Source organism: Tyto alba, unplaced genomic scaffold, assembly GCF_018691265.1.
Source record: "Tyto alba isolate M040663 unplaced genomic scaffold, T.alba_DEE_v4.0 Super-Scaffold_5, whole genome shotgun sequence".
Taxonomy (NCBI): domain Eukaryota; kingdom Metazoa; phylum Chordata; class Aves; order Strigiformes; family Tytonidae; genus Tyto; species Tyto alba.
In genome coordinates, this window is record NW_024881326.1 from 15,530,790 (window position 1) to 15,798,570 (window position 267,781).

At 35.8% G+C, this 267,781-nt stretch overlaps 2 protein-coding genes across 2 annotated transcripts; both read left to right on the top strand.

The window, feature by feature from the left end:
• The first annotated feature begins 19,677 nt into the window (after positions 1-19,677).
• Positions 19,678-235,008, top strand: LOC104364206 (connector enhancer of kinase suppressor of ras 2). The gene is made up of 24 exons (XM_032982760.2): positions 19,678-19,744; positions 92,362-92,525; positions 117,468-117,670; positions 118,971-119,058; positions 126,917-126,958; positions 131,525-131,644; positions 143,377-143,436; positions 148,219-148,287; positions 162,233-162,379; positions 170,563-170,696; positions 171,277-171,482; positions 177,037-177,122; positions 178,564-178,818; positions 192,593-192,627; positions 202,086-202,134; positions 205,863-205,911; positions 207,313-207,488; positions 208,982-209,055; positions 215,973-216,044; positions 227,281-227,351; positions 228,105-228,208; positions 229,666-230,164; positions 230,492-230,691; positions 231,084-235,008. The coding sequence occupies exons 1-24, from the start codon at positions 19,678-19,680 to the stop codon at positions 231,297-231,299; spliced, it is 3,186 nt and encodes a 1,061-aa protein (XP_032838651.2). The 3' UTR covers positions 231,300-235,008.
• Positions 235,009-239,275: 4,267 nt separating this feature from the next.
• APOOL (apolipoprotein O like) lies at positions 239,276-255,636 on the top strand. Its single transcript, XM_042807202.1, has 9 exons — positions 239,276-239,349; positions 245,581-245,685; positions 246,293-246,412; positions 247,963-248,017; positions 248,550-248,648; positions 249,758-249,849; positions 251,556-251,642; positions 253,295-253,451; positions 255,233-255,636. Exons 1-9 carry the CDS (start codon positions 239,338-239,340, stop codon positions 255,328-255,330), a joined length of 825 nt encoding a protein of 274 aa, XP_042663136.1. The 5' UTR covers positions 239,276-239,337; the 3' UTR covers positions 255,331-255,636.
• Positions 255,637-267,781: the final 12,145 nt, after the last annotated feature.

The following is a 267,781-nucleotide window of genomic DNA, read 5'->3' on the forward strand; positions in this document are numbered from 1 at the left end:
AACTTTTCTTAGGACAGCTTCACCCAATTCTTTATATCATTTTCTGGTGATGCCTTAAAGGACATAATCTCTAAGCCAGACCTGAGGGTGACCTGATAGAGTCAGCAGCCTCTCAGGGAGGGGTGAAAACAGGGTGCAAAGGAGCACAAGAATGTTTCACCAGCAACTTGTGTTGCAATTTGGTGTGATGCTTCCCAATCTCAAACAAGTAATTTGCTAATTACATTGCTATTAGGCATTAAATCATGTAGTTATATAGCATCAGTCAAAAATGGACCTCATCTTGTCATTGAATCTGTCCCCTTGGCCCCAAAAAGAACAGTGTCAAGCTTATGCTTGGAAAAATGTATGGGAGAATCCAATATTGAAAAACCTGAAGTTAATCCAGTGCTTGACCGTTCTCCTATTAGAAAATTTTTGCTAACATTCATCCTGAATCTTCATTAAGTTAAACCCTCAGAAGACATTTATTAAAATTCAGGCTCAAGACTGACCACGACAAAACCCCACTTGCTCCTGTCATTTTGTCAGAAAACTATAACAGTTTTCTGAGCAGTTCCTCATCCAGTTCTGCAGCTTTGTTTCCCCAGCTTCACTACAAGAACGCTGTGTCTGACCATGCCAAAAGTCGACATGTATCACATTTACTACTTCATGTCTCTACAAGGCTCATTATTCTGTCATGAAGGAAAGTTAGATTGGTTTGATGTGGTTTATTCTTTCAAAATCCAAGTTACCTGTTACTGATTTACATGTTTCCATCAACATGTATATGCCATTCTTTTCGTATCAATGCCGTTGACTTTGCACAGGTATAAGTTGCTCTGAAAAGCAAACCCTTTGGTTTAGTTGCCTGCTCTTTCACAGGTTTCCTGCTTGATGAACACTTGAAATGACAACAGTGATATTTGTCCATTTTACCGAAAGACTATAAAGACACACTAAGGATTGGGAGGCACAAAGGTGTAACTAAAGATCTGCTAAATCAGGAGGTTCCTTGTGAAATAGCGATGGAGAAAGAATTACAGTGTGTAAACCTTAGTAAAAATGTTAATAGGGAAAATTCCATGCAACACCTTTTCTCCACCTAAGAACACAGCCAAAATTAGTGGTCTTACAAGATTTACAAATTTTCCACCTTCTTTGAACTTGGTTTTGCCACATTAATTAAAATTAGTTGTTAATCCTCACCCAGTGCATAAATAAAGCTCCCATAAACTGAATCTGCAAATATGTCCCTTATGCTAGTATGCAAAAAACAGCTGGTGCTTGTGGGAAAAAAAATGGGAAAGAGCCTGGCTGGGTATATATTTTAGGGATTTGTTCCACTTTTTTATTGCTTGGGGTATTTTTATGAAAATCAGGAATGTTCTTTCCTCTTATTTTTATTACCTTTGATAATTTTTCATAGAGCAAGCCATGAAAATGATGAACTGGAGGAACATACAAAAATGTTATACACCAAAAATTAAAAAAAAATAAAAAGAGGGAGATAATTACTGAATATTTATCTTCCGCCCATTAGTATTCCTAGTATAAAGAGATTTTTAGTACAAAGAAAAATGTAAAACATTAAAAAAACAAAAAAAAACAAACAAAAACCAAAACAAAACAAAAAAAAAAACCAAACAAGCAAACAAAAAAACCCCCCAAAACAGTAAAGGCAGCAGGAAACAAAGAAATGGGGAGGGAACCCATATTTTTTTTCCCTGCCTATGCAACTGACCTGTTCTTTGAAGCCTTTACAAATTAATCCCATAGTCTTCTGGATTGTGAATGCACCACTCTACTGTTTCAGATTTCAGCATTACAGACTTCCTGAAAGGAGGGGTATTTATTTTCTAAAGTAATAAAAACTTATACCCCACAACCAGTAAATCTTCTTGAAGCTATTTGGCTTCCTTTGGTTCCCTCCATTTCTTGGCCAGAACACAGCTGTATGTTTTCAGTTTGAGTGAACTCTTCAGAGTTTAGTTGCTTTACAGGACATAGAAACTTGATCGATTCCAGTTTTCCTGTTATCATTCTCACAATCTTCCTTCTACTAATAGTACTATCTGGTCCAATCTAGAGATGCATGGAACAAAAAAAGATAGGTACGACTCTCATCTCGCTCAGGCAGATGTTTATTTGTGATAGCAACTATCAGTATAAATGGCCTGGCAAATCCATATGGCCCCTCTTTCAGTAATTTAACATCTTGCTACAAGCCCCAATTCAACTGCTACGGTTGTTCACATAAAGGTGACACACAAGCAATTCTTATTTCCCATGATTTTTTTTTGGAAAAGCAACTGAGCAAATGTTGAGCTGGAATCGTCAAAGCATTTATTAGGTTATGCAAAACTTTGCTTTTGTTTGACTTCTATTTTTCCAGAGGTTAAGAAGGTTTTCCCATTTCCTCAGGTCTCCCACAAGCACACATTCCTCTGACCCTTCTTTTCTAACTGTGGGTCCACACTTTTATTGTAAAGCTCTTGCCTATCCCCCTTGTAATCAGCTGCTCGCCTTTTTTCTGTACCCCTGACTGGCCTGAAAGGGCCTGAAAATTGTGGGGTTTTCCCTCTAAAAATAGGATAAGCACAATGCTTGTCCTGAGTCCTTGTGAATAAAGGAAAAATAGCCATCATCCACCAGTTTCTTTAAGTGTTTCTCCCTGGTTCTGTCTTATTTAGTCAAGCTAACTTTTCTCCCCAGTCACAGCAAGCCAAAGTGAGGGAAAGAAATGAAACGATAGAATACAAATGAGTAATGTACAATGAGATTGCTCTCCACCTGCCGACCCTTCCTGGCTAGTGATCCCAGAGAAGAGAAGATCCCAAAACCACAATCCCAGAAGCGAGAGGACCAGTTTCCCAGCCAACCCTCATCTATATACTGAGCATGACATTAGATGATATGGAATATTCCACTGGACAATTTGGGTCCATTGCTCTGGCTGTGCTCCTTCCCAGACTCTTGTGCACCTGCACACTAGCAGGACATGGGAAGTTGAAAAGTCCTTGATTTCTTAGCAACAGCTAAAAACATCAGTATATTATGAACATTCTTCTCATACCAAATTCCATACTGAATACAAAACACAGCACTATTCTAGCTAGTAAGAAAAAATTAGCTCTATCCCAGCTGAAACCAGGACAATCCATCTATCAGTTAGCAAGTGAGAGTTCAAGAGAAGACAGAGACTTGCAGCCTTTACTGCATAATCCTGCAACTCGTAATGCAGTCACACCAAAACTGTCCTACAAAGCACACGTTCCACACTACAGAAGAGTACTACTGTCTTAAAATTTTTAGGCTGCAAAATCAAAGTGCTTTAATTCTTCCTCACCTTTCATTCCATATCACAATTAACTCCACCATCTGCCATCTTCAAAAGGCTGGCGGTAGGTCACACTGATATGCCTCCTGACATTTTTGGCAGTGGAAAATCAACTGCATTCCTGAACTGTCAGTTCCTCAGTTTACTATTTTTTTTTTTTTTAATGTAAGACCAGCAAAGGGTTGGGGTTTGTTTTTTTTTTACTGGTCTATAGTAAAACACATTTTCATCCTTAACTATTTCACAAAAATTATTTTCTTGTGAATACTCCTAAAAGCACAGCATGATTCCTGATGTTTGGTGAGACCAAGTATATGAGGTGAAGTGTCCACCTTGAGAGAGAGCCATTGTCTTTTGTAAATAAAATACCCTACTTTGTTCTATCCCATAGCATCACATATATTTTGCAGAAAGACTGTGTAAGATTAAATATTATCATAAACTGCTATCACTCATTAGAAAATTATCCTATTAAGAAATATGTTTTCAAAGTAATCTTCTATCTCTGTCTTTGAGGTAACAATAAAATTGAAGTATTCATGGTTTGATGCCATATAATTTTCCCTCTATACTAACCCTGTCATTTTATTTTATCTACATACAGGGGAATTTGTTTAAATGCAAAGTACTTGTTTCATGAAAGAAGACAGTCATTTCAAAGCTTTGTAGGAGCTTTTGTATTTATCACTATTTGTTTAAACAATTTCTTTTTTAAATGAAGTCCTACTTGTGGTAGGACTACATTATTGTTTCCAACCTGTTTTACTTCCTCCATACATACCTTTGTTTAATCTCAGCCCAGATAAAATGGAATGATGTAACGTTAAATGGAAGATTTTTTAAGAGGAGAGCAAGGTTATATACTTTTCCCAATCGCTGCATCTATCTACTGGCAATATAGTTTGTACTGCTGGATTCCTAATAGATGCTTCTTCTTGAACAACCATATCTAGAAAATTCCCTTTTATCTCCTTTGAGTTAAGACAGGATGCCAAATCTTTTTTAGATACAGGCCTAGCCACTGTCACCCATGCTTGTTATCATACGGCAGTGCTGCTGTGGTGATGCGCTTGAAAGCAGCATTTGGTGAAGAAATAGAATTGTCTCATTTTTAAAGGAAGATAAGAACGCAGGAATAGAGGACAAATGTGTTGGATCGTGTCAAAAGTCTTTTTAGCCTAATATCCAGTCCCTGACAATGGCTGACAATAGAAGTTTTGCGTTAAACAGGAATAGCTCACATATAGGGCGATCCGCTCATTTGTAATTCAAGCAATCAGTATTTTAGATGAGAGAAATACTGTGTTTATGATGTTTTAATGCACCAAAGATGACCTGTGGGAATTTGAGTTTCCCGACAGTATCGATATGTTGCTGACCAGGGAATTTCCAGCTATGAAATCTTAATGTTAATCATCAGTGCTCATCAGTATCAGTAACTAATTTTGATCTCTGTATTTTCCAGTGAAAAATATGTATTTCATGATGTAAATAATAATAATAATAATAATAATAATAATAATAATAATAATAATAATAATAATAATAATAATAATAATAATAATAATAATAATAATAATAATAATAATAAAAATAATAAAAGTTACACTCACGTGGACATTTTGATTCATTTTGTCCCCAAAGTCTTAGGAATCCTGTTGCTTCATTCAATGCAATTCTTCATCACTCATTCTCATTCCAACTTGTTTTTTTCCATATAGTAGATAGAATTAAAGATCAGAAAAGCACTGGTAAATTTTAAAACAAGTCCCTATTTAAGCTTTATGTTTCAATTATCTCATTAATATGTCCATTTTATTATCAGATATATTTTAGGAGAATATATTATTTTAAATGACTGTAAGTAAAAGCAGGCAGCATTATATTAGTGGATATGTCAGTGTCAGCAATGGTGTGAGTTGTCTTTTATGCTGAAGGGAATAAAACCAGGGCAACTCTGCGTTGCATTAAAGGGTGTCTTATTTACCATGTACTTTGTTCTGAACACTGACTTTTCCCAAATAAATCCCAAACTGCAAAAAATGCACTAGCACGTACAGATGGTAATAAGTGGAGAATGGTGTCTAAACTGCTTCCTCTCTAGTGGCATAGGCAGGGATGCATATGGTCAGGTCACCCTTTGAAATGCAACTGAGACCTGTAGTTTGGAGCATGCTGCCCTTCCAGCATATGTTCAAATGCAACAGTTTTGCATCAGAGTAAGGTCTGCACCACCAACACTTACGATCTCCTGCTGCTTAATCAGCTTGTCACTTGGTTTCCTCTAAAAATACCAGTAGAAAATTCAAACAAATGTGTATTTGTAATTAAGCACCCAACAACTTTGAGTACATATATGGATAGATGGATAGAGCTGATTTGTAAGAGTGTCTTAGCTCACTTGGAATTACTCAAAAATAATTTAATTTAACAATTTGAACCAGAAAAGTTGCAGTGGTATCTGCAAAGAGCAGACAACTTACATGCTGTCATTTTGTTCTTTCTGACGTCTTCCTTCTCCCAAGGCCGTAGCCCTGGACCCCCTGCCAGCCCCTCCCCAGCCCTGGCAGTGGGACCCTGCCCCATGGGGAGCACCCATTACTCCTGGCCCCCTGGGAGTTGCCGCCTCCCCTGTGCCCTAACACAGCATATTAAAACAAGCTTTTGGACATAATATGGGAAAAAAAAATAGTAGCTGTTAGCAGTCTATTTCAATAAAAAAAGCAGCAGCAGCCTGTCCTGCTATGTAGCTGATGGATTTGCTTAGTGGACCTAAATCACTGTGTTTATCTTGGATTCACAGCTAATGAAAGTGTGCAGCGTCTGCAAGCCATGGAGCTTAAGCTCCATTAACTAATCAATTTCTAACTCTGGGAACTGAAAAAATGGAGAGTGAAGTAGTGGTCAACACCATATCATACTTCCACAATTTCAGAGGAAACAGTACTTCAAAGCACAGTTTTTTAACAGCAACATGAAACTGGACTACAAAGGAGATGCCAAATATCACTTTTTTTGCTAAGGGAAATCAGGGCAATGAACCAGGGTGATGAATGTCTTGAAGAACTAACATGCTGTGGAAGTATAAAGCATGAAAATAAATAAATTAATAATTGCTGTCATCAGTCAGATGTTGTAAGTACGGCCCAGCAAATGGCATGTCTCTGATGCTTTGCAGTAGGAGAAATATCCTTTGTATGTCTTAAAAAAGGGGAGAGAAAGGTGGCTTTGTGCCACAGCGCAAACATATTTTTCCCTGAGCTACTTGATGTGTCTACAGACATGGTTTGATACTGTGCAGGTAATGTCACTGTGGTTTGCAAAAGCAGTATCATAGCACCATTCCCAGGTTAATTAGCTATGCCCTTCAGCAAGGTTTAGAAAAGATTTGAAAGCTTCTGAAGCCAGGAGGATTCAAGAAAAGCAAATAGCCCAACTTCTGTGGCAGTCTCTATTGCCAGGGATTCAATTTAGTCTGGATCTGTGTCAACTGCATTGATAGGCCTTCATGTAAGTCATTTTATTTTAGATAAACATTTGCAAATGAACTTTTTGTATTTGTAGCATCATTTGGGAAAGGCAAAAAAAGGAATCTCTTATGAGCAATATTGTTATCTGAACTCTACAGAAACATTTAGACCTTTCAAACTAAATGTCAAGTTGTTCCTTTTGAGTCAAATTCCTGCAAATTTACGCTAATTAGCATAACCACTTCCCAAGTCAAACCAGGCCCTTATGCTTTGCTTAAGTGGTATTAATATGTGAATACATTCTGACTGACACAGCCCATCATTTTCGTGCCTGTAGGAAAAAAAGGGGAAGTTATGAGCCCAAAGGATTATTTACTCCAGGCAACAAAATTCATCATGGACAGAAATGTAACTTTACTACAATAATATTTAATACAGAATTATATTATTTTCCTAAGTTGACTAGGAAACATGATCCAGCTGAAATGACTGTCAGAGAAGGAATGCAACTGATTACGAAGGAATGCTCAAATAGTAGTTAACTGGTTTTTAACCACAAGGCTGGCATAACAGACTCATAAAAGGTGAAGACCTGAGTTCTTGAAAAGGGAAATATAATTCTTTATTGTTTTCTAATGTCAGTCCTCTCCCTGTCACATCTGTATGCTGCAGAGACAGCCCTCTTAAATGTCGAGTTGTGTGCTCTGGTTAAAACACTTTTCTCTCGGTTACTGAAGTGGTAAACTCTCAGACTTACTAAACTCAGGCACTGGGTAAGCCAGTGTGAGGGCATGAAAGCTTACCCTGATTTTGTACCACTTTCTAGGTGCTACACTGGCAAAGCAGTACATGGAAATTGAGATTAAAATCAAGTCATATTTTAGAGCTATTAACCTGATGCTGCTAAAATTGTACCAAGGGTAGTGCTTATTTTCAACATAAAAAATTTATTTGCCTGGGGAACATTTTACTGTCAAAGACACATATTTGTGCTAAATATAAGAATTTGAAAATGTGATCTCAACAAACAGGGTCACAGCCTATGCAAGCAGTGACCCAGCCAAATCTAATCAACAATACAAATATGGATTTGGTATAAAGAGGCAATTTTTTTCTCTGAGTTAGCAATATGATGGGATCATTGCTGGGTGTCAAAGGACCCCTTGAGTTTAAGGAAGATATCACCAGGCTGTTCTTATATGCCACACTACTTGTGCATACCAGTAATTACAATCTTATTTTGTACTTAGAAAATATATTCATGTTGAAATATTTGTTGAAAAATTTCAAATTATTATTAAATGAAAGAGCTGAACCAAGTGACTTAGTTAAATAACAGGAGAATGTAGCTTGCTTGTGCTGGCATAGTAAAAGTGGCAATGAGAAAGTCTTTGGAAAATAAGGTTGGTTTGATATTTTTAGAAAATGTCATTTAACCAGGATACAGTACTCTGTTTCTGAAATCTTTTCTATGACAAATCCTGGCAAAACACTAGATTAAAGTCAGATCGTGTGCCTGGAAAGCCAGGCACCAGCTGGGTAGCCAGCCAGTGGCCTTTTCAGATTCTTCAAGGCAGACACTGCATCCTACAGCACCGCGCCAGCTGGATAAATGTCCAAAGCCAAAATATTCAAATGTCCTCATTAGCCACTCACACTTGTATCCATGGCTTACAACAAAGATTTAAAAAATTTAGATAGAAAACCATGCTTCCAGCTCCCAGATTATCTATTTAAAATACTTGGACAGGATTTAGATAAAATACATAGATAATATACAGTGCAGTTACAAAAATAATTGTGCTGACAAAATTAATTGCCATATAAAGTTTTCATTTTCATTAGGCAACTCCAACTACTAGCTCTCAAAGACTTTTCTTTTGGTGATGGGGTGACTTCAGTTGAGACCACAGACTGAAGTATTGCCAAGGAGCCTTTGCAGAAAAACACCTAACTTTTGCATGTATACTGATCTGAAATTCGATTTTTAGTATGAACAGTTCCTTTTGGACATTTTAATTGTGGGGGGTTTGGAGATTTGGAGTTGGAACAAAGGATTCATATTATATTTCTAAAAACTATCCCTCATAACTCTTTCCATAAAATTTATTTAAGCATTTGAATGAATGTGAAAGAATTCCAGTTAACTTGAATAAAGCACTTGGATAAAGCAAGACTTGCAGAGAAACTCTGAGCCTATGGAGACAAAAGTATAGCAAATGGGAAACTAGGAAGTTGTAAAATCATCAAAGGATCCTTTTTTCTTGAGGTCAAATCTAGAAGGAGGAAAAACATGAGTAACAATTCCTGAAAAGTTTTGATGCCAGTGGTATTTTAACAGCAAAAGAATTAACTTTTACATTTTAGTATGGATATTAGAATTCTAACCAGGACAATGTCCTACCAGAAAAGTTTATCAAAGATGTATTAACAACCAGTTTACATGGCTATTTGCAATAAATTAATATATTTCATAATTAATTTTTTTTCTGTCACTTTTTCATGGCTCAAAAAGATACAGATGTTTGTTGAAGTGTGAAATCATGTAATTTCAAATTTTAGGAGAATAATCTTTCAACAAAGTTTTTAGATGGAACTATTTTTATTTCTGTTATTTTCTGTGAATAATTAGATATATGAAAATGAATTGTGCTATGAAAAAACCTTAAAACAGACTTTCCCCTAGGAGATTATAAATATCTATATATGGGCACAACATTCGATTAACATGAAAAATGTTCTGCTAAGTTTCACAATGATATAGTGTGAGAAAGCAGTGATACAACAAAATCAGTGAGCTATACAACAGGTGTAAGAATTTTCTTAGAAAGATACATGATTGTAGAAATGTAGACATTTAGTAAGAAGATATGATGCAGCAATGTGTTGAGTGTGGCACTTCAGTAAAATGTGCAGGCAGCATTAAACATAAGTAACAGTGTGTGTTTTAGTTCAGAATGCAAAATGAATTTATAAATAATAGATGGAACTAATACTAATAGTTTTACAGATAGATGAATGAAATAAATCTTTTTTCTAGCTCTTTCAAATTAATTTAAGACAGCTGCATGGTTACTCACCTTCACCAAAGGGTTAGGAAAATGTTAACCAGGTAGCTTATATGATGGAAAGTTATTATTCTAAGATTGGCCATGGAGGATTTATGATGAAGAGGGACATAATATTGGAGTATACGGCTTAGATTTTTATTTAAACTTGAGCTTGGTGCTGCAGGTGCAAGTGACGGTGCCTTCAGCCAGCATCTCTTACTCCTCTCTGCTGCTGCGGCTGCTTGCACGCTGCAGCACCATCTCCAGACTCACATCACCCGTCCCAAATAAGAGAGGAAATTGGCACCCAGTTCAAAGTGAGCAAGGACGTGGAATATGAGCTGAGTCAAGCAGTGCGAGTCCTGGTCTCAGCTAAACCTAAGAAGACATTTTTGAGCTACATTTATGATGTTTTATTTTAATCTCCCTAGTAATAAAAAACAGACCCAAGAAGGCATGAAGACTGGAAGCTGAATCCAGTCTGAAAATAGAGTGTAATAGTCACTAAAATCATCGAGCTCTTCCAGACAGAAGGCATGGGGCTTTGTCTCCAGGGACTGTGAAAAAAGGGTCAAGTTCTTAACAGGTTTCTTATTTGTCTCACCTTTTCACAGCACTGGCTCATGGTGCTAACCACCTGCTGAGAGGTTTTGTAGCCAAAACCTGCTGCTGCTGCTGCTACTGCACTGAACTTAAAAATAAAAACAAAACAACTTGAACTACAGGAGTCGTTTTCCTTCAGAGAAAACCTTTGTTCTGCAGCTGCTGGACTGAATTCGACTGGGAAACTAAAAGAAGGAACAGAAATATTAAAACTCAGTGACATGGGGAATTGCTGATGGATGTGTAGCAGGACTCCATGGGCAAGGCTCAGTCATATCTGTATTAAAAGAATCTTGGTTCCTTTTTTTAGGATAGGGTATTTTGATCCTTGCAGCCATTAGGGAGCATTTCTAATCTTTCTCATAGGCAAAACAAATCCTGTTAAGAGATGAGCTAAAAATCCAGGCTTCTCTTACTCTGAAGTGTCTGCGAAAGAGAAGATGGCATGGAGACCTGAAAAGAAAATAGCTGTTACAAGGACTTGGAGGACACAGGCCCCAAGGAAACACTCAGTAGTTTGGCTATCATCAGAAATTAGAGATTATTTAAAGAATTGCTCTAACTGTTGAAGACCCCTGGAACAAGGAAAGATTAAAAGACTATTCCTAGATTTTAACATCAGGGTTGTAGATGGTCTTTGTTGGCTGAAGAACATACTGTTGAGGCTGTCCTCCTCTCACAGGGAACAAAAGGACTCCGTCTGGCTGCAGAACTGTCGAGACACCCGGCAGAAGGGAGGAAATGCTGCGGGTTGGGAGGAGGAAGGCGAGGAGGAGCTGCAGATGGCAGGGAGGTTCTGACAGCTGTTGCTATAAACAAGGCTTCTGGACAGCAGGTCTTTATTTTGGAGCTGAGCTCATGCAATTTGTGACTACGGGAGAGTGAGAGAGAAAAGAAAGCTGACACTGAAACACAGCTACAGAGCTTCCCAGTTCTTGGTAATTAGTCTATACCTGCCTCTTCTTGATCAGAGCACGTACTGTCACCATCTAAAATGGTTTCAGGTTGTCCAAGTGCATTTTTAAGGGAAAATGAAAACATGATGTTGTTTGCTTCCCAATCTCTTTTAAAATAAAGCTCCTATTGCATGTAAGAGAGCAGAGCTCTGTGGAATGGAAAGAGCAAAGGAAGAGTCCTGACGAATGAATTATGGGAGGAAAGCTGGTGGCTAATGCAAAGGCTCAGAGCAAAGAGCATGCTGCTGGGATGTAGTGGGAAACACGGCAGGACATATCACCATCATCTTGATCTCTTTTAATGTCAAAGCAAGTAAATTTGGGGAGACAGGCTGGAGGGAAGAGACCTTTTTATTCTGCATCCTTCTTTTGTATTGGTGCCTTACTTGTGTCAGTGTATTACTACAGAGAGGATGAAAACCTTCCAGCTTTGCATTTAAACCCAATGTTTCATCCACTAGTCATTCACAGACTTATTAAGAGCAGTATAGGAGGCTTCATGTATTAAATTCTCTGGAGTAAACATGGTGAAGGCTGCAGCGAATGTTTTGATGTTGGGTTAGTCTGGCAGGTATTGGCAGCCCACATGAATTTTCTTTTTCTAGCATTCAGATTAGTATATCTTTTTCTGTTCACACTATTTAGGCAACAAAAAATTTGGCTCTAGTCATGCTCTGGGAATATCTCTGTAGTCACTGCACAGCCACTCCTCCAAGCAAATATTTAGTCTAACTAAACATCGTGAATGAAGAGGCTAAGTATAAAGTAGGAGCATAATCTCTGAGGTTTTAACTAAGGTATTGGAAAGACTTAATAATAGCAGGGCTTTGCATAGATGCTAAGATAAATAAAAAGCCATCTTGAGAATGCCTTCAAGAAAAGCTTTGCCTGTCATCAGTCACTTGACAACATGAAACACAAGCTTGGACCAAAAATCACACAGAGAAATTAAGATGGCATAATAATAATTGTTATAATTTGATGAATCTGACATTGGCCTTGCCAGCACATCCTGAGTGACCCCATCTTTGCAAGGCAAAATGACTCCTTTAATATTTAAGCCCATGTTCAAATATTTCTGTAAGGCAAATTTTACTGTGGGATGATGGAGAAGAAGATGATGATGAAGCGCAAAAGAATAAATTGTCTTTTCTCAGTGGAATACTTCTCCACATCATTGCCTAGATTGTACTCCAGTGCTCTCCTGCATGATGGAACTTGAGCTTGTGTCTCCTCCACCACCAGAGTGAGTGTCTCTCAATGGCAAAACAAGTCCCACTTGCAATGTTGCTGCACTGTTTTCTTCAAACAATAAATGCTACACAGAATATACAGACCGAGTTCCCTGAATGCATTAGGAAAATCAACAGGTAATTTTGTTTCAAAGCCTACTTTCCAGCCAGCAAATAATGAGTAACAAGGGAATCTGGTATCAATAGTTTGGAAGTTTTATTACTGTTGTCAAGTTTCCCATTATTATGTTTTTTTTTTTCTGAAGTGATATGGTTTACCTATTGTAGTGAGAAGCAGATGTTTTATTGCTTATAAGTGGTTATGTGATTCTTGCAGAGGAAGTATATATTATTTATATTGAACACTTTTTTGTTTTTATCAAATAAGTATTTTCCATTTATTTACTAGAAGAAGGGAAATGCAACTATAAATTATATTGCATATAAATGAATATGGATATATTGAAAGGAAATGAAACATATAGCAATAAATATTCTAATATTTTGTTTTCTTAAAAGAAAAGAAGCTAGAGTTAACAGCTGCTCAAATTTTAAAATTCATAAATACAAAGATTTTAGGATCAAAAAGAAGAATTTTGAAAATGTAGTCTGATCTACATATTACAGGCCATTGATCCATGTATAATAAATTTGGCATCACACTGATGATTTCTGTTAAACTGGAAGATATTTTAGGAAGAGATTGGCCAGTTTTGCCTTCAGAAATTCTCATGTTGATCCTGTGACAGTTGATACTATAAGCCCTGTTTTGGAAAACTGAATCAAGAGAGTGAATTCAATCTGAGCATAGAATTGTCTGCCTGAAGCAACAGGATACCCTCTGAAGGTAACAAGTTGCATGTGAGATTCAAATAGACTTGCTGCAAGATATCTTCCTGTTCCTCAAGTTAGTTGCACTATGCAGTCGGTTCTGAATTTAGCAGAACTTCATAGTTATTCCCAGAGGAATTCTGTTTAGAAAAATGATAACAAAGGATCTTTCTGCAGTTTTTTCCGTTTACCAAACTGAAGACAGCAAACTGAAGAGATAAATTATGCAGATGAGGCACATATATTACCAGTCCTCTCTGCTTTCCTGCAGCTAAAAGTTAAGCCTTACCCAATATCTGTATCTCTGTGAAGTTTTTTCTTCTGCAGGGAGGAAGCTGTGACTAGTTCTGGTGGTGCAAGTCACTGTACGAAAGCATCCTTTTCCTTGTCTGGTAGAAGCCTATTTGATGGGCATTTCTTCAAGGTGCTTTCTTCTTCTGTCTACACTTTGAAGACTGTCACAGTGATTCACAGGTTTGAGCACACCCTCTTATTTGGAGCTGTTTGGAAGACTGTAAACATGTTGGTGATATTAGCAAGCAGACTAAAAACAGACGATCCTGTTTTCATTCGTATGAAAATATTTCAGTATTCTCTGCTCAGAAAAAACACTTGCAGTCCTAGTTAAAGCAACACACAGTTCATCTTCTATGGGTAACTTTTATTCCTGGTGTTACTTCAGAGTGTCTTCATTGAAGTCAATGGATTTATATTAGAGAACTATATTCTTTATGGGGCTTTTTTGGTATGGTTTTAGACACCTTTGACATTTACACACTTAGGGTACATTTTAAACTCTGAATATGGCTGCAGAAAGTGATCATTTTTTCCTAGAGATATGTAATCTAGAGAATCCATCTTATTTAAACCTCTATTGATGTTGTGGAATTGTAACATACCTAAAGGGCAATTTCTGAAAAAAAAAACCCCAGATGATATTATGATAAAAGTGATGGCAGAACGGGTTGAAATTTGCACTGCCTCTGTCCATCCTATACCTGTTTTGTGGCTAAATAGAGGACTTCAATTGGAAGACATGTCAGAACAGGAGCTTTTGCAAACACTAAAATACGTGAAGAAAAAAGAACTGCACAAAAACATCTTACCAATGTCTAGACATATTTTTTAGCAAGTGATTATGAAATAATTTCTCTGTAGTCCTGAAAAACTGATTTTTGCAATGTTGGCCCTCATTTCCAAGCCATTTGTTAAGGGCATTTTAATACCAAATTAATGTAAGGTATCATATAGTGTCAGTAACGCACATTAATAGAAGTTGTATCACCTAATAGAGCATGAAGAATAACAGTTACTAGTGAAGCTCCACGTAAAAGCTGGAATGTTAATACCTGTGACTGAACAGCAGGGACTACGGTGGGTTCCTATGGGAAAAAAAAAAAAAAACAAATATTCAAAACCTATCCCCCCAAAACTAGAACACGTTGTGCCCATCAGCACCAGCAGTAGCACCGACCCGCGCGCTTCCCCCTCCCAAGGCAAAGCCCCCCCCGCTGCCGCAGCCCCGCCCCCCCGCGCGCGCCCGCCGCGGCCCGCCCCGGCTCCGCCAGCAGGTGGCGCTGCAGCGGCGCCTCAGCCTCCGCGCGCGCCGGCCGCCCTGTTAGGGGCAGCGCGGGAAGGGCGGGAAGGGCGAAGGGGAAGGGAAGGGAAGAAAAAGGATGGGAAAGGAAGAGAAGGGCGAGCGCCTCCCGCCGCGCCGGGAGGGATGCAGGGTGTGCTCGCTGAGGCCACCCCGCTCGTTCCTAACTGCAGCCCCTGCGCCGGCTGCTCGGGGCCGCCGCGGCCCTGCGGGGCTTGCGGGAGGGTAGAGGCCGCCCCCTCAGGCTGTGCGCTCAGGGCTGAGGTGCGGGAAGGCCTGGAAATGTCTGTGGATCCCTGTCGCAAATGTCAGCGGGGGGCGGGGGGGAGTTGTTCCTCATAGCACAAACTTCATTGCTCATACAAATCTGCCAAAGGCAGTTTTCTTGCTCTCCATCTTTGAAACGCAAGAGTCTTGGAGGTTACGATGCAGAGATTGTGTGGAAGCAGCATCAGGCAGAACCTATCTTAGAACAAAACTGATCAGGACTAGTAATTCAGCCATGTTCTGTTTTTTCAAAAAAAAGTTATTTTCCACAAAAAGCTGTATAATACTTCAATATTACGTGTTAAGCATTAAGGATAACCAAGAGTTCAACAGAGATTTTGCTTAGATTTTGCCTTAGAGATTTTGCCTATATTTCCATTAATAAGATAAATTATAAATGTCTTAAGTTAAAACACTACATACCACTTTTTCAGAGGATTCATTACTTATTTAACCTGAAACTGCACGCTTATGTTTTCCATAACGATTATCAAATGCCATGTCAAGACTTTCTTAAACTAACCTGCCTGTAAAAGACTTAGTTCACAACATATGGTTATTTCTTCATCAAAAAATATGAGAATAATTGTTACCAAATGAAAACTGCAAGAAATTGATGATTGCCCTGAGTGTTTTACTAACTGTATTACCAGGTGTGAGCATAATCATTAATTGGAAATTTATCACTGGCCATGAAATACATAAGAACATTTGACTGTCTTCCCACGGTGACCATGAACATACTGAGAATGATGGTTTAATTAGTAATCCCAGAGATACCGGGCAATGCTCAAAAGCTGAAGAACTACCAGCATGGTTGCTGTGGAGAAGGAGGGACTTGAAACCTTTCAACCAGTCTATTCAGCCTTAGGTCATTGCTGTCAAAGATGATAGCTTGAAATTACCAGATTATTTTATATAGGCCTTTGACAACAACACTGCATCATATAGTGAAAGCTCTATTTTCTTTCTCTGTTTCAAATGCCTTACTTTGCTCTGATGCCTATGCAGACTTCAGTCAGAAAGTATTTCTCATTTACATGACCTAGATAGAATAATAGTGAGAAAGATGTTCCTTGATCTCTTTTTTCTGTTGATTTGCTACATGCAGCCTGGAAGAAAAACATAATCATGAGAATGCATTGTTTCTTTTATGTCAGTATTAGGAAGCAATGCAAGGTAGATTGGGGGATAGATCTAGGCAGAAGCCTTGCAATAAATGGACAGAAAAACACATGGAATAGCTCTAGGGATTACATAGTCTTGCTTATTTTTAAAAAAGGTTTCTTGTTTAGTGACTTTTCAAACTTGATTTTGCTACAGTGACCTATACCTGACAACTGTAAGACAGGAGATTTAACTCTAGCACAGCTACGTTTAGAACCATGTCAGTAATAAGGACAATACCTCAGTGCAACGGGTGGCTTCTTCCATGATTACTCATTTCAGAGTCATTACCTCAGCTGGCATACTGGACAACCTATATGAAAAAGTGCTATGAACTGACTTGAACTGTGATTACTGAAATAATCTGAACGCATCTTGGCTCCATTTGGCCTTAGCCATGGCTCAGTTGTATCCACTGCTGAGATCTGTGGTAGGTCACGGGCTCCTTTTCTGATCTAGACAAGGCTTCCCATGTTTCTGCCACATTCTCACATGACAGGGTATAAGAAATATATCTTTCTTGAAATAACAAAGCCAGAAGCAGAGGAAGTACCCAGGTACAATCTTCCATTGACTGTTGTGTTGAACGTATCTATGAGATCAGTTAAAGGAGCATTTGTCTGGGGATAGAATGAATCATGACAAACTATGGCTACGCACAGTGAACTGTGCAATGGGTAATGAAGCGGAATAAATCATCTGCTCAAGAAAGAGAGAAACAGAGTTACTGTTCATAACAACTTTAAATATTTCATTCCAAGAAGTAGTACAAAAAGTAGACAGTTGTCCAAAAGGTTATAGGATCCCCAAATACAGACAAACTGTGACTAGTAATAATAAAAATACAGGAGATTATCTAATAGTCAGGATCTTTCAGATAAATTATAGTTGTTGCCTGAACTAGCATCATGGTGGTGAGTAACATTAATAAATGAACATGCAAACGAACTTTGTGGTGAGGAACCTCAGTAACAGGACAAGAGAAAGTTTTTAAAACTCTCATTCTGAAAATGGAAGTACTGATTCCAAGATAAGAGTTTTGCACTTATTTTGTCATCCAAAGACAATTCAAATAAATGGAAGTATGCCCACTGACATTGATGGTCTTTGAATCCAGGCTCCATCCTCTTTCCAAAATATGTCAAAATATACCAAAAAATGTCTGCCCAGTCAAGCACAGGTAGGAAATGTGAGGCAAAAAGACATTGTCAGAATGTCTGTCAAATTACAGGAATTAGGGATATAGTCCAAACAATCACAAATTAATATTATTTCATTTAATTGTGTCAAAATACTAAATTAATATACAACATGTCTCAAATTTGTCCATGCTTGTATGGAACTGAAAAGAATTTAAGAGAGGTGATCATTTTGTGAAAATAATTTTAAGAAAGCATAGCCTCAAAACAAACAGCTTGTACAGTTTCCAGTAGCTTACAGAAATATTTATTCTGTGAATAAATTCTAGTCCACTGTTGCCTACAAAGAGAAGTATTGTGTATTTGAAATCTTTGTCATTACTGTGTCCATTGTAAACTGCTATTTAGACAGAACTAAAGCTACTGAAAGTGGTCTCCTAAAACTCATAGAGGAAGCTGACATGCTGTTCAGCTGGAAACAGCCTTCCTGAAGGAGAATTGATGTGAATCCTTTTGTAAAGGAGATCTGTGCTCTGAGCACTCAAAATACATCATAGAATACTAATCACACTACTTCCCAGAGCAAAAGAAAAATAAAAAAGGTTAGAGTGCATCACTGAATGGAGAGTGGTACATCTCTTTGGAGACATTTTGGGGGACGGGGGTGGAAAGGATGCCTGTCTGCATCCTTATCTATATGGACTTAAAGAGGAACCCTGAAACTGTATAGTATAAATTTTTAATTTGTATTTTATGTTCCCCCATATGAGAAAGAGAGGACAGATCTCAGCCTGGGTAAATTCACACAGCTCTAGTGGAGTGAGGCAGGCATGGCAGCAATACAATTTTCTTACCCTAATGTACTGGTGGAACTTGGAGCAGTGCAGGAAGAAAAGACACAGACGAAACATTACTGAAAAGAAAGGTGGAACTGCTTTGTTCTGTTGTTTTTGTTCTTTTTTTTTCCTGGAATCTGAGTTTCTTCCCTCAAGATAAAATAATGGGACTGCACATCTCTGACAGCAGATCAAACAGAAATCAGGCACCTCTTCAACCACATGGTGCAGAACTTGTGCTGCATGAGGTGCAGAGTCACAAATGGGTCCAAAAAGCGCTGTTTGGCACATCTCATTAAAATGTTTTACCTTTGTCTTATGAAAGGGTAGTAAACTTTAGTATTGGGAGAATTTAAAACAATTTTTTTCTCCCTAACAAAAGGGAGAGGTTGCCTAATGGTCCCAGTGCTTTGAATCACAATACTTGCTACACTTGTCTGTATTAAAGTGCTGTAGTAGTAAAAATTGACTCTTTGATGCTGTCATTCTTTCACTGTAAAATGAGCAGCTCATAGGAGGAAATATATTGGCTCTGAATGTGGCCAGAAAAAAGAGTTTTCTTCCAACAGTTTTTTCTTGGGTAGGACTTTTTGTACTGTGCTTGACGTTCTGAATTACATGATTACATAGTATAAGACTCCAGCAACATTTTGTATTGTAAAGATGGAGAGGCTCAGCATTTTGCCAGATGCCAAGTGATATTCTGATATTTCTATCTTCACTTTAAACTGAGTGACAGTCAGCATATTCACAATGAAGACAAGACAATCTGCTATCAAGTTACAGTAGTGATATTTTCCCTGATGAAGATCCCAGAGCTTGTCGGAATAAAGCTCCTTAAAACTCAGTGTCTGGAATAGCTCCAGCTTGAATTGCTCTCTGTGTAATATAATTTTATATTTGTGCCAGTCTAATAAGTAGATCACTGGGTAGAGGCTTTTGTAAGTAAGTCTATACGTACTGCACCATTTCCTGGCTCTGTGCTCCAGTGTGTTGCAGGCTGTGTGCAGTGGGGGAGGTGCCAGAGCTGATCAAGCAGTGTAATTTTATACATTACTGAATCAGTGCAGGAGAAACCTGGAGGGACAAAGCATCATCTTCTCTTTGGACTGCACTGTAAAATCCTACAGCTCTCTTAGCCCAGCCATGCTCTGATACATTTTTTCTCTCCTTTTTCTGATTTTGGTGTGAATGATAAAGTGATCGGATGATGGCTCTCGTTATGGAACCTATTAGCAAGTGGACGCCCAAGCAAGTAGTGGATTGGATGAAAGGTATGATCATTTATTACCATGTATTGTCTGTACTTTGGATCCTTGCAATTTACATACTGCTCTTGCATTCTTTGTTTTGGGAAGAGTTTATTCAGTTTTAATAATCCATATGCTGCTTTGCACAGTAGTTTTTAAAGACACGACTGAGGAGAGAGGCTGTTCAAGCTGTGCAGCATGTTGTTGGAATTTCTGCTGAGAACTGAGTAGGGATCATATGCATTTGTTGGTAAATGCAGACGTAAAGTGTTTGTGTCTCATGGCTCCATTATGCATTGCACAGTGTAACGTTATGATGTTTGGTTGCTTTAAATTCACCCTGATTAGGACTGTTTTGCTCATATCAGGTGATCTGATGCAGTGGCTGTGCAGCACTTGTGTGTAGTTTAGGGTACCACAAGGAGCATAAGGTGCCGGTGGCTGGACTGAGGAATTCTGCTCCTTCAGTGTCGCGTCCTGATTTGTTCAGGCTCCCCAGCTGCTCTGGCTCGTGCCGCTGCTGTGTCCGACGCGCCCGCGGCCCCAGCCGTCGCTGGTACCGTGGACAGTGCAGCCCGTGCCGCGCGTGGGGTGCGAGGGGGAGTGCGCAGGGCTGAGCATGGCTTCGCTGGGGAAACTCTTCCCGAGAACTTGACAGGAATGATGATTTCCCTGCACATTCGCAGTTTCACAACACAGCCATAAGCTGTGACATGTTTTGCCTTATAATGCTTGGCTGTGCTGCAAACAGACTGGGTTGGATGGGAGGGTGAAGAATTGTTCATGATGACAAGTGCTTTAAATTTCTCCTGAGTGGGGAAAAATGAATTTCCACAGTAGGATGCATTACTGTTGTGAGACATTGCTTCTGATGAGCTCTCTCTGTCTTAGGGACAAATAATTTCTGCTACAAGGGATCTCCATTATATAAGGAGAAGAGGTGCAAATTTTGCTTGCACTTTACTCATGGAAATAATTTCTGAAATGTGATTACCAAACTTATTGGAGGGCTGAATTGGATTCCCACTATAATATCCTTAAAGGTTTCAAAGTATTATCATTAATAAGGGAATGGTTTTGATTTCATTTTGCTGAGATATGTCTTCATACTTAACTGAAATTGGGTGTTTAGGGGCTCATCAGACACATTACAGTTATGAGCCAACTATTCTTTTACAAGCACACAGTATTATGAAGCTAATGGTATCTAAGGGAACATACGTAGTTTGTTTCTCAGGTGTTTGTGAACTCAGGTGAATTGGGAGCTCTTAAGCAGGTCATTGGGATGAATCCTGAAACCATTAGATAGAGGACTGATTCCCATACTCCAGTCTCATTACTTGGAATCAATTCTTAATGTACGTGCAGAGGAGGGTTTTCTGATCCACACCTTTATTTTCAGTATGTAAAAGATTTAAAAAATGGACTGATCGTGATGCTATTTTAACTCATCACTTGAATTATAATGTAGACTAAATGTCAGTGTATATAGTACTTGTTGATAAATTTAAAAATCTTACTAAATTTTTATCCTTTTTGATGAAAGCTAATTACATCTTGGATGACACTAATCTATAACGTGTGTAGTGCATACCATGGGAAGCAAGAAAGTCATAAAAACAGCAGGTTTTTTAAATGTATGGAGTTGCCTTACAGTTAAATTTCTACAGAGACTGCATGCTGCATCTGTAGGGACCTCTGGAGTAGACAGAACTGTCAGTTGTGTGCCTCTGGGCTTAAGCTTAAATAAGTATAATGCAATGAACACTGAGGTCTTCACAAGATAGGTATTTTCCTTGGTAACATGAGTGCTACAGATCCACAAACAGTCAAATTGTACGTTTGTCCATTTTTACCATGCTAATATTACAAGCCCCTTTTTCATCCCAGTATTTACCTGGATAAATGCATACTTCAATTGTAGCCAAAGAAGAGACCTAACATACACAAATGGAAACATACTAGAATTAGTTTAAAACTACTTGTAAATCCCTTACTTTTCAAAAACTGCCCAATTGTGGCCACTGTTTGCCTGTATTTTACATATACTCTGTATGTCATCTCCATTAGCTATAGTCATTCTGCTAAGTAGCTCTTAATACATTAGAGAGATAGAAGATCTGCATGGGTAGTAATATTCAAGTGATAAGGTAGCTTTTACGTATGTCTTTTATACTGACAGCTACACTTTGACAGCATTAAAAGATATATTAAAGACATTTTAGAAAAATTACCATGGTATGGATGTGGAATATTTTCTTTGCTATAGAAAGCAACATGTTAATAAACAATGTAACAAATATTGCAAGTGTATCATACCTTTTTTTTTTTTGCCTAAAAATATGGAGTCAGTTACCTTTATTTGTAAAGATTGTAAATTATAACATATTTCATAGGGAAACTATAGTAATATCTTTTAAATTTGAATTTATCATAATTATTTAAGATACCATGACTTATTTTTAAAAACTTAGCAAAGTACATGTTTTGAAATTAACTAGCAGTGAGTACCATCAAGATCAAATAATTGAAGATGGAAAAAAGTGACAAAAATTATGTTAATAGTTCAAGACCTGGCTACCCAGAATGCATCCTGATTACAGTGTGCCATTATCAGAAGCAACTGTAGCATAAGCCCCAACCAAGAGGAGACACCCTTCTGTTCTTTTCCTTAAGGAAATGTTACTTGCCACAGAAGTAGAAATTGGTAGGCTTTAAGGAACATCATTATGACAAGTTGGCATCTTGTATTTATCCACAGTTCCTTTCTTGGGAACGCATTCAACTGGAATTCAAACTAAGAACTGCATCTGATGGTGTGGACAACCTGAAAAGGCCATGCAAGTCTTTAGAAATTGATTCTTTCGGCTTATAGAGGATCTAGAAGTTAAGGCTCTAGATACCTTTGTGTCAAAGAAATTGGTTTTATGCAAAAATATTTTGTAAAGTTTAGCAAATACACAGCAGAAGGCATTGTGGTTAAAAAGAAAGTTTTTGAAGGAGCAGAAAACATTAATTGTGAAGATATTTTTAACAACAGTTTTCAGTCACTATTCTTTCCAAATTCTCGAAAATTTTAAATTTCTCAAAATGGTTTTCAATTCAGAAAATGAGCCATTGTTTTTTCTGGCATGTATCCATTTCTTACATAATTTAAATGTTTCCCTGTGGGTATGTACTATGGACCCAAATGGTACTTTAAGTGAAAGAACTTTGCCATGCTCAAATTCCATTTTGGCACTGTTGGGAAAACAAATATTACCCATAAAGCTTGCAAATACATTAAGAATCAGAGTAGATTTTTAACTTGGTCAGTTTTTCCTTTGATTAAGTTTAACATATTAATGTGAGTAAATGACAAACTACACTTCAATATTTGTAATGTTTCTACCTGGAGACTGTGATTGCTTTTTTGCCTATGAACTTACTGTGAAACTAGGTGGCACTTTGCAGTTGCAAACAGGTTATCAGAGTGAGCACTCCTAGACCAAATGCCTTCTATTTTAATATGTATGCATGCACTATGGAATGTAATCCTGTACAGAATTTGGGATTTTGAGATGCAGAGGGGAGGTATGCTGTCTTACTGCTGACTCTTATTAGCACTTAGAATTAATAAAAGCTTGATAGTTTGTAAGTTTGTCATTGTAAGTAGAATCTAAAAGATATTCTCTGTACTTTTACAAATAACATCATTTAAGATTTTGTACTTTCTAAGTGAAGCAGTTTACAAGTAGGTCATTTAAAATGTGATCTCATATACAGTGAAGTGACACCTCTGTCCAAATAAATACTAACTTTTCAAAACAATCCAATGAAATGAAATGAAATACAATTCTGTGAAATACTGCTGTGACTTTCAGAGAATGGAATGTTATTAAACAGCTGAAAATTAAAATAGGAAACTGGTTATTTCTTAAGTACCTGTAAGTAATAACTCCACATGGAGTTAGTTATTCAGAGTCTTGGGGACTGACAGTAAGGTTTGTCTTCCAAAACAGTCTGCAGTGGAGGTTTCTCTCATAATGAATGCTCAGCTTTAGATACTCATTTAACAACTGTAAGCCATTTTTCCCCCTTTAAATCTAGAATTTCTTCACTCTCAACAGGAGATGCAGACGTGAAAAAAAAAAAAAAATAATTCAGTTGGTAAACTGATTAACTGTTCTGCACTGATCCTGTGCGGAATAATTATATGTTTAGCTGAAGGGTTTTCCTTAGCATGTAATTCCCTGATTTCAAGCTGGCTCATAAAAGAGAAAGAAAGGGAGGGGGGAGCTGAGAGCAGGGAAGCTGATGACGTGAGTGGACTTGTTAGCATTCACATCACGCAGGGCTCCGGCAAACCCCTTCTCAGACATCTTTTGCTTTTCATTAGATCACTACCTGTTCAGTAGTAATATGTCATAACCAGGGAGCCTCCTCTATTTACAGAATGTAATATATAAAGTCTTAGAGCATACTGGAGACGCAGCTAAATATTATGATCTACTGCAAAAGCAGCCTTATAGGTACTGAGCTGGATGATATTTAGCTTTCTTGATCCCCATTTATGACCTTAGAATCCCATAATGCAAGAACTTGACTTCACAGGATACAATTTGAAACTTGAGTAGATAATCCACGTCATATCTTATTTAGACAAATGTAGGGTTTATAACATCTTTTTAGTTCTTTCTGAAGACAAATAGGTTTGGAAGAGAGCTGAGAGTCACAGAGACACCCTCAGAATTAGCACTGAGTTTTCAAGCAGTTCTAAAGCAAGGGTTTCATCATTTTCCTTCTACTCTCACCAGTTTAAAAACTGAAACAATTGACTGTTGTGGCTCCCCCATGGATTACTGTGTTCCACTAGTACCACCTTTCCAGTTGTCACTATAAAGTCACTGAATCAGAATTGTCCTCTCCAATTCCTCTTAAAAGTTTCAGACTGTAATACTTTTTAGTAATAAATTTTGGCAACAACTATTCTGTTGAATGTTGTAAACTATTTGATTTAAAAGGGTCAGCAGAGCGCGCCTCAAAGTTGACTATGCAATATAAGTGACTAAAGTCAGATTTCAAGAAACAGGTTCCCAGTATTAGGCACAGTTAAGTGTTGGAATAAGCTGTCTGGGCAGGTTTGGCCATTACCTTTGTAGGAACTTTTGAACACAAATAAGAAGAGCTCAGACAAACCTCCCCCTGGAACAGTTAATGTACCCAGCTGGCCTGCAGCAGAATGGCCTGATATTGTCTCAAGGCTTCTGCCAGTTCAGACAAGATCTTGGGATGGTTTCTTGCATGTGTATGACCCTCATCTCTGAAACATGTGAAATGGTCCCAAAGAGATTATAGCCCTAGCTTCCTTCTGGATACTCCATAGTTTATATTTTCCAGAATACCTGTGTGAGAAGGCTGTCCTAGCTGCAGACACAGGTAGATACCTGGGATGAATCTGCATTTCAAATATTTTGAGAGTGGGAAGATTGGATTAGGGGGCAACTACAATTTATTTAGGAGACAATATGAAAAAAAGCATACACAAACTGTAATCTAAAAGTTCAGGATCTCAGCTCACTGTCTCTTGGAAAGGAAGTCTAGCACAGGTGAGTTGCTCTCATGATGAGTAAATATAACATGAGGATACATTGGATTTTTCTTTATTTTCTTTCCTTTAATTTTTTACTTTCTATTTTTTTAATTTATCTTCTATTGTCTTGATTTTTTAAAAATTATTTTTAATTTTCTTGAAAAACATTTGCATATCACTAGGAATTAGTGTTTGTAAAAGTTACTGGCCAAAAGACCTGGCAAGCATACCATGTTTTTGTTATCACCTACTGTACACATGGAAAATGAAAGGAGATGCAGTCAATATTGACTATAAATTGTAAGTAATAAAAGTATATGTATAATGTTTAGACATAGCAAGAAAAATACTTAACTCTAGTGAAAGCCTAGCAAAACCAAGTCAAAATATTCAAGATCAAATCAATGCTCTCTTCCAAATGTCTAAACTTCAAAAATCTTAATGTTGTAATTTATAGGAAGCTAATGGCATAGCCTCCTGAGAGTAGAAGACATTGTATTTGAAACCAGAAGCAAATATATACGCATTCCACTACTTCTAACACTTTACAGAAGCCCCATTCCTTTCAACAGAAGAGTTTAAGATACCATATAGAGTTTAGAAGACTGGCAGGCTAACTAAGACCCAGTACCCTCAAGGTTTTGACCATCATCACTTTTAATTCAACCTGTGTACCACTGCAGCCTGGATGGACAACAAAACACTTTGCTGAGTCTGTGACTCAATTTTCTGCCTTCCTATTAACCATGCACCCATATTTAGTGTCATGGCAAGCTGACCTACAAGTTGAGTAGAGTATTGTACAAAGACCTCCATATAGCAAGTTGAGCTGTAATATTCTGTTGAGGTATTCCTGCATCCCTATCACTGTTACCTCATCTTTACTAGCACCTTTCTGAGGACCAATTAGAAACCGGTCTATATATCTTCCAAGAACCAACTGGATTGGCACTATCTCCATAAAAGATTTCAGCAACATTTAGCAATTTAATGGTCTATATTTATTATCTGGAGATTTATAAATGTATTCCAAAATTTCCCTATCTATAAAGCAGATACATTCAGACCTTTTAAAGAAATGTAATTCTGCATGCAGAGAAAAGTCTGAGCTGAATTAATGTCTCTCAAGTCACATTTATCAAGTGTAACTAATATTCCAGGTCATTATGTAAAAAAATTTACTTTATTGTCTTGAACCTTAATATAGACAGTCAGACACAATTGTCATGCATTGCTGTGTCTTGTAACTTTACCATATGTTCCTGAGACACATTATGCAAAATCCTCACCTTCAAATTCTGACCACTATGGGGAGAACAGAGTGGCAATGCAAATTCAGAAGAGCTCAACCTTCTCCAGGTCTCCATTATTTCACATGGTATGATATTAGGAAGCAAAATTCAGAATAAATTGGATCCCGTGGATGACACTTTCAGATCTCATTCAATGAGGCGCTGCATGTTAAAAAATTGCAAGACTACCAGATCCTGCTGAGCAATAATATACTTTCATGGTTTCTTTCCAGACATAATCCCAACAACACTTTCTTGCCCTCCTAATTCCTGACTCTAAATTTTTCCTTGCTTTGGCAGGAATGGCACCAATACATGTAGCATAACATTGGGAACTTTGTGTGTAACACCTCAGTTACTTTTACAGTTTATAAGACGCATATTCTTAGAAAAATAGCAGAACATCTCACTGTTGCAGTATTTCTGACTACCTCAGTGGGAAAGCAGAAACATTTATCTTTTTGCAGAAAAATTTTACTGTATGCCAGAAAAACAGTGTCTAAATGGTGGAGTATCAGGCAAAGTTCCATTCCAATTCCTATTTCTCAAAACCAGTGGGAAGGCAGGTGCATGCTTTCTGGGTCTATCCTCAGGGTAGTCTCCTAAACATACACTATGGGTCAGATGGACGCTTCATGTGCTTGAGTAAAGAAATATTCCTACCTAGTGAAATTTCCATACATCTGTTTCTGTCAGGTTTAATGTCTTCCATTTCTATTTGTAATGAAGGAAAAAATGCATGACGCACAATAAATATTACAATGTCTGCGTATACCGGGATAAGTAAAAAGTATGTTACAATTTGTCCTGAGGTGTTTTGCACAATTGTTTTAACACCTACAAAGATTTAAAAACTAAAAAGGAAATAACTTAATCCTTTCAATGCCATTCCTTCTGAGAACAGCTGTCTTGCCATGCTGACAGAAATGGAAGTTGTAGTTCTGCTGGTGAAATTGAAATTAGTGACACTGTTGATATTAAATGAAGCATTGTACTTAATAAACTACAGTAGTATAGAGTATTGCTGAGCAATTATGTACATTCATCCTTGCCTGCCAGAATAATTTTGTAGATCCCTTCTAAATGCTACTTTTGTAGTTTAAGTTTTTTACTAAACATGAAACTTTCCCCTGTTCCCTGATGACATTGTAAGGGTGACAGGAGTTGGAAAGATGGAACTTCATGAATTATCATTATAGGATTCAGAGTTGAAAAAATGATAAGCTTATATTTGTGAAGAGCTCTAGTGATGAATCAAAATGAATTTATTTCTGATTAACTAATACTCAAATAGCTCCCGACAAGTATCCTTGTTGACCTGCTATAGCAATGCGCTCAGAAATATTCAAGGCCAATGCAATGTTTGTTTTTTCCTACTCAAATTCTCCACCAACTCTTTTCTAGTAAAAATAAATTATAACAAAACTGGGATGCATTTTAGTTACAACATAGGTGATACAATTAAAATAAAAAAGTAATAGACAGTAATTTTACAAAATACATTCAGCTTTATTCCCTACAAACATGTCCACCTTTTTCATTCTAAATACCACACGAAGCCTATAAATACTCTGTGGAGTTCAGGGGTTCTCAAGGCAGAATTTGTGTCTTCTATAACTGTACTGAAACTACTACAACTATAGAAAGGATTAATTTGACACATCTGCTTTTTAGTTTACATGGAAAACTACCCGTTTGAGTTAAGACAGACAGTAGTGTCATCAGTCTGACAACTCAGACATAGCAATTATCACTTGAATGAAGAGCATGTTATATCTCCCCTCCACCAGCTTCCCCCGGTTCTCTTTTTGTCTCTCTCATTTATTCATATTACTCTCTAGCAGTATGTTTCTCGCCTTTTTTTATAATCAGATGGAGAGTAAGCATCAGATTGTGAAATAATTCATTCAACACTAAAAATTCTAGCTCTGGCCCTGTATATCTCAGAGAGGGTTGCAGTGATTTGGAAGTGAACTGCTTTCAAAGTCCAGGAGAATATAACAAAGGGAGAGCAGTGGGAGAAACAACATGGGGATGATAAAATCCTTTTCTCCCCTCTCTCCAGTGTTCTCCCATCGGTGTCTGGTCCTGCATGAGAGTTTGTACCATCCTGTAGTACAGAGTTCAGGTGGTATGTTAAATAACAGAAAGCTCAGCTGCTGTACCATGCTGTCTGTCCTGAAATGCAAATATGTCTACTTTAACAAAATAACAAAGGCATGTCCATACTAAGCACTATAGATAACAGAAACCAAGTGACATACATCGGGCAAGTTTTGACCTCAAGCTTGGCAAACTAGGAGTGCTTCTGTATGTTGCAAATGTATCCTATTCCATCAAAATATTATTTTATAAATAAAGGGTTGCCACTTGACAGCCTCAGGTTAGTCTGAGCAAGGTGAAAACCACCTACCTAAAGAACCCTAGCACAACTTCTGGTAGCTTTAATGTGCAGTTGGAAGAGGGTATATATTGATGTTTCATTGATTACATTAAAATATACTGTGAATATCAAGGATGCTTCTACCTTCTCTTTCAGACTATGAAATGTTGATTCCCTGGAAGACATGAGGGAGGTACTTCAACAGTGGTATCTATCTATGAAATTCTTTGCAATGGATAGGAACGTATCTTATACTAGATAGGAATGTGCTGCCCTGGGCACATTCCTAAAACCAGGAAAGACATATGTAGGCATCTGTTATTGATCACTCAGCATGAACAATGAGCTCATAGTGAAAATGTCCTAAATCACAGAACAGTAAGGAGAGATTTGAATTGCCCATTGTCGAGAGATTTTAATTGGTTGTTGCCAAGCCACACTAGGAATTTCCCTTAGTTATACAGAAACGACTTTATGGTTTACATAGGAAAAAGACATTCAACACTTTGAAACTTGCATTTGAATCATGTAGTTGGAGGGAACCGGTAATGTAAGAGTAGTTCAAAACTAATTGAGAAGTTTAGAATATTCACTACTTGAATGTCATATAAAAAGAAATGGATTCACGTGGTGCAGTAGCTCAGAGATGCTGTTTTTCCAGAAATAAATTTTGGAGAATGAAGAGAACTATTGAATAATCAATCAAAAACACAGCAAATAATTATCTAAATATAAAACAGGGACATTATAACAATAAATAGAGAGACAGGAAACTTTTACATATGAAATAAAAAGACAGTTAAAGGATAAGTTTAAATAATTATAACTTTCTTAGAAAAATGAAGGACAACACTTCTCAAGACTTTCAAAAGTAGACTTAAAAACACTAGGAACTGTGCTAAGGAAACCATCACACACTGAAAGAAGGATACACTGGGGCATCTTAGCTATTTCTTGTTTCTCTGATAATTCTCAGGACAAATTATCAATAGCTTTTATGGTAGCAGCAGAAATGATTATTTGCAGATCAGCAATGAAGAAATACTTAACTAGAAACCAAATTGCTCAAATGATCATTCAATGAAAGTGTGTTAATTCAATCTCTGAATCATTCCAAAAGCCATCAATATCACTTAGATTGTGAAAAAAAGCTTTACTATTCCCTATTTGTTGTGGACTCTCTTTGCATGTTGTTGCCACTTTTAAGGTCCATAAATTTTATGTATCTAAAGGTAGTTCTGCAGTTATTTATTTAACAAGGTCTCCTTTTTGTTGTCCTCTAGTGTCAAAATCACGTTTTATTCTTAAAATATTTGTATATTTCCACTTTCTTTTATGATCAACTTTTTCAATAAAAGGATATTGATATATGAGGAACCTGGCATTTGGAATTAATTAATTCCACGTAAACCTCAGATTTTTTTCAAAGGCATTGGTTTTCAAAAGTATTTAAGTATCCCATTATAGTCTTTGATAGATCTCTAGCTTCCATGTCATAGGTCCAGGCAGAAATTCCACATGAACCAAAGTTGTCTAGTTTTTTTGCATAATTGCAGACTGGCCTGCTGAGTGCAGGGCATACAAAATGATTCACCCCAGCACTTTTTTTTTAATTTTACCATCTAATGTCACACTTGATTTGAATTGCTGAAATTCTTATAAAATTTATTCTTTCAAAACTCATTAATGTCTTTTGAGGAGTAGCGATAGACTGTATTTCAATTTTTTCTTGCAAACTGGTAAGCTGTCACAGAAAAGGACAATGTCACCAGCAAAATTAAAGCTTATAGCATAGTGTTAAGCCACGATAATGCCATCCTGGAAGAGTCTGTATTTGTTCTCATAATGAAGCAAAGAACAATTGTGAAAAAGCAAAAGCAAATAAACTGCATCTATGGTTAACCCTAGTAGGCATTCATGTAAGCTTGTGTTAATGTTATCTGTGCAAGCCACTCCTTGGACTACTGTCTTCATGCTGTTAAGAATGTTTCATGAAGATGATTAAGAGAAGACCACAATTATATATATAAAAAAATTACATATAATACTGACATAATTATTATAATTTTGTAGCAGTTGAAGATATACCAGAATGAATTATATGTGTCTATCAGACCATCACTAATTCATATGGAGCCAATGGCTTTCTCTACTCCACAGGTACCATCCCCAAAACACGTTAATGAAGCTCCACGACTAAGCATTCCCTAAATGATAACAGAATTTGCATTTTTTTGGTTTTGGTGCAGAGAAAGAACACAGATTTATCAGAAAAAAAGAACCATTTAGTGGATATGTTAAAATATTGGCCAACCTCTTACTCTAAAAAAGCACATTTTGAAACAGGAACTGTGATTCTTTGGAGAGTTAAAAATAAACAAGGTTTCTAAATTACATCCAAGAAGTACAGAGGAGTTTGAAGGTAAGCTTATTTCACACTATTTTGATCTGAAGGTCATCTTACCACTTTCTGTAGGCAAGATTATTCAGCAGACTTGATTTACATGTCTAGATGACCAATTGTGCTCTGAGATAAAATCAAGTGATGCCTCAAAATTATTGGAAAATCTGTACTTGAAGAAAGCATGTGGTCTTCCTTAAGGTCCATCCCACTGTCTCTTTATCTGTAATAAGCTTAGGAAAGGGGCATTATGTGAGATTTTGGCTGAAAAATTAGAAATTCTGTAGTATTTATAGACTATGGATGCACTATCATCTGTGTTGCTTTCTATCCAAATGACTGTCAATACCACTTGTACAGTAAAACAGAACAAGAACAGCATATTTTGTTATAAAGTTTTCTGCAATACATATCCTAAAGCTAACTGAAGTTGATGTCATATTAGTGAATCTCATAAACAGGTAAAGCTGGCCCATAAATCAGTCTAGTAAATGAGAGACAACTATGTAAAAATAAATCCATTATTACAGTGTAGTATTGTTTATACAGAAGTATCAGTATATCTTGCAGACTGGCTGTTCTGGGTGAGGTAATAAAAACTGATCAAGTAGTATAATTAGGAAATATTCTTGAGGGACACTTTAGATCACAGTACTAGGTCACTGGTATATTCTCTTTTTCTGATTTAAAATTTATAGTCATCAACTAAGAGTTCTCTTGATACAACCAACTATCAACTAGCAAAGAAGAAATATTTATTAAAGCCATGCATATTTCCGGTGTTCATTATCTTCCATTTTGCCTCTGTGCAATTTCTGTTTCCCACTCCTGTGTTTTAACTCATTGTTTTGACTCTAAAAATCAATAAATGCTTACAGGCAAGAAGGATACCTACAGGAGCTGAAGAAAACTTACCTATAAATCCACTGAAAGAAGACAGTAGTCTAGTGCAGTTATGGGCAAATGCAGGTATGACAACTGATAAAAAATACATAGGTAATTGTACAACTGCAATTGTTAAGGAAAGTGAAAAGTACTGCTTATATGCAGATGCACTGTTTTGCAGATAGATCAGATTGAAAATGTATACAATAATTCAAAGGTAAATATGATATTTATGACTCGGGAAATGATAATTTTTCTAGATCAGTATTAAACCAAGTCATTATGGTGGCATTTCCATTTTTATCCTGATGAAAGTACATGCTAATGTGATCTAAACTGAGATTCCATCAGACTGAGGTGATAGAAAGCAGTCAAAATGCTTTGAAACGTTGTTAAAACTTGTACCCTCATCCACTCCCATTGAAGGCTAGGAGGTAGATTGCACTGTCCATTCTCACTGTTTGTATTGCATGGTTGACTTCTGTTTTAAATAGCAATCACATTCTAGTCCACAGCTTGCATTTCAGTTAAGGATAACATTGTCCTTGTGCAGCTTTTACAGCTGTTTAAAACTTCTGAGATGAGAGGCACTATGTAAGTGTAGGATCATTATCAGCATCCTACTGCTTGTTAGGTTCTTTTTCAAAGTGGGTAACCTGGGACAAAACAATATTTACTATCAAAGAGTAATGGCAATTATATAACTATATACATTGTGGACTACTAATCTTTTTTAGGCTCTAGCACCTCCTATATAGCAGTATTTCAACACAAAACTGCTCTTGCATGGTTCGGGTCCTTTTGGGATTACTAAAGAGAATTCCCAGAGTGACTGGCAGAGTTGGTAGCGACTGAAAGGGATATGAGAATTTCAAACCAAGTATGATGTAGTAAAGGTTCTGAGCTTTACAGGTAATAAGTATTTCAAGAGTAACAACTCTTAACAGTGACAGGGAGACACAGTGAAATGCAGAGAAATGTCAGTTGTTACCATTAGCATCTGCAGCACATGGAAGTTTCCTTTTGGGTGCTGGCACTTTAGAATCACAGTGTTCCACAGTGCCGAGAAACTGCTCCAGGAGAGAAGATCTGGCTAGCAATGGCTTCACTGGGGAAATCACATCTTCAAGACTGAAGCATTTTTCTGCACACATATAGCCCGTTAATCAACGGAAAAATTTGAAGCAGATTATTCATCATATTTGCTGTGTTTGGATTTGAAGTGATGAGAAATAAAATAATGATCTTGACTATTATTAATAAGTAATATGAAATGGTTCATCTGAAGGAATAAATACAATTTGGCCTGTGAAGTTTCAGACATCTGGTACAAGCATATGGGTTGGGAATCATTAGCTAATTGTTACAAAAATACAGCAAAAACATCTTTTTAATGATAGAATTGAGGCCTTCAGGAGGACTGCTCCATGTGCTTTCCTCTTGAATGAAAGCTCCTTACTGTCCCTGTTATGCCTCACAGCTCTCCAAAAGCATATGCAATGCTTGTCGAGTTACTGAGTTTACTTATTTTGAAATGTGTTACTTACATATCTGTTGTCAAAACAAATTTTCAGAAACTGTTTTATGTTGCACTGATTGTTGTGTGATAAATTGTATTCTCTTCTAAATGTGTGTATGTGGTAGATTCATACTGCGCTGCAATGGCAAGACTTAGTATGGATTTACTTAGTACAAATGTACCGATGCAAGATTTGGTGCAAGTGCTTAGGTGTATTCTTGGAAGATGTAAGTGGGTACATGACTTAATGTAAAATAGGGAAAGAACAGCAGCTGTATTTTGTATGGTCCAGCAAGAAGTCTAGTGGACTGGGGAAAAGACAAATGATGTGATAATTCTGGCATGGTTCCTGAGCTTCCCTGCTAACTTGAGAGAGTCACTCCTGTGGCTGTGCTTTCCAGTCCTTGGACACCCAGAGAGGACCCTGTTTTGCTAAAGGGACTATCTCTTATTACGAGCACATGCAGCATGAACATAATGAATCTTGATTCAGTAATACATATATCTCATGATTTTTCATCTAACAATACTGTGTTGAGTTATCCCCAAGCCATGATGGAGAACATGTCTAAGGCCAAACAACCCTTAAAGATATCTTTGATAGGTCACAGGCCAATTCACGCCCAAGTATTAACCAGGAATCATTTACAGAAACAAAATCATGTAGTCTGGTCATCATCAGCCACGCACTTTGTGAACCAGAGCATATGGGAAAATCTAATATTCATTCCTTGATCCTTTTTTTTTTTTTGTGTATTTTGATTTCATCTTTGATGTTAAGCTAAAACATCTTCACAATTTATTAAACAAATATGACTTGCTTCAATATTCTTTATACTAGTAATTTAGGAAAAAAAGCCTTGGGCTGCCTAGCATTATTAACATTGAGAATGCCTGCTGTTTCTCAGGTAGCTGTCAGTTCAGCATAAGGAAAAAGCTAATTATTTTAAGCAGGTCAGTCAGGAAGAACACTGAAACTCTACACAGCAGTTAGAAATCAGTGTCCGTTGACTTCAGCTGAAATTTGCCACTGCAGAAATATATGGCTGAAAAACAATCTACTGGTAAAAATACATACTGCCAATATTTAACAATGTTGGCAACCTTGTTAAATCAGGCTTGAAATTAAAGTATTGCATGCAACTTAGCTCCTTGATTTGCATTAGGATGAGGCTAAGAAGGACACTGAGGAAAACAAGATACGAATAAGAGAAAATAAAACATAAGTATGTGGGTAGATATCCTCTCCCTAATATAACAAAGTTTTTCTATGAGAAAAGTGGGTAAGAATTATAGAAAACTTCTTAGACACTGGGCAAGACATCCTAAGTAATTAAACTATCATATATTCTGTATTTTTATAAAATATTTATTCATTTTAAAAGGCTTAAATTACACTTGGGAGTGTCAAATCCCTTGGAATTTGAAGGCATTTAAATACTAGAGTGTATTTACTTATGTTAAAGAAACACTGCTAGATTAAAATTCAGAAAATTCTATAAAAACATTAATTTCCTGTATCATGTGGTGCCAAATCAAATTTTAATAACGTGAAATATTTTACTATCCACCCTACTTTTTCCAGGGTTAAATGCTTAGCTTTGATATTTCATTTATTTTGAAGGATGCAACAGGTTAGACAATTTTACTTTGCAACAGTTACAATGGACTTTTTAGTAATGACAGTACATACATAGGAAAAAAACACTTACAGGGATATGATGCCTCATTCTTCTATCACTCAAACTAATGTAAATCACTGGCACATTTTCAGTATGAATCACTGCATCCAACCGTTAATGGATTTATACTGCATTGCTTATGAAAACTGGTTTAGAAACCAAAGAAATTATAAAATGTAAAGGAAAGTCCACTTCAGTTTTTAATATCAGATAATTAAAACTATTTTATTCACCCACAGGTGATATCAACAGCACATGCACTGAATGGTTCACTTAAATCAATGGGACTACTTCTAGAATAGGGTACTATTTAGTATATTATTGTGTCTATGAACAAACAAACTCAATAAATCAATAGTGTTTGGTGGAACTGCAGTGCCCCTATGGCAAAGGCACTTTTTTATCTTTTTGGAAAAGAATTCAGGTAAAATTTGTAGACTTGCTGAGCCAAAACCCATGTTGGCTCTGTAAACCTAAAAAGCTCTTGTGATCATTTGTCTGTTCCTGTGTATCTCCAGATACCTATAGACTTAGCTTGGTTCTAATCCTGTAACTGATTAGAGCAGGAATTCCTTGACTCTGGTAAATTCTCATTTAATAGGGGTTTTACAGTTTTAATAAATCTTTTTTTTTTCAGCTGCATTAGTTCACATTTTCACTGCTTCAAGAGAAGAGTCAGATCTTCACAGCTAAACTTGCATGTTAAACTATGCATTAGACATAGGCTTTTGTTATTTAAATATATACTACCTGAACGTTCCTCTTAGAAAGAATAACCTTGGTTTGAATTTTGAGTGTATAAATGGAGTTTTCTGAAAGTAACTACATTCTAAATATGGCTTATGTTCTCCAGTCTCAAGAAATGCAGATACAGCAAAAAAAAAGAAAAGCTAATTTATTTAATAAAAATTATTAACTGTGCCGCATTAATTGTGGCTAGACTGATTACACAGTTAGTTTAAGGTTTTCCTTATCAAGCAGTTCCCTGTATTCAAGTTGGCTTGAAAAAGGAGGGAGAATAGAAAGTACAGCAGGGAAGCTGATGACGTGAATAGGCTTCTTAACATTCACATCACACAGGGCTCCGGCAAACCCCTTTCAATCTTTCTGCTTTTCATTAAATCACTACCTGCTTTGTAGCAGCTTTCCTCAAACAATGATTCTCTTACATTTACATAACATAAATGTTAGCAACATGCTAAGTATCACTGTGGGATTGACACACATATAGGTTTCTTTGATGTTATCCTTAAAAAAAATTTTACATCAGCATGAAATTCATAAAGGAGGAGGAGCAGGCTGAGGAAGACATCAAATAAGACAGATGGACAATTCTTGAACATTGTGTTTGAACAGACAACTCTTGGAAAAATAAAGCTGGGCCTCCACAATATACTTTGTTACCCTGTAGAAAGCGTTGGCGTAGAATGTTGATATTTTCAAAACCAGAACATGCAAAGATCAAACAAGCATTAAAACAGAATGAAAAAATCTTTCCTCAACCAGCATGTACAGTGAGCGAATAAATGTAGGCACTACGAAGAATTACAGCAAAATGAAGAAACTTATGCCTTAGAACTCCCTGGACCATACAAAAGCTCTTTCATCATCTTTGTCAAAACTCTTTAGTCTTCCTTTTTAATATCCCTTTTTTTTTTTTTTCAAGGAAATACTGAATTTTTGGACAGAAAATTATTCTAATAGGACAGCACATCTCCTCAGCCAGACTTCCAGTATTCCTTTCTACACTGAGAGTCTAACACTATATCACAAATTCCAACCCTGAATTCTGGAACCTAAACAGGTATTTAATTACAGACTCTCATACATTTTGCCTGGGTTGCTACCCTTGAGATCACAGCAGTAGCTGAAACCCCCAGGCTATGTGGACGTGGGACAGTAGACACATGTGAGATCTGTAAGCCTTTTTTGAAGTGACCTAATTATGCTGGTGGTAAAACAGAACCAGTAAACTTTGTTCTCAGGGTAAGGATATCAAGTTATTTTAATATTTCCAGTGAATGATATTTTTTATCACAATTGAGAATGTGAAAATAATGGTTTCTTTGTGCATTAGTTGTAAGTGTGGAACTTCCAGAACTAAAGCCATGGATAATGTCCAAAACATAATGATCTCAGGGGTATGTTGCTTAATATTGGTAAGAAACTTGCCACTTTTCTCATTCTCTTATTTCCCATCTTAAAACATGGAAGCAGAGGACTGTCTTCATAACCAGTCCTACACTCAGAAATACTTGTTTCAGCAATTTAATAGAGTAAAAATCCTATGCTTAATTTCTTTTCAGTTCTGCATTGCACAGACCTTTAAGAAAAAAAAGAAAATACACTGAGTGTTAAGCATTAGCTCAATGTGTAAAGTTCGCACATTTCTCTTGGCACTCTCTGAATTATATATTTTAATTAGCCCATGAATCTAGTTAAGGCACTGTTTTTTTGTGCTTCAGTTCAAAACAGGCTACCCAGCCTATTTCTTTTTTAATTGAAGAAGATAATATAATATTTTTTTTCCTTTTAGTGTAATAAATACATTGGAAAAGATTGCCATTTCACAAAGACTACAGCTGTCTGCCCTACCATGTGAGCCTATGAGTCATAAGAAACCTCCAGACAATCCCCTGTGTTTCTTCATATGCTTTACGATACCTCTAATCACAGAATAGATTTTATAGGAATTTCCATCACATCACTCGCTCTTGATTCTATTTTTTCCTGGCTGATGTAATCTCACATACTTCTTTTGCTCTTTGTAGCTAGCAGGGGAAAAGATAAAGAAGAGCGAGAAATTATTTTGTCACTTTTTTTCAGGTTTCTACCATTTATCAGCCTTTCCACTAATGGTTATTACAAAATTAAAAGGCATGGTTAGCATGTGGAACACAAACACATTACATCTGAGTTACACAATTTTCACTTCAGTGTTCCATCAGGAGAAAATGAAAGTAAGCGATTAAGATGGGGGGGAGGGGGGAAGAGAGAATAAAATTATAACAAATCTGATTCCATAAGACATTCTTTTTGTTTATTTTACACAGATGGAGTTGCAAGGGCTCATTTCTCAGTACATTTTTTCTCAGAAGACTGAGTGCTTCAAACACAGGAAACAGCATCCCAGAACACTGCCTAAATGTGGACTGATGTTTATGTTCTCTTGCTAAAATGTCTGATCTTGCTTATCCTGAATTCAGTAGCTGAATTCAGTCTTCTCTGGAGTTCAGCTGAAGCTGAATCAACTCTTGTAATCACCAGTTCAGAAAAGTCTTCAGAAATGTACAAAAGTCCAGTCAAAGTCACACAATTTTTCCATTTTCTTGTACCGAGGCAAAATGTCAGAAAAGGCACAGTTTGAATGAGAACAGAACTTACTAAAAACATGTGGATGCTCTGTTAGGTAAATACATAAATTATGAATGGCATCTCCACTTTGCAAAAGTGAATTGCTATTATAAGCACCATAAAAGTGATAACAGAAAGCTCTAGGGAACAACTAGAGCAGAAATCAATACATCCAGCAAGTGGGCTTTTATGAGTGAAGTTGCTAAAAGAAATGACAGAGGATCACGAGGGGAGACACAGATAAACAACTACTGTACAAAACAACTTACCTGTACTGAGAATCAGAAAAAAGTGAGAACACCACCCCTCAGAAAAATAGTACGGTATCTGGCATATTGGAGTTGGACTTCCCTGGCAGTTCTTTCGGGCACTTGCGGTTGTCCCTTTTGATAGTGAACAACTACATGGAAGATCAGTTCAGAAAAAAAAGATAGAATGTACTTTTCTGTGTAGGTTTTACAGATAGGTCTTTTCCTAAATCCTAAAGGCTCCCAACTGACCATATAATTTATCAATTCCAGAAGAAAAACAATAGATTTAAAGGTAACCTTCAGTACAATTATAACCCGGTTGTATGATTTTCTGTGAAACACTGGCTGGAAAAACAATATTGTTTACTTCAGATATATCTGGTGCACTGTTGTGGTCAGTAGCTCTTGCTTTGTATCTACATCATCTTCATTGTGGTGTTAATTCTTGAATTAGTTTGGCTCAATTAGGAACATCTACAATTCCAAAAAGAACTCAAGTGGCACAGAGGAAGTGCACTGCCAGAGCCCGCTCGCTACGTCCCCCTCTTTACTAGTGTGACCATCAGCAACATTTGCGTGTCAGACCTACACAGGCTGACTTGCTAGCTTGAGTTTGGAGCATCTGGTTATCACAGTATTTTCAGCATTTGTCAAATGAGCATGGTTATTATTTAGCAATACATTTACTACAGACTATGAATGGTGATATCCTCAAAAGAGGCTAGGACCATCTAAGAGAAATACATTCCAGAAGCTTCTATGATTGAAGTCTTAATGTAAACTGGATCTTTAATTGCCTCATGTTCTGATACAGTCAATGTTATGCAATGTATGTGGTCAAACATGATATCAGAATTTGCATAAGAATCTCTATCAAATCATCCCATTACTAACAATAGTCACCAAAACTTCTTCTCCTTAACAGCCAACAAGCATTTTACAGCCTCCCAGTATTTCTTGTTCACATTTCATTTCACAAGTATGATTTAGCCAATTTTCATAATACAGACTGTATTTTTTTGCATGAGAAATTACCTTTCTCACCAAAAGAACTTTGCTCCAAAGAAATATCTGTGATTTAATACTCTCTTGTGGCATTTGGCTCATCTGCCTGGAAAATTAAGACTGGTTTTGCTTACAACTTAAATTCACAGTCATCACGTTACCAGTTTGGCAGTTACGGTAACTTTTACTGAATTAATTTCCATCTGAAAAAAAGTATTTCATGAGTTTTTAAGCTCATTCTGGCCACTGGCAATAATTCAGTAATGCTTTGGATATTAGTGTTTATTTTTTAAATAAGTTTGTCCTTTAGGAAAAAAATTTGAAGGTACATCTCATTCCTTAAACACTGTAGGTCTAAATGTTAAGTATGGCAGCTGAGACCTCTCTTTTTAGTTTTATGCAGTTTAAATTCAATTTGTTTAGATGGTTCTTGACCAGTTAATTTGTCTTGACAGCTCTCAGGGTCACATTTAGTTTATCCCCATAGGTGCCTTGTTCTGTAGGAGAATAAACTGCATTTGTCTTATCCACTTGCCTTTGATTTCCATGTTTGTGTGAATAACTTCAAAATCATAAAAATAATAAGAAATAGATTAAATAAAATGTAAAACAAATTAAATAAAATGTCTGTACTTCCCTAAAGTGGTGCCTGAAAGATCCCTTGATAGACAAAATGACCACTGAGAATGCCTAATGCAGAAAACTTCTGATGTTATTGCACCCTTGAAGAAACACATCTTCCTTTACTTTATAATCAGTCTCAAATATTTTCATAGAAATAGCTACATTATCGTTACTGGAGCATCTGTATGGGGGGGGGGGGGAAGGGAAGGGGGTAGGTGGGTGTGGTGGTGTCAATTTGCCTAAATGATGATATACCCCAACACTATAAAGGAAAAAAATCAGAAACCACATGGACTAATAGCAATTCAATTTAAATTTGTGTAGGCAGATGTGTTATGCTTGCTCTCTAAAAAAATACTGAAACCTAAACTAAGCTATGAAGTCATAGAAGATCTTTGAAAAAGAGGTGCATGAAGATGTCTAATATCACAGCTGTTTGTAAAAAACCCCAGCTGTTTGTAAAAAAAAAAAAATACAAGTAATAAGTAGAGTTACTTGAGCCCAGACAATTCATGAAGCTTGTGACAACAGAGAAAGGGTGACTGGAATGGACTGGGTCCACACAGTAACTTTGTAAAAATATATCCATGTGCTGATTAAAGCCAAACCAAACCAAACCAAACCCAACTGAAGTTGAATTACCATTCAAAATGGCAGGGGATTTTTTCCTACCATGTATATACAAGTCATTCAGTCACTGCACGCTGCAGTCTTTGCTGTTCCTTTCAGCTGTGTATTTCTACATACAAAGTAGTATCATTCCCTGTGATCACAAACTGCACATCAGCACATGGTATGTAGATCGCTTCCACTTGAAAACCTCTCTCAATGTATAGGAATATTCAGCAAATCATCTCTCTTAATAACAGGCATCTACAGCTGCAAAAAAGGTCTATTATTGTGCAACACTTAAAAGACTTCATAGTGTCTGCAAAGAAGAACCCCATGGGTTTGTACATGAGTGTCAGTGACATTGGGAAATACAGTCAGGATAGAACATAAATTTGAATTACATGACAAAAAAGGCTTTAGCTCATAGCCTTTCCAACAGTTTTCTTTAAAACACTTCTACTTCCAAGAACCCAGACAGCTAGATAGTGTTTCCATCTGTAGATAAGAAAAGCTGTAAATAGGTTTAAGATGTATGAGTCCCCTGAAACTTAGTGGAGTTAAGGATCTTGCTTACACAGAAAACATGAACTTCAACTGAGGTTCCCACCAGCCTGAATTACACACAAAGTCAACACCTTTCACTTTTAAGCTGGAAGCAAGAGTGAATGTACTTAATGAAGGATAATCAGTTCGTATCAAGATCACCACAGCAAGCAAACTTGCAGGCCAGACGGTATGCCTGCATGTTTTAAGAGAGAAAAAAATACACTACGGAGGGCAGATGTGTCTGACATTTTTTCCAGAATAAAGAAGTTAGAAAAAACAGTAATATTTGCCAAAAAAAGAGAGAGAACATTAGATAAGTATTAAGAATATTTAAAGGAAGACAAGCAGATGCATAATGCATGACTGCGAAAGGTGGTAGGCTTAAACAGTGGAACAGCAATCAATAAGATACTGAGAGCCGGCAGTAAAGGACAAAAAAAAGCAAGATTACATCATGAGGGCAAGTTCTCAGCAGTGCACCTAGGGGATTCTAACAGGATCATATTTGCAACTGGAAAAGAACACATGTAAGGTTATGCAGTTAATGACTAAAATTATACTGCTGCATTAAGTTATCAGCCTCTGAATTGAGAAAATAATGATATGCATAATACCAATGGCAATCAAAGAGACAACTGTATTTAATAAAGCTATAATAACAGCTGACAATATCTGCCTGCATAGATTGGTAACTTCTATCAAGAAAATTTACAGAAATAGCTTGCCAGCATTTTAGTCCATTGTTTCTTAGAATGAATATAGAGCCATCAGGAGAAGCTATGCCAACTCGGAAACAGTTAACACTCAGGAATGAACCGAAGAACTAAAGTTACCTCGCTAAGAAAAAATTATATATTTTATTTCCAGCAGGCACAGTCATTAGCATAAAAACTTTAAAATGAGAGGCAGCATGTTAAAAAACACATTAATACCTAAGGGATTTACATGCCACCAGCTGTAAATACATGCTGGTTTACACCAGCTAAAGAGGAGTACAGTTTTTACAAGCAGCTAAATATCTTCAGGATCAGTTCCTGTGTAAAGTCAATTCTGAAAATTATCTGGATTAATTTAAACACTCTTAATTGTAGGGGTTTTACCATGGAGTATTTTGACAGTCTACTTGAGGAAAAACCACAAGTGTGCTTCCACCTAGAGATCTGATGGGGGAAGGATGAATAACCTGTGAAAGAGGGCAGAGAAACATGATGAAAACGTGATGACCCACCTGTATGCTGGGGGGAGTGGCTGCCTCTTAATATGCCATGGAAGCACCCAGAATTGCACATCTGATTCTGGACTCAGATCCTAACTCATTTAGACGGGTTTGGAATTTTACTTTGTTTTTCTAATGAATCTTTACAAGCTTTCTGCTATTCATACTAACACTGAGGGTACCTGATCTTGGTAGTGGAAGCTTGAAATCTGACAAGGATAGTCCCTATGAAATAGCATGGTCTCTTGGTTCATTTGTCTAGTATGTTAGTGGAGACAGTGAATTGTTGAAACCACTGACACAAAAGTGAGAGCTATTACAGGCAACTGTAATGTTTGCATCAAAAATCAAAGGGAGGAGTGGAAACCTACAAAAGGAGGAAGAGAAGAGGTGGAGCTGATGGAGTTTATGCTGATTTTTTTGTCAGCTTTCCAGGTAGAGTCAGTGAATGAATTCTGAACAGTCTCAATCTCAGCAGAGAAATGACTCATTGTGCTGTGTTCTCTTAAGATTACAGAAAGAAATGCATGCAGGCTGACTTTTCAAACCGATTTCCATGAGAGATGCTATGCATTAATTATATGAATACATACCTACTAAACATCATTTGGATCCTCCAGTCTGATTTGATAAAGTGCATCTGTTTGGATAGCTTTCACGGCTTATTTAAATTCAGTCCAATGGGTTACACAGGAAAATTGCTCGCAACAGCCCTGTCGCATCACAGTAGCTCAGCAGGCAGTCTCAAAGTGAGGTAGGGGCTAGTAATCTGTAACTTGATCAGGGCTATGTGCCTGAAATGTGTTTCAAAAGTTGTACTACCATTGTTATGCATTTATACCAACAGATCTTCATGATTTATCAAATTATCAGGTAATTCAAATTACCTTTTAAAAAATTAAGTCTACTGGAAATAAATGGGTCGATTATTTTCTTCCATACTTTGTTGGCTTCATCCATGTTTCTTTTGATTTTTAAGGCAATGGAGTAGTGTAGGTGCTATGAAATGCAAATGCACATGCATGTGTGGACAATTTCATACAGACTACTTTTGCAAAGCTGAGGTGAAAGTTAACAAAAGAACAATTTGGTTTCATAGAGATATCACAAAAGTAAGAGACAACTAGTTAATTGTTTAATAATTTAAAAAGCCATTGTCTTCCATACCTATGAAACCCAGACATATTCTACAATATAAACAAGTATCTTGTAAAATAAATACTGTTTGACAAAATACAGTTTTCAAAAGAAACATTTTTTTCTTTCCTTTTATAGCAATAAAATGACCCACGGGCTCTAAACTTTTACATGTTTACATTAGTTTGGGGCCTAAATCCCCAATACTGACTTTGAATAGATCTTTTTAGTTGACAGAGCTTAAGGTGGCCTAACTTGCAGGATCTCAGTTATTACAGGTAATAAGGACAGTATTAGTTGCCATATCCTAATGAGGAACAATATAAAAAGTTAGGATGATCAACATGTGCAACAATGAGAGAGGGCATGATGAAAGAAGAGAAACAGAGCTAAGAAGAGTAAAGAAAAATAAAACATTGAATTTATAGCAATTTTAAATAATTGTTTTGTAAGCAATTTAATACTTAATCTAATTAAAAACCCAAAATGCTGTAACATGATAATAAGGCCAATGTCCTTCAGTCAATAATTGGTTAAATTTACAGCTACCTATCAGCAACTCCCTTGAATAATACCAAAGTTAGAAAGACCTTCTCTGTGTTAAATCATCTTTATGGAATAGGGTAGAGAAAATGATGAAAATTATTACTATAATTCATTATTCTTAGTCAAATACTGTTTGCTTCTGCTAAATGCAGAAAAAAGGTTTGGTGAAACAAGTAGGACTTTAGCTTTGATATACATGCAAATAGTTAAATAGATTACATAAATAAAGAAGTTAAAGGTTTGTGGTTTTAACATCAGACTAACACTACACAGCAGCAATGAAAGCATAAACTATTAGAGGTCAGTTTTCAGATACTTACTTTCTTCAGTTGCAAATAACTGAAGAATAAAATTATACATATAATTATCTTTGACCACAAAAAATGAGACTAAGTTAGGGGCAGCATGAAACCCAGGCCCAGTGATAATTCTATAATTTGCAGTTCTGATATATGAAACTTGGTAAAGGAAATTAGTCCTAAAGTGTCAAATTTAAGCATAAATAAATAGTTGATAGTTCTCTAACAAGCCATTCTGGTTTTGAATTCTTGTTTCTTCATAACTAGCCATTTATTCCTACAGTGCACTGGTTCAGGTGGCCATGGTAGAAAAGGAAAGCAAAACAAGAACATAATTCAAATAATGTGTCTGTATTTAAAACTGTGTATATACAATTCAGTCCTAGGTACAATATTCTGATAAACTCAACTTACATAAAATATTTCATTTAGTTGTGTATGCATGTATGTCTCCACCTCCTAAGCAGTTTATACTTGTGTAAGAGTTCATAAAACTAATTTCTTCAAGAAATATTACATTTTCTACAGGAAAATGGTTTTCAGATTTAAGTAGGAAAACATAAATTCCGTGATAGACATGCTGTTAATGAAATAATTTAATATTTAGTACCTAAACCTAAAGATCAAACCATTTATTTATATTTTACACATATACTGTATAGAACAATATTTCATTTATTGTTCCCTGAGAGATGAGTGTCACTTCTGTGGTCATTTAAATAGCATGTCACATGGCATTCAATCAACACAAGTATAGTATTGATAATGTAGTTTAAAATCAGACAGGCTTTTTAAATTCAATTTTCTTCTTCAAACTTAAATTTGATGTTATATTATAGTGTAATTTAGAAGAACATGTTTTGGTAATCAGGCAGAGTCTTTTCCAGTGCCAAATCAGCACAAAAAGACTTCTAAGAACAATGACATTACTGTCTAGTAGAAAGATTGTTTCTTTTTTACCAGGCTCCAAAAATGTGAACTTCAAATTTTAGTTCTTCAGTTATGACCTCAGGAATGTGGCAGTGAGAACATATATAGATGATATGGCAGTGACTATGTGAAGTGTTTCATAGAAAAATAAAATCAGCAATTGTGAAAATGTCTCCCTCTTTGGAAAATACTCTTATCCTGAACTTCAGTGCTTTCTGCAGAGTCCTTGGCAATGGAAAAACTGTCAAAATTATTTAGCAAATGATGTGTTGTTTTTTTTTTTTTTTTTATAAAAGCGATGGGGAAGTAAGATTAAATATGTCTTTACTATTTTTGATAATGTCGGTTACTATTCCATCTTGTTACTCCTGACAGCATATAAATGTTTAATAGCACTGAAAAGGTAAGTTGTCTGGAAAGAAGGACCAACATAAATACATAAGCGAGAGTTCAGTACTAAGCTACCCAGTCTTTGGAAAAAGTCTTACAATAAATCTAATTCAGTCCAATAATGCAGTCATACCTTATTGATAGCCTGCATAATCATATCCATATCATAAACTGAATTAATAACATTAGAGTTGCACAAACAAAGGACTTATTTCTTGGATTCCTGCAAAGATACATCTATATGTGTATGTGCATTCTTATATCTCAGTAGTGCCATACATATTTGTGTTGACAGAGATTAATACATATACTTCTCTGATGTGATAATGTAAAATATTCTATCTTCTTGCTTTTAAATTAGGCAGATTCAATTATAGACATGCTAGCACAGTCTGAACTGAACCAAAGGTAAATGTGTTTGTATTTGTCTAAGTTTCCCATCATCATCTTTAGTGTGCAGGAGCAATGATGATTTGTAGTTTTTACCTCTTTCCAGTACAATTCTTCCACACAAGAGAGATGGCATGCTTCTGTCTTTTCCTTTTCTATTTAATAAATTCATTTCTCCTGAGCTTCATTCTTCCAAAATAATCTGAAAACAAATGAAATCAAAGCAACTGAAACATGAAAACAATATGTAGGTCTCTATCTTATTTGCCCAGCACTATTTTCTATCTTGTACATTTTTAAGTTTTTCAGCAGTATTTAAAGAATCCAAGGAAAAGAAAGTCCATGTCAAGAGTCTGACAGAATTTCTGCACCAGGGTGAAGTAGGCTGCTGAATGGTACTCACCTATCAGTCATTAAACTTCCATAAATCTATCCATAATATTTATCCAACATGTTGTAAATGTTAACACTGGAAAAATTCTAATTAAAAGGGCTTGCTTATATATTTGGTGTTTAATTTCTTCTCAAAACCAGATTTTGATTCTCCTAGGCTTTTGAAAAGGATATGTCTATGTGCAAATAGTACTATTTTAAATATACAACCAAAATTGCTTTGATCCAAGAAACCATATTTTATTGATTATGTTACACAATAGGTCCCAGACTAACACTGAGCTGCACTCAGGAAATACGAGCAATCTGCTGTTGTGTTATTGCCTTAAAGAATCCAATATCCTGAGTATATAGAAAGATTTCAGAGCAGAAGAGAGCCTGAAGATTATGAATCAGTTCTCCCTGCAGCCTCCAGGAGGCTGGTCTGAAAAAGGCTTAAAAGTCTCTTTGATCTCCAATACATGGAGCAACCTGTGAGGGAACAGTTCTGTAAAACTGTTTTTTTACTACCACCTCCAGCTCTTTTTGCAAAAGCAGCAGCACTCATCACTGATTAAATAACACACTTAGACGTTCTGTTAATTTTCTAGGTCTCCAAGATAAACAAAATCTCTTGAGTAAAACTTGCTTGTGATTTTTATATGGATGTCAAGCATATGGTAGTGGACTTTTTGTGTGGATATAAAACATTTTTAATTGAGTGATGTACATTTAAAAAAAATGTATAGTATTGCACACTCAATAATATACATTATGCTTACATCAACGAGATGATGTCAAGAAACACTTTAAATATATAAAACTAATATGAATTCCTATGGCCTCAGCATGCTTTTTCTTAAGATTTCCATTCCTAAATAACCCATTAATGCGAACAACATCTACACATTTTGCTTTGCTAAAATATACTGTATAGGATATAGAATATACAATAGAAATTATACTTAAGAAAATATAATGCTGTTTAGAAACTAGATCTGTCCATAAACAATTCCTGCCTTCTACAGTTAATTTCATGTTCCTGTTTGGAGAGAATGGATCAATGAAGCAATTCCACGAGGCCAAATGCATACCTGTCTTTGAAATGCAGCCGTATTTCTGTGCCAAGTCCCATCTGGGACATGGGGAAACGGAGGCCTGCAGTTTTCCCAGCTGGACAGCTTGCAGGCAGAGGCAAAGGTGAAATTTGGGGCTCCCTTACCTCTAAGCCTGCCTGAAGGATGCGATGCAGATGGCCCCAGTCACAGAGGCGTTACGGGGACTCTGAGAGGAGCATCACAGCTGTGCTTCCCTGCCTCGAAGGACGTGTTTTGGACAGCAGCTCTGCCCTCCATGATGAAGAAGGAGGACGAGGAGGGGATTCCCCTCAGGGCAGCCTGTGGGACCCCTACACCAGGGCTCACCACCCGCTCCTCCGAAATGGCTGGTGCATGGAAGGGTCAAACCTGCTGCCAAAGGTAGGCCTGAGGGGCAGGGGCTGTCCCTGAGGCTGAGGTGAAGGGCACTGAATGGGGGAGTGGAAAGGGAAGACCGATGGTCTGGGAGGGGGCATGTTTCTGGCAACAGCCTGGGCTCACTGGAGAGTACAGCTCCGAGAGAGTGGCCAGAGGGTGGAGGAGAACAGGAATGTGAGCAAAAGTGGGATGGTGGGGCCCAGGGGCAAATGAGTCCCTGCTGCTCCTCCAGAGCTTCCCTGAGGCTTCCTCCCTCTGCCTTGGGATTGAGGTTTGAGTGTGGAAATTCAGGTTTGTGTCTAAGGAGGAAGATGTATATAGATACATTAGCCAACAAAGTGTAGGGGCCTGAACTGTGCACAAAATGAGCAGGGAGAGCACTGTAATGAATGGCTGTGTGGAGGAGGCTTGGACGTGGGCCTGGAGCGGGATCATCAGCCACTGCTGCAAGTAATGTATACGTACATGCCTATCTATTTGTATACTGTGCTAAATAGATTTATGATGTAGCCTGCTAAGGATGAAATAACTCCAGCAAGTGTTTATGTGGGATGAACGCTTGCTGACGTGAGTGGGTGTGAGTAGGACAAACAGATGCAAGGTGGTGAGACCAAACACATATTTGTGCAAATATGTGTGAACGAGATACTGCTGTTGTTTTCCAAATATTGATGAGGAGGTGCTAAAATCATAGTAGTCACTCACATTACTTCGTCTATTTAGTTTCTTAAATTGAGCACAGATTGAGTAAGTACTGGCTGTTAAACAAAAACAAAACTCACACTCACTTCTAACCTCATCTGCACCTTGATTTCCTACTATAATCTTCCTCCTAACAATTTTATATGCCTTCTGCCAAAAGGAGCAGCTCACGGAAGTACTTGTAGTTTCTCCCTTGGATATTACTGACTAAAAAAATACCTATATTCAGCCCTAGTATATTTCGTATGTGTTTGTTCCTATATCCAGTACAAATAACTATAATTATCTAATGTCCTAAGAGAATGCAATGCAATAAAATTCCAAATCACATTGTAAATTCCATATTCATTGTAAATTTTCGTGTATATAATTTTCTAAAAGATGATGAGGTATATTCAAGTTAAAATCATATTATTTTTAGCTGTTGAGGAAAGCACTAGTCCATTATTTTCCATTCCTTTTCTAGTTCCTTACAATCTATATGCACTGCAGTTAGGCTTTTGTGATAAATAGCTCTGCAGAGAGTAAAAGCTTGCTCATTTTCTTTGATTTTGTCTGCAATCACCTCACAGTCATTCAGGCTGCAGGTGCAGAAACATGGATCTGGTTCCCCTTGAGCTGTGTGGGCGTGAAAGCGGAGTAGCTGTACTTGATGCAATGCTGCGATACGTGGCGTTCGTGACTTAGGTCAGTGCTCGCTGTGGGATCTCTGCCTTCGCAGTTCCCAGTGTTCTTGGTTCTTCAGTGCTCTCTGCAGTTTAATATGTGTGTGTTAACTACTGATTTTTTGCTTCATTTGTGTTACCAGAACTCTCAATTACTTTGAGTAATGGAGAGGGGATTGTGTTTGGTGTTCTGGCAACTTGGTGTGATTTTGGAACGGATTTTAGTAATTTTCCCCTGGAAAACTAATGACAGTTCTTGCAAATATAGGAGCATTTAGAGGGTTTGAGAGAATTGAGCTAAAACCCCTGTCAGAAACAGGTTGGCAGCTTAGAGTCAACCTATATTTCAGTTTCACTGTTTAGCTCAGATAAAGTTGAATTAAGTTCAGTCAATGCACATTGCCATTTTTGCTTCACAAATAGGTTCTTGCTTCCAAAACAGTATTTTTTCTTTAAAAATAAATTAAATATATTTTAAACACCAGAATTTACGAAACAGTCATGTAGAAAAACAAATATTTTAAAAAGTGAATTGGGTATTAATAGTCAGACCTAAATCTCTTATTAACTGTAACAAGTAGTATAAATGTTCCAGGACTGACTCATACTTTGTATGCTTGCCAAGAATGACGTGAGTAAATATATCCCAAAGCCAGCTCTTTTTCAGTAGACTATTGTTAACTGGCATTTGATATATTATAGCAGCATTCATCACAACTCTTCAGATAAGGTTCAGTCAGGAGTCTGGTTATATTATTTTTCTTTTTTTTTTTTTTTTTCCAAACTGTCTCATTCAGCTTTGTTTACAAACTGGAGCCAACGTGAAATGAAATAGTAGCTTGAAATTTCAGGAAAATATTGTTATTATAGATATCCACTTAAAATGTACATGTTTTGACATTTTTTTCAGACTGTGGACCTCAGTAGTAGTGAGGTTTTGAAGCTGTGAATGCCACAGAGATTGGAAATAAGTTTACTTCATAATTAAGATCCAGAAGATAATTCAGGAGCACTTGTACTCCTATTCTTAGACGTACTTGGTTTCCAAGAGCTAATCCTGGGGTGGGATTTAAAACAGGGTCTGAGGAAGAAGCAAGGCTACTACTTCACAGAGGCTTTGAGGGCAAAATTAATGAAGTTGTATGTTTTAAGTTCTATTCATTATGTGGAAGTAAAACCAAAGCCACATACCTGAAAGTTTTTATTGTCAGAGAATTTATAAAATATTTTCTAATTTCAGAATTTCTAAAAGACCTCAGTTACAGCATCAACATTCCTAGCATATTGTAAGCAACACAGTGCTCTAGTAATGTTTAAGGTAAATTACTGGTACAATATCACTAAAAAGTATTTGTTAACAAAGTGAAAGCAAGACCTTTGTAATTTTGGTTCAGGATTATAATATATATATAGTGTAATTTGAAAACAAGCAGTATTTTTATTTTAAGTTATTAATAAATACAACAAAATTGGCAACAGAATGCCAGCATGTGAAAATAAAGTGTTTGACTCTTATGTGTAATTCTTCTAAAATCCTGTTATTATTTTGCAAGATAATGAGATGGTAAATCCTATGGAACGCTGCAAACCATGATGTCAGTTTCTGACTCCCACAGTTACTACAGCAGGTTTTCAGATCTCTGGGCACCAGACAAGCTCTTCTTTGAATCTCAAAAGAGATAGTTTTACAGCAGAGATGTGCCTTGAAGCTGGAACATTTATTCATGGATCAATGGGTGGCATTGCTTGAGAGAAGCTTGCAGCCTTGCAGTCTTATTCCTGTCAGTATGTTTTGATGTTAGACTGGAGGAGATTTGTCTAACACTTGAAAGGAGTCTTGGGATGGGAAAAAAAGGGAAACGAGATCAAACGAAGGCCTGATTATATATTGTTTAAATAGGAGCTTCCTGGACATACATATAGCGTTTTTTAAATATTAAACTTATACCCATTATTTTTCCATGTAAGTAAAAAGATTATACTTCTGTAAGTAAACAAGTAATGGACAAAATGTGCAAGGTGGAAGCCTGACAGGCAAGCTATTAATGTGATATTCACATGGGGGAAATAAAGGCTATTTTACCATATGCCTTGGCGTTTCAAAGGAACACATTACACTGGCCCAGTTTACATCCTGGTTAGAGTTATAAGTTATTCATTTTTATAGGGACAACATTATCTGGATGTAATTTTTGTTGTTATTCTGCTACAGAAAGAGCAATATGGAATTCAAGTGTGATCCCCTTTATAAGAAAATAACCTACTCAGGGGCTTATATCGGCAGAAGTGTTTCCAGCATAAAATCATGCTCTTTGCTGAAATTGGTACATTAGTGGAAAAGCTGTGCCTGTATCAGATCATGTGCCAGCAGTCCTGCCAAGAATTTATACTGGGATATTTTTTTTTATCGGAGAAAGTGTATAACAAATAGCTGACCAGATTTTGACTGCAAATATGCACTGATAATAGGTCTGAATGAGGGTTATATAGGATTTAAATGCTGCTCAGAAAATATTTCCAGATTTTGCTGTGGTGAAAATCTTCCAAAGGCAATATAAGGCACTATACTTCTACTGAATCTGTAACCATGCTGCTCAGAGAAATAGCTCCTACAAATCAATCTTAAATGGTGTACAAACTGTAAAGCTAAAATAGACAAATGTAATGCTTTAAAATGCTATAAAGACTGCTGCTGACAATATCTACTTCTGATCATTTCAGATTGAACAACTGTTTTTCAAAGACTGGTCTTGGCATTAGTGATTGCTTTTGGATTTTTTTGTAGTTAGTTTAAAAAATGTTCTTGTTTTAGTTTTTAGCATTCAGGAAGTAACCAGTGCAATGTAAGTAAATGAAATGTCTGTACTGAAAACTGCAGCATAGTGTACACAAATCCAAAATAACTTCAGATAAATTGGCAGCCAGCAAAGACCCACAACAGCTAGGTTGGTTCTGATGTTCTAGACAGTTTTTAAGCTCACTCATTTTATTTCTAGGCTACATTTCAGGCATCAGTACAACAATTTCCAGAAATACATTAATTATGAACATACAGATGTAACAAATTAAGACTACAGCACTGATTTCTTCTGTTCTGAAGTACAGGACCACTTGAAGCACAGCAAAGTTTTATTAGCTTACAGTGATAGTAATTTCACATCTTCCCTATGTATCAAGCTCTTGGGAGTAATTTATTTTTTTATAATCAGAAAGTCATTGCATTCCTTCATGGCCACTTTTTGACTTAGCCCTGAAGAATGACTATCAGATCACAGAGTCCTAGTAGTAATGCTATTCCAGTCTTGCCAATATGAATAAAGAAACTATATGGTTTCTTATATGGAATGAAAAATTAGTTTTTGAACAGCATGATGGTAACAAGTTTCTCCTTTTTTGCTTGGAATCTTATGTTTTTGCAGTCATATCTGACAATACAAAAAACATATTAATTATTCAAGAGGTTCAGTGAATGCTAAGAGACTCAATCAAATCCGGGTTTGGAAGCTTAAACCTTTTTTTTTTTTTTTATTATATATTAAGAACTGCGAGTGTCCAGTGATTAGCCTTTAGTGATTAGCTCTTTGTAAAACTTCCTAGTTTTATAGCATAAGCAGTTATGTCCAATTTATTCCTTCATAGTAAATAAGGATCACCTCATTGGCTCAGAAATTAAATACATAAACCTGAGCAAAACTCATTCCCAAAGAGCAAACAAACTGTATTCCTCTGCAATGTACTCACTGAAGGATCATTTAGCTGAATGTAAATATATACTTTGTGCTGCTGGATACACACAGCAACAGTCCCAGATAACAAACCTGTTTTAAAACATTAACTGATAGAAGCTTTGTCAAGTAGGACTCTAAATGACAGATGCTGACCTATATATTTTCTGAAAGATCTCTAAAACTTGCTCCCAGTTAGTAGATAGTGGTGATGCCTTAATGGCTTTGTGATTCTAGGAGTTATTCATGCTCCATTTTTTCCCTCTGTGTTCTTGCCAGCAGTGTAGCACTAGTATTCTCTGAAGGGGGGTTTGAACAACAAAATTTGTATAAATGTAGGTGTGTTTGAAGCAGAGCTCTGTCACAAGACCTTAAACAGGAGGAAATATGTAATATTAACCTAGGGTTTTAGTTTTTTAATAGATATAAACAGAGTGAATCCAAACTTTAACTTATATTTTCATAGATTCTGGTATTTTCTCTATAAATATATTAAAGTAACAAGGGAAGGATTGAGTTTTGAATAGTTATGCAATTGTCCCTGTTGGTATTTTTATAGAGATAATTACAGAGAAATTCTAAACGAAATGTAATTTTTCCCTAATCTCTTTGTTACTTTTAGGTTCTTATTTGACCAAATGTCCAGGCTATGTTAAAATAGCTTGAAATCAAGCCAAAAAAAATGTAAATTTTAAAGTGCACTGCAAACCACTTCAGGTATGTGTTGGCTTGAATCTGAAAGGCTAGAAAGGGGAATGAGCAGATATTTGCTCATTTTAATACATTTTCTGTAAGTGGACTTATCTAGAACATAAAATATGAATTTAAAAGATTTACTAAGATACGCAGAATATCAAGTAGAATAGTTCTACTTCTCCATGTTTTTTTAATTCAAACCATTTCTGTCAAAGCTATGGAAAGCTGCTGAGTTTTGTTAAGGAAAGCAAATTACTTGGACAGTTGTTGAAGGAAAAACAAATAACAATACTGTTAAAGGCACTTTTTATAGTGTTAAAACTCAAAAATCAGTTTTGCTGAAAGTATTATTGGCTGAATAAGACTTTTTCAGTGAAGAGAGATTAATATATTTACATTATTATCTGAGTTCTTGAATAACACGTGGAATCAGAATCAAGGAAAATAAACCTAGCACCCATTATAAGTTTTTGCCCCTGCAGGCAAAAATATTCCTGAACCACATTGATTTGCTACTTTTTTTCTACGTATCTATAAGGTATTTTAACCAATATGAACTAGCATTGTTTCTCCTGCCTGCTGATATAGTGCTTAATTTTTTCAGACTAAATTTTTCATCCTTAAAATGTGTAGTGTGGACCATACTTGTCAGGACTGAATGTAGGATTATGTATTTCTTGCTACTGGCAACAACCACATGTTTCTTTTGTTGGTAACATTGTTCATTGTAGCCAACAGGCAGTCTGTTCTCAATTTGGAAGTGTTGCTAGTTAAAAATGAATGTTTAAAGACGACTTGAGTTCTTCCACTTTAGAAGCCAGGCCAGAAACCTTCTCACTCTATAACAGTTTTTGAGGTGCATGTAGACCCATTTACTGTACCTCTTCATTTTAAAATAAAATTTTAGGATATAAAGATTATCTTTGCACATTTTTATCTTTGGCCTGATTAATGGAAATTATTGAGTATCCTGTGAAAATAGAAACTAGAAAAATTATTTATTTTAATTTTGTTGTGAATTATCTACCTTGACTCAAAAGCAGAACAAAATGGTTGTAAAAAATGGATTTTCTTAAGGACAATTTCTTTTAGCTTTTTGTAGTGTGTGATACGATGCTATATTTTCACCTAACAAAATAAATGAATTATTTAATTATGAATTAACATGTACCGGTACGTGGCACTTACAATTCATACATTCCCTTGTTTCTGGTCAACATGTGAGAACTGGAAATGTAAATAATCTTGAGAAAAATACAATTTCTAATATATAAGAGGTGGTGCATGCATTTATATTTAATGCTACATGAATGCAGCAAACTGTAATTGTTAATAGCGTAATTGCCAATTTAATGTTCATAGTTGGACCCCTTCTGAAGGGGTCTGTGAAAAGGAAGGCACTCGGGCTGACTTCAGATACTCCTTTTTAAAGGAAAGCAAGCCTGTTGTCGGTATACTTAAATTTACCATGCAGCTTTGGAAAATTTTTAGAATGTAGAAAAGAAATCGAAATTACCGCAATAGTGTGAAGAATCTGGGCAATTTGCTAATTTCAGAGGATTTGCAGGATCTACACAGAGAATCAGATGAAGGTAGAAGTGGGGAACTGAAGTCAGATATAATGAAAGAATTTAAGAAGAAATAGCTTTTTACAAGGCTAATGGGAAGTTATTAGGGAAAATAACATGACAGTATAGGGAACTTTGGCATTTTTTCGAAAACAAAGACAAGGGTCCTGTATAATTGATTTTTCATGGCTGCATTAAATACCATTTTGATTCTGACTTACTGCCTGATTGCATGGCCAGCAGACATCTGCAGACAATTTTGGCAAATTCTACTGACATTTGTGTCCTATATCTGAGGAATTCTGCTGGACATTAGTTTTAATGCACAAGCTGTAAAGCATTATACTTTGGAGATTTCTGTGTTTATGTTTATGCAACATTTCCCTCCAAAATAAGGAGCAGTATGTATAATTTACCAAGTGCCTCATTAGATATACTACTCTTTTCTGTGTTTATTCAGATATGGAACTGAGGCTTGATTTGTTCTGAACACAAAAACCACTTTCATTTTCCTGCTGAGATACTGACTACCTATTTTTTGTGGTTTTTTGTTTTGTTTTGTTTTTTAAAAAAGCTGGCATGAAGTCAGATTTAGGGATGTGGCTACAAGTATTTCAGATGAATGCAATAAGCCAGTTTTAGAGCTCTCTGTTAACAAGAAAATATATTCAGGAAGTGTAAATAATGAGCTTGCTAATAATATAACGGGAAACTGAATCTCAGGTTGATGTACCCACTTCTATTAAAAGTTCAAATATAATTTTTGAAATCCTGTTTAATTATGAAATATGATGTGCTAATGATAAAATCCTCCTATCAGATCAGCTGGAGAAATCTCACATGTAATAGAAATGAAGCACTGACCTTTCTCAGGTGCAGACTTTTGTCTCCATTATGTGGTTCTGCCTGACCTCCTTTTTTGAGAGGATAAACTCAGGCAGCTCTTCTCCAAAGGCATAGAAAGTGTGGTCAGTCCTTGGTAGTCAGTGGAAGTGCCCAGGTGTTACCTCTTTAACTACTAAGTGGCTGCTTAGCTAGACTTAGACCAGAATATTTATAGGGACTTGAGTACTGAGCCCTAAATGTTTGTATCAGAGATTTGAATTTTTAATCTGGTTTAAGCACAGAGGTGCTTTTGGTGCTAAAAAGGATACTTTCTCAAGCAATTCCAGAGATATATTTTATGCAATACTTTTTTAAAAAATACTTGTTTTATTTCCAATAGAGCACTACATGTATATGACCTTAAAGATTGTGCAGGTTAGTTTGAGACCACTGGAGAACATGTTCTGTTTTCAGTAGATGCTCGGATGAGTTAACAACCAGGAGACCTATGCTACATATTCTCTTAGCGGAAGCATATATAGTTCTTGTAATGTTTGAAGAAGAAAATGGGTATGTCATGTTAAGTCTCATATGTGATGTTCACTAGAATTTTCCATTTCAAATGCTTTCAGTTATGTTTGATATTCACTAGAATTTTCCATTTCAAATGCTTTCAATTATGGTTGATAGTCCCAGCTGATTAATAGGGTAAAGTAATTTGAAGTCATACTTTTGAAAATCTATGAAAATTTCAATCTATTTTTGGTTAATAACAACATTGGAGTTGAATACTTCTGCAGAGTCTGGTTGGATTTTGGTGATTTCAATGCATACAAATAATATATAAATTATTTTTCTTTACATTGGATCTCTTCAGTTTTAAAAGTGCTTTTTCTCCCATGTACATAATTTCACATATTTATGCCACAGGATATGCTAGTATAGAAAAATCTGTTCCATAACTTTTGAGGTGTGAAATGGATAGATGTTCCTGATCACAGTGCTTTATGTTAGTTGTATATGCATTAGGTAGTAGTATCATTAAGTAAGAAACTAGCCTTAATAATACATAAAATCATCTGGTATTACAATTCAAAGAACTCTTAAACTTTCAGTTCTGTCTAAGTAAAGTTCTTGGCTGCTTTGTACTGCAGTGACAGCATGCCATATTAATTAACTTTTCCTCATCACTGCTAAGTATGGGTTTGTGAGATGTGTTCTTTTGATCATATATGATAATTCTTTGATGTTACTATAACTTCAGTGTTTGTAGAGAAGATATTTTAAATAACAACTTAGGAAAGTAAGTTTCACTGGAAATGCCAGTATTCAAACCAGAGTGACTGCTGGTTTAATTAAAAATAGAGAATTTATTTACCTAGGGCTGTACATCACTTGCATCAGAATGCCCTTACTAGCTCAATAACCTGTTCAGCATCCAGTTCTGTGTAGGGGAATTTTGCTTGTTTGTTCTGGGGTTTTATTTTTCCTTTAAGAACAGGAGTGTTCATTACAGTTCAAGTCACTTACTGTGGAGTTTTTCTGGTTCATATCACAGTTACTACCTAGAAAGGTGCTAGTAAATTTTGATTGAAATATGAAACGCTCAGTCACTGCCCTTCTCAGATATTTGCCATTATTTTAGATTTCATGATGGAAGTTTTATTGTAATTTTGTTTTAAAATTTTGGATTAAGCTTGGGTTTTGGGTGTGTGGATGAAAGGGGATTAAAGCTCTGATTCATTACTGTGCTTGTTGGTGATTATGAAATGTTATATCTAAATATCTTCATAACCTCTTGCAGTCTTCTAGCTACTATATAGTCTCTAGAACACCACAGATCCGTAATGCATTTAATTATTTGGGGGAATCCCTTTTGAAGATCTGGAACTCAATACCAATGTCATTGTAGCATATGCTGAATACCCTTGTCCATGTACACCTTTTGCTGAAGCCTTAGGCATCCGTCTGTGATACTGTGTGCAACTGGTCTAATTGGTTCTGTTGTTATTTCATAATACCTTAGTCTTTACGCTACTGTTAACCTCCTGAGAAAAATATCTGAAAGTTTCAGCTACTCTAGAGCAGGAAAACTGCCATTCATTATTCACTGGTTGGTTTTGGGTGGGAGTTTTTTTTGGTAACTAATTCATTACCTCATAATGTAATTGTTAATTATATCAAAGGCAAAACAATGTGGTAAGGAGAATATAAACCTGAAGAGGAAGAATCAGTGTGTAGTAATAAAAAGTATGGACACAAAAAATCCTTTTTTATGTACAGTAGACCTACACTTAGAATTTCATAGTTATGTACGACGTCTGAAAAGTCAGATGGTTTCATATTTTCTACTGCTGTTTTTAGTGCTTATGCTTGTTTTAGTTGGTGGCAAATTTTCTTTTCCTATACAGCATTTAGAGATATTAGGTACTGTATTTGATCCCAAACAAAACTGCCTGCAAATGTGTACATTGAGGTTTTTGTACTGGGTTTTCCTATTCATTATTGCTTTTTTATCTTGTTGGCAAATATGCACAATTTCTGATTTTAGCACCAAGCCTATGTATTTGAAAATAAATGGGTGAACAAAGAAGGCATAGAAATGCAGCTTTGGGGAGACTGGGGTTACAACAGGGGACAGTCAAAGAATTCTGCTAAAGAGACTAAGCAAAGACCCTTTCCAGTTTTTTGTCTTTTATTTAGGTAATTTGGATTTATTTTAAGTACTATCTTCCAATGAAGTTTGGTTTTGTATTTTTTTGTATTACAGCCTAGATAATGTTAGCGTATGTTTTTCTATGTTTTTCCACATCTTAGTCATGGCATAATGGTGGCTTTTACAGATTATGATATTTTAGGTACAGATTATGGTTATTGATACTTTAAGGACCTTGGATAGTAAACAGTTTTCTCACATACAAAAATTTAGTCACTCATGTTTTCACACAATATTAAATTTAATAGGTATTATTTAATAAATGGAATAATTAGTTCCATAATTCAAAAATAAAAATTTACCTGTTTAACAAAAATCATCATCTCTCAGCAATAGAAGTACAGCTATATTCCATTTTTGTCATAGTTAGTACTTATTGTAATGTATAGATTTTTATCATGTACATGAAGGGACACTGATGAAGAGCAAAGATCATCATTTTACTGCTCAGAGAACACATAAAATAGTCTCATGTATGTTTAGATAAATCTAATTTATGTGAGATTAATTAAATTCAGATTAAACCAATTGAATAGGCCCCAATCTCCCTGTTTGTGCTAGTATCAACTTTATGTAGGGTTTGCTGTGAAAGGAATCGCTGTGCTAAAAATGCCTCTCCCCTCATTTTCTTCCTACAGGGTCAATTCTAAGCTAGATCACATCATTACTCCTGTTTACAACATGGTTCTATGCATACTCTTACCAGCTCAACAGATCCTGGAGAGGGCAGGGACCTTTTTGAGTGGTTTTGCTGATGGAGGGGAAAAAGTTGCATAGAATCTCTTGGAGGAAATATCTCTCAGAGCCTTTAAATTCATGGTATGATAATACGGCTTAGAAAAAAAAAAAAATAAAAAGGTCTCTTTTATTCTGTATTTGAATTGTGGGACTACAGGTAGCTATGTGCAACTTGGGCTAGTACAGATCCCCAGCTGTTGGAGCAAATGGTTAGTATAGCATAAACCTGTAAGAAAGGCAAGTGAAATGACTCAAATAATAAAATATCTAACATCATATTTTAATACTAAACTTCTTTTGTGAACAGGTTGGTATAGTCTGTACATCTGTCTGAAATTTTTAAAGTGCAGCAGAATTTGTTTTGATCTCATACTACTGTAATGTTTGCTGCTTTTTGCCAATAATGTGAATTGCCTTGCATATTTTTGCTTGTCAGCTTGATTTCTGCAGAATACCTGCAGCCTTAATTAGAGCAAAGTCAACATATTTTTAAGAACTCTGAATTCAGTAAAATTTTGTGCTTCATCAGCAAATGAAAATTCAAGCTACAGTCTGTTTTTAAAAATCAAGCTCCAGTCCGAACCTGATAGAAGACTCTTTCAAAGTTCCCTAAAAGTGGATCACTCTAAGCAAATACTGGATTTATAGTGATCTCTACTTGATTTAAAGAACAGAAGACAGACAAAGAACCTAAACCAAAACCAACTCCCTGCCCCCAGAAAAACTGTTTCCTTGTTCTGGAGACTTGCAACAACTGTTCATCATTTCAGTCTCAAGGGAGTCTTGTTTAAATGGGAGAAAAAAATGTTCCAAGGATCATGGAATAAATCCAGATGATATCGGAAACCAATGAATAAAGTTATATTATTATTGTAATACTAAGAGAATCTTAACTTCACACACATACTTTAACACAATGAGGATTTATAAAACCTCATTCTCTTATTGTTACTTTTCCTTTCCACCCTCTTTCATTTGCTTCTTCAAAATTAAATCGGAGTATATTGAATAGAAGCCAGATCATTCAGATTCTTTACCCATATAACCTTATAACATATGCTAAATGGGAGCCTGCCTACACGGGCACTGAAACTCCATAGTCTGGTTGTATGTAAACAGCATAAGCATGTTGCTCAGAGTCCAAATACGTATTCTGTCATTTGAAAATTATCTGGACTTGTAGTAATAAATATGGTGCAATAATACAGTCCCTCTAATGTTCCCCTTTTCAAGCCAGAAAGCTGCTTTTTCACATTTAAGACTCCTGCCGGGTTTACCTAACTACCTTAGTGTGCTGTGTGTTTTGCACGGTTCAGAGCCTACTGCCCAAGGCAAGATTTTATTCACATGGAATAGTGTTTCTGGAAGTGTAGATTGGGATCAACAAAAAGATTGAATCTTATGGCAGCAAAGAAAAGGTGAAGATTCTTGATTGAGCAAGGTAATATTCATAAAAATAAAATCAGAACCCCACAGTACCTATAGAGCACTAGTGATAGCACAACAGCTGCTGTTTGGCTTTTTTCCTGATATGTTCCCCATCTTCTTTTGGGTTTTCCCACTCTTGGTTTTCTAATTTTTTTCCTAAGCCTTGCAGCGGTTGATGTTAACTTTTTACAGGTCTGCGGTGAGAAAAAAATGAAACTGGTAACTGCACATAGTATTTAAAAATAGTAGTAGTGGTAATGAAATAATAATTATGTTTTCAATAAATTATGAAATGTACAGCTGATGGAATAACAACTCTAGTAACAGTATTCTGAGATAATGGGTAAGGTTTTTATGCTACATAAAAAGTGGTACCCATTTACAAAGTATTGTGCCTAGTAACTTATTTTACTGAAGCAGAATTTTCCAGAAAGGTACACCTGAAAACATTAAAGAACAGGATATCCACCAACTCTCCAGTGTGCTGCTTCTGTTTAATAATATTCATTGATGTGGTTTTGGTGTTCTGTTGTTTGTTTGTTTTATAAAGCACCTGATTTCCATATTGTTGTTAATAACTCTCAACCAGTCTTTCTAGAGCTAAATTAAAGTTTTTCAGTTCCTGATATTTTATTTCTTTGAATAAATTGTAGCTGTATCACTTAAATCTTATTTTTGTTATGTTAATGAACTGAGGAGATTATCTTATGATGTTCCTCTAAATCCTGTACCACTTTTATGCATCCCCCTCTGCTTTTTTTTTAACATCCTAAAATTATAGGCATCAAAATTGGGTGCAGTATTTAAGTACAACTTCACCCTTGGTGCATCCAGAGATAAAATCACTCCCCTGTTTCTGTCAGTACATTCTTACATATTTATCTAAGGATCATGTTATGTCTTTCACCATGGCACTATATCCTGGGGCTCATATTAAGTTACTGGACCATCTCAAGTCTTTTTCAGAATATTTGATTTCCCTGATGTGTGCCCCTATTCTGAAAGTATGCCCTACAGTCTTCATTCCTGAATGTGTAAAATGTATTTGGCCATTTCAGAAATGCTCTTCTTTGAATCAGTCAAACTTATTAAACAATCCAGATTGTGCTGTACAATTGCCCCGATGTCATCATTATTTACATTTTTACTGAGCTTTCTCTAATCTGTACATTTTACTTGCAGTGATCTTATATTTAATACCAGTTGAGATTTTTAATGAAGGACAGAATGAAATTGTGGTAATTGAGTGTCAAATGTGAATCACCTGCCAATGGATAGGAATAATGAAGATATATAAGTTGGTTCAAAGGAAGCAATGAAAAAAAAGAAGATTGATAAAATTATAATGATACAAGACAGGAGTTAAATGGGGCTCTAGAATGGCTTGCAATGTGAAAATGAGGATTTTTACTCTCTCAGAAGCCGACAAGGTATAAATACACAATGCTGGAACTAGATAGGAAAGGAACAAGGGACTACAGTGTCTCTTACATAGTCAAGAGAAAAAAATATAAGAAAAATAATAATTGAAATTAGGCATCCTGGCGTGCTTCTCTCTTTTAAAGAGTAATTTCAGTGCCACCTTAGTATTCTTCTTCATATGTTTAAAATACACCAACACACCCACCCCACCCCCACCCCATTCTTCAGGGATCATAGTTTGGGGCTTTTAAGGTTGCATTTTCAGTCGTTGCATTATTTCAGTGATGTTCTGTAAGTTACAGAAGATTTCCTTTTTTTTTTTCCCCCCCCTCTGTTAATGGAGGAAGCCTATTGATGATGGCAGCCTCAGCAATGCTGGGTCTCAGAAGCTTGGAGTAGGAAGTCACTAGTTTCCCACTGTGATAACTGAATATTATATAATATATTGTATAGGTTCAGTGTCTAATATAGGATCCAGTTGTATCTACAGTATTTTCTCAATAATAATTTTTCCAGATATACTTTAATTTTAAGCAAAAAAAATCTTCCCTGACTTTTGCTAACTGATTATATTCTCTTCAAGCTCAGGTTAGAAAGCTTTCTGCATTGTTGTTGAGATGCAATCGTGGTTAGACAAGGTTGTTTCCTAGAGGTGAAGTTTTGCATAATGTCTCAATAGCATTATTACTCGAACGGGAATCCCCTGGCTTTCCTTTGGAAGTTAATTAGAGTCTGTGCAAGGAATGAGTCAGACTGAATGGTGTGGCTGAGAGTGTGTTGATTACAGAACTGAAATCATACTAATGGTGTCTATTGGTAAAAGCAATTACTGTCTGGTATTTTTACAATAAATTTAAAGCTGTGAAATGTCATTTTAAGAAATACTTTGCTTAAAATAACATTATGGAAATAATATACACAAAGAAATAGTGGCCTTCATGCTCTTCTGTGTTTTCAGCTGTGCGTATTTTGGAAGCAATGACTTCAGGACCTGTATTTGGGAGAGACTTTTTGTGAAGGTTTAAAAATTACTTTACCGAATTGAAAATGCTATGAAGCTGTATATGCTTTCTAATATAGTAGATCACAGAAACTGGTTCAAAATATTTGTAAAACAGAAGAACATTTTATAGATATGCACAAGAAGTTTTTTGTGCCCTCCACTGTGTCAAACATTGCATTCTGACTCTCAAAAAAAGAGCAAATTCAGGATTAAATTGAACCAGGAATGAAAAATAAGATTTTTGCTTTTCTTTCCATCTGAGACAGACCAAGCAAAAGCTTTTTTAGATTTCTGGGTGGCTCTGACTTGTGGAAGTTAGCAATAGGAGATTCTGATGGAAAGCTGAGCACAAAAGACTTTGGAGCTTTTCTCACAGAATGCTATATTTTACAGGCAGATGAGGATGATCTTTCTATGAAGATTTCATTCACATTAATAATACTTTGAATAATGGTGTGATGGCTTCAGGGCTCTCCCAGATGGTGTCAGAGGATTTATTATCCCGTTGATACCTGTATATTTTACTTTCCACTGTGTGGCAATTCTCTTTTGATCTGTCAGTTCCTTCCTTTTATATATCAGATATCAGTTGTGGTTCAAGAAAGCAATGTTTATATCTATTAATATATTAACAGAAATTCTTTTTATATACGTATGCATTTTCAAAGGAGGAGAGCATTTGTCACTATGATAGCATGAATTTGCACATTACTAATTTGTTTTATACTAGCAGTTGCCTGGCAAATTAAAAGTTTCTAGCAAAGGTGTCTTTAGATGATGCTTGGACCACTATAGCTGTATTAAAATTTTATCCCCAGCTCAGATACTGTGTTGCTTTGAATAATAAGTGTGCACTATATTGGAGACAGATGGCGTTCCTTCTTTCCCAGACAATGTGTGCCTTTTGCTTAATAATTGGTAAAATTAGTGTTAGATGAGAACTCAGATTTAGCCTTCCTGCTTTAGAGAAGGCATAGCCAATATGCAGCCAGAAATGACAGCCTTGACCATTGCCTTCCAATGTCAGGGCCCAGAGGCCTTTAATAAATAAGCTTTAATTCCCTGACCAGCCTCACCTGGGGCTTCCTCCACCCCTCCCCGGGCCACTGCCCAGGAGCCTGGTGTGAGCCCAGCTTATGCTGGTCTCCAGCCCTGCTCCCTCTGACCTGTGCTGGAGATAGCTTGTCTACTGGGTGGACCTCTTGGGTGATGTACCTCATAAGCTTGTCTGTCATCCTGTCTCCTTTTGTTCCCCACTGGCCTCTCAGGACGTGTTTCATGACTTGCCTTTTCTGTGACTCTTGATGCACCCTGTTACCAACACCCAGTTCTGCCCATTTCATTCAGATGGTGGGGCCTGCACCCTTTTTGTGAGGTCCCTTACTAGTGCTGGGGTCACCTCTGGCTCCCAGTTCACCTTCCCTTAGGGAGCAATCAGCTCTATCTGCTTCCTGATGCCTGGGAAAAGTAAAAATCACACTGAAGTTCAGATCTGAGTCAGGAAGAAGCTATAGTTTTGTAGCACTTGTGTAGTTACAGTTTAAAGGCTTGAATATTAGAGAATGACTGATATTTCCGATGAGCCATTTAAAGTTATCACAAAATAGCAGAAAATTAATAAATATAACTAACAAATCCAGGTTTTCTTCACAATGCTGTGATCCATATAAATGCCAGTCAAGAAGTAAAAGGGCTTTTTAGGTGCTTCCTCCTTTTAGAAAAGCATATTTTTTTAAATGAACATTTTAAGGATTATCCCAGGTTCATATCAGCAGCACACTGCTCCCTCTGAAGTTTCACTTTGCTGTATTACTCCCAGCACTGTCTGATGTTGCTTCTGTCTAATCTTCCTATTTACTTTAAGGAAGAAAGGATCTTGGGGTGGGGATTTCTTTTGCCCTCTTTCCAAGCGCTTGCCCTACAGTGTCCTAGAATCTGCTGTAGTTCTTCCATCATGCAACCTAATGCTAGGGTATGTAGTCATCATACAGCCCACTGCTGGTGTCAGCCTTTGCCTGCCACGTCATGCAGATATAGAATCTATCTCAGAAAAGTTGAGTAGCCTGTGTAGGAAATCATAGTATATAAATAAATTCTCTATACGTTTTAAAGATTTAAATTATATTCATGATTCTGTGATGATCGCATCTTCATACATATGAAGAATTTTGAGGTGTTTCTGCACCTGCACAGACCTTTACTTCTTGTGTCAACTGGGCTAACAGCGAAATGAAGTCACAGACCTCTGAAGCCTCTATGTTGTGATTCTGTCCCATGCTTCACCCTTTGACTCACAGTTCCCACATTCCGTTACATTTTGTATTACTTCAGAATATTACCTGTAGAACCTCTGAGAGCTAGCGAGCAAGAAAGCTCAATACTTTGGTTTGCAAAATTTCTGTTTAAAAGTAGTATTCTTTTCTTGCTTGCTGGAAATCTCAAATTTCAAGAGACGGCTGAAAAGCAGGACCCTTTTAGTAATGTCATTAATGTATGTGTTCACTGGAGATTGACTTGCTATCTATCAAGCATTGGTATGAGGTGTACGTATCTCTTGATATTTAAGGCAAAATTTAGAAGCCTTTCAATAGTTGAGATTGGTAATATGGAGAATTTGTGTACTATTGCTTTGATCCCTCTGTCTACCTTCCTCTTTCTTAGTTCTGTCATTAGAACATAGAATTACAAAGTAAGCTCAGCATAGAGGTGGGAACATCTTGACTGAATTTTAGGCTCTCCTTTTTTCACCCTGTATTTTCATGTTCAAACCTTGAAAGTACCTATCTCATGGTTTTCCAGGAAGGTTCCCATCTTTACTCTTCTCCCTTTCTTTTTCTTCAGCCTCTTACTATGATGCTACATTACTTGGAAACTACTTATTCAGAAATTAAGTTGCATAGCTGAACCTTGAAATTACTTCAGAGATAAAAAAATATGTGCAGGTACAAAATAATTGGTGAGTATATGTTACTATGAATTAAGTGCTGTGGCAAGAGATGACGGGTCACAGATGAGCTTCCTGCTGCAGTCTTTTGATCCACTCATTTTTCATCTGTTAACAATAGAGTTGCATTTTGATAACAAGTTTTAATTTGTCTGCTAATGACTCATTTCAGTACTTAGATATCTACATCCATTTAGGAATCTGTGGCCTGTACACAGCACAGGAATAATACTGAAAAAGGAGCGTGATTGAGTTCAAGTGCAGTATTCATCATAACAGTTTTAGAAGTAATTGCCTGATTTGAACATTATATGCTCCTCTGTTAAACTGTATTATACATAACATAATTTATCTTTTGTCTGTTGAGTTGAAAATGCAATGTAAAATAAATAACTCCTTACTAGAGGAGAGCAGGAAGATGTTCTTTACAGGAAATGTGTCTGGAGCATTGTCTGAAAGGAAAGTGTTAGCAGACAGTTCATGTAATAAATTGGTGGACAACAAGAAATTGTTACAAGCTGTTTTACTAAAATAATTCTAAAAGTTCCAAAACCAAAACAAACAAAACACAACAAAACATCAAATGTGAGATAACTGTTAGATAATCTTTTATTCAAATAAGTCCCAGTACCAGAGGGGTAGATGATTGCAAATGAGAGAGATATCTTTAAAGGCAATTGTCATGTGGCTGTGGTATACTGGAGAAATAAATCTGATTTCCCTGCTAGGCAAGTTTGGTAGAAACTTCTGTTAAATATTAAGAGTTAAATTAATAAATATGATACATTGGGAAAAATCAATATAACTTTCATAAATGGACTCATGCCTCTTAAATCTATCAGAATTCTTTGTGGGAGTTGGTGAGCATGCAGATAAAGACAATCTTTGATCTAGCTGATGGTATTGCACATACATTTTCAGTACATTTCTATCAAGACTTAAGATGATATCAAAATATTGGGGAGGGGGGTGGGGCAGGTGGGGAGAAAAGGAGAAATCCTTTTGTGCATGAGTACTCATTTAAAATAGTAAATGAAGACTAAAGAGGTTTCAGATTTATGGACTAGAACCATCATGATTACCTGAGTTTTCTGCTATATTGTTTAACGTCTGACGTTGGCTACTAGGAGAGAGAGGGAAACTACTGTCCTAAGACAGACTTCTAATTCTGGTTTAATAGGTAATTCTTCCCTTCTTAGCACAGTAAGATTCTCTTAGTTTTTATGGATTAAGTTTAATTGCAGCTGAATGAAGCTAGAATTCACTAAATAAGGGCATAGATTTGTTTCCCTGCCTCATTCATGAGAAATGCAAAAGGAGACTCCTTCCTTTGAAAACAGAGTCTGAAATTTTAATTCTGTATTTCCTTTCTTTTACTGTTTTCAGGTGGAGGAGATGTAAACCTTACATAAAACCTTATATCCAAACTTTACTCCTCAAGGTATATGTATGTTTGAAATTTTTAATGTGTAACTTTTAATGCTTTTGATGGGTGAAAAATGTGTGCGTTGATGGAAATTGTTCAGACAGTATGGGCAGATTTATACAATAATGCCAATGCAGATTTGACAACATCGATGACTTCTGCAGTTGCAGTGGTTGTGGTATGAAGCAGGTTCTTGGGAGTGGATTGGGCTTTAAAAATACTTAAAGTGAAAATCTTCTTGCTGCTTATGCAGCTTCCAACGAAGATCTCCAATTTGATTTGCTGTTATTGGATTGTTGCATGCTGCCCACGAATGACTTTGGTAGGTTTAAGAAGAAAATGTAATAATTCAGGATGTGTGTAGCAAAAGAACATTTCATCCTCTGACATATCTGATAGATTTGTATGAAGACAGTATTACAGATCAAATTAATCTGACGTGACTTCCATAATAACATATGAGCATTAATGAACATTCCCTCTCTGTAACAGCAGAACGCCTTTGATGCATAATGGTTGGGTCTCTACAAGCAGTGCTTTGTAATCTTCTCAACAGTATAGTCTCTTGGTTCGCTCATTCTGAAATTCCTTTGGGCATTCTGTCTTAACATTACAGTTATAAATATCAGCTATGACTTTAATTCATCATTTGTAGGGGGCAAAAAACCCCACAAGCAACCAAAGGTAAATAATCCAGTAGCCAAATCTACAAGTGTTTGTGTACTGATTATTTTATACTGTGTGAGACCTGAGGATCAACAAGTTTTTGAAAAAAATATGATTTATACTAGATTTTGAAATCACTTTGACATAGCTACTAACTTTTTTTAAACAATGATAAAACCCAACAAAACCGCCCTTCTGATTTTTGATTACTTTCTCCAATTCTTGTTCTTTACACTCTGAAACCTTGCTATGTTTCTCCTTCTGTGGCAAAACTGCAAACTTGAGCAAACAGTTTTGCACTTTCAGGTCTACGTTAGTTAATGCATTTGTGGTATGTATAGTCTTAATAGTTGTGCACAATGTTTCACAGGCCTGAAAAAAAAAAGTATATTAAAGCTAAATAAAGTCTGAGGCAATAGCAGATCATTTTGTGTTATATAACAAGCACTGCAAACTTGCTAGAAAAATGTGATAACTTTGATAATCTGATAAAATCGATAAATGTGGCAATGCTCAATTTTACACTGTATTAATATAACATGTCCTGAAACGTGCCTGGTTAATCCAGAAATTGTGCTAGAAACGTACACTGGTAGTTGCATATATGCTAAATTCAGTGGCAGTGAATTAAATATCTCCTAAGGCACTTGAAACTTGACAAGGCAAAGGATAATTCTTATGAAAGCTTATATGAGCAGATGTAGCCAGAAAAGAGAACTGTCCCTGTGGGACACCTCACTTGCTCTGTACAGCTCAACTTTATTATTATCTTGTGTATAGGTCTGTCATAAAGAAAAACCTGTTGATCAGTAACACTTGAGATTGTCGTCACGTCCTCCGTGCTACTATTTCTCCTTTCTGTTTTTCCAAAGTATTTTTAGATGGAAAACCAGAAATTTCTGATAAGTCTTGAATTGAAACCAGAGCTGCAGTGAGTTGAGCAGAAAATCAGAGCCCCCTCAATATGTTCACCTAATTTTTGTATTTTTCTGGGAAATGAGAGTGAAAAATGCTCATGGAGCAGGATGCACCACATGAAACACCTAGAAGCAGTAACTATAATTTTTGAGTGGTGCTGTGATAAAGTTGTTCTACTGATTTGATTTTGAACTTTAAGATCTTATTTGTCAAATAAAAAATTAAGTTTCTCATCCTCTTAGAAAAATTAAGCAATGCAATTCTGCATCTAACTGTTGTGTCAAATGGTGGGAGGGTAAGATGCATCTCTTTTTTTTGGCTAGTCTACATGCTAGTATGGTTTAGGGAAAGAAGTACTAGAATATGCAACTAAAATGGGGATGGGTAGCACATCTTGTAGGCTCTGGGCTTAAGGAGAATCCTGTATGGTATTTCTGACTTTAAAAATAAATTTTAAAGAGCAAATATAAAGTAATAAATACACTCAGCTTTTAGAGTGCATTTCAAGCCATTTATACTTGTGGCAAAATTGAAGAAACATGGCTTTGCTTAGCAGTAATAAATCTGATTATTAAGAAAACTTTGACAGATTTACAATAGAAAAGGAGGAAATCACCACAGATCTTTGACTAATTTTAGTATAAGTAAATTAAAATATTGAAAACTTACCTCCTAATTCACTTGAGATTTGTATTTTCCTTCCTCACAGCCTCATCTTATTGCTGTCAGGAAGTCACATCTCAGTCACTAGAGCACTCAGGTTCTTTGCTTTTCCACTTCTCTTTTTTTTCTTTTTTTTTTTTTTTCTTTTGTTCCTCTGATGACTCTCCACACAGTAGCAGTAATCTGTTAATAGTTTCCAGATGGCACGACCTGTTGTATTACTGTATTTCATTCAATTTCTAGTGGTCTAGTTCTCAAAGTCATACAGTTCTGTTCAGACAATATTTCAGTCTTTTTATTGACAAAACTTTTTAAGTTTATTGTTAATGTGTTTCATGACCACACTCTGCCTGCTACAACTATGAAAATGAAAGGGAGCAGTTTTGATGGAATGTGAAAGAAGCCAATTTTAAAAAGCCAGCAGAAAGTAAATGTGTGCAGGAGGAAGAGAAAATATGCCATGAGACTCGGAAGGTAAAGTGGTGGAGGAGCTATAAAGAGTTTGGAGTTGGATTCCCAGAGAGACTTGATCTTTATCAAGAGAAAGGGAAGCAGTGTTTAAGAGCAAAAAGGACAGAGTAGCTAAAGGGTAATGACAGTAAGAGTGAAAGAGAAAAGGTATTTGTGCATGTGTGAGATAACTAGACTTTACAAAATGGAACTGGAACATAAGGATAAATTTGAGGGAACTTTTAATCAGTTTCTACCTTTAAGTTCAAGGTACAGCAGCAAATCCAGCAGCATACAGCTAATATTAGCTAAAGTTCTAAGCAGCCCTTTCTCACACTTTTGCCATTAAGCGTCTGTGAGGTGAGAAAAGTGAAATCTTGCTAATTTTCCTGGAAGATGAACAGATGTGGTATGATGCTCTTAAACACATTGCAGTGATACTTCACATCAACAGTTATGTTCTTGCTTGCACTTCTGAAAAGACAACTTGCACTAGAGGTGGGTGTTGTGATTTGAAAATAAGCTGTCCCTTATCAAGGTGCATAGTTAATAAGGCACTATAACTGAAGAAGCAGCTGATACCCATTCTGCTTACTGAAATAAGACAGCAACTAGAGTTTGCTCATATATTGTAGTCCAGGATGGTTTTCAGTTACAGAAACAACAATGAAATGCTTTGTATATTTTTGAGAAGTTGTACTTCCTCCTGAAATTTCTCAAAGATTTTTTTTCCTGCGGTTGGAAGATGACTCTTTTATTGGCCCATCTAATGATCAGAGGTTGAAACCATGCAGAGTCCTGCAGATTTACTGCAGTAAGAGAACTGTTTGTAGGAGAATTATGAGAACACTTTGTGTTAAAATAATTGAAAACCAAGAACTGAGACAGTTTTTATGTTAAGGCACAATTAAACTTAGAAATATAAAATATAACTTACTATTTTTGTTTTATTAATTTGTTACTATAGCTTTTGATTAATTTTGTTTTTTTGACATAGCATTAATGGCTGTTTTGGGGGGAGAAAAATGTGAATGCCACATACTTGCAGAGTGGGATTAAAATTGTTTAGAATGGAATAGAGTGGACTGCAAAATGGGATGGTCTGCAAATTGTAATATGTCTGCATCATTACTGTGCTTTCAGCAGCCACTCAGCTGCACATTAGTAGAAATGGTAATGGAAATTGCAGGTTAGGAAATAGAAGTTATGAATCAAATGGAATAAACAGAAGGGTAGTCTAAAACCAGAGGTACTGAGATTAAGAAATGGGAGTACAGAGGACTAAAGCAAAGAAGTCAAGGATGTTAAGATAACATTTGCAAAATGAACAAGAGATGTGTAGGAAAACAAGTGGAGTTAAAGAGCAAACGACAGAATGTGTGAATACATAATACATAGTCATTTGAATTTTTTGGCATGAAGACTGTGATAAAAATGTGGTAGACTGAGTAGATATAATTTTCCATGTCTCATTTACAATATTTGGTTGAACTTGGTTTGATTATGAACACTTCTGAACTAAAATGCATCAGAGGAAAATGCAGCTTGACAGTGCTTATTGCAAATATTATTAAATTATTTTCAAAAAACAAAGGACAAAGTGTGTCATAAATTTTCCTTTATTCTCTCAGACACATGAAGATTTTCGTGAAGGATTAGGTAGTGTGTGTTCTCCTTCACTTCTGGATTTCAACTTTTCCCTGTTAATTAAGCCCAAGCATGAAAACTGTGAAAAGGCATGGGGCCTATTTCTAGTTCTCCCAGTGCTCTTTGGTGTGATTTCATTAAAATTGCTTTATATCTCTTTGGTTCAGTTTTCCTACCTATGAAATAGGGAATTATAATGAGCTATGAGCTTTGCTAACAAAAAAAAAAAAAAGCACTGCATAAGGATAAGACATTATTATTGCTAATAATACATATGTATAATAATAATAATGCATATTTTAGGTTTATATATTTGTGCTCCTTGAGAGTTTGTATGTTAAGAAGCCAGAGTTAACCTTGGAGTATTTCTGGAAAGTAGGTTGCAAATTTAGAAGCTTGGTGTCAGGCACCCAGTGGTGCAGGTTCTCCATCAGTTTAAGCTGATCTAACACTGTGCCCTCGCAGACAGCAGTGGTTCTGCCATTATCCCAACAATATGCTGCCCTACAGCAGGGTTAAAAAACTTACTCTCACTCGTGCCGGTGAGCTTTTGCAACTTGCTACACAGCTTAGCAATTGTGAGTGTGGATGCAAGAGAGCGGATCACAATGTGCAGGCAAGAGCTGGAGACCAGCACCACCACCCTTTTCAGCAGGAAGGTGATTGTAATTGTGAAATGTGTTCCAGTTTAGAAATTTTTTTTTCTTTAGATGAATTTGAGTTCTCCAGTTGTGTTTTGTCTGGGGGACAGGCTTCAGAGAAGAGTTGTCATTTCTGCTAGGTTTAAAAAGATTAACAAAAGAGCTATCCTCTCACACTGCTTCTGCCTGTCACTGACTTATCAGAAGAGTTTTGTCAGAACTCTCTTGAAGAAATTAATAAGTATTAGGGATATTTTGATCAATATTAAACTTTCTTAGGAAACTGTTTCTGTTTAAGCTTGTGGATCCTTAACAAAGTGTGAGGTCTCAATTCTGGCCATGCCTCTACCAAGGTTGGTTCATCTTCATGCATTTTTAACTAAAATTTTAAGATTCTCTCTAAAATAAATGTCTGTATTCTCAAAGGGAATTTACTTCAATCTGAAAACAGTCCTCAAATGAGCATGCTTAGATGTTTCCATACTGCAGCAATTCATGGTTTGCAGTAGCTTTGAAACATGTGCATGACTACAGAAACCCATCCCCCCCACTATACCAAACATAGAGAAAAATAGACACAGTGGGAGCCATCAACTTCCTGCTGTCACCTTTGTTTCTAGTCCTAGGAAATGGAATTACTTTTCTCCAGTTGATAGAACTGTACAGTGCAGTTTCATACAGATCTTTATCTGACACTGAGACAAATGCAGCTTTTTTAAGTACAAGAGGAGTTCCATTGACTGTCTTTTTCTCTTCATAAGCAATGGCTAGATTCAGCTCTTTGGGCTAAAAATGAATAGTGCGAGAACATGGCATATGCCGTTTGCCTAAGAAAATGTGGCTTATGTTTACTGAAAGAAATTGTAATGTGTTGGTGTTCACTGTAATTCAGCTTAACTGGGAGCTTGCCAGAATCAAATCAAAAGTGTTCACAGTATATCTGAAATACAGCAGAACTGCCAACTTTGTAGTAGCAAGATGTAACAACCTGTTTCAGAAGGAAACACGAAAATTCCCCAACATGCAAAATAAACTCATTACATGTTTTCAGCCTAGTTATCACACCCTTTTTAAAATAACATTAATAGAGATTAGTGGCATAGAAATAGCCCTTACAAGACTGTATCAACAAAATTTAGGGTTTGGTTAGGCATTTGTAGCTGGGGAGAGGGGAAAAAAATGCCTGAACTTGTTCCCTGATAAGCTACACCACTGGATTGCTTGTTCAAACATGTGTTTGACCACTTCAGTGGGTCTACCAGATCTAAAGGAGCTACTGAAAGTGAATCGGTATTGTAGGACAACTTTTCTGCCAGCACAGTGAACAGATACTCTGATTTTGTGTCTTTAAGTAGCATGAATGAGAGTTCACATCTGTTACGATGTGGATACCTGTGTGTAACAGCCAACCAGAAATGGATCATCATCTTGCTGTAGTGATATCCATATGGCATGTTCAGTCATCATCTAAAACATCAGTATGTAGCTCAGTGTACTCTGTATCTCAGCTTACACATAAAAAACTGGTGACCTTGAGATGATGACATTTACTGGTACTCTAAGACTGAAGTTAGAGGATTGGTTTTGTGCACTCTGTGTGTTTTTGTCAGACAGTGTTGTGCTAGAACTTCACGTTTCAAATTCCTATAGTACAGCTGTTTGGTGGCACTAACCACTGGTACTTATAAAATGGTGTCCCTCTGTCTCTAAAAGTAGAGGTGGTTGTAGCTGAGCATCTGTTTTTTGGAGGTCTGAATGTGCTTAATAATAAAACTGATGAAGAGAACATTCATTTAAGTACCATCAGTTATCACTCTGGTCTCCAAGGATTTTTCCTTCAGTCCTTGAAAGAGAAGCTTTATTTTGACCTTTTGTCTTTCTATATGTAGAGCCAAATCTCTTTGGTTTCAATTCAGATTCAGTGTACATACCAACCTGACCTTGCAAGGAGAGACTTGTCTAGGGAAAACAGAAATAGCAATTTCTTTCAGCTCTGTCTCTCATGCTCATGTCCCTTGGTAAAGCACTGAAAAGTGCAAAACGGGCCACTTTGAGTTCTCTTGGCTCCTCACTGGCTATATGTCTTCAGAACTCATCCAACCCATCAGTCATGGTCTGGGGGAATTTTTTTTCTCATCACCAGTAGCCTCACTTCATTTAATGTGACTAATGTTCCCATGTTTTCCATCTCCTGATATGCTTTTCAGTCCACTGAATAGCCATGACTTAGAGTCCCTAAAAGGATATATAGTGTTTTCTTGATTAAACTAGTATTTATGTAGAATTTTAAATGGGCTTATAATAAATTTTCTCAAACCATTATTAAAAGATTATGATAGAGGAAGACAACATATAAATGATGAGACAGAATGAGAAATTTTGTTCAGTGGTTATCTCTTTTTCTGGAACCAACAACTTACTAGTATTGAAAGGAATATAATCTCTTTACAATTAGGTCTTAAATCATGTCACTGACTATCCTAGAGTGGAAAAGACATCAAGAATGGTGCAGTTGTAAGTACTGGAAAATGTAAATATGCTACCAAAATACATCTTCACTGAGGAAATCAGCACACATGAATGCCAGTAGTTATCATGGGAGATGTTAATTCTTGTAGAGGATTTTTCAAAATGGAGGAAGCTTTGAGCGAGGTATAGTTTTTCTCTATGATGCCCTTCCACAGAGACATGAATTTTGATCTGTGAAATTGAATGGGACCACCTCCAAACCTTGGGCCATCGTGGGCTCAGTCATGCAATGTTCAGTGTGCTCTGGCTCTGCTCCAGCAATGCACTTAAGTTTGATTTGAATCATGTGAATATCCTTGAGCAAATCAATTGGAGGATTAACAATATACAGGTAAGTGAGGTAGGCACTTAAGTTTTGTTGGATCAAGGCCACGCTCACACAAATCATCACTGTAATGCTTCTTATATTAAATAATGACTGGTACCAAGAATAGGACCCTTTGTGTTCAGACCAGAATTCTTAAAAAAAATATTTTTCAAATAGCCACATGCCTGTTTTTTTGTTTTTTAGAAGGGGGGATCTTCTAGTAGGAACTTTAGTGCTAGGATTTCCACAGACTGCAGTTATCTGACAAACATCAAACTGGAGATGAGTCTAATTAGATTTCTATTTTTAAGGAAAATGTGCTTGATTTCGTGGCTTGTATAGTCTGACTCTTGTTTTAATTATGAAATTAAACATAAGATACATCTTAGGAAGAATTCCTGGAGCTGTCAAAGATTTAACTGATGATTTCTTAATTCCTAGTGCAACAAATCAAAATTAACTTTCTACCATTTTACAGTTTCATTGACATAGTCCTCAGTTTCCTTCTCCTGTCCTTCATCCTATTTATATGCCAAAAACCATCAGTCCCACCAGAGACACTTGGGACTAAAACAATTTGTGCCTGTTGGAAAAGGACTCATTTGTTGTGCTCTGTGTAATACATCTTTAAAATTTTGCTGTAGTAAGTTGCAGCAGTCTTGTACATCAGAATCATCTTTCCAAGCGTTTTTTACACAGATGTAGTCAGTCAAACCACTTCCTTTGTGGCAGTCCTGATTTAAATTGTTGTTGCATCCATTTCCTCCTACTTCTGTGCTGCTTGTGTCCATGCAACTCCTCCTTGCCCTGACTCCTGGGAATGCTGGCTCTGGCTTCTCTGCCTGTACTGTAAACTGGATTGGAGAATATTCACCTGCCAAACAATAACCTTTTTTATTTTTTTATTTTTTTTATTTTTTTTCTGGGTATTGTTCAGATGGATCAGTTCCCCAGTTTAGCTCAACATGCAGCTACAAAGACATCTGGAGGTAGCAGCAAGCAGCGAGAGGCAGAGAAGAGCAGAAAATTACTGCTTTAGCTGCTGAATTTTCAAACCAAAGTTGTTTTACAGGCTGCTGACAAAAAAGGTTGAGCTTCCCTTCACCTCTGCGTGCTTCACCTTCAGTTTGCTGTAACAGGCTGATCTGATTCACTGCTGCCATAAAATTGCTAACGCCAATACAAGAGGGGGGGGGAGGAAAAGTTGTTGCCTCTTGGCTGCAGCAGCATGGTCTGAAATTGGCTTAAGACCATTATGGAACTGCACCTTTAGTGACTTTCTTATATCTGAAAAGGTAAGAAATATATCATCTTTAGAAGTACAGTTGACACATCAGATGATTCAAAAGAAAGAGCTGCTGAGAGGTAGTGAATAGCATAATGGCTCAGTAGTAAGGTAGACATATAAAGCACAAGTTTTGCAAAAGAATAGAGAGAGAAACAAAGAAAATAGTGCAGACTGTTTTGGCAGATCAGACCTAGGATTTCTGATGGCAGACGTGGAAGCATTGAGACACTAAGGTGATTACATTTGAAGTACCAAACTTTAGTTAAATTTTCTATTCGTGTATAAATTCTTTGAATCAGGAACTTGGCTAGCAAGATTATCACAATACTGACTTAAAGAAAAAATAAAATAATACTTTATTTAGTATATGAGTTTTGTATATGCATTGTCTTGTTAAATTCTAAATTAATAGTAGTGTAGGATTAAAAGAAATCTTAAAAGAAAGGACTGGTTCCCCATGAGGAACAATGCTCCAAGGGAAGTGAAAATTTATTAACTTCAGCATTTCTAGTAAAAATAATCATATAAGCAGTTTCCATCTCAGTTTTTGGTTTCTTACGCTTTTATTGGAAAATGAGGATGCTAGCCATGATACAATTGTCAGTGTTAACTCTGCACTTAACTAATTGTGACTTCTTATTTCCCAAAGCAGAAGCAATTAGAATAGCAATGAGCCTTTCTGACCCTTAGTAGTGCAGTCACTTAGTGCAATATAACTTAAATGACTTGTGAAATAATATAGACCCTGAAGCCCTCTAGAGGAAATGCTAATTTTTCATCCTGTCCCTGAAAATAACTAAAGTAAGTCAAGGACGTTCAGTTTCTGTAAACCATTTTTAGCATGTTTGCAGGTACCCAATTTGTTTTTTAAGTTAGGATTTACAAATTGGTCATAGTGAGCAAATAGCATCGTTAGATGTGCATTACAGGTCATCATAATTTGAACTTTTCCAGTCCCATTTATACATTTTTTAGGGAATATAAACACTGTGACAAATACTGTCAATTAATCTACATTATCAAGGTACTTAAACTACATTTGAGAATATAACTTTTTATCTGGCAAAAGGATAGTGAAGGAAAAATTCAGATTAAATCTTAAACAGATACTGTGTTTGAGATCAAAATGACATCTTTTTGTTTCTGAAACTCTTTAAATTCTTAATTACAGACACCATGAACTAGGGAGGAATATGATCATAGATCATATGATCATGTCTTATCTAAATTAGATATGTTTAAAGCATTAAAAATAAGAATCATAATATGTAAAATACATAAAATAATTACATGCATTTTCAAAGGTTTGTTCTTGCTTCAGGGAAATAATGCATTTAGCATCTGATTTTTAAAAGATAAAAGTTAAGATCGTGGGCTTTTTCTTAAAGTAGTGCAATGTTAATAATGCAACCTGAAATGTTTTCACACAGCTGAATCCATTTCCATAATTCTTTTCATGTACTTGTTTTGCTTTTTGGACTGAGGTTCAAGAAGCCTGGACTTAAGGTTCAGTTGGTAAGAAAGGTTTCTGCTGCGGTTGGGGTTTGGGGGGTGAAGGGGGTGGTGTTTGTTTTTCTTAGATCCATACTGAGCCAAAGTTATGCATTATCTGGAAAAGCATACAATTACAGCACAACAGTAACTACAACACTAATCAAATCCTCTTATGCCATAAAAATGCATCTATGCTTCTGGCTACAGTGAAGATGCAAGTTGCCACCCTTTGCCTGTGCAATCCTCTTAACACAGGTGTACTGGCTTCCATTTCCAGACAGTGAAGCAGCAAACTAGCTCACTGTTTGCTAAATCCTCGTAGTGATGAAGCAGCCTGAAATTTTGCTGTGGTCTGTAGAATTAGCAACCAAGTTACATTTGCTCTTTGCCTGCTCTTTTGATTGAATATGCCACGGGCCAGCTGTGTAACAAATTCCTCCAAGTAGCCCTGCTCATCTCAGCACTTTTCTGAGCCTACAACATCTCTGCTATAGCCTATTTGTAAGCACTTAATCATTAGTTGTGGGCTGAAACCCTTTTTTATAAATGGCAACATTTCCTTTATAAATTAGGTATTATAACACTCACCTAAAAGCTCTTCAAGTTTTCTTTTGCATTTACTAATATATAAAAGTTGGAAGGAGAAAATTTCTTGGATTCAGGATGCACTGAGCTTTTTCTGTATTTGCTGAGAGATTGAAGTGGCCAGGTTTACCTACTGATTTACCAAGTGATATCACAGGAAAAAACTGTTGCAGCGATAGGTGACAATGCATTTTCCCTGGGAATTAGTAAGATCCAAAGAAGTGGAGTTGTCTTTGTTTCACGTCATATTTCCAGAAGTTCAGAAAAATGACAATTTAGAAAAGTTAATCACACAACGATTTAAAGACAAAATGTTTCGTAACTATGAAAGTCACATCTAGTTCACTCTTCTGACCTTTTTGTATTATCTCAATCTTAACTTACCTGATTTTTTTCTTATAACAGCTATTTTGTTGTATACAGAAACCTTCTTCAATTTATTTGTATACTCACTTCTCCCAGTAACTTCTTGTTTGTGTGTTAATCTTTGCATAACTTGGTCCTGCTGGAGGTTCCCAGCCATGTTATCTCAGGGTTATGCTCAAAGACCAGAAGACACCTAAAGCCTGTCTGTCACAGCCTCCCACCTGTGACTGTGGTATCAGGTGTAGTAGAGACGTGCGGTGACAGGAGCAAACCCCTTCCTAAGTGTGGCTTAAGGAGCTGACTAATACCTTGTCATGTTTAGTTCTCTGGTATTATGAAAAATAAGACAGAGTAAGCCAGAAGAGACTTTTCTTTTTTGAGACTTTACTGGGAATGGCTGCTAGAGTAATGCAGCAGCCTACTCCCTGAGAAGCCATGAGAATTTTCCCCAGAAACATCATTTCATATTGTGCTACTTTTGCTGACATATAATTAATTTATCCTGCTCAGTTAATACAGTGCATTGCTCCAGGTTGTTGGGTCTGTATTGTTAGTGAGTTAATACATTTACCTTTTCACCAGCAGCTCTATTTAGAGGTTTTATGGACAGCTTTTATTACTGGCACATTACTACTGTGTATCTCTTACTACTTGTCTGATGTCTTGAGGAAAAAAGCTTCAACTGTTTACTTATGAAGAACAGAAAAATAACTAGGAATGGTCTGAGAATTATGTTTTAGTTCTGCCATGTTATCCTTTGGCAGTAGTGGGCTATACAGCTGCAACAGTGTTCAGGTCTAGGTGGGAACACTGTAATGCTTCCAGTCTGATGCTTCCTTGTCGGATTTAAATTCCAGGTGCCAGCCCTGATCTGTGTCTCTCTTCCAAGCTGCCATGTAAAAGATTTAGTCACCTTAAGCATATTAAAAAATGTTTCAAACATACAAGTGAGTGATTTCCTATGGTTTTGAAATGTTTTGTAATCTCTTGATTTTACTTTATTTTTTTTTTTTCGTACTGAATTAACAATAACTTCATTGCTTTGCTGAGTGGATTAAATTTTTCTTATACACTGAGCTGTAATCATATTTTATTCATGGACTTTTGGCTATATATTTCTTTAGATATGATAAAATTCTTGCCCATTTCATGTTACTTTATAGAAGTTTTTAATCTTGGATAAGATATGACCAGATCAAATAACAAAACATTTAGAATTCAGAATTAAAAACCAAAATAATAGTGATTTAATAAGTAGTAATATTTTTCATCATATAGTTGAAGACAGAGACTTAATCTATCTTAATCTGGTACTGCATGAAAAGTGGTAGTGAAACAAAATTTCTAGCTCTCATTCTGTTCAATAACAACCATAATAAATTTGTCTGGCATAGTCACGTAATATAAATATGTAGAATAAAAATGGGTAAATGTAGGGAAAAATAAAAGCTTATTTCTTCAGCAGGATTTAGCTTGATTTTTCTTTCTCTTGTGATTTCTCTTGTCACTTTTTCTAGTTTCATATACTTTGTATTGATAAAAATTTTAATTCTTAGTTTGGGTATTTCCTGACAATTAATTGTCAATTCCTTACAAGTCCCTGACTTTTAATTGAGCTGGTCACTAATTGCTAGAGCTAATTCCTCCAAACTGCTTAAGTAAAGAACCTAATTTAAGATCATCCAGATTTACAGAGTCAATAGGATAACATAAACAAGAGCTGTGGTGCAGCGCATGATGTCCTTAGTGCTTCCTTGAAATAAAAGGAATGAGAGAGGTGTGTGTGAAATCCCACATCAACTGATCCACAGTTTTTGCCAAGTAGTTGACCAAGAGAGGCTATCAAGAAAGCTTCTGAGTATTCCTGGAAAAAATAAAATCCTAGCCTTTTCTGTACTTCTCGTAGCAATCTAAAAGCAGATTCACTGTGATTTTTGGCAACTGTGGGAAGAACTGTGTGAGGAATTGCTGAGGCCACCTTCTACTTCTAGGATTTGTATCTTGCAGGTGTTTAAACTATCATTTGTGAATTAGGTTGTAGATTCATAGTTGCTGAAGAAATTGTGTTGAGCAGAAATCTTACTTGTTTGATCTTTTAACTTTAAATATCTGCACTGGATTTGGCTGTTCTTCTCATAGCTAGGATTTTTAGTAAAATATGTCAGTGAAGCTGAAACAAATTAATGTATTTTGGCACTGAAACATCTGTAGCACTTTCTGTTTGATTCTTCTGTGTCAGCTCCCTTACCACCACTCAGCTTTGCATGTGTTAGCACTTCCTGACAGAGAGAGTGATCTGGGAATTCTGGCTATCCTGTTGCAAGTTTACTTTGTTGATAATATTTTACAGCAGTATATATGCTTCAGATATCCAGGTTTTATTTCAAAATATACATATTAAAATATATATCTTTCAAAATTTCAGGATTTTTATGTGTGTTTTGGCCGGGGAAGTTACTGTTCTGAAGAATCTGTGACACTACTTGGATGTTTTTGAATATGATTATTAACTGAATTTAGTGTAGAACCCTATTGCAAGTTCATCAGAGATACTTTTAGGGTAGGATTAATTTCATCTAACTTTAAATGTCTGCCTTACAATTATGAGTTTTGTCCAACAATTTTTTCTCTATATTGATTAGCTCAGATAGACTTGCTATATAACTCTTCGGTATTTTTTTTTTCTTAGCATTTGAGACAGGGACAAGTAGAGCATATCTCTGTATTGCTTGTACAAAAACTTGTTTGGTGTGATAGTTTTGTATGATATCAAGTTTAGGTTTTTGAAGGTCAGTCTGTGATTAAGACTCCTCTGTGAGGAGTGCAAGGTGGGTAAATCCTTGGAAGCTGGAGAACGGAGCTTTGAGTTATACTAATTTGTTGTGGTACTCTTGCTTTTAAGACCAGTCCTTATGTACAAGAACACAGTTAATGCTGTTCTTTCCTCATTAGAAATTGTGACCTTTCTAAAATGGAGACAACAGGGGTCTGAAATAAATTCACCTCAATGTGCTTAGGCTCCAGTGAAGGAAATTATAATTTGATTTTACTATTTTTCTTTCCACCTAATAATGGTTCCTTTTTACTGATGTTTGGTTGTCTTTTTTTTTTTTTTTTTTTAATGTTGTGGGGGTTTTTGACATAATTTTTGCCAGCAGTTTAACAGTTACTGCAAAAAAACACCTTCGAAATAGGGACCTGGAAGAGAACCACCTATGCCACTACCCTCCAATCTGGGGAGATGAGAAGACAGCCTTTGGCACTTAAACAAAAAAAGGAGAAATACAAAGCTTGATCACATCAATTCTCTGTTTTTAAGCAACACTATCCCTCATGCACAGGGTAGATGTTATTTCTTATAACTGTTCATACTGATCCTAGAGATGTTCAGTCATCACCAGAATTGTTATGATTGCTCTTTCATAACTGAGTAAATTTGAGGATTCAATTATGCTAGTTCTGCATTTTAGTTTGAGTATAAATCAAAATAGTAGCTAAAGATTCTTCTAAACATGAATCTATTTTTGGCCTTGGGAATTTATTTTATATTGTCTTTTTAGCTAATCCTACAATTTTTTTAGAATTTTGATATATATTTCAGGGTGTCTGGAACAATGGCTGGGATGGTGATCATAAGTTTGCTGTCTCAGCAAATAAAAGAGAAAAGGAAGTAAAGAATTATTAAATGTGGCTTTCTTATAGTGTAGCTTGAAAAGGAAGTCTGTTGGCAGTGGTGCCACCTTAAGCATCTGCTCTTTCGTCCACTGGTGTATTCCACCTCATTTGTGCCAGTTAAAAATAGCTGGTAACAAAAAGGAGTGAAGTTAACACAGAGCAGTTTCTGACCCAGTTCACTACATAGCTGCACACACAGTCATACGAAGCATGAGGAGCAGGATGTACAAGGGTTCCACTCTAAATTGGAACCAGCACTCCTGCCAGAAGAGATTCTCATCAAACTCTGCCTCAAAAAAAGTAATGTGTTACATGACTCCAGTGCAGGAAATAGATAGAAGTACTTGCCTTGCATTTGGCCAAGGCATTTCTCTTTTAAAATAAATGTAACAAGGCAGATTCAGCATCCAAGTATTCTCAGCTTAGTCACACTGAAATGTGGAAGAATATAATCAAATAAATGGGAGGTTTGAATGTGCTGGCTTTTAGAGGCTTGCTAGTACTTCCAGGTCATTCTTCAGCCATGCTACTTCAAAATTGAGTGGAGACTGCTATTATATCTTTATCAATGAGAAAATTAATGAGGCTAGGGAAAGACTTAATTTTTCATTAGCATAGAAAGCTAATAAAGACCCTTCTGGGGGTTTTTATCACTTTTGTGGGAAATTCATCAGTAACAACATCAGTGACATATCTCGAGGTTAAGATTGGTGTGAGATGTAACACCAAAGAGCGTGCTCTTGTATCTGAAAATGTGATACATTCCCTGAGTGTGACACTTTTCTTCCAGAAACATCTTTAAGGTCAGGTCTAGTTCCAGCAAGCTTCTTGAAAGTGCTGTTTATTACTTCTTTGATAATACCACAATTTGACAACATCTGTCAATTTTTGAGGAAAAAGCTAGAATGTCTTCACTTCCTATTACTCAGTCATAGATAATTAAGGCAGACTATATTAAGTCATTTACTTCATATATACAAATGTCAATTTAAGGACGATGGCATATCATTAAATCAAACTTTATAAATGCAGCAGTTTGTTCATTTGTTATTAATGTTGCTTGACACATGCCTTTACAAGACCTTCTCAGATTCTTTGAACTCTTAAAGTATTAATAATTTCAGCACAGCTTTTTGTCTTTTTAATATGGTTATCTTGGAAAATTGCTGCCAAAAAGATCTGTAGACACTGAGATTACAGGAAAAGCCATTGCTCTAGCCATGTTTTTAAAAAAAAAAAAAATGTAAATAAAATGACAGTGATGGTATAGTATTCCCACTGGTTTTGCATATGGGATAGAATTTGGAAGGTTGGTTTGCGTTTCAGATGCACTCTTGGTGAAGTGGCCATGATGGTTGCCCTTATTCAGAGGAGGACACTTTGGAGGGGGAAAAAAAGAGGCATTCATGTACTTAGGAACTTGCTATATATTTTTTACGTTTTTTGAGGATTATGTCACTTTTACAAAAGGTGCTTGTGACTGAGGAAATCTGTTGTTGCAAATGAAGCTCTGACCTGTTCTGGGGAGAGAAGAGGAACCACAGCTGGAAGCTTCCATCTCCCAGCTTGTGCTCTTATGACACTACTTTCCTGCCAGTACAGAGGAGTTGGAGCTGTCTAAATCACACATAGAAAACACAAGAATAGGGACAGTGGAAGGATAAAAAATGCGACATCTGGAAATGGAATCTGGCAGTAAATGAAGGCAGATGGAGATACACACGATTTTGCTAGGGGAAAAGAATGAGAATTTTGTGATAAGAATTAGGAGGGTGAGAAGATGCTTGTTTCTGGGACTATTGAGCCAGTGACATTAGCTGGCGTGTGGGATGTAGGTGCAGGACGAGGATGGGAGAAGCTGGGGAGAGGGAGCCCTCTGAAAGAAAAGCCAAGAGTGGGAGAACTGGTGTGGCTGGAGGAGAACCCAGCAGTGCCGGCTGAGTGCTGGTGCTTGATCGGGTCTGCAGAGGACAGTGGTGGGAGCCTGACTCTGCCCCGGGGGGAAAACAGGAGCAGAGGTGGCTTGTGGACCTGCACATTCTTAGCCAGGGGTCTGAGACAAGTCAAGAGTTTGCGTCCAGTAAAGTTCCATCCACTTTGAAGCCTGGAATGGAAGTCAACATTTTTGATGTCAGTTGGTGTCTGGGAAACATTCATTTAAAGCACCCATCCTTCTCTTGTTCCTGTTCATGCAGACGATGGATCAGTAAATTCAAGTAGCAGAAGTTTGCCTGTATTTTCATCTACAACATCCATCTGTATCTGTGTGAATATTACAGTGACGCAAAAGAAACTGATCCAGGAAGCAACATTTAAACACATTCATACTTACACAGTCGAGCATTTAAATGTCAGATAATACCAGAACTGAAGGATTATTTTTTTCAGAATAATCTTAATTCTCTCCTTTTTGTGTGTTTGTGCATTTGTGCTATGACTTGTGAATTTTAATGTAGTTTTAATATTAAATTTTCTAATCTAGCCGCTATATTGGTATAGATCAGGTTTGTGACAAGTAGGCTTAAAGATGCAAAATACTGCATGATATTCTCTAGTTTTTAGACTCATTCTAAACTTTAGGAAAGTTTAGGTCTGAAGCACTCCAGGATTGGTGTTTTAGGCTGTTTTGAAACACGTTCCCTTTGTCTCTTTCTGAATTGTGGGGGTATGAAGATCCTTTTCTCCAGACACTCTAAACACGTGGGTTTTTTTTCCTCCTGATAGGGTTTAAGAGCAAATAGGTAATATTTGAGAGTCGGCTTAGAGTGAACATGGTCCTGTGAATTATGCCTTTTCTTTATTTGGACTGAATATTTCCTAAAAAGCTGTTAACATCATTGACAAAAAATACCCACCTGATGATTTTAATTGTTACAAGCTATGTAAGAATTGGAAAAGATCCACTGCACCTAAGACCAATGTAATAAATCAAAGGGGGTTTTAATCAAGAGCACCCATGAATTGATGTGTGTATTCAACAGAATTACATTTAGGAAGAGGCATGCACTGCTGTTAGCCAACCAGTCAATTTCTTCCAGACCTTTCTAGCTAGCTGCTAAATATTGCTTTATATAGAAAATACCACTAGTTTTTTTTTAAAAAAAAACAAACCCCAACTTTTTTGCTTTCTGTAAAACCACTGTTTGGACTGAGCTTGTAAATGCTGTTAAACACTGGATATGTTTAAGCAGGTTTGCATATGTAAACTGAAGGTTGTGAGAGGAGCAGAAGTTTGTGCTTTTTTCCCAAATTAATTAGATTATTTCCAGCACAGAAATTAGTTTCCTTTTCTCCTGATAGTGAATAGCTAATTTTCTGGACTTGCAAGTTGTTTTGCCTAGGAAGAGAATCCATTGGTGGAATCAGGTGAGGTGTCTCAGGTACAGTCCTGTTCATTTGGAAGGTCATGTGTGAGGTCACTTGCAAAAAATAGCAGGAATCAAATATGCTTCTTTTCTTATGGTTCCAAACCTACTTCATCAGTCTTCTTCTCCACACCTTTTCTCAAAGTGCACACAAGTGCACACAGTTTCTGGTTGTCTTTTACCTTTTCTGTTCCCTTCTTTGCAGTGTTTGTGTCTTTTCTTTTTTTTTTTTTTTTTTTTTTTTTTTTGATTACCTTGTCACCCAGAGGTAGTTTCAGTACAATCAGTTTTCTTTTGAAACATTAGATGACCCTGGTGGCTCACAACTCTGCTCACACACTTGTGTGCATTCCTGCTGTGCACTGTGGTCATATTATACAAGATACCTGCCCTCACAAACAAGCACAGTCACCACTTGCATTTATCTTCACTGAAGGACACAGAAGCTTTAGTGGATTTCCTCCACCATCTAGTGCAACAACATCTGAATATTGAGTTTGTCCCCGTTTCACTTTGATTTATTGATTTTTCACAAGTCACCATTCTGTAGCAACAGAGATATGATTGTTATGTAGCTTTTATTAGTCAAATGAGATACATTAATAGGAATACCACTTTACTCTTGGCAGACCAAAGTGTAATCATTCTGAACAAGCTGAGATCATTCCATTGACTTTCACGTTTTGTCCTTTAGACCTAGATTCCACAGACACTTGTACCTCTACCTCAAATTTACTGTTATGTATAAGTCTTTGTGCTATTGTGATTTTAGTATTCTGCTATGTGCTTTTTGGTTTAAAAATTACTTTAATGAGGGAAAATGTTAAATACTCTCAGACCCTTAATCAAAGTAGTTTTGACTTCTTTGCCAAACTAGTTATAAGTGGACTCTAACATTTCCTCACATCAGTGCTGAATTGCAGAAGTCAGGAGTGGTAGATGCACTGAACTATTTTCCTTCTCTTTCATCCTAGATCCTAAGAGCAGAATGAGCAACACTGCATTTTTATAGCAGAGCGTATCATTTTGTATACCCTCTTCTGTCAGAAGAATCACCTCGGGAGAGCAGTCATGTTTGTGACAAGCTGAACTGGCGAGGACCTTTCCTGTCTGCCCTCTCCATAACTCTTCCATTTCACAGTCAGGGTTCTGTTCTAGCCAGCTGCTGTATATTTTCCTCTGGGAATAAGGATGTAGTATCAACAAAACCGTCATTTGGCCAAGAATTTTTAGGATAGATGACAAAACCAGCATAGTTTAAATTAAGTAACAAGAACCTATTAAAATATGTGAATAAGGATAAGAGAATGCATGTAATTTATGGAGAGATTTATGAAAAATGGGAAATGACAGACTTTTAAATTTAGAAATTACTTTTCTTTTGTAATGAATCACACTTGACAAAGTTATTGTCACCACATTTCTCCGCTGTGGAAGCTGCCCTCTCTGCATAATTAGACTTCCTGCATAGAGAGCAACAACCTGTGCTTTTCCTTCATTTAGTTCTAGTATTTTTTTTTCAATATCCCTGTCTAATGCCAGAGAGAAAGGAACAGATCTTTACATAATATGGCAACTATGTTTGTGCTTTTAATGTAAAACAAACCTGATGTTTGTTGACATCGATGGAAAGAATCATTTTAATCTCAGTGGGTCTTATTGCCCACAATATGTAGCATCTGGTTTGTAATGTTGGCTCTGAGCTAATATTTAAATCTTATTTTAGCTAGCTCTACAGAGAATTTTTTTATAACATGTTGGTTTGCTTTTTTGTTTTAATGTGTTCCCTTTATCCTTAATTACGGAGTTCAGAAAATAACATTTTAAGGCTAACTGGTTTTTCTTTTCAAGCCCTTTCTCCATACCTTTTTTCTGTCTCCTTCAAGTTTCCTTCATTTAGGCAATTTACTACATCTTATTTACAAAATCATAGTTTACAGTCAACGTATCAGAGATGCTTGCTTTTTCTCTACTGTTTGAATACAGAGAGACAGTTTTCCTAGTCGATGTGGGTGGAATAACCTTTCTTTTACATAAAAATGGGAAGAGACAATATAGCAGGTTTCTCATCATGGACGGTAAGTCTCAGCTTGAAAATAAAGCATACATGTTTTTCCTTGAATTAATTAATTTTACTATGAGGGATATATTGGTTAGTTGCAAACTGTACTCAAAAAAAAAGTAAGAATGGGCAGAAACAGAACTGCAAGCCTGTTTCTTGCCTAACTGATACTGTGTAATTTGGGAATAGTAGTTTAATTTTATTTACCTACATATAAAACAGAGTTAATGCCCCTTACTTCTTTGTAGTTATGAATCTTAACTAATTTAAGTCTTATCTGTAAACAGAAACTATATCAAGGAAATTACATAAAGAGCACTAATGAAGCCCAAGTGGCTTGAGGAAATAAATACTCCATTTGGCTTTGGTGAGTCAAAATTATCTCATTCTGTACTCTTTTTAATTACATCTTTGATATTCTCATGCTAAAAACATTTGTAGCCATGATAATAAAGAATGAAACTACTGATTGCTAAATTCTCACTTTGTAATGCCTCACACTTACCAAACACAAAATTTTACATCACAAGAAACAACAGTGGCATGCAATACTTAACTCCTAGGTACAAAAGCAGAGAGCAATGGACAAATATTTCTGTGTGTGTGTGTATGTAATTTGCTTCACTTTTGTTCAAAACAATTTAATTTTTGGTATCAATTTCGGTGACATTTTCTCATAAGTTTTAGGAAAATACTTACTAAAGGCAAATCTGGAATGCATGGGTTTTGGAATTTGCTCTGAAATTGTTTGAGAATTGTTTTTGAGCAAGCAGGAAACAGAAATGGATAATGGCTCTGAATTTCAAATGATAAATAATAAATGCAGAACTTGCAGTGACCAGTTTTCAACCAATCCAAACTGAAATATCCTTACATAAAATCATTCATTAGATTATTTAAAACTGTAAGCAGATGCAGACAAATAGTCTCCTGTTTGCAAACCATTCCAGAACTGAGAAAAGACTTAGGTGTTAGTTACAGACTGCTGATTTGGGTTTAAAAAACAAAATAACCCCCAAAACCAAACTGCCTCATAATTATGAATATGACATACTTATGAATATGTCATAAAATATGACATTTTATATCACTAATTTAATCTTATATGGGATATATGTATAAGTGACTATAAAGCTGTGCATGTTAATTGGTAAATAGTAAATGAACACTATGACATAACTTGGGACTATCAGTATACAGAGTGAATAATTGAATAATTTTGAAAGATAAGTTAATGGAAGAAAACTGCAGTATATCCCCTTGTATTTATGGAACAGAAGACAAATACATTGTTCTGTTTTATTCAATTCTTTTGTCATCACTGTCCTTGTACCTCAACTGAATTATGTTGGCTTAATTGAGACTGTGGTAATAATTAGCATGCTAAATATAAGGTGTCAGATCTCTCTCAGATACTCTGTTTAAAAAATTGAGAATAAAAAAACATGGACCATATAAACTATTTTTGTCTACAGGTTAGTTTTACATTTCATATTTTCTGACTTCAGTTTCCACAAGCCTTCCTCTTCCTGAGCAGGTGGTTTGCTTATGCTGACTAAATCATCCTATAACTTTTAGAAATTTATCTCTGAACACTAACTAATCCCAGCATTCTGTCAGGCTGGGGTGTTTAGCTAATATTTTCTATTAAAATAGAATAGACTAATTTTATTAGATTGAATTAAATCATTTAATATTATCTAAGATGGTATGCTTATAAATGGAGTAGTAGATAGTAATGTAGTTTTCTAGTATGTTTTTGGTGAACTTTCTTCATCCTCTTCACTCATTTAGCTTTCTTGTACTAATTTAGAGGAATATGTTTGTGTTCATCATTGCTAAACTCTATCATCTGGTTACTTAAAAGGACCTTTGTGGTTCAAAAAACATAAAATAACTACAAATTTATCTTTAAAAAGATGCTAAGGTACACAATAGAATTATCTGTTTCCTTGCATTAATAATTCGGGAAATGAAGACAACATTAACTTTTTCTTTTTCTGTTTATATTTCATGATGAGAACTTATAAACAGAAATGAGAACAATATTGTTCATATGCCTATTGCTTTTCTTTTATTTATACACACTGTGTTTTCTTAGTGCTTGCATGCACGTTTTCTCCTGAATTTAACCATACTGGTAACTTCATGTGTATTTAATAGAAGACTGCATCCAGAAATTATATTTCAAAGCTCTATCTTCCTTAAATACTCAATTTGGTTATTTCTGTGGTTTCTGGATGTCTGTACTTTTTATGGATTTTGGGTTTACTTGCTTCACTGTAGAACAAATAATTGAGAATCAAAGTGTTCTACTTACTCTACTTGGTAGTTGAAATTGTTGAAGCTGAATTTTTGTAGGTCTCCAGAAATTCATATGCATATTGGGTTTCCACTGAATCTAGAATAATTCTGGACAGAGTCCTTCAGGGAACTGTGTGTAACCTCCTGTAGCTTTCAATAGTAAAGAGTTTTGTGTTCAACTAATTGATCTAGCTGGAAACTTAAAGCATATGTGGTTCTGAAACCAATTTGGAGGAATTAAAAATATTTTGACTTATGTTGTTATTCAGTCCCTTCTCTGGTCTGAGAAATAGAATAATGTGGCATCTACCAAATCTGTTATTCTTACCATACCAAGTTTCAGGAGAAAATGGAATAATTCTTTGTGCATGGGCAAACTTCTATTATTAATCAAAGGTTTTGTAACAAAACCATTTGTATGTTATTGAGTTTCAGAAAGTTGTGTATTTTGACTTGGAAAAAAAAAAGAATTCACACTGGTTGTAGCATTAGTGTAGGTGATTACTGAGCCTGAAAAGCACTCTTCCTACTCAATGATAGGCACACTACATGACTTCGAAGATTCCTTCGAAGAGGAATACAATGAAGAATATGCACCTACTCATAAGATAAGCTTATATTTAGGTCTTCATGACATCATAAGAAAAAGGTTTTCTATAATGTCACTCTGTGCTTCTTTGTCCTTCCCTCTGTCTTCCTAATAAGTACCATAAAGGTTTAAGATTAGTATTAAAATGTTTAATAATGTTGAAAATAATGTCAGTAATATAAACCTTTCTCATTAGTAGAATGTGCTATACTATGTAAATTAAATTATTATTTTTTTTTCACATTCCAACAAGGAATTATACTTGTATTCACAAGAAATATCTATATTTGTGAATTACCAAGTTATGATTGTCTCCATTTCCTGAATATGCATTGTTGGCTTTTTTTAAATAGGCCTTGATGATTGCCTCCAACAATACATAAAAAATTTTGAAAGAGAGAAGATCAATGGTGAACAGCTGCTACACATCACTCATCAGGAGCTTGAGGAACTGGGAGTCACTCGCATTGGCCACCAAGAATTGATACTGGAAGCTGTTGATCTGCTATGTGCATTGGTAAGTGATTTCTTGGGTCACTCATCTTAACAATCTGGGTTTATAAATTTCCAAACCAAAACTAAAATAATGTAGACTGCATTCTCTACAGCTATATCCTTTTACATACACAGTGGCTTCATTAAAGGGCAGACATGCACAGGCTGCTTTCAGCTGTAAAGAAACTATATATATCCATTTTTTGATTATGTATGATGCTATTCCTCTAACTTTCTTGGTCTTGCATTCAAATACTGTTGACTATCACTACTGGCATCCATATGGTTCTGTAATTATATGCCATATGCCCTCATATTTCACTGACACTTGCCACACTATACTAAACCAAGTGGACCTGAGTGTTTTCACCATGCCAGCATTCAAAAGGATGGCACAAGGAGCCAGAAGGTAATAATTAGACTGGAAGATTGTTTAAAGTGAGCTTTAAGACAAGACTGGAATGATAAAATAGACTTTAGATAAAGTACAGACACATGCAGACACATGTGTCAATTTAAGGTTTTTTTTTTAGCATCTTGCAAGCATCCAAATTTGGAAGAACACTGTTTTTTCATAAATAAGAGGTTGTTAATTTAGTTAACCTCTTAACAATGTATTTGATGTCAGAAAATTCTTTTTTTTTTTCTGTTATTTAATTCCTACCAGCTAATAAAATGCAATATATTAACTTAATTCTAAAGAAAAAATAACTTTGTGTAGGTGAACAGGTGAAAGGATATTGAAAATACAAAAAAGTAAATTAGTAAAATGATGTAGGTAAATTACATATGACAATCCCAGTATTTCATTGCTTTATCAGGAGTTCTGCTTTTGCACAAGCTAGGTTATCCTGTGAGATTTTTGTAAGAAAAACTGTCTCCAACAGGGAAACTGGCACTTAGCAGTAAAATGGAAAAGAAACATGAAAAATATACTTGATCTAAGAAAAAAGCAGTATGAAGTACCTTTTATTACGTATATGCTTCTTGCAAGTACGTCTAATTACAAAATATCCTTAATGTAGCTCAAAATCTAATCTTACAAACTAAAGAACTTATATGTCAAATCAGAGAAATGCTTTTGGCCTTGATGCAGCCATACCTGTAAACTGGTGCATACTGCATCACCCAATACGCTTTTGTGTTTTGGAAACATTTAAAACTCTACTTAAGAGTTTTTCCTCTGAAACCTTGCTTTCTACCTAAAAGGAACCTAAATACCCCACCATGTTATATTATGTTATCTAAAGAAAAATGCTGTGCTCTGCCCTGATACCAGTCAGAAATAGCAGGCCCAAGAAGTTTCTTCTGGAAGAACTCCTTTAAATCAAGTGTGCCCATTAGGAGGACCCTTGCTGGTTTTTTTTATTATTATTATTTTTTCTTTTTTAAACAAAGAAACTATACCTCTTAAATGCTGGCCCTGCAGCTGGTCAGTAGTGCAGCTCTTCTCTTACTGTGCTGTCTCATCACCTTATTTTTTCTTTTAAAGTAGGATAGGGATTTTCCAGCTCCTGGTATCATTTATTTAGTCTCCTGCCTTTAAACCCTTACCCTTGTTTCTCACTCTATTTCTAAAATGCCTGCTTTTTCTGATTTCAACCCCCTCCCCCCCCAATTTACAAATTTTTATTATCTTGCCTATTCCATGTGCTTTCTGCTGAGTGAGTCTGCTGCCTGCAGCTCTGCTCTTGGTGGTATTCACTTGCTTCTGACATTTCTGCCTTGCTGCTGTGCACAACACATTCTTCAATTCTTGTAGCTTCTTACAGAGCCAGGATCACAAGTAAAAGTTTTACAAGACTAAGTATAATATCTGGTTTTGATCTGTAATAATTTATAAGAATTTTAATCTATGTAAACAAAAAACATCATTAAGAATTTCTCTTCTTTTCAGTAATGACAATTGAATGGTAGCAGATCTGATGGTGCCTTTATTAAGAACTGAAATACACTTCTAAAATTTCACAATTGTTTTCTTATTCTGTGCTAAGTCTTGAAACATTAATAGACTATTACACTAAAATCTAACTGATTAAATGATCAGTGAAAATTGTGTCTTGGAGTTCATAACTGTAATGGATTTTTAGACTAGCTAGTCTGAAGAAAGAGGAAAGACCTTACTTAAAAAGTAATTTTTAAAAAAGGGGGTATAGGAGTTATCTGTGTTTTCCTTATGCCATAATCAGGAACTAACATATAAGAAATTGTTTGAATCAGAATGTTTTAAGGAGCATGTCATTTTACCTCTGATTTCCTGAGTTACATTATAAGCAAACTTCATACAGTTTATGGGCAGCTAAAATACAGCCCCAATCAGTAATATGTCAGTATGTTAATGCATTGTGTGTGTGTTTATGGACAGGGTGCATAGAGTAGAATGTTAAGTATATTTGTAGATTCAGATATACATATACTTTGAAAAACATTTTTTAAAACTTGTTATGAAAAGAACTGTGGGGAAACATCAATCCAAACAATCTGGTCTAAAATTCCGCCTGCGGAGGTAGGTGGTAACAGCAGGAGCAATGGTTTGTTCTCTTCCTCTGTCCCTCCATTTGCCCCACTCAGCAGGGTGTGTGTTCCCAGGCTCATGCTGGCAGAGGATCCACAATGATATGCACACTGTGTTTTGTTCCTATCTGGATCACTGATAGCTGAATTCCTGTTTATATCAATACATGTCAGTACTACTTTGTACTCTGTATATCATCCACTCACTGGGCCATCTCAATGAGCATTGATTTATTTTTATTTTTTTTTTTTGGCACATGGATTTCCTAATTGATTTGTGCTGGCAATTGGCAATGTCCAAGTTACATGACCTATTTCTTCCAGGCAGGATATTCTACTCCATCGTAGCTAGGTGGGTTGTGTAAAACTTTTAAGAGAAGCATATCCAATGTACTGTAGAAATCTCTCAGGTAAGCTTAGGCTCACTGATGCATCAGGAATTCAGCTGCATGTTGATCATGAGTTTAGCTGGAGAACCACTATGTTGCTTCAGGAAACCAAGAGAAATTTGACTGTCTTAGCTCACGCTTTTGGAACACACTGAAAGTGTGTGTTCTGATGCCATATTTCCATATGCCCTCCCTAAGGGCCTGGCCATCAGCCCACTGGCTTTTGGGGGTGTGGGTAGTAGTTGTTTGGGGTTACACATCAAAGAGCAGTGTCTCTGCTTCTATCATAGCAATATAAACCATTACACAGCTGTCGTGGTTTAGGCCTGATTGGCAGCCAACCACAATGCAGCAGCTCTCTCTCCCTTCCCCTCTGGCAATGAGAAGGGACAGAGAGCCAGGCTTGGGGTTCAAGATAGGACTGGGATGGGGGAAAATCCCCTTTTATGATCACGAGCAAAAGGCAGACTCGTTAGGGGAAGAAAAAAAAAGAACATACATTTATTACATAACTAAATGCTGATCCATAATTAGGGTTTGAAGTGCAAGAGAAAGCAAAAAATAAAGGAGGCATCTCTTGTGATTTTTCTTTCCTGTCCTAAACCATTAACTGAATTCTCAAATGCTAATTATTAAAGGCAGCGAAGGCTTACTATTATGCATTTGTCCTCGATATGATTTTATATCCACTTTTAACAAATAAATATGAAAAACCCACAAACTAGTATGTATTGGTTAATTGATTCAAACCATTGTGTTATTTCTGAATAAAATCAGAAGAGATATTAGTAATACGTACAATCACAGATCGTAATTTTTCTTTTGAAAGAAAGCTGAATTCAGTGCATTATTTAATTAGGCATTACATGAGAATCCAATCTAGAAAAGACTTTACACTGGAAGATGATGACCTGCAGTAGGAAAGAAGATGTAAGAAATGTAAAAAGGGAAAAATAAAAGTATTAGTTGCACCTGTGCATAACAGAAGTGGCAACATGGTGATATAGAAATATATGTATTTTACCTTAAAAATTAAATAATTTAAAACGATAGAATAATCTGGTTTTTGAAAGGGTAAAACTGAAGTGCAGAAGGTGAGCGTATCTTCACTGTAAGAGAGAGAAAGTATTCACACATTCTTGGGATTGCTCAGAGTTGAATTTATGTATTATGAAAGGAAAAGTCATAGGTGAGCCATACTTTCAGCTTCAATCATTTGACCATTCTAGAGAGACACTTTTGAGTAGTGTTTTAATTATGAAGAAAATTGGGAATGATGGCTGTAGGGAAAAAACCCTATCTTAAACATCAAAGTCCTTTCTTCCTAGTTGGTCAGAAGCTGCTCTGCAATTATTTGTTTGAAGTGACCTAAATAACATCTGTGGCCTAAAAAGTACAGGCTATTTAGGATTTGGACTGTAATTTTATTAAAACTGAAATACTAATCTGGATACATATTGGAGGACTAGTTGCACAAAGGCTGACTCAAAAGAATTAGTAGGGCCTGAGGAAAATAATTTTTTGATAGACAGTAAAATATATTGGAAAGAAGAAAAAGGACTACTTCTGAGGTCAACACGGGTTGCTGTTCAAATCTATGCAAGCAAATTTAATTTAATTAGGACAGTATTGGAGTCAATATATTGTTAAAGCCTGCACAAATTAAAATATAAACAGTCTAGTGTAAAGAAAGACTTTGATAATGAATGGAAAAAAAGTGAATGTAGAATGAAAAGCATGCTCCAATATAGATTGTATCTGAAGTAATTAAAAGTACTGATAATTCATAAGCATTCAGCTAGTGAAATTAGGCACTGTGCTATGATAGCATTCAAGGAGAAATAAAGATCAGAAAATTTCTCCCTGCAGTTACGGCAAAAGCTAGCAATCCAAGCATGATAGTTTTTCAGTTAGAAGGCAAAATAAAGTCACCTGTGGGTCAACATGTTTATAACAACTGATGTGAGTTTAATTTGCTTGCATATTTACTACTTTTTTTTAAACAACGTTGGGACACAGTTGCCAAATTAATATGTTTTATTTTTTTTCCTAAAGTTTTTCTAATGTATTTCTTTATTAGGCTTCTCTTTAACAAAATTACAACAGTAACAGTATTTTTTTTGGTCAGATGGAAAGCAGTTTGCAATAATTTATTTTGAAGTATACTGTGCTGAAGATGAAGCAGCCAGTCTTTCATAGCTGTCTCTTTATTTATAAGGTTGTTTTTTCTGAATTAAAATTATTCACGTTTTGCTTAAATTAATACTACTTTTTAATGATCGTACCTACAAGTATCTCTCTTGAGATCCTTTTCGTTTTTCATTCTGCTGATATACTTTTTGATTTGTCAATACTGTGAGTATATTAGGAAGTATTTTTTCTGTACCTAATATGTAATCAAATTTCAATTTTAACAAGTCATTTTATATGTCAGATACTTATTTCCCCCCACCCCCCATTTCAAAGGCTATTCAGAGGTTATTATTCTAGACTGAAATCTTCATTTTATATATATAGATGCTTAAATAGATGGAAATAAATCTTTTTTCTTTGAAATTGAATGCCATCTCTCTTAATGAGAGATGAAGAGGTATTCAGTCTCCTCAGTATACTGAGAAACCTGGCACATATATTATTTTTGTCTATACGAATATATATGCATCCAGAGAACTTTATTAATCCCAATTGGAAAAGAAGTTCAATTTCTGGCAGTCCAGTGCTATTTATTATGCTGTGCCAAACCAGTGTATTAATACTATTGAATGGGTTAGTTATTTATTCCACATATTAGAAAGAGTGTATTATCTTTTGCTTAGACTAATTAGCTGCTTCATTCTTTTTAGCCTTCTATATCATGAAATTTGGAAAAATAAACTTGTCTGTTTTTTTTCCTCATTTTAAAGTCTGTTGCAAATTTTTGCATTTTTAAAAATCTTTTATGATTGGGACATTGAAGGAAGATAATTAAGTTTGTGCAAACAATTAACAGTAGTCTAAAAGTATTTTTGTACACAGATACCTCACATATGTGTATACATAATGGTTTTGTCTTACTGGTAAAAAGTAAGGAATTCAAGGTTTTGCTAACCTGTTACACTGAAAAAGGAGATCTCTGAATGTAATTACATATTATTTGTGTTGACTACCTAGCACAAATGAGTCTCTTTAATTATGAAAACACCCAGTGTTCCCTTACTAAATGGAAAGGCAGCTATATGAGTTGATACAAGTGGATACAAGGTAGAGAGTAATTTTTCTTGATGACTTTTCAGTTTCCTCTTCAAGGACTACTAACTCTACACCAGCTGACCCATAGGAAAATGTGGTTTCCAAGACTATTGTTTGCAGAGTAAGAATATTTTGGAATACTGAAGCAGTACCACCAGTGGTGGCATAAAAGCTTAGTATGTGAAATTTTCAGAGGTACCCAAGGACAGGATTGTTTTAAAGGCAATTTAGAACTGAAGTGAGTTATAAATTTGTGTTTTGTGTGTTAAATTGCACTAAAAACTTAGGCTTGAGCTCTTTTGAAAACTTTATCCTATATGAATTTATCTTTCTTGTACAGCTACCCCGCCTGAGCAGTCAGGGTCACATAAACTCTAATGAAGGCATGGAACCCTCTGGTTGTATGATATCTGAATATTGTGTAGCCAAACAGAGATTGGTAATGGTCCTATTCAGGTATTCCAATACATATATGGTCCGTTGCCATAAGATGAGGTGTATATAGTAGAAATAGAATGGAGGTTGGCTGAATTTTACTCAAATTTCAGCTACGGTACAAATACAATCTGAAAGGGGAAGACAGAAGAGAGTGGACTGCAGGTCAGGTGCATTCCAGTAGACCACAGGTAATGCATGGTATTTGTGGTATGAGGCTATCAAATTTCAGATAAATTACTTCAGACTGTAAGTATTTCTGTGATCTTCCTACTTAAGGCTGGGTTTATGTTAAAATAAATTTCAGGAAAAATACAAAGTTGCTGTATTGACTCCTGTCTTAATTCCTTGAATTTATGTGCATCAGTTCCCTGTAGAGCAAGATGATGTTAACAGACTAGTGAGAGGAAGTAGACTTCTGTTCTTCCTGTCTTTTGACATAATTGAAAGATTTCCTCTTGTCACACGAGAATTCCTTTTCAGAAAATAGGGAGAAACATGTTCTGTTCAAAGTCTTAAATCTGTTACAAAGCTTGTAATTTTCTTCTGAAAATGCATCTGTTTAAGTATGAGTGAGAATAAGGATCCTAACCCATTACAGGCTAGGCTGGTGAATAGGCTACTACAAGAACTACTGCATGCTTCTGAAAAATAAATGTACTTATTTCCATTTATAAATATATAAAATAATCCATTTAAAATAATCCATGACTGTATTTTATGTCTGGTGATGTGTCTGGGTAAACTCCATGGTATTCTATCAACAAATGGTTTATTTCTTCTCATATGATGAGTCACTGACTGGTAGACAACAGCACACTGTAATATGTACAATTAAGTTGTATTGTTACTTATTAGGCCAATGCAGTAGCAGAAATTTATGCAAATGGATAAGTAGGCTAATGATATGGTGCTGAAAAACCACACATGTCCAATACTGTAGACCAGGGCAGGAGGAAAAATACTGGCTGAAATTCAATCCAAATAGTGTTGACATACACTATAATTTGTGTATATTCTTCTACCCCCCGTTTAGGGATGTTAACGATACATTCATTTCTGACATCGTTTAGATTTCTTTTGAGGTTTAGATCTGGAAGACAACATTTTTGTTTGGAATTTCAGCCCTTCTGGATGCTCAGTTTCTTCAAGACCGATGGTAGTGAACACAATTACTCCTAGGGATAAAGGAACGGACATTTTCCCTGCACAGTGATAAAAGAAAACCCTATATAGTAACACTCTCTTTCACTTCATGGTTTCTGTTGAAACCAGGTGCTGTAACATTGCATGTTATAGTGTTAAGTGAATGTTTATTGCTTCTTTTGCTTTCATTTGTTCGTGTTTCAGTGGGTGTCCTTTAATGCATAGTAGTCTAGCTTGCCAAAAACAGTGGACAGCAAAAAGCAGGAAGGCCAGCTTTTGTTTTTCAACTTTGTTCCCCTGCTGCCTTGCTGCAACATTCTGAACTGCTCTGTAAACGCTTGTGTCCCAAGCCACGGACTATCCAAGGTTTGGATACTTGATTTGTCTGCAGCAACACAGAGATACCCTGTGGTCCCCTAAGGATACTTACCTAGCCTTTGTGGACTAATTAGAATTGACATATCCAATTACTTTATATGAATTATTGCTTTCCCTAGAATTTCAATGTCAAGCGTATGGAATAGCCTGGTAGTGACACATGAATACATTTTGCAGCAGAGGACTCACATTCTCTTTTCTATATTTTTCTTTCTACACTAGAGGAATTAAAAAGAAAAATTCTTGTAATATTTATGTCCAGTGCCATCTCTTACCTCATGATAAAATGTGTTGCTAGATTTCTACATTGCTTCTGATAATATTTGGGTGTATTTAATTAAAGCTTTCCACAAAAAGAAATCTTGTGAGAGATTGTCATCAATGCTACCACAAACATTAATGTCTGAGACAAAATAACACTTTACACCTTTCTTTTTCCATTTTTGGATGATATTTGTGGGTGACTTTGAGCTGACAATGCACTTATGTTTTCAGATGACCTTGAGGAAAGTGGGCATTTAATATTTTGCAAGACTCAAAGTAGAGGAATAGGAGCGAAGTGTTGAATACCTTGAAGGGAAGAAACTCTAAGGTGTAGTGTTGGGAACTGGTATATGTCAGATTAAACTTTCTAGATCATTCTGGTTTTGTAATGGCATTTGTTATGTTGTAATAGTAGTAGCAATGCTGTCATACAAAAACCTGTGTACAAAATGGTCAGCTGTCATAGGCTCTTATTTTAAGAGTCCCCGCTTTTATATAGAATGCCATAGGCTGCAGAATGTGTAAATGTGCTTTTCAAGTAAGAGTATTATGTTACGTGGTGCTTAACACTAAGCGACTATATCTTCCCTCTGTGTTAGTGGGGGCATTGATTTGGCATTTTTTAGAGCTGTATATCCAAAATGTCTGGATTCATTTAAATGTATACAGCAAGATTAACTACAGTGAAACTTTTATGGAAAGTGGCTTAGATAACTGAATCTTGGCCAAGAGCATTTGGGTGAGTACACTAGCTTTTGAGAGCTATGGAAGTAACGCTGATTTCAGACAGAGCAGAAACACTGGCCAAATTTATAAATCTAGTCAGACATGTTCTTCTGAGATTTGGATGTGGACTACATTTAAGGTGTTTTGCATTTTTGGTAGATGCATTAAATTTTTGAACCGGTAAAACTTTTCTGTGGTTGAATATAGTACAGCTCTAACAGTGGGAATTCATAGTTCTTCTGCTCTTTATTGACTGACATAAAACATAATTACTGGTGGTTGATGTAAATCCACGTTAATTTACTGTGCTCAGACTTGTAGAAACAAGTCTCATGTCAGTGGCTTAGTCTTTATCCTTTTTGTTTGAACTCTTCATGCACAAGAAGGGGAAAACTAGCAGTGGCAAAAAGTGCTGTTTCAATACTGGTAACTTTTCTGTTCTATATTCTGTTGTCTTGTATGTTATATGTACTTATAAGGCCATTACGGATATATGTTTCCTATTAAATAATTCTTACTGCTGACTTCAAATCACTGTCACAATAAACATGACTGGAAATTGTTGGCCTGTTCTCATCAAGAGATTTTGGAAATTTTTTGCTCCATTCAATAAAGCATAAAAATACAGATTGTGCCAAGCATGCTGTGATTTCATAAAAATGCCACTAAAGCACCATCATTTTGTACTGGAGTTAAACTTAATAATTTTAAGTTCTAAATTCTGGAGCACTCAGTGGTATCTCTTCCACTCTGACCTTTTATTGCAAACACAGAAATAATACTTCAAGCAGGGCATATGGAAGGAAAACATACTGTTTTTCTAAAATCATGAGTTGCAGCACAGGGGGCTTTTATGCTTTCTGTCAGAAACTAGCATATCTTTTTGGTGTATCGCAACATAACAACAAGTAATTTTGTACTATTGCATTAACCATTTTAATGTATAATTTAAATCCATTAGCGAGCTGAAATTGATAACTTGGATTTAGCCTGCTTTATTAGAAGTCTTTACCAAAAGCTGTTTGAATTCCCATACATGTCTAGGTGTAAGAATAATTCTCAAAGCAGATGGGGTTCTTGTGATTGCATTGCCTGTGTCTGCACCAGTTCATCCCTCTACCAACCTTAACAAGTTCTGAAAGTTCTAGCTAATCTCAACCAAACTCAACAGCACCGTAAATCCACGAGGACCCCTGCAAGGGCCGTGGTAGCCAGTAGGTGGCTAGAGGGTGTATCCTAAACCAGTGACTTTCTGGGAGAAAATGCACTTGGCCCTTGGAGAGGCATCAGCCATGAGGCCAGTGAGAGGCCTGTGCCCGCGGCCCCTGCAGCCAGCCCAGAGGTGGCTCTCCGTGGCGCCCGGAGCCTGAGCCGCCAGCCTGGGCGCGCAGGCAGAGCGCCGTGGGAGGCCCGCCAAGGAGGGGCTGCGGGAGCGAGCAGGACACAGAGCACTGACAGCGAGGCCTCTTCAGTTCTGCTGCTCACTCAACAATTTGCTATTCCTGACATTGTGATTTTAAAGCAGCCTGTATAAATATCTGTGCGTGGCTCCTGGTTTGCTAGTATTGCGATAAATTCTGCTTGTGTGGTGCCAGCAGTGAAAACCTTAGAACTAGAATAATGCAGGCAATGAACGACAGTTCATCGACTGAATCCAGCTAATGGAATATTGATTCAGCCTTAGATAACTACATGAAATAGTGGGGGGGAAGGGATGTCAGATTACAGATGGTACAGGATTCTATTTTTGGAACAAGAAGGAAGAATAAAATGTACTATTGCAGGAAGAGATTAACTTTTCACCATTAAATGGAAAAAGTATTATTCCACTGACATGGAATTTAAATTTCTTTAAAATAACACAAAAGTTCAGTAATATACAGAATTTTTTTTGTTTGTTCATGTGTTCACAATCTTAAACATCAAAGAAATTGTTGTCTGTAACGGCCCATGTGTAATTCTTAGTATTTTCATGAAAAATAATTGCACTACTACTTATAAGGTGTTCTAAATAATTAGGTATAAGATAGATTATGAACATTTAAAAATAACTTTTCATTCTGTTTCTAAGTCTATAGATTTTTTTTTTTTTTTTTTCTGGAAAGGTTTACACTTTATTTATTGTTCCTGTGTTTCACTTGCAAAATCTTCCTTCCCTTGCAGGAAGCAGTAGTTCATGTTTTCTTTAGGATCCTGATTTGAGATCTGTACTGAATGATGCAATGCATGTTGTTTTGCGCTAGTAGCAAGCACTGTACCATACAAATTCTCCGTGCGAAGGGAGTACGTCTGTGTAACTTTAGAATTATGATATTTTCCCTGTGGAAAATTGCTTTTCTCATATGCAAGGAACAATTTCTTTCATAAATTTTCAAGGAGTTCCTTCTCACATCACTCTGTGTTACAATATCAATTGCTTTAAACTGCCTGAATTCCTGAGTAATTCTTGTGATCAGTTATTGTTATAGATAAATTCGTATGCATACAAATATATATGTATGCACATGCATATTCATGTAATTGTTGTTGACTGTGAGTTGCTTGAGCAGCCTTCACCAAATTAATGATAAAAGTAGATAAACGAACTTTTTTCATATTCTCATTAATGTCCATTCAAAAGAATCTTGTTCCTATTTTAATTTTTGTATGCTTCTCTGAATTGTTATGAATATGTGACATAGTTTTCCTGACTTGATATTATGTTTACATGGAAATACCAATTCTGCAAGAATCTAATCTAAATGTCTGTCCTAAGTGAAATGGTCAGTGTTGACATTACATTTCCAAAACACAGGCCTATCATTTATTCTCTGAACTTTGAATAATTCACCACTGTTTAAAATTCTAATTTTGTGTTACATGCTGAAACTCTTATCCTCTGTAATCTTGCATTTCTGCCTTATAATGACTTAAAAATGTACTTTAAAAAATTGAGAAAGTGAGACTTCCTATGACTGGATGTCTGGTTCTTACACAAAACTATGACTATTATGAAATCAGTAACAGTTTCATTGGTCGCAAGGTTTTAGTAGCAAGTAATAAAGGCTTGTGGTTATTGCAGAAGAGTGTAATGCACATGTATGGCTTCATTAGATCTTGTTGAGAAGGGTGCAGCACATGAATAAAGATCAAAGAGTGTACTAGATGGGTATAGTAAAGGTTTGAGACATTTTGTCCTTGATATAAAGCCAGTGGAGTTCCCTGGATTGGCAACAGGAAATTTAAAGAAGAGTTTGGGTGTAATTTAGGTATTTCTAAGAGAGACATAATGTATCAGCAGTAGCATGCAGCATGGTGCACACTGGGAAGCACCAGTGGCAGACATGGTGACCACTAATGCAGGCAATATTTGGCAATCATTTTTAAAAGCCAGCGGATCATGGTCTAATGTGTTTTTGGAGGTAATATCTTACTAGGTCATCCTTTGGTCTTGTTTGTTTATTGTGGTATCCCCAGTCAGCATATTCAGCATAGCCTGTTTTCATACACATATGGAAGAGATCAAGCCATCACAGATGTCTGGCTTACACATGGTTTTTAATTGAAGCCATATGCAAATCAGTCCATACTTAATATGAAAGTAAAGCAATTGGAAACAATTTATCTCGTGATGTGAAAAGAAGCCACAAAATAGACTAACTTCCTTCATCCTCTCAGGTTTTGCTTTTCTGTGCATTAGAAAATAAATGCTGCCACGGCTTTATTTTCCTACTGGTATTTTCTTCTGAGAGTTGACATTGAAACCATTAAATTTGCACAGATGTCAGCCTGAAAGAGGACAAATGATGTATGGATGGTGCAATACATTCACCATTTTGTTAGTATGTTTATGAGAAGGTTTCATTATTGCATGCTTTTGTTTAAGGTTTTGCTCAAACATTATGAGAAAACATTAAATGCATTTTGAAATGGAGAAGTTTTTTTTTAAATGCAAATTCACTTCCAGAGACATTAAATCTAAATTCTTTGTGAAGATAGAGTTGAGCAGAAAATGTGAATTAGAAGTACAGTGGGAGAGCAGTTATGAACAGCTCAGAGGGATGCTGCTGGTATTCAAAGGAAAAGTAGTAAAAGCATTCTCTTTCAGATAAAGTAAAGCACAATTTTAAGCATTGGTTAGAATCAATTTCTCTTGTTTCTGAAACTGATGGTTCATTGCCTCCATAGGGGTAAACTCTACTGATGGTTCAGACATGTAAATGACCATGCTCCACTTTACAACTGAAATGAGACACTTGCTTTCCCTTCAGATGGAATTTCTTCTCTTAAAAGTTTCCTCTCTTAATGTTTTTGTGAGAACGGGCATTCAATTGACAAATAGTTGTTTTGATGTTTTAGATGATTCCAAGCAAAAAAGTACCATATACCCAGCATCTTATACCCAATATAACTTTAGTCCTATTCTGTTTGTAGTGTCTGATGTTTTCAATATGACAAGTATCTGTTACATCTAGATCATATATTTTGATCTAGAAAATACATGTTTGTTTTGACTGCATATTGTTTAATAGAATCTTAAAACAACATTCTTTCCTACTATCGTTCTATAGTCCCTGCTACATGTCTCCAGTCTAGGTTACAGTTTTAAATAGTTACTTATTAAACAGAAATATGTATATGTGTGATACATAGCAAGGGATAGGTACTTTGACTATTTAAAAACAGAAAAAAAACCAAACCAAATACTTGCTGAATTAGTAATCTAAAGCTGTGAAGAATAGAAGAAGGGTTTAGATGTTAATAAAAAAATAAATATCTTGAAGGGATAGAGAAAATAAAAGAAAGAAAACAGGGGGAAAAAAAAAAAAAAAAAGAGGGGATGGAGGGGAGGAGGGAAAGGCATTCCCTGAACATGGCAGCAAAGCAGACTCAGAGAGGCATGATCTTTAAAAATACATTAGGGTGTATTATAAAGTGAACCTTCTGCATGTTGAAAGTCTCTCATACCAGTGCCCAAGTCATCTGGGACCAGATGTTGTGATTCAGGTATTTTTATTTGTATAGAAGCACACTTTCTTCATACCTGACATTATTAAGGCAATAAGCAGTCTACATAATCAAATAGCAGATATCATGTTTTTACAGATCTTAACCAACAACTACACTGATGATGTGTCACGATGTGCTGGATCATACTGTGTGACCACATAGTATGGTGAAATATAATTTTAAAATGCATTTGAAGAAAATGCATGCTTATCGCACCGATTAGCCTGACAGAGGTACTTGCAGATTTCATTTGTTTAATGTTGAGGGACATTTTTAAATCCCTGTGCTGTATGTAATGACTTCAATTTTCTCATACATTTTTGTGTTTTAGATACTTGTACCATGGTAATATAGTCTTTCTCTCTCTCCATAGATAGATATGTATGCATATATAAACAGAAAAATTAAGATGTTCTAGTTTATTCAAGCAAGAGTATTTAGATATTATACTATTTAAATCACATTGACTTCATTAGGATTAAGCAGACCAAGAAGGCTTACTGGAGTTTGTTCAGAGATCTGTAGCAAGAGCTACAATGTAAAAGCTTCTTAAAATTGTTTAGGCAGGAAGGAAGAACACCGGTTAATTCTTGATCACCTTAACCATTTCATAACAGAAATTAGTATACTGTGCAGCTTTAGCCTGGCCTATGGTGAGTCAAGTCTTGTCATAATCAGTGACCCTTCTGAGATCCATAAACAACAAATCTGCATACTATGTCTGTTGTATTCTCTTGATCACCTTTTATCCATAGTCATTTCAAGGTCCAGTCCAGCCATGTATTTTTCACATTTTCAGAGCAGGTATCTGCAGGAATATAACCTCATCTTCTGTGTTTCTCTAACTCAGTTCTTCTTACCAGTCATTTGACTCTCTTAACACTTAAAAATAAATTTAACAATTTCTTTAAATACCATATTCTGGAAAAAAAGTGTTTTAGAGGCTGGTTTTATGGTCCAAGTTCTAAAGGTAAGACTATCGTTTTCTAATTCTTATCTGAAATCAGAAACACGTGGCTTTTTCAACAAAATACTTTTCAAGACACCTTAATTATGCTTGGTAACACTTATATATATCGGTTACAATGGAAATGCTAAAGCTTTTCCTGGAAGTAAAAAATACAATGCAAATGTTATTAAATAAGGTTAAAATATTTAATCTTAGCGTAGTGTCTACTTAATGTATCTATTTACAAGATAATAGGAAGGTATATGAAGTGCTTAGAAGCACTGTGACAAGTTTCAAATTACAGATTCAGGAGACAAGAAGGAATTGTGCCACAACTTGCTTCTGAAAGGTAGGATAATTATAACGGAAGGGAGTGCTAGGTGGAGGAAAGCTACACAGAAAAGAATCAAAGTGTTTCAGATTGTATACTCTAATTTGTATTATGATGTTACATATTTGCATAGTATTATCATAGTTGTTAATAAATTCCATACTTCTATGAAATATCATTGTGTTCTGTGCACATAAACTAGGTTATAATACTGCAGTTTAACTGTCATAATAAACTGATAGGCAAATGTTATTAAAGATAGCGAGAAGGATTGTTTTTATTTTGTGTTGCTAATTTACTGATTTATAATGAGAAGAGCTTTTAAAGAAAAAGCTGAAATAGCTTTGAACAATGTTTTACTTGAACTGCAGTCCCCAGCCATTAAGATGGAATGCGTTTTCTTAATACATTTATAGCTTGCAAAACAACAGGGGCTAGGATTTTATATATGTTTAAAATATATAAATTACTGGATATTTTAGCTTAGGTAGCACATATCCAGATATGCTCTCTATTTCTTTCTTTCCTTAATGCAAAGCAAAGCAACTTTTAAGCTAAGCTTATTTTGTAATTTGGGAAATTGATCCTGATTAATATCAAAATAGGTATAATTTTCTGTGTTAATGTATTTTGGCGTGCAGTACAGCATCTCCTTGCTATAAAGTAACTGGAATGACCATTATAATAGTAATTTCACTAGACATTTACTACAGACAGATAAGTTAAATTGTGCAGAAGTGGGGGTTTGTGATAAGACGTTTTGAGAATTAGGTCATGTTGGGTTCAGTTGCTTCTTATTCAGATGCCTCATCCCTTTGCTCACAGAGCATGTGATTATGATCATTACCCAATTAAAACACCACTGTGCAGTGACAAGTCTGCCACGGTATGAACTACATCTGACAGTTTCCTTAATAAAACTGACACCGTTTCTTTTATTTATTTTGTTTAACTTTTCATTGTGTTGTCAAAACTTGCATTTTATTATGATCATTATTATAATCATTGTTCCCTTTTTACCATTCAGGAAATGTGTTAAGTTTTAGGTTTCAGTCTCTAGACCTGAACGTGTGTACTGATTCATATGATCACTAATGGATTTTGTTATTTGGTTTTAGATGGAGGACATTTTTAGGCACCATATAAGGCTGCTCTTAGGTTAAGGTTGGCAAGAGATGGATTTGGTGGATGGACTGTGATATAGTTGAGGCGTTGGTTGGGTAGCCACATCCAAAGAGATACAGTCAACGGTTCAATGTCCAAATGAAATCCAGTAATAAGTGGTGTCCTTTAAGGGTCTGTACTGGAACCAATACTGTTTAATAATGACATAGGCAGTGGGATTGAGTGCATCTTCAGCAAGTTTGCAGATGACACCAAGCTGAGTGGTGAAGCTGATATGCCAGAGGGAAGAGGTGCCATCCAGAGGGATTTTGACAGGTTTAAAAAGTGAGCCCATGTGAACTTCATGAAGTTCAGCTAGGGAGAAATCTCCAATATCTGTGCAGACTGGGAGCAGCCCTGCAGAGAAAGACTTGGGGATAGTGGTGGATGAAAAATTGGACATGAGCCAGCAATGTGCACTTGCAGCCCAGAAAGCCAACAGTGTCCTGGGCCCCATCAAAAGAAGCATGGCAAGTAGGTTGAGCGAGGGAATGCTCCCCCTCTACTCTGCTCTTGTGAGACCCCACTTGGAGTTACTCTTTTCATCTCTACGGCTCCCAGCACAAGGAAGACATGGACCTGTTAGAATGGGCCCAGAAGAGGCCACAAAAATGATCAGAGGACAGGAACACCTCTCCTGTGAAGAGAGGCTGAGAGAGTTGGGGTTGTTCAGCATGGAAAAGAGAAGGCTCTGGGGAAACCTTGTTTCAACCTTTCAGTAAAGGGTCTTATAAGAAAGATGGAGAAAGACTTTACCAGTGCTTGTAGCGACAGGACAAGGGGTAACAGTTTTAAAGTGAAAGAGGGTAGAGTCAGTCTGGACATAAGGAAGTTCACCCTTGTGCGGGCGGTGAGGCGCTGGCCCAGGGTGCCCAGAGCAGCTGTGGCTGCCCCCTCCCTGGAAGGGTTCAAGGCCAGGTTGGATGGGGCTGGGAGCACCCTGGGCTGGGGGAAGGGGGCCCTGCCTGGGGCAGGGGGTGGGACTAGGTGATCTTTAAAGTCCCTTCCAACCCAAACCAGTCTGTCATTCTACGAGCAGCAGCACGTAATGATTCTAAATAAGACCCCAGCTCTGAGCACTCAGACACTGGTAATCAGCATGTGGTCACAGGCAATGAAGCACTCACTACGTTTGCCCTAGGACTAGGTATGCAGTGTGTTTAGTACAGCGCATCAAAAATTAAGCAGTAGGCCAATTAAAAGTAAAAAGAGCCCAATATGCTGTGAGCACTAGTTATGCCAAAGGTGTAATTGTTAGCAGACTGCAAGTCACGTTATAATTTTTTTTCTATCTGCATACCACTCCAGCAGAACTTTAACACTACCACATATACTACGCTAATTACAAGGTGTGATTTATTCTTTCAGCTGAATTTACATCACCTCTGCTCACATAGAATACCAATCTAGATATTTTAGCACTTTATTTTAAATCTGTAATAAATATTTAAAGTGAGTCATATTCTGTGGAACCAAAGTTTAATACATACTCTTAATTTAGTATTTTAAATGTTATAGTAAAACTTGTTTACGTGTTCAGATAATTTCAAGGGAAGGACCTTTGTGGTTTACATGGAAAATTTATTTTACTTATTTCAAATTGCTATTCATATAAAGGATATTCAGCTTGTAAATTCTTTTTAAAGAGGACAAAAATTACATGCCTGATGGAAACACACTGCCTCACATACTCTGACTTCATGCTATTTTGTTAACTTCATTTTTAAGTTGTATCGTAAAAATATCACAACAAAATTTTAACAGATCTACATGATGAAATCAAAGAAATGTTTAGAGACAAGTATTTTAGCATCAGGTTTCCACTGTGTTTTCTATTAGGCTCTTAACCTTTAAAAAGATGCCTCCAGGCAGGAAATTAAACAAACAAAAACAAAGTGTGTTTTGATGGGTTTCATTCTATTAGGTGTCAGAATTATTTATGCTAAAATCATAGTATATGATTATTTTATATTTTTGCTTTTAGTAAACAGACTGTGTTTGCCTGTTTATACTCATTAAGTGCTAAATGACTCTATGCTATCATAAACACTGTAATTTTCCTTGTGAAGATAGGGCCTTTGCAGGAGCGGTGTGCACAGCGATGCAGGCAGCAGGGAGCTGTGAGATCCCATCTGGTCCCTTGTCTTTTCCCAGAGGAGATTCCAGAAGCCCAGAGCTGCTCTGGGGAATCTTCTTTCCTGGTCATCTGGCGGCCGGGGGAGAGGCCTCAGGGTGGGTGAGGGCAGGTCGGAGGGAGCGGCAGGCTGGCGGGGGGGCGAGCAGGCAGCCCCAAGGGGCCAGACCTGCTTTCCCAGCAGATGAGGGGCCGGGCACCCCTCAGAGCTGCATCAGATGCTGCAAGTGCAGGATAAGTCAATTTATGTGTAACCTGAGAACGGGTTGAAAACCAGTCTGTAGTGGGGAAGATGTGCCTGCAGACTGAACTTTTAAATTAATTTCCTGATCCTGCTCGCTATACGACGATGCTGGGACTCGGGAAGAGGGCATGGCAGCATCTCTCTGTGGCAGTTCACAAATATGTCGGCTTAAATCAGCGGGAGACTGAGCCGTGAGGAGTGGGGAGTCCCCTGAGCCCAGAGGGGGTGCCTTTGGGGGGCTGGGGGGCAGCGGCCTGCTGTGCTCAGGGCGTGTGGGGGTGAGGGCAGGGTGGCACTCGCAGCGCAAAGGCGCAGCTGCTGCCTGGGTGTGCGAAGGGTCCGAGCCGCTGCTGGAAACCGAGACCTGCAGCTACGGCCGCCGCCACTGGACTGGACTGATACATTGTGGGGATTCTTTAAGTTTATGCATGAAACAAAAATGTGAGTGTAGCACAATATTTCAGTTGTGGTATTTTAAATGCCTTAACGTAGTGAATTTCATGTAAGATGCTTGAATTTCAGTCAAGATTGTTTCCTTTAATCTCCTCAGTCAGATCTACTTCTCTGTACTTTAATTTCTCTGAACCTTACAGTTCAGTGAAAATTGTAACACTCTCCAATATCACCTACAGAAAAAGCTGTGTATGCATCTGTATGCTTATACATATTTATACATATATTACACTGACTACTTACATGAATTAAAACATCAAGAAAAACTACTATAATTAAAAATAATTCTGCTTTTAAGGTAAGTTAAAGTCATTACTTATGCAATATAAACTATTTAACTAAAATTATATCCTATGGAGAATAAATTTCAGTGTGCGTACTTTTTTTTACCTCTGTATGTCATGTATAGCAAAACAATTTGATTAGATTAGTACCTTTAAGTAAATAATGATGGGTTATTTTCCACAGAAGAAATAATCTCTGCTTATGTTGCAGGTATTTTTTGCTCTGCTTCTGATCTTTAGGTGTTAGTGTTTACAAAAAATTGATTAGCACTTATCTTTTGGGGTTTTTTTCCCGTTGTTCTTTTCTATCTTAACATTTGCTACAAAAATTTGGCCTATTTTATCTTAGTAGCTAAATCTTTCACAGATAGTTTTATTAGCATAAAATACTATTTTGTGATGTTATTACATACCTGAAAATAAGATATGAAAACACCGAAAGCTGTAGCTGAAGACCGTTTTTTTATTCACTGCTTTGAACATGTAAAAACCACAGGTGTTATATTGTCAGATGGATAAAGAGTTTACTCAAATTTTCCCACTGTCTTTTTAAAAATGGAACTTCAAACCACAATGTATGTACAAAACAAGCAGAGTTTTTAGCTGGAATTGTGAGACAGACACAGAGCCGGAGGGTTCATTGTCACTGTGTATTTAGCCTTTTTTGCATTTTGGATTTATGCCATTAAAAGAAAGAAATATGTTTGGAGACAGATATCCTATTTTTCAATTTCTAGTGTGCATTTTCAACTATACAGCATATTCAGCATCTTATCTCTTGCATCATATCTTCTACTCGGCACTGGTAAAAACAACAGCCTGTTTCAGGTTGTTGAAAGAAAACTGGTATTCTCTCCTGCCTTCTCAATTCTAGCACTTCTGACAACAGCCACCTGTTTTTTCTGTACTTCAAAAAAACCCTGATCAACTGCAAAAGCCCTGGAGGTGATCTGTCCTGTCTCTTACCTCTCACCACCCTTCAATAACCCTAATCACTTGGAATACCGAATAAGGCGTCTCATACTGACCAGGAGAGGGGAATTGGAGTGCTGGCAGGAATTCCTCACTGATAGTTTGAAAATCAAATTAGAGAATGAAATTTCTAAAATTCAAAACTTTGTTTTACAGGCAGAAAGCAGACTTACCCTTAAACCTAAGTCAGTTGTACATCTCACTAACAAGTGTCACTTCAAGCACATCTTCATCTTGACATTATTGCTAATGATATTCTTCTATAATAAGTTTGTCTGGCTCTGTTCTCACATTTGCATTTCTAACTCTTGAAATCCTTCTTTCCAACTCCTGTCATTGAGTAGGGCATCAAAAATTTCTGAGATCCAACCTAAACTATACTACTGAATCAATCTGTCCCTGAATGAATCAGATAATCTCTGTCACTCTTTTTTGTGTGCATGAAATTAATATTATTATATATTACACTCAGTGGATATACAGGATTACTTACTGTTTCAACAGTACTTTTATGTGAGGAAACTTAAGTAAACATTTAATAGATTTACCACTCACATCTTCTGATGTTCAAGATGTGCTGTTACTTTGGCCCTTTTCTTCCAGCAGTTACCCTTTCCACAACACACCTGTCAGGCCTGTTTTAGTGAAATGGAGTGTAGTCAGCTTTAGTCTACTTCCTATTCTCACCAAGCACTTTCATGATCCAGATTTTGTAATAATTTGGTAAACTCTGGCTGTGTAGTTCTAGACAGACAGTGTTTGGGGTCACTTTAATAGTCAGTATTCATTCTCTGTACTGTATGTCCATTTCCGCTAATGGAGTAATTTGGTAAAAGTGGCTATGCAGCAACCCGAAGCATCATAAAACAAAACCAGGGAGTGGAGCAAACATTGCTTGTTTGTTTTGTTTTGTTTTTCCCTACACTTGGTATGAAAAATAATCCTGCCTTTCGTAATGACACCCTCTTGACCCTTTTAGAGGTTTTTTCTTTTTGTGTTTTTCCCTTTATTTTTAAACCAGAAATTATATCTGGAATTTACAGTACAAGTAAGAAATCACCTGCCAGGAGATGGAGTTTTATGGGCTCAGGAGCATCATTTCTACAGTGTGTCTCACAATAACAGCACATATTTAACACTGGGAGGGCAGAATAGATGGCTGTGATATGGTAGTTCTGATATGGTAGCTGTGATAATGATTTAGTCTGGCAGGTTTGAGACTATCTCAGTTAGCATCATACAGATGAGGTGCCTATAGGAGTTAGAAGAGATCTGGATCCTTGCTGTGTCATGTATACAGAACAAGGCTACACACCTACATCTAAGCTGCACCTTGTCCACCCATGTTTTCAAACATGTTCCTTGAATCATGATTGATACAGTTAAAATTTGTGTGTGTACCTTCCTGTTTACTCCCCTCTTTTCTGGAACAATTTCTTTTCTATCCCATCACCTTGACCACTGACTAGGGGAGCCCGAAAGGGGCCATTCCTTCAGGAGTTTTCTCATGCGCTGCCCCAGCGGGGCTTGTGAGGCTTCGTGGCATCTGAGCCTCAGCCTGGCAAACAGATTGTGTGGGAGGTGGCAGCGGGGCGAGAAACGTGTGCGGCTGCACGAGGTGAGCTGCGCTGCTGTAAATTAGGATGAGGTGCTCAAACGTAATACTTTCATGGATTATTTCTAACGACTGGCTTTCTCTGTTTTTAGTTGGTTATGGTGGTTTCATTTTAAAATTAGAATCTTGGATATGAGGCAAGCTTAAATTTAGAGCAATACAGTGTTTCTGTCTTCTACGGAGATACTGATTCACTGCCATTTTTATAATATTTTAATCTTTTCCCCGTTATTGCATCTTGCTAAGTCTCAAGTAAACCACTAACTTGCATCAGCACTTTTACTGTGCTGAAAAATTTCCTTTCATCTTCTGATTATCTTCATGGGCATATTCTATCTGTGCTTTGCTATATTTTAAATTTTATATTGGTATTAATTGAAGTTGCCAGTGGCATGCAATTTATAAACTTTAAGATAAAATAAATAACTTGTTCACTAGGTGGATTTCCTCAAACATATTTTCTGTTCAATTCTCTGTGTTTTCCAGTGACTTGAAAAGATCACTCCAGCAGTCTATATTTGCTAGTATCTAATATACTTTCTGATTTTTATAGATTCACTAGTTAAACTGTTTCTTTTCCTGCTTAGCTTTTCTTGAAAGTAAACTGACAGGTTTCCAGAGCTTTTATGCAATAATGAATTTTTGAGTGAAACATTTTCTGCTTGTTTCCACTGGGATATGCAAAGTTGGACTTGGAAATAAAAACAGGAGGATCTGATTTATCACCCTTGTAATGTGTTGTTGAGTCTGAAAAATCAAACTCTTTCTGAGGGGAAACCGAGCACTGCCTAGCTGGTTGCTAGCTGGTAAAGGCATTCCAATACAACCACCTACTTATCATCTTGGCACGAGTAGAAGTTGAGAGAAAAGCAGAGCAGGATATGGTGTTCCTTCAGTGCTTTAATAAAAGAAATATTAGCCACAAATATTAAACAAGTAGCATACTAATATCAATCACAATTTGCTTTTTAACTTTAAAGTTTTTCAAATTAGAATGGCTGACTTTACTGATGCTGTTGTTAAAAGTACAGTAATGGTTCTGGAAAAATGCTGAAGAGAATTGTTCTCATCTGTAGCTAAACCAGTGTAATTTACATTTGTTTCACTAGTCAGTCTTAAACTGGATGCACCCAAACCTCATTCTCTGTGACACTTTAGGCATGATATGTATATAACAATGAAACTAATTCTGTCCGTACTATCTAAAATTATTTTTAAATTTAAGTTATTTTCAGTGAGCTAAGATAGCAAAGTGTTTCCATTTCTTGTAGGTTGCCCTCCAAGCTGGAGGCAGGAGGCTTGATTTATTTTTCAGAGTGAACTTTGAGAGGGAGAATGGCTGGCAGAGAAGGCATGGTCCTAAGTACCAGCTGTAAGTGGTCCAAACAACTTTACCAAATGTTTGTTTGTATTTTGTTTGACTTACATACAATCTCATTTCATAAGCTTGTTATTGGTCAATACGTTTTCCTTTTATGGTGTAAGAAATTACTATTTCTAGTACAAATATCCATATCAGTGTCCATCAATACTGTGTATGGTTTATGGTTCTTATTCTCTGTTTTGAGGAAGAAGTTCAGGCTGAAAAATTAATGTGATATTGATGATCAGTCATCCTCTGTAACATATGCATAGTTGAAATTAATAGCGGGCAATCAGTTCATACTCTGAAAGTTGATTTTGTTTAAGTGCTCATTAAATTCTTTCATACGATACATCCTGTTGTGGCAGCAAGAAATCTGAGTTCAATTCAGTGCATTTGAGACTTTCTATGTGAATTTGAGTGAATTATTTCATGTATATGAGCTGAGATATCCTTGTACTTGTTATCTGGGTCTAAGTGGGGAATTGGCTTGGTGATAAAAGGACAGAGACATGAATGAAGGAATGCAGATAAAGGGAAAAGACTTGTGTGTGGAAAACTGAAATTCGAACCATTCCCCCCCCCCATCAGAATTAGAACAATGGAGGAAAATCCATTAAGAACTGTTAAATATGAAGACACCATCACTGGCTGAAGTCTGAACTCCTAACAGCTGTTACTACATGCCTGCTTTATTCTCAGATTCTGCCCTACGCAGTCATTGGAAACAAGAGTACCACATCTTTGCTCTGACCTGATTTGACTGTTCCTATATTACATTACATATGGGACAGCTGCTCACCAACAATAGCAGGGTTCAGGAAGGAGTTTTCCTGTAAAAGTCTGTCACCAAGGCCATGTAAGATTTTATACCTTATTCACAGTGTAAGTAAAAGGGAAGTTCTGCTAAGGCTACATTAATGCAAGTTTGTAGAGGGACTAACACAAATCTGAGTGAGTGAGATCTAGTGCAGTGGGACTGCTAAAGACTCAGAGGTAACATATACACTGAATGGTTGGTTAACACTGACCCATAGCAGGTAGGGGGTAGTGGACTGACTCATCTTCACTTTTTGAAAACAGGAAAGATCTTGACACCCAGAATACAGGGATTCTTTTTGCTTTCCTCTCAGTGAGCTACTTGGACCAATGGGTCTGGGGACTCTACCATTGTGAGTGTTGGTGACATCAGAAGTGTTTGTGCTAACAGGATGGATGCAGTCTTGCATGTCCTACACAAAGCAGTCTGCTGCTTAGTCTAATACCAACATCCATAACTATCTTAAACTTTCAGCCAATACCATTCAGAGTGTTTAACCTCACAGTTTTGTTCACAGAGCTGGCAACACACTATTTCACTTAATTACATATCTTCTTTACCCTCAGAATTATGGTTTGGAGACCGAAAACCTGAGAACTCTGTCTCACAAGCTGAATGCCTCAGCCAAAAATCTTCAGAACTTCATAACGGGTAGAAGGAGGAGTGGCCATTATGATGGCAGGGCCTCCAGACGACTGCCAAATGATTTTCTTACCTCTGTAGTTGACTTGATTGGTGCTGCCAAGAACTTACTTGCCTGGCTGGACAGGTAATTTACTATTCCTTGATCCTTTATGCATAAGAATAATTCTTTGGGTTGTTTTGTATTTGTTCTTTCTTTTTCTCTTGTACCCTTTTATTCTAATATTAAAATGGCAGTTCCGAAATTCTAGATTAAATTTTATTTGAAAATTTCTCAAATATTGGAGGCAAAATGTAGTACCCTTTTACGTCAGGAGGGTGTTAAAGTTTTCTCTAGTTACTTTTTCAGATTCTTTCAGTCTGATAGTATTCTTTTCTGCTATTCCAAGTTGACATCTCACTGCCATAAATGGTAATATCATCAGTAATTTCAAAAAGAAGGATAAGGAAGAAAAGATTGTGGAGTTTGAACTGTCCTTCAGCCATCAAAAAGACATAAAAAATCTGGGGTTAAGCAAATCACTTAAGAATATTCAATATAAATTGTAGTACTTAGTCTGAGAATTAATTTTTCTTATTAGTGTCTTAATCAAGAGTAGGATTTATGTGTTAGGTACAGTTGTGGTGTTGGTTAATGCTCAACAATCAACCACTGCTTCTTTTTCCATCTATGAAGTGAGAATTTGATTAAAAGCATCTCTCTGAATACATGTAGTTAAAATTTTGACTGTGGAAAGAAAGAAACCAAAACATAAAATAGAATCAGAGCATTTATGTTTTGTTTCTTTCTTTGCAGTTATAGCAATGGATAGCTTTATCTTGAATCTGAGTGATTCTGAATGTATAAATGACACCTTAGAAATCACAGTGAGAGTGAATCACCCTCCTTTACAGGATTTGTATAATCCTGGTGACATCTTCCTAACCTAATGCCAGCAGTCATATTCCCTCGGGCTATGACCTTGTCAGTTCTTATGAATTCAAATAGGGTCAGATTCAGCTAGAATTTGGAAAGCCTGAAGAAAATCCAAGTGTGCAGGAAGCTGTTAGCAACTAAGTAAACATTACTTTCCTCTCTGAATTAGGGTGCTAACTGCTGCTCAAGAGTGATGTCATACTAGAAATGCTGCCTTTTTAATGAGCTGTACAAAGGAAATCTAGACTACTTACAATTATTTGGAAGCTCCTATTTCCACTTCCCACAAGAACGATAATGTCTGATGTTCAGCCAAATTCCAGTTTACATCCCTCCTGACTACATTTTTTCTTATTTCAAATGCATACTTTACAAAAATTGTGTAATTTGCTGCTGAAGTTTTTAATGATTTGGTGTTTCACACTCCTGTGATCTTACATGTATCTACTTATACAATAAAAAGGAGTTATAATCCTTAATGCTGTATAAACCTATCCTTCCTTTGTCACAGGTCTCCATTTGTCAGTGTGACAGAATACTCACTGCTGAAAAACAACATTGTTCAACTGTGCCTGGAACTAACAACCATTGTGCAACAGGTAGGAGTGTTTATCTTCTGTTCTGAGTCCTCTTCATACAGTTGCTTAAAAATTGCTATAATAGAAACATTGCTAAGCTTTTACTTCGCCAGAAAAATTGTTTTAGCATTACCTCTCTGTTCTTTGCATATTCTCTTTCTCTGGGAGTGACGGGAAGACTTTTGGACTTCGATTATCCTCATATGCCTGGATAGATTGAAGGACATTGTGAAGTTAAAAATAATTCACTTTGCTTTTGAGTAGACAATTTCATGTCAGTTTATCTACCACCATGCAAGTATTAAACAAAAGAACAAAGCCACAGTGGGAAACAGCTTAACTACCTCTAGCAGTTTATTGCAGATTGAAATATGAATGATCAAAAATCTTTCAGTCTTTCAGGAACGGGTTCTTACAGTACATGCAAATATATTCAGAATTTCTACTGTGACTTCTTCACTCAAAGGCAAGCCAGTTACATAAAAGCTATTTAGTGATCAACAAGAAATATTCACAACATTAAACAAACCCAGTATGGAACAAATAAGGGTAGTAGTATTATCATCACTGACATTCATTAATTAATTGTGATATAGTACACTCCACAGGTACATAAAATTAATCAGGTATGTAGTGCTACATAATATACAAAAATTATTGCTTGGAAGTAAGGCAAGAGGTGACACACGGGTACAGAAAGACTGTGGGGAAATTAGTTTTACAAACATTTACAGTGAGCTCTTGTGAGTGGATAAAAATATTGATGAGAAAAAATAGTATTACTGGAATACATGGAGATGTTAGAGAACAGTCAAGGCTGTCTTGGAATGGAGCAAAAGAGAAAGATGAAAGTGTTGTAGGAGGGAAAGCAAGAAGAAATTAAACACCTTCCTAATGAGGACAGCCTGAGAGAGTTGGGGTTGTTCAGCCTGGAGAAGAGAAGGCTCTGGGAAGACCTTAGAGCGACCTCCCAGTGCTTAAAGGGGGTACGGGAAAGGTGGGGAGGGACTCTTGATCAGGGGGTGTGGGGATGGAGCTAACAGTTATTTAGATTAGATATTAGGAAGAAATCCTTCCCTGTGCGGGGGGTGAGGTGCTGGCCCAGGGTGCCCAGAGAAGCTGTGGGTGCCCCCTCCCTGGAAGGGTTCAAGGCCAGGTTGGACGGGGCTGGGAGCCCCCTGGGCTGGGGGAAGGGGGCCCTGCCCGGGGCAGGGGGGTGGAACTAGGTGATCTTTAAGGTCCTTTCCAACCATTCTGTGATTCTAAGAAAGCTTTTCTAATGTCGTAGTTTTGTAAGCACATTAAACTGGCCCTGCCTCCAATATACAGGGCTTCACTGCCTGTCTCTGTCCTGTGCTGACACCATTTTCCATGTCAACTCACAGCAGCGCAATCATAGAACTCATTTAATTTAAAAAACTTCCTGGAGTAGTAGCATTCTGAAAACTTCTTTTTTTTTTTTTTTTTAATTCAATTTCATTTCAGTTCTTGGAAGAAATTATTAAGGCTGATAAATATCATTCTTTGTATTTTACACTGTTATACTTAATTTATAATATTCAGCTTTATTCCTGTTAGAAATTTTGTCCTTTATGCATTTTTGTAGTGCGAAACAAAGATCCTTTTTCTCTTTTCTTGGTTTAAAAATTCCTATGTAGGCATTTAATTATTTATGTATCTTTATTAAGTTTTCTCTTACAAGGTGTTTATAGCACTAGGCTATTTTTGATTTACAGGCTAAGCAAAATTAACTTCTCTACAGTATAAGAAGTTCTGATTCTGCCCTTCAGCTGATATTGCACTTTGTGTGAGTTTGAATTTTTTCCCTGTGGTCTAAGTGAAAATAGTATAATTTTGAATTTCTATCTCCATTTCTGTCGTTCATTTCACTGCTTTTGGCAGATGAAATTCAGTTCTGCTCTGCCAGCAATAGTTTGGTTCTTTTTTTTTTCTTCAGCTCCACTCCCAAAGCTGTCCTCATTTTGGCAACTTAAAAACAATCTATCTTTTACACAAACTCCGAGACATTCCAAGATGTAAAATGTTTAGTTAGTTCTTCAGGTCACTTACAAATCAAGTTTTGACTTTTTCTTTTCTTATTGTCGGATCTCAGTTATTTGATAGTCATCTATTAAGATCTTTTAACAGTATATTAAACTTAGCACCAGAAAGAGTAGATAAAACAAAATCATTCATAGGGAGACAGTTTTGCTGGTACTAAATCTGAGGAAAATTGATCTTAATGTATGAAAGCAGAAATGTCTCACCTAAACTAGAATTACATGCTTAACTGTAGGCTAAAATATTAAGTGAAAGGCATAACTAATAGAAAACAAGATCTCGAATACTTTCAGATACTCCTTGTTTTAGGAATTATATAAATTTTAGGTATTTAACTTAGAGCGAAAATCACAGTAAAGGCTATGCATTTGGCACATTATAAGGAATGTCTTCAACCTGAAGATTTATTTTGTGCAAAATTAACATGCTTTGTGTACATAAAGTACAGCTGCCACTCAAGCTGAAGCTCCTTCTATATAGGGGACATTACTATGTAATCTCAGTTTAATATAGACACTGCTTATGAATCTTCTTGCTAGGATGTCTTGTATGTATTTGAGTGACATACTCTTAGATCTAATAATGAAGTAGATCTCTTTCTCTGTGTGAATGCAAACATGAGATCTTCATTCAAAATTTCAACCAAACAGGTGAACTGCAGTGTTGGGTATTATTATTTACATACCATGTAAATGCTACAATGAATAAGTAGTCACTTGTTTATCTGTAAATAGTATCTTCTCATGATGGTTATAAGAACCTTGATCTTTATTCTCTAGTTTTAGAGAGGTTTTATACCTGCTCATTTATGTTTGGGAACGTACTTTATTCTACTCAGTTTTCTTATCCTTCACGATCTCACCTTCACTAAAATAAGTTGGGAAAGTATAAAAGAATAGCACTACACAGAAAACTGTGGAAACATCTTGATTTTAAAGTGCAGTGTCCCATCAAAATGTGTTGATGATATGATGATAATGTGCAAAAAAAAGCATGTTACTTCAGAGTATTGCAAATGTCTGGGTTCTCTGACTTCATTTTGAACTATAGCTCTAGCTTGAAAGTAGACTAGCTCTCATTTTTGCTCTGAAAATTAATCCCCACCAGACTAACTAAACTGAATTTTAATTCTAGTGCCAAGGCTACCCTGGGGAAAGATAACTGGAATAGCTGGGAAAGAATAGGTTTGGAATTTTGTTCATAAAATGTAGCCATTGGTTAATTTTTCATTGAGTAGAAAGAGTTCACTAGTACTACTAGAAGTTGTTTTTCTGATGATTATTTTACTGATTATGTCAAAGATGTTTACACCTGTGATAGGTGCTTTTGATAGATGCAGTAAACTGCATGAACAAATATTCTTTAAACTAATAGTTTGTCTGTGTCTTACCAAAGAATGTCAGCAGAACTCAGGCTATTTTTTTTTCCAACAAAAGCCAAACAATATGTTGCTTGTTTTCCCCTCTATTAATGTTTAATTAACCTCACTGAGATAAAGTCAGAGACCACATCATGTCATTTTACCCTAAGTTTAGTCAAATAGTTTGTCTTTAGGATGAAACATATGGTTTTTTAAAGCTATTTAGTTTGTACTGCAATTGATAGAAATTGTTTCTTAGTAGTTTCCTATACCTGGTCTAACTTTTAAATTAGTCCTCCTCTGAGCAGGTGGTTGGACTAGATAACCTCCAGAGGTCCCTTCCACCTGAATTGTTCTGTGATTCAGCAACTGCCATTAAAAACATGGGTGTTATTTTCAGTTTGAACTTTGCAGACTTCAGCTTTCAGCCCTTCAATCTTATTTTGCTTGCACTTGCTAAAGAACATTTTGTTATCAAACATCTGTTCACTGCTTTCTAAATATAGCTTATGATCAAGTCTTTACCTTAATTAACCCAAGAAAAGTTACTTTAGTGTATTTACCATTGTATATTTGCCTAATTTCAAAGCATTCTCATTCTTTTTAGAGTGTGAATTCCAGAAGAATGTTTGATTTTATGTATACAAGGAATATATTTTTAAACATCATGTTGTCATATCCAACATTCAAAGATTGCAGTACATATTTATTGCAGTGTTATATCAGGAAATGGCATTCAATTGGCAAACATCACAAAGTTTTAAGTTTTCTTCCAAGCTGCTCCTTTAAAGGGTCTCTTTCTTTTCAGCAGTTGACCTAACTCATGCTGTTTTATTGTACTAAGTTAATGAACTATTTTTATGTGTTAGTTAACTGTCCTCAAGATTTGTCATAAAACATTCTTTATGGTACCTGCAAATTTCAGTACTTGCATTTTTTTTATTTTGGAATTAAAAACAAAAATTATGGATATAGAGTGGGTGAGCACAGGTCCTACTGACCTTTTCTCTTTATGAATATTTAAAAGAAGGCTGTTTTACTTAATCAGAGTTATGAAGGTGTACTGTACCTTTGAAAGGTAGGATATTCTGGATAGCTCAGAAGCCGGCTTGTACATAATACTGCTGCTGTGACTGTTTTTGTAATTCCTGTATTTTACTCTTTTACAGAGCGGATATAGAATGCAGCTGCTCATTTTTTTTTTTTTAAGAGGTTTTAATCTCTAAGCAAAAACATTCTTAACATGCCATCTTGCTTATGGAGGATGTAGAAATTATTTCACTATAACGATTATATCTTTTCTAAGAAAAATAGATCAAAATTCTATAAATGCTAGACCTGGAAGACTTTTTTTTTTTTTTTTTAATGAGATCCCTAGTGCATTACTATTTATCAGAGAAAAATAAATCAGAAGAATATTGTGACCTACATATCTTAATATTTTATTATAATGTTGCAGGTGCTTTTAACCTCTCAGTTAAACTACTCTGATGTATTAAAAAAAAAAAAAAAAAAAGTCAATATACATCTATTTTGGAAGGAATCCCAAAGCCTTTAACATTTCTAATGCTAATGTAATCTTGAATGCGCAATGTAAGTATAGCTAACATTAATTCTGCTCTACAAAACAGTAGTATTTCAGTTTTACTATACATATTTTTTGACCTAAAGTAATTAAGTTTATGCAGAGTGAAGCTCGTATTATATTTCTAGCACAGAAGTTAAAGGAATAATTTGAAAAGGAACATTAGCTCTGAAATCAAGCTGCAAGCCCTACTGTGACTGTTTTGTTCTCTTGGTACTTGGAGGGTTAAAAGAAGATCATGAATGTGCTGTTTGAAGTGCATAAAACTCTAGGAAAAACTGCCTTGGGCATTGCCAACCAAACTGATTAATTGAATTCTCTTTTTTTTGCTGTAGAAAATAGCAGTATGAATACAGAAGAAACATCAAAGTGATACTTGACCATGAAATACTAATATACATTCTCTCTGTGTTTCTTGGCACTCAATCTTCTGATTTTAACATTCTTATTCTGTAAAAATATTCTTTAAACTGTATTCACTTAGAAGTTAATTTCTCTACAAAAGTGCCGATCCTCCAAGATAAACATGACCCTTAGAGTTGAGGGTGCGACAGCTACCTGTACCAGGGCTGAGTGGCTCGGACAGGCTGAGGAACAAGGTCCTCCAAGTGGCACCCAAGGAAGAAGGTTCAAGAGCTGGGCATGGCGTCAGTGGATGGGGCATAAACAAGGATTTGAGCTGCTGGACTCAAAAAGAAGAGCAGAGATCTGCCAGTGAGCTGCTGCTATTTCTCTTGCAAAGAGTACCACAGCTGAAGCTGATCATCTAGCTTATCTACTTCTAGAGTAAATGGAGTGAGGATGTAGGAATTATTGCATGGGAAGTTTAAAGCAACTAACTGTTATCGCTAACATATTATGATCTAGGAAAGAGGAAATCTTGAGAACTGTGGGAGATCTTAAGTTACTTGAGGGGATCTTTTACGTATATCAGTAAGTTAAATTTTACTTTAAAACTTATTAAAGGAAAAAAGACAAATAAACAAGACAGTGTTTCTCCTCATCCTTAAAAATATGTCCTGAAATCCTTATCTTGCTTTGTAGAAAGCTTTTTTCCAATGTGACATAGCATTTGGAGAAGTATTTAGCAATTTCTCAACATAATTCTTCTGTTATTAAGCATTAATTCACTTAAATGTAAATAATCAGTGCCAGTATGGCATTATAAACAAAATTCCTATGACAAACAAGGCCCCTGGTGAGACAACGATCCCAGCCTGGCTGGTCCTCAGCACGCCTTGTGGCAGCCTCTTCATCCCCTCCCACACAGGGCTCTGGGACTCCTGCCAGCCACTGGCTCGGGCTGTCAGTCTCCCTGAACACAGGGAGATGTGGGGATACCTCAGAAATATTTTCTCCTCAGATTTTGTTACAGAAAGGCACCCCTTTGATGACAGGTAGGTGTTGTGGGCCAGGGCTCACCGGGTAGCAGTGTGGTGGGCTGCCTGCCTCAGGCGAGTGGCTGGAGGTTCTGGAGCTCTGGGGCTGGGGGCAGAGGGACCCTGGCTGTGACTGCCCTCTGAGGTGACCAGGTGTTTTGGGAAGTCTATTCTAATCTCACCCTGTCTGGCAAACTTGAGTTTTCTGTATTTTCCTTTTAATTTTATGTTTTAGTAAAATATAGCTTGAGAGACTGTGTGGTGATTTCAGGTGCTGACTGGCAGGAGAGTGGTGGGGTAGAGCTGCCTCAGTGCACTTGGGCCCTCTCCTATAGGAAAGGGTTAAATACTGTCATGTCATATCTGTCTTGCTTTATAGAGGACTGTATAGAGGAAATACTGAAAACATTAACAAGAAGTAGAGGCATTACCTATCTTTTAGGAATTTGTATGCTTAGTTTAATGAAGAAAAAGTAATATTCTAGCCACTGTAATATCTCTAAATCAAAACACAAGTTAAGGGAGTGATGGAGTTAAGTTATGGAGTGATAAGATTTATTATTCTTAAAATAATAGCTAAAATAGGAAAATGACTGCTCTAGAAGTTACAAGTCTATAAGCAAATTAAGAGGTTGATCAGTAATATTGTTTTTCAGGCCTACTTTAAATTAATTTGTTAATAGCAATGTTGTGTAATGAAAAGCTGGGATGGAGTTGTTCTTTGAGGGGCCTTAACGGCAGTGAAATCCCCTGAATAGCCCTGGATCAATGCTCAGCATGAGCAAGCCCATGTCCTTTCCCATCCATTTTTGGTGTGGCCTGTACCTTCCGGAGTCCAAAGCTAGAGCAGTTACGTGACTTCTCCCAAGAGATGGGAGCACTGCTGTTTCTTGTCCCTTGTGGATGGTGTAGATAGTGAGGGCCTTGAAGCAAAAGATGGAGCAAACCAAACTGACAGTGTGGACACACCATGTTTAACATCTTTAGCATTGTACTTAGCAAAATATTCTGTTTACTCTTCCTTCCCATGCTTTATATTAACACCGTCTACTAGTGGTAGGTCTGACAAAACTGTCTGCACCCCAGACAAGTTGTAGAACAGGTAACAAACATTCTGCCTGATTTAAGGCTAGGCAATGTATCTGTTGCTCTGCACATCATTGAATTCTAACATGCCAGATTAATTACATTCAATTAATTTTTTCTCACTGTCATGACTCTGATCCCCTGCTTTACAGTTTTATTGCTGCTAATATTGAGCACAAGTTTCAGGACTGTCAAGGGAAGACTAGATCCCTGAGGTTAACCAGCCACAAGAGAAGTCAAGTTTCCTAAGATTATGAAGTAACCTTCTGGTCATGATGAAACTAAAGAGCTATTTGTCTTTACAAATACCTCTATAAGAGATAGATATCAGCATAAAGGCTTCTTTTCTTTCTTAATAGGACATTTAAAATAATGTACATTAATTGATTTTGGTTTATTTTACTACAGGATTGTACAGTGTATGAAACAGAAAATAAAATTCTTCATGTGGTAAGTAATCTAAGTATTCTGCTTTGGTATTTTGTAATCCTACCTCTTCCACTTAAATTTTTTTTTTTTTTAATAATTAAGGCTACTATAGGAAAATATAGTTCCTTACTATTTGACACAACTTCTGATAAATTATATCATCTGCTAAAAGTTAAAATTTTCATAAATAAGATCAAATAGTTAAAAAGTTAAAAATTATTTTCAAGACCAGCAGGATAGATATCAGTTTACATGTTTTGTGATCCCCTGAAACCAACTTAGTAAAAGCTAGTTGTGCCTCCTGTCAGCCAGTTTAATGATTGCCCCAGTACTCTAGATTTAACACTCAAAAATGTCTGTTTTTACATCAAAATGAAGAAATGGAGAAGTGTTACCCAAACAATATTAATGAAATATTTTTTCACCCGTGACCTGGTTTCCAGTTTCTCTGAAGACTGAAGGCTTACAGAAGGTGGTGTCATTTGTTTAAGAACCATTCCTATCAAGTCCTTTTACTCTTTCCTAAATTAAAAGCCTTTCAATTTTAAGGCTTAAAAATCAGCTTCCTTCTGGTATTCCGCAACTTATGCCCGTTTATTTTAAAGAGCCAGATACTGCCTCTCACCCTCCTCACACAGTTCCCTGCAGTAATGTTCTGTTATACCTACAGTTAATTACAAACACATAATTTGTAATTCTTAGATTATTATAGAAGCTTCACAGTACTCTTACTAGTGTCATACTCTTACTAGGATTGCTGGCGTGGAATTCCAGCAGTGGATCCATCAGACCTGGTGCATTACTAGCTTCACTGCTTGTCAGACTGAACACTTTATGCTTTCAGCACTCAAAAAATCTAATGACAAAGGGAAATGGAAGAGTCTCATACAAAGTTATTGATTAGATATTGGATGTTAAGTTCAAATACTTTATATTTTCCTAGTACTGTCACTGAAAACTTGTTCTGACACTGAGATAGAGTTAAAGCCTATGGTGAAAGAGAAATCTCAAAGGATTTACAAGTTCAGATAAGCTTTTAACAAGCTCAAACCAAGTGCCTGACTTTTTTTTTTTTTTTTTTAAAAAAAAAAAGCCCTTTACACATACTCTGCTTCCAGCAGGGATTAAAATTTGTCATAAAACATTGATGTGTTGTTAAATTCGGAAAGCAGACAGTGACTGTTGGAAAAAAGCTTACTCTTGCAAACCTGATTGTGAAAAGAACTTTTAAAAGCACCTGAAATCTTCTGGGATTTAGAGTGTGTATATATATTTATGCACACATATATATATATACACACACATCTTTTAACCCACAATTCTAACTGCATATGACTTCTAGAAATACATCTTTAACAGCAATGTTACTTTTGACTTTCTACCCATTCTAAACGATAGCCTAAAAAGATAAGAGATAGAAAAGTTTCCATTTTTAAGTATTCCATAAGCTCAGCAGTGAAAGTGTGATGAACCTTAAGGAGCCTGGATCTCAAGGCAGTAGAACTCAGCCTGAGCAAAATCATTTGAAACTACCTGATCCAGAGCACACAGGCTTGAAGAATCAACCTGTTTATCATTGTAACTCTGGGCAAAGTGAGAAGAATCACCATCTTCCTCACAGCATCTTAAAAAAAAAGAATTTCTTCAAGGGTGCTGAATTCAAGAATAAGCTTTGTATACTGATAATTTCTTTTATGGTCACTTTATTTATAAAAAATTAAATTTAAAAAGTACTCAAGAAAAATAATTGTGATGTTCTGAAGTAAAATTTTCCATTTGTAAGAGGATCTATAACTCTTAAGCACCACATGGCATTTTGTTTTATTTCTGAAAGGTATTGAGAAAGATATACTTAGAAATAAAGACAGATTTATAAAATGATAATTCATGATTGACTTTCTCCACTGGTTGCTGGAGAGATTCACTGAGGTGCGGATTAGTTTGGCAGAGCCCCACACTAAGGCAGCATGTGCTCAGATGTGATTATAGGTGCACAGTTGCCATTTCTTCAGTAGTCGTATGACTAGACTGTGTCTACTCTGGGACTCAGGTATTATGGGAGAAAATAAAACATGAAGGTGTGATCTTCAGGACCACTTAAATTGCATGTCTGAGAGTCAGGTTTCTTTCCTTCAGATATCTGTTCAGCAAAGTGTGGTTATCAGGACTGTGTTGGTTCTTTAGGACAATATAGTATACCTGTGATAATTAAAAATTACAACCTGCTAGTTGTTTTTTTCTCTCAGCAGGAAATACAGTTTATTAACTTACATTCATTGTACCAACCCAACAGTGGCTGCCATACTAAAAATACTTTTTGTGGTGGATGGGTTTGTATGGCTTGTTCAAGACTTAGTGGTTTCCTAGAGCTTCTGCTCTTGTCATGGCCCATTGAGAAAAATGTAATAAATGTTTTTAGGAGTTGGATGGCCTGTAAAGCTGCATGTAAGGTTCCTCTGCAACAGGTACTAAACTTCTTGAAGAACCCATTTTTGAGATTTTCTTAAGTGCGGTAGTATTGCGCCATCTGGAGAGTATGTACTTTGCTTCTTTGTGCTTTTGGAACTAGTACACAAGACTTTGGTCCTTTCTATTTTTTAATGCCAAAAATACTTTAGCATATGTTAATATATCATCTCATGTTGATAATGTCATACCAAACACTACTTCCTGACCCTGTACTATTATTCATAAATTCCATTCAGTTAGTCCCATTTATACTATCTCAACCTCTCCATTATTTACAACTGGTGTGAAGCCTCTCTTGTATCTGCTGAACTACCTTTACAGCAAACTGATATTTTTAATTACTCTAATATACTTTTTTTGAATATTTTCCTCATGATAAAATCCTACATAAATTTTTAGTTAACTTTGTGAATCATGGGGAGATCTTAAAGATTTGTAAGACTAAACTTGATTGAAAACTTCTTTCTTGTTTATTTATTGAAAAAGTTTTTGCATGTGACACCTGTAAAGTTAAAACATTACATCATAAAGTAGAAAGTGTTGTCTCTGGGCTTGAGTCTGCATCTAATCTGTACATACGATGTTAAATATTAAGGCATAGAGAGGGCCTCAATTCAAAATCATAGTAATATTTTGATGTGACAGTAATTCAAAAGCTGGATGAAAGAATATACTCACAGACAGGGTCAGCCATCAGTTCATATGTAGAATAGCAGTACAGTACAGTACATTTTTTGGGCAAACCAGTTTCTGTATCTCTGATGGGAGAAGGCAGGACCTAAAGTTTTTGTTTAGGAGTTCTGGCACAAAGCTGAAACCTCTAGAAATATTTCTGGTAATGGTGACCTTTAGATGCAGTCACACATTCCTGAATGGGATGCTTTGCATCTTGCAGCTGATACAAAAATTAATAGCCATGTCCAGTACTCCAGAACTGTACTTGGATTTCCAGATGAGTAACTATATAGTGAATGGAAATGTAAACTATAAATTCAGCCAATTAATTTATTAATTGTGACAGCTTTATTTGTTTAACCTATATATATAGTGTCAAATGAGATATTAGAAATCCTCATGCTTTTGCAGATGCCTGAAATAAAACTTCCCTTAAGGGATTTCGCTAGAATTTGCTAGAATTGGGGAAAATGTGAGTATAGTCCCCAAAGAAAAATAGATGCATACAGTACAACCTTGACTGGAAGACCTTTCTGAAATTTATATAAATGAATGCTTTCAGATTAGGTTTAAATATTTTTAGACAGTCTTTTTGATGGAACGCTTCAAGCAACACATGCAAATTTGGGAATAAATCTTTACACAAGAAGATTCACTGAGAGTACAGATCAACTCCTTTCAGATCCATAAAATTAATGTTTGCCTTTGATGGATAGGTTTAACCTGTCAGCGTCACTGTTACCATCTATGCTACAGGGCTCCTACTTGGAAGGTGTTTGTGTGGATTGGCATGAAGGTTTGGGGATCTTTAGCTGGAAAGCAGGATAACATAATATTATTGTGTAGTTGTAGTGATCTAGAATATCAGTTAAAGGATGTGTTCAAAGATGCATAAGAATTTTACTTCAGGAAATGGATTAACTAAGGTACTTTTCCGCCACTCTAATTTTTAACAAAGAAAAACATTTCTAAATTATATAATGCAGAATTCACCTAATTATCACTGTCGGTAGGGTTGTTCTCATTATTTGGTAGCCAAAATAGGTTATTAAATTGACGTATAAAGCATTTATTTTTACATATTTCACTCAACTTCCATTGTATGTATAATGATACACTACAATGACAGATAAGATGAAGTTCATCATGTATGTTTTTTTAAATGCAGTTGGAGTGGAGAAGATTCGATATACAGATGTTCCCGTCTGTATGGACAGTAAAATCTTTCCATCAAAGAACTGTATTTGCATGTACATTTCCTTGTCATTTATGGATATTTTATTCCCTTAACCTCTTGTTCTTGACTTTCATATACCTGTACTTTTTACAATGCTAAGAAGTAAAATTATCTGTTTATTCTCAGTCAGTTCTCAGAATAAGAACTTCTTCACTAGTAGTTTCAGTTCAAAATGAGGAATTATATTCACTTGTTTTTCTTCGTAGTGTAAAACCTTGTCTGGGATTTGTGACCACATCATTTCGCTCTCATCTGATTCTCTGGTGTCACAGTCAGCACATCTTGAGGTAGTTCATCTCACCAGCATTATGCCCAGTGAGGGTTTGGTAAGTAGCAAAGCAGTTTAAAGTTTAACTGTTAGAATACAGAATACAAGTCTCAGTTCTTTAGAGTGATTCCTTTTTTTAATTTATCAAGAAATCAAAATGTATTTTCATGCAGTGTCCTACTTTTTGGGTAAGCCGAATCAGATTTCTGAAAGTGGTTTTAATTAACATTCATCTAAATAAAGGGATTGTATTTTTTTTTTTTTTTTCAATTAAAACCTGTTTTACTTAGGGCTTCATATGCAACTGGTAACTATACGAGCAACTAAAGAAAAGTTACAGCCCTTTGATAGCAATATCGCAGTTTTAGGAATGTACCAAAATAATCACCAAGTACATACATATACACATAGAATTAACTAAATATAATTAATGTGCTTTGAAAATGGTTAGTGGAAAATATGTTTCTTGGACTTGCATAAAAATGTTACATGCCTCCCTAATTATTCAGTTCAAATCAAGCTTTCAGAAGTATTATCCCAGAAACAAAATAAATCCCTTATATTCATAAATTGTTGTTACTGAGCAGACTAGTTAGGTGTCTTCTGAACATCCCAGCTGCTCTGCATTAGTAATGGGTCACACCATTAAAATTTTTGGCAGAGATGATAGTTAAATAATTATTTGGCTACTGTTTTGGAAGAAGAATTTTTGTGAAATTTTAGGGGTCAGTGGGCAAAGATTTCTGTCTCCCCTTGGTAGTTCCTTACTTTACAACCATTCTAATGTTGGTAGGCTGTAGGAGGATAAGGACTGTGCTTGGGAACCCAAGATCCTAGTTAAAGCTAGCGTGTAAAGTAGCACTGCAGGCCCTGGGATGTTCTTGAACATTCTTCTCAAGAGACAGGCTACTTTTCCCAGTACAATCTCTTATACTGTCTTCAGCTGTTTTCTCAGGATTATTATTTTTTTGTGGCATGTTTCTCCTTTGTAATGCATCATGATTTACAGATTTATTTTAAATTTCTTTTAGTTGAGATGTTTTGTATTATTTCAGTATCTTACTCTTTGTTCTGACATTGAATAGCAATGAACATCATATGCAAATCCTGTCAAAGTTACAAGCACATAATTGAGTATGCATATTAATTTGAGAACGATGTATTTTAATAACATAAGGGGGGTTGTGTATGACTACATAAGTTTACTTTCTTCTTAGATTGATTTAGTCAACAAAGAACATTATAACAGCATAAAACACACTTAATTTTAATTCTGTGTCATCACAGATGCTCAGCCCAGTATGTAATCCTGAACACAGATGCAATTTGCTTGCTGTGCTGCTGCATCTCAATGGCCAAATGTGTTCCCTTTGTGGCCCAGTTTCCCCTCTTGGTCTGATTTCTGGGTTAGCACGAGGTTATCATTTACAGCTTGTGTAGTATATATACTGTAAATCTGTCAGTGCTTTCAACCTACACTAAGTCTGCTACATCCTGAATGCTACTGGTCTGGATGTCTCTATAGCTTTCCTTTCTATCCAGAAATATAATGTAATTCTGCTTGTCTACTTAGAGGAAAGTTCACTATTAGTGCTGAAGAGAACGTGAACGCAGACGGGATGTATTTTCCTCAGAGATGATGGGGCAAGGGCTTGGCATTGCTGATGTTTCCCATTCAGTGATAGCTCTAGATCTAGGGCAGGGCTGTAGACTGGTGGAGGACAGAAAGAGTATAACCTCCTTCAAAAATGACACATCCTACAGTGAGCTGAAAATTTAATGGTGTGAAATATTAGGAGGGGTTTATTTCAGTTCTTAGGTTTGAACTATATACAGCTTACCATAAAGTGTCGGAGTACAATTTAAACCTTTAAGGCATGAGTGACCAAGATGGGAGTTGTTGGCTGTATTGTTGTGGCCTTTTACATGGGCCACACTTTCCTCCAGACCACCCTCTTTTCTAACAGAACATGAGGCAGACAGGGTTTGTGCTGTAATAATGCTGTAGACTGCACTCTGTCACTGAGTGGAAGAACCATGGTGTAGTTCTCCATCCTCAGTGTACCCATAATATAGCCAACAAAACTGCAGTAAGTGGGCACTGCTGACAGAGGACACGAGACAAATACTGCAATCAAAATTGTCCTTCAATTTTTTCTTTTTTTTTTTTTTTTTTTGATGAAGCAAAATCACAGTGAATGACTTGATTTTTCTGTGCCTAATTGTGAAGGCGCTATAACATGTTAGGTTGGAAAGTTCCTTTATAATCAATTTTGCTGACACTGTGTTCTGTTTAGAAGAAAATATGAAAAAGGACTAAAAATGGGAATAAAAGAAGATTCATGTGAAAAGAAAAAGAAAACATTAATCAGAATCAAATATAGAACAGAGTAATGAATTACAAATGGCTTTCTCATGATTGTATAGCAGCTTTTTTCCACAGGATCTCTGCTCCATTCAAGAGAAAAATGAGCACTATTCACTGAATAGAAAGTATTCAGAGTTCCATTTTTATCCTTATCATTCAGTGTAAGGGCTGAGGTCTTATTTACCACACTTCAGCGAAGCTCTGCATTCCCTTGAGTTACTAATTTCATCGTTAGTTGTTTTGGGTTTTTTTTTATGGCTTTACTGAGTACTTCACAGACACTAATTAATTCATCCTCACAACACACTTGTGAAAATGATATTGTAATTTTAGTTTTATAAATAGGAATCTAACGCACAGAGCAATTTGTGTCAAAATCACCAAAAATCTATTTTTCAGGAGAAGCTTACCATACAATTTTTCAAAACACTCGTTATTTTATAGCATAAGTTTAAAACACGGTCTCTCTTGGGTTTAAGTGTAGCTAAGGCTTTCAGAGCTACTGAAAACTCTAGCTTCAGCTTCATATAGGGTTGGCACCTAGAAAATGAACACAATTATTTGCCATTGGTCAAAAATGTGTTGTAAATTACTCAGATTTATATAAGAATTCAGTTATCTGGGATGATATTCAGCTGACTTAATTATGAGACTCTCTATTTCAAAACTTCATTTGCAAAACTGCTTTTGTTATATGCCTTCTAATTTCTTCAACAAATGAGCCAGAAATCCTATAGACATTGCATAAGTTTACACATAAACTAAATTAATTTCCAGGTCCAAATCCATACAGTTACAACACGGACTTAGAACTCCTGCAGGGCAGTGTCTGTGTGTTTAATTGTTTAAATAAATTCTGGCTCATAAAGCATTTTCACAAAGGGACTCTATGTCATTTGAATGTGTATCTTCAGGTCTAACATTTTCTAACTTTCTGTCCATGTTTTTATGAGCTTAATAGCCTTGTTTTGCTGGGGTTTTTCCTCTCTAAAGTATCTTCTTTCTCAGTCTGCTTTATTAAAAAATATTCTTATCTCATGCATTCCCCAGAACACTCTCTCAGTGGTAGTTTCATGGCAGTTTGCTGGACAAAAGAATTTGCATTTGGAAGCACACATTTTAGGTTCCATTCCAAGTTCTGATGATTGTGTTTGCATCCTGATCTCTGCAGGCATTTGCTGGCCTCCAGAAACATGCTGGGTTTTTCCATTCCTTCCCAGGCTGTACCAGTTTCACATATGGATGAAGTTGCTTCCTCCTTTTCCCTATTTAGTTACTGGATTTTCAGTGACAAATACTAACACACCCTCCGTATATTTTCTATTTAATTTTTAAATAACTTTAAAGATTGTAAAACACTTTTTCTGCTGAATTGTAGTACAGGGTATGGCAGTACCATTTATGTCTGAAGTATACTTCATGATTAGCCTCAATAAGATGTCTGGAAGACAAAACTTTGTTTCAAATTACCAATTTGACAAACTTGAAATAAACTCCTGTACTAAAAAAGCGTTAGACTGTGAGAACCAGTCAGCTCAGACAGAAAGAGAACATGCATACATAATGTTTTAATGAAATAGAATAGAATAAAATAACTTTAAGAAAATTCCCTTCCTTGGATTTTAGTTTTTCAACTCTGAGTTATTTATAGTGTCAACTGTAGCAGATCAAAGGAAATTGGATCATTTTTATACTTACAAATGCTTTTTGCAAGTTACTTTTCTTTTTCTTTAGAGAAAGATAGGATTCCATTCCATTGCATTGCATGGCAAACTTCTTCGTGAAGTTACAATAACTTGTGGTAAATGAAACTACAGCATGATTTTAATTTTTAGACACTGTACTCAGTACAAGGCAAGATTTTCCTCAAAAATGTGGTATTTGAAAAATCTACTCCTCAAGAATTTATTATGTTTCAGAAATCCATACACCAAGTTCTACATTCAGGAGTCCCACAATTTCTGTTTCATGATTATAAAAAGCTAGTGCAGCAGCACCCACTTTGAATTTCTTGGTATGATGGACCCAGCATAAGCAATAGGCCCCTGAGACAGGAGTTTGTGTTACAGTTTGCAGGAAAAGAGGTGCAGCTCCTAAACTTGCCACGAAATCCTTGACGGTGAGGATAGGTGAAAGGTTATATAAACCTCACTGTTAATTACCTCAGACTAAGTCCAGAGCCAGCTTTGGAGCAGTTTTGCTGTCAGATAAACACAGTCAGGCTAAGGGAATCAGTGTTTTATTTGAGATGGTCGATATAGAGACTGTCCGTAAGATGGGAGCATGGAGGGTTTTTTGAGGTTTGGGGTTTTTTCCTCCTACTACTCTTAGATGATATGGGATTGTCAGTAGTGGAAGATTTTTTATTTTTTTTTGCATTAGAGCCAGTAGTATTTTGGAATAAACTTTTTTTTTTTTTTTCGATCTTCTGAACTTGATGTGCTGTATATATATTTAAAGATACTTCTGTATAACATGGAGTTTTAATCTGATGAGATTAATGATTACCCTTAAGCAGGAGATTTTAAACAGGCAGGCTGTTGGCTTTTTATTGTTTGGTTTTGTATCTTCTGATGTCTGAGAAATGGTTTGCTTCTGGAATGCAGTAACACTTACTCCTCTTCTTTTCACTTCTTTTTTTTTGTTGCCCTCTCTTGTGTCTGACCTTCTTACTGCTGATAGAAACAATGTAATCTGTCACACTTTAATTAAAATATTTACTACTTATAGTCACAGCTTTGTTAATTTTTCTTCAGAGGGAACTTCTTCTGTTTAATTTAAGAATATAAGGGAAGCAATGATTGTGGGAATAAACATTTTTATAAGACCAGCTGTGAATCACTGGAGGAAAAATATCAGACATACAAGATTTCAGATGCAAAGACCTTTCTTTATTAAGGATTATTCAGCTATCTAATGTACATCTCCCCTTTCAAATAGTACTACTCTTTATGTGGAATTTGTAATTCAAGGTAATGGAAACCAATCTTTTCAATTTTTACAAGAAAGGTATTGCAAGAGAATGAAAAAAGAAAAAGTAGAATATGAAGGCAGCTTTTTTAGTGGAAATACACATGCCTGTCCTAAAATTGTTAGAGTGTTAATCTAATTATTTCAGATTATTTTTAAAGGCTTACAGAAACTTGACATAGTTTCATCATGCTAGACATAAAGATTCTCATAGCCTAGCTTTTTTGTTGTCCGTGGGTTTCTATTTAGGTAATATTTAGTAAAAGGAAGATAAGAAAGAAGAATAAACTCTCTTTTGAGTAAGATGGTTCAGATAAATATATAGAGCTTTGGCTATGCTATGTAGTAGCAAAGAAAATGAATGCCAGTAGACAATCTGTTTAGAATTCCCATTAAAAAAAAAAAAAAAAAAAAAAAAAAAAAAGAAAAGGAAATGAAAAAGAGTAATAAGTAAGGTGAAAGTACTAGGAGGAACCTTAAAAACTTTAAAAAACCCAAACATGTTAAAGTTTCAGAATAAATTGGAAGGGGGGGGGGGAGCTTAAAAAGACCAAAAAGCCAAAACAAAAAAGACTCTGCTTATACAGAAGAATAATAGAAGATCCTAGAAATAAATCTTTTGAAAAGTGAAAATTGTATTCCAGGAAAGAAATTAGAGGTGTTTAGTATAAATCTGGGCAAAGGACTATAACATACAAGGTGGAGCGAAAAAGATTTTCTGGAAGGATTTCTTAATAGCATGGAAGTTAAACAAAGAACTTTCAGCCACCTTCTTAAAGCACTATCTTGTCAATTGTTTATATGCCTCCATCCAAATTTGATAGTTAAAACAAGGTTAAAGACCCATTTTACATTTGGGGCAAAAGATCGAGGGATGTAACTGTTCCCTGGTAGTTTGTAGCATTATAAACCTGCATCTTTGCTATTGATGCTTCACTGTGTTCTAAAAGTAGAGCCTGCGGTCTTCTCCCTGTAGAATTGTTGTTGACACACATAGACCATTTTACTCTAGTTTTAAATACCTGAATTTTTCATGCAGAAGTATTTTGTCGTATCCAGCAAAGAAGTGGTATAAAAACATGAATCATCTGATAATAGATCATTGTTACCCAAAAAAGGAGGAACAGCCTACAGCTGGAAGTGTTGGAAGTATGAGCCAGAAATGCTCATACTTAGGGAATTTAGCCTCATTGCAAAATTCAGAGCTCTTCAAATATTGTTTGAAATATCCACAGATTAACCTGGGAATAGATGTTGACACTTATAAATATACTGCTGTCATTATATCCTGGTTAATTAACCATATGATTCTACAAGAAATTTTTCAAGGAATTCCACCTACAACTGAAAAACAGTGTTTTCTGGGGAATAGTCTCTTCAACATGGGATTTTAAATGGCTGATTCCTTCCCATATGTTTTCAAAGGTCAGATTTTAATTAAAAACCTTTAAGTAATTCCGTCATTAGGGGACAGTGACAGAGTTACTCAGGAACAATCAGGTTCTTAATATAACAGCATGTGAAACATTTCCGTGCTCTGTAACACCCCTCACATATCAGTATAATTCTTCAGAGTTTCATATCTGACATACCACAGTTATTAAAGAGCAACTGTTTATTTCTAACCCACTAACTGCTGATTAGTCCGAGACATCTTCACAGAGTGCATGAGGATAGTCCTCTTGCCTAGAGATAAGGGGGATAGTTTGTCATTCTTCTATGCTCTGAGATCACTGGTGGGATTCAAGAACAAACTAGAGAGGATAAAAACCCATTCTTGAAAAAATTAGATAAATCATTTTGAAAAAGGACTCCAGTGAGATTTTGTTTGAAAGGGCAGAAAATAGATCAGTAATAGGACAGAAAATTGGGAAACAATTACTTGGGTAGAAAGAAGAGAATAGGTTGTGATAGTGAAGGGATATGGTAAGAAAGCCCTGGAACTGGTTAGACAAGGAGGTTGGACTTCTGCGAGCCTGAAGAGTAGGAAGAAAGGAAGGAAGACAGCTGGATGGAGAGGGCAGCAACTGAAACTGGAAGGAAAGAGATAGGAGAAACCTCTACAGCAGGACTCGGTTGCATAGATACAGATGTCTGGTACCATTTTAGATGCCCATCTTTCAGTCGCCACCTCAGAAGGTTCTCTGTGATAGCTGCCAAAGCCATGCATATTTCCTGGTTACTGTGAAATGACTGATCATTCTCTGGATATCACTGTTTAAGCAGATGAGTTCCATCCGTTCTGTCTGAATACTGATTCTGGGACTGGATGTGTGGAAGAAAAAGCTTCTGGGAAGATTGGCTTTTGGGCACGAAACACAGAAAGAGAGACTAGAGCTGATGGGCAGGGAGAAGGAAGAGGCTTCTGTTATGGAGACTGAATAGGCAAGAAAACTTATTTGAGAGGGATATCCATTTATGTTGAATATGAGGACCAGAAAGACAGAGGGAGGTGGGATACAACAGGAAAAAAAGCCACTTCCCACTGAAAGTCTTCCATCCGGAGCCTAGGATGGGTTCCAGGATGCGGAAGTTCCCTCATTTATGTGCTTTTTGTCTGTGAAACCCACTGACTAAACATTCTTCTTTAGTCTTAGCATGATGTTTTCGCTATTTTACTTTGACAGCTCATATGGCTGAAATCTATGAAATAGTTTGCAAGCAGTTTATGTAAAGATTTATATGAGAATAATTAGTTTACAAGAGTAGATCTTATTTTCCATCTGGTTTTATAACAGAAGTTAATATGATCAAAATAGCAGATATGTGGATCCTCTTTTAATAAATCAGTTTACAAGTCAATTAAAGAATCTGCCTACTTAAAAAATACATTATTACAGAAGAATATGACTCTCTTAAATATGCTGAATCGTTATGACTGCTTTAAGCCACAGATAAAATAGAAGATAATTGGAAATAAAATAACTATTTCTAACAGTTCCAGAAGTGTTAGCAGTTGTCACAATAGGATCTACTTAGCTATTAATGTCTGGGCTTGTGAAAAAGAGGCTTGCTGCTTCAATTCTTCAACTGCAGTGTTAAACCAGTATTTGCCTGCAATTTATGTTATCTGACAGAAAATTTTTCAGAATTTATTTCAATTTTTTTAAGGCTTATTAACCATGAAAAAAAATGCTTATATTAGTGGAAACAGAATGAAATGATGAATAAAAAGATAGCCCATTAAATTGAAAGCAAGGTCCAGGTCTCTGCCTAATTCAGACTGTTAACACTTTCATGCTTTTTCTGGGTTCACAGAATTAACATCTCTCTAAATGACTCAGTTTTGCAATTTTGATCATTTCTTATAAACCAGTGTAGATGGTTTACATTTTTCACTGGAATTTTGATGGAGGTGATCCCCTTGAACTCTTTTTTTTGTATAAATAAACTATTTTCTGTGTATGTGAATATATTTATATGAGCAATTTAAACTTTTTGAGGGGTTCTGCTAACCTGTGCCAGTATTGCCTAAAATATGCTTGTAGACTGTAGTCTTTCTGTTTACAAATGCTGATTTTAAAAATGAAAATGAGGATGAGGGTGGGGATAAAACACACAAGTCACTAAAGTAGGGTTGACACAGATTGTCCTTTAGAAACAATATTTTTCTAAGTGTCAATGTCTTTTCATCTTGAAGGATAAATTGTCCTTTAAAAATCTTCGTACCACAGAAAGCAAGTGTGAGCTGGATTGGACTGTACACACTGTGTTACTCACTGTATTATCTGTTGCAAAAGGATAGGCAAGTGATTACAGGCAGCATATCAAAGACAGAGTTTTTTTAGGGAAAAATGTTTACAGGGTTGGAAAGAGTGATTTGAATCAGGGAACATATCTGGCCTCTAGATGACATAGACTAAATAAAGCTGTTTTCAGAATTGGTATATGTTTTTCAAGGGTTTCTTTTTAAGCATACTTTCAATATTGGTTTCAGTATTATACCCCAAAATTTCTCCAAAGTAGAAAAATATTTTTGGAGCTACTATTATATATATCATAGATATGTGAAAAATATATATTATATAAAATACCTTGCATTCTGAGCCACATAAAATAAAAACTAAATATAACATTTTTTATATTTTTTAGATAGAATGTAATCTTTCAAGGTTTTCAGGTAACACAGATATGTCAAGGAGATACAGTGCTACTGTAATGATCAACAAGAAACAAGCTCTTTCATTATTTTTCTTTTGGGAAAACAAGGAGGAAAGCTCTATTTAAGAAATTTGAAGGCTATGAGTCATTCACTAAAATTATTTATTTTTTTATAATTTGTTCTTAAAGTTTAATGGCTAAGATGAAACAACAGATAGCAAAAGGTAGGGTAATTCTCAGTTCTTAGTCAGTTTTTATTTTTCTCAGGTGATACATGTTAAGAGATAAAATTATAATTTTATTTTTTTACAAAAATACACATGGCTTAACAAGAGGCTAAGAACTTTATGAAGAAATACATGATAAAGTTTAGTGAAAAGTTTAGAACTATTTTCTCTTTTGGCCTTAAAAATCTTAGTCTGTTGGTTTGTTAAGTGGGGAATGAATCTTGTCAAAACAAGTAGGGTGCCAGAACTGTGATATTAAATTTGATATTAAAAGTGTGGCTGGAAATGTGTTACTGAAGTCTACTATGTGTTAAAATAACAGACTTCAGTGATGGATGCAGCAAAGTTGTGTAATATTCTGGGTAAAAGTTCACTGTGGAAATCCAGCGTAGCACATACTAGATGATCTATTTAAGATTTTTAATGAAGACTCAAAGTTCCATTCTCGGTGAGAATCTTTACGGTTTTTCATGATCTAGTTTTCTTGTTTATGGCTTTCAGTTGGCAAAGAGAAAGAGAATCAGATGCTTTTCAGTAACAGTTGAAGGTACTACAGAAACAATAGAATAGCTAACACTGATAAAATTAAGCCAACCATACAGAAGGAAATAGTGGAAGACTCCACAGAAACTTCTTTCTTCCAACTAATCACTTTTTATGAAAGTGATTTAAAGACTTCCAAGATTTCATTTAGATGTCTTTGTTATTTACAAATGAAATAGCTTACAAAGCAGTCTCATTTGAGAGAATAAGTAGTCATGGTGAGTAAAATCTGAAATGGAGTTTCAGAGTTAATCATGCTTATCAGTTTTAGCCTGTCTGTACCTTTAAGATTTAAATAAAGTTAAACCTTGCTGAAACTGAATTAGTTTCCATTAAGGTAGAAGTCATATTTCCTCAGGATAAAAAATCAAAGCAGATCCAGCCAGGGCAGTTTACTCAGGGCTTTGTCCAGTCAAGTTCTGATCTTCTTCAAGCCAGAGATTCTACAGCCTTGCCAATCTGCTCCAGTGTTTTATCATCTTAATGGTAAAATTGGAAAAAAAAAATTCAAAAATTTAATTTTTGCTTTTTTTAATTGATTTCCAACTTGTGTTCCTTGCTTCTCATCCTCTCACTGTACACTTTAGAAAAGAGTTTGGCTCCATCTTCTCTGTACCCTTCCAATTTAGGTAGTTGTAGGGAGCGTTACGATCTTTAATAGTATTTTTACCTTTTCTGTGTGTGTGTGTGTGTTAGTGTAAACAGTTAGCCTGAAGATCTTCATCACTGTTCTGAAACTGGTCTCTGTGAACAAAATGTCCTTTCTTATTGCTGGGAGCTCTAAACTTCCGTTCCAACAGCACAAGGTGATGCAGAATTATTGAAAGGATAATGAATCAGTAGTACAACGTACCAATTAGATTAATTAGATTTCAAAATTTGATGGATAACCATACTGTATGGAGAGATGTAAAGCTATGACCTTACTCCTGAGAGGCAAGAATACAAGCAATTGAGTCTCACTGACATTTATGGCTCTGTGTGTGTGTGTGTCCTTACAGCTATATAGATACATATTTAGGTTGTCTCTCTCTACCATGTCCATTGTCTCCTTGAAGTAGAGTCATTGTTAGACTAATTACAAAGCTCCTGTTAGTTCACCAAGCTCATTTTTCTCCATAAATTGGCAATATGACCACTGGCTCATGTGTTTTCTGTGGTAAACTATGCATTTTTATTAAATCTGAATATGGGGCATTTAAGTTTAAAGATTATTTCTGTTTGTGGTTTCAGTTTTGATACTTCTTTTATGCTACTAGTAATAAAAAGAGGTCATATTAAATATTTCAAATACTGAACAGGAAAGAGCTTTTATGTCACTGTCCAGTGTTGAATTTGGTCCAAAAACTTTTTTTGAAATTAAAAAAAAAAAATTAAGTGGGAAAACTGTGTGGTTTATAATGGGTCTTGGTACATCTTTGTTTAACTTCAATTTGCAAATGTTAATTGACCATGGTTCCTTCCAGTCTGTTCAAATGTTATGGTCGTTAAACTGGAATAAACATTCTAATTTAATTATCATGCAAACATCATTTTTTTGTTTCCTGCAAATATTAATTACCTTTCTTGCTCTTTTTTCAGGGAATGTATATCAAATCAACATATGATGGACTACATGTAATCACAGGAACAACTGAAAATGTAAGCTTCTTTATTCTAAACTACTTTTATCACGCATACAAGTATGTTCAGTACATCTGCAGTGCATTTTGTAATATGAAAACTTGCTTTAAATGAAGCTACTTTTTATTAATACTTTTTTCTGTACATATATTAACTTTGTAAAAACTTGGAACCCTTGAAAATAGACACAGAAAAATATCTACGATGAACTGACTAATAACTAACAATATAACAAGATGAAAACCTTGAATTTGTGTCCTCAATAGTTCTTCCAATACACCTTTCTAATAGTGTTCATGTATATGTTCTCTGACATAAAAGTGTTTTCCTTTATATCAAGTAGATTTTTCTCACATAAGAGCATCGTTATTAGCCTAAAATAATATCTGTTGTATTTAATTTTTGTTCTCTACTTCAGATAAATTTCTCAGAATGTATGATAGTTCAGGTTCATATGAAAAAGAAGTATTTTTCTGTCAAGAAAACAGTAGAAATAATATATTAGGAGGGAAAAAAATCTGCCTCAGGTGTTTATATTGACTAGAGTAGTCAGAAAATTGCAGTTACTATTAAGTATAGTTGTTATCTGAGCAACCCTTACTCTCTGTAGTCAGCTTACTTTAGACAGTGAGTGAATATTGTCATAAAATTATTAATACTTTTTTTCCTAAGAGTTCTTCGTTTTCTTCTTAGAACAGACAGTATTTTTTGTGTGTTTTTTTTTTTTTTTGGTTCTAATTACCAAACTAATTTTAAAATAATGTTAGAAAAATTAGACTTTTGAAGATGATGCCTGTCCGAGGATTGACTCTCAGAAAATTAGTAGCGTCTCTATGCCTAAGCAATTCAGTAAAATAGATTGTAAACTAATACATTTTAAAATAGTTACATTATGAGAAGTATGGGTGGATGTAAAAAATATGGGTAATGGGGAGAGATAACATTATATCTGATATCAAACAGGTTATAGAATAATCTTTGATAAAGCAGAAAGTTTTCAAAGCTAGCAGTAATTACTGGCAGGTCTATCACTAAGAAGGGAGAAATTGTGGAAAGAAACAAATAGATTTTGGTACATAAATGGAAGGGGACAACTGATTTGACAATATCAAAAAAAAACCCGTTAGCTAACAATCTGACTGTTGTGTGAGGATGTATAAAAAGTTCTATTATGAAAATAACCATTCCTGAAAGAATTGCAATAGGAGGAATTAAGCACCATTATATTTTCCATCACCTATAGTAAAAATACAGAAGAGACCAAGAAAAATGTATTAATTATCATTTTCATTGTAGTCCCAGAATGTTAGGCAAATCTGAACCAAAAGCACACAGAAATGCTGCAGCACATAAATCAGTATGGCTGAGCATAGAAAGACTAAACAGTGTGACAAGAATAATGAAGTAGCTTCTAAATACCCTTCTTGTTACTTGACTTGTAAATCGTAAGAATAAATTTGAAAATAATAGATTTACTTGAACTGCTGCAATATTTACTATGAGAGACTTCATAGTAGGACTCATCCCTTCTGTTTTTCATATAGTGTTTTAGTCATACAATTTTCAATCAGTCTTGGATCTCTTTAGCAGCATATAGCTCAATAAATTCCAAGTTTAGATTTTATAAAGCTAATATTGAAATTATGTAATGCTGACACCCAAGGAACATAAAATTAGCACTGTGCAGCTAGCCAAAGATGTAAATACTTGCTGGCATACATCAGTAGGATGCTGGCCAATATGGATGAGCTTCATATGTGATATTTTGTTCTACTTGATGTAGATATATTGAGTACTATTTCATCATACAGTTTTTGTTGCTTAGTTTTTAGACAGTGCAAACCCATGGAAAGCTGAATGATTTGTGTGTCACAATTTGTGAAGAGAATTCTAATGCAAATTAAACTTAAAATTTGTTTGCTTATTTATATTTAAGCCATTGGCAGCATTTAGAAGTATTAAAATAACTATATGTCTATCTTGGGTCCTGAAACAGGAATTATCCATCTTGATTGTGTTGCAACAGATTTTGTTCATAGACTGAATTATTCATGCTATGATTAATCAACTTTTTTACTGTAATTCTAATTCATTGTAGAAATATAATGCAGTTTGTAAGGAAAATATTTATGTATTTATAATTGAAATTCACAGGAGGGGTTACTAAATTGTCAGCTACTGAAATTTTTATTTTGACTAAACCTTAGGTGCCAAAACTTTTTGGTAAGACACCACCATAAAGTTGCTTCTTTGTTTTTCCTAAAACTGTAACCACATGTGCAGATAAACTAGCTTCAAAGACCTTTAATTTCTGGCATTTCATCAAATTGATTTTTCATTCCTTTTAAAAGGATAAATGACCTCAGAGCCAGTGTTTAATTTTAAGAGATAATAATAATTAGTTCAGCCTCATCAAAGTCAGGAAAGGAGCTAAAAAGAGAAAGAATCAGGCCTTTGCTTTTCCAACTAACATCAGCAGAAGTTAAACATTATGAACGGTGGTGTTTACTTCAGTTTCCAGCTTATCTTTTATTCACTCTTTAAAGTGATCAAGTCCGTATTCAAGCTCAATTCCAGCCCTATCTTTCTGTTACATGTTTAGTCCTGTGCAAAAGAGCAGGCTGCCAAAATTCTGCAAGTTTCCACTAAAAGGTAAAGTGACACTGGAGTCAGGTAGTTCTTCACACTATCCTATAAAGTATATTGGTAAAATCCTCTTTATTTTAGTGCAGAAAGACTCAAATGACAGGAGTTGCAATCTGGCTGTAACAATCAGGTAGTTTAGCTGGAGGGCAGGTCTCCCCACTACAGGAGACCCAGAAGCCCTTATGAAAGAACAAGCAGGGATCAAGCAGGTGAGGAGTTGGAGCGTAGCTTGTGACGGGGAGGTTGGGCAGAGAACGGTTAGGAATGATAAGCAAGCAGCAAGCTAAAGGTGAGAGCTGTGTTTGGAATAGCACCTATAACAAGCTTGGAATCACTGTGTCAAATACTGACTATTCACCCTATTTGCTTGGTTCTTCTTACTGATAGATTAATTAATGAAGTCTCCTACTACTCTCCAGCAGCTGTGTAGGCTGCAGAATCTATCGATTAGTCAGCAGGTGCTGACTATTGGAGAGTGGTTTGACCTCCTCATAGATTTGTCTCTGGCATTTTATTCAGAAGTAAATGCAGTCTTTTTCTTCTCAGTGGTGATTTGTGTTTTGGTTGTATTGTCTCCTCTTGTCTTTGTTCCTTGTATTTGTTTATTCTATGTTTTTATTCTTTATCCACAAAAGGGATGGACATGATATGTGGGATTTTTGGTTGGTGAAGACTGTCCAGCTGAAGAGCTTTTGCCTGTTTCTTGGAAGTCTTCATTAGTATGCAGTGAGGTCATTAGTATAAACTTCTAAAAGTCACCTTTGGTTCAGATAAATCTTTTCTTCCCCCGCATTTGACACCTGGCTCTTGTGCTATAGGCAGTATATGTTATAGGCTGTTTCCAAAAGGCATTCAAGAGCTGAACTGAATTTTGATAACATAACTCCTTTTCTGTGAGGAACTTCTTCAACAGTATTAGAGCTAGACCACTCTCTGTAGCTGCAAGTGGCTCTTTTTCTGCCTTTCTTAGGAGTCTGCTTACTTGGACAGGGAACTTGAGCTGTTAGTCTGAGTATTTTGCTTTAAATGTTTCTGTGTTTTTTGAGATGGGACTATCTGTCCTCTCCTCTCGCTGACTCCATATTGAACAAGTGGAGTAAACATTCAACCTTGTCCAAGTGTCCTGGATGGTCTACTTCCTTAATAGCTGACTTGCACTGTGATTTACTTCTCAAGGTGATGTCTCAGTTCTTTAATTCTTTTCTGGTTATTTTCTCTTGAATTTCAAGTTGGTGTACTCTCTGTGAGTAGAACACTCTTGTAAGCTAGTACACAATGCAAGTAAATTGCCTTGAATTCTCAATTCTCTACTCCTGAGTATGACTGCTGATCTGCATGCATTACAGATTTAAGATCTGGTTTCAATGAAGCATGTAAAAATGCTTTTCTAAATAGCAGTCAACTGTCTTCAAGTGGCTTTTCAATGGGTTTTAATCCATTTTAATGTGATCAGAAGAAGCTCTATTTAGGATGAAGGAGTGTTGCAGCTCAGCGATCCCAAAATTATGTGAATGGTTTATACAGAATAGTGTGTGTGTGTGTATATATATATATATATATATATAAAATTTCCCAAAGAGCTAGTCTGTCACTGGCATTATCCATTTGTAAATTACCACTTTTTGTGTTCAAAATGGTTAACCTAGTGCTGTCTTGGAAGTGCAGGAGCTATAGTGTATTTGTAGAGTATTTCCAGTGCACTTAAGCAGTAAAACTGCTGTATAAAGGACTGAGAGACCTGCTTTTCTGTTACACGCATGGTTGGTCCAGCCCTGTCCTTGCAGTAAACAGCATTCATTGACTTAACAGATTTACTTCTGTGTGATGTAAATTCACTCAGTGTATTCCCAGCAAGATTGTGACTGCTCATATTCCCCACAGAGAGGTAAAGAAACTAGAATAGTTCAACCAGGCAAAAAGGCTGGAAGTGGGATTCTAGATTACTTCATCAAATTACCATCTGCAACCAGAAAAAACACAGTTCCTTATAAGTACAGTTTTTATAAATATGACCAATTATTGTTATTTGACAATAATAATACTTCTTTGGGCACTGCTTTTTTGCCTCCTTCAACATTTGTCGTTTTAATTCCTGCTCTTCCCTTCCCCCTTCACACCTCTCATTTAAAGTTAATTATTATCTCTTGTCCTTAGTCTCCTGCTGACCAGTGTAAAAAAATCCATGCTGGTGATGAGGTAATCCAGGTCAACCATCAAACTGTGGTAAGTATTTTGGAAATTCTGTTCTGCAGGCTTTGCCTATTCTGACTGCTAAGAAGGTAATAATTCTTCTTAGAAGGTAACTTTGCCAGACTAGATTGTTATTTATGGCTTTTAAAGAATCATAACCACTGCTTATGCTTAATAAGAAAAAAATACAAGTTGAGTCAGTAACCAGCCCAGAATTAAGCCATATGTGCATTTTGCACAGCTGCTGTGCAGCATCATACTCTTTATATAGGGAGATCCCAGAATACTTACTTGAAGTTCTTAAGCTTCTTGTTACAAGATATGGCAGCTAGTTTAACTTTTTCTCATAAACAGAATTTTGCGCTCTGTTTAATATGGGATTCAGGTTAAAAATGGGTAAGTGCTGCGGCAGACCTATATTCTGAACCTGTTTGGGGGAAAAAAAGTAGGCAATTGACATGCTGATAGAAATCTGTCAGATTTTGCTTTTGTCAATTCCTGCATGCAGATTTATTTTTAAGCAGATGAGCAGTTTTATAAAGTTAGTGAATCTAATAATCTGTTTAAAATCACATAAGCATGTGTATGCAGAAGTGTGTGCCAATCCTAAGGTATTGCAGTACATGATTTGTGTACATTTAAATATGCCTGCCACTGCATTTCTTTCACTACTGTATATATACCAAACTACATTTTGTTTTATGTAGAAATGCAGCAACATGTTTCTGCAACATTGACAGAATTGTATCCTGAAAAAACACACGTGACTTCACCAGAGAATTAATAATCTATTATTTTTTAGTTTAAATTATTTGTAATTGAGCTACAAAAGCCTATCAGAGTACCTTATCTAAAAGCCTATCAGAGCCTCATCCAAGGTTGAATATTTACATTATTTTTCCTGTTTTGTGTTGACACAAGCTGCTGCCTTATAACTGATGTTATTTCCGATGTTGATGATTACTGAAAAAAAATGCAGTCGAGTTTTGTCCCAGTACTATCTTAAGTCACAGGGACTGTCCCTTTTTAAAAAACCAAAATTGTACGTTGCAGAAGAATGGAAGCAGTGTTGTTGGAACTTCAGGTGAAAAGAACACTTGTATTTATTACTTTTAAATGCATGAGTAGCATCGGCAATGACAGCTTCCTAAAATGTTTATAAATTAGCCATTTAACTCTGTCTTGCTGAACCCCATCTCCAAACATGGCAGTGACAAAACTAAGGTATCTCTTTCTGTCTGTCATTTGTATGAGGTAGAAATACGAAAGTCTGACTATTAAAATCTTATGATTAGAGAGCAAAGATTTTCTCTTGAAAATAGTTATAACCTATTAACTTACACTTTACATGTTAATGCAACATGCAGCTCTTACCTATATTAGAGAGGTTCTATGAGTTGTCATAGTTACAAGTTGAAATATGCATTAGACTGTCTTTCTCCATCAAACATACTTTTCAAGTGTCAGAGCTGATTTAATCTTTACACCCATAGGTGAAATCCCCTCATGCAACTCATAATTGGCTTTCTGGATAGCAACTCCTTCCCTGTGTGTTACTACAACAGGCCCAAGGTGTTTGATACTTGTAATCCCTTTACAGCTAAGGGCACAGTACAAACAGCTGGGTCAAGCGGCATTAAATAACTTTTTCTAAAAAACTTCACTATTAATTATTAATTCTGAAGTTTATAACAAGCTAAGAAAAGAGACAAATATCAAGCTGTTTCTTTCAGAAATTTATTCTTCATTTGAAATGGCTGGGAAAGTCTCATTCTGTCTTCTCTGTGACTTTGGAAAGTCAGAGAGTAATACTGAGTGTTTGCGTGTTTCAGAGGTATATGTCCAACCTTTTTCCCCTCATGGATTGGAAGTTTTAATGTTTTAAGTATCCCTTTGATCTTTAAGTGTGCCCTTTAAGTCACTTTTGGTGTGTTGTGCTGCAAACTACACTTAGCTCTGTTCCTTCTTCACCCAAGTTATCACCAGTTGTGGTGATCAATGTCATGCGTATAATTACCATTATTTCCATTAGTGGATGAGAATAATTCAAAAGCAATACCTTGTTAAATTTCCATGTAATAAAAATTTTAATACTAGGAAGACCAGGTCATAAAATGAGGTGTAAAGCATTTGAAATTTATTGGGGGGTGGAGGTGGGGCTGAGCAAGCTTAGAAAAGAAAGGCTTGCATATCTGTGCTGGTCTTACAGGTGTACCAGAGCTGTAAACTCTCTTGGTCACCAAGTAGAGGGAGCGTGGATTTGTGCCTGCACCGAGTCCTTGCTAGAACTCAACACTTCCTCGTACCAGCCTTTGACTCCACAGCTTAGCAAAAGGAAGTGTTAGTAGAAGTAAAATTGTAAAAGAGAAAAAATACAAAGCAGTTTGAATTTATACGTAGGTGAAGTGTGCTTGTTCAGCTGCATTGTACTTCCCTCACAATGCTCTCAAGCCATTTTTCTTGCCTGGTAGTTTGTAGTGCCATTTCTACTATTAGTTTGATTTCTGGATGGGAGGTTAAATGCTTGCTTGCTTTCTTCCATTCAATATTTTATCCACTTTAAGTTAAATGTCACATTTCAATTCCCTCTAAAATGAAATTGCAGCAGAAGTTTACATTGATTTATAACCAGTGATGATGGCTTACATTTTCCTTTTACCTTGTTCTGGAGCTGAAAGAAGAATATTGTTTCTTTATTTCTCTAATGTATCATTCTGTTCAGTTTATTTCATACACAGCATTTAGCATTGCTCTGTGAAGAGGCAAATAATTACATTTAGTATCCTAAATACTTCCTGGGTTGTTACAGAATTTTCAAGATAGATAGTTAAAATATTATTTACAATATATGTATCTGGTGAAATTCATGGTCTTCTGTCTCACATTATTTTTCCATAGAGATTCTACTTAAACCATTAAAAGCTTAGGAGATAAAATGATAGGTGTTAGTGTTATTTCTTATTCCTGCTTTTACCTGTTCATTGGTAAGGGAGGCTCCATGCTTTCATAAAATGCAGGATAAATTATGCAACATAAAGATGCAGAAATATACCTCCTTCAGGTATTTGTATGCTTCAGAGATTCTGCATCTAACAGATATTATCTTTGTTGTCCTAACAAAGACATTTTCTTAAGTTTGACATTTCTGTAGCGTTTTGGTAGTCTATCATACATACAACCTGTTCAACACAATGTGTTTTGAAAGAGCCTGTTTTGAAGATGATTAGATATAGTCATTTTGTATTACTACTAGTGAAAATACTTTCCTGATTAGAGAAAGTATGGATCTCTTTTAATAGATTCCAGTCCTGTAACAGACTACTGGCATCATTTATTCTGATTTTGACTGAACTAGGCCAATGTATTTTCTAGATAAATTCATGTTCGCTCATTTAATAAGATTATTTGAGTTTTAAACCTTTCATTGATGTTCCCACAACCTGTAATAAATTCTTCTGGTAGTTAATTATTCTCATTGCTGGGGTAAAAAAAAAAAAAAAAAAAAAGGTCATTTTATTTGTAGTCTACATTTGTCTGGCACAAGCTTCCAGTCCTTTGATCTTGATGTATTTTCATCTATTAGATTGGAGTGCAGGTTTCTCATTTGGGCATTTTCAGGATCCAATCAAATTTCCGCTTCACTTTATTTTTGTAAGCTAGATAATTTGAGCACTTCCAGTTTGTCACTCCAATGCTTGATCCTCCTCAACAACCTCTTTAAATTCTCAACTGTAATACTTTGTATATTTAACATTGAGTTACAGAGCTGTCCAGTGAAAGCATTCATTCATGGGTAGGGCAGTACTCCTACGCTAAAATAGTACAAATAAGACTGCATTAATGTAGCCATTACCAACGAGCTGTTTACTCTTTTTAAAAGGTGACCTGGGTTTGAGTGAGTGGTGGGGGTTTTGGTAGCAGGGGAGGGGGCTATAGGAGTGGTCCCTTGTGAGAAGCTTCTCGAAGCTCCCCCAGCTCCAAGTCAGCTCCACCTCTGCTTGAAAACTGAGCCAATCAGCTGTGCCTCTGCGATAACGTATTTAAGAAGGGACGTGGTGACAAGCAGTTGGACTTGTGAGGAGGAGTTGTGGCAGCTGCATGAACACCAAGGTCAGTGGAGGAACGGAGGAAGAAAGGAGGGGGGAGGCATTCTGGAGCAGAGACCCCCCTGTATCCTGTGATGAGGCAGCAGGGCGGCCCCCCCCTGCCACCCATGGAGATCTACGGTGGAGCAGACGTTGATTTATGGCCTGTGTTTTTTGGCCTGGGTGATCAAGGTGCTGTGACCGAAGAAGGCCGGGGTCTTGTGGGAAAAGGTAGCCCCGCTGCTGTAATTCAGCGCTGGGAGGATTGCAGCATGCGGGGGAGTCCCACGCCAGAGCAGCTCAGGAAGGGCTGCAGCCATGGGAGGGAATACAGTCAGAGAAAGTTAGTGACCCATGATAGAGCAGTGTGGGGAACGCTGCGGCCCGTGGGAGGAACTCACATTGGAGAAAGTTTGTGGAGGACTGTCTCCTGTGAGAGGGGGACCACGATGGAGCAGGGGGATAAAGTTCCAGAAGCTCCCCCCACCGAAGATGGAAGAAGTGGCAGCGCTGACTGCACCCCCCATTCCCTGCCCCTGCACTGCTGGGGGAGGAGGTGGAGATATCGGGAGCAGAGCTGAGCCTGGGAAGAAGGGAGGGGTGGGGGAAGGTGTTCTCAAGATGTGTCACTGCTTCTCACTGTCCTACTCTGTTACATGTTGTTAGTGTCTGTAATAAATGTATGTTGTTTTTTTTCCTTCCCCTATCGAGTCTGCCTTTTGCTTGTGACCATAAAGGGGGATTTTTTTTTCCCCATCCCAGTCCTATCTCGAACCCCAAGCCTGGCTCTCTGTCCCTTCTTATTGCCAGAAGAGAAGGGAGAGAGAGTGGCTGCGTGGTGGTTGGCTGCCAACAAGGCCCAGACCATGACAAAAGGTTTGTGTTCATTTTGCATTAATACATAAGCAAAAATGAAACTAAGAAGACACTTTTATTTAATTTTTTAATTTAAAAACAAAAACTGTAATTTCAATTTGTTTGACTCTGTCAGGAAGTCATTTTAAGAGAATACTCATCTCTTTTAAAACTGTGAGATGAGTAAGATTTTTAAACAGGTTTAAGAAGATATAGACTTGGAAATAGTAGTACTATCCCTGCATTCAAGTGGAGTCAGCACAGATAACAGCATTTCCAATCCTGGAGGCATTTCTTTGGGTATGTATAGCTATAGCAGAGCATCAAGCATTCTGTCAATGTCAGTCCCATTGAACTGCTGGATATGTAGAATTAAACATTTTGGGATAGATATGACTATAATATTTTGGCTGTATGTTCTCAAAATTATTCATATTACCTACAATTAATATACTCACTTTATATAAAGCGTTATCTGTATTAAGTAAGAAATATCAGATAGCTAGGAGGTAGATATATTAATATTTTTTTTCTGAAACCCATTATATTAAAAAATATATTAAAAATATTAACAAAACAAGACCACTTGTTTTTCTTTTCAAATAACATTTCAATGTAGTTGAGAGTTAAAAAAAAATGAGAGAGTTTAGAAAATATCAAAGGAAATAAGCTTACAAATTATATAATGCAGCAGTTAAAATAGTTAGAAATAGAAGACTTACTATGTGGAATCTCGTCTAACCAAGGAACATTCTGTAATACAATTATAAAGATCAAAGAAAAAATAATAGTACTTTAAGCAAGAAATTAATTAAATCGGGCAATTCACCACTGGCTGTTAAGATCATTTAATCATTATCCAATTTCCTTATTTGCTTTTCTGATTGTCCTTCTTGCTTATTAGATTTTCATAAAACAGCATAAGAAACTTTGTTATACATTCTAAATTACTGCCACACTCTTTATTTTTCCTACAGTAATAACAGGCACTAGTTCTGCCAGTGCCTTGCAGATTTTTACTTATTTTCTTATGAATTTATACAGAAGTGCTGAATATGGCACTGTATATTTACTTGTTTGCAAAATTAATAATTACAGCTTGGGTTCCATAGATAGTATATTTTCTGCTTCTTAGTTGAAATAGTAAATTTGATACTGTCATTTTTTAAAAGTTGTTTTATATATAAGCTATGATTCTTTAGTCAGAGAATTGGGACTGTCATGCAGTGAAAATCAACTAAAATTAAAGGTACGATAGTCACTAGTCAAGAAACATGTGTTTCTTTGAGTTTTCCATAACAAGGTTAGTATCTAACATAGAATAAAGAGGGGAAAACCAGTCACAACAAATATATAAGTATATACATATTCAGGATGGAAGCAAAGTTGGGTAATTTAATGCCAAGTCATCTACATCTCAGTTTACTGAAGAGATTGAAACTTTCAATTACAAGTCTCTAAGTAAGGAATTTTAATAATTGTCTGCTTTAGGATAACACTGTATGCTAGGGAAATTTAAGAAGTAAAACTTTTACTAATTAATACTTTGCAAGATTTTGTAGGTGATTTAGAGAGGAAGGGATAACTAAAGACATGAAGGAAAGTGGCATATTAGGTGAAATGCAGCATAAAATAATGAATATTAAATTGTGTTAATGTTCTACCTTTGATAATTTTTCAGATGAGAGAAAGTGCAGATCCAAACAAGTATTGATCTAGCTGCCTGACTATCTGTAAAATATTTGCTCTACTTCTGAATAAAAGTGTGTTTGATAAACTAGGGAAAATGGACTTCTCAGAAAGCAGATTCGGGGTTTTTTTAAGGTTAGAATTTGAAGGTCATTTAATGGAACAGAGGGCAATAATAATGTTTTTAGTAATTCCTTTAGTAATTTAGTAATTCCCGTTGAAAGAAGCAACTGGCAAGACTCCAGAAGTGAGAATATAGTAATTAATCCCAAATCAACTGAGTACCATAGAAGTGATGTGACTGAAAATGGCAAAGATGAACTTGGAATTAATCAGGAACAGGTTTCCAGGAGAAATAGAGTTTAATGCCATTGTCTTGACATTGGCAAGACAATATCTTGCCTGAAACACTGTGTGATGTTCGGGTCGTTTACAGTCATCAAAGGTGTGAAGTTACATATAAACATTTAAAAAATGTAATGGGTAAAAAAGAAAATGTATCGTCTGTCTCATGTGAAGGGAATTTTTTTAAGGTTTTCAATTTGGTTAACCCAGCCAGCTAGGTCTGAGACAGAATTCGTCTTTCTTAACAGACAGGGGCTATAAAGACCAGAAAGAGAAAGAACTCTTTAAGGTAAAAAACAGTGTTGTGCAAGAGCAAGCATGCACACAAACTTCTGCAAGTAAATCTATGATAGAATTTAACTGCTCTGTCTAGGATGGTGTTTGTAGAACTGATGAAATTGATTACAGTATAGTTTCCTGCAGCTATGTAGAAGAGTAAACAAATGGATGTAGTGGCCTAGAAGGGCTCCTTCAGTTCTAACACCTTTGCTTTGTTGTGTAACCTGTTTATCATGTTATCTCTAAATAACTGTTGTTTCCAACCAACATAGTTGCATTTTCATACTTGATAAGGTTATTCTTTGGAATGATGGATGCTATGCTTTCAGTAGTTAAAGGGGGCTTATAAGAAAGATGGGGACAGACATTTTAGTACAGCCTGTTGCAATAGGACAAGGAGTAACTGCTTTAAACAAAAAAAGAGAGTAGTTTTAGACTAGATACAAGGAATAATTTTTTTACAATGAGGGTGTTGAAACACAAGAACAGCTTGCCCAGAGAGGTGGTACATGCCCCAGTCCTGGAAACATTCCAGGTCAGGTTGGATGGGACTCTGAGCAACCTGATCTAGTTGAAGCTGTCCCTGCTCATTGCAGGGGGGTTGAACTAGGTGACCTTTAAAGGTTCCTTCCAACCCAAACTGTTCTATGAAACTGTGATTATAAATACATGATCAGCAGACTAATACCCTTTCCTACTGTTCATTTTCAAATTATATACTTTAAGTGTGTCAGGAGCCCTGGCACAATGAAATCATTTCAGCACTAATTTATTGGTGTTAAGACAGTTATTGAATTAATATCTTTGGTGTCTGTTTGTTGAATTGTAAATCTCAGTCTTAATGAGAGCTCATTTTAGGTGGAGGTAAATCTGTAAATATAGTGCCAGGTCACACCATCTGTGTTTCAGCATGCTATGTGTTGTGAAATATAAGTAGGAAAAGGAAAGACAAAAGATGTCATGAGAATTACAACTTCTTCCCCCAAAAGATGTCATTCTGTTTTCAAACAAATTGCCACATGTTACTTATTCTCAAGATTCTGCCTTCAAAAGGCTTAATAATGCATGTCTTCCAGTAGCAGATCTTGCATCTTCTTGGAATCTTGCTGTATTTCTCCATCAGTTAATGAAAATAACTATGTAAGATAATGGGAGAACATTCATTTTTCCATCAACAATTATTGTTAGTAACAGTTAGGATATTAGTAGGAAGAGTGAATCAGCTACAGGTGCAGGTGTTCATGATAAACTTCAGTGACAGAAAGTAGTCTTATGATCTTCCAGCACATTTTTATCTAATAATAATTTCTGATTTCCATGTTAATCAAACTAATTCCCTTGATTAATCCCATAATGAGGCAAAGTGACTTATAAACTTCAAACATGAAAAGATGATATGTTTCCTTACACAAGCCTCCTTTTTTTTTTTTTTTTGAATACAAATATGAAGAGAGGTCATACTCTTGAGGTTCAAGTAATTATCCAGATGGCTTTGCTTCTGTATTTGAAGAGCCTTGAGGGGAAACATCTGTCCTGGTTCATGTAAGGTTTACTGCAATGTAAGCAAAATTACTTGTTTTCAGGTGGTGTGCAAGATCTTATGCTCTAAATATGTAGAAAATATTCTGTACAATTTGTTTCCAGATAAAATGCATAACAAGGTAGTTCTTAAATTCCTATTTAGTTCATGCTCTGTCTCTCTCCATCTTAGGTAACATTAAAACTGACATATGATACAGTGAGTAAAATATACACAAGTCTTACAAATCAATCCTATTATCCTTCTGTGAGGTGCACTCTGGCTTTTTGTATTTTTTAGATCTTTTTAATTCTTCAGAGTCCTGATAGTTGTTTAGGGTTTGATAAGGCAGAGAAGGAACTGAGGAACCACACTTCTGCTTTATGCCCAGAACTTTCAGGAAAAGCAGAGAAAGGAATATAGGTATTCTATCCACTATGCACCCTACTTCCGCTGTCTAAGCTGTGTCTTCTAAATTCATACCATAACAAATATGTATAATATGTTTTGAAGAAATTGAGATGGAGATGAATAACTGTTGTGGTGGTTTTGACCACAGGAATCCTCTGGTATGCACCATCGTGTTCAACACTCTAGCTTTTTTTTCAGCTCCTTTTAACAGATGAATATATCACACACTTAATGCCTGTGCAGTCATCCACAAATGCACTGGTTTGTGTTTTCTTCAGGCTTTTTTGTGTGTCTGTAACATTAAGAATTTTTTGTATTAGTTTGTTTTTCATAAAGATCATCAATAAGTCATCTTTGGCCAGGTAGCTTTAATTTTAAAAATGAGAAAACGTGCTTGTCCAGCATGAACATAGTTTGGATTTATAGAAATGCCGAAATCCCTATTGCTGGTAGTGTGCATTCCAAATCCCATTCATACCAATCTAGATCTTCTAAATGATCAGGAACAAAGTCAATATATGGTGGGACTCTAAAGAAGGTATTAGAGAACTAGAAAACAAATTAGTTTGCTGTCAGTTAGTGAAAGTGAGTTATGTTTCTCTGAACAAATTAGTTGCGCAGTCCCAGCTTCAAAATTATCAGGTGTAGGTATACAAAATCACCACAGCATTGTGGATATTTATATAATTTTCTTTTTATGGAAAAGAAACTTCGTATTGCAGGGATTAATATTTTTGGAACTATGATCTTTAAAGTTACTATATTTTGCATTTTCCAGTAATTATCTGACTTGTACTTTCTATGAGAAAACTAACAAATCCTTTAACATAGACATTAGTACAGAATTTTTTCCCTGGAGACCTTCTTTTCACACTGAGGATGTACAAATCAATAAAAAGTATTGATTAAAACAATCCTAGGTGTAAACCGCCAAAATCTTAAATTTATGCCTTCCTCTTACCATTTTCAGTGAGTTGCCTTATATTCTTTTAGGTTTCTTCCATACTTAGCATCTAAATTAAAAAATTACAATATTTTGGGGGGATAAAATTGATAAATCAATCATTTTAAGCCAGTAAATATCAAAGTTTATGTGATTCTAGTTTTGTTACAAACTCTGTGTACCACTGTGGTAGTAATTTTCATTACTGGCACCTGACTGTATTTGCCATCTTCTTTGAGTTATGAAGACTACAGCAGGCATGTGGCCTTCCACATTCTACATTTTGTAGGTCCAGTTTATAACGAGAGAAAAAATAGCACACTGTATTTCAATATGCAAATATGTTTATCAGAGAACAGTGCACCATGACTACAGCATGTGCAAAGATGACATAATAATGTCCTTCTGAATTTGTTGATTTGAGTGTAATGGCTATCCTAATTGCTCCAATTTCAGTTATTCAGGAAGATAAAAGAAGTATCACATTAGCCCTTTTTTTACTTCATTAGCCTAATTTTAATGTTAACTTTCATTAATGGGTGAAATATTTTAACCCATATTGTATAATCTGATTAACTGAATGTATATGCTAAAATCTTAAAGGAGCAAAATACCCTTTTGCTTGCTGAGTATGTCTTTCCATAGCTAGAAGCTAGTAACTGCTATTAAAGACTGATTCTTTAAATGACAAAATATGTCTCAAGGACTGGTTTTCAACTAAGATTTTTTAATCCACTATAATGACTTCTATCTTTTCAAAGATATTTTTAGTAATACAATTTATAATAACATGTCCAAATTCCTAAGAGTATTTTATCATTGTGTAGTAGTAATGACTGCAGACTGTTCTCTAATAGATCTTGGTATTTAATGGTTTTGTCATTAAGGTTCTCATTGGAATAATTTATCATTAACTTAATTATTTATCATACTTTTCTAAAAGGAGCCCATGGAACTCTAAAGATTTTAGCATTCTGAAAATTACATCAATCTATAAAAATCAAAAATAGTTCATTTTTCATTTAATAATTGAGTAAAAAAAAAATATATAGCCTTTGTCATTTTATAAACAAAGCACAAACTAGAAGAGTTTTTTTGAAATGGAAGTTGATGCATTTGCATTTGTTTGGCTGTGACCTGTTTATAATTACTACCATTTTCTGGTTTCCTGTGGCCAGTGCATTTTTAGAAAGTTTTCAATAGAACAGCAACAATGAAAATAGAATAGAACTTTAAAAAGCTATTAAAATCCTTTTTAGAATTACGACACATATTGCAGTGCTTTCCAAGCCAAATGTTCACACAAGCATGATCCTGGCTTTGGCCCGCTGTTTATATCTTTATTTCTCTTCAGCCTTTATGAGAGGATTTTAATTTAAATCTCTTCAATGTTGCCTTTATTTTTTTCCCTCTACCTTCATGTGTAATCAGATATTATCATCCTCTAAAATGAAGTAACCTATATATGGTAAGCTAAAATATACCTGATATACTATGGTGGTATATGTAGACTGCTCTGATTCTGAGCACCTAAATTTTTTTTTTTTCTTATTCTTGTATTTTAATAGCAGCGGGAATACACACTTTGGTCAGAAGGGCAATTATAATTAAAATGTTACAGTGAACTCTGACAGGTCAAACATAGTCAAAAAGCATAGCAACTATAATGGCACTTAATGCTTGCATATACAGTTATTGCTCTTGTATTCCCTAAGCTTTTCATTCTTAAATGTTCACTTAAAGGCTGCTGCAATTTAGCCTCAGTAAGATTGTGTCTGGAGAACTGCTGTACAGACAGAGCATTCTAATTCCTGTTCAGTACAGTTCTGCTTGACACTAGGGCTTAAGACTTGTGGTAGTTACAACATTTATGACAGGTCTTTACTGTGGTCATTTATTACTACTGTAAAATTCTGCCATGTTTGGAACAGAAAATTGAGGGAACAGTTTAATACAGGCACTTTCAGAAGTTCTGGGTGCTCATCGTTTCTGTGAAAGATACTGACTTTGGCAAAACTGTTCTGTGTGGGATTGGATCCATACTGCTTTGTCCAGCAGAACTGTGCGTAGGAATTAGCCATTGGTGTTCAAATTAAAACCTGACTCACTTAACGTTTTAAAAAGGATGCAGTATTTAAAAGCATATGTGGAGAGTCTATCCTGCACCTATTCAGTTTCCTTGAGTGGCAAATCTAGAAATCACGTGTGAATAGGAGAAGACACAAATCAGTAAGGCTAGGAAAATCCTCCAGAGTCCTCCCTGTAAATACCTATGCATGCCTTGCTCTTTCCCAGAGCTGAATGTGAACCAGTAACCTAATTGTCACTTGCAAGTGGTTACTCTTTCCAGTAATTCCTTTCTAGGTAGGCTTCTTCTTGAAATTTGAGTTACTTCAGCAAGATCCTTGGTATACTTCCTGCAAATATCAAGATGAGACTAAATGCAGGCAATAGCTTTTAGCTGTTAGGTGTGAGTAACTGAATCTTCTTTAGTCATGCCATTTTTCTGGCACTACTGGAAGAGAGACAAATTTCAAAATTTGTGGTATAAGTCTGGTTATCTAGATCAAGTCACAAGTATATATTGACAAAAAATACAGGCTTTAGAAGTGAATGTTAGCAAATTCTAGAAGCATTGCAATATATTTCTGTCTATCAGTACTAATTTGGGTGTTATATAGGGTACATTTTTTGAGAATGTAATACTGAAGAAAATTCTATAATAATAATAATAATGTTACTCAAGAAATAGGGCAAACCAACTTTAATGATAATTCACTGTGAAATGCTAAGTGGTAGGAATTTCTTGCTTTATTCACAGTGAACAAGCTAATACATCAGTTGCATATAGGAAGGGCAAAAATACTACTGAACGGAGTCAAATTTATTCTCTTATTTAAACTAGTACAATTCCTCTGATTTCAGTGGTGTAACTTGGAAGAAAGATTAGTTGAGTTTTAGAAAAATGTGTATTTTTATGAATTTCACTTTCATTTCTGAATTTACATATCTGACTGTTTTGATAGCCTTTTTTTTTGTTGTTTTTTTTCCTCATGGGCCTATGAGTGGAAGTATGGATAGAAATTCAGCAGCACTTAAATGTGCAAGAAAATACTTTTAACATAAACATCTTTATATACTGTCATTTATATTATTATTTGGGTTTTAAACCTTTTCAGTCATTCAGGATAATAGGATAGTGTAAACATTCATTAAAAAAAAAAATCCCATAAAAATACATTTTCTGTTTTCATGAATAAACAGTTCATGGTAAATTTATATTTCAATAATCAAGAAGATTAAGAAATGTCTCTAAGTAGTTTTTTTGTGAGCAGCATGTATGAAATCCTTTCAGTACTGGTAATGTTCTTTTTTATGGTTATGTTTACAATGTATAATATCTTAAATTACTCAGCTCTATCCAGGGGCTGTATAGATAAATCAAGTAAAAGCTCATTTATCTTCAGTTAGGATCTTAAAGCTGTTACATATGTTGCTATAACATAGTCTGACTTCTTCCTCAGCAGTGACCATTTCAACTTGGGATCCAGATTGAAATTATTTTTTGACTTCTGGTCCTCATCATTTGATTTAAAATGTACAGTGATCTTAAAATTATTAAAAGGGAGTCAGCGTTCACTTATCCCTTATTTTGTTGAGAAACATAGCAAAAAAAAAGAAATCCAGCTTCAGCAGCATCATTTCAGTCCAATAGAAGTAATCAGACACAGTTTATAAAAACTGCTTATGTTTGCAAAGAGTAGGCTGTAACAGACCTTTTTGGTTAATAGAAGACTTCCTTCACATTTAGACGGAAAACTTTCATAATTCAATTATGGGATTTTTCCATAGGTTGGCTGGCAGTTAAAGAACCTAGTAAATGCATTGCGGGAAGACCCAAATGGAGTGATTTTAACCTTGAAAAAACGTCCTCAGAATACCCTGGTTTCTGCTCCTGCCCTTCTGAAGAATGTGAGGTGGAAGCCTCTTGCACTTCAGGTAAGAAGGCTGTTGCAACACTGCTATCATGGTAAATCCTTTATTCAAGAGAAAACACTAGAATTTCTCTTTCCAGTGAAAGGAACAGGAGCCTCTAAAAAGTCCGAAATTCCTTTGAAATAGGATGCTAACATAAATATGTGTGGCAATACTATATGTGTCAATAAGATTGTTTTCCTCCATTTTTTTTTGTGAAGTTGGGAGCCACAGGAATTCATAAAAGGAAAGAACATTTACAGATGGTGTTACTGAAGAACAAGGCAGCCTAAGGTTCAGTAGCTTGCTTTGACTGGCAGAGTCAACATTGCCTCCCTGTTTCCATTATTTCACAGTCTGTCAAAGCTAGTTGTTTGTAATCAAGCGTGTCAGACCTTTTGAATTTCGGGAAAAGTCTGCTTCTGTTCCACATTTCTCATCAAGTTTGAAGTTTTTTTGTATCAGTGCTGATGGAACCTCTGATATTTTCTGCATATTTATTCCTTGAAAACCTATTGATATGAAAAAAAAGAAATTGTGAACACCACAGCTGGTTCTTCCTACAGCATCAACATATGTAGGAGAAACTGACTCACCATAAAAAGACTGAACGCAAAATGTCATTATTAAATGAAAGGGTTTTGAGTAAATTAGTAATTGTGCATGTTTATCTTTAGTACTATATAACATCCTGTAATAATTTTATGCACCTTCATAATGTGGAAGCTTCACAGAGATTTTTGTCTGGATGACATGATACATAAATGTGTTTCTGAATTACTTTTAATTTAACGAAGCAAAGCAAATCCCTCAGGCTTATTAAGGCGAATTTCCTTCTTGCCTGGGTCTTCCTGAATCTTTCATTCCTCAAAATCCCTAAATTCTACACGGCTGCTTCACTTGAGGAGTTTGTGTAATCCTTGCAGCTCAGGAGTGCTGGCACTTGGGTTTATGGCCGTATTTCATTTTGCTGTGACTGCCTCTGGGGGAGAGGAAAGGGGCGTTATGACACCCAGAGCAGATTTGGATCTCTTCAGATTTTTTTCTGTCACAAGGAGGCAGGAATAACATTCTTTACTCTAGCGAGATGGTTATGTATCTACTTGTGAACTTCATCTGAAGCCTCTAGGGGCAGCAACAGGGCTTCTTTAGAGATTCTCTCTTTATATAAGTAAATTAAAGAATCATAATTCACAAGCAGCACTAGTTCTGAAAGTTTTGTCAGTGTGAGAACAGTATGTACTGTATACACGGCACAGTATTTTCCACAAAACATGCTAACCTTTGTCACGGTAGCCAGATAAGTGAAAGTGCACTAAGCTATTTTTGTGGAATTATCAACAGTTTTTATTTTTGTGATATGTTCTCTCCTGATGACCCAGAATGCAAGAGCCCCTGAGGACCAAACAGTGCTTTAAGTGTCATCCTCACTAGGATAAGTTTCATCTATATGAGAGAATAGTGCTGTGAGGGACTTAAATAAAAATATGAGTCATTTTGGAAGATATAAAGAGCATTGCCAGTATTACTTCTTAGCAGTAGATTTTGTGATAAGATGTTGAAAACCAACTTTAGGTCTTCTTTAATCTTCATGCCACAGAGGCAAACTCAAGTATTAGGACCCGGATACATTTCCAGATGCAGTTTTTGGTTTTGCCTGTTTCCTACAGTTCTCACCTGGATCTAGTATTATTTATTATTGTCATTAATTACTTGGAACTAGAATGATTAAATTTCAAGATGATACTAAAGCTTGTGTTTCCTGGACAGCTGACATAACAGCTTGATGCTGCTGGACTAGAAAGCAGTGATCTCACTTCCCTCTCCCCGTTCTTGGCTGCAGAATGTCCACGCCTTTGTTTGACTTTGGCATTTTTTAGATGCTCTAGAGCAGTTTAATTTGTTGAATTGGTAGGAGGGCTTCTGGTTTTATTTATTTGTTTTTCTGGAGTTTTCTACCACTAATGGATTAAATTGGCTCTTATAGAATAGATGCTGTCAGAGGCTATTGACAGACTTTCAGAAATAAGCAGAATTTATTCAGCAGAGACAGAAGGTTTTATACTCAGACAAAAGTAACCAGCTGCATGAATGTAGGATGCAGAATGACCAGTTCAGCAACAATCCGTAGAAAAAGATCTCAGTTAAAGTAGAACAAAACTGAAGACAATTCAGCAAATGTCGGTCTGTCACAAAAGAGGGTAACATATAAGGATGTGTTATATTTCGTTGTGCGTTACATACATGGTTCCATATATATTGCTCTGCATGTGTTATTTGTCATGGTGTGTTACATATATGGATATATAACACATGCAGAGCAATTCTTCCATTCTGATTTAGTGTTGGTAAAACCAAAACAAAAGTAATACATAATTAAGGAAGGAAAAAAGGAAGTAGAATTTAAGAACTTGAAATTCAGGGGCCAGAAATAATATTTGTTAATTCGGGTTGGTGTACAGCAGGAATTTATAAAATAAAAGTTGTCATGTTTTCTGTTATTTTTCAAGGCACTTATAGGTGTTGTTAATAATTTTTTCCACAATAATTACATTTAAAATTATGCCACATAGCTAATTTATGAATTATTAATGATACAGAATTTATGAATTTTATAAAATTTATTTTTTGGTCTCATTGTATTATTCCTTTGCTGTATATATTTTCCCTTGATGCTTAATTAACAACAGCAGAATGTCAACATATGACGAAACTCTATGCTACAATTATCTTTCAGTCAGACAACATGTCAGTCATACCATTTTCTCATTTTGTCTCTAGTTGGCATTATGTGATATTAGAAGACTATTTTAATTTTTAAGCTTTGTGATTATCTTCCCACTCAATATAAAATGGTTCTTTCATCTGAAATTGCAAATAGTGCTCTATTTTTGATAAAAGTAAGCACACCAGAAACTTAATTCAAATGAAATACAACATTTACTATATTTTTTTTCTTTTTATTGCAGATTTTTTTTAAGTGGGATAATCCTTCCTGTTACAATTACTTGATCCAGAACAATAAACTTTTTACTATTTAACTTGAGTTATAGAATCTGTCAGGTGATATGAGTAGTAAAGCTTACGTCAACACTGAGAATTTTATAATAATTCTTATGTATTAGAAAATACATGTTAGGCTCTGCAGCTTTGTAAGTATCTTCAGAATAATTCCAGCTAAGTAGCTTATTTCAGATTTTGAAAACCATATGAATTTAGAGAGATGCTGCTTTGTACAAAAGAGAAATTCTTCAGCATTATGAGAACAGATGCTTGTAGAGCAAAAAAAGGGAAATAACAAGTTGGTGTATACCCTTTCTTGTCTACCACTCAAGTTAGTTCATGGTTCGTAGTTCAGTTACTATACCCTGATAGAATTCCTTAGATGAACCCTGAATTTATGTGCTGCTTATTTACTTTACTATTTCAGTGAGAAATACCTTGGGCAAGGAAAGACTTGTAAGATCTTAGACAAAGAAAATGCGGCAAGAAAGTTGTGTTCTGTTCTCTTAAATGTCTTGTATCAGAGGAGCTGGTGAACAGTCATTTCCTTTGCATCTTAATACCACTCATGCTTTTATTGACTTCTGTCATATTCGTATGTATTTCATTGTATTCTCTTGCTCTGAGGACAAAAAATATTATTTACACAAGAAAAAATGTAAATATTTCAAGTTTCAAAAAAGTAAAAATCCACAAGACCTGAAAAAACTGTGAACATGCCTGCTGTTTTACAGCACAGCTATACCAAGTTACCAGTATGTGAGAATACTCGACAGTATGGAGAGTTCTGTTTCTTATTGTGAGTAGTATTTGTATTGTTGAACATTTAATTTTTCTGAATAGCAGCTTGTCCAATTAGTCAACTGAATCACTGGCATGAATTAATTTATTCTGACAAAAATGACACACTGTAGGAATTTATAGGGTGATACGCAGTTACAAAGCCCCATTTTCCCTTACCACAGGCAATCCATGTAGAAGAGTGACGCCTGTGTGTTTTCTGTGAATTCACCCATCAGGGGAATTCTGGGGATTGAGTTTATTCCTTCAAGGGAGAAAGCAGAGACTCAGTACCCCATCCTTAATCTTCATACCCCCTCAAAAGGTAAGGGATGTCCATGTTCAAGCCTCTTGTTGCTGTACCACCGGGCTTTACCAGCTTCCTGCATCTTCTACTGTTGTTTTTTGCAGGTTGCTCTGGGGTAATGTTTGTTGTTTTGAACAGCACTTTTAAAATAGATACAATATTATCCCCAATATTTGCAAAACTCATCCAGAATCACAGTAAGGTATTTTGTTTCTGAAACAGTTTGATTTTTTTTGTTTGTCAAATAATTGTTCATTTCTGATGAGTGTTGAATTTACCATTTGTTTTTAATTTTTATTCTGGTATTCCAGCATTGCTTAATCATTTTACTGATAATTAGCTATTCTCATTCAAAACTTTGAATAACAGCAGCAGATACCCAATGTTTCACTTTTCGGAAGTCCTCTATAAATAAACATCTTTTCCTTGGAAATATTTTAATCTGCACGTGTATTTGCACCCACTTTGTCAAACATCCATTTGTACACACACAGAATCAGCATAATCACTTTAGGTAATTTTATTGGAATTGAGATATAAGACTTAAAGACCTGACTATGTCTATTTAATTTATAGTCCAGGTTTGGATGATATTTACTGTTTATTAAAATTACCTTTTATGATTTGGTATAGTATTGAAATATGATATTAAATACTCCTATTAAACTAGTGTTTTAATATTATTAGAAGACCCCTGTGGTATTTTGCAGATAGCTAAAACCACTGAAATGTCTGATATCACAGCCGTATCTGGAGCTCAGAGTGAAGGTAGCAAAGATGTATACCTTCAGATCATAGAAGAATTTTATGTGCTGGAATGATCTGAATAATGACAGAGGAGGAGGAGAAAGCAGGTACTCTCTTCTCTGCATTGAAGACTCCCAGGACAGATGAGTGAAAGTTTCTTGTGAGCAACTAGCAGAATTACCCAATACATTTTATTTGGATTGGGGGCATCCTTTGAAGAAGGGTTAGAAACAGGCATTGTTCCAAAGACATAATGGCCGGAAAATTCTTGGAAAGCACTGTGAAGACAGGTATTTTTTGTAGAGAAGGTGGAGAATATAAATAAATCTGAGAGGGAGAAGGCAGGAGACACCTTATCTGAGAGCAATCATGAAACAGTATATATTCTTAAAGACTTACAACCTTTATATAGGGAAAATTAATTTCAAAAGCACACATTTCTGTAAACTCTGTGGATGAGGTCTTATAGTATGCCAATCCAAAAGGCAAGAAGAGCTGGTATTATTTTTCTGATTTTTTGGGGGGAGGGGGGCACACTTTGACCATTATTTTTCAAATGTATTTATTGAGGGGTGGATAAATTACAGTTAGTTAGAAAAACAAGAAGTATAATGCTTGTCTTCAGAAAGGGGAAATGCAAGAGCCAGGGAATTATGTCAGTCACTTAATATGCACAACCAGTTTGCAGTTTGAAAGCACTTGGAAGATAACAGATGTCTAAAAACAACATTAATTTATTATGAAGAAATCATTAAACAGATTTAATGCTCTTATGTGAGCAGTTAACTGGCCTGGTAGATAGGAGAGAAGCTGTATATCTTACTCTGATATTAATACCTTTTCTTATGCCATTCTCATTAGTATGGCATAGAGAATTAAGGGCTAGGTGAAGTTGAGATTGAATGGGTGGAAAACTACTGGATAACCTTGCCTAACAAATAGCTGTTAATGGTTCACTAACAAAGGTTGTATTATTTAGTATTCAACAGGTGGGTGGTATGTGTGGTTTTGTTCCATGTTTTCCTGACAGCCTGAAGGATCTGCTTACTAAATTTGCATAGAGTGCTAAACCAGGAGGGCCTGCAAATGCAATGAAGTCTGTGTTGGTAGTAAAAAATTTGGAAATTCTAATTGGGAGAACTAGACTAGAGCTCTAATAATGTAATGAAATGAAAGAGGAGCAAGTGTAAAGTATTCTACTTGGAAATAATCCACTGCAGTTTTAAAGAATATAGCAATTGAATAATATGGCAATAATTCCAAATAATGTGGAAGTTTCAGTAAAGAAAAAGCTGAATGTCATGTTGGAAGGAACTCAGATACCTGACTGAGAGACATAAATAGGAATATAAAACACAAGATAAGTGAAATAATTATTGTGTTTTATTCAGTATTAGCACAATCTCAGCTGGGTACTGACTAAACATAGTATACACTGGGTACACATAGTCTAATCAGTTGGAGAAAGAACAGAGCATACTACAGTTCATTCATGTTTTAGAAACCAAGCCCTATAATGGAAGAATTAGTATTTTTTTCCCGTTCCCGAGCCAAAATAAGGGAAAACAGCATTTTGTGTGCAAAAGTAAATAAAAAGTTAAATAAAGGTGAAAAGGAAAGTTCTCACTTTCTGGGATGGGTAGGACAAGAAATTAATTAAATTGAAGCAAAAAAGATTACACTGCTATAAGATTAGATTTATAAAAATCTATCAGGAATAGCATGGGTATCACCCTCTTTGGGGGCAAACTGAACTGTCATATTATCTGTCCCTACCATTTTTTTCTATTGTAAACTTCATTGACTAACCTGTAACCTTGATGACTGCTGAGTATACAACCATTGTAAAGCAATTATTCTTTAAATACTTGGTAAATTCTTTTCTGATTCTGAAATGGAGCTTCTACTTGTCTTTCTGTGATGGTGGTAATTTATGTTTTCACCCATGGGCAACTGTATCTAGCTGCAGGTAAGTTGGAGGATTACTAGAATATCCAATACTTCATCTCTTTACTAGTACTGCCACACCAGAACTGCAGAAATAATGGTAGTATTCTAAATGTATTGGTTGATACTGTGTAGAAGGTGGTAGGCCCTAATTTCCAAAGATATGAGAAAGTAAATAGTGAATAATTCCTGGTTTTGGCAGTCACTTCTTACCTATATTGATAATACCAAAGAAACCTAAAACATTTGATCGGAGTATAACAGATTTAACAATAAGCATAACAGAGTAGTATACTTTGGACTCCTATGCAGACTGATACTCTCATGAAAACACATCCTGTTTTGGTATTTAGGATTGCTTTTACTTTTCAAATCACGTAATTTCAGTGTTTATCTCTAGAAGATAGAAAGCCTTGTATCTAGAAAAATTCTATAAATTGTCTTCATAGCTTTCATCCAATTTTTTGGTCACTGTGTTTTCCTTCCACCTGCAGAAAAGTAATTGTATCTGTTTAAGCACAATTTTCTATTTGAATGGGAATTTTTCATATAAAAAATCTAAACAGCAATACTAAATAAAAATATTTTCTATTTCTTGAATATAAACACAGACTGTACCTCGGTTGAAAAATATTCTTTGTGTATGTAACTTTGTATCCTGCACAGAATATTTGGTTGTTGTCCTTATAGCTATTGACTTGAGCTTCCCTATGGCATTTGAGGAAATAAATTGTGTTTAACTTAATTTAAAAACTAAAAAAAAGGCAAAAATCCCCAAAGACATCCATATTTTATTAGTAACTTTAATATTTATGATGCTCACATTTATTGCTTAGGTTAATTTATATTTCATTGCTAGTCACTATAGAACATATATTTGTATCACCATGGTAGAATCATCATAGCTATGGATTCAGTAAAAAAATAAGAAATTTTATATGTCTATGAATTCTGTTTTCTTAAAAAAAGCCTAGGTATTCTGTCTTTCTTAACAATAGATCTACTGAAACCAACATTACAGTTCTAAACACTTTCATTAAGTGTAAGTATTCCAGAGTTCTGTAATTAATATATGTATTAATGGCATTTATTTGTGTATGTCCTTCCTCCCCATATAATTGATTATCTGCATTGATTAAAAATCATATTTTGATTCTGAGTCTCAGATTTTCCCCTGAGATAGCTTTTAAATTAGTTTCACTGGTCTTTTATCAGTTTCTTTCATAACTAGTCTTGAACTCTTTGGTAAAAGAGTGTTTCAGTAGACATTTTTTTTTTTTTTTGAAACTTCAGTAATTCAAAAAAAGGCTAATCCAAAAAAAAAGGGGTCAAGATTCTTAAAATTATGCACATTGACTTCACTGTTACCTGTACACAGAAAACATTAATTTATTCTTCATGTGCTTTTTCTTTTTTTCTACAGCCTGTAATTCCAACCAGTCCAACAAGCAGTTCAACAACACCAACAAGTACAATGGGCATACCCTCAAAAATGGAGAACTCTGCACTCCAGGATGTTTTCATTCTGTCTCCTATGTCAGGACTTTATGGCCCCAGGTATTTACGTCCTAATGAATTTGAGGGTTTGAAAAATAAAATTTTACACTTTAATTTCACTAGATTAATAAAAACCAACCAAACCAAAAGCAATAATGTTAAATATTTAGTAAAATTAAGAGATAGAAATACATTAAGCAGCATATCCTTATTTTGAGAGACTTAACTTTCATTTAACTAGATACAAGTTTGGCCAAACCTGCTTTTAGTACTAAACCAAGAAAGCATTTAAAGAAGTCTTTAATCATTTAGATTTATTTACATTTATGTGACCACTTGTATCTTATTATAAAGCATGCATTTCTGCAAGGGAAACACTTGCCTTCTCATGTTATATCAAATCCTTATGCTCCCCTTCAGATACTAGAAAACTCTTGAATAACTAACAGTTAAAATGGAACCTAATGATGAAGTCATTAATTTACATGTGTTGAATTGAATCACTTTCATAAAAGTTCACATATATAGCATTTCAATTACAGGACTTTTGATTTGTAATGTTTGGGAGAGACAGCTGTATGCTTTAGCTTTATCATAAAATTGTTAATTTCTCCATAATCTTCTGGTTTATTGTTTTTAGGGATGAAATTGGAATAATGTCTTGTGATGACATCAGCAAATTTGGAAAGTCTGGAATGAAAGGCTCTGAGTCTCCAAGCTATTTTCTGGAGCATGAAAGTGGGAAATACTACACCTTAATTGAAGGTGAAGGCCACCCTGTGGGCTCTGAGTATGAGCGAAGCAGAGCTCCAGGAGTGCGGAGAAGAGAAAAAACACCGACTCATGGTAAGCTTGGTTTCTTTAACATTTTTAAATTGACTGAATTTACCAGTTGTGCTATTAACCCCAAAACACTCCCAAATATCTGTCATTCTTTGTTAGACCGTGACCTGTTGGCTCTGAATACTAGACAAAAGTTTATGTGAAGGAATAATCAGTATAATTAGGAAGTAACATTCATGATCAGGAGTAAGTTAGATTTGTTCTGCAGTGCATACTCTAAAATTTTGAATGATACTTAAGTTCACATTGTCAGGATAGCTAACATCCTGATTTACTCAATTTCATTCACAAACTCTCAGAGAATATTCCAGTTGCAATGTTCTGGGCTGTTAAACTTCAGTAGGGGGCCCGAAAAGACTTACCTGTGGTATGAAAGTATCTATAAGATGTAAAGCCCTCCAAAATTCAGTGATGTATTTAATGGATATCATTACGTGAGTAGTATCCTACAATGCGCTTGTTAATACTAGAAATATATTTAAAAATCTTGGAATGGGTACTGCTTAAATATATAAGATGCTATTAAAACAGCAATTATCTCTGGGTTTATATAGAAATTTTGTGTGTATGTAAATACATATGAGCATACAGATATACCAACATATATGTGCTTGTATATGAGCATATGTATCTATATAAAAGGTATTGCTGAAAATTAATTGATGAAAAATTTTTACTTATCTGTTAAAACTGATTTGCTTGGTGCTTGGTGAATTTTAGAAGAGTACTACTGAAATACAGTGCTATATTTCCCATATATTTTCAGTGGTTTTACTTTCAAGGCAGTAAGGTACTTTTGTAAAGTTTACAGACTTAAGATGAAGGATTTATTTTAGAAACTGTAATTATATCTGATTTTGAAAATGGCATTTTTTCTGAGCATCAGATGAAGCAATGACTCCTCCTTCTCATCATAGCATATATATATATATATATATATGTGATGCCATCAATAAATACTTCATTCACCTACTCTAAGACTAAGGTTTTTCCCTTTCTCTCATTTTGTTAAAAAAGTTCCTAAATTTTTTTTTTCTTTGATATCTAGGAAAGGGAAGACCTCTCACAGGCTCAGAATAGTAAAGAAAAATGTGTCTGTGAAGATGTCGTGGTTTAGGCCTGATTGGTAGCCAACCACAATGCAGCAGCTAATCATCCTCCCTTCCCCCTCCCCACCCGGGAATGGGGGAGGGGATTAGAGGGGTGAAGGGAGACTCGCAGGCTGAGATAGGAACAGTTTAATAATGGCAATACAACGAGAACAATAATGATGATGGGGGGAAAACAAAAAGAAATATATAAACAGGCAATGCACAGCGTAATTGCTCACCGCCCACTGACCAATCCCCAGCCTGTTCCCGGCTAGCGACCCCGAGATACCAAGATCCCACAATCGCAATCCCGGAAGCGAGAGAGAGAAAGAGAGAGAGAGCGAGAGAGAAAGAGAGAAAGAGAAAGAGAAAGAGAAAGAAAAAGAGAAAGAGAAAGAGAAAGAGAGAGAGAGAGAGAGAGAGAGAGAGAGAGAGAGAGAGAGAGAGAGAGAAAGAGAAAGAGAGAGAGAAAGAGAGAGAAAGAGAGAGAAAGAGAGAAAGAGAGAGAAAAAGAGAAAGAGAGAAAGAGAAAGAGAGAAAGAGAAAGAGAGAGAAAGAGAGAAAGAGAGAAAGAGAGAGAGAAAGAGAGAAAGAGAGAGAAAGAGAGAGAAAGAGAGAGAGAGAGAGAGAGAGAGAGAGAGAGAGAATGAGAGAGAGAGAGCTCCCCACCACCCCTCCTCTCTATAGTGAGCATGACGTGCCATGATATGGAATATTTCACTGGCCAGTTCGGGTCAGGTGCTGTGGCCGTGCTCCCTCCCTGCTCCCTGTGCCCTGGCGCACGGGCAGGACACGGGGAGTCGGAGAGTCCTGGAAGTCTCGGCAGCAGCTGAAAACATCAGTGTGCTATCAGCATTCTTCTCTACCAAACCCAAAGCTAAATCCAAAACACAGCACTCATCTAGTCCCTGAAAAGGAATATTAACTCTATTTCAGCCCAAACTAAGACAGAAGAACACGAGTAATAAAAGCAGCTATAGTGGAAGATCCAGTAACAGCTGAAATGGAAAACAGTTGGGGGGGAGGGGGGGAAAGAAAAATATTTAAGCACTCCAGGCACTGACTCTGTTGGTCTGCCATAGAACTGGTTAGTCTGGTGCAGGATTTGATTATTAAATGTCATTTCCCATGCTTCTTTCTGTTGTTAGTGCTTAGAGACAATGTGGCTTTCTCTTCCCTCTTCTCAGACTGGTGTGTTCTTACCACCATAAATGTTAGAAGGCAACTGATGGCCCCAGGTGCCAAAACAGATTTGATACCTAAAATGCACAAGAGTTTTCCTCTGACAGTGAATGTTTGTTGAGGCTTTCTTATTATATATGAGATATCTATGGCGTAATTTACATAATTTACCTGGGTTAAGGTTTTAACTGCATTACTTTTAGCTAAGATCAGCTAATGAGTGACAGTTAAGTAATTTCACCTGCTGTTTTGAGAGCTGAGAGAGTAGAATTCAAGTCTGAAAATGTCAGCTGCAAGGATACTTTAGATTATGTCAAACTGCAGTGATAGTTCACTGCAGCTAGAGAGTGATAATTCACTGTAGCTAGACTTTCTCAAAAAAGGACATGCAACTTTCCCAATGTTGTACTGGTTTTGTCATTCTAGTAGTTTGAAAGCAATCTTATCTTATGCTTATCAATTAAACAGAACTTTTTGGGGTTTGGTTTTTGCTAACTACAGCTGGATTTATGGTAAAAAATGACAAAATATCAATTTTAAAATGGACAAGACCACTTATATATACACACTGCCTTTTTCAGAATAGAGAAATCTTTGTTATACATAGGATATCTTTAGTAACTTTTATGGCCATATAATTGATGCTTGAAAGAATTGTAACACTGAAGATTACGATTCCATTTCAAGACTAGTAATATTCATTTTTATCTCCATGATAAGTGACATCATTTTTATAATAAAATTAGAATTAAAAATAAATCTTAACTGTGATTAAAATTGGAGCCAGATGGATGTATTTGGCTTGCTTTCATAAATTCATGTTGCATGATGACTTAAAATGTTGGGCTCAGTGCCTAATCCCAGTAATATGCAAGATTTTTCTTGTGTTTGTGATGGACAGTTCTGATTTTCTGCAACTTTGAAAATCTAGAAGGAATTTGATTTTGAAGTCTCAGGAATACGCCTTTGTTTCAAAAACAATTGTTAAATCAGAATTTTTTTAACTACAGATTAAATTAATCTGTCAATTAACAGACTCCCATATCCAAATTTTGTTTTACTGTAGTAGAACATTTTATACTTTTTGACTTAAAGATGTGTGTTTGAACCATCAAAGTGACAATATGTCTTTCAGTGGAAAGACAAGATTTATGGTAGATCAAATAAACTTGTATCTGATGCTGGAACCAGATAGCCTTGGGCAAAGTAAGGAAAAAATTAAAGACTTCTGCAGTCTTTCATGGTTGAGCAGACGCTTTCATTATTGCTAGGACTCACACAAACCTCATCTGAGAAATTCCTGCCATGGATTTACCAGAATTAAAGAGATTACTAGAAATCAGTCTCTGTTGCAGCTGATAGGTGGAAGGATACTCAGGCCTTGAGACCCTCATTATTGATAATATATGCAAAATCCAAGAAGGCAAATAAGCCCATTTTCTTAAACCATTTGTGAAAAATGTCATTGCTGTAGTGCCTTTTTTTTTTTTTAATGGAGAATTACACTTATATTAGTCTGACTCTAACATGCTATCATATTTAGAGTTCTTGTGGAAATGCTTATCATATATCTTTTGTTTATGTGTTAGAGTCAAAAACATAATTTTTTTTTCTTTCAATTTATACTGGTATACTTTTACACAATATTTTTTTTTACTCCTCAGAAAAGTATCCAAGTTGCAATGTTAAAAGAATTTATAGGTTACATTTGTTTGGGAAAGAACTTGGAAGTAAAATAAGCAGTATGCAAAATCACTAATTCCTTTGGCTTGTGTTTCCTGTCCTAAATTTCCTAACTGTTCATCGTGCTGCAGCATCTGGAATTTGTGTTACAAATCTCTTCAGAGCTCCAGACCTTTCTTCTTTTTACAGAAATGCTGCTACATTTTATTATGCTGATCTTCATTTGTTATGTGTATTCTTATTTTCTTTTTTTTTTTTTTTTAATTTATAATCTTTACTTGTTTCTCATTCTTTTCCATATTACTGATTATTCCTTTTGATTGATTTATTGGTTTTCTTTGAGATTAGAAGTTGAATAATACATTTGCAGTTAAAGGTAGTTTCAACTGTATGGCAGACCGGGAAAATACTTATCTCCTCCATACAATTGGTTGTACACTATCTTTTATGGTATGAGCAAAAGTATAATGTGGAAAAATGTCAGTACTCTAGGTGTCTGTTTCCCCTTTGATTTTCAGAAAATCATGTTATCCAGAAGCATACTTGTCTTGTATACCTGTTTGTTCTTAAATAGTCCTTACATTTTAGTAGCTAAAAACCTGTATTTCGAAAGAACGATAAATAAAATCTATATTAGCATGCAAATAATCCACAGAAAATACTTTGTCTCTCTAATCAACCTGAGGAAATTGATAATGAAAAAGAAACTCTTATGCCAATTTAAATTCCATAATTATTCTTGAGACAGAACAGCAGCAAACTACTTTATAAAAAATTGCTTCAGTGCTAAGGAAACACACTAAATTTAGTCAACTGGCATACAGAAAAATGAATCTTTGGCTTTATGGGTCAGACAAAACTTAACCCATAATCTTGAGGGTGTGTTTCTGTGTTTTGTGATAATAATGCACCTTGACAAGGCCAAAGTGCTAATGATTTATAGTCAGTTTTGTAGTATTCCTCGTTTAATGGCCTGCTGTCAATGGTCTACTGATACCACGGTAGGGAATGACTAATGCATTAGTATCTGACAGCCATAGTGCCATAAAATCATATTAATTAAAACCCTAATGTCTGAATCTTCTTTTTTTGTTACCAAACTGCACTCCATGTTTTCTAAGGCATTTGAAATTAACGTTCCTTGAAATGAGATCTCCTATTAGTCACCATGTGATTTTCCAGGTCAGATAAGTTTTACCATTTAACTGATAGATATGTAATGTTGTATCTGTATTAACAGTCTTTTTAGTTTTACTAAAACATATTAGTCCATTTAAAAACTGCTTCTCTCCTTATTCCAAAACACCTATTTAATGAGTGAGCAAGCTTTTATAAAACAGAGTTTAAAATTAAATTTGTAATATATTTTACATTTACAAGTAATTTCACCAAAGTCAGTGTTACTTTCCTTCTGATTGGTATAATAAAGTGGAGAATCCTGTATATATGGTGTTTAATTGATCCTGAATGCTGCAGCTTTAATAGTGTATAGGTGCTGATAAAAAGGATTGCCCTGAAGGGCCATGTCATGCCTGTGTATTATAGTCATTGTTATTTTTAGTCTTCAAAAATTATATTGATTTATCTTGAATTGTTTCCAGGAGATTTAAGGCCTGTTTCGATGCCTACTGAGTACAGTTGGATAGGAGAGTCAAAAGAACAAAACATGTACAAGAGAGGAAGCAGAGGTGAGTATTTATTTTTTTTGTCTGCTGTTCTGTAACAATTTTTTTCTTTATTACTTAAGAAGCATGAATATATCATCACAGGAACTAAATCTATTTTTCTTGAGTGTCACAGAGAATATAAAAAAGCCTGTTTAGTGTCCGGGTTTTTGTGTTTCTATTTCTGAAAATTAAAAAGTTTATGTTAGTAGGAGGCATTTACTCCATTTCATTCTAGTATAAAGAAAGCTAAACATCAAGAGAAAAAATACTTAAAAGATTCAGATATATGTTAATAACAATCAGTTATTAATCTTTACAGTTCTAGAAAACAATAAATGATGTTATAGATGTAAGGTAGTATCCTTTGAGACACATTTTGATTAGTATGAATCAATATCTGAAACCAGAATCAGCAATTGTACTGTCAGTGTTCAGACCAGCAGCCCTAATCATATAAATTTCTATTGATTCCAGTGGGTATTATGAACTTTAGAACAAGCATGGTGATAGCAACAATTCCATTTTTCCTCTGCTAAAAAGCAATTATATCATTCAAAAGAATATTATTAAAATATGAAGATATGTTTATTGTTATGCCAATTGTTAAAGATTCTTTAAAAAATACTATTTTTCCATAATCTTTTAGGCACAGTGTGGGTAGCTGAGAGGCATTCAACTTGACTACTCATAATGTGACAAAATTGAATGATACTCTTGAAAATTAACACAGGATTTTAAACTACCTTTTTCAGTAATCTTCCATTCCTAGAGAAAATAAATTTCATTTAAGACACAAGTCTTTTCTGTTTTATTCCAGATCTGTTGACTTATATTTAGTTTGTATTTCAGTGTTACAGACAGATGCCTTTCCTCAGACTTGTTACCTGGCCAGTTCCCATTTTGAGGTTGTGCCCAAGTATACTGCACATCTCCTTAAAACCATTATTCCAGTTTGTCAGGCTTCTTGAAATTACAATCCTTGTGTCTGAAATTGTCCCAGAGATGGTCCATGCTTGATACAATTTACAAATATTTTATGTGTATACTCACTTTCACCTCAAGTGGCAGGGGATGTCAGTACATATGGTACTGAGTCCAGTCCAAGCCCTCACAATTCACCTGAAATTCACAGGACTCCAGTTTAATAGTAGCAATCTCTGACATTTCACTGAAACCTTTTGGCTGTATTTATATTTTCTTTGTAACACAAGGCTTAAGATGTGGGCTAGCTTCATACTATCTGTCATGCAAGGACCTGGTTATGCAACACCATCTTTTTTGTGCCTAGGTTTTGTGCCAACTACTTAGATTGCTCTTGACTGAAACCTTAGTACAAATAAGTTTGTTTGCAGAGGAAAGAGCCTCAGACAAAGTGGGGAATTAACCAAGCTGACAACATAGATGCAGCCAGAATGGTTTCCTCTTACTAATGTTTTTTTCCTTTTTTTCCCTCCAACAACTGACTCTGAGAATTCACTCCTGCGGTATCTGAGTGATGACAAGATACTGGTTATCCAAGAAGAGCCTTTGACACAAAAAGACAATAAAAGAGACACAGGCCATAGGTCAAGAAAAAAGGGCAAAAACACAAGCAGTCCAAACTACCCTATTAGTCCATCTGTATTGACATCTACTGTTAATGTCAGGCTTGAACCTGGACAGCAAGATATCTTGAATTTCTCGCTAGCAGAAAACAATACAGTTCCACTTTATCATGTAAGTACATAAAAAAAAAAACCTTATTACATAAAGTACTTGGGAAACATGAAAATGTTTTCCTTTTAGGACTGATATGGGTATAAAGTCATATTCTTCTATGTTATGTTCTTATGTTGTTTTTCATAGTCCAAGAAAGTTTCTTAATGTCAGTATCACAATAGCATTCACATAAGAACAGTCTAGACAGAATGAAAAAATGCAAGACAGGGACCATTTGATATCAGATGTTTTAAGTAAAATAGTGCTCTTAATTACTCAGTTTCATTGAGTTCAGTTTAATTTGACTGTATTATTTTTTCAAAGGTTCGTAAGGCTCCCATGCTCACACTGATAATCATTAGTTATATATCAGTTTACATGCTTTTATATGCTTGAAAAAACAGGCAAGCTTAATGGCATTACTGTTTACTTAAATTGCAGTACCATGGCCACAGCCTAGTAATGTGAATTTGTTCATACTAATAATAGAGGGAATATTTTGGACTAAAAACTGTGGAGACAGTATAAATCATTGGATGAATGACTGGCCAGTTCTTGTAGCCACCATGAAAAAGCACTAGGTTCTCATGACTGTCAGCTAGTGGAGAATTTCACTCTACTGATTTGGATGTCCTGAAATAATCAATAGCCTTTCAGAGATCAGACCACACTGTTCATGCTTTGTATGTGTATATTGCCATTTATAGAAGCATTCTTAAATTTTACTCATGGTCCTACCATTTGGGAGTGGACTGCTTCATTCTCATGACACAGAGTAGTAGCTTCAAAGTATGTCATGCTCAAGCCTTAGCATCTTCAGGGCACTTCTTACTGAGAAGAAGCCTGTTTCCTTCCCACATTTGGTATGGAAGTTTTCGAAGGTGTATTTATTTTCTAATCATGGTAAATTTCCTCATAGAAAGAGATAAGTGAAAAAGCAGGACTTGTAGTAAGCTTCTTTGTACTTTTGTGCATTTGGGGCTCCTACTTGGTGTTTCTCTCTCTGAGCAAAATCTTGGGAGATTACTGTTTTTGCATCAAGTCTGAGAAGGTTCACCTCAGGGGTGAAGCATAGGCAGTGATTCATCTCTGTTGCTGCAAGCTGTCAGCATTTGATAGTCTGAAGATCAGATACTTTTCTTCTGTCTTCTGGAAATTTAAGTTTCCCTTTCCTATGGCACCTGATGTTAGTATTTTTGGGAAAGGTGGTAGGTCTTTTTTCCCAGCTTCAGAGAAAGTCAAGTCATGTGATTGTTTATCAGAAGATGTTTAATCTGTGCACAAAGTCTTAGAGAAATTATCAGGATCACGAAGTCAAAGAAAAGGATTTAAAATCCAGAGAGAAAAACAGTAGCTAGTTTACTAGGATGAGAAAATTATTATGTTTGTCTGCAAAAACCCTGAACATTATTTCATAATTTGGTAGATGAATCAACTGGTTTTAGTTAATTTTTGGAAGAGTGATGAAAATATGTTGAATCACCTGACTTCTGAAGAAAGCATAATGGGTCATATGGGATAAGATGCTAGTTGCACATGTTAAATAATGGTAGTTGTTAGTTATATTACCAGAGTCAGACCTGTTGTCACATCATTTATTTTTAATCATCAACGCAACCTCTGTTTAAAGTTCCAAAGCAAAATAAATTTCCTGAAAAGTTGAGATAAAAGTTGTTTTTTAATTCAGTTAAAACAGAATTTAACACTTGGAGTTTGTTAAGAAATCACCAAATTCAATTGGATCTATTGCCCTTCTAGCCTAGTAATGACAGAAGTCATATCTCCAGGGAAAAGTACAAAGAGGAAGATGTTGAGTAACATACAAATCTCACCAAAGTAGTCAGAAGTTGATAGTGTTGAAGTGGATACTCTTTAAAAATAAAAAATTATGTTTCACTTATAGATTTATGTGCCACATATTCAACATAATTTCAGAACTGAAAGTATATTTTCTTGCATGATTTCCATACTGTCATATGAACTTTGTGTTCTGTAGAGCAGTTTGCAAATCACTTTATACAGAAAAACAACCAGTTGCACATTATTTTATCTTAAATGTCTGCAATATTATAATATGTAGTTTTAAATTATTATTGTCAACTGTTTTCTGTTTGTAAGTCACAGTTACTAGGAGCAGTTCATTCTGTGGCTTTCATTGCGTATTTGAGGGAATGTAACTATTTGAAACAGACATGATAAATTAGTAATATGATATTACATGATAACACAAATATGAAAAAAGAACCTAACAACATGTCAACTGGAAAGGGTCTGAAGGAAATGCAAGAAACTGGAAAAAAGGTGGTATCATGGGGAGAGATAACATTACATGTAGTGGCTGGTCTATCCCAAAAGTCAGGGCAGTTCCTGTTTCACAAACTCTGTTATAATGTGCAGTAATTACAAAGGAGAACACATGTAAAATGATTATTCATGGACTGACAGAGTGGTACAAATTCTCTTATCACCATAAATTTTCTAAACAACATTAGACACAGACCTTTGCAGTCCGTTAGGAGATAGTCATAGGAATCAGAGTATCTCAGGCACTTAGTCAACTGCCTTATAAATATACAAGAGGAACTGAATCTACAAATATACAGGAGTTGCTGACACAGGTTTTGTGGGTTCTTGCCAAAACAGAATCCTTCGTATTAACATCTTTCCACTTTGAATACTGAAAGAATTCTGAAAAGCAAAGCAAAAAATTGTTTGGCATATCTATCCTGAAAGATAGCTACTCAGAATGAAAATGTAAAATATCAGAGAACATTTAATGGCTTTTTGACATCAAAAAAGAAGGGGAAAAATAACAGATAGTTGCATTCCTAGATAGAAATTTAGGGCTTTTAAGTAGATCATCTAATTTCCTTAATATCTAAAGGTGTTACCAGGATTTTCATAAGCATTTTAATATATTTACTTATTCGGATTATTATTTTATTCTATCGAGGATTCATGCTACAACAAGACTAAGGTTAATCAAAAGGAAGATACTTCTAAACTTTACCTGACCAAATCACCATAAAACTGCTTTTGCTACTTTCATATTAAAAAAAATTGTCTGAGGTCAGTTTACCTCTTCCTTGCTCTTTTAGACTGTGTTTTGTTTTTTCTCAACTGTGTGAAGGTAGTACTATCAGATGACAAAACTGGTTTAGTTTTTTTTTGTTTAGTTGGTATATGTTTTTAAGGAAGTCAAAACTACAGAACTGTTATAATCAAATGTCCATCAATTGCTCTATTCTTAACATGTGTTGAGAACAACTTTTGGATATATAGCAGAATTTCAACCCAGATAAATGCTTTGGAAAATGAAAATGATAATGTTAAATAATATCTTAACCATCCTTAGTAAAGGGAAGGTGATAGTGTCTTATAAGCAAATAAGTATGGCATGAGGGAAGGAGAAATTGAGATACACAGTGTCATTTTGCCATTGCTTCATTTTCTAAGCACTTATATAAATATTTGCTTAAAAAAAAAAAAAAAAAAAAAGAACAAATCAAAAAACACCACACTTATTTAACAGTAGTTTAAATTACCAGATACAGGCGTAAGATGTTTTACAAAATTGGTAATTGCATAGATTCACCACTAGATTAATGCTTTGGAAGGAATGTTGATTTGGAACCTAAAATTAAACAATTAGACTGATTTCATAAGTTGCTGTGAGGATGCAGAGTTACTATATAAAATGGATATTTAGGTAATGCAATATTGGCAGTATGCCCAGGATATAAAATGATGCATAAAGCTATGTTGCAGTAAAATATTACTGTCAAGAGACACTGCCCCTTTCAGGATATATTTATAACTCTAATTTAATTGATATGCAATTCTGTGACATGCATCACAGAATCTGAGGAAGTCAATTACAATTAACAAGGCTGTTATAATTAATTATTAATCAATAGAGTATTTCTTAGAACATGATTTCCTATGTTTACTAATGCTTCACTTCTGAAGTGTCATTGTTTACCAGATTAAGCCTAAATAATGAGGAATATAGAAATATCACAAAAGTATATCCATTATAGCATTGCTGAAATACACTATTAGAATAGACTCTGAGCTTACAAGAATAGAGTTAAAATCTGAAAATATTTCTATTTTGTATTATCAGAGCTCATTCTGAAGAAAATTAACTTGTGAGGTAAGAATCCTTCACAGTAGACCAGATGTACAATAGAAATTTTCCATTTTGCATTTTTCTCCATAAAACAAAACAAAAAGTGTCTTGAATGGAAAACACTCTCTGTCTTTAAACCGATGTTCAGGATTTTAAAAAACTGTAGCAAACTGTACCATTTCTCCTGCTCAGTTACATTTTGCACTATGGGAACCAGTTTCTGTCTAAAAGGAATATTGGAGTCCTTATTCCAGACCCAGTCTGAAACTCTACACATGGTGTTCAACTTTGTGGTTTTACTGCCTCAGATTTGCACTGATTTCTGAAGCTCTGAAATTTAATTTAGTGGTTACTACATTAAATTCTCAAATAAAATAATGATCTCTCATCTGGTTTTACTTGATGATAAATGTTCTGGGCATATTAGCTACAAAGTAATTGGATATTTTGTTTTGTAGTATCATATATTAAGAAATTGGATTATAAACTATCAAATCTTCTAATTTTTTTTTTTTGTGAATTAGAATTCAGTGTGTAGAAGAGACTTAATTCTTAATGAATTTTAAGATAGATGTTCTCATTTCAATATTCCCTACATAGTAAAACAGAAATAATGGCTGCTTTAGGGTAGTTGTCAGGAATGTTATGGCAGTAGTCACTTTTTATTTTAAAGATAACTTGAAGCATTATAGTAGTTTAGAGTTAGTCATTGTTTCACAGAACTTGCTTAACTTGCTTCTTATTTTCTTCCTGCTGATCACAGGAAGTTGGTAATGCATGCCTTTTAGCACAGAATTACATAAATGCTATTTAACTGTTCTTGGAGCTGCAGAAGGCAGCTTGACAAATGTCATAAAGTGTAATGGTACAGGCTGAGAACTAAAATGTGGGCAAAAACAATGCAGATCTGTTTTTTTTTTCTGTAATGCATGCATGCTGGGATGTGCCAGATGTTCCAGACACTTTTTTTGGATGATAGGCAGTCTGAGTGCTACTTTGGTAAGTATAATAATTAAGATAGTCAGGGAGAATCATATGTATTCAGCTCCATATGACTGAAGGGGAAATCTTTTGCTACTAATTTTGTAGGAGAAGTGCTCATATTTTATTTCTTCCTTCCTGGTTTTGCAGGAAGAAACAAAACTGTGCTAACTGGCAGAGATAAGAATTACTTTCTCCGGAGTTTTATTTGCCCTCTGAGTTGATAATGAATTCTATCTTTGCTTTTCATTTAAGTTATCTGTAATATGGAAAACCTTCTTTCCCTACCTTGCAGGTATGCTGAGAAATCACTGTGAGGATGATTATGTGGAATCTAGCTGCTCAGAGAAGCTAATATAAGTCTTTCTAGCTTTTATAGCTTCAAACTGATTCTGTCCAGATGTATTGATTGTAAGATAAGATTATTTTGCATTTGTACTGTACCATAACTGTGCACATGAAGGCTTGAGCTGGCAAATATCTAGCTAGTACTGTACGATGGATCCTTCAGTAGCAACATCCAATAATATATTTCTTTACAGTTCTGTTCAGATGTGATTCTATAAACTACACTCTTCATTAATCTATACACTGTTCAAAAGTGAAAAGGCATTTTGCAGTACAAGGGAAATTAAAGAGAAATAACTTGTTAAGAAATGTTCTTTTTTGTTAATAAAGTCAACAGTCTTTACATTTCTACATTCATTCAGTAATCAAGAACTTCATAATCAACTTGAATCCAGAAAAAAAGGCCTAAAACAATGTTAGCCTAGAACTATGGTTGTCCCTGAGTTCTATAAAAAACACCTACCTGCAGTAAGGAGAAGCAAGAAGGCAGTTGGATTTGTGTTGGGTTTTAGTCCTGAGCAGTTTATTCCATAAAGTAAGTTCTGTCATATGCTGAAAAGTTTTGCCTATGAGTTCCACTGCACTAAGGAAGTGAAATTACCATTGAATCTGAACTTTTGGTACCCTTTATACTCTGTATATAATGCAAAGTGAAAACCATCTATAGATTCTCTAAATTAGGCCAAATTTAGCTCATGTATCTGCACAGTGCAAAACAATATTTGTTTCAGATATATCCTTTCAGATCTGGAAGCAACTTAGAAAAATGGTTGAGCTTAATCCTGAAATAATATACTGCATCTCAACCCAAGCATAATACGTCCATCCATCTCTATAGAGAGTTGTACATCTCAGCTGAGGTATGAGCATCTCCATTATTTGTTGTAGACCTGTCTTGGACTCCAGTCATGCAATATTTCAGGAGAGGGCCTGGAATTAGAATAGAACACATTGCAGTGATTAGAACTGACGTATTTGCACTGGCTTGTGATACCTGTTTCAGCAGTTCAACCATGAGACAAGCTATGTGTTGCTTCCTTCCAAATGTTTAGGCTACCTTGTTTGTTTTGAATTTTTAAAATTGATAGTTATATTAAGATGCTTTACTGCAGAGCAAAGATGGGGCTGTCTTTATCCAAACATAGACAATGTCTTCATATATAATTTTGCTGTATTACAGCATATTTAAATTACATTATTCTTCAGTCTTCCAATGTACCACTATAAACTACCAATGAAAGTTAGCAAATGAAACATTCATTAACTTACTGTATTGTCATGTGTAAATCGCAATTTGTAAAGCATTCTGGCTCCAGAAAGGTCACAAAAAAAGCTAAGACTTATTATATTAGCAAATTAATTTATGGCTTGTTTTTATTATTTCTCCAGGCTTCCAAAAAAAACTATTTTATTTCTGATTTTGTAGATGTAGTCTAACGATAAATTTAACAGCTATTCAGATTGATAAGATTCAACATTTGTTAATAAATATTAGCTACAACTGATATTATTCTTACCATAATTGCAATATTTATTATCAAGAAGAATGCATCAAATACAAATATGCAAACTCATCTTCGTTATAATACAGATATCATCTCCTACTGTTGCTGACAAAAGGATCAGTGTGCAGGAAGCCAGCTGTAGTAGTCTGAAGACTCTCCTCTGAGTCTTCCTCTTTACTCACTGGCTCCAGCCTCGGTCCCTCTTCATCTTCTCAGCAGGCCTCCTACCTTCCCCAGCAAGAGAATAAGGACAGGGTTTTGGAGGACAACAGCAAGCGTTTCATGACATAAAAGGTCAGTCCTGTATAGAATAGGATCACAAGTAACATGGACTTAGAGAAATGGGGAAAGTAAGAAAAAGAAAGGGGAGGGTCTTTTCCCCCTGACCTGTGTAACTTCTTAAGCTCCCCTTCTTCCACTTTCCTTACCTTTCCCATGGAATCCTGTGCAGCAAAGTCACTGCTGAAGATTGGGCTGCATGTTCTTAACTTCTCAGCAAGGAAACGTTTATACTTTGTGACAATGGAGAGTTACAGTTAGAAATATATTTCATCTCTAGCAGCATAATTTCATGTGATTGGATTTCCAACTGTATTAGGGCTCTGAACACTTTTTTCCTCTGGAAGAACTGCATTATATTTTTCATGTGAAGTCTGTAAAACTTCACTTTTATTAATGCCTTTTATTGAATGGCATTAAATTCTACCTTGTATTTTTTCTGTGATGAAATAAAATTCTATTCTCTAAACTTTAGTGGATACTTCAAGTGAGTGTCCACTTTATAGAATCACAGACTGGTTTGGGTTGGAAGGGACCGTAAAGATCACGTAGATCCAACCCCCCTGCCCCGGGCAGGGCCCCCTTCCCCCAGCCCAGGGTGCTCCCAGCCCCGTCCAACCTGGCCCTGAACCCTTCCAGGGAGGGGGCATCCACAGCTGCTCTGGGCACCCTGGGCCAGAGCCTCACCGCCCGCACAGGGAAGATTTTCTGCCTTAGATCTCATCTAAATCTCCCCTCTGTCCATTTAAAACCATTACCCCCTTGTCCTATCCCCACACCCCCCTGATCCAGAGTCCCTCCCCACCTCTCCTGTCCCCCCTTTAAGCCCTGGGAGGCCACTCGAAGGTCTCCCCGGAGCTTTCTCTTCTCCAGGCTGAACCCCCCAACTCTCTCAGCCCGGCCTCCCAGGGGAGCTGCTCCAGCCCCCCCAGCATCTTCGTGGCCTCCTCTGGCCCCGCTCGAGCAGCTCCGTGTCCTTCTGCTGTTGGGAGCCCCCGAGCTGGCCCCAGCACTGCAGGGGGGTCTCCCCAGAGCAGAGCAGAGGGGGACAATCCCCTCCCTGGCCCTGCTGCCCCCCCTGCTCTGGCTGCAGCCCAGGGCACGGGTGGCTTTCTGGGCTGCGAGCGCACATTGCTGGCTCACAGTCAGTTTTCCATCCACTAATCCCCCCAAGTCCTTCTCCACAGGGCTGCTCTCAATGCACTCCTTGCCCTGCCTGGATTTGTGCTTGGGATTTCCCTGACCCATGTGCAGGACCTTGCACTTGGCCTTGCTGAGCTCCATGGGGTTTGCACAGGCCCACCTCTCCAGCCTGTCCAGGTGCCTCTGGATGGCATCCATTCTCTCCAGCGTGTCAACCACACCATGCAGCTTGGTGTCATCGTTGAACTCGCTGAGGGTGCCTTCGATCCCATTGTCCACATCACCAACAAAGATGTTAAACAGCTCTAGTCCAACACCAACCCCCGAGGAACGCCACTCATCACTGCTCTTCACTGAACATTGAGCCATTGACCTCAACTTTTTGAGTGTGGCCATTCAGCCAATTCCTTATCCACCAAGTGGTCCATCCATCAAATCCATATCTCTCCAATTTAGAGACAAGGATCGTATGGGACGGTGTCAAAAGCTTTGCACAAGTCCAGGTAGATGATGTCAGCTGCTCTTCCCTTATCTACCAATGTTTTAGTTGCTATACATCTTGTATAAAATTAAGATTACTAGTATACAACCTGGAGTGATTGCTCATCCATAAAACTTGATAGTTCTGCTTAGTTTATTGCAGCAAAATCATATCTTGTGTCTATTCCAGAAAAATATAATATACCGGTTTTCTTTGACAAAAAAAAAAAAAAAAAAAACACACAACAAAAAAAAAAAAAAAGGAAAAAAAATTATTCTTAGCTTTTGAAGAAAATACCTTTCTTGTTGGTTTGGTTTTTTTTGGGGGGGGTGGGGGTATGTGGATATTTTTGTTTGTTTATATTTTACATCTTTGATGTTGAGATTAAACCTGCTTTAAATTCCTTTAATTTCCCTTAAATTAAAAGAGTGGATTGATGAGGACAAAGGTAGGGTTTGGTCAGCATAAAATACAGTTTATCCATGGTTGTGATTTGCCCTTTTGGACTATTTTTTGCTTTACCACATAGGATACATTTTGTTAGCCACAAGGAAGTCTTCGTTTAGATATTCTTTTAGAATACATGTTTTTCATCTCATGCATTATCTGGAATAGTTTCTCTTCTGGGTGTAACATTTTTTCAGAAATGGATCTTCCATTCTGTTAAAATTTTGTTTCTTTTTCTGTTACCTATTATGTGCTGATATAATGTTCACCATATACCACACAACTAAAAATTCTGAGTGAATATTTTTCTTCTGTCTTTAGTTATCTCACCCATCATCTTGTTTCTTTCAGCATAAAAATTGAGTACCTCTGAACTGTACATGGATGTAAATTGCATGAGATTATTTCCTGTCTGTATCATCTCTCCCCTCAACAAGAGTGAGTGGAAGGAAAACCTCAAAGGTTGCTTTCATTTTCAGCTGAGCATAATAATTTTGCAAGTGTGTTTAATGGGTTAAGCATCAGCTCACTCAGATAGAGAGACAAGGCCCCTGGCAACAAGGCTACTATTTCACTTCTGAACAAACATAATGTAAAAAAATGCTTAATATAATGAATATGTGAGTTAAGGAAGCAGAAGAAGAAATCATTTTTGTAGGGAGTTCAATATCTGAGTGTAGAATAATAGAAGAATGGTATTTATAATAAAGGTAAAAGAATATTTTTTTGCATCTTAATGAGTGACATATCTAGTTGGAATTAATAGATAGCATTTGATCACTGAGATTAATAACACTCATTATCATATTATAGTGTCATTACCAACTATTCTAGTCTCTTCCACTAGTAAACAAGTAAACAATGACTCATGAATGTTTTCACACTATCTCTGCAGTTCAGGGTTCTTTTCTCTTATTTATGTGATTTCTTTACGTCTTAGGAGAAAATACGTCTTTTCATTAGGAAATCTTGATTCAAGGAGATATTTTTTTGTTATCTGTTATTTATAGAAATTTTGGGTAAGTAGGAATTCCTACAGGATTTGCTTTAGCAGAGGACCATCAGATCTGCTTGTTAGACCATTTAGGCCTTATAGTCCTTTCATTTCTACTTGTGCAAGTCAGAAGCAGATCCATTGAAATCCCTAGAGCTACATAAATGTGAGGCTAACTAAAGAAGGCTGATAGGTGCCAATGACCTGAATTTCACAGAATTTGTGCTTTATAGTCTGTGACAGCATGACAAGACTTGTGCCTCCTGAGCCTCCCACATGTCTACTAGTCATGAAAGTGGCCTTTTAGTAAGATGTAAAATTTTATTTTGGGAACTACAATAAGACACTTTGTTTTCCAAATATCAGGAACTGTTAAGAAGCAACTGCTCAAAAAAAAAAAAAAAAATATATATATATATATGTAAGGTTGCTGAAATTGCAGACAGGAGTTTACCACATATAAGTCATTGTCAGTATTGCATCTGTACATACAATTACACAAGGAAATCAATTATAGGTATGATATACACATCTATAGAAATGCTAGTGTGTGTTTTTTTCCATATATGCTATCAGAAACACTTTTATAAGGTTGGCATTTCAAGCTAGCAGCTAGATTGTACTCCAACGATAGATTCTTTGGGGGTAAAAAATCAGTCAAATAAAAGGTCATACATATGTATATGTCTGTAGCAATCCCTAGTATTCATACTTAATACCCGTAATATTATATATGTTATTAATGAGTTGGTTGGGAGCAGAGGTTTTTTCCTGGTAAATAAAGTATTGTTAAAAACTTAAAGGGCATAAATAAGTTTTCTACTTTTCAGGTACTCATATTCTCCCCTTCTATACAGATATTCTTATTTACTCTTTTCTAAATTTCAGTGAACCAGTAATCAGTTATAATTTGCATAATCTATGAATAGTTAAATGGTTAGCTCATTTTTTTTTCTTTTTCCCACTATGATAGAACCATTATAAAGTTTCCCTACTGCAGCTTTAGTTAATTAAATGAGATTATTCAATATCTTTGAAAATTAGTAGTGTTGAAAGGAAGACCTCTAGAAAAACATGTTTTATTAAGAGAAGCACATTTCATTCTAGTATGTCTTCTTCAGTTTAATATATGCAAGTTCACAACATCCTAACAATTGTTTGCGGTTGTACTAATGGAATCTCTCTGATCAAAATGAATCTTCAAATCATGATCCAAGGTTATCACCCGTAACATAGGTGTTCTTTGTTCATTTTTTTTGGAAGGAAATAAGTAACTGGGCTAGTTCTGTAGTGGTAGTGAAAATTTGTAATACAGGTGATGAAAAGAAGATGGCCAGCACTGTGAACAAGGAGGATTATTTTAGCTTTATCAGGGAAAGGAGTGTGGGATGAGTTCCATTAGGGAGAGAAAGTGAATAAACCCTGATTTGGAAATGCTTTGCTTTTAATTTGGGAGCAGTTTTGGAAAAGAAAGGCCTCTACTGATTAAGAAATAGACTGGGAAACACTTAAACTGACTTAAATATTATTGGCACTTTTAGTTGCTAAAATTAGTAAGACTAGAAGGCAGAGGGATATGAGAAGAAAATCTCTGAGCCTTCTGGTATGAATAAATTCTATTTTTATAACAGTAGCATGGGTAGTGTTGCTGTCAAAGTTTTTTCACTCAGTTGGTCATACGGTATTTTACTAGGCTATCCACAGTATTTTCAGGGAAGATTGGATTGCTTCACTCATATTTAATAGTCCATTAGCAGCAACAGAAATCTGATGTACATTATGTAGCATTTCACTGAAGCTCTTCAAACAGATATTTTGCTTTAGATGTATGCTGTTATCTCTTGCAGTCTACTTCAAGAAATTATGAGTATTTCTAGATGCTGCATTTTAATTTTTGTAGGTTCCTTAGGCTAGATTTCAGTGTACTCTAAGAAGAATTAATTTATTCATAACACTCAGGAAAGCTTGTTACGGTTTTGTGTACTCAATTACTCAATGGGGAGCTCCTGCCTTTGCCTGGTTTCAACAAGGTATGTAGGAGAACTCCCTGCTTTTAAGTGTAAGGGCACCATTTCATTACTTTTCATCAGCTAAGTTCTCTTATTTGAATGGTAACCGTCTTTGATACTCACATTTAGTAGAATATTTTATCTGAATCAATTAGCAGAACAAGTAAAAGGCTAGTATTTAAAGTAGCAACAAGAGGAAATGAAAAGTTACTTGTAAAATTTGTAGTATCCTAATTACTGTGGAAGGTAAGAGACAGGAAAGCCTGTATAATTGAAAAAATTTAAGTGTGTGTCCGTTATGTTGTATTGTAGACAGTTTTGTCATGACATATTCTCAGATGTTTTAATATTACTGTGGTATCATCAATCCCTTCCAAACTTACTAGTTATTACCAGGGTAACTTGATCACTTAAGGGTTTTTTGCCTGCTTCAAGTGGCAAGTCATCTATTACCTTCAGTAGAAATGGCGTGGTAAAATATGATAAATGATTCTGTATATGGATACACCAGAGGGATATGTGAAGGAGGGAGATGGCAAAATGCATGCTTGTCCCCTGAACATTTTAAAGTTTTCTTAGAAATTCATCTACCTATGTTACAGCCCATGTGCTTAAACAGACCCAGCAGACTTCCTGCCTTTTACGTGTGCAACAGGCATTTCAGTTTTGTAACTCTTCTCTGAAGTTATGTGTGATTAAATAACTTACTGTACTCCTATAGCAGTGATATTAAAACACAAACATTATGCTTACAAAAAATAATTCATTTCCTATTTAGTTATTCAGAAAGCATATAATCAATGATTTTTCAAGTGTAGATTTCTTAATTTTAAAACAAATGCACATTAATTTTCAAACATACATTTTTGTAATTTCAAGATGAGGACCTGTTTTTTGGCTGCGGCAAAACTTCTCAAACATAAAGCTTGGTTTAAAGTAATGGAAACAGTCTGAAGATTTTATTTTTAATCCTGAATCACTTACTACGAAAAGACATGTTCATTTCCAATCCTCAGAGGAATAACCAGTGTAGTAAATCAAGTTGTGTAAAGCTATGTAAGAATGGTATTAAAGAATATTTTGATGGCAGCTTGTTCTTCTGAAACTCTGTATTCTAATTATTGTAATATTTGCCCTTTACACTTAAACTCCCTTTCAAATATTAACATTTTTGCAAACACTGGCATTCTAACAAATTTTTAGCTCTCTTCTTATTTTAAAGAGCTTTGATCACAATTATACAGCAGATGAAGCTATTTTATAAGTGCAGATGCAAGTTGCTTTTAACATGATTTTCATTGTGAAGTAACATTTAGTTTGAAATAAATTTTCCATTTCCTTTTCCTTTGAGTTACAGAATAACTACTGTGGTTTTCCTCTGTGACTTCTTTCACTGCAGATACCGCTATGTTGAGTGCACCAAGGAAGCAAAGTCTTTAGTGGTGCTTAATACTATTTTTTTTTCTTCTACAGAGAGCAGGGGACACGGTTAGTGGAGATACTGAAAGGTAATTACTTCTGTTATTCTGTATTTAAATATATACATAATCTATCTATAAACTATATTTACTTGTTTACTTTTAGAAATTTACTTGCAATATTTGAGGTATAAATGTTCACTGTTTAGTGATATTAGCGTTAATATAATTTAGTAAATGTCAACTTTCATTTGCTAATATAAAATATAAATATAGATTACAAAGGTTGAAAAAATATTTCAGATGTAAGTGTATTAAAGATTACTAGGGGAAAAAATTCTACTACTACAAAGTAGTAAATGTTTTCCCTCATCTTTTTTTTTTAAAAAAACTTTTGAAATTCAGTATTTCAGAATCACTCTGAGGATGGAAACCGTAATGCATGTTTAGAATGATATTTTGAAATAATAGGCAGAATTTTTCAATGAAGATCCACATGCTAATTCAGTCTGAAAATTACTGTTTATATTTGTGGCTCATATTTGATAAACACTAAGAATGGGCACTTCAGTTTGTCCCTTGTGTTTGAATTTAATCAAAATACTCTAATGAATAAAATAGTGATTTTGCCTTTCTTTAATTTGCAGTTTATCTGATGAAGTATGTTCATATTCTAGTTACATCCAATAAGTCATATTAAAAGAATAAATTGGAAATAAGTTTGAAGTAATGGGTACATGGGTATCATAGTATGTCATAATTAAGATTAATTGGAATCTGTTTATATGAATAATTATTATTTTTTACATTTTTTCATCCTGTATGTGGCCTAAACCTATTTAAGAAGCTAAACCACACACTGAATAGAAAATAATTAATAACATTTAGAGTGCTTTTACCAATCTAAAAGATTTACAGTTGATGATTTTATTCAATCATGTAAAAGCCACTACATTACAGCTAGAAGTCTGAGGTATAAGAATAGTAGTTGTTGATCACTAAACATGTCGCCTCGTGCCTGATCCTTCAGGATTGTCAGCATTTTTACATCTTTATATGTGTATTAAACATCATAGTTCATTTCAAAGGTAGTTGTAATGGTAAGAATTTACTGATGTTTCCCCAGTTCTAGGGTGCTGTGCATGTTTAAAATGGCATTCAACTAAATTGAGTAGCACTGTTATCACAATGGCAGCTAGGTAAAAATGGAGTTTGAAAGACTTTTTCTAGGGTAAAATTCTACTTCATCTTCTAAAAGACAGTCTTGTCTCTCCATTGCCGCCATTGCAGTAGTCCATTACCTCATCATCCATTACCTCAGCTAACTGTAGATTAATATTTTTGCCATAAATTAAGTATAGTCCTGCTTAGTATTTCATTCCAATTCAGTGCCAAAGCAGTATCCACCTTGTATAAGGCAGGAGTTACATGGGGGAAAAAAGTGTGTTATTTCCCATCTCTTTTTAAGTAACAATTAAATTTCACCTTTTGCCCTTGCCTCTTATATTAGAGTTTTCAGAATGTACTGTTTTCTTTAAATCTTATGTATTTACTGTTTTCACTTAGTCTCCCAACTCTTTCACGACAGGTGCTATTGTCCTGTTCTTCCCTCACACTTGCTTCTCCTCACTTTTTGTCACTCTCTTTACTCACCCTTCTTTGTTCCTGTATGGCTGATCCCTCCCTCAGGTCCTTTTTACCTGACTTTGTGCAACAGAAAGATATCACAGACCCCTCCCAATAAAAAAAGTCATACTTCTCACTCCTTTTTGGTCTTCATTCTCCATACCCATAGTTTCTTGAAGCTACAAGGAAGACTCTCAAAGGAATTTTGATCTTCATAGAGCAAAGCATGCCTAATTGTTCTGAGTGGACTGCACATACTCGATTTATTAGGGACATTACAATCCAGATGGAACATCTTTCATGGACAGGACACAAGTCTCTACTGGACATCTGCCAAGGGATATTTTCCAGGGACATGTAACTTGATGAAATTTTGGCAAATTTTCATAGCAAAAGGCTATTCTTTTATAGAATGACTCTCCCTTTCCTAATCCTTCTCCCATACATTTTAAATTTCAGGTCTAAAACATGAACATATTATATCTTTTTGATATGCTAAAAAATATTTCAAAAGAGGCAGAATTATATATTCTTGCTCCTAATAACCTTATTTTAAGTTGTTTAAACAGCTTAAACCAAAATAAAAATGTTACAGATACTTATCCCATATAGTTAGGTTTTGAGGAGCAGGAGACAAACTGTGATAGATTCACATATTTGGATGAAATAGCACTGTCTTCATTAACTGTTTAGTTGCCTATCAAATTTCCATTATATGATTGCATCATTTGTTTAAAAAAATTAAAAAAGCCAAAAACCAGAAGACATTTCTTACATGTAGTAGAATGTACCGCAGTCTGCAGGAATAGATACTGAAAACTAAAAGCAGTACGTGAGAAATACAAGGCTACAGAATGTTACTATGAATATCTAGCTTTTTAAACTCCTCAAATGAGTAGAGTGTAAAGCAAGTCTAGCAGCTCTTTTTTAGCCTTGCGCAGAATAAAAGCTAGGTATTTTTGCATTACAACTCTAGTTTCTTCCAAACTTTTGGCACATCTACATCACATATTTGGCCCAGCACTATGCAGAGGGCTGGACTTTCACCACACATGCAGAGCACCCACACCCCTCTTTATAAGGTAGTGTCCATTCACACATTAAACTCTGCCCCTCTCTGACCGGTGCAGAAAATCTGAGCTCTACTTTTAAAGTCTTGTGGCTAGAAAAGTAGGGCAGCCAGAGGCAAGTTGTGACACTTTGCTTCTGAGCAAGTGTCATGATTTAGGAAATTACACTCTGCAGTTGGAGGTGGAATCAATAAATGTGTGAGGGTTCTGAAGTTTAACGAAGGCAAGCTAAATTAAATGCTTCCTGAAGAAGCAGCCAATTTGTTTTCATTTTTACTAAAAGGAGTTTACCCCGTTTATTATTTTTTCACAGATGAGAAAGGGGTAATGGGCATCTAACATGTCGCTGCTGTAGCTTTTTAACAAACATCTGACTAGATGTTTAGCAGGGTTCACTGTATTCTTTGATCTTCATTTTATTTTAGAAGACTTCTTCTTCTAGTAACAGGAAACTTTGACATCTGTGGATTCTAGACATGCGTGTGTAATATAACCATGACATCATTACAGAGACCTTGGACTTGAAGATCTTACTCTGCTTAGCTAACCACACAGGCCTGCAAGGGAAAGAGAAGGCAGAAAAGAATTGGATCATTCATGCACTGCACAACTGCTAATTGAAGAAACAGTTTTTATGAATAATTGCACTTGGTTTCCATGTGAAAATGCTGCTCGGGTTCTTTTTTATAACAGGTTTTGTCATTGTAAATATTAATGCTTAAAATTTGTGTTAATCATGTCCACAGTGGCAGGCTTTGGAAATTATTTTTTTTAGTTGTGATTAATGCTGGAGATGTAAGAAGAGATAAACATTTTGAAAATAACTTTTAGTCTTGACGTTGTTTTGACAACTTTGCATGTGCAGATACACCTATATTGCAGTGACTGCAGAACAGGACAGATGCATCTGAGCTAGCTGGCTGTTACCTGAAGTATCAAGTAATGCCTGTAGCGTAGTTCTGAGCCAGTAGCTGAGCCAGCATGGAACTGAGAAGGGATTTCAAATCTCACTACAAAATACTCAGTACTTAATTTGCAGTGAGACTTTACTTGTTGTGACAGGAATACGTTACCTAAGATGTGGAGGTTCTAATAATCTAACTACAAACCATGAGTCCAGGCAAGGTGGTTAAAAATGAATTCCTGTGACCAGGTATATCAATTCAAATTGATACATATGTGTTCTTGTGAACCAGCGATAAGGAAATTTCACGTTATACCTACAATACTTTTCTGCACAAACGTGTTTTCTAATTTGCATTTTTTATTTTTTTTGCCTAATGCTGGCCTTGACTCTCAGCTGCAACCATATAGCACTTGAATTAATTCAGAATGTGAAATGTGAAGTTTGAAGAGAGCTTTGCATGTACCTTGCATCTAGAAATTTACATCTTCCAAGTATTTGCCAAGTAAAAAAGAGCAGGATGGTAGGTGCCATTTTCTAGTTGTTCATAGCTGCTGTGGATCAATAGAGTTGTTACTCAAGCTCTCTGTGTTTCAAATCGCCATATGCTTCTAAGTATCCAGGTAGCAGCAGGGACTGAGTATATTTTCAAATGCAAGCTTCGCTGTTCTCCATAATGTTTAACCAACAGCTCTGAAATTATCTCTTGATCATCTGTGCTGTGTACTTGAGCTCCTACATTTATGTACCTTACAAAACAGGAGCCAGCCTACAGAGAACTAGCAAGAAAAGCTCTCAAAATAGTCTGTTTATGGACTGTGCATCAACTTGGACATCACATATAGATCCCCAGTCAGAATGCTCAGAGCATGTTCAACCATTACAGAACATGAAATGCTCTACCCGGTAATTTAGAACCAGTTATCTCTGTTCCAGGGGTAAATTCTGGCAAATAGTTGCCTTTTTTTTTTACCTGCTGGAAACTCTTATAGAGTAAAAAAGTTATTGCAAATTGGAATAGTCAAAAGATAAGTTTGGCTTGCTCTGGTCAAATAGATAAATACTAATCAAAGAAATTATTAGTGTCTAAAATTATTGTTTAGCCAATGTTAAATATACATTAGCAGTTTCTTATAACTTTAATTTTATATTACGTCTCATTTATAATCCTATCCATTACTGACAGAGACTTTAAAAAAGTCAACAATATAGATTGTAACTGTTACAGATAACAAAGATGAGGTGAAAGGTAAGTAACGCTCAAAGTAGTTATTCTTGTTTTTAGACTGTATTCGTTCATCTTGTCACCTGTGGAGAAGCCAAAATGATAGCAAACTAATAAAATGCATCAGTTTGTTCTGATACAGTTATAGTTTTCATTTAGTGATGAATTTCATGACCCTGAACACAATAGAAAGAGAATTGGGATGCTATAATTAAGAGCACTGATAATGTGTAAGAGGCATTTTATTTGACCTTCTTTCTGAGCATTGCTTATATCATCAAGGGATGCTTAATTTGTATGCAGCTGCTTTAATTCAGTCCTAGCTTTCAGTAGATATTCTATAACTTTTACAAGCTAAAACTCTATTTCTTATTAGAGTTTATGGGACAATTAAAGATGTGTTGTTATCTTTCTGTGGCAGAAAATGAAACCATGTTCCTCAAAAGGAAAAGAGGAATGAGTGTCAACATGGAGGTGGTATTCATAGTTGCACTTGTTTGGTGATACTTGTTTCACAAAGAAATAACAAGTCACTTCTGTTCACTATAAAAGGAATTTTTGTGTGAACAGAAAGTACAGGATACTCAGAATTCTGGTGACACTCTTAAATGGATATCACTGCTATGATAGTGCAGACATGTATGCAGCTTCACTGTTGATTTCACATACTTGGTATTTGGTAGGTGACAATTCTCAGCATTCATTAGAAATATTTTACCAGGTATGTCTTTACGTTCTGACTCTTACAGCTTTTATCAAATACATTAAACTGGAATATAGTACTTCTGCTATCCCCCCTACTTCTAGGTTTTTCCATTCCAATTTGTTTTCTAGAGATTTATTATCACTATTTTCTAATCATACAACACTGGTCCTCATTGAAATCCTGATTATGAATCTTATCACTAGACTTGCACTTCATTTGCATGTCCTTTAAGATGTGAGTTGGAAGTTACCACACCTACCTGAGTCCTTTAAATTCTCACTGTTTTGCTTCCAGCTAGGTCAAAGTAATTTCCATCTTTTTTTAGCTCATTCTTGTTAAATTTTCTACCTTAGCTCTCTGTTCAGTGTCATCATTCTGACTAATACTGAGTCAATATGCATTTAGAAGGGAGACCAGAGATGGATTGTGTTTAACCTTGATCTATGCTTGCTTCTTAGTACCTGTATTTCTCTAATTCTTCTTCCCTTTTTACATTTGTTTCAGTTTGCTTAAAATATATAATTTAGTCAAAGTTCTGAAGAATGGAAAAGGAGGGAGGCAACCTTTTTATCCATAGAAATTTCAGTATATAACATACCACTAGGCAGAGCATATCAAAACTCAGAATAGACACTGCTAAAGTCCTTTACATTTCTGTTAAATAGGAATTCCTTAGAAATTCATTGGAGAAAAATTGTATGATAAAATAAGTATTTTAGAATAAGCTTTATTACAAAATGTAATATAACATAACGTTTTGCAGTTATTTGCTTAGTATTTTGCCTTTTTTAAATGTTATGTTATGCAATTAATGTTTCTTCAGATACCCTGACATAATTGTTTGATTTGTTATTATTTTTTTTTAAACTGGTATGTTACTCATAAGTGACTGGTCCTCCTTTCTCTACACTCTTCAGTTTGTTTCAAAACCAGTATTATACATGAACAAGAAAACAAATGTTTAGTAGAAGATCAACTGTTTTAATTGATTTGAGAAATATCAGTCTAGGCCATTATAACCATATCACTGCACATGCCTCACACCACCACCACCCTCAGCTTCTTTTCCCTTTCACTTCTATAACAACTGTTTTCCTGAAATGAAAGGTGAGGAATAACGCAACCAAATCAACCAAATATGATCCAGAGTGTTTCAGCCAGAACAGACAACATACTAGCGTTCCTCCATTTCTAAATTAATTGGTTCTGTCACTTTCACACAGATAATTTACTTGTCTAAAGAGAAGAAAAGATCAGTATTTCCTTTTCTGTGATCTGTAAATCTGAATATTTGAGGAATAATGAGATTCAGAGAGGGGTATTTTATAGACATAAAATCTTTTTTAAAAAAACAAAACAAAACAAAACCCAAACCCAAAAAAAAAACACCTGCAGACTGTTGAAAACTGTTCCCAAATAAAAAAAAAAAATAAATTCATTGTAAGTTAGAACACCTATTCCTTACCTTTCATAAGATGCCAACTTCTGAAGAGCTTTCAAAAGCTTGATTGCAGACTGATTCTATAACTTTACAACATTTTTGTGGGTAAGAGTCTGGGATTACTGTAAGGAGTTGCATTATTGTGTTTGCATGGAAGCAAATAAAATTTGACTAAGGACTTTTTAGAGAAAAACGCATATGTATTATTCATATGGTATATTGGCTGAGAGGAAGGATGGAAACATCAAAACTGACACTTCCCAGATGGGTCAAAACTGTGATTAAAGGAACAGACCAGAAACAAGGGGATCAGGGAATGCCCAGCAGGATTGACGTGCATTGATGGCATTCTCACAGGCAGACAGAAATGGAGAATTAATGACAAAATCTGCCTTGCAGTGGTCTGGGTGTCTGCCCATTCCTTTATCAAATGTTGTAAATGGAACTTTTTTGGTTTTCAGTTGTTTCTTGCAATTATTGTAATCTACAGACAGCTCAAAACTTTGAAGTCTTGCCTATTAACTTTTATGATTTCAATTCTAATGTTATGCATTCCATCTCTTCACTGCAGTCTGGAAATTTCCTCTGACACAGGACTGATAGGTGTTTTTAACTGACAATGCAGTAGTTGTTTCTACCAGTAATTTTGATTTCTCATAAAAATCGAAATCATCAAATAAGAAAACGCCACTTCTTGCCTTAAGACAGATATTATTATGACCAACAGAATTGTGGATATGTTAACAATGTCCACAAAGAACAAAGGAAGTTAACTGCTAATTTTATATAACTGATATAGCCCCTTTATTCAAGGAGACATTGAATATTTATTCTCTCTTAACTCTCTTCAGAACACCCCTGAGTTCATAAACCTCCACAGCATTGCCCTCAGTTGCCTTGAGATGCTGTTAGATGAGCTTCTTTTCAGCTTTCCACTGTCCTCCTTGATGCTAAGGAATCAGAACTGCACGCTATTAAAAATTTTGAAGGACCACTGATATGTCTGTACCTACCTAACAGCCTTCACTATTGTAGTGTTTCAAAAGGATTTAGCAATACAACTGCTACTATGTAGAGACAAATTATCGTACACATAGTATTTATATGAATGATATGCAGACAGCATCCCCTTAATAAGGGAAAGAATCACAGAGGCCTACAGAACAGGGACTATCCCAGGCTTTTTCCTTTCTAACCTAAAATGTTTTGCAGCACCATCGTGTCAGGACACTAATCAGACATCTTCGGGAAGGGGAACCTTTGTCCAGACCTTCTCCAGAGGTTTTGAACTTCAAGTTCTCTGCAATAGCCTTTCTGAGAACTAAGCAGTATACCAGTTTCTCTAGTACAGGGATATTGATGCTAAAAAGCAAGTGAACTGTAGCAGCAGTTGGAGCCTACATCGAAGTTACTTTGGGAAAGTTTACTTGGTGTTCATTTTGTTGCTGGGAGTTTCTAATTTTTATGTCAGGACTGGTTTCGGGCCCATAGAAAGTGATCACTACGCTTCCCTCCAATAGCAAATGTAACTGTTGCATTCCCTGTTTGCCAGCCAAGAAGATACTGTTAATATATCAGTACCACAAAAATATTACTGTTTTTCTGATGATCTAAAATTTCTAGTTAAATGTTAAGTAGCTGTGGTCTTTATGAATTCCCTGGTTTTAGGTGCTTCCAGAATATGAAAGAGGAGGTGGTGGGGAAAGAGCAGAACAAAAGAAGATATTAGATGTTCTCTGTACGTTGCAAACATAGCTGACAGTCATGTCAAATTTGGCCTGATAGTTACACACTTACTAATTAATGTCCAGGTGTTTATACACATGCTTACATATTGATAAAGTTAAGTTATCCAAAAACTCAAAAGAAGACACATATTAAGCAATTTGGGTTATCCTTGATTTTATTCTGTAATGACATGGGAAGGAACTGACTTTTCAAAATATGCAACGCGTATGAGTCTTTCCTAAAGGTCAGAATATAAGTTCAAATACATATCCGAAAGGTGTTACATTTTAAAATACAAATTACTCTTAAAATTAAATTGCTAAACTATTATTTGTATTTCTACCTTTTTCCTATTTAAAAATACTTATTCTTTCCCACTGTAGGCTGGACACTAGGAATCCACTATACCTGTGTTAAATGCTGTTGATGCTGAAAAAAATGCATAAATAAGAGTTAACTCTGCAACGAAGAACCAATGTCCTAGGCCTGCAGTCCCTAGAAGGGAGAAATTGTGTTGGTTGCTTTTGAATCTTAGCTGAACAGGGTTGAGTATTTTTAGGCCAGTGATTAAATCAAAATCAGATATTCTCAAATGATATATGTTTTTACGTCAGAATATTAAGAATGGTTTTGTGTTTCTTAATAACATTAGCCCTGTTCATTGAAAACAATGGTTAAATTTCCAAAGGGCCTCCCATTTTAAGTTCTGTATTTTAAGTAACTTTGATACATGATTACATCTGTAAGCATACATTTGGAAATGCACATAATGTGTGTATATATGCACTACTTATTCAGATTTAGTTCTTTCCGTAGTTATTTGACATCTTTCTTCCTCTCTGTCCTAGGTATGCAAGTTCTGCCATTGACCATCAAGGAAGCACATCCATGAGGAAGGTAATGAATTATAAATGTACTTTATAAAAAAAAAAAAATCCCCAACAGTTCAATTAATTGTCATATTTTTAAAAGATACTTAAGATATCACAAATCCTGACATTTGTCTGTCTTATCAAACATCTGAAAATAAAAAGCTAGGAATAATTTCCATATTCAGAAAACCGACTACTGCAACCAGAGCAGGTCAGTGAGTATGCACTATTTTCAGTTAAGTTTTGTAGGAGCCTCAGTATGTGTTCTAAAGTATATATTTGATTTGGGAGGAGAATCATAGAAAATGTTTAGGTCGTAAGGGACCTGTGGAGGGAAGGTTGCCCTGAAGTTAAACAAAATTTTTAAAACTCTTAAAATATTTAAATGTTATGAATACTATGATAGGGACATATGGGATTAAGATTTTCAAAGATTTTTGTGGTACCAATTTTGAGGGTCTTCAATGGAAAATATCTAGAAATTATTTTATGACTTAGTATTTTGCAAATATTTCATGCTAAGGACAAACAACAGAATCTTCATCTATAATGCCTGTTTCTTCATTCTGACTTAGCACTTATTTGACTAAGTAGGTGCTAAATAACTTCTGAAAGTTGCCAGATTTCATTCTGTCTCGCCAATACTTACAAAGTGAGGCTAAAGACCAGTGACAATAGTGGAAGATGTATGACTAAATTATCTGACCTTTGTGAAAACCCGCAGTTGTGTTTATTGATACGCTGCCCCTCTGTGCCACTCCTACCTTGCCTGCTGCCTCCCTGGGAACACACTTGGACCAGTGGCTGTTCCCCAGGATCCTGGTACTGCAAATAATCCAATACACACAATCTGGGGAAATCGGCACTATGCCCCATGATTTGTGTACTTCACAACTGAATGCACCTATGGCTGTGTTCTGAACTTGCTAATGGTTTTCCTTAAAAACTCCTAAGGTTCAAAATAGCAGAGGTACATGCAACCAGTTTTCATTAATAGACTTGGTTCCCTTCATCCTGACACGCAACTGAATCTCTAGTCTCCAGGGCATTTTTCAAACATAGCATAACGTTTCATTTGGTGATTTTGTGACAGCACTCCTACTACTACACTATGATTTTGCTGAGGTCTCATTAATTTAGCTTCATGTAGCACAGATTCAATTCTGTAGCCTTTTCTTTTTCTTTTTCTTTTTCTTTTTCTTTTTCTTTTTCTTTCTTTTTTTTTTTTTTTTTTCTCCTATGGTGTGCTTCTTTTTGGGCTGGGCTGGCATGGTGTGCATTTTGTTTAACATTCTACTTTGTGTTGTGGTTTTGAGATGAGAACTTAAATGCTGAAAACCACAGTATGTTCTCACATCATCTGTCTGTTTCCCGTAGCAACTCTGAGTCATTTTGAAGTTGCAAGTTCTGTTTTCTTACAGTGTTTACCACAAAGTTAATTATATAGTAGTACCTTTATCTCTCAGAATATGAAGCTTGAATTTTGTAAATTAGCAGTGCTAATTAAGTACTGATTCCCAAGGTATTACAAGCCTTTCACTTTCTCTAGTTTTCTTTTTTGAATACATTTCATGTGTGCATAAACAAAACATACTAAGACTAATTAACTTATGTTTTCAGAATAGCTAATATTTTCAGCTCTCCTTGATTTGTTGTGCTTGTATTTTCATTATTTTTAAAACTTTTATATTGACCGATGCATACCAGTTTCTGGTGAGTATCCTAATGTGTATATCCTCCTGTTCCATTTTTCTTGCAGTTCTTTAATCATATGCAAAAACAGTAACTTAATTATAGGGTTTTATTCCATCACTATATTTTTTTAGCCTAAATTGTGGATGAATTTGGTGATCTCTTTTTCAGAAACAGATACCCTGCTCTGTCCTAATGCATTTTTATGCAGAAAGAGGAGCACTGAACAGATTGTTTCAGTCACGGTCACCACAGAACTCCAGTTGCCACAATATGACAGACTAATGTTGCTGCTGTGGCTTGCAATACACCAATAAAAACCCCAATGTTGCTGTGCATCTTTAATGCTTTCTCACAGACTTACTTTTGTTTTTTCATTTTCTGACTGTTTTTTACTACTTTTCCTATAGCACAGGAGCAATCATTAATCTTTGTCTTCTCTAGTGCTCAAAACAGAGAGATAAATTTGCAGCTATCAAGTTAAATGGAGAATATGTACTCTCTTATGGTGATACAACACATATACACTTACAGAGCTTGTCACCTGTCACAATTACAATATTTTTGTGTAGCATTCATATACTGTGACTGAATGGGAGAACAGTCTGAGATAAAGAGAACACAGAAATCTGGTGTTCTGAGTCAGCTCTTCCAAGAGTCAAGAACTGCTGATTTCTGCAAGTCACTAGAAAATATTCATGCTGTTCAACACTGTAAACTGACTAAATTGCAGAAGGGTTACAAATAGGTCTGTGCATGTGCAAAACAACTCCCCCCACCTCCACTTTCTTTTAAAATAAAACTTTGTCTCTCCAGTAGTTGGAGTCCTGTTTTCAGCTGTTGCTCTTCTATAGTGCTTAAGCTGTAATCCTTCATTATCCTAAATATTAATTTAAATGATTTATAATATAATATATTTTATATATTTTAATATATTTTAATTATAACCCTCAGTTATTTTAGGTTTTGAAATTGTGATATTTAAACACTTATTTAATATGTTCTACCACAGCTGTTAATAACGACCTCTATAGCATGTGTTTGCTTTTTTAACCACATGGTGAGGAGCTGCGGTAAGGCAGGGTAAGCAGTCAGGTGATGTCTGGGAGAAGGTAATATTCTGTAGTCGTATCACCAGTTCAAGTAGCATGGAGATATCCCCGTCAGTGACAGAGGAGCCCTTCCTTTAGTCCCTCTACTGTGTTATCTGTCCCAAAGGAAAAGTTAAGAAAATTAAAAAGATGGCCCTTGTTATGCTACCCTTTGCCTGGATCTGCTGGTTTATCATGCTGTGAATGTCTGCTGTTTTTTCTACTGGTAATGGCAGCATCAGTTATCAATCAGGCAGCTACTTCGTCATGTTGACATGTAATTTTTCTCCTAACATTTACATGTTTGAAGTAAATCCTTACCATCTTTTGAGTAGTATTCCTGTTTTTAAATGGTTTAAAAAATGAAGTGCTTTTAATTTTTTCTTAAGAATCTGTAATGATTTTATAATGCAGCCACAAAATAAAGAACTTATTGTTTTCTCCTCAGAGTTACAGTGTCAACCTACCAACCTGACAAACTTAATTATTTCCTTAATTCCTTAATTATTAAGGAATGTGACTTCAACATGTCATTGAATAGATGACTTTACACATTAACTATATAATGTTTGTGGTGGACATTTCTTTTTGAATGAATATTTGTATAACTCTCTCATGTATACTTAAACCAGACTTCAAGTATCATGCATTTTATTAGGTCATTCATACGAGTCTATATCCTTACTACTGCATAATGATTCATGCAAAGAATCTGTAATTATTTATTTGCAATTTTAATTAATAAATGAAAAAAATTGAGATTTCAATTTGCAGATTTATCACTGTGTTGTTTTCTTTATGATATCTGTAACAGTAGTAAGTGAAAAATGACAAAAATTAGATCCCATGGTAACTGTTCCTATGATAATTATCTCAAAGATAACCAAGGAGATGGTAGTGAATGCCAGCTGTTTCATGTTACTACTATTATCTGCATTGGTTTTTCATAATTTAATTTTTTTTTTTACAGTCATTCCATTACGCTTCCCTCAGGGTAAAAAGCAGAAAATGGTCAAAAGGTAATTTATTTGAGTTAACATTTTGAAACTAGAATATGAGGTGACTTCTCTGATAATAAGTGATCTGGATCAAATGATAAAGTTCCACTTAATATTTGTAAATTTGATAGTAAAAACCAAAGTAAAATACCAAATTAAAATACCTAATAAATGTGTTATAAAGTATAATATTCCTAGACTCAGTGGTAAAATTTCCTCTGACTGAAGTAGAGGAAAGGTGTGTATACCTGTGTATTTTGCTATTTCCTTTTGCTCTCTTTCTTTATCTACTCATGGACCATTTGAGACTGTTAAAAAAATGAGCATATGAAAACTAGCTACAGCATAATAAATTAATATGAAAGTATGTGACCAGTAAGCTCTTTTTAGTCTATTTGTTGGTTTAAATTTCTTTCTATGAAAATTTTCTTTTTATTGTACTATATGTTTTTAATACTTCTAAACCTGACCAAGATACAGCACAGTATCTTATTATAAAAAGAGCAAAATGTTAAGAACTGGGTTGTGGAATGTTGCAGAACAAAAGATGGTGTTTTGTTGTTATTTAAATACCTTCACTGTTTCACAGCTGTAGGACAAATACAATTCTTTTAGCAATACAAAATCGCTTTTTTCACAGAAAAATGACTAATATTTTAAGGAAATTTCCTATGGAGTCTCTTTCAGGAAAGATAATACTATAATTACAAAAAAAGTCATCCTCATTGATATTTCCAAAGCACACTAAAATTTTAAGCGTTTCAGTTAAGATGTATTGAAATAACAACAACCAGAAAAAAAAAAAAAAAAACAACTTTTCCTGGTGCTATGCCCTTAAACAAGGTGTGGTAAAGTTAAAATATTGTTGTTCAGTTAAATTCAGGATAGAAGAAATGTAAGCATGTACATTTTTATGGAAGTAGATGATCTTTCTTTTTTATTGACTATAAATATTGACTATAAAAATTTAGTACAAAAATTCCCAGAATTTGACAGGCTTTCTATTGTTAAAAGTAGTAGCAGAAAACGTACAGAAAAAGTAGTGTTTACATCTGTATACCAATTGCATCATACTCTGAGTTTCAAGTTGAGGCTAAAGGAATACAGTTTTACTTTGGAATGATGATGCTCATCTTAATCAGATAAAAATGCAGACCAAAGAAGAATTAACCCTCTAGAGATTAAATGAACCATTACATGAAACAGGCCCCCTTTATTTTGTATTCATGCTCAAACCAAAATTGCAGAGCATTGTCAAATTTAGAAATGGTTCATTCAATCTCCTCTCCTTGAAACTGGAGAGGATTTGGCTTGAAGGATTTTGAATTGAATCGTTGTTAAGAATTCATAGTGTGTTTATATTGAGAATAGTTCTTTCACTCTGTCATTCAGTGAGATGTCACACTGTTGTCACGTTCTCAGGGAGCTCTCTAACAAGTGGGAGCAGAAGACGGATTTCCTGCAAAGACTTGGGCCATGGAGATTGTGAAGGCTGGCTATGGAAGAAAAAGGATGCCAAAGGATATTTCACACAGAAATGGAAAAAGTACTGGTTTATTCTGAAGGATTCATCCTTGTACTGGTACACAAACCAGAATGTAAGTATACTCTATGTTTGGAGAAAGCCAAAATTAAACCTTAAGCTTTATAATTCCTTTGAATAAAGTCTATTATTACTACATGGTAGTATACGTTAGTGAACTGCCACTTTAACTGCCAGGTCTGGTTCACTGTAGGTAAAAACATTTCAATTGAAATTATTTTTTAAAGTCTCCAATGTCCATGTCCAGGATTGATAAAATAGCAGATGTTCATGGCACTCCTAAAGAAATTAATGTACCAATAGTTACTACTTTTCTACAGATACTATTTATTTGGACTAACACAATGTTCACAAGCAACTCTCCTTAGTTTCCGTTGTCTGAGATGTATACAGTGTAATCATTAGTGTTAGTTAAGCATTATGTGAAACAGATGTGGAAAATCTGAATTTGTACATCTCTTTATCTCCAAGTTATTCTTATATAGATGTTCCTCTTGATTTTTGCTGAATTAGTCTTGAGTTTGCAGTTTCTCATGTGTAAAATGCTGTTCTTGGCAAAATGTTACTGAAAACCATTGGGCCTACACTTGTGCAATCTGCATTTATGTAGGAAAAAATAATGGAGGGGAGAAGCCAAAAATCGTTAGACTGCTCTTCTTCCATTTGTATGCATTGAGCCTCAGTGCATGATCTAAACTGTCTGTGTACAGCTTGCTTTGATTACTGATATTTTAGTTCATATTTTCCATTTTCTTCAAGAGGTCAATTTTACTAGCATAATTATCCTCAGTTTTTGTATTTTCTTGCCAGTGCAAAACAGTATTGTTTCAGACTGTGAATGATACAGGTTTTGTGTTGTACATTTTATTTGTTTGACATTGTTATATACAAGGTGGTAGTCATTTTGTGTCCTACTGATTTTCAGTCTGTTGTTTACAGTCAAGCAATAATTCAAAGTACACTTGCTAATACTTTTCAAAAATATGACTGGTGTTAATATGTCTCCTTGCTTTTCCTGGTGAATTACTTCAAAAGAATCAAAAATCAACAAGAGATACTTTATAGTTATTACTTTTCCATTCAATCACTGGTGAGCTTGCTGTAGGAACCTTCTCAATTATTATTAGCAGGGCAGATGGTCTGCACAATCATGACTTTAAAAGGAGGCATCCACAAAACAGTTTTAAAATGTAAACCATATGATGAAGAAACCGAGAATTTTTCTCTGTAGTTGTTGATGTCTTGAACACTATTTTAGATGCTGTATTTGCTGCTGGAAAGTTTTCTGTAATCTTCAGCAAAGGGGAATTAAGATTACTACAGCTCCCTTAAGTAACTGTCAGTTTAGGTACATCATAAAAGTTTTTGGCATAGTATGATGAAGTAAATAATTTTTTTTTGAGTAAAAACCCTATGGGGAAAAGACATTCAGTATTTCAACTGATTGGATGATGTTCTTAGTGTAAGACCTAAATAGCTACTGCTCACTTTCTCTCTTCTTTAACTCTATATTCTTCTTCACTGTCACTTTCCCTTCTCTCTTCATAGGATGAAAAAGCAGAAGGTTTCATTAGTTTACCAGAGTTCAGAATAGATAGAGCAACTGAATGCAGAAGAAAACAGTAAGTAATGTGTCAATTATGTTTATAAATTGAGGGATCATTTTTGGAAGTATTCTATACATAGTACTGAAAATTTTCAAAGCCCAGAGAAGGAAGTTACACAGAAAACCTTGAAATCTGTAAATAATGCATAATAGATTCACTTAAGTTTTAGTGTTTCTCTTTACTAGAAAAGATACAATTTAATGTAAATTCCATAAACTGTCTTACAAATAATTGGATAATTCTGTTGTCAGCTTTCCAGCCAACCCAGTTACATCTTCAGTTAAATAAGTAAAGGAAAAAAATAACGAATACACGATCCAAGAGATAAAATTTTCTCAGGCTCAGTATGGTCATCTTGATACGAATCAAATGTGCAAGAAACTATTACCATAAGAAATACCATTAAAAATATTGTAGCAAGGGATGGTGAATATAGTCTCCATTTTCTCCTTTGTGGAGGAAGCTTATTTACCCAATATTGTGTTATTCTCAACTGCTAAAATATTTAGGTTCCATATGCAAAATGAACATTGCGTTATTGCTTATGTGCGTACTGCTACTACTGCATTATGCTCCCAGTAAAAAGCATATGCTAAGCTTTGCCACCCTTGAGGCAAATTTAATAACATACACTCATTGGAAATTTTTTGCAAGCATTGTTGGGATTGTAATTCATAGCTGTCAAACAACATGTTTAACAGAACAGTTCTAATACTTTGAGACTAGCACTTTGCCAGTACCTCATGAATTATTTGCATGTGTCTTCTGTGTAAACTTCATCTGGATTTTTAAAACTTGCTGCCATGAGGAACTATATAGAACAGTGTTAAAGACACTCTCTTACTAAAGCTTTCCTACTTATAACTAAGCATCCTGAAATTTTGTTGTGCTTTTCTGATGATTAAATGCAGTTTTGGTCTGAGGAACACTAGTTCTACAGCTGTGAAGACATGTACAATAAAAATACTGAAAATATGAATTACAGTAGAGACTACTCATCAGAAAATCAAACCTCTTAAATTACTTGTTCTTGTCTGAAGGTATTATTACTGTCTGTCTGAGAATTAGAAGATGGTGCATTTATACTTCTATTACTCCTTTCAGCTGAGGGTATCACTATAGAAATTAAACGTGAACTGCACACTATAAGTTTCTCTGAGGAATGGGTAGTTATTAATAATGATATTGGACAAAAACACAGGAAAAATAATCCCCTTTTGTTAGAATATAAAACTCTTAACAAATTGCAGTGAATTAATTGAGATCAAACAGAAGGTCATTGCGTGCAGCTAGAAAATAGCTTCCAGAGCTTTTCTCTAAGCATTAGAACACATTTCCTTAGAACATTTCTTAGAGAACAATTTCTGTAGGGTATATGAACAGAAAAAAAGTCCGATTAACTAAAACTTTGCACACTACTGAAAACAGTACCTTTGGGCTTTGAATCCTTTCAAAAAGAGGTAGATCAAGGGGTAAAAGTCTAATGAGGACATTACCAGAATTCTCTGTTTGCTGATCTGAATTCCCCTTTGATTTCTTCCTTCATGCACTATCATTTATCTATTACCCCCATCATAAAAACTACACCTCACATTTGCCACTATTTTACCTACTCATGTGAAAACTGGAGAGAAAGTAAATCCATTGTTATTCTCACTTATATTTCAGTATATCCAGCATATATGAATGGAGGGCCCTGCTTGTGTTAACAGCCCACTCTAATCCACAGCCTCCATAAACGCACTTCTAAAGCACTTACCTACCCTCTTCTATATTGTTTTGCCAAGGACAGGACTAAGCATGGTTGCCATTGCCTGATTCTACTGAAAAGCTAATGGTTTTGGTGACCCTAGGGACAACTTCATGTGGTTTGATTCTTCTGCATTCCTTTACAAATAAAATTAAGGTGATGGTGACCCACTTTGACCCAGCATATTCTGTAAAATTTCTCACCCTTCATTATTCTCTCTGCTAGATTAGAGGGAAATATTTCAGTTACGATTTTCTTGCCTCCTTTTCAGAGAACTATTGAAAAACAGATTTTATAGACTCATTGCTCGCTTCTTTCCATTTAGGATATTGTTTTCATTTAATAGTGGAGTTTTAGTAAGTGCTGGAATATGACCTGAACTTCACCGCAAGCTTGAAATCTGAAAATATAAACCTGGTTGTGTTCTTACTCACTTTTATTTTATTCAGTACATTCTAACATGAATGCAAAAGCTAGTAAAGCAGTTACCTTGACAGTAACTAAGGACAGGAGAAAGAAACCTAGTTCTTTCCTTTTTTCTTTGGTAAGTTCATTTGGTTTCAAAATAAAATTGCTTGAAAGGTACACTTAGTATTTTAGTGCATAAAGAAGTCAAGCTAAAATCACACTTAGTTTTCTTTCAGCTCTCTCAAAAGCAAAACTAAGAACATTTTGGGACTCAGCTTGGATTTCCCCTCAAATTTCTGTTATTTTCAGAGATATCAACGTGAAATGTTCAAACCTTATTGAACAAAAGAATTTGAAGTCTTTCTTGAATAATTAATAGATTTATCTTTTCCACTGTTCTGTCAGATAGAGAACACTGGTTTATATATAGGATGTCCACTAATGTCCATAAGACACATTGAATGAAATAGCCTTAAGAAAGCTTTCGCAAGAATATGTAGTAATTGAATGCATTATTCTGCATGGTTTGATGGTTTGCCTCACTAATGCCTTTAATGAAGGTACCCTGATTATTATACAAATCATGGCATTATCTCAGACTTGTTTAGCTCTCCAGGCTTTATTTGGATATAAAATGACCTTGTTCCTGAGAGATGAGATTTCTTGCATTGATACTGAAAACCTTTCCACTGCTTTTAGGCAACACCTGCATCTTCATGATTAAAAATTATCATACTGTATTAGAAATCTTAGTTATTTAAGTTTGTGTAATGTGGCATGACATGAATATCATGTTGTTTTCAAAGATACTGATAGTTATAATGCCCCATTATTAAGTTGATTCACAAGATTAAAGATTATTGTAACTTTGTATATAATTAATCACTGTTAACTAGTGCTTTGCCTGAACTTTCAACAGTCTCCACCTAGTGAAAATTTTCACTGCAGAAGCAAAGCAAATTTAGGTTTCAAATTTACGGAAGTATATGCCATACGGTTGGCACTTCACATTGAAACTGTGCAGTCAGAATTCTATATAAATGTCATAGGTAGACATGAAGTTATATCCTAAAGGTTGCTACAGTTTCAGTAATTTTTATTACTTCTTCTGAAATAAACTTGACTGTCTTAGTAGACAGCAAACCAAACTTAAGCCACCCGCAGGCCCCCACAGGAAAGACGGCTAACAGCTTCCTGGGCTGTGTTAGCTGGAGTGCAGCCAATAGATGAAGCAAGTGATTATTCTCTTATACTTGGTACTCATTACACCACATTTAGATCACTGCATCCGGTTTTGGGCCCTCCATAACAAAGCAAAGGTGAAAATATAGGTATCATTCTTCTGCATTATTCATATTTCTCTATATGTCTAGAATGATTTCCGTGGGGACTTTTCTTTGGTTCTTAATGCTAGTGTATCTAAATGCTTCCCTAATAATAATCTTTGTGACACTTTTGGGAGATTAAGATGGATTTATTGTCACATTTTGTAGCCTAGAAAAAATCAAAAGTTCCCACAGAATTGTACCTGTTTTCTTCAGAGTACGTAAATATTTTACAGTACAATACATTATTGCAGCTGTTACCATTTCAGTAAATTATCAGAATATCAGGCAAAAAGATACAAAAGAACAATCATGTAGTAACCAATTATTAAGTCTGTTAGCTATGACTGAGCACGTAAGAACTCCTTTGCATAAGCAGGAAGACCTGCAGCATTTAGCTGATTTACCCTTGAAAAAATTCTTGCTCTTTCTACATTTTATGACATGATTACAAATTCTGTAACTGGGACAGCAGTCCTACAGAAAGTAGACTTATCTGTGCATAATCCTAATTCGCCTCTCTAGCAAGTCCACTCTCTGTACCTTACTTGAGGCAGGGTTCCTGTGAGAATGTAATATTCAAATACAGAATCATAGATTGTATCACATTACAATAGTATAATGGGGCTAAATTTAAGTTCTGTTTATCACGCTAACTCTACATATTCCAACTTTTAAAAGATTGACTTTGAAACCCCAATATTAGCATTTTAATGCTTTTATGTATGTAAATTTCTTATCTAGGAAAATAATCCTATTTACAACAGACACTCCATCATGTGATATGCTAACAGGACTAATCAAGAGGATTAGAATCTTTAGATCCACCACTTAATCCTCTCCAATTCGAGTGAATACTTAAATCTCAGAACTGGAAGATGGTTGGGCAATTGGAACACTAGAAGGTGGAGGTGTTGCACAGAGTTCAGACCAACTGAAAACAGTGTGCTGACATCTCAGCAGAAAATATATACATGAAAATAGCATATCATGCTTAAATAATATAACAATGCAGAAGTACTTGTTTAGTAGTGACTTTCTATTTTGACTATTAAAAATTAAGTTCTGTAAGGAAGTATAGTATTTCTTAATTAGTGTGTAATTAACAGTGTGTAACATACCAGGCTTATATATGTGTGTGTATAAAGACATATACAAAACTATTTCACACTTCTGATTCACAGACAGATATAATCTGTTTTGCTACAGCAGTTGGAGTTGCTGGTGGTCAGCTGGCATAAGCGGAGTAAAAAGTTCCACATTAAGAAGTAGGAGACTAAGAATGATAGGAATATTTGACACTAAAATCATATTATACTAATCATGTAAAAGAAATCATAGATTTAATCAGAGTATACCTAAAGCTTTATTTATATAATGATCAAAATCTCTTGTATTAAAATCTTAACCTTCAGTAGACATAATTAAAAAGCATATGCCATCTAGTGGGCACCAGAAAAGCTTCCTCCTTATTCAGATTTCCGATGTACTCACTATTTTTATTTGCAAAATTGCAAGTAGCTAGGGAGATGAGGATCTGCAGTTGAAATTATCAATGTCCATATGCCAAAACAATGCTTAAATACCTCTGGAGTGTTCTTTTATGGAATTAAGATGTTTTATAATGACCCTCTGTACAAAGATAAACTTACCCTTAATATAGCTCTAATCTCATGAAAAGGGAAACTGCATGTGAATACAACTCTGCTGTTATCTCATTCTTCTGTAGAACTTTTGTTAGGAAAGCCTGTTACTGTACATACTTGTATTAGTAATATATATAAGAAAATCACTGTGCCCAAGTGTAGCTTCTTCATCTTTCACTTCTGTCTCTGAAAACTGTAATAAATAATAGTGATTAATAAAACACTAATTGGTATTTAAGGTATTAATAGTGGAAATGTTGCATCACAGGTTCTTCATAATGCCATATGTACTGATTCCTAATCTAATTCTTACATCTGGTAATTACCATTTAAATGTCAGTGTTTTAACATAAATGTTATGAATGATAGTGTGGTAGTTTTTTAACGTTTGCCAGCTAATCAAAAGAATACTCTTTAATGCTCTGAGTTTGTGGTTTCCTTGATAGCAGTACTCCTTTTAATTATATTCACATCAAAATTTTGTAAAAAATATTATTATTGTTCTCAGCAGCTTTTAAATAACTGCTCAACTGAGGGATTATACCATCTAAAAGCATTAATAAAAAGCATTTTTATGTAAACTATAATCACCCATGCTGTCAGATGTTGAGCTTGATTATTATCTCATGCATATAGTCTGAATAGATTACAATGCAATGTAGTGATGTCTGTACATTGCCAGCCTAAAGTGAGAATCAGACCTTGGCTTGTGAAATCAGATAGAATTGAACTACGCTGGCGAGATGGCTGGTGAAGGAATTGACATTTGAGGAAGGAGAAGGAATATTAGCAATGCACAGAGCAATGTCAGTTGTACAGCTGCCTTTTGTCATGCTACTGTTCAGTACCTCAGGTCCATGTAGCCAAGAATATAGTATACTATACTACTAATACTGTACTAGTTACACAGGTAAAACAGTAGACTTTTAAAACTAAGTTAAATCTATTGTGATATGATTTGGAACTATTCCAGTGATTTGTAATTTAACTTGCACTTTTCAAAGAATTTCACGCTATAAATTAACTTTTGCATAAATTTAAAATTACCAAAGAGAGGGGAAACTCCTAAACAGCTAGGATTTCTTGAATCAAAAGCTATCTGTGATAACGGACTGTGCAATAAAAAAAATGCTAAGATACATAGAATTGAGCACGAATTATAACGTAACAATAAACATACGGTTTAAATTTAAATATTGACAACTCTGTTATTTGCTAGGTGGAAGATGAAGAAATGGTGAAGAATCATTAACTACTAATAACTCATGTTGACTGCAGAAAAAACATAGCAAAGACTAGTAGATTAAGATGAAAAGTCCTTGGGATATGGTTGGGTTTAAAGTAACTTGACAAAGAAATTTCTGGAATTAGAAGTGACTATTTAAAGAGTTAAGACTGTCTCAGGAACTTCTTTATTATTACCTACTTCCAAATGAAGCAAACCTGCCACTTATATTCCCTAAGAACTTTCCATATTGCTTCTGTTGAACTCAAATTGAATGAAGATTATAATTAGGGATTAAAAATGTATAAATCAGTGGTTATTGAAAGGATTTCTATTTCTAAGTCATTGAAGGGCTTTTGAAATTTTTACAAAGTATCAGTTAGGCTTGCAAATGTAGATGTAATCAGATCAGTAGGAAGCCATCTATAAGTTTAACCAGGAAAATTCAGACTGAAGATTCAAAAAGCCTATGAAACTGGTAACATGCTGAAGAATCATAGGGCAGGTCAGTCTTGTGTATTTGTAGACAAACTGTTTGAAAGAAAATGTATTTTTTATACTTTATGCTTATTTTCTAGTGCCTTCAAAGCATGCCACCCCAAAATAAAGAGCTTCTACTTTGCAACAGACTGCCTTGAAGAGATGAATAGGTAAGATATGTTTCTTCTTTATCGTGGTATATTCTATATCATAATATCCCAATAATTGAAAATAATATTTCATCTCACATAGAAATATACTCTTGGAGCTTGATGTAATGCTGACTAATAGTGTTCTCAGTACCTAGTTCACTTAGTCCTCCATTAATTTTAGTACATACACTACATTGTGTGGCTCACTTTACTGAAATTTTGCAGCCACATGTCACAATTCTGCAAAGGTGTGTTAGGAAAGCTAGTTGTGTTGGTCTCATCTATATTCATCAGAATTTTTCTTTGTTAATGAGTCTAAAGTTTATCACACTTCTAATGGTTTGTTAATCAAGGCTAGAAATATCAGTGTAAGATAAATGTTTCTGCTACATAAAAGCAATGCATACATACCAAAACTGAAGAGTATACCCACATGATGGGATAAGATATTTTAAACTTAACTCTAGTGACAATCTGTGGCAATGTAATATGACCTAAAACCAGAGAAATACAATCTGAAGTCATTTTTTTAACAGGAATGGTATTGAACCAATGAGATGCATTTCTTTTCATGCCAGAATTTGTAAAAAACAAACAAACAACTCTCTCTTTCCACCCCCCAATAAAAAACCCCAAAAACAACAACAAAAAAAAAGAGTATTAATTAATTTTATTCATCACATCACTGTCCCAACAAGGAACAGAGGCTAGCAAAGTTCAATTGTTGGCATTGCTGGGTGTTTTTAAATGTCCTTGGATGTGCTGGCAGAGCATTCAAAACTTGACTGGACAAGGCCCAGAACAACCTGATCCAACATTAAAGTCAGCCCTGCTGTGGGTGGGGTGTGGGAACAGATGACCTCCTGAGATCTCTTCTAACCGAAATTACTCTGTACTTCTGTTTTGTGAAACAGTGACGAAGGCAGATGTTAGATAAGGGTGAGGAGGTACCTTTGATCCTCAAAGGTAGAGTCAAATGTTCTGCCTCCTCCTGTTACTTCAGTAATTTGCGTATTACCAGCTGAGGTAAAAAGCAAGGACGCATGGGACAATGTTACCATACTTTGAAGTCTTAAATCTTTCCTGGCATAGACTGCTGAAACTTTGAGATTTAGTTAGTACTTTCTGTTGCCTTAGAAAGACACAACTACCTTTGGATACAGCTGGACTTCTGTCTTTGGAATACTAATGTCTAAAAATTATTTTAAATTGAACATTTGTATTCTGTGGCTTACATGGCGCTTCAAAAAATACTGTGTTGATGTATAAGACTGGCTGTATTAAAACAGTTCAGTCTAGTTCATCATCCACTGGTGATGAGAAGGAGGTTCAGCTCTCAGGAGTATCTCGCTTAGGCTATCTGTCATTTTTAGGACATAAATTTGCTGAAAAATTTTTCTCCAATGTTAATAAAGTTCCATTGTTCAGTTATGTAATGTGGCTGAGATTTGTTTGGTCCAAAACTGAAGTGAGTCTCATCTGCTATTTTTAACTTTGCACGGTCTCTCCCTTGATTTTAGATACTTTGATAGCTATGATTTGTTGAAGTGCCATTGATCATATCTTTCTATTATACCATAAAATGTCCTGACTCGAGGAAAACCAGGAAGTCTTGACGTACATTCAATAAACTGCTCTTACAATATTTATTGATTTTTCTCCACTGGGGAGCCAACGAAGCTGTCTTTATGACAGTTTACAGCCTTCATGGAGAGTAACAGTTGGAAAGGTGCCAGGATGTATTTTCATATCATACTGCCATGTTAGTTTGGAATTTATGAGAGCCTTTTTCATTACTTTTTGGGTCTGGTTCCCATGAGAGAAGACAGAGGGTGAACTTTATCTTGAAGTATTTTTTGTAGTATTTTTCCTTCAAAAATGCTGTTCCTGCAGGGTAATTGTAATTCACTCCCCAACCCAAATGATAGATTACTATGCTACCTCTGTAAAATCCCTGGACATCCCCCACAGCATTTTACATGCTGCCTGGAATTCCTTCTTCCAGATATCCTGTGTGAAATTTGAAATGAGTAAGAAAAAGTCATAGATGGAAAATGCACTTCAAATACTAATTTCACAAATCTCTGTCTTCCCAGTAAATTGCTAGCCATGTAATCTGAGGAAATATTGCAAATACTCTGCATGGTATCTCACACTCCTGCTGTCACCATGAAATTTAACTGGATTTTCTAGGCTGACAGAAGGGTATATCTTTTATGCTGAAAAGTAAAGGAGTTCAAATATGAAGAGGAACATAGCATTTCTTTACTGACTATGTGGGGAACATATACCCTTTCCTCAACTGCATATACCATCAGCTTTTGTTTTAACAGCTGTTTTTATAGTTTTGTAATTCAGCTTCACTGCTTAATAATTTTTTTCCCACACCAGAATATTTTAATCTGCCTTTAATACTGCATTGCTGTTGAAAGAATTGTGTACCAATGGGTGGTAATTGATTTGTATGTATCAGATAGAGTAACACTGCTGCAGCTGAATTTGGCCTGCTGTGTTGCATGGTGCAGACAGACTTTGGTTTGCAAAATTAATGCTCATGCTGTTTTGTCAGGTCTTACATGAGCATAGTTGTGTTCTTAGAAATGAATTAATAATGAAATTGATGAGCTGATCTTTTGCTTGCCACGGTCACGTGGTACTCCAAGCTTGTTAAAGGCCTTATTTCCCAGAAGTGCTTCATCTATTACCATACCATGCATAACCTGTTTATGGCTTTAATACTCCTAAGGAAATTAGCATTGAATTTAATATTCAGTGGTTTTACAATATCTACTTTACTTAAAACTTTCATGTGATTGAAGTATGCAGTGCAGTGCTTTCACAATCTCCTTATGGACTCCAAATGTTAAATTTAAAGAAGTTCCTATTTTAGGCTGAATAATTTGATCACACTTGATTTGAATAACTGGGTTAACTTTGCAATTTTAATAACTCCCATAAATCTTTTGCATTCAGTCAAAAAATTCAAAAAATATCTGCTCCCCACTGAAACAGAATGATTGATTTTGTAGGGGTTATTACCAATATTTTCCAAGTAAAGACCTGAAAGATTCTAACACCATATTTCTCATATAATGAAACTGTTTGAAAATTGAAGTATTCTGAAATAAATTGCTATTGATTATAAGCAAATTTCAGGGTGTGTATCCTCTGTACTTTTATGTATACAGTATAACCAAGAGAGTTGCTCAAGGATTTCCCTAAATCATCCTGTTTATTACTAAAGTTCATTCAGCTGTCTTCCTTAAATTTTGGGCATGTTAGTCTTCTTGACAGATCTTGGCCAAATCAGATGGTGGATCAGTATTAATGCATCTTTTACAGTTTTTATTTTCAGTCTTCCCTTACAAATAAGATAACACATAAGAAAAGATCTTGGCAACTAAAAACTTCAGACAAATGTCCCTATTGGACATTGCCCCTGTTAAACGAGAGTTCCTGGAGAAGTGAGTAGAATAGTAATCATGTCATATCTGTCTGTCCTTATTTAACAGTTCCTTAACAAATAGAGCCATGTAAGTTATTAAAGAATGCTTACTCCTCAGTCCCTTGTCTGATGAAATGCAAGGAGATAATTCTGCAGAGCACGAAAGGTACTTTCCAGATAGAAATCCCTGAAATGGAAATTCCCAATAGTGTTGTAAGTAAACATAAACAGCAGGTTTTCCCTTCTTCCTTTATGTTCCTATAAACTTGTTTCAAACCCAGAGAAACAGTCTGTGCCCAGGCCACTTCAGTCCTCTAATTTGTTGTTCTTACATAAAAGTTCATAAGTTGCAGCACAAGTAAAACAATTTTCTGATCAGAATTAGCTGCAGGCCCCAAAGACTGGATGAAACCATGATGTATATGGGAGTGAACAGTGCAACAGTAGAGCTACAGTGCTCTCTCTGGGGAAAATACTACACCAGGAAATATTAGTACAGAGCTGTAAGTCTTCAAAACCTCCTTTTTTTGTCTAGCCACCTAACTCCTCCTTTCTACAATTTATGAACTACTTGCCATAAATTTATGAACTACCATTTCCCCCTCAATATAGTTTGAGAACCACTGGCTTATAGCATTACACTAAAGGAGTTCAAAGGAGTTTACAGTGTACAATTGCAATTATCCAATATGCAATCCAAATTAGCATTCAGGTGTGAATTTATCCCTAATGTGCACGAGTTAGGATTTTCATTGGCTTTCTGTACTAGTTTAAATTACAAAATTAACTTAATCGAATTCTGCTATAAATATTACCATCGTGAATTGCTAAACTTCTTCCAGGAGTCAAACAGTTCAACTGCATTTAATATAGCAGATTCTGTGATCAGTGCTGTACTTCTCTATGATGAATGAAAGTGCATTATGGTCACATATTGTGATTTTATACTGGAGATACTAAGTTAACGTTACAAAATCTGAAGTTTTTAGTAATAGAAATAAGTACTATAAAAAAATTTATTTGGGCATTTAACAGTATCCTTTGGCCTATTTGATCTGATTTCTTTAAGAGTGTGTGGAAGTAATTTATATAGTTTCAGAATAAATCATCCCATCTCTTAAAAAAAATTCCCTCTAAAACCCAAAAAACCCCAACTGTACCTTTTCAGGCTGTACTAAACTCCATTCATTTGCTCATAAAGAACATTTCATTGTTCCAAAGCTTTCTTTTGGGCCAATCACTGGGTGAAGGCTAGGGTAAAAGCTTGAATAACTGAGTAAAACGACAGCATGCATTAAATGTTAAGAAATCCTGGCTTGGATTCATTTTTATGGCTTTTCATCCCTTACCTGTACTTGTGTAAGAATGGTAGAAAGACTGTCTGGAGAATACTACGTAATTGCACATGCTGAGTCACATACAATGTCAAAGTCAGCATAGGCAGCCATAGGTGTGTGCAGCAGCTAGTACTTGCCTTTAAGTGGATGCCCAGAAATTTTGGTGAATTAGCCGGAGTAATATGGTAAATCCAACAGGATCCTTGTGAAATCTAGTAGCCAAATCTGACTAATAAAGAAAATATCATATTGTCATCTTAATAGATTCCTTTAAGTATCAGCTTGAAACTCCAAGCTTGACATAACAGTGGCTATGCCTTTTTAATTTGCCAAAGTGGTGTTAGTGCTGCCACAAACGTGTTTGTAAATGTGCTTGAAAATTGGCAAGAGAAGTCCCAGTTGAATGAGTTTTTGTGATTGTTTTGGTAGATTTCCTTAGGGTTTATTATTGGTTTTATCTGAAATTATAGTCTATAAGAAAGTTGCTGTCTACATACTCTCTGTGATACACAACTATACACAGTAAGACAATATTTCATTTGTTTCCAGAAGGGTAATTTATTTGCTACAGAAGTAGTGAACTTTTTTGTCTCATCCACTGGGAAAAATTAAAAAAAAAAAACAAAAAAACAAAATAGAACACCAAACCAGACTTCTGACTACAAAAGCATAGTTGCGTGTTTGGTTGACAGGGTGAAGTTAAAAAAAAAATAAAATTCTCCATTCCCATTAAGTGCATGAAGTAGATGCACATGCAAAGAGAGCATAAATTGCTGTGGTTCACTTGTCAACTCTTAAGCTGTCTGGGGCTTTTTTCATATTTTTCCAGTCTGACAAATCTAAGAAGACAATGCATGAAACAAGATCAACAGAGTCATGTCAAATTATCAAATCAGAGATTACTTACAGTTTATCCCATGAATGATTTTACTTAACAAATTCCAGCAACTGTGACAAATCTAGAAATACAGGCTGCTGAGAGGTGATATATTTGGAGAGATGAGCTCATTTAGAAGACTCTGCTCGGTGTTATATTTCACTGTGAGACATCAGTTACCTTTTTGGGCTTCTTTTGTGTTGAGGATAATCAAGTCATCATTTTAGCCATACCTATTACAGGAACCTTTATTCTGTTAAAAGAATATATTACCTGTATAACCTTAGAAAATAGTGAAAATAATGTCGCTCAGGAACCAAAATGAGAAACCTACTGATTTTTCAGGTGTCCAGTAAGAAAGACTAGTCTGGAAGAAGCCAGCATAACAAGTACAAAATCAATTTTAAAATATAATTCTGTGTTGCAAATACTTTTACAGTGAATTCTGGAAGCCAATTATTCTAGTGATGTAAAAAAATATAATACAAAGGTTTTAATCAGAATTTAAATATAAATTGCACTGAATAAATGAAGTAAATGAAATAAATGGTTCAAGGAAATCCATATTTTGATAGACTTAAAGATAACTTGATTAAATCAAATTTAACTTCCACTTTAGTTCTGTTTTTCCCTTTTAACCAAATACTCTCAAGCATAGATGCAATCTCAAACATGAAGAAAGATATATTCCTGCACTGAAACATTTATGATACAAGCCTGAGATGACATGAAAATGCAAGTATTAAATGATGAAAAAGTGCAAGAAAGATAGGAAATACATAACTATTTATTTATTCTATCCTTTAATGCCTTGATATTTCATTCATTTCGATTTTAAGGGAATATTTAACAGAAAGAAATAGTGAAAGTGGATAGACTCTTTCTCAAATTTACACGTTTTCAGGTTATATCCTTTATTTACTTTTTCACTTGAATTAAATAGTTTCTTCTATATACCAGCCATCTTGTATATGCAAAAAGTGTATCCATCATTGAAGATATTAGCAAATAAAACTTACTTGAACCCCAGAAATTCACTATTTCCTGACCTGTTCTCCATGGATTTGTGGAACAGTTTTAACTATAAACCTAAAAATAACAGCCTTGAACCTCTTTTTTAAAAAAAAGATTACCCTCTTGCCTTCAGTTTTTATTCTCCTACACTAAATGTGATAGTTTTCTCAAATTTATTATAACTGAGATTGTCCAAGTTGTTTTGGTTTTATTGTGCTGTTTTACTCTGGACTGTAGAAAGGAATAGCCAAGTGGGGGAAGTGTGATGCCACTGTGAAAACTACTGTTGCCTTCTATCCCAGAACCTCACGCTGGCCTGGGACTGGCTCATCACTATACTCTGCAGGAGTAAATTGTAACTGTCAGTAAACAGAAACTTACTGCATTTGTACAACTAGTAATGGCATATTCTCATTTTTAATGTAGTGTGTTAGGACAGTGAAGCTATACAAAATTGTTTGTTTCCCCAGTTGTTTGGCTCACTTTAACATTTTCCAGTGCTTTTATTAAACAATCAGTAAGAGAATGTGCTCCTGACTGGTGACAATTCAGGACATTTCAAGCATGACTCACTCTTCAATATCAAGTTTTGATTATTGTCACAGCTACTTAGTTCATCACCGCCGTCAGTGCCTTAGTAATCATCACTTTCCAGGCCTGGGGGTAGAATCAGACTTTCAGAAGAGGCCCTGGGCTGTCATCCCCTGGTACTAACCAGAATTATCTCAGTAAATTGAAATTAACTTCCTACAATGCAGCTCTATTTTATCCCAAAGCAATGACAGCAGTGCCTGTTTGTAATCAAAAGAATTACTTAGAGCCAAGTCTGATTTATTTGGAAATTAAACCATTGAGACAAAGTACAAAACTTATGTATTAAGATGACTTCACTTGAGGCTTAACTTTCCCTGAATTTGGTTCACTAAGACACAGGCAGGAAAAAATAATTAATACATTTCTTGGTCCCTTGTAAGTTGTTACAATGTATCTCAGTAAGATATTATATCTTATGAAGATGTTGTACAATGTTGAAGGTAAAACGCTGTAGCAAATTATCCTTGGGATGTGTAGTATATCTCCATGTCATCACAACTAATTTCTATCTGGAATGCAAACACTGTGGTTCATTGAGTGGCTTAGATTCAAACTTAGTGAAATGTGCTGTTTAAGTTGTTAAATTATGAAAAGAAAAGAGTTGTGGAAATTATAAAATTAAAAAGGCAGAGGGTTGGGGGGGAAGAGGAGTCCAGCTAGCTGCCTCAAGGGGCCAAAATATACAGACATGTACATGTAGGATTGCTATACATGTACCTGCCAGAATATCTCATGTCTTTTTGTGATCACATGAAATTCAAAGAGCTATTAGGGGTACAGCTATATAAACCAAATTAGACAAACAAACTCCTGGGTTTTTTTCACTATAGCTGCTTGCCGTATGTAGCATATAGTCTTCCATTGCATGACCTTCAATTAAACATGCAGTCCTCTATCCCTTAGAGTCCAATTCTGACACATACTCCCGTTGCCTTCCTGAAACCTGACATTTGCCTGCAAGGCATTCAACGCAGAGTTCAGAACCAAACAGCTGAGTTTCCAAACTTTCCGCAGAGAACTTTCTATAACCTTGACTGCCTGTTTTCTTAAAAAATGGAAGGGGTTTGCTCATCAAGTAAATTCATCAAGTTTACACAGCGTTCCTTTTGAACTGAGTTTGCATTTCCTTGAAAAAAGAAAAATGTTAACTGTAAGAAAAGGATCTGTAATCTCAGCACTTCTATAACTCCTGATTAATCTCAAAAACATTCACCCATGCTTTTTTTAAAAACACAAAACTTAAAATTGAGATTCTTTTTCTTTTATCATAAGAGATTTTACCATTATAAGTCACTGAATGTCATCAGATAGGCCTTTTTGTTGTCCTGGCAAAAAGCTAACTCTAAATTGTGGTAAATGAGGTAAGAAAGTACTCGTAACTGTAGCTGGGGATCTTCTTGCCCTTTGGAAGAGGAAAATCAGGGCAGTTTTAGAGAAGGAAGATTACCTTCTGCTAATTCCAGATTTGGACATTGAGGCCATCAGCTTTACTTAAAGCTGATACTCTGCGTATGCTAAGAATATCTGTCTTCTCTTGAAGATTAATATTGACACTTTGATTGTTACCTATCTATGCTTCCAAGATTTTAAGCCCTCAAATTAACAATGAGCAACAAGATAAACTTGGGAAGAAATTTAAGGCAATATAAATTCCATGCACTGACCACCAAAACAGCTGAGTCTGTTTTAACTAATGTATCATTGGTGATTAAGCAGAACCTTAGTTGAAGTTGCTGAGGCATGCTGTTTAATTGCCAAAGGCATATGGTAAAGTATGACTAAAACTAGTTTGCTCCACTGCTGATGAGTTTAGAAATTCAGGAATAACTGTTGAAAAAACAGTGAATACAAATGCTTAATAATGAACAAGGGTATGATGTCACTTCAATTACTGCAATAAAGAATATGCCTTTCACAAGAAGCAAATGTCAAGTGATCAGCATGCTGTTTGTTGAATGAAATTATCCTGGTGAGCACTGTAGAAAAGCTTTTCTGTAAACCTGCTAATCCATTTGAAATTTACTTCCTTAATGATAAAAATTAGTTATTGACATGCTGATACAAACAATGTCTCTGTAAGCAGTCCTAACACTGCAGTTGTATTTGTGAAAACTAGTCATCGTTTCCATTTGTATTTCCAGTTTGCTCACTTCTGTTTTAATACTGAAAGACAAGGCAATATTATTATACAATTCTTTATATTTTCATAGTTTTGGAAGTAAATCAAACCCTATAACAGTTCCCTGTAAGAAGTAAATGTTGTTGTCCTATTTGGATACTTATGAAAGTCACAAGATATGTAGAACGATTTGCTGAAGGCCATACAATGAGTCAGTGTTATATCCAATATTACAGATTAAGATCATTGCTCTGAGCAACTGTAGAGCATTGCTTAGACCAGGAGATCAATACATGCTGAACTGTCTGCTATTTTTAGTGGAGAGTTCATTCCTCCTTCATTTTCTGCCTCCTTGCTGCATATGCCATCTTCCATATACTATGCTATGAGACCAATAACCATCCACATATGTCCTTAGAAGCTTTTTTTCTGTTCAAGTGAGAAAGAATTATACTGAATAGTTTTCTTGCTTTAAACTGCAGAAAACTTGTCCTTATGATATAGTATGTATTATATACTGATGTATTTCTTGAATTCTTTGGAAGACGGTTTTGTCATGATATGACATTGGATATGAACCAAGAACATGATTATTAACAAAATTTATGTTGCAACAATAAAAAATTAAAAGGCTGCTTCTAGAAAACACTTATGTGCAATATACTAGGAAATTAATGACATAGTAAATAAAGTAGTCACTGAGTAAAGGAATACTTAAGAATGCATCCCAATCCTTACAGATGTCTATTAATAGGGCTTTTTTCTTCTGTTATATTTCTTTGTTGATATAAATAAGCTGAGTCTTGATTTTCCATTTGCTTAACATTAAGAAATGACTTTCCTCTCTATGTGTTAATTTCCTTTTTTCCTGTCTTTCAATTATATATTGTATAAACATCCAGTAATCTTATATAAAGAAAACTCTAGAGATGTATTCCCCAAAATAAAATATATTTTCCTAATGAAACATGGGGATCTGGGGGCAAAGAAAGAAACCAAAACATCCAATGTGAAATGCAAATATTGAAGTACTTTCAATTTACCAAGTCTTGTTTTATAAACCTAAGATTCTATATTAAAAAAATAAAAGGAAAATAATATTGATACCATACCACAACAAACCTAAATATTATATCACCAGTAGCATGAATCTAGACTAGCAAATAACCAGGTAGAATACTGTTATAGTCTGTTTTAATTTATGAGTATACAAATGTAATACAACTTATTTCCTAATACAGGTTTTCATACAATTACTATCATAATTCTATCTTTATAGTATTCTGGCAATTTCAGCAATTTCCTGAAATTATCAGAAGTAGCAATCGAATAAATGCAGTGTGTTCCTTTACACAATGTCTCTGGAAACTATTTCGCACAAATAGTTTGCAGATGCATCTTGGAAAGGATTTGATTCTGCTTAAGGTGGAGACAGAGTTGGACGTTCTCTGTTCTACACAGACTATTTAAAAATTTTTGTTTAATCATTGCTAAGGTTATCATATTGGTATGTATGCTTCACCTTTTCTTGATGACATAAGGAAGACTGATGTCAGAATTCTGCAGTTTTTTAGGCAGCAGAATGAAATGCAATGAGCCTGATACTCCACTAGGCAAACATCCACCAGCAGATGTGAATAGAATTCCAGAACTACAACTGCATTGTACATGAACTGGAACATCCTTCACATAAAATTATCAACCACTGAACACATCTGAATCATGATATTAATGGCCTAAACAGTGTTCAGTTATTGAACTAAGCATTGCCTCTTGACTTTTCCAAATGTTAAGAATGTATATGCCCTCATATTTACACTAGATGTTCCTTTTAAGTATCTCTTCCACATTTTTTATTGTTCTATTAGATGGATGAATCGTTTGGGTCTCGCAGCAATTGGTTACACACCTGATGACAAGGATATTCATCCAGATGAAGGTAATGCTTCAGAAATGATAATTAGGAGAAGAGAGCAGAGGGTACATATCTGTTCAGTATTTGACCAGAGCTGGAGATGTCATAACTGATTTCTTTATTAACATACGTGCCATATCTTTTAAAATATCCATTTTCATAAGAATCTATATTCTTGAAGAACTGTATTTATTGGTGCCACCTCCAAAGAAAATAAAATCCTGGGTAATAATTTTAATATTTAAAGCAAGTAATAAAGAGAATGCAAGGTTCAGGGTGAGGTATGATCTCCCAGATCGCAGCCATCAGGTATGCTCATTGCCCTAGAACAAGTGAAGACATCACAAACACAGTTCAATATGTGCCTTAGAACCACTTTTGCATCTCCTCAGCTCAGTTGCCAGCCTTGCCTTTCTCACCATCAACCATGGTGGAACCTGTTATGCTAAAACTAAATTAAGCACTGAAACTCAGATCTACTCTGGCACCCAGAATGAAATTTCTCTTTGAAAGTCTGTGACCAGAAGCTGTTTTTTATGTACAGTGGGAGTTAGGTGCCCAACCTGATTTCTGTAATGCTATCCTAAAACACTGAAGGTTATTCTACATATCTGTGTATCTTAGGTGCCAGACATTTTCACAAGGCTATTCTGTAGCGACTGCCAAACCATCTAGGTGACTGTGAAATGTTTACTTTTGCATCCTAACGATATTTTTAAAATGTGGGATCCACTTTCTTGCAAAAAAGCATGAGTGAAACCCCAAATGCTTTGTTAGCAGATTACTGGAGTGAAAGCGACCAGGATGACATCGACGGCTCCTTAACCCTGAAGCAGGAAGGCTCTTCAACACTGTGTGACACCTATCATCGAACACCCTCAGTGAGTTATAAATATTGCATTTGACAGTAGGTCAACAAAAAATATCTGTGCATCTTGATTTGCATTTTCCTTGGTTTGGAATATTTAATTACCATAAAGGCAGAACAAAGATGAATCTCATTGTAAGAATGAAATTACTGCTGTTCCTCATGAGCTAAAACCTGAATGTTTCCATAACAAGACAATTACAAATGAAGGAGAGGTAAAGGTCTCCTTACACTGATACGTCACCAGGCTGTAAATGTGATATTTTTTGTAGGATTTGGGAGACTACACCTAATAATAAACAGAGTATTCAAATGTTGACTTTGCAGCAGAATATGAAAAGAATGTGGTGGATGGGATAGTTTGTATTAACTAAGACTGGTTTTCAAGTATGAATATTGGATAATGGATGCTAGAGATTAAGGTCAGATCATATTCATGCAGTAATCATGTTTTAGTGCAAACACTTTTTTAAGAACATATCTTCAGAGGTGAAGGTTTTTTTATAATATGAAGTATTGTGTACAATACCATAGTAGTGACAGTATTTTCTGTTATACAATACTAAGTAGCTGATAAAAGCTAATATATTCTAATATATTGTGTACAGACAGATTTTGATAACTGAGGGAAAAAAAAAACCACATTTGGTATATGAAGAGGCTCTAGTAGCAAATAAGAACATTTCTGTTATACAGAACATAGACAGGCTGTGATAATTATTCTATGTTTCTAGGCGCAGATAGGACTGTTCTCTATTTTTCTTTCAGATTTTTCTTCAGCGTGAATGACACGATCCTCACACAGCCAGAACCAAAGAAAGAGTGACTGAGACAACAGCATCACATGGGTGAAGTTCAGACTGATTTTCACCCATGTGATGCTGTTTTATCAACTGGGATACAGGTTAAGCCCCTCCCTTTCTGTTTTTTCACTTTTTTGCCTTTCTCTTTGTTTTTAAATTAAAATTATACACAGACCCAGCAGAATTAATTAAAATAAATTGAGAAGTTCAGCAGTCTCCCAAAATTCAAAAATCTTCCTGGGTGCTGAAGTTTGGTGGTTTTTTTTTTCTGTTTGGCTGGATACTTATCCCCTAAAAAGAGAAAGGAAATCCAACTATGATTTCTTTTGGGGACTTTCATGTCTTCACAGCACACTGCTGGACTGAGTGTAAACTGGACAGGTCTTCAGGAAACCTGTTCCAGTATTATATTGTTCTTTCCAGCAGAAGCTGCTCATGGGCAGAGAATGTGCAAAACAAGAATAGGGAGTGGTTAAAACATAGCAGTTGCATAAAAGTTCTCACTGCTAATTATGTTCTGTTTACAGAGGTTCATATTATAACATATCAAAACACACACATCAGTCCATTTTATTAGTATATATCATGTAATGTTCTACTCTTTAGTCATTTTCTTGGGTCTGTTCAAAACATCATCTTATAGTCAGATGCTTTTGTATCATTTCAGGTGAATTCTTCAAGTCCATTCCCTGAAGCCAAACACGGTCGACACTTTTCAAGTGAGTCAACATATTCTCATTCTTCTGCCGAGGATTCTCGACAAGATGTAGCAGGGAGCACACACTCATCGGGATGCAGACCTCCCTACCGAGAAAGACGCTCATGGCAGGATCTGATAGAGACTCCATTAACCAGTTCAGGGCTCCATTTTCTTCAGACTGTTCCTCCTGATATGGAGTACATGAGTGGAATGTCACCAGACAAACGAAGACAAGCAACGCTACCAGTACAAAGACGTCATAATTATGAGCAGGAAGGGCCTTTCCCTTTGGTGGAATGTCAGAGAGGACACAGCTCTCATAGCAGGCCACAGAAGCAACGTAGTCAAAGCCTTCCCCGAAACAGAGATGTCAGGGGTAAGGGATGTGTGAAGTCCATAGAAGGAACAGATGAGAAGCTGGAAGAGAAAGTTCCTGTCAGAAGACATAACAGTTTCTGTGCAGAAGGTAAGCTTTTGGAGATGTTCAGATCCTCTTTACTGCCATTGAAAGCCAAAACAATATTGTCATTATTCTCAGCAAGGTTTCTGTGGTTTAACTGTTATACATCAGCAAATTCATCAGTCACTACACAGGAGTTTGTACTTGAAATTCTTGATTGTAGTAGTACTAAGAATACAGCTTTGGCACTGATCAAAATGTTCTTGTGTTATCAAAACAGAAATTGAGACTGTGTTTTAAGGTTACTTTATACATGAATTTGCAGTATTGCTTGCTGGTTTTAGAGACTTTGAATGGTTAGATTTGTAGTTAGGTTTCTTTATTTTCTTTCAGAAAATGTAAAAGAAACTGGGGAAAATACGGATGGTCTGCAAGAGCTATACAAATCTCTGGAACAAGCTAGTCTGTCAGCTTTTGGAGAGCAGCGTCCTTCCACCAAGCAGGAGTTCCGCAAATCTTTCGTAAAGCGATGTAATGATCCAGTTATCAATGAAAAGCTTCACCACATCAGAGTTCTCAAGAGCACTTTAAAAGTAAGGCTTTATCATTAATTTTGTGTATAAGCAATATAAACTTATAAAAGTATAATCTCATAATGTTTTCCATGGATGAGGCTTTCTTTGTAGCTTTAGAATTAAGTTCCAAAGAAACTAAAAATACTTGAAAGCTAACATGTTCCAGCTTAAGGGCAAAAAGAAAAGTTATTTGGCACTCTGTATAGACACGTTGTAGAAGATGACAAGGATTGAGCTGCCAAACAGTTTAGGCTGCAATAGTTCCTGAATACAAGTACAAGATTAAAGTGTCCCACAGTAGTGTTCCCTAGTACTTTGCATTAAAATGAAAGAAGAAATAAAGTGCCAAAATGCATAATGTGGCATAAATTTAATTCTGACATGTACTGTGTCTTTCTGGAATTTGATAGGCAAAGGAAGGGGACCTCACAGTTATCAACAGCCTTCTGGATGATCCCAACTTAACATCAAAGAAGTTTAAAGACTGGAAACTAAAAAACTATGAGTTTTTCCTGGACATTTGTGAGTACAGTGCGGTTGTGAAATCTCAAAATGGAGCCTCTGAACTTGCAACCTCAGCACCAATGCTGACACATACACACTCGTTCATTGAAACTCACGTGTGACAGGACTCATATCCTGAATAATTGCTGGGTGCCATGAAAAATCGACTAAGACAAACACTGTAATATTTATTGATAATGTACTCAGCAGTACTGTAAATAAGTTGAATAAGAGAATAGTGCCACAGGATGCCTACTACATTGCATGATAAGACAATAATATTCTTTATGAATTCTTTTTTGTTTGCTATTATCAACCGATGTCCGTATCAAGCTCTGCATTAGAAAGAAGCAGTGCAGAAGTGTAACTGAAAATAAATACCAGTATATGTAAAGTACTGTACTAAAACTAAGCTTATAGTATGAGCTCCTACAATCATTTTATATATTTAGATATACATAAAACCATATCTATGTATATAAAATGTAACACAGTAGTTGACATTTACTTTTAAAATGCCCTAAAGTTCACATTTTCACACATTTTTTCTTGACTAAAATATAAAATGAAAACATAAATACATTGGCCACACTTAGAGATGAACGTTTATTTTTGCAACATTTCCAGGTAGTGACCATCTTTGCAAATAAAAGGACAGAGTTATCAAAATGTAAACTCAATCCCTATAGTGTGCCTTAAAATGTACACTGTACATCTAGCAAATAGATCCCAATCTGGCCCTATGGGCATACTGTACATGCCATTTAGATACTGTGTTTGTAACATACTGTGCTTGCCTTTGAAGTGAATGAATATAAGCAAGCAGGTATGGCACAGAGGTTAGGGTATGAGTAGAACAATGTTGGTTGTTCACTAATGCTGCAACTTAAACTGATTTTAATATAATTTGAAGTATTTCATGGTGAAAGAAAAACATCTGCGCTGAATATGGTACATACTGAAGGTTTTCATAGTTTCTTCACTGTGAATTTAAGTGACACATGACTGTGAGTCACAAAATTCAAAAAAGCTCTGATGCTTCAAGGATGAGAATTAAGTTGAAAAAAAAATCCTGAACTAATCAATTAAATTCTGTAATAGACTGACATCTAGAGCTGAGTAAATTACTCAGAATTATGTAATGTCTGGCAATAATGTTTAACTGTTAGTAGTACATTAACAAGTGGGTGAAGTTATTCAATACATCATTTGAAAACCAATTTGTATTGATTGGTTTGGGAAGACACACAAGTCACATAGTGTATTTCACTTCCTTGCCTGGATGAGAATGATTTCTAAGAATCAGATTCTGGAAAAAATACTTGTATTCTTGGGAAAAAAAAAAAAAAAAAAAAAAAAGAGAGATAGAGAGATTGCTCTGAATACCACTGAACATAAATTTCAAACATCCATTCACAATTTTCTCTGACTATGCTTACTAGAATGTCTCTAGAAAGCAGAACAAAGGGGATGTGAATACAGTTGACGTCATTTCACTAAAACACAAATATTCACTGATAAGTTTTTCACAAGACAAACCTAGTTGTCTCTCATACATCAAGAATTGGAAACTTCATACAGTTCAATATAATATAGGAAAAAACATTATCTCAGTGAGGTCCTAGTATCTAGGAAGAGATTTAACTATTCACAAAGCCAGAACTGGGTGAAGGTATCCTGTTTGCTTAGTTCAGCCTCCACAAAGCAGCTGTGCCGGGTTGACCCTGGCTGGCTGCCATGTGCCCACCAAGACGTACTCACCCCCCTCTCCTCAACAGGGCAGGGGGAAAAAAAGGATGGAAAAGTTCGTGGGTTGAGAGATAAAGACAGGGACATGACCCACCAATGACCATCATGGGCAAACCAAAAACAGACTTGACTTGGGGAAAATTAATTTATTGCCAATTAAAAATACAGTTGTACAGTAAGAAACAAAGACAAAACTAAAACCACCTTTTCCCTACCTCTCCCCTTCTTCCCAGGCTCTATTTCCTTCCTTCATTCCTAGCTTTTCTACCTTCTTCCCCACTCAGTGGTGCAGGGAGATGGGGAATGGGGGTTGCAGTCAGATCATAACACTTTGTCTCTGCTGCTACTGCCTCACACGGTTCCCTGGCTTCAGCATGACGTCCCTTCCATGGGCTGCAGTGAAAAAAAAAAAAGTGTGAAAGATTTGTCTAGCATTGCTTATGCCTTAGAGCAAGTGAAATCTAATTGTTAAATTAAGCAATACAAGGACTTTATTCTTTCACAGACGTCAGCTGACACTTGAAAGCAATTTCACAAGAATTTTGTCATACTTTTTGCATGTGTACTCAACTTCTTACTACCACTAGTTTCTTCTTTCTGGATTTAGGTACTAACCAAGCTAAACTATAGAAAATAATGTACAAAGTCACCATAGCACAACTATTTGGAATTTCACTAGCTTTGAAATAACTGGAATGCAAAGTGCGATACAAGTATTGTATTTAAAATCCTGCTATGTATTAAAATATAGAAAATTATCCTGGACTGAAAGGTACTTGTACAATGCAGCTGAAATTATTATGGTAGTTTTGATGCCATATTTTTAAATGAGAAAAAAAAATTCTTTGCTGTTGAGTTCATCAAGGGAAATAAACAGCACTAGTACAATACATTTATTAACTTACTAGATTTCCTGCCTGAATACTTAGATAAAACTTGGTTCTTAACATAAACAACTACATGAAGAGATTGTTTGGATGCATTTCATTCATCCGGATCTTATTAAACCTAGTGACTTCATTCAGAATTCTTGCAAGCAAAATGTCCCTCAGCCAGCAGACCTTCTCTGTGACTCCAGCTTAGTCCTTTTGTTACTGGCTATTTCTTATTATAACTAATTACATGCTCCTCCTAAGCTACTGATTCTCCTCCTTTTTTTAATACTGTTCCATATTCAGTGAGATCTTGGATCTTTGTCTTGGTAGCTATCTCAGCAGCACTTCCTGAGAAAACTGAAACCTTTTTCTTGGTTTCATTAATTGAAATGAAAACTTTCCTGAGCTTACTCTAATTAATATGAACAAGAGGTAATCCAAGGAGGAGGAGTAGGTTCTCATCAGTCTATATGTCCACATTCTCTAGTACAAATAATGAAGAAATACTGGGCCCACAGTCTGTGACATTTGCCCTCACAAGTAATCGGTCTGAGCTGGATTGTTCAGGGTGGCTCTACCTGCCATGACACAGGAGGTTGCTTCACTTCATTGGCAAAAACCGGCCTGCGGTTTCATCAGCTTCTGACACAGCTCTACTTTCTCCAACACATCATGAGCACTTCTTGAGCTGCTTTAGCACCATAAGGAAAGACTGATCAATTGCTATGAGAAGATTTTGGAGGATGAGATTTTCCATCTTTTCCAAGCAGGGAATTCTGAATATAAGATAGATAATATTCAGATCTAGACTGCTCTGTTTTAAGCTAGAAATGTCATGCATCACTTTTTCCAAGGAAAAAGAAATGAGTGTTGCAGAGAATTGCTACATGTACATGGACACTTAACTTTATTCTTACTGTCTTCAGCAGTTATAGCTTCCAGACCAAAATACTCTCTGCTCCAAGGTTTTGTGAAGGATGGTAAAGGTACCTTTGAAGAGTTTACTTTACAGAGGCATTGGGAAGTGCCCAGCCTCATCAAAAATGGTAGAATTCTACTGCTGACCTTTAGAAGACTTCACTTTGAATGTTGGTAGGACTTTTGGGGAAGAAAAAAAAAAAAAAAAAAAAGATTCTGGTATAAAATCTTTACCTTAACATGAATCTGAGGAGAACGAAGAAAATTCTTGTACCTATCTTTGTCTCAAGTAACACAAAGCAGACCTAAGCACATCACATAACTTATTTGCAATATTCTTTTATCATGTAGCTTTACTTGTCTTCCAAATTATTAAAAGCATTATTTTCTGAAAAAAAAATAGTGGTACTTATGACCAAGGTGATACATCTGGGGTCTGTCCTGGGAAACCTTGGCTGTTGGCCCCTTGAGGTGGGACAGCTCTGCCAGGCAGAGCTATTTCGTGATATTTCACTGACAGTTTGGACAAATTTTTCATGCAATTGGGACCAAAGTGTTTCAAAGGAGGGTTGTTTAAAACAATCCTTGTCTAAGGCAAGATGGAGCACAACTGATCAAGAAAACTTCAGCCCCATCTGCAATGCCTGTCAGCTACCCCCAAAACTGTAATACAAACGACGCCTACCATACAATTTTATTTACAATTTAAACACTAAATCTGTTTGCATAAGCAAATCTTGTGTCTCTACATAGATCCTGAATACTGTGTCTGAACTCTGTCCTGGAGAGATTCCTTAAGAAAGAGAGCATAGGTCTGTTGTATTACCGGGCCTCGGCCCTGAAAATACCATTTATAGTACACCCGAGTTCACATAGTGTAATGTGAGAGAAACAAGTGGTAATAAAGGATTTTTAATTTCTCCTTAGTTTTCACAATAGAGAAACTGCATTTCCAGGGAAGACAGAAGGGTGCATGTTATAGCAATGCATTTTTACTTGGAGTATAGGTTTGTAGGTGTTCCACATACCATATGCCTTAGATCACTGAACTTAAAAATCTCTTTAGAGACAATACACCATCTTCCCTGTTTCCAAATTGTATTTACCACTAGTACAAAAAATGGGTAATGACAGGAAAGACTGAAGAAGCAATAGTAGCTAATCAATATATATTAAGTAATAAACACCTCTTTTTCTTCTAGAATGTTTCCCTCATCAAAGCTAAGGTTCAGAGTGGCTTTTTTCAGGCGAGGTACTGTGGGGATAGGTTCCCCATCTCCTCTCACCCCAAATGAGTTCATGGTGTGTGGCTGAGGCTCTCGGTGGGTGTTAACTGGGCATGCACCTGAAAGTCAAACCTGAGCCAAATCAGCTGATGAATGGAGAATACATTGTTATTTAAACACAGACTAGTAAATCATATTTTCTTAGTTGATTTTAAAAATTATTTTCTTTACTCCCATTACACATAACCATAATGATGTACTCCTGATCGGTTCCATTCAGCAATGTGTAGACAGGCGACGCTATTCTTGATATAACTGATAGACAAAGCAGCAGCTTTTTAAAGCTTAGTTTCTTCATTTTACAGTTTTTACCATACTTTCACATTCAGAAGAAGGATTACAAAAAATATCCTTCAAGCTTTTATCAGTTTTTGAGATAGCTGATATACTGCTGGGACTTACTCTTAATAAAAGCATTTAAAAAATTCAGACAGATACTGCCTGTCATTATCTTCAGGAAAAGAACCATATTCATTCTTAATGCAGACCAGACAGTTTATTTTTATCAGACACATACAAGTGTTAAAAATGACAATTAGGGACTTCGCTGTATGCATTAATGCCACTTTTTGAAAGAAAGCAATGTTGTAAAAATGGTACAATATGTCAACAAACAGTTGTTTGACCAGCTAGGCCCTCTAGTTTCTGTCCTCACATTTCTAGAATATTGTTCATTCTCAGGCCTTGGTGAGGGTATCAATACAGATCTTTTTACCAACTGTAAATGCATCTGTCTGAATGCTGCAGATTAAAAATAATGCCACATTATACATATTAACTCTATTGCATTTTTTTCACTAGCAACCATGAAAAAAATATGTCTTAACAAATCGTGTTCACTGGCCAAAATACCAGTAAGACCCTGTTACCAGTTAAGACTTCTGTTTTACTGAGAAACAAGGATTTCAGCTTAAAAATCTGAAAAGAAAACAGGTTAGGATATAAGAGAAATGCACTAGTATTAATAAACTTTTTACATTTGACACATACTGTATTACAAAGAAGATATCCTTGTAAGAACATTAATTGTTGGGCCATAGGTGACTTCTGTCTAGTTTACTAAAGTAGCTAATAAAACTTGTATAGAGAGCCTTTTTTAGATAACGCTTACATGTATGAAAACGTATGACACCCTTGTACTATGGCTTGCACTTTACTTGCATTAAACTGTGAAGTAGGCTGTAGTAATGTCTTTGTATATTCAGGGGTTGAAATACCAAAGCACTAGAGTATCGTACTGCTGGTGTTCAACCTGTACTGTTTATTAAATCTGAACATGCTGACAATGTGTATTTTGAAAACCCCACTAACTTAAAATCTTTAGCAAATAATGCTATGGGGTCTCCATGGTCTTTGTTTCTTTGTAAATATAAACATTCTTACTGTTTCTGTAGCAATAGGAGGTTATAAACCAAACTTTCACTAGGACTGTTTTCAATAACAAAAAATCTATAGCGCCTTGTATAAAAATCATGGAGACTCCATGACCTGTGGGCATTTTTTGTTTACAAGCAGTATGTATATAAGTATTAGAGGCAGAACTGTTATTTATCACAAAGTTATGTTGTGGAGGATTCTTTCTAAAATAAATGTATGTTTTCTGTCATTATGAAAAATAAGTATTTTAGAGCCATCTTGAAAAGTTTGAAGTGTCAACGCTTCAAATACTAGTAATCTTCCATGTTTCAGCCTTGTTTTTCTAATCAGCTGTGAGATGAACTGGGAGGTAATGGTAAACCACCTGCCTATGCCAGGGAAAATGTCTGAGTTATATCACAGGTGATGAGCATTCTGCAACTTTTCTATAATCACCATCTTGCTTAAGCGCTTTGATGAGCAGATGCTCTATTGATACTGTAGTGAAGTCCCTCAGCTCATTGACGCTAGAAAGAGAAAATTAACTGCTCTAGACTAATACAGGTAAAACTAGGTTTCAACCCCTGGATAATACAGTATTTCTTCAGTTTCACAACAGTATTTTTAATTTTATACTTGTCTATGTTGAGAGATGATCCAATAGTTTATATAGGCAATGAACGTTAGGTTTCTTTTTTCCCTCTTTTCAGATGAGTTCTGTGTGAATTACTGTAATCGGCTGCGTTTTTTCTATCACAGATTAACTTGTTAACTTTTTGTGTGTCTACAATGAAAATTTATGAATGGAAAACTTCACTGTGTGTTGCTCACTGGGCATATACCTCATGGTACATTGCACAGACGTGTAAGTTGTAAGTTGCACTGCAACATTAAAAAAGGAACATATTGCTCTTTTTTCAAAGATATTAACTTATTTAAGAGATATAGTCTGTACATTATTAAAAAGAACATTTATTCTTCCTAAATTCAAACAAAGCTTTTGTTTGGGGGGGGGGGGGGGAGGGAAGTTGTCAACTTCAGTTGTAAATTTGGACTTCAATAAACAAATTATCTGCACTTAAATTCTGTGCTTGTGTGTGTGTATGTTCTCCCAAACCTGTGATTGGGATGAATAATCACAGTCCAGTGTCAGTCCTGCATTCGAACTGGGCAGATGCAGAGTTTGTAGCCAGCTGATGTCTCCCTTGGACTGACCACACCTCCCACGCCGTTCCAACAGCTCAAGCTGTGGCTCCTTAACACCACTATCCCTCAGAAAATTGTTCTGGACATTTCCTTGGTCAAAGCAAATGCAGCTTGCATGGGGTTTTCTCTCCATTTAATGTTTTAATACGGGGACATTTGGGGTTTGTGCTTTTCTGACTGAATTGTGACTAGTAATCTTGTATTTTGGAGTAGATCTTGGGGGTAGAATATTTTCTAGGAACTAAAAAGTTAAAAAAAAAGAAAAAAAAGCACCAGAGATATGTCAGTTCATGCCAGGATTGAAGCCTCTGCTACGGTCATCTCTGTGCGCGCCGTCTCCGTTGAAGGCACCGGCAGAGACACGCACCAAAGAACAGCACTGCAGAGGCCGTACTGAGCAAGACCCCACCAAGCTCCACTTTTAAATGACAGGCACTCTGTAGGGCAGGATTAAATGAAGGCAGCTGAGCGCGGTGTCTTACAAAGCTATCAAAACCCACCCGCTACTGCCGTTGTTTATTTAGCGACTCTCGTCACCTCAAAACCCACGGGCATCCGCCTCGCTCCTGCCAGGCGGCCCCGGCGCTGAGGGAATTCCCGCTCCTTCCCCTGCGGCGGCGCCCCCGGGGGCCCGGCCGGGCTGAGGGGGCGCCCCGCGCGTGAGGGGGGACGGGACGCGCGCCCGGCCGGGCTGAGGGGGAGCCCCGCCCCCCGCCGAGCGCTCGGCCCTTCCCGCTCGCCGTAGGCGGCCGTGTGGGGCCGTCGCTAAGATGGCGGCCAAGGTGAGTGCCGCCTTGCCTAGGGGAGGGCGCTGCTGCGGCGGCCGTCTCGGCCTGGTCTCCCCCTCCCGCTCGGGGACGCCGCAGCCCCGAGGGGAGCCGGGGACACTCCGTGGGGCCGCTCGCCGTTCCCCCGCCCTTCGGCTGCTCCGCCGGTCCGCCCGCACCCTCGGCGCCTGCCAGCTGCGGGGCGGGAAGGAGCCGCTCCCGCCCCCGGTGCTCCGCGGCGCAAGGGCAGCCTGAACCGCCGCAGCGCACACGGGCCCGGCGGCTGCCCCGGCCGGGGGGTCGCTGAGCTCGGGAGGAGCCCCGGGAGCGCGGGTGGGCCCGCCAGGCTGAGTAGCTCGTTGGGGTGGGGGTACCCCGGCCCTCGCTGGCCACCCTGCACAGCCCTTCCCCAGCGCTGGCCCCGGCCTGGCTCCACAGCCGCTCTGCTCCAGCGTGAGGGGCTTAGAGGGCCGTAGTTTCCCGGAGTGGGGACATCCCTTCAGCCTGTAACGGAGGGCTCAGATGAAGGAGGAGTAGGAAAGTAAGAGGTCTCAGTATTGCCTTCTCTGTTGCAGAAGTTGAGTCAGAAAGACCTGTTTGAAGAGGGTGGTTAAATTGTACAGCAGGGGATACAAGAAGTATTCTCTTCTGGTTGGTCTCTGCTTACAGCTTCTGAAATGCCTTACACTCCTTACTCGGGAGATGAAATATGAAGCTACTGCTTTGGTAGTAGCATTGTAAAGTGTAGTGGTGGTGTGCATCACTAAACCAATGGTGTTAAAATCATGCTGTTACAAACTAACAAACAGGGCCACAATTATCTAAAATACCTTTAATTGTAGAGATAATATAGTGTATTTAAACAGGAAAAAATGTGTCTGTAAAGAATTAGGCTTTCTCTCAAACATTTAGACAGGTCTTCCAATTTTCATAGTCAAATTGGTGAATAGGTTGCTGTCACGTGATTTACTTTTGCAAAGCATTTAAAATGTGTATATATCTGCAAAGAAAAAGATGATACAAATGAGGACAGCCAAAGGAATGGAAATGAAGTATTTTACCTTATTTTGTTATGAGACAAGTACCTGAAAAAAAGAAACCTTATTTGGCTTTGCTGTATGCCTGGGTGATCTTGAAGTAGTATAATTTAGTACATAAATCTGAATGATTCAATACCTTTAGGGAAGTGACATAACTATGTGTGTTATTTGCGATTTACTATTCTTAAGTTTTCATTCTCTATGAGTTACCATCTAGCAGACAAAGATTAAAAACAAATCTGTGGAGTATTAGTAAATTGAATTGAAGTGGAAGGTTGCTCTGTTCCACTCATTTTATTTTTTTTTGTAGTTGTCATTAGAGATTTATAAATAAATACAAATCCAAATTAAAATACTCTGTTTGGCTTAGAAACTTCTGATAATTTTCATGCTTTGTGTAACATCTGGGAAAAATAAAAGAATTTGAGACAGTTTTCTTTTCTACCTCAAGACATCTAAATGGTATCAGAAAACTATAAACTCCTGCTTCTTATTCCTGAAGTAACAGCTCTTCACTGAAAATATGCAGTAGCAGCTAAAATTTTAATCTCATTTTAATCTGGCTAGTAGATTCTGATTTTGTGATAGAGAAGGCATATATATATGTATATATACACATGCATCAGGTTTTTACATATATCCTTTGATTACTTATTTTCATTTTGAGGCTTGTTCCTACCCTTAGGGCAAGTTTCCTTATGTATACTCTAGCTCCCGAAGCAAGGATCTAGAATTTGTAGAGTTTCAGTGAGAAACAATACTTAATGTCTTGGAGATTAGCATAAATTAAATATATGGTCTTATTATGCTTTAGTTTGTATTCTGCATCTTTTGAGTTGAAGATAGTGAATTCTTTTAAGTGATGAATCTGTATTTTTGATCTTTGATAAGATTGTAACACCTTGAAGTAGATTGTTTGAAATACAAAAACTTAAATCCAAAATTATCCAGGTACATTTGACAGTTTTATTATTATATTTTGATTAGTTTTACTCTAGCTCTGTGTCCTGGTTTGGGCTGAAATAGAGTTAATATTCCTTTTCAGGGACTAGAAGAGTGCTGTGTTTTGGATTTAGCTTTGGGTTTGGTAGAGAAGAATGCTGATAGCACACTGATGTTTTCAGCTGCTGCCGAGACTTCCAGGACTCTCCGACTCCCCATGTCTTGCCCGTGCGCCAGGGCACAGGGAGCAGGGAGGGAGCACGGCCACAGCACCTGACCCGAACTGGCCAGTGAAATATTCCATACCATGGACTGTCATGCTCACTATATAGAGGAGAGGTGGTTGGGAAGTTGCTCTTTCTCTCGCTTCCGGGATTGCGATTGTGGGATCTTGGTATTTCGGGATCGCTGGCCGGGAACGGGCTGGGTGTTGGTTAGCGGGTGGTGAGCAATTACGCTGTGCATCGCCCGTACTGTCATTGTTCTCATTTTATTACCATTATTAAACTGTTCCTATCTCAGCCTGCGAGTCTCCCTTCACCCCTCTAATTCCCTCCCCCATTCCCGGGTGGGTGATCAGCTGCAGTGGTTGGTTGCTGACCAGGCTCAAACCATGACACTCTACTATTAAAAGGCATAACTGTAAAAATTTTCTGCTAGAGAGCACGTAATAAATTTCTTCAGTAAATAATTGCTATTCAGTGTTCTCATCAAACATAATGCCGTGTCTGTTAGTCTGCATTGTTTAGTGCTTTGAAATAACCAATGTGCTTTCTATGCTTGGGGAAAAAAAAACAGCCCACTGGTGGTACATGGTGCAGTGTGATGGCAGTGTCAGGAGCATGGCACTGGTATTACTGGAAATCTTCTGACTCTTTCCATTGACCTTCCCCTCCTCCCTCCATCCAGAGCATTAAAGCTGGTAACTTCGTATGTAGTTCTGGTGATGTTTATATCTATGTTCATACCGAATTCATCTCCAGAAGATGTCATCTGAGCTCGTGGCTTTTCTAACTGCTGGTATTTAGATCTGTTGCCATTAGGGACTGGATGATTTTCTTTTGTTAGTTTCATAGGGTTTAGGTCAGAACATTAATTCGGATAAAAGCAGGACTAGTAATAAGATGCAGAGCAGATGTTGAACTATTTCAATTAAAAAAAAAAATCCTGCATTCATTAAAGAGAACATTATCTGGTTTGAATCAGTTATTGACTGGTGCTATGGAATCATTCTGGTGGTTGACCATGTAATTCCAGGATTTTTTACAGCTCAACCTTGTTGCAAATGGTTTTCTCTGTACTTCTTTCCTAGTTTCTTTGAAACAGCTACATGATCCTGTCATTTCTTACACCTCAATAACTTCTTTTAGAAGTAAAATATCATTTAATTTCTTTAGCTAAACAATAGATGATTTTCCTTGTTTAATACTTGATATCCTTTGAAGTTATTTTAATAAAATAATCTTAATAAGAAGAAATAACTTAGCTAATTGAGGTATTTTTAATATACCTAGTCATTAGATAAAGGAAGAGGATAGACAACTCAATGTAGTGAAGCCTCTTTTGTGTAGTCAAGGTGACGTTGCTTCTCTTTTACCTCAGTTCTTTGTGATTTCCATAGAAAAGAGTGAAACCTTCTTGGAATAGTTGTGCCAGCTAAATGTTAGATAGAACAGCTGTTCGCTTGGGTTTTGAAACATGCATTTGTCTTCAGGTGTCCAAAAGTGAAGCAATTACTGTCAGTCAGGAATTGGACTACTTTCATCACTCCTGATATAGCTTTCTCTTTTACATTTAGCACAATAAACTCCACTGACTTTCTAAAACAAATTAATCAAATTTATTAAGTGAAGAATATAACTTTTTAATGATTTCTCACTTCTAAATTTTTATTTTCCTTCTAGTGTCTACTGAATATTGGTATGTTGTCTTGGCAGCATCATGTACTGAAATAGCCTATCTTAATTAGGATACATTTTAAACCCTTTCCTTTAATAATGCTTTAAAAATACAGACTTTCCTTTGAAGGTGGATATCCCTTCATAGGTAATATTCTGTAGCTCAGACTGTGGCATTATGCTCTAAGCAACATTATCAGAAGTGCAGTTACTGTGTTCATCGGTTCATATTTTGATTATTTCATCCTCTCTCACCCATCTTCTCTGTCCTGGGGCTGTTCAGTGGTGGGAGAGCTGCTCCCCTGTGCTGGGCACAGCTGAGTCAACAGAGGCTCCTGGTGACTTTTTCTGCTAAGGTCGCCGTGTTAGGCACTGAAAGAAGAAATGACAAGTCCTCTTCAGTATAGCAGTCATGACCTAAGTTGTACTAAGTGTGTAAAATCATTGATATTTAGTGTTAATTAACATTACATGTTAAACCTTTTGTCAACATGTGACAACTGAATCTTTTCACAGTGCTGGTCAACATATGTGGTCTCAGCTGGCTGTATTTTCACATATGTAGGACTTTTCACTCTAGATTTCTGGGAGAGGTATCACCTTTGTCTTCCTCCTGACCATGTCTGCGCTCGCCAACATAGCTAGGTTAGCATGGGAAAAACGCGGTTCTTTCATAACATGGTTTTTGGGATCTCCCCCTCTGCCCCTCTCCAAATCCAGATGTGTTATTGACTTGCACAGTGTCTGCTCCCACCCCTGTGCGTGTATGGTGTGTGTAAACCCTCCCTGCCGAGGTGAGGGAACAGGCGGCAGCTTCCACGAGTCGCGGGGTTTGCGTCGCTGCCCTGCCTGCCGGCCTCTGGGGGAAGAGGAGCTCGCTCAGCCTCTGCTTCCATGCTGTCCCCATCTCCCCCGAGTGGGACTCGCTGCTCTCGCTGCAGTGGATCCCCAGCTTCCATCTGGTGGCTGTGTCCCCTTAGCTTCCTGTGCTAAAAAATGCAACTACGGAATCATTTTTAGCTTTATCCTACAGCTTTCAGCTTTGGCATTTTCTAGTTGTCCCTTCTTCCATAAGGCCTCTCATCATTGCAGTTTCCTTTGTTCTCCTGCAGCTTTGTGTTTCACTGTGATTGTATGATCTGAAAGTTTTGCTATGATGATGGCTCAGTTTACTTCAGAAGTGAGGGTGTTTTTCTGTCTTGAGTAGTTTAATCTGCACATGATTGATGTCTTATGAACCTGAGCTAATTCAAGGTGGTGCTTTTGCATTTCTTTCTGTTTGTTGTGTTTTAGTTATTATAACTAAATGCTGTGGAGTAAATCCCACTCCTTTGACAGGATATTTCCAACTGAAAGCTGAGATAACAATGAGGATATAGTAGAGTTTTGTACTAGGGATTTAAGGTATTTCCCAAAATCAAGTTAGTCTTTTCCCTGCTTTTCTATTTTCCTGGCACTCTACCAACGTCATCTCTATGCAGATCCTGGGAACATTTTTCATACTTGTTTTCGCATTTTTCAAGTTTCAGAAATGCTTCAGGTGAAGAACAGAACAGAAGAGTCTTTACTGATATATAAGAAACCATAATGTACCAAAGTTGCAGATGTTTCAACATATTGTGGCAAGTTTTCTAGTATACGGTATGCTGGTGTACTTAATGCCAGCTCTGATTTTAAATGATTGCCTTAAGATTCCAAAATATTCATGGCAAAGGTGTATTTGAGTTTAAGCTTTGTGTAATATACTGTGTTTATTTCCAAATTAATGTTCCAGGTAGACATCAAACTCTCGTGACCAAAGCTGTATTTCTGTAATTGATATTGTAACATACATGGTTCAAAAGGTTAAGGAGGTGATTCTTATTTCCAGTTATTGCTGTGTATTCTGATTTACTTTTGAAATGCAGTTATTCCAAACAGACAGTAGTTGAACCGTTCTGTGAATTGGAAAGGAGATGACATTTTGTCTGACATCATGGAGAATTCCTGTAAATAAAATTGAGGTGCTTTTTGCTGAAATAAGAGTCCTTCATTGGCTTAGAGTACCTGTATGTTGAATAGGTTAGGACTTAATTTACTTTAAGGGATGATGGAAGCATCAACATGGCTTTGAACGCAAAATTCTTCCTGGTATTTTAGACATAACTGTTGTTGTCAGTGATCTCTATCTTTCTTTACCTTTGTAATTTGAAAAAATGCATAAGACAGAGGACGTTCCTAAAAGGCATACTGTGTTAAAAGGGTTTTAAAAGTGACTTGTTTAATCCCATCTTTGATCAAACACAGCACAGTAGTAAACTCCAGACTTTGCTGGAGTGAATTTGTTATTTCTGCATTAAGATTCCCTTTTTTCATGTCTGTCCCAGGTGGCAAAGCTGGCAGCTGTTTCTTCTGGTCTGCCATTTGCATGTATTACTGTATATGCAGCAACAGAAAAGGAATCAAAAAGTCAGCTGGTGAAGCCAAGTCAGGTAGGAAACTTACTGTGTGTCAGTCTGTAAAATAATACTAGAATCTGCAGAATACCATCTCTTTCCATTGAATTCTATCACCCAGTCAATAAAATACATAGCGAAGTAGTATGTAATAGTAAAAACTAGCTCCTAAATAACTGACCACTATAGCACTAATAAAACATGAAGTGTTATGATAATAAGTTAGTAAAGTTTTATCTCATTCATTATTACATTATCTCCAGACTGAAGCCAGAAAAGGTAAGAGTATAATACTTACTGATAATAATAGTCTTTTTCTATTCTACAATTTCTAGTAATACATACCTGTATTTTCCAACTATTCTTGCTCGTGCTTTTTCTGAATAAAAGATATTTTTATCATGCCCAGTAATTCTACTTCTTAGAACCTATACAATACTTTCAGTTTTAATTTCTAAAGAATTAACCTGTGGTCACACTTGGGTAAAATAACTCTGTAACTACAAAAGAGCATAGTTTGAGGCAGAGGTTTTGTTTGCTGTAATGGGAGCATTAAGGATTTGCAGTCTTGAAAAACACTATTCAGTGTAAATACAGTATATAAAACTGTGTCCCTACAGTACAGTTATGCTTTTCTTTCCAGCTTCCAATTTACGGTCCACCACCTCTGAAATTGAAATACATAGAAGAACAGCCTGGTCGCTTGCAGAAGCAATTTTCTTCAGTAAGACAGACAACCGGCCGCTATATTGGATGGTGCAAGGTAAGAAATACCTGCACCCCAAGTTTCCTACAGTTCCTGACAGCACTTGACTAAAACATTGGAAAAACAGCATATTTCACCCTGGAGGGTTTTTTTGCAGTTCCTTGTATTAGCATATACCTATAATTTGAGATGCAAAATGAACCCTTCTCTCATTTTCTCTACTGTGCTTGTACGAGGGAGCCTGGGCATTCATCCCGTTTTCCAAATCAAAAGGCAGGGACATCAAAGAGGTCTGTTTCAGTCAATGCTAAACTGGATCTAGGCCAACCCACAGCATCAGGTTCAGAAATATCTCTTGGTTAACTTCTACAGCAGGAGTTACATAGGTAAATACTTGCTAGCAGAACTTGATAGCATTTAGGAGTCTGAAATTCCATGGAGAGAGAGTGAGCCGCTTCCAAAGGGCAGGCCAAAAGATGCAATTTAGGTACTTCAGGAAAGACAAACGGAGTGCATCCAGTATAACTATTAAAGCAGGCTGTTACTAACTAGTCATCAAAAATACCTCGCAACTCTGCTGTTGAATATTCTAAGGATAGAAGAAAACATGATGCCTGTCACCATTCTCTTAACTGCTGGTAAATGACAACTTTTTACTCTGGCTATTGTTGGTGTAAGAAATTCTATGCTTGTTTTTTTTTCCATTACAAACAAAATAGACCTTATTATTTGAAAGAGGCAAGGAAATCAAAATATTTTCCTGTATTTTCTGTAAATTTTGATTCCGTTCATTTGAATATTTTGTCAGTGACTGCATTACTAAAATAATTCAATTATAAATTTGTATCAAACTTTTCTGTGTCCTTAATCAAGTGTTTCAGAGATTGACTAGCAGTGACCTCTGGTGGTACAAATTCCGTGTTACTGCAAACAAATGGTTTCAGTGAAGTAACTCAAGTTGACATTCTCTGTCATTAATCACCTAAAAAATGTGTATTTACTCAATTTGCTTAGCAATCTGAGGACAGTGATACTAATAATAGGCTAGTAGAAGGTTTTTTTATGGATAAAGAAGAACTTGTAATTAAATAAATTTACCAATTTGAAGGGAGTAATGCAAACTAGTTGAGCACACATTTTAGACCAAATCAGTATTGCTTATCTTTAGCAAAACTGAGCACCGTTTTTACAAACTAAAAGACAAAGTCAGTTTTGCTGGGTAAGTCTCTCTAGAGAAGGGGAGAATGTATTTTATGATAGTATTTTCTTATTTTATACTTGATGTCCTGATGTTTTGCTACCCTATAATTTTGTTCCTGAGATGCCAATTTTGAAAGTCATCTTGCTATATTAAAGAGATTTTTTAAAATTAAATATGGATGGAAGTTTTAAAAATATAAATACGGTAGTCAGAAAGGGTATAGATCTCATCACAGCTTCTATAGAAGTTCACTGATCTGGTTTGATTTTTTTGAAGTTACATAAGATTTCTTTGCCTCATTGTGCTGAGCCATATGTATCAACTGAGTAGTTTTGTACTGAAAACATGTACTTTTGCAAAAATTCTACGTTTATTTTGTTTCTCTTTTCTTTTTTTTCCCCCCTAGGATGCTTTTGTCTTTGTTAAGAATGGAATAATGGATTCAATTCAGTTTGGAAAAGGTATGCAAGTGACATATTTTTTGAATTGAGCATTTTCTGTTGTTTCTCCTTGCAACTTAAAAAGATGGTTGAAACAGCAAATTCTAGTTGCAGGGGGGAGGATGGGGGAAAGGTGGAAGGGAGTGTACTGGAATACTTGCCACAGGTGTGGGGGGGAAAGAAATGGGACCACTCTTAATTCAGTATGGATTTTAATTTCTGTTCTCAAATGAGAGAAATGACCAAGTAAATAGTATTTTTAATTCATTTGATTTTAGCTTTGTTTTAAAAATCATAGTATTACAGAATCACTGAAGTTAGAATTTCTGTAGATCCATAGATCTCTCTGGATGAGACAGACTGCAGAGTATGCACCAGGAAAATAAGGCATCTTCATTCATTAACAAAAAATCCAGTCTTGGACTGTTTTCAGTTTGGAATATTCATAATTTTATTTCCATCTTTATTTTCTTCAGTGGGAAATAAAATAAAATGATTAATATTGAATTGCTATGTTGCTTTTTTTTTTTTTTTTTTTTTTTATTATTCTAAGATGCTTATGTTTACCTGAAGAATCCACCTCCAGAATTTCTTCCCAAAGTTGGTGTAATTACAATATCAGGCTTAGCTGGCATAGTGCTGGCAAGAAAAGGTAGGTTTTTTTGCTTATTTTCATTATTGGTGTGTTGAACACGTAGCAATTTTAATGGTCAAAAGATTTTTCTGAAATATAGGCAAAACCTATGTAACTAGTATTAAAAAAAAAAAAAAAATCCTTCCTGATAAATTGAAGGGACATAATTAAATATTTTTTTTAGAAGCTGGCTAAGTCCAAATAGACAGAGCAAATTATATAGTCATTTTTAATGGTGGAATCGACAGAAATTCAAAGCAGGACACTAGTTTTGAGTTTGTTCGTTACTGGTTTTCAAAAACAGTGTATATATGAGAGGAAATTAGAGACAAATTAACAGCTAAGGTTACTGAATATAGTGAAACCAAAGGGAATTTAGAGGAAAGAAGCTAAAGAATGTTGGTGTTTGGCTAGCAGGTACAAGAGAATACCCAGTGGAAGGGATGGTTTCAGCAGCTTTGAAGCTGAAAGGGTAATGTAGTACAGACAGCCACCTCTCCTTTCAAGATAAATATTTGAGGAGTAGTACTTAACCTGCCAGAAAATATTGTTCACAAAATGTTCATCTGTAACACCCGAGTGTGTGTCTAGCTGAATATTTCACAAAGCAAATGGATTAATGAGAATATTGGATATTAGTAAACACGTTCTTCTTGTATCCCTGTTACTTTTTTGGTGGACAGATTTAAAAAAAAAAAAAAGGGGTTTGAGAATCTGCCAGCAGGGTTCCTTGTCAACAAACAGGAACCTGAGCCTGGCCCAGCCATTCTCGCGTTTGAACAAAGAGGCCCCAGTTTCCAGGCTCCCGGCTGCTCCGAATGCTGCAATCTGTGTCCTCAAGGGAGTGTGCGTGGGACTAGTGAAGAACCACAGCATCTCTGAAGTGACACAGACATTCTCATTTTCCACAATATTGGGAAATCTAATTTGGGGTTATTTATGTACAGAATATCAGTATCTCCTGCACTAAACTATAATCACACCCTGTGTTCTCTCCTTCAGCTGTTATGGGGGTATGTTTGATGGAAGTAATGGTTAGGGGTTAAACAGCTGCTTTTAATCAATACAACTGCCTAGCTTTACATTTCATTAGTGTCTAATTATTTGAAATATTTGGCTTTATACAGATTCTAGATTTAAGAAAATTGCTTATCCTTTGGGACTTACTACTTTAGGAATTTCTGTTTGTTACCCAGCTCAGTCAGTGGTAATTGCCAAGGTAAGTTTACTTGTTTTTTAATATTGAAATAACAGTGAATTTAGTCATAGCATTCTCATTTCACCTGAACTAAGCATCATGGGACTAGAAGTCAGAATTCCCATGCATCTTCATTAAAACATGTAATGCATCATGTGTTAATTGCATAACTATAAAAAAATAATAAAATAATTGAATTCAAAAATGCAGCCTCTCAATTTTTTATCATAATTTCTCAAATAAATGAAGATTATTTTATCTTGCTCAAATAAAAATAAATAAAAACCAAAGCTTTGCCGGTCTTGATAGGTACAGAATTTGAGATACTGTACAATTGCATCTCTTCTTAGAATTCCTTGTTTTCCAATTACTGTCATCGTGCAGTTTTCTGCCTGATTAGAATATGTCTTAGCTGTTCATGTAGAAAAGCAGAACTATACTTAATAACTTGTATGCAAGAATTGTTTGCACATTTTCTACCCAAAAAATGAATTGAAAAGCAGGATAAAACGTCTATATATGTCTTCCTCCCCCATAGCTTTCCAGTGTTTCCCTTTTTAGAAAAGCACATATTGCTCCATAATAATCCTTGGTAGTTCCTTTATGAACTTCGTATTTATAGTTTTAAAACTGCACTTCTGTATTAAATTGATGAGATCGGAAAATTTAGTTTAGTTAGTTGTGTTTGGTTCTAGGATTTACGAATCTTTTAGTTAAAAGCTCAGATTTAAGTTTTGACAGAACGATTTGTGGAATATTATCCTGAAATCTGATTGGAAAAACTACTGTTGAATTTCTAACTTTCTATCATGATGAATCAGTTGTTACTGTTATTAATTTTAGTGGGGTGGTTTTATTTGGTATTTCTATACTTCCAGAGTACTCAGGAAGATACTGCAAAGACCTTTACTGTCGTTAAAATCTTTGGGCAACCTTATATTGCTAAACTGTTGGTTTTTTCTTGTATGCAAATCAATGAGGGCTATGGTTTCTCAAGAGGAAGTGGGATTTCTTGGCTTGCTGTCATAAGACTTAAATGTCAGGGTTGGAAGGTGGAGAAATTAATAGGAAAGCTACACTGTATGTTATGACTTATCTCCGAAAGCTAAAGCTGTGTTTCCTATCTACTTACATTATGTATCACTTTTTGCACAGTTTTTGTAGTTGCGTCAGTGAAATATTCTGTTTCTATAGAGCACTTATAAAGGTACTCCATAGTTACTGGATTATTATAAAATTACTTTTACAATATAAAAATATATTGTAAAATTACATTATAAAAAAAGAGACTGAAGGATTTGGCCATTTGTAAAGCAAGGCACTGCTCACTAACATGGGCCAGGTCATCTTTTGGGGCTTTTTCCTTTTGTGTTACCGTCCTTGATCATTTCCAACCCAGTGAGACAAGTTTGGATCTTTTAAAACTGCTGCTCCAGGCTATTGTCCTAATGTTGCTGAAACACTGTTTGCTGATAAGGTTTTGATTTTGAGTAGGCAGATGCAGCATGTGAATGCTACCTGTGGATTTCTAATACCTGTTTAAACACTATTTAGGATTTGCTTGATGTGAGAGAAATATGCACTGGATCTTGAAAAGAGATGATTAAAATGTCTTACTATGGGGTCAAGCATGTTCTCATGCAAATAAGATGCATTTCATATGAATGGTCTGTATATCTTAGTATTTTTAAAGCTGTTGTTAATTTTTTTTTTTTCTAAAAAAATAGGTAACAGGGAAAAAGTTATTTTCTGCAAGCCATCAAACCTATGAAGCTGTGCGATCACTATGGGCAAAAAAGGAAGATGTCACCAAGGTAGGCTTTCTGAAGGCATGACTGCAACTCGTAAATTCAAAGGGAGTGTAGAAGTAAATTAGAAGATCAAGTACTATGCTGCTGATACTGTTTAAGATCACTAATTGCAATAAGTGAGGCACAAAAACTTCTCTGGTATTTTTGTAACTTCAGTGTTTAATTGATGTCATATTTGTTACACATTTTAGACAAGTAGACAGTGAGATCCCCTACATAGTCCCACAATACATGTAAGATGCACAAGAGAAGACTGAGCTTCTATTGCAGCTCATTTCTGATCTTGAAAAAAATAATCCATTCTGATTCAAGTTTTGGTCTTAAGCAGACCACTGAAGTTAAGATACAGGCACGCAGAAATACAGTAGATTATTTTTAAACATATCAGTGAAGGAAATTTCACAACCCTTCCAGTTAGTGTGTTTTAATTATCCTGTGATAGAAATTGTCCATGTCTGATTTTTCTTTTTTCTTGTCTGTCCTCATTGCAGCCATAGTGAGTAAATGGTCAGTAACCTCTTTATATTGACCCATGACATATGGAAAATTTATCATGGCTTTTGACATTATCTTCTCCCAGTATCACCTTTCTCATAGAGCAGGCTTTCTAATTTGTACGTAATTCTTCTTCTCCTCTGAGCTTTCTCTAGTTTCTCTTTCCTTTATCTGATTTTAGGGGTTTTTGTGTGTGGTTTGTGTTGTTTGTTTGGTTTTGTTTTTTTAAATGAAGTGGTTAAGATAGGACATAGTAAACGAGCTGCGGCCTTGCCAGCACAAAGTAGAGAGAAATATTAACCTCCTGTAAATTACATATGGAATTTGGGTTAGTACATCCCATAATTAAACATATTTTTTTCTGCAACCTGAAAGGGTTTTTCTCCAATGGAAATTCATAAGCCCTTGACAAAAGTAGTACTTTGCTGTGTGCAGTGATATTTTTTGCCTTTTTTTTGTAAAAAAAATTGAAGTTTCTCAGTTAACATTTATAAGTGTTTTGCTTTAAATTTACAGTGTTCATTTGTATGCAGTCCTCACCTTTTATTTCCACTGAGGAGCACAAGTGGAATTCTGAGTTTTGAAAATGAGATTCAGATAAATGTCATTACACTGATAGCAAAACAAGAATTTATGCAGTAAAGACAGTTTCTATTAACTTTATTTTTTCCCTGAGTGAAGCCTGTTCCCAAACCAGTATACTGTTTTTCATTACTAGGTTGTTACCATGATTTATCTTTCCATCTTCTGTTAACTAAGGGTAGTAAGTGTTCTGTAAAATATAAATGCAATTTCAGTCTTGTGTGAGACTACAGGTTCCTCATATGTAAATGAACAGTGACTTCCTTGTGAAGTACTTTGAGGGTCTCAGACAAAAGCACAGTATCAGACTTAAGTATATACTCATGACAAAGTAAGTTTCCTTACATGTGAATTTGAAGTTCTGGTATCTGAACTGTGGGGCTCTTCCATGCATTTTATTTTTTCCAGCTGTGTCCCTTGAGTGCAGCTGCCTTTAACGTTTCTAGCTGAATATCATTGTATGATGTCATATCTGAAAATAATTTAATAGAAGATAAGCTTTAAAGTCTGGAAGCTTTATTTTGCAATAATGGATTAAGCGTATATGTGCATTTTTTTTATTAATGTTTGGTTCACAGCTGCAGCAAGAGTCAAAACCAGTTACGCAAGAAGATAAGAAAAAGAAAGAAATTTCTGGTACAAAACCTGAGTCTGCTATTGAGTCGAAATCATTTAACAGAAGAGAATCTTCTCCGGTAGAGTCTTGGAGTAATAGAGACCTAGTGCCTTCATCAGGTGAATTAAACATTTCAAATGCAATCTTGGGGCAATTGGCAAATCCAATTACTTGACTTAATTTTGTAGTTAGCCTTGCTTTAAAATGGAGCAGACTGTCATAGCATATTATTCTTTAGAATATATTGTACACGCTGTCATTTGATACATACTTCAGAGCCTCAGGGAGGTGATAATTTTCTCACGGTGGACCCTGGTCACAGCATCAGAATTCTTACATATGTGTTGTCGTCTCTCAGTAATGTTTTCTTTCACTCCATGTGGTGTGGACCATATCCTGTATTGTTAGCAGTGAGATGATATCATCAAGTACTTCTGTTAAATACTTACTTTAAATTATCTTTCTGTTGTCAGAATACCATAAATGTAATTTAAAGGATTACTGCTGGATTTTTGTGAAAACAGCTAATTTGAATTACTGTTCATTTCTCTGTATGGGTTCTATGTCTTCAGATATTGGTAAAAGAGGAATGCGTAATTGACTGAAGCATTAGATTTTATTTTGCTAGGTTATTTGCAGTGATGTTCTTTATTTTATCTTAAGTAGTTGAGATAATCAACTAGATCATGTAGCAACATATTTATCATACAAATAATTTGATAGTCCAGTTGCTAAGAGTAATAGTGGAATTACATATTAAAGGAGAACTAAATTTGTTTTAAAATATTATTAGCTTTTGTAGGGGCAGTTTCTGAATTTTGCTTGTCACTTAAACTTGCTTATTTCTTTTTATTGTGTTCTTTACCAGAACATTTTTTTTTCTGGAAAGCAAACAGAACATATTTGGATGGAGTTTCTACTCTTTTTTTTTTCTTTTTTTCCTTTATTTTCACTATAATACACATTCACATCTTTCTTTGCTTTGCACCTGTGTTTTTTTCTGATTTAGTTTGTGGAATGCTTTGATCTGCTTTTACATTCACTTCAGGCCAGACTGTCTTTAATGGCTTTATGTATATAGATATTTTCTGTTTTGCTTTCATGAGTGTAATTAGTTCACATCCCTAGTACAGCCAAAAGTGTCTATGCCCTAAATTAATCTGTGTTGTCAGAGACATTTATTTTCACTAGTCCAAATGGGGCAAAGCTTTCAGGAGAACATAGCACCCTTTGTTAAACCAACTGATGTAACTAGAAAAGAAGCAGACTAGTAGTAGGAGGCACAGCCCTAGAAAACCTGCCTTTTATATTCTCTTACATCCTCTGGAATTACAGCAGCATTAAATATATCAGTCTTTATGCATTATCATTCAGGATGAGTTTGAGGGCTCAACATTTTAGTAAACTTAGTTCACTGTTTTTGGAAGTCATGAAGCGAAACTAGGTAAGAGTGTTTGTCTTAATTTGGAATTCTTACCATCTGGCAGCAGCTTCAGGGAAGATACTGATTCAGTTGGTTTTGGAGGACAGCAGTGCTCCTGGGCGCAGTGGGGGAAGAAAGACTGGAGATTTCTTTTCCATGTTCCAAACTTTCCCTTCTTTTCCATGAGTAGAGCAAAGCAACACTATTTCTTCTCTCACCCTGCTGTGCTCAGGAAGTAGCATTCAGGTATAAAGGATAGAAGGAAGACCTGCTCTCCACCCACTGCTGTATGCTCATAATTACAATATGCCTTCATCATCCTGTATCAGTCACTTTACAGATGTTCTAGTTAAAACTGTGGGGTTTTGATCTTTTGTGTTTGGCAATACAGTAATTCTCAAAATGTGTCAATAAGCTTTTTTCCCTACCACTCAAATGTATATGTACTTTTAAATTAAATTTCTTTATCTCTAACAGGAACAGTGAAGACACCAAAATTTAAGCCTGATCCAAAACTTGTGGACCATGGTCAGTCCAGCCCAGAAGATGTGGATATGTACAGTACTAGAAGCTAAGACAAATCTGCTTACAAATCTTTGCAAAGCATTGCAGACAAGGGGGAGGGAAGATGGGAAGGAATAACTCTTACAATACATACTCTGTGAGGTATAAATTAATCAGGTATTTTCTTATTGCCCAGTTTGTATTATTGACTTATGTGATTAGCGAGTATTTTGTTTCTCACTACTTAGAAGCAGTGAAAATTCACTCGTCGTCAGTGTCATTAGTGAGACACTGAGAAAATGAGATTTCTCAGTGTCTTCTCACAATGAGGTTTCTCTGTGCCAAGCTTGTTAATAAATGTTACTTCACAAAGTATATTTGAAAATGTAAACATAACTCTGTACTCCAGCTCAGATGTTCATTGCTCTCAAAGAAGAAAGTGATGTTGGGGTTTGCAGAGGCTTCTTTGTCTTTTTTTTTTTCTTTCAGCTCTGGAATGAAGCGCAACTTCTTATTGGTCTGAGTACCCTTAAAAAGCCAGTTGTTATATCGTACAAGTAGCATCAATGCTTGTATAAACAAATTTTTTTTTTTTTTTCATTGCAAAGTCATTTGCTGTTACTTACCTCTTTCACAAAGGTGAATGGAAACAAATTCTTGTCCTGCATGCTTCTTGGGTGTTTAAATGTCACTTACATTAGAAAAAAACACAAAACTAATCTCTAAAACATCCTTTATAAACTATGCATTAGTTTTCACCTAATACTTTGAAGAACTGTATGCAAATTGCTTAATCCATGAAACTGATACTGTTTAAATTTATATAGAAAGCATTAGCAGTGTTTAGGAAGTTGGAAACCTTCTGTAATTGAGAGGTTTCAAGTGCTGACAAGTAATAGGCAGCCAGCTTTTTTTTCCAGAAGTTTGTATGCAATACTCATTGATCTTCATAGGATTTCTGTGGAATTCTGTATTTTTCCATAAGAATTAAATTAGAAATTGATGGAGTTTCCTAGGATGAAACTTTCAAACACCACTTCTATCATTGTGTATATCTCTCTACTTCTGTTCATCCTCCATTTCTCTTCAAAACACTTACAAGGGTTGGAATAGATCTGGTGGTCTTCCTTGAACAAAGTGCAACTCATTATTAGTACACAGTGATAATCAGCCTGCTGCCTAGGGGTGATCTCATCTGTATCTGCTGTAGCACTTTCCTAATATAAACTGCAAAAGGACTCTGTGCTGGTAGATTGTCTTTCAATCTGTTGCATTCTGTTATCTTTTAATTAATGAAAAAATATGCTTTGTTGTAAAGTTGCGGAGGGGAAGCAAGAATAAATTATACAAGCAGGTAGTTTGGTTGGAAGACTTAAACCTGAAAAGAAATGCTGCTTCATATGAATGTATTCTCAGTACTGGGATATGAAGGGATATTTGCTCCTGCTTTCCATAAGAAGAGATTTCGCAATCTGATTCCTTCTATGGCTGCTAATGGAAAGGCAAATGGCTAGTGAAGTACAGGCAAATGGAGTTCCTAGTGTCACTGTGGGACTAGCAGAAGCTGTGAGGAGATACTGCACAGTGGAATGTGTACAAGGCATAAATGATGAATGAGCAAAAGAATAAGTAAGGCTTTTATGATGGTTCAGAAACGGTATTTTAGAATCCAAATTTCAAGCAAAGCGTTGGACCTTGTTATAGACAGTCAAGCGTAAGTTCAAGTCAGTAAATACGAAGTATAAAGATGAATAATTCTTAGTTTAAGTCAGCTGTCCCAAGCAAGTTTAAATTTAATGTGTTTTGTTTCTTTAATCATCTCTTAAGGCCCAAGAAACTGTCAGAATTCAGGCAGCAATCAGAGGATATTTAGTCAATCTTCACAGAGCTCCTGGACAAGACACATTTAGTGTTCCATCACAGAGAGAGGAGTAGAAAAATTAGATGGCTGGGCTTCATACACCATTTCCAGGGAAACAGATGAAGACAGGCAGGAAGTGAAAATGGTGAAGAAATGATCATTTTCAAGTGCAAGACGGGATGGCAGACATTGTATTATTTGTCTCCCTTTGATCAGATTGTGGATAAAAAACATAAAGGAAAAACCATCTGCTCTACTCCTAAATTCTATTTAAAAGCTAAGTTATGTCCTTTGAGTGATACACTAGCACAACAAGTCAACAAGAAAGGTAAGATGATGCAGGTTTGTATGGATTTTGTAGGGGTTTACTGTGGTGACGTTTTTGGTACATAGTGGAAAACTATGCATGGGAATTAGTCTTCTGGGAGCAGGGAGAGAAGCTACCTTGTGTAGCTGTTAAGGGACAAGCATGTCTGCCCTTCCCAGGCAAGAGTAGGCCTTAAAATTGACTGCCCTCTACTTGCACTGCCAAAAGCTAGTCTGGTCCTTTCCATACGTTAAGGGCATCACCACTCAAACCTATGATACAATGGAATGGTCTGCAAAAGGTACATTGTACTCCTGGGTGGTTGAGCAGGCAAAAATTAGATGCTTCTGCAAGTAGTTTGTATTTCAGCCCCTGATTTTACAATAAGTTCATGCTGTAAATGGACATGATGCACAAAGCTGTCCTTGGGTTGTCTTTCAGTCTCGTATTATTCCTTAGGGCAAAATTTTAATAGAACTGTACCTCAGAGTTAAATCATCATTCCTAAGTCTTAGATATGTTTTCTGGGACATAACTTAAAATTATTGCTCCTACCCACTTTGATGAATGAACGGTGTGAGGGATACAATTCTAAGGCTCATAATGGTGTCCCTGTGCTGTGTCATTTCCTCTTGGTAGATGAGAGGAGTGAGCCCACACAGGTTCATTCCAGTACAAGGTTTGCCTACTGCTGTCACTTTTTAGTTTAGTTTTTTCATCAGTTGAGATTTCTCTTCATCATTCTTTACAAGACAAGGTAATTTGTTTTTTGTTTTCTATCAATGTGTTTTGTTTAATATCCCCACACAGTTGAAAAGTTGTGACTAAAATTAGAGACTTGGGTTTTGGCACTGAAACAGATATAGCTATAGACAACTGTTTCCCTATGTGCAGCCAAAGAAAATGGGACGAAAAAAGTATGAAAAGTTTTGTATCCTGTCTGGGGTGTGTTTTCTGCTTTCAGAAATACCATAATCAATCTCTCAGTTGGTATTTCTCTGTCCTGGAGTACAGATTTATTAGTAGTGGGAAGGAATTTTTTAGTAAAACCTAGAATTTGATATATTATAATAGTTCTTTGCTAACATCAATTTCTATTAGTCAGTCATCGTCCATCCATGTGAGACACGTCATGAGAGAAATTTCTAGAAGTAGCAGAAAAGATGCAGGTTATTACAGTGAAGTTTGGAATGTATTTGCTGAAATGAAGGCAGCCCAAATCAGATTACTAATCTGTTCTTGTACAAATAGTGGAATGGTGACTGGGAGTCTTTATTACTCAGCAGGCATTTTGTGAAGTGTTTCTTTGTCAAATCTAAAAAGCTGCCTGCCCTCTTCAGTTCAGATATCTGAGCCTCCACGTTTGATAGAATACTCTGCAGATGGTTTATTCCAAATAACTACAAGGAATTGTATCCACATCTCTGTATTAATAATTTGTAGTTAAGGTGCTATGCAGTGGCGTTGAAAAGGCAAATTCAAATCTACACTATGCCATGCTTGTGAGTCTTCATTTTAAATATATGTGCCTGACTTGATCTCCTTAAGATTTCAGATCCAGTATACAAACCTGTTAAACAATGAAAAATTAACAGAAGTACACAGGAAAAGTTGCACTGCAAGACATGGTTTTATTAATTTATAGTAGAACACTTTGAAATGCCTGTCAAATGAATCATTAATAGTCATTTAAAGTTTCTTTCATAATGCAATAATACAGTAACATAATAAAACTAAGAATGTATTCTGTAATTTTTATGTTATATAAGTTATATATTTGTGAAAAATTCAATCTCTTAAAGAACTGGGTCACACAATGATATTTTATAATATAGAAATAGTTTTAATGCATGTTTTTTATGATTGATGGTATTTGATATATAGATTTGGAACTTGATGATATTAATTTTTTATTTGCGTAAAAATTATTGTGATACTTTTTGACATATTGTGAAGCACCTGAAAAATAAACGGTGATAAGATACTTTTTAAAAACTAATTTTAACTTTTGTATGTTGTCTCATCTCTAGGGCAAATTGTCACTTTGTCAATTCCTTTTCCTAAAGTACATTTTAAAAGTTAATTGGTAAACATAAGTCACTCCTGTTTCACTAATATTGGGGCAAAAACTTTACCTCCAAAATACTGAAACGTATGTTCCTGGAAGAAAACACTGAAGTAGTAGGCAGGACATATTAGTGCTCAGCATTCAGTTGTTTGTGTCTTGAATTTTGAGAGGTGCTTCCATTTTCTTTTCCTGCTAGTTTCTTCTAAAGAACACTGTAGCTCAGAACTTGGAAAAAAGGCGGCTTTTATCCATACTGGAGGAATGACATATATTTTTAAAAGAATGAGGCAGGTAGCACATATATTTACCTCAGCATGGCTCCATAATAATCTTCCAGGTAAAGTAATTTGCCAAGCCAAGGGTCATAAATAGTGTAATACATGGTGTAACCTACAGGGTAGCTACTTAAAAGAAGAAAAATTGTGTGAATAAGTAATGTGGCTATTTTAATGGCAGATTATCATTATGATTCTTGAATAGCTTAGGAAATATTGTAAAGATTTTTTTAATGCATCAGTATAAGTATCTTGTAGTGAAAGTTCAAAGTATTTCTGAATCTCATTCACCTACAGAAAATGTATTTTAATTTAAAAAGAAAGTGAAAATGTATTTTAATCTAAACAGAAAGTGGGGTCCTACAAAGCCTATATTCTTTAAAAAAGAGCACTAGTATGCACTAGGTTGTGTGTATTTGAAATAGAAACACACACTAGGTTGTGTGTTTTTATTTGAAATTGCAGGGATTCTAAGATCCAAAGCTCAGTTATGTGCTTATGGTAAGCTACGGTCAAGAAAGTCTGTACTTGAAACCATTCTGGACGTTATATTATTTGTATTACCACAGTATTGATGCGTTGTTCTTGTAGACCGGAGCAAGTATGCAAACCAAAGTGAAATGCTAAGGAGAAGGAAATCTAAAAGTTGGAAAATCTTGTTGTTAACACTATTTTTTTTTATTTGAAGAAATGTCTTTATGTTTTAAAGTCTAATGACCAAATCTATTTTGTGTTGCAAAAAATGAATATATCAGTACATACTAACAAGTTGTAGAAGGAGGAAAGAAAGGAGAGGGGAATGAAAGAAAGGAGAGGAAAATGAAAGTTTCATCACTGACTCAAAAGTGGTGAAGGGGATGTGTGTTTGGGAGTTCTGCATTTACTATGGGGCAAAGTCAGAAGAGCATAAGTCGAGGTGCAATTAGTTCTTTGCCCTTTTATTTATGGGCTGTAGGAGATTTCTTTTACTGAAACAACTGAAAGAAATTCCGTGTGTTTCCCTTGCTGTGATCAGGTAATAGGTCTAAACTGAAGATATCATGATTTTAAGCATTGGTAACTTTTTTTTTTTGTGCTTTATTTGTAGCAGTCCTAATATCAATATTTGAGAAATACATAACTTGCTTTCTATTTGCACTTCCCTCGGAACCTCTGCAACACAACAGTAGTAGAAAGAGTGTTCTCCGAAGTCATCTTGGAGCAAATCTGGGCAATTGACCAGCTTCCACCATTAATTTTGGTCAGTAATTTTGATTTGGTTTTAGCTCTGTATTTGAGTCTAGGTGTAGTCTGCTTAGACTGTAGGTGTAGAATGCGTAACTCTTCACTTAATTTTGCTGTGTTCCAGAAATTAAGACAATAAGAGAAATAAATGGGTATGCTGTGAGTTACAAAGCAAACAGCTGTTTAGGCCTATTGGCATGAGGTTTATTTGGTTTTACCTAAATAGGCAGTAAAAAGAGAAACCTACTGATGGCCTCTGCAGCCCTTCCGTGTGCCTAGTCCAAGCCTGTTGCAGTCAATAAAGTGTCAACTGTGTAACAAAGTCAATAGTTTGGGGTTTGTAATCCCACCCCAGTAAAAACTGCAAGTTACATTTTTGCATCTTTGTCTCAATCAAATTTACAAGCCCTAGGTTAAAGGTGTTTGTTTATCACACAAGCTCAAGTACTGGCATTTAGCAGCTGTGAACTGGAACTACAGGGGTAATTCCCTGTGAAGGGAAGAACAAAGCATGTGTATGAACTGGTACTTCATGCTTCTGTGTTACATCTGAAGAAGGATCGCAATTTTTTTCTACTGAGGTATATGTTAAATTCTCTATTCTTGTGAGTGTGATTCTGGGATCCCTTGTAAAACAGTCTCCTGGCAGGGCTAAGAATCAGTCTTACTGTCTGCTGTAAAATTAAGTGCTGTTGGGCTTTTAGCCAAAGCAGTATTCTTTCAAGAATTTGCTAAGCATTGATTTTTACAGATCATTATTTATCCTTTGAAAAGTAAAGTTTACCTTTTGCTGTTAATGTAACTGTGTGTGGCATGTTTTCCTAGGCAGCTAGCTCCTGTCAAATGAAGAAATCCATGTTGGGATTTTATCAGTTACGGAGAAATTTCACAGGCAACATCCTAAAAAACAATGCTTGTGCTAACTTAAATTTCAACACAGTTAACCTTTCATGAACTTTGGATGTATCCCCATTTCTTCCTGTATTGTTCTTCAGGATGACAAATCATTCACATAGTGGCCATCACATAGTCAGGATCTTGTTGTGCAGTGAATGTTGAGAATTTTTAAAAGATTTTTTTAAATAATGAAAAGGCAAGGTGACAGTTTGGGGGTATGGTAAGGTGTCAGTTTTTGTTGCCATTCATCCTTGCCAGAGGGGTGTTTTCTGTTCTTTTCTCAGAAGGGAACACAATTGCAAAAGAGGAAATTAACCAACAAAACATAGTGGTAGATGGATTCCTTCTTGGCTCCCATCTCATCCCTGTTATTTAGCTTCAGGACCAGAAAGCCTTGCACACCTTTCCAAAGCTACATTCAGTCTCAAACAATGGGAAGAAGAAATCCTCCTTTCCTTTTCTCTCATTTGTAACTTGGCTTGGACTGATGGTCAAAGTACATGTACTAACTGAGGATACTTCCCAACCCAGATAGAGTCTTCTGAGTGTATATTTCTCCTGTGACTTACCACATTCCTCCAGGGTTTAAAGGCTTCCTTCTTATCAGAATATATTTAAGACTGTTAAAACACTTCAAAAACTGTGTGAATTTCACAGTGTGTCTTACCAAACTCTTGATGTCTAGCTTATTCATAGCTTTAAAGAAATTGCCCAGGAAATAAGTAATAGAAAATACTTCAATCATGAAGAATTAAATAATAGAGATTTGGTATTCAGCAGCTTGTTCAGATCTCCATTTCTCCCTCATACTCTCTTCTCCCTTAGCCCCACAGTTTCTGAAATCATTGGCATGGAGGAATAGGTTTATTTCAGCACTTAGAAAAATAACGGTTGTGTAAGGAGTAGAAAAGTAGCAAGAGTTTCCTTTGTGGGAGTTAGGTAAATGGAGAAACACTGTTTTACCAGTCGTCTGCAGATAAACTTGCATAGATGTTTTTATATTGGAAAAACATTTCAATAATATGAGTCGATAAAATTGAGTACTATGTAAGAGGTCTTGAGGGAAGATCAGCTCTGAAATTGAGTGAAAAAAAAATTATAGGGAAAAAAAGCGCTAACTAATACAACCTTTCCAGCCCAGAAGAGATGAACAGCAAAGAAATGCTGTTGTCATGGCATTTGCTGTTTTGTGTTTTCTGTCTATTGATCTAAGACTGTAACATTAGTGTGCACATTCCCTTTGTGTGGATTTTCCTCATATTTGATGCTACTTAAAGCTATTGCAAGTGAATACAGGATATAGAGTAACCAGAGAAATAAATTACCCTCTAGCTGTATTTGTTGAACTCCTCCTTCCCTGGAGGAGTTTTACGCTCTGACCAGATGTATTTCATTTGTAAAATGAAGTAGTTATTGTACACATTTCCTGTTAGTTATTTTGCATTCATCAGTAATATTTATAATGAAATAAGGGTGTTTTCTCAATTTTTCTGTTTTTTTTTTTCCTTCATTGACCAAAACAATATTAAATAATACTTCAAAGGGGTTAACTTCGATTAATTGAGGCACTCGGGCTGTTGATTTAGTCCTCTGACACCAGTGGTGTGCATTTGGAACATTTCCTGTGCAGTAAGGTTTCTAGTATGAAATATTATAAATAATTTAATTAGATATCACTACTGTATATTGTAATTGATAACACTTGCGAAGGTGAATTTGAGTAAAGCAGATTTTAAGTCAGTCATTCTTGACTGAACCAAGACAAAAAAAACAACAGCACAGCACAATTTGGTGAGTTTAAATTACAAAACCCTTTACTGCGGACTTTGTCTGCATGTAGTACATCGGTGGAAAGAGCTTCCAAGCAGAGGCATAGGAGAAGCCCTTTGTAATTTAATCTTTCTCAAGTCCCAGGGAAACAGAAGAGCCATTAAGTGTTGATGCAGAAAACAGCTGTTTTTACAAAGGAGGACAGTTTGTCTACTATTGTACAAAATTACTCACAAATATTCTATTCACAGTCTACATATGACTACATAGTTGGTGATGTAGAACTCACATACAGACATCACGTTGTCAAATAACAAGAAAGATAGCACTGAAGTGTCCTTAACTACTTCTAAGTATACAGTTCAGTTCTAACCAAGTATTTGTGTCACTGGATTGTGTTTATGTATCTTGACATACAATTTAGAATAATATGCAAGCTGTATGTGGGGCCATAGAAATCAAAGTTTAAAAATATAGTGTGGGTCAGCAAAGCAGTCTTTATCCTGCCAGCAGAGTACAGTTTCCTGTGTTACGTACTCTGGTGTTTTTCCTCTATTGTTTCCATTCAAAAGTCTGAAATTAATAGAGCTTTCATTACCTTCTTAGAAGACTGTTGAAAATTATAGGTCAGAAAATCATGGGTTTCAGATGTAAGAACAGTTTAATTCTCCTAACGTAGGAGAATTCCTTTTTTTAATTTAGCTATCCCAATTCATTCCAGTATTTACACATTACAAACAGCATTTTATGAATGGAGATAAAAGTTTTTCCGTTTAGGAGATTGCCAAGACAGAACTTTCTAATACAGATAGGGTAAGGCTGCATTGAAGAGTAGTCTGAGAGACTTTAGGATGACATTTAAATCACATTTATATTTTGATAGCTCTCTACATTTTATTTGCTTCATTTTCCCTGATACAGTTACTTGCACTTGGACTCTTGGCACTTTTGGAAGAATAAAAAGAACTTGAGAAGATTAGAAGTATTGCAGATAACAGAGAGGAGGACTATCAAGGAGGAAAGGTGGGAAACAACAGTGTGAGGGACTCATGGGGGAAACAGCAGCTTTTGCTGGGGTAGGTGGTAAAAGGGGAAATAAGTTGTCAGTACAAAAAGAAGCCTTGGATTGCTATATGGGAGCTGTGATTCCATCATCCATTCCTAACTGTGGGTTGTTTTAACAGTATAAATGACAACAAAATACTTCAGCAGTAGCTGGGATAGGCACTCACTTTCGTAATGGTGAACAGACGAGCTTCTATTAAGTCTTTAAAAAATGATGTAGGGAAGACAGTATAATGGGAAAAGATGTCACATTCCTGTCTGCGATGTCTTCCTCCCTGTCATTCTTTGGCAAGACAGTGAATTTCAAGATAGTCCTGAGGTGTTGCTGGGCAAATTTGAAAATGGTGCAAACATCAAAGCTCATGGTGCAAATGTCAAGTCCAGGCTTGGAAGAAAATGCTGCCAGCAGAGAATCAGAAACTTCCAGACAGAAAGATAAACCTTTACGATGTTACTTGGTATACTGACTTTCTCATTCCCTTCTCATTCTTATCTCATGATGAAGGGAAGAAGACAAACTGGCAAGCACAGTTTAGACTCTTTTCTGAACTGCAGTCTAATAAAGCAACCCTTCCTCCTAAGCCTTCAAAATATGTTTGTGCTTTTTTTCCTATCTGGCTACCCAAAATTGATCTCCCCATTTTATGCAGACTTTACCTTCTGTGCATTCTCTTTCCAGATGGATATGTATACAGAAGGTATACTCTTAAATTGAAACTTGGAGATTTATTTTTTTTGCTTATCAAAGCATCTCCATCTGGTTCTGATCATTTCTTCCCTACCTATCTTGAGGCTTGTATCAAGGAGGACAAGGAGTTCAATATATTCTAGCACCAAGCCAGAACATTTTTTCATAACTAGGAGAACTAAGTACTTCAAATCATAGTGTTGACTACACCAAGACTACTACTTGCAACTTAATGATAATTCTTATTAGCATTTTGCTAGTGACCCAACTCAGTGCTGTTTCATTTGTGACGACAGCTGTAGTTCCTATTTTTCTAATAGAGATTTGGTTCGTGATTTGAGGAATTTTATGTTACTTTAGACTTTCAATTGCCAAAAAAAGTTACCACTTTAAGTAAAACTTTGCATTTATATAGACTACAGTACTATGAAGGGCTCATCAGTGAGTTCCTTAATGACATGGAATATTATAGCATTAATATCAAAGGGCACATGCTCCATTTCTCTCCAACAGAATCACAGCTAGTTATTTTCTACTCCCTTAGTATTTTTTGTAACATTGCTAAACGAATTGTAATTCTGTTTCTAATAATACAGGCAGCTAAAAAACATCGGTGCTGCTTATCCAGATACTACTAGGGATTTTTCATTGTTCTGTACTTTATAGTCATAACACATGATCTATATTTAGGTTGTCTCAGAGAATGCTTCAGTGCTGATGCCCTCTTGAGAGAAAGGTATGCAATATATGTAAATAGATTGATATGAATACAAGGCTTGATCATTGTGCAATCATTTAGATTTATCTCTGATTAACAGTAAATGTTAGACTAGATTGTCTTGGACAGTGGAGAGGAAGGAGGCTTCCATCTTTTTTTGAAATAAAGACTGTTCATAGCATAGTTTCTCTAGATAATAATGCATTAGGCATTACGAGTTTGCTAATCCACTTGTTCATGCTGTAAAAACCCTCTTAGAATAGCAAAACAGTAATATTAACGATGCTCTGATACTACTTTCTTCCTGTCATTTGCCAGGTAGGCTCAGAAGAATCTGCTCAGAGATCTCTTCCAGTTCTGATTTTCTGGCTTCATTCTAAATGTGTATCTTCTCATTGTGAAAAGTTATGCAAAATTATACTCAGCTGTATTGGCTGTTTAGGGGGTTTTTGAGTATCAGAATGGTGCTTGGCCTTGCAATGTACAGTCCCAGTTTTCATTTTCTCTTTCAACATCTCCAGTGGTATCTTGCATTTGCTTGTTTGGTTATACATTATAGGTCAAGATTTCAGTTACATCTCCATAAATCAGAGACTTCAGTGGCTTTGTACGAGACCCTCTGGGTCAGCTTGTAGCTTGCTTGAGTGCCAAACATGGTGACTTGATGTCTGATTAAGGTTGCTGATGAGGAAGTTATTTTTAGACAGCTGTATGCCTGTGAAGTACTTAAGCAGTCAACTGTTGGAACATAATTTACAGCCCACAGTGTTTACAAAGTAAAAGAGGTGGAGGAGAACCAAGATGAATGCGAAACAAATCCTTTTGTAGACCAAAGTAAGGAATAATCCCAATGCAAAACACACAAAAAGGTTTTTATTTAGTTTATAATTAGAAGGTTCAAGTCTCAAAAGGGTTCCATGACTTCTAGCCTTCGCCAACAATGCAGAGATGATAAATAGTGGAATTCAGATACAACCACACTTAAATGATGTGATAAAAATCATAATAATATAAGCCATACAATTTACTGACTAACTGGAAGATGGCTGAAAATTCATAGTAAAGTAATTTAAGCAGGTGAACTTTCATTTCTCAAATAATCTCAAAATTTTGAAGGAGCAAGTAACTGGAAAGATTCATTATCATCTACAAAGTACATCATATGAAGCTTAAATTTATGATATAATTAGAAATACAGCCCACTAACAGTATGTTACTGTATAACTGCATTAAATGAATATTTGTTTTGTTTTAATTTACAGCCAACTGCACTGGAGTTGAGGACTTTAAGGCCTGTCTGGGTAATACAGAAAACTTCTGTCCTACTGATATTTCTTGTCAATGTAGAAATGAAAAGCCTTTTTGGAGGTAGGGTGTGGGGTGGGTTGGTTGGTTTGTTTGTTTAAATATATGCTATGTAAATGCAGCTTGTTAAATCTGTTATTAATGATGAACTAAATTTAGACCCTGCAGTGTGCTTCATGAAAGTAGATGTTTATCTTCATTAACAGTCTGCATAAGCTCATAACTCTGCTACAAAGCATCACATCTGGGATCTGAGTGCAGCATTTTCTTTTTTAGAATATGTGTAGGTCATGTAATTCATAGTGTAATTACTATAATCCTCAATTTTCACATGTTCACTAATG

Coding starts and splice junctions, on each gene's coding strand:
- LOC104364206 (XM_032982760.2), top strand. CDS start 19,678: ATGATGGCTCTCGTTATGGAACCTATTAGCAAGTGGACGCCCAAGCAA. Junction 192,628..202,085: donor GTTAGTGGAGATACTGAAAG/GTAATTACTTCT, acceptor TCTCTGTCCTAG/GTATGCAAGTTCTGCCATTG. Junction 209,056..215,972: donor ACTGAATGCAGAAGAAAACA/GTAAGTAATGTG, acceptor CTTATTTTCTAG/TGCCTTCAAAGCATGCCACC.
- APOOL (XM_042807202.1), top strand. Junction 245,686..246,292: donor AGCTGGTGAAGCCAAGTCAG/GTAGGAAACTTA, acceptor TTTTCTTTCCAG/CTTCCAATTTACGGTCCACC. Junction 246,413..247,962: donor GCTATATTGGATGGTGCAAG/GTAAGAAATACC, acceptor TTTCCCCCCTAG/GATGCTTTTGTCTTTGTTAA.